The sequence below is a fragment of the Nyctereutes procyonoides genome, unplaced genomic scaffold (assembly GCF_905146905.1).
Source record: "Nyctereutes procyonoides isolate TBG_1078 unplaced genomic scaffold, NYPRO_anot_genome, whole genome shotgun sequence".
Taxonomy (NCBI): domain Eukaryota; kingdom Metazoa; phylum Chordata; class Mammalia; order Carnivora; family Canidae; genus Nyctereutes; species Nyctereutes procyonoides.
Window position 1 is genome coordinate 53,592,288 of NW_026575142.1, and position 288,358 is coordinate 53,880,645.

The 288,358-nt window shown below is 37.6% G+C and overlaps 1 protein-coding gene across 1 annotated transcript; it reads left to right on the forward strand.

The window, feature by feature from the left end:
* The first annotated feature begins 22,129 nt into the window (after positions 1–22,129).
* On the forward strand, positions 22,130–138,560 carry IL1RAP (interleukin 1 receptor accessory protein). The gene is made up of 11 exons (XM_055307962.1): positions 22,130–22,270; positions 68,980–69,044; positions 103,174–103,459; positions 106,874–107,060; positions 118,549–118,714; positions 120,356–120,427; positions 122,555–122,681; positions 125,211–125,359; positions 132,912–133,055; positions 134,365–134,508; positions 136,984–138,560. The coding sequence occupies exons 2-11, from the start codon at positions 68,981–68,983 to the stop codon at positions 137,349–137,351; spliced, it is 1,707 nt and encodes a 568-aa protein (XP_055163937.1). The 5' UTR covers positions 22,130–22,270; position 68,980; the 3' UTR covers positions 137,352–138,560.
* The last annotated feature ends 149,798 nt before the right edge of the window (positions 138,561–288,358 follow it).

The window sequence follows — 288,358 nt, forward strand, 5'->3', positions numbered from 1 at the left end:
AGCTTCAGAGCTGGGCAGGCCATGCTGAGGATGGGAAGCACTTTACAGATGCAACCACTGCTGGGTGTGTGAGCCTCTGGGCCACAGGAGATTAGGACTCACCCAGAGTCTGGGCAGGTGTGTGCGAGAGGGTTACCCTCAGACAGAGGCTCCAGGATCCCAGAGAGACTGTCTCCTGGGGTCATGGCTGAGGCCTGTTTTCACACCTGCTTTGCGGATCCCCAATCAGCAGGTGAGGCCTCTTCCTTCTCCAATGTCCCACTAGCGCCCTCTACCGAGCTACTGAGAAATCTTGGTGCTCACTTTTAAGGAGAAATGATCATAAAAATTTCAGTGTCGATCAGAGTATGTTTTGAAGGATACATTTGGAGCAGAAAGACAATAAATTACTAACTTATTTTCCTAATTTTACCGTAAATTAGGTGTAATATGAGAGAAAGTTCCCTATACATAAGAATCAAGCAATCAGGATTAAAATACTAGTTTTACTTATAGATGTTAGCTCTGTATAATTTAAGTCTATACATTTTGCTTTCCCAAGCTTTAGTTCTCTTGTCTGTAAACTTCCTCAAAAGACTGTTGGAAGAATTAAATGAGATGTATAAGCGAGAGTGCCTGGTACTGAAAATGTAAATGTATTGTGTTCATTCTATATCTCTTGAAATCATTACATTTTTAAAAATAAATTGCATGTTAATAGCTCCTTATGGAAGCTAGATTGTTGACAAAAAAATAATTCCATCACTTACCTTTAGATGTCAAAGAGGCTTTGGAGGTCACTGAATCACGACCCTTGACAGTTGAGGAAAATGGGTCTCAGAGCACAAAAGTGACTTACTCAAGTTTGTACAGAGGTAAAGTGGCAGAAACAAAATTGTGACTTGGATATACCAGCTGGCTGATTAGAATTAATAGTCAAACCCAAAGTAAAAGCCCCAGATAAGCAAAGCTCAGTTTTTAATTTGGTTTTAACTTTATCTCCATGGTTGGTGGGTATGTGGTAATAGGAGCAATGAATCAAGTTAAACAGGAGAGTTAGGGAAGATTTGTGTGCTATGGTTCTATTTCGGTTTATGTGAAGAACCTTTTGTAATCTGACCCGAGTGTACTCCCTAATTTAGATGATGCAAAGGTTTACTGTAAAAAGGGGTCTATTCATCATGAACCTGTCAGGTTTGTGTTATTTTCTGGAGCAACTGTTCAGAACATTTTCTCAAAAGCACTTTTCCCTAATTGTTTAATATACTTACTAGTTCCTAAATCCCCTCACCGTTTTAGCCCTAGCATTACTCTGCCTTCCTTGAGGAGAGAGCTCAGTACGAAATGCTGGTTGCTAAGCAGTGCCTATTTTTACTCCACTTGAGCAGAACACAGAGGCCCACTCAATGAGATTCTATCATTGACACTAGCTGCAAAGCAACGTCTGCAGTTTAGGCATTCATGGATGTTTCCATATGGACCCTATGGACTCCATAGTGTGGCATCCAGGATGAGGTTGTAAAACTGAGGCCAAAAACCTGCCCAAGGAATGTGTTAATAAAATAATAGGAAAACCTCAAAATATATCAATTCATCAAATACTTATTAAGCTCCCAATATGGTTTATGGCTATTCAGCACTTAGAATAAATTATTGGACTAAACAGATCTGGCCCCTGATTGTATAGTTTATAGATTAGATGGGAAAAGAGACAAAAACACCAAAATGACAAATTATGGTAAGAAATAAACATGTACCTTAGAATAACAAGGAGAGGGGGAGCATGGTTTAAGAACAAAGACGAGAGCTTTCTGAGGCCAAAAAGGTACAACGACCAAGAAGGTGCTACTCATGTGAAATGTGTTCTAGGCAAAAGGAACTGCTGGTGCAAAAGCTCCGGGGGCGGGGTGCAGGGTAGGTGAGAAGTGGAGAATGGGGAAGGAGAGCAGGGAAAGAAAGAACTTGGTGCAGAAGAACTGAGAAAAGACCAATATGAGCTGGTGCTTTGTGAGTTAAGGGCATGAGGTTGAAGTTACACGCCGAAATTTGGATTTTAGCTACAGTGCGTGAAAGGAAATCACTTGGACAGCTTAATGCAATGAATGATTTGATCCATTTACATTTTCATTTTTAATTATTTTTTCAATATTTATTTATTTGAGAGAGAGAGGAGAAAGAGAGAGAGTGCAGCAGGAGGTAGGGCCAGGGGGAGAGGGAAAAAGAGAATTTTCAGCAGGGAGCCTGGCAAGGGGCTCTATCTCAGGACCTCAAGATCGTGACCTGAGCAAAATCAAGAGTCCAATGCTTAACTGACTGAGCCCTGCAGGTGCCCCGGGTCCACTTACATTTTTAAAAGATGCATTTCCAGGAAGGAAACTGGTTGGAGGAGGATAAGAATGAAACAGAGTGTCCGGTGTGTGTGTGTGTGTGTGGAGGGGGGGGGGCGGGCATGGCAAAGGTCCAGAGAAAGAACACTGGATATCTGAGAAGAGGTGGCAGTGGAGATGGCAGAAAGGTAAATCTGAAATATATTTAGGAGGTAAAAGAAAAGAAACTTGATGACAAACTTCTGGTCTTCCACCGCACACCTGCTCTTTTTACAATCTTCCCCTTTCTAGTTAATGGCCATCCATCCTTGTGCCATGGAGTCTTTCCCTCATTCTCCTCTTTCTAACAGTTAGCAATCTATTGGCTCTACATTAAAAATGTATCCAGAATCAACCCCTTCTCACCACCTCTACCTCTAAGTCCCCAGCTGAAACCGCTGTTGTTTCCCATCTAGATAATTGCAACAGCCTCACCTGCTTCTGCTTGTCTTCCAGCACTCTGTGATCAGGGCAACACTCAGAGATACTCCATCCCATTGAAAAATAGATCAGATCATGGTGATCCTCTGCTCAGAATCCATGAGCAGCTTCACATCTCACTTTGGATAAGAGATACATACCTTCCTCTGTGCTTAAAAGGCCACTACATGGGGTGACCAACCATTAAATGTCTTACTTCCACTGTATTACAGCCATATCGGTGTCCCCCCTATTCCTCAAACATGACAAGCCTGCTCCTACCTCCTCAGAGCCTTTGCACTTTCTATTTCATCTTCTTGGAATCTGTTTCTCCACTTAGCTATGTGAACCCTGCCTTGCCTTTTAAGTCCTTGTTCAAATGTTACCTTCTCCAGTAGACCTTTTCTGACTGCTCTGGATACAATTATACTACCCCCAGCACTCTCCTTTTCTGCTTTATCCTTTTTACGGAATTTTTTTTTACCTGACATACTGTATATTTTACATTTTACTTTGTATAAGTTATTAAGCCTCATTAAGTGTAAAAATTTTTTTAAATATACTTTAATTTTTAGAACAACTTTGTAATTTTAGAAAATTGAGAATATAGCACAGAGTTCCCATATACCTGGTACCCGGTTTCTCATATTATTAACATCTCCCTTTCCTATGGTGCATTTGTCACAGTTAATGAACTAATATTGAAACATTATTATTATTAATTAAAGCCTGTAGTTTAGTCAGATTTCCTTAGTTTTTCCTGTTTCTAATCCAGGCTCCCATCCAGGATACGACAAGTTGCCACTTGCCCTTAGGCTACCCTTGGCTTGAACAGTTTTTTTGGACTTTCTTTGTTCTTGATAATCTTGAGAGTTTTAGAGTGTACTGGTCAGATATATTCTAGGAATATCTAAAATATCCTCTTTTGGAAATTTTCTGATGTTATTCTCATGATTAGACTGATGAGTTTTAGAGAGGAAGTTCACAGAGGTAAAGTGCCATTTTCATTACATATAGATAGTGCATACTATCAACATGATTTGTGACTCATGGTGTTGACCTTTGTCACCGGGCTGATGCAGTGTTTGTCAGGTTTCTCCAGTGTCCTGTTACTTCCCCTCCATCGAATCTTCCATATTGTAATCTTTGGAAGGAAGTCACTGTGTATAGTCCACATTTAAGGAGGGACAGTTATACTCCCAACTCTAGGAGGCAGAGTATCTTGTAAATTATTTGGAATTATTCTTCATGGGATATTTGTCCCTTCTTACCAATTTAATAAATTATTTGGTCATTTATTTTTATCAGTATATATTTGAAGATATTCTATTTTATACTTTGGATTATATTTCAATATTACTTTCTTTTTTGTTCAAATTTTCATAGTTTTGGCCAATGGGAACTCTTTTACTCTTTCACTCCGGTGCCCATTTGACATATTCCTATCAAATTTTTTTTACTACTTTCTTACTTTCTGGCATTAAGAGATGCTCTCGGCTCATCTTGTGTATTTCCTGCCCCACTCCTAGAATCAGCCATTTCTCCACGGAGCAGTGGTGAATCTTTGTCAATTAAATTATTTCTATATCCCTAACACCCAGACAGTATCTGAAACAGAGGAGTTCCTTCATAAAATTTTTTTGAATGAATGAATCAATGAATGAATTGGAAGCAAGATTGATGGATAGGCCTGTTTGGTCAGAATCCCCTGCCCATATCATTCCTTTCTCATCAGGGCAGGTGGCATCTATTACTTTGGGAGAAAATCTTCCATAGGCAGTACTGCAGGCCTAAATTTGAATCATTCTCAAATATTATTATTTTTCAAGCAAATAGTTATCTTGAGAAGAGTGTATGGAAATTTACAATTCGTTTATTTTAAATTGCTTAGCATTACTTCCTTGAGTCAGAATTAATCACTCTCCCCTCAAGACTCCCTATCTTCTCATGACCTAATTAGAGAACTTATTTATTCTCCTTCACTTGTCTTGTCTCTCTTTCTGTCTTTTAGTTGGCAACAGGGACCATGTCTTATTTTGTGCAGTGCCCCTATCACCAAGGCAGCTGACACACAGCAAGCTCTCAGCGAGCAGTTAAAGAGAGGATAGGTTGCATAAAGACAGAATATGAGAAAAAGATTAACTGCCATTGTTTGAAGCAATAATTTAAATACAAAGCAAGTATAATCAAGGATCTACATTTTTAGCTATGGAGAGTTGGCTGAAAGGGGATGCATCTTGATTTGAACACTTAAGGGACAGAGGAAATTAAAAAAAAAAAGAATCCATTTTCCGATGGGGCCAAATAACTCTCCTTTTTTCCCCACTTACTTCTGTTTCTGTTGTTTCTTATAAATTCAAATAAATAAGAATCTTTAAACTCAGGATAACCCTGATATACAATATAGCTATCTCATTTTAAAGATAGGGGCCCAGAGGATGGAGGAAGATTTGTCTGTGGTAACAGCCCCTACAGTCTTGCTCTCCCCCACCTAACTAACTGCCCTGCCACCTTGTTAGTGCCCGACCAGGAGGTCTCATCAATATTAACATAGTGGGTAAAAGTGGACGTGGCACAGTTAACTATTCCACTGGAAGATACATGCTTGCTGCATAAAATAATGGATAGTATGACTGAACTAATTCAAAGGTCTAAAGTTTTTAAACATTTAATTTTAAGGAGGAAGGGGAGGGCACATTTAAATTCCAGGAAAGGCAAAGCTATTCCTTCCAAATATTAAACAGCTGAAACTTAGAGCAGAAAAGGAGAAAGTGTGTAACATGTAGCGAGTACTTAATGCCTACAAGTTGCCTGTATGTGTTATTTAGTTTGATGTTTCATGCCTCAACAGGCAAGTACTATTATGAGATGTTAAATAAATTGTCCCCAGTCACCCAGCTCTTCAGCAGCAGAACTGAGATTCACACCCAGATTCTGGGACTTCCATGCCTGGGTATGCCCTCTTTACTGCACCATAATACTTCCACACTCTAGGACTTGAACTACTCTGATTATAGTTTTAAGCCAAGTCTCATGTGCCTGTGTTACCCATCGTATCAACGTTGTATTGATTTAATTCATTACTTGTGGTATTCACCATTCAATCCAGTTTAATTCAAGTAATATTCACTAACCGCCTACTGTGTTTTTGGCACTATATACCATGTGCAGGGTAGAAATAAAGAGATGGATTCACCTGATCTTAAATTGGAAACACATGTGCACATTTAATTCTATTGAAGGGAATATATGGCAAATTCTTAAACAGATGGACAAAGAGCTATATAAAGGATTGTACATGTGTGTTTGTGTGTACACATACATATATATATAGTAAGAGTACTGCTTGGTGTGTGTGGGTTGTGTATGTGGGCACTGGTGTATACATGCATATGAAAAATTAGCACTATAAATTTATAGTTGCCCTATATACATATCATATATATGTAAATACATATATATAAATACTATTTTTTTAAATTTTAGTAGGTTCCATAAATCCCCCACCCCACCTCATGGCTTAAAGCTTAAAATGGAACTTAGTGTTTATGTGCTAGCTTGTACACAACTCAGAAATAACGCACACCCACTTTTAAGGCATTTTTTTTCCATAATGATGACAGTGGTGATGATCTGATTATGGCACAAGACTTTAGAAACACAATAAAACAAGAATAACAACAAAAAGATGGAAAGAAAAAAATAGAAAAAGGACTGACTGGCAAAAATTTTTAAGAAAAGAGACTTCTTCCCAAGGACTTGGGATTTTCTCATAAGTTCATTTTTTATTTCAGTCTTGGCACATTGTATAAGCATGCCTTATTTGTCAAATTCCAAATTTATAACTCTCCCTTCCTATTCTCTAGTCTCAAATTAATTTTCTCTGTCATACCTCAAAGAAATTCAGAAAAAAAAATGCTCTTAGGCTGCTCCATTTGTCCTGACATACATAAATGGTGAGTTTATAATAGTCATTTTATCCAGCTAATCTCTTCAGAACATTTGTTCTTTAGTCACTGTGAAATTCACATATAAGAGCAGGTCACTTGCAGTCTGACCTTTAAAATTTTCAGTAGTAAGATGCACGTTTTGCTGTCAGATGTTGTCTCTCCCCCAGTGTCCTTTGTAAGAGATGGTCCCAAGCCGGAAGTCATGTGCTTGATTCCAGACAATTGGATATCCCCCCTCTTTCCTATTTCCTTTGAAATTTTTACTATGTGGATGGCACGACTTCTATTAGCAGAAAATAAAACATAATATTTAAAACCACTTAATGAGCAGAACTAACTCATTTCTCCCTAATACCAAAAGTAGGAATGGCAGAGGCGGAAAGAGACCTTAATGTTTTAGATGATGATTAATTTAGGAAGAAGTAAATTTTAGGATACAAAGTGAGAGTGTGGGATGTTAAGGATTAAGAGAATAGTCTAAAACCAAGGAATGTTCATAGAGGAGACAATTTGCCAGATGGAAGCAATCGGGGTGATTATTTTTTAAATTATTTTTTTTCTAAATTCCTTTGCATTCTGTTATTGTCTACTTCTCATCCCATCTTCTTTCTGTGATATTTTGTTTGTCTACACTTACCTTCTCTGAGATTCTAAAAAATTGTTGAGAGCAGAGAATGAGTCAGATTTAGAATACTTTTCTCCATAATCCTTGCACAGTACTTTGTACGTAGTAGGTGCATGGCACACAATGATTGATTGGCTTCAAGCATGAGAAGAGATGCAAGGCTCATAGGAAAGAAACATTTATCATAGCATGTTGTTTCTGTATCCCTGAATTGTGTTGTCAATCAGTTCCAATTTTTGTCCCATATCTTAGATTAAGACATGCCAATGGGATAATAAAGGCAGCCACATGATTTAATGTTCCCTAATGCACCAGAGTTTCTTAAGTGACAAGATTTCAGGTTGTTATATCAGCAAGACCAGCTTGTGAAGCCAAATCGCATGGCACTCATGCTCATGACAGACAGCTGCCATCAACAATGCCTGGGAAAGATGCTGACAGTCTCCCTCTGGAGATGCCAACTTTGTCTAATTAATTCGCAGACTAGACAATTTTACCCACTTATTTTACACTAAGATTCTTTTCAGAACCTTAGGTCTGACTTGTGGGTCTTCAAAGGTAAAAAAAATTAAAAAATGATAATCATTTAATATGAATGGAATATGAAAAGCATTGGTGAGCAGTCCATACGAAATAATAATGATGATTACAATGATTTTAATAAAAATCATCTTTTTGTGTCTTTCTCAAGGGGAAGTCAACTTGTGTCAAAAAATCCACAATGCAACACTAGGTGTAGACTGAGAGCTAAGCACTCTGAAGCCAGCTGATGAAGAAACTGATGAGTTCTGTGTTGCATGGAGATAGGCAAATCATAAAGTCAAATCTGCAAGGCTGTTACGAGGGCTTGTGTTGGAACACGTCTTGTTCTGTTACAAACCAAAGCAGTATTGTAGAGAGAACACAGTATGGCAGACCTGGGTTCAGGCCCCTTTGCTGACATTTCCTATGTATTTGCAAATCACGTGACCCAGTTTGAGCCTCATGTGAAAATGGTAATAATAATTACTGCTTCTTAGCTTTCTTACATATTGTTTTGAGGATAAGGTTATAGAGGATAATGCCTTGTAAGGTATATCGGAATGAATAAATCCAAAGAATCGTAATTATTACAACAATTCGAGTAAGGATCTTTCCCTCTTCTTAAATAGTCAGGTAGGAGCTGGCTCCCCCAGTTACTCTTTGTTTAGTACTTTGGACTTCTCACAATAAATCAGGAACGCATTTTAAAACCATACATTTCCTACTGCAATGTTGATCAAGCAAAAAAAAAAAGCATTTATTGAATGCTTGTGTTAATCAATAAATGTATATCAAGTGCCTATCACGGGTAGAGAATTGTGTTGGACTTTGGGGAGAATAAGAATTAGTATCAGCTGTGGTTCCCTTATGGTACCTGTGGTTCCTTGGGAATAAGAAACAAATCAGAAATTCATTTTAAGTCAAGAGGTGGGGGCAGGAACTTTCATTTTCTGTTCACATGTAATGGACCAGACACTAGGGTAGGCGATTTAAATCCCTCACCATTATCCCCACCAGTAACTTACCTTTTGAGATAAAGGGCATTTTTAATCTCTAGGCATAGAGAAGTCAGAAAACATTCAAGAATTTATCACCAATCAGAAAGTTGAACACCCAACCCAAGCTGGGTCTTGGGCAAGAAGTCGGAAGGTCCAGTCAAGTATGGTAGGACCTGTTGTGAGTGTCCCTTCCTCTTGTGTTTTCTGTGGTTTCACTTTCATGTGCTTAAGCAGAGCTACATCTTGGGGACACGTAGCTCTGTGCTATCAATCTTTCTATCTCTTCTCCAGCAGTCTGCTTCATAATGAACTCTTCATTTAAAGCTTAATTGTTTTATATATGGTGGTTTCATATGATTTCACTGATGCTCACAGAATATTTTATTATCACAAAGGGAATGAGAGCTCTTAAGTCATTTTTGCAGTTAGAAAATATGTGGCCTGTTAAATAGCGTCTAGAAACATCCATCATGTTTGTGAATTTTAAATATCAGTTATAACTTATTTTGTGAAGAAAAAAAATGTATGTTTAGGGGCATCTGGGTGGCTCAGTGGTTGAGCATCTGCCTTTGGCTCAGATCATGATCCCAGGATCTGGGATTATGTCCCGTAGCAGGGTCCCTACAGGGAGCCTGTTTCTCCCTCTGCCTATGTCTCTGCCTCTCTCTCTGTGTCTCTGATGAATAAATAAATAAAATCTTTTTTTTAAAGTACACTTATTGAATAAAGAAATACATAAAGCTAACATTGGTATCCCTTAAAAACTGCATATTATAAAAATATTTACCAAATCATATTTTTCTGTTGTTGTACATTACAAAATTGGAGATATAGTTCAACAGCAAATTGTTTTCGCAGCATTAGATGTGAACAAAAACAAAGTAAGCTTACTAATCTCATAATACCATACATCTAAAAGGAAAAAATCAATAAAACAATAATAATATTAAAAATGAATCACAAATTAAATATGCTAAAACAAAATGTTAAGTAATATTCTCAGTTTCTTTGTATCCTTATTATTTTCTGTAGTTCATGGTTGAAATTGCAGTTATTTCATTGCTCTTATCCCAATCTAAAAACATCTTTTGATTTCTCCCCTAAAGGGACTTCTCTATGTACAAGTTACTTATGTGTGCAGTTTTCCAAGGGGAGGAAGAACAGTTGTTTCTAAAGGAGAAGGGGATTAGGAGCACACTCATCATGATGAGCACTGAGTGATGTATAGAATCATCAAATCACTATATTGTACGCCTGTAAGTTCACTATACTTGAATTAAAATTTAAAGACTTAAAAAAGAAAAGAACTTTTATTTTTTATTCTTTCTCATAAGAGGAAAGATATTAAAACCCTCTTTTTGAAGGAGTAGTACCAGTTTCATCTCTTTCACAAATATTACTGAATAATAAAAATAAAACATCACAGAGTTTATACATACACAGTCCTACACATCTTAACACTCTACTTATTTTAATTTTTCTATTTTATCACATGTCTATGAGTTTTGAATTGTTTAAAATTTAAATATCATAAGATTTCTAATACTGTGTATAACTAGAACATCTAATGGTTGTATTGACATGTCAATATCGACCATAATTTTCCTACTTCCTAAAAGATCAGGTTACCACTGATTTTTTTTTTATTTGTGCTAAGATACACATAGCATTAAATTTACTATCTTAACTATTTTTAAATGTACAGTTTGGTAGTAAGTACATTCATGTTCTTATGCAACCGGCATCCAGAACCCTTTTCTTTCTACTGCAAGACCCCAAAGCTATGCACATTAAACAATAACTCCCCATTCCTTATACTACTAACCCCTGGTAACCACCAGTCTACATTCTGCCTCTTTGAATTTGACTGTTCTAGGGACCTCATGTAAGTGGAATCATATAGTATTTTGTCTTTTTGTGAATGACTTATTTCACAGCATGAGGTCTTCAAAATTCATCTACATTGTAGCACGTGTCAGAATGTCCTTCTTTTTTCAAGGTGAATATTACATGATTGAATGTTATACCCCCTCTAGTTTATCCATTTGTCAGTCAATGAACACTTGGGTTGTTGCTTCCACATTTTGACTCTTGTAAATAATGGTCCTATGGAGAAAGATTTACAAATATCTCTCCAAGACCTAGCTTTCAATTTTTGAGGGTATATTCCAAAAGTGGAGATGCAGGATCATATAGTAATTCAATTTTTTAATTTTTTTGGAGAAATTACACTTTTCTCCATAGAAGCTGCACCATTTTACATTCCACCAACAGTGCACAAGGGTTCCAATTTTACCACATCCTTGCTAACATCTGCTATTTTCTTTTTTTCTTCCTTTTTTGTTTTGTTTTTGTATGAGATATTTCATTGTGGATTTAATTTGTGTTTACCTACTGATGAGTTATGTTGAGCATATTCTCATGTGATTGCTGGACATTCGTATATCTTCTTCAAAGAAATGTCTGTTCAAACCCTTTACTCATTTTTTAGTTGGGCTGCTTTTTGTTATGGGGTTGTAGAAATTCTTTTTTTTTTTTTTTTTGAGTTGTGGAAATTCTATGTATATTCTGGATATTAACCTTAGCTATGTCTATGTGGATACAATTTCCTCTTTGAATTATTTCTTTAGGTAAATTTCTAGTATTGAAATTTCTGGGTTGAGGAATATAGCGTTTTTAAGATCTTAATTTTAATTGTCAAATTACTTCTTCAAAGAGTTGTGTCTATTAATTTTAGCATCATGAAAATGTAGTAGTGTACCAGTAATCCCAAAATTTCATTAGCAAAATTGGTTTTAAGTCTTTTTTCAACAATGAGTGTAAAAATGTTCTTTATTGTTTACATTTGCATTTCTTTGATAACTAGCAAAGTTCAATACCGTTCCAAATATTTTTGGAACTACATTTCCTTTTTAATGAATAGTTCAAGCACATTTTTCCTATTTAACTATTGGCATTTGATGTTTGTCACATGACTTTTCAGATATCCTGCAATATTATCTCTATACCTTTATTTCAATTTCAGTTATGCTTTAGTTTTCATTATAATAAGTTAAGTATGTATATGCATAATAATTAAACCTTCTTGACATTTAAATTCTACTTCTTGCTTTATTTTCTACAATTGTATATTTTCTATGATTTTTTTTAAAGCAAAGTCAACCTGTACAAAATTTTTTCAAGGTACCTCACAATTGACATGCAGAGCTGTGAAATTTACACAATCTGCCGCTCTCCTGAGTGGTGACCAAAATGTCAGCCTATGCTATTACGTGGCCAGCTGAACATATTGGTGGAAGGAAATGCATCTTTTAGAAACATAGCACCAATAAATAAAATGGCCTTCAGGGGCAATGAAAGTGTCTTGGTGTCAGCAGCAGCAATCAAAGCCATACTGGAAGCACTGTGGCCAAGAAAAGAAAGTAAAGAGTCCTGGTTTGGGGGTGGTAGGAAAGCTGAGAAATGTTATCCCATGAATTTTACAGGAACAATAAAATTAAGGTCTCTGACCACAGAGGGTCCTTGTAAGGACCTGGGAGGAGTGGTGATATTAAATCCCGAGACCTTGGCCAAATTCCAACTTTGGTAATTGCATTTGGTCAATTTTAAATTCCCTCTGCAGTTTCTAATGCAATGCCCTTCTGTCCTTCCTGATGCCAACCTGCTGCATGCTACTGATCTGCATTGATAAGTAACTGATGCCCTCTACCCTGGAGAAAGCCCTGAAGCTACCGGGGGGGGGGGGAATCATTATAAATGCCATTTTTGTCTTTCACTTTCATGGAACCTACTTCTTAACACTGAGACTGTTATAGAAAAGTCTTTGGGTCTTTAAGTGTGGTGTATTGGGCATGGGTACTCTCTTGTGACCCCACAGGCCCCTTTCTAGTAGCTGGGGCCCCTGAGAATGATATTTAGACTACAACTCAGAAGATCTGAATTCCAGGTGACCTAACTCCTATCACCTGCACGGTCTGAAGCAACTCACTTCCTTACTCATCAACGTTTGAAGGGCTTGCATGGTTTCAGAAGATGATGCTTTAACATAGCCAAGCTTGCCATGACTGGTTTCCAACTAGTCTTTCTTACCTTATCTCTATCTACTCCCAGGATAGAGACTACAGTCAAGAAATATCCACCATTTCTTTCTTTTCTCTTTGCTCTGCACGTCCATGCCACCATGCATGTATCCCTGCTGCGTCTACTACCTAAGTGCCTCCTACCTCCCTCCCTTCTTGACAAATCCTATCCATCTTTCAAGACCCATCTCAAATACCCTCTTCCCTGCTTTCCCAGCTGGAAGTCATCTTGTATTCTATAGCGTGAGTGCGAGTGTATAGAGCTGTTCAGCTTTCATACTCGAAATCTATCTATTTAAGTTTACTGTGCATTTTCTGTGGAACACAACACAAGACTTTACATTTACTAACTGTTTTAATTTCTGAGTTGTTTTCATCTTTATTTTCACATGATAACCTTTCTAAATTCCAAAGCAGATCTTAAATAAGTAAATAATATGATAGTTCATTTGAGATTAATAAGCACATGCAAAACAGTCAAATAGTCTCTTAATTGTTCTTTCTTCTGTGGACTTTATGTGACACTCAACCATGACAAATGTGCAAATTTTACTAAATGCATTTTACATTTAATTATCTCTTGTGATAAAAAACCCTGGGGTCATTCTCTTGGATAAATATATTTTAAATATGCGGCTTTTGGAGTCAGATTAAGTGACTCTTTGTGAACTTTTCCAAATTTATGTTTGAACTAATATATGATAAAATATATGAACTAATATATGACCAGGAAGTCCAGCCATTCTCTAATCAAATATCAATTATTAGAATCACTTCTGGAGTGAGGTGATTAATCTCATGCTATGACTACAACCCATGGGTCAAAATAAGGACTGGGCATCTCTAATTATTAAAGACAAAGCAAACCATACTAAAAAAAAAAAAAAAAAACCCCACTAAAAATCTAAAAGCCACAGGAGGTTTAGATGCATAGTAAGGGCTGATGACCCTTATTCTAGTACAATATTGGGTGTTCATGAGCATTTTAAAGGTAAAGAACCAGAAGCTCAGAGAGCAGACATGACTGTGTCAGGTGGCGCAGAGAACAAGCAGTCACACACCCAGACGGCAACCCAGGTCACCTTGCCCCAGTTAAGTGTACCATTATGCCTCTTGCCTCTCTGAAGCATCCACTCTTCCTTTTCTTTTGCAGGATTTCTTTGTATCTGGGCTAACACTCTGACAACTATAACTTTCACAAGTTATAATTGTAGGAATACAACAAACCAGCATGCTAATTATAAATAAATTTTCAAATTAGTTAGAGAAGTCTCATGGCTGCTTCCCTTTTTCCTGCTTGGGATTTAGACACAGCCAGATTTGCCCCAGGCCCAGTGATCCCAATGTATGCCTCTGGTGCTGTGCTTAATAAAGGCAACCTCTGACTTTAGGGAATGCACTTGCTCCCCAAAGAGGAGCTATTGTTTACTGACTAACTCATTTTCCAGGCAGGTTATCGCTCAATAACTCATGAGTTCCCATGAATGGTATGTGCATGAAAAAAGACATACAGGGGGAATATTTACTGCAATAGAAATAAAGACACTGTTATATGAAGTCAAAGCCTGTCACCTGTGGTAATGTGATTTCCTTGATCTGGATACTAGTCACGCGATTGTGTTTACTCTGTGAAAACTCATCATGTTCTACACATATGATTAGTGCAAATTTACATATTCATGTTACATTTCCACAAAATGTTTATTTACAATAATAATGAAAGCGCTGACAAGACAGCACTGCCTTAGCCTGGTATTTAGAGAAGGACAGAGAGTGGGGGGCGGGAATGATAAACTCTGGAGTCAAGTTTAAATCTCAGCTTTATATCTTCTTAGCTCTATGATGTTGAGTGAGCTCTATTAGCTCACTAGGCCTCAGAATTTTTCATGACTCGAATAGGAAAAAAAAAACTATCTTGTGGAAATGCTGTAGTGATGATATAATGTTTGTGAAAAGCGCCTGGCCTAGAGAGCACCTGGCTCTGAGCAGGATTCAGGAGATTTTGTGTTTGTTCAAACATTTTTTTATGCCAAGCCCCGTTTGGGTGCATAAAGGCTAGGGAGTTACAGTTCTTGCTCTCTAATGGGTAGTTTCAATAAGATTTTCCCCTTTCTTCCAATATCTAATTAAAGTATAGTTTTCCAGCCCTTTCTCCCACGACCTCCCACATGTTCTCCTTTCCCACCTCTCAGTACCATGTGCAAACCCCTCCCTCTGGGTTTACATGAGCATCATCCTGTCTTTCCAGAAGCACTTACCACCTCACATTGCAATTCTCTTATTTACATATCGAACAGTAGTTGGATGCATGAATAAATGAATATTGTCCCCTGATCCTGTGGCTGCTCATTTCATCCCTCTCTGTCACCATGAATCTTAATCCCACCTGTCTTGCCAGTCCTTGCTACTGGCACCTTTTGTTTTTTTCCTTGATCCCCTCCAAACAGAAACATTTTTTCCTTCCTCTGTACTCCAAAAGGACTTTTTTGGACTTTCTCGTGGACCTTGGCGAAGTATGACCTTCAGCATGTGGTAAATCTGGGGCTTGCCACCGGGTTCAACTTTCATAGCTATGTGGCTTTAGGCAACTAAACTTCTCTGACTTTATTTTCTCAGCACAAAAAATACGGAAAACTATGTCTACCTTTCCAAACTATTGTAAGGTTTAAGAATAATGCATGTTTGAAGGGCATGCCAAGTAATAGTTGCTCATTGAAGAAGAGATATTAGTTCAACCTTGCTTTGCATAATCTAAGTAGACATGATGTCTTCTTCTATAATGAAAGATCCATGTCTCCCTTACCACAACCTCACCCACAGTGCCTGTAGAGAGCAAATTTCAACACATGTTTGAATAAATGAATGAATAAAAGATAAAAAAATTCTTAGTGCTGGTGGCAGAGAAAAAAAAATCCCATACAACGTCTCTGAATCCCAGATGTCTATTTGAAAATTCTTCTTTGAGATGAATAATATAAGTGCCTGCCTGCTAGGAGATTATTCAGTGTTCCTGTTGAAAAAAAAAAAAAAAAGAGGGTAAGTGGCACAGCTCACTCATAGTGCTGTATGAACAAGCAAATATTAGCATGATTTTACCTGGCACTTATTGGTTGTTATTCACCAGATGGTGAACGACTTAGATTGAGTCTGCTCTAAAGAATATTGCAGTGGTTTGGCTTAAGGGATAATATAGGTGATGATATCTATATAAAGAGCATGCCTTCAATTTGGATTAGATTTTGGAGGCTGGAAGCTGGGAAATGTGCTGTTAACTACTTACAAGGCCAAGTGAGAACCATAAAGGTAAGTTCCTCCTCTCTGCATGCAAAGTTCTTGTCTTTACATTTCCTGCTGTAGTGAAGTGTCAACATTGCATAATAACCATCCTCCAAGACTTTATTAAAATCCTGACCTTTACTTCAAAGCTTCTGTTTGGAAGGAGAAAGGCAGAGAGAGAAAATTAGGTCTTTTCTAACAGTCTCCAGGAGCTTTAGGCCATAGGCCAAGAAGACTCAGGCTGGCTTTTGGAAAACATGTCTCTGCCCGTCACCCTGTCACTCATCTAGATATGCTCCCAAGACGGTGCAGGCGAAGCCTCACCATCAAGACAAGCATTCCAACGGAGGAGAAGCCAGTTTTAAAGGAGAAGCAACTGGGAGAAGAGGGTTCTGATTCTCCTACTATGGGTATCTTGTGAAAGAATCTTAGTGGCCTCTGAGCACTGCAGAATTCTCAGCACATAACAACTCCATCCAAATCTCTGTGCTAAGACACTAGACCAAACTCTAGCATGGCTTTTAGCAGCATGAGCCTGTGCCCCTGTGATGACCCCAGCCTCCCATTAAAATGCCTGCTTGAGAAAGCTCAAGGCTGCCAGGAAAATTTACTATTTGTTCTAGCCAACATCTGATGATAGGCCTCTGACCTCCTTTTCTTAGAGCATTTACTAAAAAGGGCTCACGATTGTGAATATGTATCTCTTACAACACAGAAGTATCTTTCTCAAGGACCTGAGAGCCACTCCTTTGAAATGTAATCATCGAGAAGGCCAGTCTCTGTGGGAGGATAGGATCTTAACTCCAATAACTGCCAACCAGCAGATACTGTAGCTGACCCAATCGTATTTACATTGACCAATCTCTTGACATTTTTTTTCCTTTGACTCTCCTGAGCCCCTCCCCTCCTCACTCCCTCATTCTCCTTGGAAACACCCACATTTCTTCTGCACAAATCAGAAATGAAGCTTAGTTCTGTTACCTACTGTCAGTAGTCACCAAATAAAATCCATTTGCATTGCTTTACCTAATGTCCAGCTGTGTTTAACTTTGACACCTCCATGTAGTCACCTGTTCCTGGGGCTCACTTCTACTGCTCTGCAAAGAGAGTTCTGGAAGGGGACAGGAATTCCCCCTCTCACCTTCCAGGGCTGCAGGTCACCTAGCCTGCTTGGTTGAGGGATAGGAATGAAGAAAGTCTCCCACCGCACAGCCAAATGTCCTCTTACAAACCACTTGACTTTCAATAGTGTTTGGGCACATGACCATGTACCACTGGTAAGATAGGGCTGAGCTCATGGTAATTTCCATCTTAACATGACTATGTTCAACCCGCTTGTTTACCTACACTGAGGCGAATCAAACGGAGGGGAGAGCAGCTTATATCAGGGACAGAGGCTCTCAGGAGCAAGAGGGAGAACTGACTTAGAAGACAGGGCACTGCCAGGGCAATGGGAAAGGCATGGCCGAGCACTGCAAGGGGACAGACTGCGAGAATACAGCTACAGGGCTTGGGTGGGGACCGATGAGAAAAAGAGCCAAGCAGTACAAAAAGGGGGAATGTGAAAGGACAAGGAAGGTGACATCATTACTTGTTTCCTTGTTCACATTTTTCTGTTTGGCTCAGTCCTGCTCTTCACCTTCCATCCAAAAACTTAAAGTAAAATATCTCTATACTGTACTTTCTTTCTCTGCTCCCAGCCAAGAAAAGCTATTTCTTGTTGTATTTCTTCTCTTCCAATTATTCTGGCCTTGCAAAAATGTAAATCAAAGGAGAGGGGCAAGGAATTGGTCACTTCAGTATCTCTGGGTCTCAGTTTAATCATGAGAGTTTTGGACTGGATTCATAGTCCAGCAAATGTTTATTAAATGAGTACTATGTCCAGACACTGTCTATTTGCTAGGGAAGCATTGTATCTCCTTCCTGGAGCTTACATTGCTGTGAAGGTCACATTCAATAAGCAAATTAAAATGTAACAAAATTAAGATAGAGAGGAAAAGTAGTATTCATATGGTTGTTAGGAAAGGGTTTCGAGAGAAGGTGACAGTTGAGCAGGGATGTGAATGAAATAAGGGAACAAGCCACAGGGGAAGAGAATTCTAGGCAGAGGGAACAGCAAGTACAGAGGTCCCAGCATGGGAGTGTGTTGGCGTGCGTGGGCAGCAGTGAGGAGCACACAGTGAGGGATCTGGAGAAGGAATTCAGTGCCAAATCACATAGAGCCCTGTAGGCTACAGTAAGCACTCTGGAAATTTCTCTAATCATGATGGACATTTATTGAATATTTGAGAGCACAGGATGACATGCTATCACTAGTAAAAATAAGAACTGATATTTGTATAGTACTTCATGTGTGCCAGTTTCTTTTCCAGTTAACTCATTTAATTTTACAACCACCCTCTGATATAGACATTACATTATTAATTAATTAGTCAATCATACAGATGATGAAACTGAGGCACAAAGAAGTTAAGTAAGTTGGCCAGTTCTAGTAATATGTTATAGAATTTGATCTTGAACCCAGGTGTTCTGGCTCCATGGTCCTTGCCCTCAATCCATAGCCTGTATTTACCCTGATTTCCATCGATAAATCACTCGGGAGGGTGAGAAAAGGTCCTGGAAGCATGAGTTTAAGCATGGGGCCAGTGAAGGGAGAGAGGACAGTGATGTGGGACTGTGGTGGTTGTGATGGAGAAAAGAAGCAGTGGTCAGGTTTGGGATGTGTTTTGAATGTAGAGGAAATAGAAAATTTGCTGCTGGATTGCAGATGAGCTATGAGAAAAAGTGGGGGACTAATGATGAATTCAGCTTTTTGGCCCGAGCAACTGGGTAAAACATGTTGCTTACAAAGCAGGGAAGACTGTAAGAGGTGGTAGTTTTGTGAGGGGTGGAAATAGTTGTTTGTGTTTTTGTGGGTTTTTTTTTTTTTTGATATGTCAAGTTTGAAATGTATATGAAACATCTGAGAAGACATATAAAGGAAGCAATAGGGTAAATAGAGTCTGGGGTTCAGACTGTAGGTTTAAATTCTCTAGTCATTGTCACACAAAAGTTTGAGACTGCTATATGCCTGCATGTGATCTCCTAGGGAAGGAACATAAGCACACTGAGGATCAGCTTTGGGGCATTCTAACCTTCAGAGGTGACGAAGAGGTGAAGGATCCAACAAAGGAGTCCAGAAAGGAGCAAAAGATGAGTCAAGGGAAAATCAGAAGTCAGATAGGAACAAATTTGAAGGAGAAACTGATCAACTCTATCTAAAGCTGCTGATAGGTCAAGTAAGATGAAGACCGAGAACTAACCATTGAATTTGGCAAAGAGAAGGTCATTAGCTACCTGGACTCTGAAGTGTTAGGGCCAAGACTCTGAATTTGATTGGGTTCAAGGGACTAGCAATATTCTGAGGCATATGAGTAGAGATAATCTGAAAAAAGAGGTGGGGGATAATAGCAGAGGGAAGAAGAGAGTAATGCATTTCTAAATACTACAATCAATTTCAGAATATTTTATTAAGCATCTCCTACACATCCAACATCGTTAGGTACTGACGCCACTGAGTTCGTAGCTTCATTCATTCATTCTTTTAGGGGGAAATTCATTGAACGCCTAGTATGTGAGTTCTAAAACATTTTTTCTTAACTGTTACAATAACATTTTGACATTAAAGCAAATTTAAAAAGTATGCCTATACCTCTCACAATCCCAACACTTAAACACTTCTCCACATTTTTTTCAATTACTGGACGTATGTTTCCATAACTTTTACGTGAAGTTATTAATTAAATCGTAAGCCTTTTTTCTTTGTAGACATATTTTCATAAAATGTTGATTTGACAGCAGATCTTTTATTGTGTGAATATACAGCCTTGCTTTCTCATTTTCATTCCCAACCATTGATGTTGTCTTCAAATGACAACATATGATGCAATATATACATTAGACAAAATTATCTGTCTATATGTCTGTTATTCTCATTAAGCAAAGAGTAATCCCTCAAAGTCCAGGACCATATGTGGTTCAATTTTGAATCACCAGCATGTGCCTGGCACAGTCTTGACTTCCAGGAAGCACATGAGACTGTACAGTGGAGCAGCTAATAATAAGAAGACCGACTGCTTCAGTTTTCATCTTGCATTCTCCACTTGCAGGCTCGTAGCTATGGGCAAGATGCAACATTTCTATATCTCATTGATAAATTGCAGATCATAATAGTACCTTATTGTTCATGAGAATTAAATGAGCCGGTATACGCTGCATTGTAACCACCTATATAAGTGCTTGAGAAGTGTATTATGTAAGAACAAAAGTCCATGCCTTGAATGTGCTCAATGAATGAATAATAAATCAAAGAACAGTTTTATTTTTGCTTCGTACAGATGATTTTAAGAATTCTTTTGGATTATTTGCTTTTGGGTTCAGTAACAATGTTGTGAGCATGTATTGTGCGTCAGGTATCCAGAGACAAGGAATCGTTTCCCAGGGTTAATTTTCATAAGGGATATTAGTAAGTGCAATAACAACAATATTTCTACAGCTTGGGTTATCCTGTTATTCTGCCCTGGGGAGTTAAGCTCCTTGAAGGCAGGGCCACGGAGTTTGACAGTTCTGGCCCTCTCTGGTAGAGACTGCCACCTGCTGGTTGCACCTGCCAGTTCATTCGGCACCTTTTCTTCTTTCATCTTTTTCCTTTTTTTTTTTTTTCCTCCTTCGCCTTAATTGCTTTCTCTGGATCTCGATTTCTTGGTTAAATTAATAAGATTCAGTTAGGTGGGAAACTAACTCTAAATGTGGGGGGAAAAATCAAGGAGATGGCGGTGGTGGGCACGGCCTGTGCGAAGAGACACCTGACTGTGGTAGACGGCCTTTGTTAGGAGGTGTCAGAAATGGGGACAGTTGGTGACAGGGCCCTGCCAGTCAGGAAGAAATCGAGGGATTACCACCAACAGAAGGCTCTTGAACAAAGAACAGTGAAAGTCCTTATGAACCGTGTTAGGATGATTACAGAGACGTATCATCTAGAATGAGAGAGAACAGTTGAGGGCTCTGATAGAAATCTGGAGAAATGGGGGCAACCCCGGGTGGCTCAGCGGTTTGGCGCCACCTTCAGCCCAGGGTGTGATCCTGGAGACCCAGGATCAAGTCCCACGTCGGGCTCCCTGCTTGGAGCCTGCTTCTCCCTCTGCCTGTGTCTCTGCCTCTCTCTCTCTCTCTCTCTGTCTCTCATGAATAAATAAATAAAATCTTAAAAAACTCTGGAGAAATGGGAATGAATGAATGAGAAGTAATATTTTTGAGATGATTTCCTTCCATAACTATCATTCATTCATTCATTCATTCATCCATCCATTCCGCATGTACTGGGGGCCTACTTTGTGCCAGGCACCGTGCTAGGCACTGGGTATCCCCCGCCCCCCAGTGGAAAATACAGATTCGGTCCTGCTGTCATGACCATGTGTCTGTCCCACGACTGTCACTCGTGGCGGAGCAAGAGTTCCGGAACAAGGAAAATCGAGTCTTTTCCTCCTGCCGCGCTCTGCGCTGGGCACGCGGTGGGCGCGCGCACATCCTGTCGCCCCAATTGATCCGGGGCCTCGCTGAGTGCGCAGAGCGGGGGGGTCGGGGGGGCAGCGACCCGGCCCCCTCCCCCCCCGTGCCCCCCCCCCGTCCCCCGAGGGCGCGCTCCGGCCGGCGCAGGCGGTGGCAGGGGGCGCCCCGGCAGCCTCGGCCCCGCGCGGCCCCTCCTCGCCGCGGGCGGAGCTGCCCTCGGAGCCGCCCCGCGGCCGCAGCTCGGCGGAGCCCGGGGCGCGGGGGCCGGAGCCCGGGCGGCGGGTGGAGCCCGAGCCGCGCGGCGGCGGCCAATCGCGCCGCGCGGGGGGAGGAGCCCCAAAGGGGGAAAAAGAAAGTGCGGCGGAAAGTAAGAGGCTCATCGGGGGGGACGACCGGCCGGATCGGGGTCCCCGGGCTGCGCTCGGGCCGGACTGGGCGGGAGGAGCCGAGCCGGGCGAGCCTGCCCCCGCGCCCCGGTGCGCCGCGCCCGCTCTGCCCCCCGGGGAAGGTGAGTGTCGCGCGGTCCTGGGGGCTCGGAGGAAGCGCCCCCCCACGGAATCTCGGGGAGGAAGGACCCTCGCGGACCGGCTCGCCCACCCCTCTTCGTTCCCAGGAGGACACGCTGAGGCACAGAGCGAGTGGGATGGGCCGCACCGCCAAGTAGTGCTGTGCCCGGGACTCGAACCCAGCTCGGAGCCCCCTCTCTGCCTTGGGGGGGTTTAGGGACCGCAGTTGGGGGACGGCTGCGCCAGGCTGCACCCCGCGTCCGGCCCTGGAAGAGATGCACCCGCTGCACCCCCGCCCGCGCGGGCTGCTCCGGGGCGCTGCTGCGAGCGGCGTGGGTGGGAGCGGGCGGTGTGTCCCGGCGCGCCTCCTGCCGCTGCCTGCCGCGGTCCCGGCCGGCTGGGGAAAGGCTGCTCGCGGCTTCGCCCCGGCCTCCCCTGACCTGCTTTCTCAGAAGATGCCCCTGCCCTGGGCGTCTGCCGGGCTCCTGGGTGGGGGCGGGGTGGGGGGGGCGCTGGCGCGGGAGGGACGTCGGGGGCCGCGGCCTGGGGTTGGTGCTCGCAGCTGGCCCCCCGCGCGGGGGGAGGAGGCTGGCGGTCCCGTAGCCGAGAGGATGCCCCTCGGTGCGCAATGCTGGCCTTGCGGAGCCCGGGCCCCTGCCCTGCCCCTGCCCCTGCCCCTGCCCCTGCCCCTGCCCCTGCCGGGTGCCGGGAGCGAGCGAGGAAGCCGAGCGTAAGACAGAAATCACAAACCTGAAAAGCAAACTTCTGCTGTTTCCTTTAAGAGCCAGTCGCTAGCGTGTCTCCCCTCCGCTCCCGGTGGCGACATAGAGACCCACCCCCGGCGGAGGAAATAGAGACCCACCGCGCCCGGGAGGCGCCCCGGCCGGGGACCTGGGCCCGGGAGGACGGTTCACCGGGCTTGGGCTCCAGCTCCGCGGAGCAGCGGCTGGGTGAGCTTGGCCCGGCTGGTGGCCCACCTCTCTGGTGGTCGGTAGCCTCGGCAACCTGCAGATTGTGAGGATCACAACGACCCCCGGGGGTAGCTGGGAGGATGAAATGGGATCGTTCAAGTGGTAGGTCTAGCGCAGTGCCTGCCCTGGCATCTGGTTAATTTGAGATTGGTGGTCACTGTTGTAGATACTGCTCTACGCTGACCCTGGAGACAGTGGATTTTCAGAAAGATGATTTCATACTACCTTAAGGTGACTTTTCCTTTCCTTTCCTTTTCCTTTCCTTTTCCTTTTCCTTTCCTTTTCCCTTCCCTTCCCTTCCCTTCCTTTCCTTTCCTTTCCTTTCCTTTCCTTTCCTTTCCTTTCCTTTCCTTTCCTTTCCTTTCCTTTCCTTTCCTTTCCTTTCCTTTCCTTTCCTCTCTTTCCTTTCCCTTCTCTCTCTTTCTTTCTTTCTTTCTTTCTTTCTTCTTCTTTCTTTCTTTCTTTCTTTCTTTCTATTTCTTCTTTCTTTCTTTTTCTTTTCCTTTTTTTAAATCTGGAATGTTGTGGCTTTTTATTTTTCTTATTTGGAGTTTGAACAGCTTTTATAGGAAGTGTTTTCCGAGTGCTGTCTCCGTGTGACTTTGATCATGGCTGCTTGAGTTGGAATACAGAATTATTGTTACTCAGTGATGCCAAGCCCTTTGTTTTTAGGCCAAGCCTCAGGTCCAGGAAGCTCTGATCTGAGGCATCCTTCTTTCCTGGCAAAGAGGGTCTCGAATCTGGTGAAAAGGAGAAAGGCAAGAGAAGTTGGAAGTCCCGTCTCTGTTACAGACTGCGCTAAGCCTTGTATTCTTGCTGTCTTATGTCAGACAAGCAACTTTATGTGTCCTTTCGTGGGGAAAAGAGCAACACAATTCTCATGTATTTCTTTGGGATTATGCTGTGATGTTGCTAAATTCAGTCCCTCTGGATTCAAACTTACCTTATTTAAACATAAATACTACACATGCCTACTCTAGTCTTCCTTAGTTATTGTTCTTTTAAAACGAACTAGCTCCCCTCATATATCGCCACCAGGCTCATGAACATTGATTTTATTCTGATTGACTTCATACAGTTATTTACTACCATCTCTTGGCTGTGCTGTAAGTCCCCGAATTGAGTGTGCAGCATTTAGAGTTGGCTGCCTGCTTCCCAGTCCGTCCCATTTGCGTGGGGGTATTGATGCTGCATGGGAGGGGGTGTGATACATCTTGAGGGGAGGGAGGCACTTGGTGGCGCCCCTCTAGGTACCTCCCGCACCAGCGTTTGCAGAGGCTGGGATCACTTGCTTCCGTGTGCATGCATTGTGATGAGCTGGCCGGGATGCATCTGAACGCGTGCCTGAGGAATAGGGGACTTGTGGGGCAAAAGGAAAATGTTTAAATAATAATAATTTTAAAAAAAAGGTCAGAACAAGGGGATGGAAGGGAGATTGGAAGGTAATTTTTTTAGGTTCTGGTTCTTTTTAAGAAAGGTTACCCAGTCACACCTTGCCTCCTTATCCAGATTGTTACAAAAGCCATACATACATATATAGAGAACTTTAAAATTTCCAAAGCATGGTCCATATGTATTCTCTTTCTTGCTCCTGGGGTAGCCCTGGGAGAAGGACATGGCAGGCATATTATTGGTGGCAGGGGCTCAGGTTTTGTGGTCAAATTCAAACTTCAGCCCTAATGCCTCTGCAGCTAGGAAATACTGAGTGATTTATTTCACCGATCAGAGCTTTGGTTTTTATCCAGTTCTAACATGGTAAAGAAAATGCTTACCCCAAGGATTTGTATGAGGATAAAATTAAGTGGAATAATGCAAAGTGTATGTAGTGAATAGGTGCTCATTAAAGATCTCGTCTTGGCTGATCTCCATTTTACTGAGAAAGAGAACAAGTGAGACTCAGAAAAACAAGAGAGATTGCCCAGAGTCACATGGTTATTACGTTTCAGCCCTGGGAGTACAGTTCCCACCTTGTAACTTCTAGTTAAGGGCTTTTCCTGTCACACCCCGTCACCTCTCCAATGAGTTCTTTAACAATTTATGTTAGTTAGGTTGATTTTATTGGGCTGGTGACTGCAGGGTATCCTTTCTGTCCCAAAGAGGATATTTCCTTGCTGAACGAACAATCTATAAACAGGCTCTTTGGAGGTTAGCAAGGCCAGCTCTCCAGAGAGGAAGTTCAAAAGCCTGGATCTCTAAGGCAATCTTCCTCCTCTTCTGCATTTGATGTAGAGCACCTTCCACTCCTAAAATGAAGGGACCTGTGAAGACATAAAGTTCAGAATGATATTACATATTTCTTCCTGTTCTGAGTGGTTTTTTTTTTCCTTCTGTCATCCTTGTGCTAATTCACAGGGTAGTAGGAAGATTGAGGAACAAATGTCATGAGTGGCCAGAGTGTTCTTCTCTCTGTCCCTGATTCTGTGGGTGCAGGATGGAATAGAGAGCAGTATGCAGAGGCAGCATTTGCAGAAAAGACCACTCGCCGCTTGCTGGCGGTGCTGATCACTGGTCTGGAGCCTCAGTCCTCCCTGTGGGAGCTGATGGCTGCAGGCTTCTGTAGGAAAATGAACAGATCTGTTTCTGGCCCAGGCAATGGGGCCATTTATCCGTTGAGACTCCCCACAGGCCGTCGGGTTTCTCTGCAGCAAGCAGGCAGGCTTGCAAATGTAGTTTCTGGGAGAAACGTTTTGCTCCTTGCTTTTGGCATTTGGAAGCATGTGTTTGCTTTTGCCAAAAGGTAGCCAGTTAGCGTCGTCTTACCTGGCACTGTTAGAACAGCAGAATGTGGCTGGAGGAAATCAGCAGAGGAGGAAAGAAAGAACATAAAGGTTATCTGCAGCACACACACAGTTTCATTTGTTGCTCAACTTTGTCAGGGCTTCTGCTGGTGACACAGATGTAGGATCTGGTGAGTCACTGTCGCCTTGCCCGTGAAATATTACAGAGAGCCACCTACTGTGCTCTTTGCCCATTTTGGAAATCGTTCTGGGAGAGAAATAAAAACCTCAAAGAATGGGAAAGTTACAGAACATTTGACACCTGATATTTGGGGGGGGGGGTTAATTCAGGTTAGCTACTCATTGGCTCAGGGTTTGTTTGTTTTCTTTTTTTTAGGAAGTGAGAGTGCACTGATGGGGTTGTGGCCTTGATGGGGAGACCTCCTGGTAGCCTGACTTGATTGTGCCTTAGCTCTGGCACCAGAGGCAGCGTGGAGCTGTAGCGTCTGACAGGTCCCCGAGGCAAGTTAGTGTACTGCGGTGGGCCTCAGGCTCCTCAGCCAGGACACAAGGGCCCCAACGCCTGCCCGGAAGCTGGGGTCCCTACCCCAGCACCTTATTCACGGGAGGCATTTAATAAACACAAATTATTTCTTCTGCCATTGGTTCTTTCAATTTATTTGTCTGTTAAATTGTGAAAATCAAAATTTAATAGCTACTCTCTCCTGAACTCCATCATGGATCGTACTAAGTGCTTTATGGGTATCACCTCATTGAATCCTTGCAATGATCCTGTATGGTTTTGGAGGCAGCTGAAGCTCAGAGAGGTTAAGAAGGTGAGAAACACCTGAAATCGTGTGGCCTCTGGCCTAGGACTGAGGGCTTGGGTGAGGACACCCCCCACCCATCTCCATCCTGCCATTCTGATTGGGGTCTTCCCTTGCCTGTGACTTGAGAAGTCTCTGGTGCTGGACCTCAAATGTGAGGGAGCTGTAGCAGATGATCCCCAAGGTTCTTCTGCTGCAATACATTGTTATTTTTCTTTAAAATTCCTTTCAACTGGGATGCCTGGGTGGCTCAGTCAGTTAAGCTTCTGCCTTCAGCTCAGGTCATGATCTCAGGGTCCTGGGATCCAGCCCCACATGCCCGCAACACCCCATGGCACTGGGCTCCCCGCTCAGTGGGAGAGCCTGTGTTTCCCTCTCCCCACGCCCCACCCCTGCTCTTTCTCTCTCTCAAATAGATAAATAAAATCTTTTTTTAAAAAAAAGATTCAACTCTGAAATTCTGTCTCCGTATATCTTTGTGAAAGTTGAGGCTAGAAGGGGAAAGGAGAATAAAGAGAAAATGCCCTGATGTTTTATGCCAAGAGATCTATTTTCCGGTCAAAAAGAGGAGGGCAAAGGAAATCAGCATTCATTGGTGCGTGCGCTCCTGTCATTTCACTTAAGCATAAAACGAACTCTCAGTTATATATTATTGTCTGCCTTTTACAGATGAAAGAGCTAAGGCACAGGGAGACTTACAGACTGGCTCAAGGTTAGTCAGTTAGTAAGAACTAGAACCGGTGTGTGCCTGAGTGCAAAGGCGTTTGGTCTACTGTACCACGTTTGCTAGACCCAACACCATAAAGTCGGAGGATTTGCGTAGCTAGATCCGGGAATGTCCCCTTCCCGTGTCCTGACACCATACCGCCTCGGCAGCCCTGTCCTCTCCTCCTCTACCTTCCTACGCCTGCTGCTGGAATCCTATCCTTCCCAGGCCATGGGACCCCTCGAAATGCTTCTACCATCTTCTCTCTGTCTCTATCATGATTTTAAAGATTTATTGGCTTGTTTTCACTCTGGGCCAGTAACTTGTCCCTATGTGTTCTTATCCAAGTCTCTGAATAGCACCTAAGTAGCCAAGGCACATAGCAGCAGTGCCTTATTTATAAAAAGTGCAGAGTTAAGTGAATGATGGCTTCATACTATGTCAGGTAGGCCCAGCACTGGCCTTCTAGTTTTTCTCACACTTTATTATATGATTAATTATCCCAGAGGCTGTCTCTATAGGCTTGGAAGGTAGCTTTCATTTCCTTTAATGTTATGGTCACCAAATCAGAAAAATGCTAAGGAGTCACAGACTCTAAGAAGGTTGGCCATCACTGGCTCAATGATGGATAAAGGACATTTTTATCCTAGTAATGAAGGGTGTTTTTCAGCAAACACAGGGAAGGAAGTGCTGCTTGCATATATTGACAGCAAGGCCAGCATCAAGTGTCATAAATTAATTACCTGAAAGAAAGTAGGAAGTTTCCAGGGAAGTGGGTAGCTGTGATGAACTTCGATCTCAAGATTTCTAAGTCATGAAGAATGTGTATCTGTCCAGCCATTATTTGATATAATTGGAGTAAAAACAGGTGACCTTTTATATCTAGCCTATATCCAGGAGAAGCCTCTGGTTTCTACCTGTCTGGCATGTAAGTCCTTATGATTACACTGGTTTCCTCGTTTCCCAACCAATGCCAAAGCCAACAGAAAAGATAACCTGTCACTTTATAAACTGATATCTGAAAAGTGGTCTTTTCATAGATAACACAGTTCCTTAAGCCAGTTATGGTTAGATGCTATGGTAACCTAAAATTGTGGCTATGTAACATTCATAAGCTTTAGCACGAGACCAACTTCCCTGCGTGCGACTTTGGACAAAGTCTTTGTTCTGTCTCTGCTTTATTTTCATCATCTGTAAAAGGGGATAATAAAACCCATTTCATCAGGCTTTTGACAGGTGTCAGTCATATGCCATAACATTTATTAAGGGCCTGGTGCATGGGGAATTTAACCTTTATTATGATTAACGGCTGCGATGATACTCAGTTGCATGCCCAAATAGATATTGGAATAGAAAGTACAAGACTTAGGTTCAAATAATAACGGTCTTAGTTTATGTAGAACTTTAAGCCCTCAAAATGATTGTTATTATACACACACACACACATTTTTTTTTACAATAACCTGAGGTAATTAAAGGCACGTGTCGCTCATACCATTGACCTCCGGAGTCTGAGAGTCTAAATATCGCTAAGGCCACGCAGCAAGCAAATCGTGGAGCTGGGATGTGGACCTCAGCTTTCTAACTCCAACTTATGTGGGTTTTTCCCCCTTTAATGATTCAGTCCAACAGCCTCACTGCTGTTTAATTGCTTTTCCTTCTCAGAGTCCTTTTTCTCACTTCTAAAATGAGAAATTTGGACAAGGAGCCAAATTTGAATACGGTAGTCTATGAATAAGGTAGTCTAAGGTGGTCTTAGGTAGTCTATGAATCTGTGCCTGTATTGTAATGACTGGGGAGATACCATGAAAAGCTAAGAGAAGAACTGCCCTCTTCTTTCCCACAGAGGCAGGCACACAGCATGGCGTGTGGGGCGCCCAAATCCCAGATACCAGCAGCTTCCTTGTCCTCAGTGAGACTCATAACTGAGTGCTGCACTGGGAGTCCACACAGACATGTCCTTCAGGATGTGATTCTGCTATATGCCCATGACCTGTAACCTTTTTCCCTTCAGGATCCAGGTTTGGGGGTGGGAAGAGAAAATAGATGGCTGGGTTATGCACACTGACATTTATTGTTTGGGAAATGAAAAGAGAGCCTTCTTATATAAAGCAAGCTCTGTATCACCATTAATCACCATAATCTTCTACAAAGAAATAAAGAGATAAAATATTTGGCTTTCATTTGAATTTTAGCATTATGAGTGCATATTTTTTGCTTTCTTCTTTTGAGCTAATTTAGTGCCCATGGAAGAAGCTTGGCTCTCATTGAATAAATATAGGAGTTCTTTCAACTTACAGAAATGATGGATGCTGGAGAGTGGAAATACACACTAAATAGCACTTTTCTGGAAGATTAGACTTCGGTTTCCAATTATGGAATGAAACAATTGCAGGAGTTGGGGATTGAATGGTTAGAGTGGGTGGTGAAAAGTTGGCTGGCTTTAGAGTCATTGAATCCTAGATACTGCTTGCTTAGCCTGTGCAGACTTAGTTTCCTCATCTGAGAAATGGTAATTAGCATAGTCTAGCTATCTCCTGGATAGATGCACATCTATATCGATATCTGTACCTGTATCTATATATTTGTATATATTACCGAGGTTAAAGTCAGATAAAATATATAAGTCCCTAGCACTTAAAACCTGACACCCAAAGGGCCCTCAATAAACACTCATTCCTCTGCTCATTCAGCATTGTTGTTTACCCCAAATCCTCATCCAGAAGATGAAATTCACATGAAACACAGATGGAGAGGGGGTGTTATTGAGTAGTTGCTTCCACTGATCTAAGGAAATTTTTCCCAATTTGACAAACAGTGGGGATGGTAAGGATGGGAAGTGAGCGTGATGTTTACTTTAAAATATCTGGAAAGTTTTCATGTGGGAGATGAATTGGACTGCTGAGAAATTGTGGTTCATGGACCATGTACATGTGGTGCATGGAGACATCTGGACAGCTTGTTAAGGAAGCAGGCGGCTAGGGCCTCTGCACTGAAGTCTCAGAATCATTGGATCAGAATTTTCTAGACCAAGAGGCAGTATATTGTAGGGGTCTGGAGTTTTGTTACATAGGTTCATATTCTGGCTCCATTTGTATAATCCTGGGCAAGTTACCTACTTAATTTCTTTTTGTGAAATGAGGTAAACACAATATATAACTTATTGGATTGCTGTGATGACTAAGTCCATTAATACAAATGAAATTCCCAGAACAGTGGACTGGCACAAGAAACCACACGCTCTTTCACTCAGTGTGTAAGCCAGTCTTTAAAATACCTTGTAAGGCCAGGTATGGTTTGCATTGTTTCCTCTCTGCCCTAGTTGCTCAAATAACCGCAAAGCTAACTCTTTCATCTTCATGAAGCTTGTGCTCAAATATCCTCTCAGTGAAGGCTGAGTGAATTGCTGTATATAAAATTGCTCTGCATCCTGCCTCCCATCTCCACCCATGCCAGTGCTCGTCTCACGGACCCATTCTGCTTTTCCTTTGTCAGCTTCCACATATGATTTAATTAATTTACTTAGTCTATCTATTGTTTGCCTCCCATGAGAATGTAACACCCACAAGACCAGAGACCCTGCTGCCTGCTATATCCCATGAACAGGCCCAGTGAACAGCATCTGCTTAATCATAAATAAATGATGAGTAAATAAATTCCTAGATAAGTGTTAGTATAATTATTTGTTCTCAAGGGGTAGAAAGAAAGAGATGGAACTGGACAAGAAAATAAATTATATATGTAATATTGAAATAAAAAAACTTGTTTTGTACACAGACATCTATACACACATATGTACACTTAAACACACATATATGCATATGTGTGTTTGTGCTGAAAATTGCCCTAGAAAAGGTGACATTTGAATTAATGGAAAAGCCTGTGAAGGAGCCATGCTGGTCTGATATCATGGTTGAGGTGACAGGGGCCAGGTGACAGGAAGAGCAGTGGTGGAAATAAGATCCTAAAATAAGCTGGGGTCACAGGAGGCTTTCTTGTGGGCCATGAGAAGGAGTTGGGATTTTATGCAAAATGCAGCAGGAGATCACCGAAAGGACTGAAGTAGGATGGTGACCAGGTTTGACGTATTTGGAGCCTCAAACAGAGAGTGAAGGAAGATGGAAGAATTTATGTATAAGGTGAGTGGTTAAACTGCTTTGATCTCGTATAGGGTCCTATGAACAGAGGAGAAAGACAGTTCCATTTCATTGACCTGTCATTCATAGACCTTTCCATTAGAATGTCTCAAAGCAAACACACACACACACACACACACACACACACACACACACACCACACATAGGCAAAGTAAGCAAAACCAGATTCCTTTGTTGTTTCTCAAATGATATCATCTTTAAAAAAATTGAGAGAGAAAGAGAGGGGTGCCTGGATGGCTCAGTTGGTTAAGTGTCTGCCTTCAGCTCAGGTTATGATCCCCGGGTCTTCAGTGTCCTGAGATCGAGTCCCGCATCAGGCTCCTTGTTCAGTGGGGAGCCTGCTTCTCCCTCTGCCCCTTCCCCTGCTTGTGCTCTTTCTCTCTCTCATGCTGTCTTTCTCTCAAATAAATAAATAAAATCTTTTAGGGAGAAAGGGAGAGAGAGAGCAGCGGGGAGGGGCCCAAGGGAGAGAGACACACACACACACAGAGAGAGAGAGAGAGAGAGAGAGAGAGAGAATCTGCAGCAGACTCCCTGCTGAGTGGGGAGCCTGACGGAGGGCTTGATCTCAGGATCCTGAGATCATGACGTGAGCCAAAATCGAGAGTCGGACGCTTAACCGACTGAACCACCCAGGTGCCCCTCAAATGATATCATTCTTATTTCCACATACAATGTGGAAATGTATGAAAATGTATGCACTGTTGCGCAATTCAATTCAGCTGGAAATTTTACAATTCTTGTGGAGGTGTTTTATGTCATCAATTCCTCAAAACATTGGACCCAGAGCTAATTCCTTACAAGAGTTTCAGTACCAGCGTCTGAAATCTGATGAATTGAGGAGTGAGCATATGAAAGGCAAATTTAATTCCATGTAAGATCAATTTCTTCTTTCTGACTCTACAAATCTAAACGGCGCTGAACTCTTCAAGATATAGAGCTCCTCCCTCCTCCATGAAGTCTTTACTGAGCTACGCATATATAGTCTCCTGTTGCCTGTAATAATATAAATGAAAAACAGCTTGCTAACATGTGCCGGGCATCTTTCAAGTGCTTTACAAATATTAGCTTATTGAAACCAAAGAATAACTTTATCCTCTATTACTTCTCTTTGAGCCTCAAAGTCACAGTTGGTTAGCGGTAGAGCCAGTATTTGAATTTGGGGCAAACGTAACCACTATACCATTCTGCCTTCTGATTGTAAGTGACTCTGAATATTTTATTCACGTCTATTCGTCCCACTTCATGGTGACTCATATGAAGGGATAGTTCAATAAATGCATTGAATCATTGAATGAACACGTGACCCGTTCTTTCAGGTCGTATCATTTCAATAGCATGTAGTGGTAAAAAATGTGGATTTTACACTGAGACAATGTGTGCAGGGTAATGCTACTGACTACCTCTGGGATGTGGTAAATTTACTTACCATCTTTAAACCTGTGTCCTCATCTGCATTGTTGGCACGAGAATAGAAGGGTTGTTAGGATTAAGTATGTACATAAAGCGCTTAGCACAGGGCCTGGAACGTAATTAGTGCTCAGTCCATTTGAGCTATTTTTATTATTTTTTGAACTAAAATAACCTCTGCAAACATGCTTACACTTAAATACTCAGGCAGTTTTTCAGTTGTGCTTATTTTATTAACTTCCTTTAAAAAATCAGAGCCAAAGTTCCAGTCATATAATCAGTGATACTTATTTTGTTCCAGGACCTGTTCTGGCACCTTATCCTCAGCAGAGAACTTCTGCAGGTAGAAGGGCCAGTCCTGTGGAATGATGTGGGAACAAAGATGTTGTAGGACGGCCTTGTCTGTCTCTCTTCCAGACATACCTACAGACAGTACTTCTCAGCCTGCCCATCCTTCTCCCCAGCCAGACTTGACTTGCTGGAAAGTTATTTTGTATTCCAGTGATGGCTCCAGAACATTCCGGGTGGCAAAGGGAAAACAGAAGACGCTGAAATTTTACCCTAGATAACACTTAATGAGGCTAATTTATAGAGCTTGCTGAAAGTTTAGGACCTCTTGCTAGTTATAATCACTAATATTGATCCAGTGCTTCTTGTGTGCCAGGAGCTGTGCTGAATGCTTTATTTTTATTATCTCACTCAATCCTACTGCAACCTTATATAAATTTTAAAATTTAGTTTTAAATCAGGAGGAAAAAATTCAAGAGTGTTATAGTTGCCTCCATATGTGTATCAGGGAGGCTGTGAAAAAATCAAATATTTCTTACCTGTGTTTTGCCACAGTTTTCTTCCAAAGCAAATTGTGCAGGGTTGCAGCACCATTGGACTCTCCAGGAAACTTCCCTGCAGTTAAGAGATGTTTGGCAGAGAAATGAGGCAAAGGTTGTGTAGGGAAGGCAAGAAACTTCATTCTAGTTGACAGTTTATTTTGCCCTAGAAGGAACCAGTAGCAATGAACTCAGTCCTTTTTTGTTGATTGCATTTGCTTGCTTCTTTGTAAGAAACCAATATGGTGCTGACTTACAGTGACCTTTTTTTGTTTTTTTGTTTTTTTCTTTGTGAGATATTTAAAAGGTGTAGCTTTTATCATCCCACATCTCCCAAGTTTGACAATTTCCTTGGCGGAAGGGTCCACATACACAACATACTTACATACACACACAAACATGAGGACAGTGCCTAAATCATAGTTGACACCCACTATATATATTTGTTGAATGAATGCATGACAAAATTTAAAAAACACCCCTTTTCCCCCCTGAGAATGGGAGGTGCTACGAGATTATTTAAAAAAACAGCTTGAATTCAGTATGTATCTTTCTTTCAAAATGTTTGTTTTAAGGGATCCCTGAGTGGCGCAGCGGTTTGGCGCCTGCCTTTGGCCCAGGGCGCGATCCTGGAGACCCGGGATCGAATCCCACGTCGAGCTCCCGGTGCATGGAGCCTGCTTCTCCCTCTCCCTCTGCCTGTGTCTCTGCCTCTCTCTCAATCTCTGTGACTATCATAAATAAATAAATTAAAAAAAATTTTTTGTTTTAAAAATAATTTCAGAAGGAGATTATTCTAAGATATGTGGCATTACTTAATCTTGGTGATTCAAGACAGCTCATTGGAGCAGACTAATTCCTTTAAAATTTATTGAGATGAGATCATTTACCTATGTACTAAATGGCCCTAGACTCATATACTTTTAAATTTGTGTAATCTGATTTTCATAAATTTTCTGTCCTCTCTCTCTTTCATTGTCTGCTATTTTTTTTCTTGCTTTCAGCATGTCTTGCTCTAGCAGCTTTCTCTCCATTCCCCCATATAATTATCTGTTTCCGCTTTACTATAGACTAGGGAGCAAGCTGATGAGTTTTGTTAGAACTGGGTGTATGATAAAAATAAACAGGGTTAGTTACATTCAGATTAGAGAGTCCCTGAGAGAAGGGAATGGAAAGGTAAAGTGGCTACAGGACAGTCTCCATACAAGTGAGGCTATACCATATACAGTGCACGGGGATTTAGTTACCTGTGATCCTAAAAAGGGAATGGTAGCACTGATAATTCATTTACTCTTTTGGGCCATAAGCATTTGCTGAGAATCTTTTGCAGGCAAGACACTAGTGAGATATGGAGGTTAAAATATAGTTGCACAAACACAGCCCCCAAAGAATAAGAATTTATAGATCATTTTGAAGGTAAGATATTCATAGGGGTTTGCAATACAACGTGTATAATATTTGGGAAAGAGTCAGAATATATAACATAACTTTAAAAGATATATGGAAAAACAGGTTTATGGTTTAAAGAGACAACCATGTCACTCAGGAAGAGGTTTATGAGGAAATGGTGTTTGAAGTGAGTCTTGAATTGATGGCAGGTTTTTGACATAGACTAGTGGGGAAAAAGCAGTGTATGAGTTAGGGTCGAACCAAGGAGCTTAAATGAAATGGGTGGATGATATAGAATATGGGATTTATCATAAGGATTATACCTACAATGGGGGGTAAAGCTGGACAATCAAAGCCCCAAAAGGGGACAATGGGAGATGAGAAAATGTCATTAGCTTAGGACCCTGAGAAGAAGATGGCAAAGAAGTCTGTGGAAGAGTGTTGCCGCCCATGGTAGGCAGGTGGTTAGGAAGAAGAGCTGGATGTAAAGGGGAAGAGAGAGCAACCTGGAGCCCATGAGGACAAACGGCAACCCTTAACTGTCTCATTGTACCTAATCTAGATGATGTGGGTGGCCTGCAGAGGGAGCTGGTGGGCATAGCCACAGAGCTCCGCACCTGCCTGGCCTTGGGCTTGGAGAGGTGGAGGATCGATCTACCAGGAGCTGACGGCATGGTGGGGCATGGCTGCTGCCCCCTGTTAGGAGATCAACCACCAGATCAGCAGTTAGGTATGTGAGAGGCACTAGTACCCAGGGCCTAGAGGAGCCCTCGCAAAGCAATGGATACTGCTGTACTTCTCCCATCCAAATTGCATGCACATTTCCCTGTGGCTACCCCTAACTAAGAACCATACAGAGAAGGGGATTCTGGAAAACATAATTCCAGGTGAACTAAACTGACACAGTTAAAAACCATGAGTGGTGCTCTGGATAAAGGGAAAAGGAGGAAAACATAAAGTGAAGGTGGGAAGCTCGTGCCTCGGTTGGGGAGAGCCCAGTTTGACTGGGTGATGGTTTTTGAGCACCGGGGTTGTTGAAGATCATACTTTAAAAAGCTGAGTCAAAGCCCTATTTTTGAGGACCTTAAATACTCTCTTGAGGAATTTGCACTTAAACCTGTACGGCAAGGAGAAGCATTGCATATGCTTGAGCAAGGGAGGGACGCTATCAGATCTATGTCTGTCTAAAAGACAGGTCTGATGCTTGCTGTCTGTCATAGCACTGGAGCTTAGGAAAGGAATTGGTGGGGCAATTAATGAGCATCCTATTATAATAATCCAGGCAAGAAAATTTGCATTCTTCTATTTTCACCCTGGAAAGTGACTTAGAATCTATCGTAAGTGATTGTTTGGGATCATCCTGAGAATTAAAAATGTTCGTGTACGATTGCAAGCCAAGGTGATTTGACCTATGGCTAATCTGTTGACTGTAATATCCTTATGGCATACCTTGATAGCAGTTCTTTAAAATTCCCTGATGACTCTGCTTCCAGTGTGTGAAAAGCAAGAAAAAGTGCACATGTAATTGGAACATTGACGGAAATGGAACTGGCGTATGCAACCATGTCAATATCATTTTGAGAGGAAGATCCTATAAAAATAGACATCACTTATTTAATTTAGTAAGATGATGCTTTTTGGCTTTAGTGAGTAGTCGTAAGAGTACTCTGTCCTGTTTGTCCAAGTGCTTAACAATTTGCAAATTACTTACATGTCCCTTATCTCAACGACTCTGCAAGGTCGGTTTGGTCCAAATTGGCCTAAGTAGCAAAAATGAAGCTCAGAGATTGTGATAATCATCGAGTGACCACTTAGCTCTTGATTCAAGAACTCACCGCACTTCCATAGATTCAATGGAAATCTTTCAAATGGCTCATCCCTCCATTTCACTCTATGCACCACTGACTGATAATCTTCTTGGGGCACATTCCTGGTTCTTCTGTGTCCCTGTTCTAAATCTGCCCATAGTTTTTAGACTTCATTACCTCTAAGGTCTTTTTCCACCCAGAGCGCAGGCTCTTTGTAACCCCAGTGCTATAGTTCCAGCTGTCTGATTCCTCAACCCCTCGCCCAATTTTGTGTGAAAATCGCACAATTTTCACGTCACAAAATATTACTCTTTTAAATTCTTCAATCGTTTATTTTTATTTTTATTTTTATTTATTTATTTTTCAATCGTTTAAAAGGTAAAAAGTGTTTTCACCTTACAAGCAATACAACAACAGACGTGCGGGGAGTGATTTGGCCATGGGCCACAGTTTGCCAACCTCTACCGTAAAGGCTCACAGAGGTGAGAGCAATCGGAGGCTTCAGGGAGCTAGTTACGCAGATTGGCTAGAGCCCAGGAGTCCCAGGGGTGAGGAGTGAGGTTGGGCTTTCCATCGAAGCACAGAACACCAAACACAGGGTAAAGAAGGACTTCATCACCAAAGCATACGTGAACAGGTACTGTAACACCCCCAGGAGATCCGTACTTCTTTGATTTAGGTCATTCTGTAAGTCTTTCCTATCAGCGTTTCCAAGCACATACTCCCAAATGTTTATAAAACACATTTCCTGGCTTCCTACTTGTTGAAACACAGCAGAACTCATGTGCTTGTCTTGACTTATTTGAAACACACACGCCTAATGCTGTATCTGCTGAGATGGCAACAGCGACTGAATACAAAACCTATAACCTCTATTCAGTGCACCTCTGAAGTGCTTTGTCCTCTTAAAGGGATCCTTAAGGCTCACCAAATTGGGGTGACAGCATCAGGTTCTGTGCTTTGGGGTGTGTAGGATTTTTGCAGTTACTGATATGGACACATGGTCCAGGGGAGAAAGAGGAGGCGTACAGAAATCAAATCTTCCTAGTTGTCTTTACACAGAGTACTTGTAACGGTTCTCTGAGAATACCAGAAAGTTTGGGTCAAGAAGGCTAAGCCCCTGGCTCTGCCAATCCGACAGAGAGGGATGTGTCTTGTCTACAGTGAGCCAAGATTCTGTAACTGGTCTTCTAAGTTCTGGTGCAGTGTACTTTCCACAGAAATATGCTGCTTCTCCTGCTTTTGGCCTCCCACGTGAGAACTGACCTCATTTCACCCTACCAGATACATGGGTTTTCTGCCTCTGCATTGCTACACTGTGTAGGCGAAAGTTCTGGAGAATTGAAGGCTAGACTTCTAGTAATAATAATAATAATAATAATAATAATAATAATAATGGCTCAGAAATCTGAGTGTTTACTGTGTGCCACGTGCTTTGTGATATTAATTCACATAACCCTCATCCCTGATTCCCTGAGATGCTTTACTGACCCGTCCGCCCATCAGGCAACGGAGAGTCGGTGTGATTAAGAAGCCGGCCTAACTCCAGAGGAGGTGAGTCCAGTCGGTGGAGTCCAAAGCCCATGCTGAAATTTGGCACTTTGCTTCACTGTGTGGGGATGTGCCCTCTGTCCCGTGGCCCCGTCCCGTTTGCCTTGGGGTACGTGAGCCATATGGGACAGATGTTCAGTTACTACACTGATGGGTCTGACAATTCCCCGGAAACCCTGCCTGGATGAGCTAACCTCCTGGTCCAATTGCTTCCTCTTTTCCTTTTTCAATTTCCTTTTAAGCCTAAGTAGTACAGGAAGCACCTTAATCCATTGACTCCCATCTTCCTGTTCTAATGAGCTTTCCATTTTCTCAGTATCTTCTCCTTACCTTTGAGGTTTAGAGGAGCAAGGAAGGGAACAAGTGCTTTGCAAAAGCCCTAGCCTCCCATTTTGCAAAGTGAGGTCTATGGAAATATGGCAAGGCTGCTTTCAGACACCAGAGCCGCTGGGTTGAGTGTCCTCAGGTGTCTGTGGAGGAGAGAGGGAGGCTTCCGATTGGGCACCAGGGACCTCAACCAGGACAAATAGGTACAAATTCCGGGGGATCGGAGCCCAGCTCAGCATAAGGAGACACTTAGTACAGTTCAGGCCATGTGAAAACTGACTTGGTAATGAGTTCACCATCGCTAGAGATATTTAAAGAGGGACTGCGCATCCACTTGGCAAGGATGTTACAGGGATATTTGAATTTCGGAAAAAGTTCGAATCCAAATGATATTCGAGGGCCTTTCCGGCCCTGAGATTCTGTGTTGAATTCACTTAGAAACTTCATATTGGGAATAAAGGTTTCCCCTTGTTATAATTAACACCAACTAGTGATGTCGCCTCCTCCCTCCCCCCTTGTGCTTTTCCCCTTCGAACAACCGCTCGATTTAAGCAGGGGCCTTAGGATGAGGAAGGATGTGGTTCTTCCCCGCTTGGCAGCACTCCGTGTCAGAATGGAGGACTTGTGTCTGGGCCTGGCACCGATCCGTCGGGGACCTCTCCCGGCCCAGGGGTGTCTGTGACTGGAGCACGTGGGAGGTCCACATCCGTGTAGGAAAACCTCCCGCTGGCTGCCAGCTCTGGATTTTTAAATTTTTTTAAATTACTAATGAATGCAGTCTTGCCCAGGGCAGGCCTCTTGGAGGCATGGAGACACACCCCGAAACGAGTCCTAGTCAGCCCAGACAAGCCTCCCCTGAGAAATCGCCCCTCTGCAGCTGGCAGCATATGAGAAAGTGTCTTTGAGAGCAGTTTCTTCTAGTCATTTCAAAGGAGAGCCGCTTGCAGCCCAGGATATCAGGAGGGCAAAGCTCCTTTCTTCTCCCTCCTCGGTTTTCTTTTCCTTTCCTTTCTTTCTTTTCTTTCTTTCTTTTTTTTTCTTTTCTTTTCTTTTCTTTTCTTTTTTCTTTCTTTTCTTTTCTTTTCTTTTTACTTTCTTTTCTTTTCTTTTTTCTTTTCTTTTTTTATATTTTATTTATTCATGAAAGACCCAAAGAGAGAGGCAGAGACACAGGCAGAGGGAGAAGCAGAGTCCCCATGGGGAGCCCAATGCAGGACTCGTTCCCAGGACCCCAGGATCTCACCCTGAGCCAAAGGCAGATGCTCAACCACTGAGCCACCCAGGTGCCCACTTGCTAGCTTTTCTTTCTTTCTTTCTTTCTTTCTTTCTTCTTTCTTTCTTTCTTTCTTTCTTTCTTTCTTTCTTTCTTTCTTTCTTTCTTTCTTTCTTTCTTTCTTTCTTCTTTCTCTTCCTTCCTTCCTTCTCTTCCTTCTTCTTCTTTCTTCTTCTTTCTTTCTTTCTTTCTTTCTTTCTTTCTTTCTTTCTTTCTTTCTTTCTTTTCTTCTTTCTTTCCTTTCTTTTATAGGCTTACTACTAATCTGAAAGCCGGGATGTACAAAAACAATAATCCTCTGATATAGTGTCCGAATTGAGACACTGCCCGGGTTCTTTTTTTTTTTTTTAAAGATTTATTTTTATTTATTTATGATAGACATATATAGAGAGAGGCAGAGACACAGGCAGAGGGAGAAGCAGGCTCCATGCAGGGAGCCCGACGCGGGACTCGATCCCGGGACTCCAGGATCACGCCCTGGGCCAAAGGCAGGCGCGAAACCACTGAACCACCCAGGGATCCCCCTGCCCGGGTTCTTGAAAGAAGGAGTGGTACAATGATAGGAAGTACCCAGAAGTTGACTAACAGCTTTAATTGAAAAGAATAAAAAGGGACTTAACCAAAACTAGCAGCCAGGTCAGACAACCAGTGCTGTATGTAAGAAGAGACAGTGCTTTCTTACTAAATCCAGAGATTTTTCTCCCCCACTCAGGATTTACAAAGACTTTACCAATCTCCAACCCAGTTCAACTTTTTTTTTTAACGAAATGTTATAGCTAAGTATGTTTTGCTCAAATCTTTCATGTTTGAATATCTCAAAGTACAAAGTCTTATTCCTTACAGGGAAGCTTCAGGAACTCACAGCTGTCTGGTGCCCAGCAGGTAAACATGTTAAAAACTTCATAGCTGCGAGGACTCCTTTAGGGATCTGGTCCAACAGTGCCTGGAGGTAGTTTGGCCAGGATTCCCCATGTACACCATAAATCTTCACAGAGTCGTGGGAAGAGAACAGGGGCTTTAGCTTCCCTAGCAGCTGGCTCTTTTTCCTGTGCCCGAGTAGCTGTCTTCCTCTGACACAGGACCACTGCCTGTTTAGACATGACTTTTCCCGGGGATATGAATGGTGTGTTATTTTTAGGGGGACAGTTCTATTTCCCAGTAGTTTTTCAGAGTTGGGAGGCAACATGGCTTTATCAGAGGGAAGTGTGAACTGGGAATCAAAAGCAATCCCACGTTTTCACAAGTAAGCTCTTGACCTCACGAAAGTCGCTGCTCCTTCCTTGATTCTTGTTTCTCAAATAATGTCCAAATACTATCATCTGACTTCCAAGGCCCTTTCTGCTTTTCTAGAGGTCATCTTGATAAGAAGATAGAAAAAGAGGGAGAGAATTTAAAACCAACCAAGAGGAGGATAGAGCTTAGGGAAAGAAGTCCTCTATTTTAAACAGGGCTCAGAAAGCCTTTGTTGCAACAAGCCTTTGATGCAAATATGTGAAATTTTGTCTCTATTGCACACTGCATGGTATTTGGATTTCCCCTACGTGTCTCATTTCTATTTGCTAAGACCTGACTAGAAACATGAGTCATAGCTGCGAGGAAACTTCGAGATCTTCAGATTCATTTCACCCACTTTACCCCTAACAACCCTAAGGCCCTTGTTCAGAGTTACACAGAGCCTTGAATGGCCATCTCCTGACTCCTTGAGCATTCCTCTTTCGAATACATCTCCTATTCTGTTTATTTAGCAAGGATGACTATGTAGAGAAAGAATCAGGCTAGATTCTCAAAGTTGAATGATCCTAAACAATACTTTGGTGACTGTAAATACATGCTAGCAAGGAGATGTGCACACGCACACGCACACGCACACATACAACTTGTTTTTCCCATGCTTAATGCGCTGGACATAAGTTTGCTTTTGTGGAGCCCTCTTCCTTGCCAGTGAACACTGCCTTTCTTTCCCCTCTAGAAGGGGTCTAGAAGTTCTACTTCTCCAAGGAAAACTGTGCCTTATAACTCACTCTCTGTTCTCCAGCAGGACCACTCACTTTCGCATCTCCTATCACAGTATTTCTTTAAGATTAAACCTCAGTTCTCTGCAAAGATTCCAGGATAGGTACTTTCTGGGTTGTAGAGCGCTATGAAAAATTAAGGCTGCAGTTCCTCATTGACAATTTTGTGGTCGTGGGGTGGCCACAAACACAGGGGCAGAAGATTCACCACCTCTCCTGGATCATAGGCTCTGATCATTTCCAACGACCTTGGATCAATCACGTGATCTTAGTGCTTTTGTTTTGTGGTTCTGTCTGTCAAGTGAGGTGATTAGCTCAAGGCCTTCCCCAGTCTTCTGACGTCAAAGATCTTGTTGCAACTCTTTTAATAGTATGTCTTTCTAAAGTATATTCCATACCACACAGCTGTCCTGTAGCAAGTATCCTGAGAAATTATACCTTTAATTAATAATTCAGGGCCATGATTTTTGAACATCAATTATTTTTTACTGTGCATATGATGTCCTCAGGGCCTGTTTAAATATGTAAGACTCTAACCCAAAATGGTCCCAGACTCCATATCACTGTTTATTATTGTCTTGTTTTTGACTTTTTTTGTTTGTTTTAAATAGCTCAACTTTCTCACTGCCATCAACATGCCTACTTATAAAAGCCTTTTGCCTTCCATCCAAATTTACTTTTCTTCTGTGCTTTGGCATAAGGACTCAGAAAAGCAAGTTATTGGAATGAGGATCTGAGGGCACTTGAAGTGAAGTTGATTAATTTTTTTAAGTTGGTACAGAAGTCATTCTGGTGAATATTTAGAGCACTAGTTTGCCTAGTTGTTAGCTACTGGGTATTTGCTGATAACTGACAATGCCCAGTAACTGAGTTACCCACTGTTGAGGTAACCATATGCCTTTGATTCTGTGTATTTTGCTTCCAACCCTTTTTAGATGTTATGTTTCTTAGCCACTAGAACCACTTCAGATTTTCACTGTGGTCTTCTCTGTAGATGCCAGTGATCGATGGATTTTTTTCTTTCTATTTATACTAAAATCACCACAAGCCTAAATGTGATATGAAAAGAGCAAAGTTCTGAAAATAATCAAAATGTCATCAATAGGGTTATGGTTAAATACACTATGCAATAGGTGGCTAATGGAATTGTATTTAGCCATTAAAAGGAGTGAAGTATAATTATATGAACTGATGTAGATACATGTCAATGATATGTTGCTAAATAAAAGAAGCAACTTGGGGCACCTGGGTGGCTCAGTGGTTCTTGATCCTGAGGTCCTGGGATTGAGTCCCACATCAGGCTCCCCACAGGGAGCCTGGTTCTCCCTCTGCCTATGTCTCTGCCTTTCTTTCTGTATTTCTCATGAATAAATAAATAAAATCTTTTTTTTTTTAAAGAAGCAACTTGTAGATCCATACATGATTCATTTTTTTGTAAAAAGAAAAATAAAGAGAAAATTATATACAAAAAATGTAAAAATCTAAATGTAGGCATTACATGTAATTATGTTCGGAGTAGGATTAAGGATGCTGAAAAAAGCAGAGAGGGGAACATAATGTTTTCACTTCTTACCTACTATAATTTTTATAAGGGTGGTAATAAGATTGATAATAGGATTATTAGTAATTTTCCTCTAACATTGTATTATGTACATCTAAAAGCATGCAGCGAAGTTGAAAATCTGTTACAGTGAGCCCTCATATAACCAATACCTTGATTCTACTACTAATGTTATTTAACATCTGCTTTATCACATATCTATTCATTTATGTATCTATGGGTGATTTTTAATGTTTTTATGTTTTTGACTACTTCCAGACTTATTTAAAGAATTCACATGGAATTTCTTGCTAAGTGAGACTCATATCCTGTCCCAAAGAGTCCTCGTGACATTTACTGATTCTACTGATTTGGACAGACACAAACAAATACTGATAGAGGATTTATTAGATACTTTTACCTTAGGTATTTTAGATACCTTTTCTTTTCTTTTTCTTATCACTAATAATGTTGGCAGAGGAGGCAATGAACTTGTCCATTAGGGGTTTGGCAGTTTACTAGAACTTTCTAGGCATCGTGTGAGCCCCCCGTCCTGTGCCACCATGCGTTGACTGTGCTGTACCTTTCCATGTTAGCTGCCTATATACTCTTTTTTTTAAAAAAAATTAAATTCAATTAATTAACATATAGTGTATTATTAGTTTCAGAGGTAGAGTTCAGTGATTCATCAGCTTATATGATACCCGGGATGAACCTCATTTAGCTTCTTTTTCCAAGATATTTCATTATGAAATATTTCTGGATATTATCAGGTTTTGAGAATAAAATAAATGCTTTCTGATTCCACGGAGCCACTACTTGAGTTTAGGGTTGTCATTTGCAGACACTGTAAAAGCTTGGGACAGGCCATATTTTGTTTCGGTCCTGCACAGTTTTGTTTGAAGAAAGGTTTTTTTGGCTGAGAATAGGCTATGATTGGCAGAAAGGCAATTATAGTAAAGAACAATAGTAGATTTGGGTACTTAGTTATAAATGATCAAATGTGCAGTATGAATAGCTTTAGAGCAGACCTACATCCTAGGATGTTTTATTCTGCTTAACAGCTGGACTTTACTTCCCTTCTTTCTTGGTGGTCAGACATCCTGTCCTCTCCCCTCAGAGTCAAATCCATGTGATTCCCATCATTTCTTCCTTACTGATCATTCCAGACCTATTTCCCATAAGTCCTTTTCACCCACTTTGTAGATTACACTCTAGTCTTACCAGATATCTTGCTTTTCTCTAAATAGCTTATTCATCTTTCTGCTTTCAGTACTTTGCTCAATTTATTTTCTGTTCTTGCAATTCTGGCTCTCCTCTCCTTGCTTCCTCTCCTCTACACCCCGCCCCCTCCTCTGTGTGGTCCTTCCAGTCTTCACCTACCTGCACAGACACACCCATCTATTACATCTGAATCTCTGCCTGTTTACATGCAGAATCTTCTCTGTGGAACCTCTCTGAATCTATCAGCTAGAAGGAATCACTTCTAACTTAGCATTTCCATAGCCCTTTGTTGGCACTTTATCACTTAGACTGTTGCTTCTCAGTCTGTGATTTGTGGCACAGCAGCAACAGCCTCTGGAGGTGACTAGAAACTCAGAATCTCAAGTCTTGTCCTAGATATAGTGAATCAGAATCTCCATTTTACCAAGATCTCTAGATCATCCGTATGCACATTACTATTCAAGAAGTGCTGCCTTAGAACAGATATCTAACTTGGCCTTTCACTTGATTGCTTTTGTGTCAGTGGATTCTGATAGACCATGTCTTGTGATCAGAGACTGTGTCTTCCTCATCTTTTGTCTGCAGGGCAGGGTGGATGGCTTTGCACACAGGAGAAACCCTTCAGTGTGTGTTGTTGAATGAAAGCGCCTGCTTTCAATGAGCTTGGATATGTGAGGGAAATACCTGAGTAAAAGGCATTTTCATGATTCTTGTCAGCAAGATATCTTTCAAATGGTCCCAGGCCTGCCAGGGCTGTGGTCAGGTTTTACAGACCCTGGCACAAAAGGGCTTGCCTCGGGATCAAATCTGTTTTCTCCATCTCACTTCTTTGAAAAGTGCCTCAATGATAATGGTGTATTTGAGCTTTCAGAAGCTCATGGGATTGCGCTGTCCAAAGGATTATATCTAAGGCATAGAGAAACACTTTGTATTGACATTTTATTGATAGAGTTAAAAAAAAAATCTGTACAACTGGCATAATTGTGTATTTGATTTAAGAATTGGGAGCCTGATCACAAGGTCAGAGTAAGGTCTAGAATCCAATTTTGGTGCATCTGATCTCAGGAAAATAACATTGTTTTAGTTGATTATATTTGCTTTTTGAAAACTTGGAAAGCGAGGAGCTTCACAATTTCAAAAGGGCTTCTTTTATATCCTCTTACAGATTCTCTTCAGATTCTTTCCCCCTACGTCTCCATCTTGCCTATGTTTGTTTTTCTTATTGTCCGGTCTTCAAGTCTCCACATCTTTTTTTTATAGTTTTCTTATTCATTTCGCTCATTTTTCCTATAATCAGACTTCTGTATCGTGTGATTCTGGTGATGTCCCTGCTCCTTCATAAAACTGCTCAGTATAATTAGTAAAACTACAATAAATATAAATAAAAGTAAATACATTAAATGGTTATATAGGCTAAAACAAATAATTAAATAAAATAAAAATGTCAGCAAACATGATCAATCAAGTAAAAGTCGAATAAATATAATCATATAAATAATATAATCATAAACAAAATAAAAATAGAGTAAGTAAATAACTAAGCAGGTGATTATTTGACCCAAATAAGAACAAGCCCGGTGAACACCTGCTATTTTTTCCTTTTATTAAAAACAAATCTTGAATGTGTAATGCTTGTTTCAGTCATTTTAAGGAAGATTATGGAAGTTGTTTGAATAGTTCTTCCTACTTATATTCATTAATTTATTTAGAAGATATTTCCTAGTTCTGTGCTCTCCATGTGACATTGTAATGGATGTAAACAAGAATTATAAAAAAAGCAAAATTTGTTTTGCCTTCAAGCCCTTAAGGTGCTCACAATGAAATAGAACAGATGAGACGTATACAGAAATATCCATAGTACAAGGTAGAAGGGGATAAATACTACCAAACATATAACAAAATTTCACACAGTTTTTGTTTAGAGAAATCCAGGGTGTGCAGACATGGAAAGAAGTTCATTAGAAATTGAAGGACGAGTTTCTGTGAGCTCTGATTATTTTAGCCACATCCACATTTTCCCTCTTTCTCTCTCCCTCCATCCCTCCCTCCTTCTGATCTCTTTGCCTTTCTTCCCTTTTGTCTTTGCATTTTTTTGTCTTTGTTGAAGGCATAGAATTCTCTTTTTGGAAGTAATTTTACAAAACTTTTTCATGAGCTTGTGTAAGGAAATTTCTTCCTGTCCTGGATGTACCCATTCACTATTCATTGGCTTTTGTAACTATCATACTCATTATTTTAAAATATCTTTTCCTTTTCTTCTATAAGCTCATTTGGCCATTTCTCTTAGTTTACCTGACAGTTTGTAATAATGACAGCCTTTTCTCTCATGTGTGTCTGTGCTTTAGTTTTTTCCCCCCCAAAATTAATTTTACTCAAAATTATAAGTTTTATAGTATAGATGCTAAAGTTTTATATACAGTTGGAGAAATATAATTAAGAATGAAATCTCAACCCAGGGGAACCTGGATGGCTCAGTGATTGAACGTCTGCCTTCAGCTCAGGGTGTGATCCCGGGATCCTGGGATCCAGGCTCCATGCAGGGAGTCCTGCATCGGGCTCCCTGCATGGAGCCTGCTTCTCCCTATGCCTATGTCTCTGTCTCTCTCTGTGTCTCTCATGAGTAAATAAAAATAAAATCTTAAAAAAAAAAAAAAGAAATGTCTCAACCCAGAAATCCATTCCACAATTGTAAAAGAGAAAAAAAAAAACAAAACAAAACACTTTTATTGTTAGGTAAGCTTTAAACCAGAATAGGAAGCACATCACAGGCAAACTACCAAGAGGTAGCAAAAACAAAAGAAATATCCTTTCATATGGCCAAACAGCTCATTGCATACATGTTTTCAAGATAAACTACAACTTGTATTCAAGTAGGAGGACTTGGTATCATCATTTGTCATGCGTGGTTCATCCTTGGTAATTGTTAATTGGCTTTATCCAAATGAAGAATTTCTCATGTCTTTATTTTTTTTAAATTGCATTTTATTCTATTAAGAATACTTAAAATAAGATCTACGCTTTTTACCAACTTGTGTGTGTACAGTATATTATTGTTGACAGTAGGTACAATGTTATTTGGCAGATCTCTAGAATCCATCTTTCTTAACTGAAACCTCGTGCCCATTGATTAATAGCTTACATTTTCCTTCTCCTACAGCCACATTACAACTCTGATTCTGTGAAGTTGAATATAACAGACATCTCTTAGAAGTAGAATCATGCAGCATTTGTCTTTCTGTGATTGGGTTACTTCACTTAGCATAATATCCTCAAAGTTCATCCATGTTGTCCCATATTTCCTTCTTTTCTGTGATCCCAGAATTTCCTCCTTTTTAAGGCTGAGATTTGCCTTTATATACCACATTTTCTCTATCTATTCATTTGTGGTTGGGCATTTAGGTTTTCTCTGTGTCTTGGCTATTGTAAATAGTGCTACAATGAGTACAGGAGTGAAGATATATCTTTGAGATCCTGATTTCAGCTGTTTTCGATAAATTCCCAGTAGTGGGATTGCTGGATCTGACAGGAAGTAGTTTTGTAATTTAGAGCAAGGTACCCCACCAAAGTTAAGCATCTGCTCCCCAACAGAAACTAGAGGCAGTGCCTCTATCTTGATGTTTACGTTTCTAAGAAATAGCCCCCAGGTCTTTGAGAAAGATATTTCTGTGTCACAAAGGTGGCAAAAGACCTATGTAGTCTTCAAAAGAATTTATATACACAAAGAAAGGGGAAAATACCTAAAATTTCTAGTTTTCTAAAGTAAATGCTCTGACAAAAAGCGCGGGTAGGGATGGATGGCTGGGGGGATCTCTTCCCCTATTTTCAAGGAGAATTAAGTCTCTTATTTTTAATTTGTATTTGTTCTTACAGAGGCAAGAAGACATTTTAGTATGTTTAACTTACGCAGTTCAGAAGTAAAGTCATTTTTTTCCGAGTTGGTGATCAATCAGAGATTCAACTGAAGTTTGCTTTTGTCTTTGTATCACAAATTATATACCTTCATAATGGAATCTGATTTGAAAATATAATTGCATTTTCTAATTTTTAATTTTTATTGTGGTAAAATATTTATAAAATTTACCATCTTATGAATTTCTAAATACACACTTCTGTGGCAGTAAGTACATTCCTGTTGTGGTGCAACTGTTATCACCACCCATCTCCAGAACTTTCTCATCATTCCAAGTTTCAACAGAAACCGTACCCTTTAAACACCAACTTCCTATATCCTCTGCCCTCCAGCCCCTGGCAACCACCATCATTAGCATTTTAACCTACCTATTAAAAACTGCCCGTGAAATTTCAATATCCTGCTTATAGCGATAAGTAGAGTTCTGTTTGCCCAGGATTTGGAACACAAAGGTGTTTTCTTGGGAAACTGACTTGGAAAAAGAACTCTAAAACCTTTCAATGTGGTGCCCCCATTCACACAAGTGATGCTACACTAATTACAAATAATCTACGTCTGTGCAGTTCCCAGAAACACCTCATTTGTGCCACTCCATTACTTGCAAAGCAGAAAAAAAAAGAGAAAGAAAGAAAGAAAGAAAAAGAAAGAAAGAAAGAAAGAAAGAAAGAAAGAAAGAAAGAAAAGAAAAGAAAGAAAGAAAGAAAGAAAAACCACTTTTCGAGTAACATAGTTTTTGCTTATCATTCAGGGATTTTACCAATGCGGCCCAGTATTGCCCATGACCTTTGCTCCAGTGAATCTTTATTGTTTTTAATTGATCTTTTGGGTTGTTTTGTGAAACACAGCAAGCTAAATATTGAACACTTCCTTCCCCCGTTTCACTCATAGGCTGCCATGGGCGTTGGAGAGGATGATGCAGAAGAATCCGTCAACATTCTGCTGCAATCAGAGAACCTTATTTAAAACCAACTCTGCGATGTGATTGCCCTGATAGCTTGAGTAGGACACTTCACTTTTTTGCACCTAATTTCTTCATCTGTAAAACAGGAAAATTATACTTCTTTCTGAATAAATGCCATGAGTATCAAATAAAATAGGACATGAGAAGAAGTGACACACACTGAAAGCATGACTTATTCTGGTTGAGAGAAGTACCTGGTATATATGGTAGGGTTTGGAAAATAGCTGTTGAATGAAGAAGTACGGTTCTCAACGTTAACTTTGCTGGGGTTCTCTCCTCTCCACATATGGTCCTGGCTTGGCTAATTACCTCTCCACTCTGTTTCCCTCCGGTTCCTGTTCACACTTCTCTTCTGACCCAAATCATGCTTTGGGTAAACACTCCAGAGTTCAGGGTTTGGGAGTGATAAGGAGTGGTCAAAAGAATGTCTGTTATTCCTCCTACCGGTTCTTCCTTTCTAACCTAGGTGCTTCCTCAGAGCTTCCAAGGAGTTAGGAATGGCAGTTAGAAATACAGTCATCCACTGGAACATGTACAGTTAGGAAGAAGGGGATTTCTTTTTGCCCAGCAGCAGCATGCTCAGGGCATTTCACCCTCACCAAAAAAATCATGAGCTGCAATAATGTTGAGTCAGACATCATGAATCCAAATTGAATAATATTCCGGGGCTAGTTTCCTACGTGGACTCTTGGGCAGGAGCTCTGTGGGGTCTCACTTGGTCAGTGGCATCATGCACAGGATAAATGCAAATGTCTGTAGCATAAGGCATAACCACACTGGTAGAGCAGATGACAGTCCCAGGGCATTCCTGTAAATTGTCTGACAGATTTTAGTGAGAAAACACCTCCCTACAGACGATCTGGAGAAAAAAATGAGTGTTGAGAGACCAGATGTGTGGAAAACAAATGACAGAGTTATAGTATTTTTCGAGACTGAGAAACAGCCTGTAGAATTACTGTATTCAGGAGACCACAGTCCTTCAGTCCCAAGAGCACTTTCTTGTGCAAGGCTTCACGCTACCCCCTGTGAGAGAAACATTCATCAGAGGTAGACCCTCTTCTCAAGGATCTCAGGAGGCAAAACACATACACTTAATAGTCGTACAGAGTAGAGAATTACATTACTGGGACCATAAGGCAAAGTTGTAGGGAGAAGGGATAAATTGTATCAGGCTAAGACAGGCAGGGACTTTTCATGCAGGAAATGCTTTTGCAAATAGGTCGTGAAGGGTAGGCAGGTTTGTGCATGTGAAGAGGGGAATGCAGGTCATTCCAAACAGGAGGAATGACTAAGAGGGAAGGAAGGCAAGGTGATTTATAACACCATCTGTATGAGCCTGTGGCCGGAGTCTGGGTTTTGTGAGGAGGGTTTTGAAGAGGGTCGGGTGAGAAGTTGTGGCACCAGATTCTAGAGGATCCAGAATGTCCTACGGAAAGGACATCAGGGAAATAGAATTTAGTTGCACTGTGTGGGAAAATTGATTTGGTCCTTGTCATCAGTCATCCATTAGAGATACCCTCATGGCACTCAAAACTGACCTAAGGCTTCTACCGCCTTCTTGTCTGTGATGTGGTAAGCATTGCTTCTTTTGGCTTTGGAGAACAAGACTTTCGTCTGTTTTTCAAGCATCGGTGGATGGAAAGAAGTATTTACACGAAAAAACAAACAAACCAACAAACCTGGTTTTTAGGTCAGTCTAATGAATATATGCATTTTTCTCTTTCTCTTTTTCAGAGAAAGGCAGACCAATTAAAAATAATCACACTTTAAATTTTTCCAACATATATGCAGGTCACAGAGGTGAAAGGGTTACTTGCCTGGTCCCTTTATGTGTTGTCTCCTTTTCTAATTGGAGAAATAAGAGCTCCCCTCTGTTTTCTGACTCTTTATCCATGGTGTCTTATGTTCTGATTTGACGATGGTCTTTAAGCATCCAAAATGCTAGAAGTGAAATCATAATCAACTCCAATTAGCTATACTGGTCGAGCATAGCATTGCTGTTCTTTCATTCACTAGCATGCCTTATGTCTCATTTTAGCTAGTCATTATGCTATTGCTTCTCCATCAAATTGCCATGGGGATAGCTTAGTAAATTAGAAAATTGATTTGAATTTCCCACTTTTTTCCCCAATTAAGAATTCATGACCCATACCTCACTAGGAGTTTTTAATAATATGCCCTATGTGAGAATTTATAGCAATTTCTCAAAGCTTGGTCTATTGCCGGGTGCCTTATACAGATGAACACCCTTTTCTTTGGAAAGAACTTCAGTCTGCATTTCTAAATTGTGCCAAGAATCCTATCCTAAGACTTGCAGGAATTTTAAACAAAAAATATTAAAGTCAATTAAACTTGAGGATCATGGTAAATGATTCCTAAGTAATTTAGCTCAGTATGCTTTATTAGCATTCTAAAGGCTCTGAGAAGTCCTGTTTTTTTTTTAAAGGATAACTTTGTAACCTAATTTTCCGTTTAATATCAATCACCTAATGTTTCTCTAAAATGGGGACATAATATCAAAATGTGATTTCTTAAAATTATTCTCTAGATGCCTTAGCTGGACAATATGGATCAATATATGGCCTTTGGAGGTCTAGGTGAATCCTAGAATAAAATAAAACTATCAAGAGCCTTGAATTTAATAGATGTATTAGACTATATATTGAATTCAATCTCTGTCTACCTACTAGGATTTATGTGAGGATTTTTTGGTCACTTGGTGATCCTTTAAAGCCTTATCGGTGTCAACAGAGCTACTACATCTGATATTATTTTCCTGAATCTCAAGAAACACCGAAGGGGACTGAAATAATAGGACATTAATTTCTGCTGCAGAATGCCAATCTTGCTGACCCCGCGGGGTTATTGCAGAGTGAGATTAATTATGCGGATGTGCCACCCTAGGCTTCGGAGTTGAAGTACCCTGTTGTAATTCACTGCAGGATCATTCATGTAGCCGGCATATTGATATGATTATTATTCCACCAAGGTTTTATCCGCCTCTAGACAATTACAGAACCATTTACCAGCATCTCTCATTGACTTCTTATTTAAAATTCCCAGGGCCACAGCAGGCATTCAAGTCCTTTTGTTGGAGACAGCTACAGATCAATGGCATGAAGCAACATGGGATTTCCTTTAGGACATGACAAATGCTGAGATTATTTGCTAAGCAGGAGATAGACATTCAGACCCCAGTAGAAAATAGTATTTCTGGTCCCATGTCTCTGACACAAACATTTAAAATAGTAAAAGCAAGAGAGGAAACATATAATAGAAAGATCGTAAGATTTGGGGTCAAGGTATCTGAGTTTGAATACTGGTGTCACCATGTATTATCTTGGACCTTTGGGGAAATCATTACTTTTTCTGTAAAATGGGACTGATATTAAATATCAAACTCCTGGCAGTCCTCACAGGTTTAAGTGAATATATATATATATATATATATATATATATATATATGACTTCTCAGAGCCTTTAGAATGCTAATATATATATATTCACTTAAATAATACATATATACACACACATATGTATATATATTTATATTTACATCAAAGGGGTTTCATCTGTACATATACAGTACTATATATATGAATACATAAGCTTTGTGAATGGCAAAGTGTTTTAGAAGTATTTGTGTGTGTGTACTAATGAGAACACCTTCCATTCTTCAACTGGCAGCGTTGGCATAATCGAACACGCATTTATGGCTCCATTGCTTGGGTAATGTCCTATTAACTCCTCTAATCACCAGTACTGCTACCTAGGGTAGAATGCAGTAACCATGCATTGATACGATTAGTAGTTCCAAGGAGTGTATGCCCTTGAAATGATGTGCAGAATCAAGTTTCTATTTCTAATAGTTGTTCTTAGTCTGTGGTTTTAGGGACTTCATAACTGCAAGATAATATTCATCTAATTAGAATTTTTCAGCAAGTTTTCCTTCCTGTTCTCTGCTCAGTGGTAAAAAGTAAGACTTGGTTTGCTTTAATTTTGCCCCGATGCCTTTCTTCCTATGCATGGCTGCATTTCAGAGTGTTACCTGTCTCCGGAGTCTGGCTGTAATGCCATCTCATTCAAGGAGTCTCTCACCCCACCCAATCCCTCTTGCCTCCTTCTCGTTAAAATGCAAGTAATTTTTTTCTTCAGAGCATGTTGCTTGGACTGATTTGTATACTTTAGAGTATGAGCAAACACAGCTAAATTGCTTTGAACAGCTAAGGAAATAATAATAGCAAATATTCTTTTAGGAATTTTGTATGTGTTAACTCATATAATTCTGTCATAAAACAGGTGAAGTACGTACTGGTAGTCTCCCCCAGTTTACAGTGGAGGAAACTAAGGCACAGACAGATTAAGCGGCCTGTACCAATATTCTACAGGTACTAAGAGGCAGAACCAGGGATTGAAACATTTAACTAAAACAACAGACTGAAGTTACAGGGTTGTGATTAGCACCATGCGAGTTAGAGATCCCTATTAGCTTGTAAGTTCCTGGATGTTCAAATCACTTTCATCCCTTAGCATTTAATCTAGCATAGTAGGTGCTCATTTATTGGCTTTGTATTGGAAAAGCTAATGGTGCAGCCACAAAGTACCTGCTTGTGCATTCTCTCTGTCTCTCTGTTTCTCTGTCTCTGTCTCTGTCTCTCTCTGTCTCTGTATCTCTCTGTGTTTCTGTCTCTCTCTATCTCTCTGTCTCTCTGTCTCTCTCTGAGTCTCTGTCTCTCTGTCTCCCTGTCTTTGTCTCTGTCTCTCTGTCTCTTTCTCTCTATCTCTCTGTCTCTCTATCTCTCTGTCTCTCTATCTCTGTCTCAGTCTCTTTGTCTGTCTCTCTCTATATATTAGTATATGTTCTGCCCTCCTGCTCAATTTTCTTGTCAAAGCATTTTAAGACCTCATATTAAGCACTGCTTGAGCACTTCTCCGTGAGGGCACTGGTTTTTTCTAAGTAGCATACTTGTTGAAAATAGGGTCACTTGAGTTTTTAGTGGTTTATGGATCAGTAGATAATAGCACTATAAAATTCCAGCTCCTTCTCATTCTGATGAAGGGGAGATTGTACGGTCTTACTTTATTTGCAATAAAGTCACCAAATGTCAAATGCACATGGTAAGAACCGTGACCAGAGCTCTCCACCCCTTTCCTCCATCCAGAGCGATCTGGTGGACTGAGGTCATATCCCAGACTATGGAACTGGTGGGTGCACATTGCCATCTGTCAGGATGATCCTGGTGTCCAAAAATCAGTGAAAGAAGCCATAGAATTTTCTCAACGGGGACACAGACTCACACAGACTCACAGTGTTAGTTCATGAGGGGATTTTCTTTAACGCTTTAGATCCAGAGAGATGATATTTTCATTAAGGCTCTCTAATTTTGGCTCATGTGGGTTCCCAGAAAGACTTGGAATATTATCTCTGCATTTCAGGGACAAGACTGGGGGTAGGGATGGAGAGGATGTCTAATGGATTGTGTTCTCCAGTAGGCAGAGTGCCTGAAAGCAGAGGTTTCCTGAAGGCCCTGTGCTTCCGCACAGTTAGCAATATCAGCCTGCTACATGGTACATCTTCTGTGAAAGTTCTAACTTAACTTGTGATTTTAACTCTTCTTCATAAAATTAATTGTGGAAACTGAGTCACCTAGGGAATAAAGTTCATGGGCAAAGTCACACAGCTCATTCATGCAAGAGTCAAGACGAAGACCCAGGACCCATCCCTCTTGTTTCTCTGCATAATTGATAATGAGGAGCCCCTAGGGGCTACAGGGTCTGTTTGAATCACCAAAGCTCCTGAAGCTTGAAGCTTCCAGGTCCCTGAACACGAGAGCAAGAGTGGGCAAAGCTCTGGTCTGATGGATGATAGCAAGCCAGTCATTTTTTTTTTTTTTTTCTGAAGGAAGCAGAGACATGGGGAAGTGCTCTTGTGAAAGGACAGCTGACCGTGTTCTGAGACCAAGGGTGGCTGAGACTCATTCAAGTCCAATATCTGAAGCAGATTCACTTTTTAGGCAGTGGATCTGGAGAGTCACAGGACTCCCAGTGACATTTGTTTAGAACCACTCCTGGAGGAGAGAACATCCTCTGGATGACCTTGAACCTTGCTAAGGAATCTAGTTTGCACATGAATACGTATGTAAAATAAAAGCATCAATGTCTCATATTTGCATCACACATCACTGTTAGGAAGGTTTTCCATAAATAGTATCTTATTTGATTCTTACAGCAGCTTATGAAGTAAATATTTGTAATCCTATCTTATCGATAAGGATACAGGAGTCCATAGTAAATTATCCAAGGGGCACACGGTTAAAGAGTGACCAGCAGCAAACTAGAACAGAGGTTGCCTGTGTCCTAAGAGGATGTTGTTTCTAGTTCCTGGCAGTTGCCCTATGCATATATGTGTTTACTGTGTAACAGCATTGGACTGTGGACATGAGCTTGGAGGCCTGTCCAAACAAAAGGTGAAAAGAAAAAAAAAAAAACTAAATAAAACAGATCAGATTGGAAATTTCTCAGGGTTCTATCTCAAGAGATAGATACCTGCCTAGAGTTTTTAGAAAAGGCATAATTTACTGTTAGCCATTGACAAGATAGGAAAGAACCAGGAAAGTCTCCAGAGTGAGAATAAAGCTGCGGGGAAGTTTGGACCCACTTGTTTTCCCGCGTAGCCAGTTTAGTTCCAAGCTGGGTGACATTGAGAAGCATCTGTATCTTATTGATTTAGGACTGATCTGGGAATTGGGGCTAGGGCTCTCCCTTCCCTGATTAGATTTTTTACTATCTATAGCAGTATTTCCACTGGAACCCTAAGGTGTATAATGCATAAAAAAGGGGTTCATGGTCAAATAGCTTCAGTTAATGCTGTGTTGAAACAAGTCAACCACAATACTTCCTTGGCAGATGCCCAGAGCCTTTAAAATGCTAATGTGTATTATGGATCTCCAAGAAAGAGCTTGGTGACATGTCACTTTTCAAAATCATTTGGCCACATGGTCCTTTGGCAGAAAGCTCACTATGGGATATGATAAAAGTTTGGTAGTTTTCCTCATGTACTGTGTTGTGATTGTATCATACACGATCATGTACTTCTTTTTGTCTCTATTTTTCTTCTTTTTATTTAGTCTTGTAAGTCTGACTTTGCTCCCAAACTGTGAGATCTGTGATTATAAGAACTGTACGTTTATTTCTCTATACCGCAGAGTTTCTATTAAAGTCTATGAAATAGGAGCTCAATAAATCTCGATGTGAACCAAATTTGATTCTGTAGAAGCAGAAGCTAGAGCTTACAGTCTTTATGGAGAAATCAATGGAAAGTTGGCCACAGTTTGTTACCTGTGGCCTCTCTAACAGTGTGTAGATGTGTCTTTCTCTTGAGAGCCTCACAGGCAGCATCCTGTCTTCAGACCATCCCTTGGAATTACAGGTTATTAGCGGCAGTGCTCTTATATGAAATTTAGGGGAGAAAACTTCAGATGGCTAAGAAGGTGTTCTGTGCTGGGAAAAGTGATGAATTCCCTAACCTGGATATTACCGGATCTGAGCCTATGAGGTGATCCGACTGTTTTGTGTCTGTGATGTTTACAATTTCACCTGAATCCCTACCAGAACTTCAGATGGCATCGGATTTCCCCAGGGAGCTGCTTGCTTCTCTCCCCCGTGCTGTAAAATACCTCTGGTGCAGCACTGTTCTATAGGTTCTAGATGTTTCTATGTTTCAGGATTGTAAGCTCCAGGAGGGCAGTGGCATTTTCCTTTTCTCTTCTACCCTCAGACTGTGTCCAGAGCTTGATTAATATTTGTTGAGTGAATTAGTAGGAATCTTAGGTACATTCCTCATAAATATTCTTCCCCTTGCCCCAGCCTTAACACTTCCTGAAATGATTCCCCGTCGTATTCTGTGTCGGATTTTAAGTTGCTTTTTTGATTTAGAAGGTTATACTATTACCCTGTACTTTTCTTTAACTTTTCCCTGTTTTTTTTTTCCCCAAGATTTATTTATTTGAGAGAGAAAGAGAGAGAGTGAGAGTGAGCAGGGGGAGGGGCAGGGAGAGTCTTAGGCAGACTCCTCACTGAGTGCAGAGCCCAACATGCGGCTTGATCCCAGAACCCTGAGATCACAACCCTGAGATCAGGACCTGAGATCAGGACCTGAGATCACAACCTGAGCCAAAACCAAGAGTCAGATGCTTAACTGACTGTGCCCCCCAGACACCCTTCTCTCCCTGTTGTTGGAGCCACTGTTTAACTTCAGTCAAGCAAAAGACATGACATATTAACACATAATTCTTTTTGATTTTGTGTTCCTCACTGCTTTAGATTCTTTCAAATTTAAACAAGCAGAACGAAAACTTTGGCCTACGTTGTTAACAAAACCCCAAATTGTAACACGTTATATTAGCTTAGCCCTGTATAATTACAAATCCTGTCTATGTGTCACATCATCTGGTCCTCTGGAACCACCTCGTGAGATAGTCGTGGCAGAGGTGTTTACATCCATTAAAAAAATGAGGTATTAGAAGACTAGGGAAGGAGAACCTTCTGGGCCATAATTTCTCCAAGTTCAAGTTTAATTGTAGAGTGCAACATGACAATCTTGGCTTTTCCTTAAGTTACAGAGGCTGGATTTACAACCACTGCCAATCAGAAGATTCGCTTTTCCAAAATATTTAGGGAAAAAAAGCATTAAACTTGGACCTGGTACAAGAAAGAGTTTTGCCCGAGAATCACAGTGGTCTATTGCTCCACAGTTTCTCAAGTTTTTCACATTTATTATCTGATTTAATAAGAGTTAATGATAATTAGCATTTGCTGAGAGCTTTTTATGTGCCTATCCAGTGCTAATTACCGAGTGTGCTTCTCCCAACAAACCGGTGAGGTGGGTGTTAGCTGCTATCACCCCCACCATGCAAAACTCCTACTTCAGTCTAAGTACAGAATACTTAACTGTCAAATTTTCCACCTGCTAGGAAAAAGATACAATGGAACAGTCTTATCCCTGTTAAGAAGTGTCCATGAACACCTAGCATGTCAGTCTTGAATTATTCATCAAGACTGTGACCAGCTTATCGCTTGTAAGTGGTTGTTCTGAATCTTTCTCTCTTCCTCTCTCAGGCTGTCCAAGATGAGACTTGAACTCCAAGTGGATTGCTCTTCTTAAGGTTTCTTTCACCTTCATCTCACTGAAAACCTAGTTCTAGTTCTCTCTTGTGAGGGATGAGACTTGAACATATTTCTTCTCTCACCCCACAGAGCACGTTGCTATTCAAGATATTAAAGAACAAAAGGAAATCAATCTTCTCACATTCTATTCCAAGCTTCTAAAGATGGCAGGTGGCATATTATATATGTCCTCTCAGGGTTCCAAACATTTTGAAGCTATTTAGTAACAAAGGGAAAGGCAATATCTAAGAGGAGTGCGCCAATGTTTTCTGGAGCGAGAACTTTGACTTTGCTGTTGTATCAAGGTTAGCAACACTGGCTTCATATGCTGAAAGTTGGGACATTTCATTGATCTTCCTGTGTGCCTCTACTGCTGGACTTTTCTGGAACATTCAGTACTTAACAACAGGACATTGTTATTTTCAAAGTAAGTGTTGAAAATAGAAACTCTATTTAGGTTAAAACAGCTTTCATTTATTTTAACTGTCCAAAAGGGTTCACAAATCATTTGTGGAGCTTTTAAAAAGGAAGACTCATGCCACTTAAAAAAATAAATTTTAATTAACATACAATAAAATTGACTTTAAAAAAAATACAACTATGAATAATCACTCATGTATAGACTCAGTTAATCCCTGACCCAGTCGGGGTACAGAAGTCTTCAATCCCCTGAACGATACCTTTGTGCTATGCCTTTGGAGTTAACACCTGCCCGCTATCTTCTAACCCCTGGTCTAACCTCTGTCACTCTAGTTATGTCTTTTGGGGAATGTCATTTAAATGGAATTGGACAGTTGGTAACCCACTGAGACTGGCTTTTTCTCCTTTGAGATTCATCCAGTTGTTGTTAAGGATAGCTCGTCGCTTTGTGTGGCTGAAAAGTAGTCCGTTTTGCAGATGTACCAGAATTTGTTTATCCATTTGCCTGTTGAAGGACATTTGAGTTGTTTCTAGTTTTTAACAATTAATAACAGAGCTGCTGTAAACATTCATGTACAGGTTTTCGTGTGAACGTGTGTTTCCAGTTCTCTTGGGTAAATAACCAGGAGTGAGGATGCTAGATCCTATGGCAAGTGTATGTTTAACTTTTAAGAAGCTGCCAGGTTGTTTGTCGGGAAGGCTGTGCTGTTCTGCAGTCCTAGCACTAGGACAGCTTTAGGTGCTCTGTATTCTCTTCAGCACTCAGCATTGCCAGTATTTCTTACTTTAGTGATTCTGAAAGGTGTGTAGTGGTATCTAATTTTGTTCTTTTAAATTTTCATTTCCCTTATGGCTGATGATGTTGAACATTCTTTCCTGTGTTAATTTACCTTCTGAATATCCTTTTCAGTAAAATGACTTTTGATATTTTAAAATTGAGTTGGTAAGATGGATAAAGAAGATGTGGAGTCTGCACACACCCTCATACATAGACTGAAATTTTACCATTCAAGACAACATCGATGACTTAGAGGGTGTGTTATGCTAAGTGATATAAATCAGACAGAAAAAGGGCAGATACCATATGATGTCGTTTATATTTGGAATCTGAAAAAACAAAAAACAGAAATAGACATAAATACAGAGAACAAACTGGTGATTAATAGGGGAGAGAAGGGAGTGGATGAAATAGGTGAAGGTGATTAAGAGGGACAAACTTCTAGTTATAAAATAAGTCATGGGAATGAAAAGTGCAGTATAAGGAAAATAGTCAATATAGTAATAACTTTGTATGGTGACAGATGTAACTACACTTAGCATGGCAAACATTTGGTCGTGTATATAATTGCCAAATCACCATGTTGCACACCTGAAACGAATATAATATTCTGACAACTATACTTCAATTAAAAAAAAAGTTGGGTTGTTTGTAGTGTAATTCTTATAGCTTTATTCTTCTTTTTCAATATTGAAGGCATTTATCTTTCCATATAAGCTTTAAAATCAGCTTGTCTATATCTATAAACAAATCTTGCTAAGAATTTTTTAATTGGAATTTCATTAAGTCTGTCAATTAATTTGGGGGGAGAACTGAGAATTCTACGTGGAGTCTTTCAAACTATGACTATGGTATGTCTCTTGCATTATTTTCCTTTTTTTTTTAAAGATTTTATTTTTTTATTTTTTTTAAATTTTATTTATTTATGATAGTCACAGAGAGAGAGAGAGAGAGAGAGAGAGAGAGAGAGGCAGAGACACAGGCAGAGGGAGAAGCAGGCTCCATGCACCGGGAGCCCGACGTGGGATTCGATCCCGGGTCTCCAGGATCGCGCCCTGGGCCAAAGGCAGGCGCCAAACCGCTGCGCCACCCAGGGATCCCCTTGCATTATTTTCCATTACCACTGTAATAAATTACCAGAAACTTAGATGCTTAAAACTACATCTATGTATTATATCACAGTTTCTGTGAGCCAGAAGTTCAAGTACAATGTTCTCTACCTAGGGTCTTACAGGGTTAAAATTAAAGTGTCAGCCAGGCTGTGTTCCTTGTTGGAGGCTTGGGGGAAGAATACAGTTCTAAAGTTGGGCAGAATTTTTTTGAGGTTTTTATTTAAATTCAGTTAGTTAACATATGTGTAATATTAGTTTCAGGTATATAATATAGTAATTCAACAATTTCCTACAACCCCCAATGCTCATCACAGCAAGTGCACTCCTTAATCCCCATCACCTACTTAACCCATCTCCCCACCCACCTCCCTTCTGGTAACCATCAGTTTGTTCTCTATAGTCAAGAGTCTGTTTCTTGATTTACTTCTCTTTCTCTTTTTTTCCCCTTTTCTCATTTGTTTTATTTCTTAAACTCTACATATGAGTGAAATCATATGGTATTTACCTCTGAATGAGGTATTTCACTTAGCATAATACTCTTTAGCTCCATCCATGTTGTTGTAAATGACAAGATTCCATGCTTTATTATGGCTGAGTAATATTCCATTATATATTAGTATATTCAATATATAATATAGTATATATTCCATCATATATATTATAATAATATTTATTTATAAATATATCCCCTACATCTTTTTTATCTCTTTATCTGAAAAATATTTCATTCTTCTTTGTGACTGAATAATATTCAATTATATATTATGATATATTCCATTTATAATATATCAGATATTCCATTATGTATTATTATAATATATATAATATACATATATATCCCCCACATCTTCTTTATCCATTCATCACATTCATCAGTTGATAGACACTTGGGTCATTTCCATAATTTGGCTATTATAAATAATGCTGCTGTAAACATTGGGGTGCATGTATTTTTTGCATTGGTATTTTTGTATTCTTTGAAATTATTTGTGGGATTGTAGGATAGTTCTATTTTTAGCTTTTCGAGGAACCTCCAAGGTATTTTCCAGAGTGGCTGCACCAGTTTACATTCCCACTGACAGTGTAAGAGGATTCCTCTTTCAGCACATTCTCAAGTTGTCGGCAGCATTTTATTTCCTATGTTGTAGGCCCTAGGTTCCTGTTCTCCTCCTGGCTATCAGGCTGTCAGCTGATGGTCTCTCTCAACTCCTGAAGATCACCTGCATTCCTTGACAGGTTGCTACGTTTAGCTTTAAAACAAAGGCCTATCAAATTCTTTTCTTGCTTCACACTTCCTTGAGTTAGCTATCTCTTGCATCTTTTTCACTTTAATCAGAATAACTTCTTTGCTTTTAAGGGTTGATGTGATTATATTGAGCCCATGTGGATAATCTAATCTTGATGTTTTGAGGTCCACAGCCTTGATTATATTTGCACAGTTTCTTTGGGTTAGTGGGGTAACAAAACAAGTCCCAGGGATTTAGGTCATAGGGCCATTTTGCTAACCACATATTTCTATTTATTTAGGTTGTCTTTGATTTCTTTTCTCAAAGTTTTGTGTATTTCAGCATACAGACCTTCTACATGTTGGTTAGTTTTTTAGCTCAGCATTGTTTTGTTATTGTAATAAGTCTTTTTAAAAAGTTTTGTTTGCCATTGTTATTGCTAACATATAGTAATATATTTAATTTTTATGTGTTGACTATGTAGACTTTACTTACTTAGTTCTTTTTCTGTAATAGATTCTTTAGGATTTTCTATGTCGGAAATTGCATCATCTGTGAATAGCCTTAATGTCCTAGTTAAGGCTTTTAGTATGATGTTGAATAGTTCATTCCTAGTACTATCAGAGCCTTGCTCTGATCTGAGTAGAAACATATTCAGTTTTCAATATTAGATGTGATGTTAACTGTAGGTTTTTTTTTAGATGGTCTTTATTGGTTCCCTTCTATTCTTAGTTTGCTAAAGCTTTTATCACGAAGATACTGAATTTTGTTAAATCTTCTTGCATCCATTGATATAATCATGTGGTTTTGCTTCTTTACCCCTTTCAAATACTGAATCCAGCCTTGCACACCTGGGATAGACTCTGATTGGCTGTGGGATATCTACACATTTGTTTTCTTGTGCTATCTGTGGCAGAGTTTGGGATCAGAGTAATGTGTCACAAAAAGAATTGGTAACTATTTGGTCTCTTATTTTCCAAAAGATTTTATGTAAAATTGATATTATTTATTCTTTAAATGTTTGATAGAATTCACCAGTGAGGCAGTGAGGTCATATGACTGGAGCTTGGGAACCTCTTTTTTTGTAAGTTTTCTAATTGCAAATTTAATTTTCATAAATAATTATAAGACCAATGAGACTGTCCATTTCATTTTAGATGAGCTTTGGTAGTTTTGTGGGTTTTGAGATATTGGTGCATTTCATTTAAATTGTGTAGTTTATGTGTCTAGAGTATTTAGTATTCCTTTATCACCATTTTAATGCCCATGCAATCAGTAGGGATGTACCCTCTTTCATTTCTGATATTAGTGATATATGTGTCTTTTATTTCCCTTCTTGGTTCACCTGGCCAGAAGTTTAGCAATTTTGTTGTTGTTGTTGTTCATGTTCTTGTTATTGTTGTTCTTTTCTAAGAAGTAACTTTTGGCTTCATTTTTTCCTCTTTTAACATTTTTGATCTCTACTCTTCAGTATTTCCTTGATTTTGCTTCCTTTTTAAAATTTTCTCTTCTTATTCTAGGTTCTTAAAGTAGAAGATTAGATTATGGACTTGAAATTTTTCTTCTTTTCTAATATAAACCTTGTAATCCTACAAATTATCCTTAAGCACTACTTAAACTGCATCCCACACATTTTGGTATGTTGTATTTTTATTTTTGTTCAGTTTAAAATATTTTCTAATAGTCATCTGTTTTGACCCATGAATTATTTGGACACACAGTTGATCCTTGAACAGCATGGGTTTGAATTGTGTAGGTCTACATATACGTAGATTATTTTCAATAAATGCAGTATAGTACTTTAAATGTTTTCCTTATGACTTTCTTAATAACATTTTCTTTTATCTAGCTTACTTTATTGTAAGAATATAGTATATAATACATATAACATACAAAATATGTGTTAATTCACTATTGATATTATTGCTAAGGCTTCCAGTCAATAGCAAACTATTAGTAGTCAAGTTTTTGGGAAGCCAAAGTTATGCATGGATTTTGAACTGTGTGGATGGTTGGCATGCCTAATCCTACATTGTTCAAGGGTCAGCTGTATATTCCTTAAATTCTATGTGTTTGAATATTATCCTGTTATTTTTCTTTTGTTGGTTTCTAGTTTAATTCTATGGTTAGGGAATATATGTTCATTTCTTTTAAATTCATTAAGGTTTGATTTATGGTACATGATATAGCTGATCTTGGTTAATGTCCTATATGTACTTGAAAGGAATATGTTATTATTTACTTTTGGAGTCCTCCTATAATTCTTTTATGCATTCTGCCCAGGTTTATAGCTGCATTCGTTTAGAGAAACAGAGTGGATTATGCTTACTTTATTTCACTCAGAATTAGAGTTTTCCATTCACTTTGCCGACACTTTTGATTACTGACAAATATACATTTCTAAAGTGTTCTTTACGAGGGTCTATTTATGGTTAAAAAACTATAAGCTATATAAAAGATTGTTGATGAAAATAACTTTGATTTCTTAATAAATGCCATCTCTCCCTTTCTGTAAAATGAGATAATTCATAATTTGTCCTATGTCCTTTAAAGGCTTGTTTGTCATATTTTAGGTGAGCATGCATGCACAATCAGCTCAAACTGTATTAGTAAGTTAGAGAAGTAAGTCAGATACAGTTACTCACTTTATCATAAGTTAGGGTCTAGATGGATCAGGGCTTAAGGAGGTGAATGGCTGTAGGGCTGATCTGGCATGGAGGTGACCATTTAGGGGTTGTGGCTTTGTGTTGAAGGCCATGTTTTCAGAGCCTGGGTCATAGCAAAGGAAATCTGCCAACTAGGAATGGAGCAGGTAAGAACAGCTTTGTGGTTATAGGAGGCTTATCCAGCTTGGAGCAAGACCTTACAAAATTCAGGGGACAAAATTCAGGCTTCTGGAAAAAGAGTGTTGAAAAGTACTAGGTTGAAGGTTGAAGCCCCAACAAGATTGGTGGGCTTCAGAGAGTACCTGGGATGTGGGTATGGACAAGATGAGGAATCAGGAAACTGAGGGAGAAATCCAGCCCTGTGGCCTGCTGAAATGCCACTGTGCAGAAGGAAGGCAGATGTGACTCACAGATAATAACCAGCTTTGGGGCAGCAGACCTAGTTTCAGCCTGTCACCTGCTGGACCGGTGAGAGAATCATTGGTCAGAGCTGACTCATAGGGAAGGAGATCCTGAAGCTTATTAAACCTGGAGAGTGCAGACAACAGAATGATTCATATGCAGGGGTCGATGTTAAAGTGGTGACCACACATTAGCACCATCATTAATATTGTTATGGATTACATGGAAATGGGTGTATGTTTAAAACTCTTCCAGGTAGAGTAGACATCTGTGTTGACATGCCAGGAAACAATGGAATTAAATATGAGAGAAGTACTAATACCTAAGAGGAAGTGTATGAAAATGATTATACAGTAGGTAAAATGGGTTGTGCAGAAAAGACTGACTGGGAATTTATTTTTGTAAGTTGAGATCATCTGAAGCAAGGACAGAGTCTGTTAAACACCATGGCAATATTCTAAAGCTGGGTTGTAATTCAGACCATGAAAAGCCATGTGTTATTAGGCAGGTATTCCTTTGCTTTCTGACAGGTTGTCTATCTCTGAAAGTATCCAGCACCCTCTCTCCTCAAGAAGAAAGAACCAAAAATGTGTTACTAGTCACCATAATAAAATTCCGAGGGAGAATGCAAGATGATGTTAAATGAACCGGCCAACCTCTTCCCACTAACCTTGGAACCTTTAGTCTGTCAAAACCAGCCTGCACAATCACATTTCCTTTTCAGTCTCCTTTATTCTAATTCATCACAGGACAAGACTGACCCTGGATATATGTTTGCACACAGGTTATCTTTAGATTGGCTTTACCTTGATGACCTGACTCCTTGCTGCCTGTGGCATAATCCAGTTACTCAGGGGAATATCAATTAAGGCTCTCGATCACTCTAATTAGAATGTCTTCTAAGTGTTGTCCTAGGAATTCAGCAGCTTATAAACAGGCAAATTGGGAAAATCTAGAGGTGTGAGTTTTGCTTTTTTTTTTTTTTTTAATAGCCAAAAGCAATTTGGGAGGTAGAGTGCTTTAGCATAGCTGGGTATTGGGGCTGAAGTTCTTGTGCCCTGAATCTGCAATGAAATGTCTAGTTGTTCTCCACTGACAATGATTAATGCAGAATTATTAATTACTTTTATTAATGACTTGGATGAGGACATGGGTGGCATGCTTATCTAGTTTATAGATGACACAAAGCTAGGAGTTAAACAAGTATTGTGATGACAAGCTCAGGAGACAAAATGATTTCAAGACAGAATTATAGTGGCAATCCATCCGATACATGCCAGAAGAATGATCTCCAGAAGGCACAGTTTGATGATCACATCAGTCTTCTAATCAGAAACCGTCAGTGGGTCCCTATTTTCCGCTTAAATTAAATTCCAAGTCCTTTGCTATTCAAGGCCTTGTCCTATTCTGATCCTAATACTCCCTGCTTTCCAACAAAGTCTCCTATAGTTCTTTTACTAATACCTTGTGCTTGAGCCAAGCTGAATTATTTACAGACTATTTCCTTTTTTATGTTCCATGCTTTGCCTATCTTTGAACATTATTCCCCCATTGAGTTTCTTTTCCCCACTTTCCTTCTGCTTCAATTCAGTTCTTGCTCACTCAAAAGCTACCTTAGTCTTCTTAGTCTTCTTTGATTGCCATGGTTGAAGCAATCTCTTTCTTTTCTAGTCTTCAGTAAACCTTATCTGTTCCGCTGTGTTTTTCAGTGTTTGCTTTTTATTGTCATTATTTTGGTTCTCATTTTAAGTCTCTGCTAGACCTGCTTAGTGCTATAGCTTCTGCCTGAGAAATCTTTGCATATCTTATATGCAGAGAGGCATGCATCTTGTTCATAGTTGATGATGTTGAAGTGCTTTATCTCCTCTACTGGGAGAATGGCCTTCAGAGGAGGCCCTACCTCTTGCTCACCAGAGGGCCCTGCAATTATATCATAGAGACTTGTAAACAGTGCGCAATGCAATGTTTTATTAAAATAAATGAATGACTGATAGAAGAGTTCCTTAAGTTAACAGTGTAAGAATTGGAAAGAGAATGGTGGGGGTAAAAAGGAAATATTTGATCTCAGAGGCAAAATGGTTGTTTAGGGTATAATAAACTCATTTGTAACTTTTGAACAGTCATGCTAAAGAAGGAAGCCCAATAAGAACTAGAGATTTGTGGTAATATGTGGTCAAGAGAGGTGACAGGTGTCTGAAACTTGCATTGTCCTTAAAAGTGGCCCATACACCCTGAATTGCTTAGGCAGTACCAGTTTATACCTTTTGTCGCAGTGCCATCGCGTTTACAGACATCTCATTTTAAATGCTGTTATATGGCCACCCTATTTATGAAATACCTCTTTGACCTTTTTAGACTGGTAGGTCCCTGTGGTTGTGAAACTGGTGCCATAGGCTAAAGTTGGCCAGATGTGCATATGAATTCCATCTCTGTCACTTATTAGAAACATGATACGGACAAGTACCAAGGCCTCCGTAAGCACCCTTATGTGGCTGCTGTGTTCAAAATAGTGACAGTCTTGAATATGGAATTTTTCAGTAATATCCAGGTTTCAGTATTTATAACCCTATCAAGATTTTATCAGGGGGAAGATATGTCTAGGGTAGTAGGGAAATAAATATTTCGCGGAGTCGTTAAATTTCTAGGCCTTCTGTGTTAGAGATCATAGAACCAAATGTAAGGGTACAGTTCGTGCTAGTTGGCTGTTTTCAACTGGTTACCTATAGAAAGGCTAAAGGTCACAGAAATTGGACTCCAGCCCCATCATTTGTCTCTTTCAGGGAGAAGCAGAGAGCAGGCACAGCAGAGAATGGGGCTTAGATATTTCCTTTCACTATAAATTCAGAGTGTGGTGGACTACAGACCAAGTCTGTATCCAGGAATTTAAGCTTTCTATTCATCACTAAGAAGGAGAAGTGTCTGGATCATAAAATATTTCCAATTGGGAATAGACCACAAGAATGCTAAGGAGAGGAAGAAAATCAAATTTATCTGCCAGAAATGTGACTCCTGGTGAAAAAAATCAAGAGGAATTTGTAGTTGAATGATTAAGAGATAGTTCTAGAGCTAGACTGCTGGAGCTTGATCATTAATCTACTACTTTGTAGGCAAAGGATATTGGTTATATTATTTAAACTTGTCTCAGTTTCCTTATCTGTAATATGCTTTTTAAAAAAACGATCTTATTGTTTGGGTCCCGCAATTAAATTTGTTAATATTATAAACATGTCAGAACAGTTCCTTGTCTAAGTCAGTTTGCATATGCAGTAATTATTACTTAAACTCTTGAGAGTGATAAGTACTCTCCCTTAACTTTGTATTTATGTTGACAGGATGGGACTTCTGTGGTGTGTGATGAGTCTCTCCTTCTATGGGATCCTGCAGAGTGATGCCTCAGGTAAGTGAATAGCTTTTGACAACCTGTTAAAATACAAACTATCTATAGGGTAATGTGCCAACTCTTTCTGAAAAAAAAATGAGTTAAGACTACACAATATTTATATCCATCGTCTTCTGTGATATCACAGAATCATAGATGTGATGGAATCATAGAATTTTGATGATGATACCTCTAGTCTTCAGGGGACACAATGTACTTGGGGCAGTGGTCGTCATTTATAAATACAGGGATTTTCCATCGCCCTCACATCTAAGCCAACTAGAATCCTGCTTCTCTCCCTTTGCCTTAGGTCTTATGAGAAAAGAAATGACAGCGATGGTAGCATGACTTTGTTTTCCAAACTTCAGCCAGTGGTGAAGGAGGCATTAAGGCGAACAGTCCATTAAGATCTTTTAAGAACAAATGAGAAATGATGTTTCTATCATACTGCTTCTCTCTAGGGAAAAAAAGGACCTATCATTAGGCTCATTTTTTTTCCTTTGGATACTGCTTCTTAAGAGAATCTAGACAAAGCTTGTTTGAGTTTGAGTAACTGAACTTGGTCGTCATGGATCTGGATCCTATGAAATCAACAAAAGGGATTTGAAAGGTCATCTTTTCAGGGCTCCTCTCATCTCTAGAATTACTGCTCAGAACCAGAGTGGTAACTCAAACTAGTGATCATCTCATTAGTAGTCCACATGTGTTTGGACTGACCAAGTTCTAAGAAAGTTTTTAGTATATATAATTGAAATGTAATTCTGTCATTTCTACATTTCTGTGGTTCAACTGCTTGATTTGACTAGAATGTGCCCAATCCAGTGGTTCTCTAATTTTAATTCAGGGAACCTAGATCTTCATTTGAAAAAGCTTCATGTATAATTCCCCTGAAGACCCTGGTTAATAGTTTGAATATCATTACTTTAATTCCTCTTCTGTGTGAGAGGTCTTTGGAGATGTTAAAATAACAATCATAGAACCATGACAGTGTTTTCTGGTATCTGCCTTCAATTGTTCTTCGCGTGGCATGGATTTGAGCCTTTCTCATCCCGATGATCTTTTCTAGGGTATGTTTTCTATACCACTTGAAGCATTTTATTGGAAACTGAAAATAGCACTAAAGGAAGGGTATAACTAGGACAGAGTAGTACAGCTCAAAGCCATGAGAAGTAGAGATAACGTCCAACCTTGTTGGCCCTTTTCACAAGGAAAGCATCTCATAATCTGGGCTGGTTTTCAGATGCACTAATACACAGATCTACCGGCTATTTGGACCAGCATCTGTCCTGCTTGATTGAGTGTCCCATTTGAGGCTGTGATGTCCTGATTTTTAAATATGTTAAATATAACCCCTGATTATTATCAGTTCTTATTTGATTCAGTTCTGTGCTTGAATGTTATCTGCTTACAGAGTCCTTACTTCACCACCTTAATTTAAAAAGCCCTCGCAATCACATGTCTCTGTATCCACCTGTAGTTTCCTTCATGACATTCATCATTTCTTGACATTATATTAGCTTTCCCTTGTCTCCTCCCTTTCTCCTTCTTTCTCCTCTTATACCTCCCTGTCCTCTTTTCCCTTCTTTCTTTCTCTTTCTCTTTTCCTCCTTCCCTTTCTCCTTCCCTATTTCTCTGCTTGTAAACTATCCAAGGACATGGACCTGTCCTCTTTGTTACCCAAATACTTGGAATAATGATTGGCACATAGGCACACAGTAGGTTAGTAGGTACACACACGTGCTCTCCCTCTCTCTCTCTCTCACTCTCTCTCTATGTATGTATCTATATACATATATATATATACACATATGCCTATATATATATGTTATATATGGGTAGAAAAAAAGTCCCTTCACTTCCCTTTTTGCCAAAATCGGCCAATTTTATAATGGCACTCATTTGGATTCATACCAGTAATTCATCAATGTAGTTTTATGTCCTGCCTTCCCTTGAAGGAAAAGGAAGAGGTGATCATGTTACTCTTGTTGAGAGATAGGGCAATCCCAGAAGTTTGTGGGTGCTGGTGTCTCCCCAGCACTCCTGGAAGTGTTCTTTTCTGAATGACCTTTACTGTAATCTGCCCAAGGAGGACCCCTACCCCCACCCTAAATGCTATTGGAAAGTGAGCTTTCTACCCAGGAACTGTGACTCATAATTCTGCCAGGGAGGCTGACTTCTTGAATAAGATAAGTTCTCATACCAGCCCCATTGAGTCACCATGGGAGCAGGAAACATGTTGTAATCCCCTCAGCCCATCTGGCACATACTCATTTGCCTTCCTTATGAAAAGGTATATTGTGTCTGTGTCAGTGATGCACTTCCTAGTTGGAGGAAGAAGAACAAAAAGGAAGTGTTGTTGACAAAAATAAAAGGGATGGCTAATCTGGGCTACTAGGGGACAAAAGGGACCATTGCACATTTTGAGGGAATCAGTGAACCTCTCAAGCATCAAGGTATCACTTCTTAGAAAAATGTAGATGCTGGCAGACGTTGGTCTTTCATGAGATTCTGTGTTCCAGGTACCCATTTAATGGAATCACAGATCAGTGTGACAAACAAGGGAGAAATAGGCAGAAAACCCTAAAGCAATGTACATGCATATGATATTAATAGGAGTTTTGTCTGGTTGTTCTGGGCCTTTCTACATGTACCCTTCTCTTAAGGGAAGTCCCACATTTAAAAAAGAAGCCATATAAATATAAGAGCTTTAGTTCCATGAAGTTTTTTTTTTTAAATTTTATTTTGAGAGAGAAAGAACTGTGCATGAGTGGGGGAGTGAGCTGGAGGGAAGGGATAGAGGGAGAGGGAGAGAATCTCAAGCAGACTCCCCACTGAGTGCAGACCCCAATGCAAAGCCCAGTCTCATGACCCTGAGATCATGACCTGAGACAAAATCAAGAGTCAGACACTCAACCAACTAAGCCACCCAGGCACCCCCCCCAACCCCCGCCATGCAGTATATTTTAAGTGGAGTGAACTGGACCTCAAGACAGAATTCTGACTTCAGAACACAAGTCTTTCTTGTAGCACTACTGTGGTTTCCTTATTTGTTCAAGAAAGTGGGAGCAACACTTTCATCTCAGATGGCCATAAAAGCAGATACTTAAATACAAGCATTTACTTTTCGGGAATTAAAACGGTAGTTATAATGGTAATAATAAAGCTTCCTTCCCCGAGAAAGCACTTTGCATTTTACATTTTCAATGTCATTTGACTCTCACACCCAAACTATGGAGTGGCCAGGCCCTTGTAATCCCATTTTTGGAAAAAGAAAATTAAGATCAAGTGTTTAAGTGAATTACCCAAAGTCACACAGCTAATATGTAACATAGCTGTGACTTCAGCTAGTTCTTCCATTCTCAAGATTCATGCTATTTTAACAAAATATACTCTCCTTGGACTCAAGTAAGACAGATCCAATTAAAAAAAAAAAAAGGTCCAAGGGGTCATGGGTTTTGCTAACTGCCAAAGAAACATTTAGTAATAGATTTCTGGTTTTTTTGTTTTGTTTTGTTTTTGTTTTTTTTAGATAAGAGATATCTTTCTTCCTGACATCCCCTGCCCCGTTAGGTGTTTTTTTCAGGAGGAAAATCAATGTAATGTGAACTCAAAATTCAATATTCTCATTTTTACATGTTATGGTATTGAACATTTCCAATATTAAACTCAAAGAAATTCTGCTTTGCAAGATTCTGAAAGCAAACTTAACTTGTCACACATTTCTCCTTTGGTATGTTCCATTGGCAGCATGTTAGGAAGTTGAACTGTTAAAACTGCCTTTAGGGTAGAAATAAATATTTGCAACTTGTGGTTCCAAGTTGGGGAGAGGGTGAGAATGGTACCACATATAATGTGGTGAATTTACGAAAATATCACCATATCAAAATTATTTGTCAGAGAGACCACGTTAAGAGGAACAATGTGTTTTCTTCCCCAAGAGTGCATGCACACGCGCGCGCGCGCACACACACACACACACACACACACACAGATCTTTGAATATAGTCTTTTATTTCAAAGTCAACAAACAGTTGACAATGGGCCAGGTGCAGGGCTAGATTTCACACACATTATCATTAATGTCACAGAAGACACTGGGGGCTGGGGTTTGGGTGGGGGTAGAGATTCTTACACACATTTTATAGTTCAGGAAAAGAAGAGCCTGGGGGTGACCTAAGTTAACAGTGCTCATGGTGGCTTGTCTGATAGAGCTAGGATTTGAAGACTGCCTCAACTCCAAAAGCAGAGCTCTTTCTTTACAACTACATTGCCTTCTTATGACTTTGTTCTGCTACTAGTAAAATCCCATGATTTCATTTCCATTAATTTTGAAGAATTTTCAGAGGGTAGAAATAATCTTCTGGCTTATTGAAGCTGAATAACACTATAGTAACGAACTAACTAACTAACTAACTAACTAAATAAATAAATAAATAAATAAATAAAAACGAACAGTGGCTTACCAAGAATTGAGAGACACTGCTGTAAGTTTTGACTGTTTCACTTTGTGAATGTTTAATGACATTAAAGAAATCATTTAATCACTCCTTGCTCACTGTGACCTTACCTATCAATCCAACCAACCAGCCAACCAACAATAACAAAGCTTTGGCCAATTTTACCTTCTTTATTTTTTATTAAAGAACATTATGGTCATTATCATATGTCATGGATGCACATAGCATCATACACCCTTCCTGTGATTTAAATAAGCATTTTCTAATGGCAAGTGTTTAAAGATCTTTCATTTAAAGATCACGCATTTGACAACTTTATATTACAGAATCCAGGGTAAATAAAGGAAGGCTCTTATGTCAATGTCTTCCAGTTGTCTTCCAATGTCTGACAGAAAGATGAGAAAATAAATACCAAACAGAATGCTGTAATAGAGCAGAGAAAGTTACTAGCCATGTAGGGAGATACTGGAGAACACATCTCGATCAAAGAACACTTGCTCTTTTCTAGGAGAAAATGCATCCTTATTTGGTAAGAAACAGTGCAGTGCAATCAGAGATCATGGTATTTAGAGCCCAAGCTGGAAGGGTAGGTTGGGGACAGCCTGTGGAAGACAGGAATCCCTGTAGGTAAAGAGGATATTTGTGTTTAATATATTTTAGATATAGGTGGTTAGTTCTTTTTTCTGTTTTCCTTTTGTCTTGCTCTTGTACGGGCTTATAATATTTCCAATACAATGTTTCAGTTCTGGTTTGGATTCACTTTGTTGCCAGCCCTCCTGGCCTCATATTATTTGAATATACTTTTTAAAAACTCCAAACTTGGGTCTACTTGTGACATTCAGGGCTGTCTTTGTTGTCCATGACTGGTCACCCTGAATACACTTCGTTTCTATGCAATTTAGTCCAACGAGAATGTCTGAAGAATACAGTTTCATTTTATTCTGAGATCTAAAGGTCATTGGAATTATAACATTTACCCAAGGGTCCTTTAAATGCTTCCCCTTGGGAGCAGATATCTTCTCTCTTTGTTTCTTTTTCTTTTTTTTTTTTTTTTGTATGTTAAAACACATGATGCTTGTTTTTAAGTTACTTATGCTCCTCAATGGTGGATATTATATAGCCTGATTGAAAAGAGGTTTGAGTGCCATAATGTATTGGCTTGATGCTGACTTTGCATATATAAACTCTCCTGAACAGCTTCTTGTATCACAGTGATAATTCTATGTTTAGAAAAATGACCTGATTCTTCCTTCACATGGCTGTGTTAGTTAAAAGCAACCAGGCTTTTTTCAGGGAATACATTTCATGTATAGGGTTATAAGTGACAATATCTGGTTTTTGAGAATTTGTTCAGCTTTAAATCACCTTTGTTTCTGCATTTCCCCCACCCCACCTCAGATGATTTGTTTCTGCCTTATTGAGATGAGCTTTGTAAAACCAGATCAACTGTCTTGATGATCAGTGACTTAGTCCTGGGTCCATTCTCACCCATTTTTATTCCACTGTTTTAAAAATATCTTTTCTCCTTAGCTAATTAACTTCTTTAGAAAATAATATATATATCCATTCTCAAGATAAAAACAATGGTTGCCAGTGTCTAAGAGCCAGTGTCTCTCATTATTTATTTTTGAGGAACAAAGAGAAAATGGACCCATTTTACAAATAATCTGAAAACCTCAGTCAATAATTTCAAGTACCTATTATTGAAACCTGTAAAAGCTGATATACAGAATTGCCTTCTTTTGTCTTTCTGCTTTAGAGGCAGTAGGAACACTGATAATACAAGATGACTGAGAAAATGTGAGAGAACAGATAAAATAATCACACCTTCAATAATCTAGTTGTGGCTGGGTTGTGTTGTTTTCATGAATTTTATTTCTCTTTCTGCTGTCAAAATCAAAACTTTTGGTATAACTCTACATTATTGAGAAATAAGTATCACATCCCTGTCTGTAGAGTCTGGACCAGTAGCAGTTTAAGGCTCTTTGTTTAGCAGCCCATTGTGTTTTTTTTTTTCCTTTTGAGATATTTTCATATTTTTTGAAGTGCCCCGCGATGTAGGCAGGAGTATGCACTTTGATATGTACACCAAGGTGTACAATGCAAAAATGTTTGCATTTTTCCTGAACTTCTATAACCAAACATTTGGGTCACCTTAAAGTTTGAGCTTGTCATGCCAGCAAGAGGGAACAAGTGAAAAGTATTGGCTGACTATGCTACTCAGTGGAACTTGTGGGGTCTATACCATAAACATAGATACTCAAAAGGGAAGGAACAGAAAGAGAGTGCCTCCATCAGTCCCTAATGGTTTTCTATGTAAATATGATTTTCTTAACATTATATTGTGGAGTTTTGATTTCTCCTTACTTAAACTTGCATACAGGTACAAGCATAGTTGAATTATAGGACTGTATTATTGTTAAAGCAAACAGATATACAAATTTTTGTTTCTAAGTGGATCTCAACCATTATTAACCATTATTTACTATAGCTTTGTTTGTCTTTTTTTACTTTGGGGAGAAGCCTTTAGTCATTCACCATGGACTTGTTTGCTATTTAAACACATTATTCCTAATAGCTTAAATTGATGGGCCTGAGTTAACTTTGTTCTCTAGGTCTTTTGGGAGTTCATACTGCTGCCCAATTGCTTGATGAACTAATTTTTGCTTTTCAGAGAGAAAGCATTAATTTCATCCTCATATTTTCTAATTTGATTTGGACTTTTTGATCTGTCTGGTTCCCTAGGGAAAATTGAACTTCTCTTATGCAAGACTTTTTGACATCTTATGGCTTGATTCTAAACGCCTCTTCAGCACTTTTACTGTCCACTCAGGGTAGAGGACGATGAAGAGAAGGAGCAGGGAGGGGGAGAGAAAAGGAAGAGAAAGGGAGAGAGAGAATAGATGCAGATAGAGATAGCGATAGAGACAGAAAGGCTGAGAGAAAGGAGAGAGAGAGAGGGAAGAGGAGGAGGAGAGAGAGTTAGAGATACAAAGAGAGAGATAGAGATAAGAGGTAGTCTTCCCACAGATGGGCTCCCTGGATTTGATACAAAACCAGGTATATATATCTTTCATATTATTAAAAAAAAACAAATTTTTAGTACTTAAATACTCCCCCTTGGTCTCCCCTGCCCGAGCTTTATATTGGATGGCATTCTTTTTGAATGTTTCATTTTTTTCCAGGTTTGAATGTTTCATTAATTTTTTTTTTTTTACATTCTCTCTCCTTCCTAGTGTGTTAAAATGATGAGAGCAAATAGAAGACTTAAATAATATAGAGATGTCCTATAGTCTTCTCCAGCCATTAACATGCCCAGGGATAATGTTGTGTCGACTAAGTATTTTGCACAATACTGTTGTTTTGAAGGAAGTATACAGCAGATGTGGTGGGAGCAATAGGCTGTGCGTGGCCTTCACGAAAATGAAGAAGAGACAGCAGGCAGGAATGTCGGACTCTATCCCTCTTTGCACTCTGCATTCATAGGGTCTAAGGCAGAGACAATCTGCTGTTGTTTACAATTGACACTGAGCCGTAACACATCTTTCCCAGCAGCAGAAACTGCTTCAGGCTCAGTGGCAACCCAGCTTGTATTCAGGTCTAAGAGGAAGGTGTGGCTTTGGAGAATAATTAAATCGTGGAAATTGTAAATAGAACGGTTAGTTAAGTGAAAGTGTTGGAGGAGTAGTACCCACTGCATGCAGTGTTCTTAGCAAAATACTTAGGAGGATTTCAGGAAAAGCATGAAGGCAGGGTCTTTGTTCCTGTTTGCTTGATTAAAGCAAACTCTTAGATATCTCACCTTTATTAGTCTAAATATCCTGTTATTAAAAAGAGTTCTTTCTCTCATCTACAATGCAGTGATAATTGATGACTGAAATAGTCATGAAGCATACATACTATTGAATTTTTTTTATCCCTAAAGGAAGATCATGTCAAGCTAAGCATGGCTTTAAATCTCTTTTATGCTAATTGTCTGTAAATTGGTAATAACTATCTACTGGAATGTGTGTGTGTAATAGAAGAGAATGAAGATGTGGGTGAGGGAAATTTAAATTAGCATTAATTGAACCAGGGAATGATTTTATATATATGTATTTTACATAAATTTTTGAACAGCTCCATTAGATAGAAATAGGCATTTTCATTTCTTTACCAGTAAGGAACTCCAGATTCAGAAAAGTGAATTTAAAAAGTTAAATTAACTTAGTAACTTACTATAGCTATTAACTGGTACACCTTGTATACCTGTTTGACTTTAAAACCCACACATGCAATTTGTGCTATACTCTGTTGCTGCTAAAATTCTTTACATTTATAACTCTTTGCTTTTTAAATATGCCAGCCACAGCTGTCTGTCAATAATTGACGATACGGAACACACACATTTGAAAAGAAACATTCAGCCAATTTAAAAAACCAAACATAGGATGTGATTTTTCATGTCGCAGATACTATTTTAAATTTATTTGCCCTAAGCTTCCTGAAACATACACAGTGCATTTGCATTACATATATTCAGATTATATACATTTTTCCAAGGTTATAAAAATTTTTCTAAAGGACAAAGCAGTTCTAAATAAGATTACGGGTGGATGAAGGAATAGTAGTTCATTGCAGATTCAGTGGGTTTGAGTGGAGTGAGAAGCCATTAACTTTAGTTTGCTGCAAGATTGCTTTGGCATTATTCATTTGGCTTCCCATGTGGCTAACTCAAAGCTACTAAATGTAACATCCTATCTTTTCTTTTTTACCCAACTGGAGGAGGCTTTGTCCTTCTTTCTGGGTGTTTAGGGACTTAGTAAATGATGTTTACATGTGGCTCAGAGAGTTTTTTGGTACCCAGCAGTATAAAGCTCTAGAAAATTCTTTTTAGTCTAAAAATACCAGATTTTTTTTCCTGCTAGACTTTGGCAGTGATTGGGTGTGAATTTTGAAATTTGATGATGGTTTCACTCCAAGTTCCATTTTTTTCCTGATGGAGCTGGAATGTTTTATCTTTTTCAGAAAATGTCGTTTTGTGTGTGTGTGTGTGTGTGTGTGTGTGTGTGTGTGTGTGTGTGGCAACAAAGTAGCCAGAATAACTGTCACCTGGATTCAGCAACTGCATAGAAGATTGGGCTGAGGGCATTATCACCAATCCATACATAGATATATTATTTCACTCACTGCAAACTCTCCAGAATTGAATGGCTGAAATTCTTTTTTCAGGTTTAATGAACAAATCCCTTCCGATCTCAGGGAAATCAATAGTTTTCATAGGTTAGTTATCCATTTTAAAGCATACAATAATCACAGAAGAATGGTAGGCATTCCCCTCTTATTTTGAGAATGCACCTTTGTGATCTAAAAGGAACAGGTCTACATAATGCACATTTAGAAAACTTTCTTTTTCTTTTAAGATTTTATTTATTCATGAGAGAGGGAGAGAGAGAGAGAGAGAGAGAGAGAGAGAGAGAGAGAGAGGCAGAGACACAGGCAGAGGGAGAAGCAGGCTCCATGCAGGGAGCCCGATGCAGGACTTGATCCAGGGCCCAGGATCACGCCCTGGGCTGAAGGCAGGTGCTAAACTGCTGAGCCACCCATGGATCCCCCTGCTTTTTCATGATTAGATGTGAAACCTAGCCCAGTAGATGTTTCCTGGGTGCCTGTTATATGCAAAGCTTTGTACCACAGGAATGTAAAGATGAGTAAGACGCTTTGCGTTCATTCATTCACAGTGTACGGATATGTGCTAGGCATTGTGCTTGCCTATATTTATTAGTAAATAAGACAGAAATGATCTCTGCTCTCATGGAACTTAGAGTCCTGAGGAGAATGTGGGACAAAAGAAAATAAGTAAATAAACACATTTTTAAAAACTGTTCTATGAAGATTATCAGTGGGGTATTACACTGATGGAAAGTAACAGGACGGTGCTCTCTTTCTTAGGTGGTTAGGGAACATCCAATTGAGCAGATGACATTCTCTTGAGAATTCAAGGATGAAAAAGAACCATTATGCAAAGCAAAGAGAAAGCAGTGGGATGGTATCTGTGAAGACCCTGAGCTCTGAGGATCATGATGCCAGTGTTGCTGCAGTTACAAAGCTAGGAAGAAAGGGACATGAGCAGAGGAGGAAAGGGGAGGCAGGATCCAGTGCATATAAAGGGGTTTGTGACATTTTCCTTGGCTGTGACAAAAAGTCATTGAAAGGATTTGAGCTGGTCCCTGACATTATCTAGTTTTTGCATGTTCATGCTAGCTTCTATGTGAGAAATAGATTGGAGAAGATTTCAGTTTCTCTCAGTATGGTGGACAAGGTCTCCTAAAGAACCCTTATGCAGTAAAGCAACTAGAAATGCCGCATTTAAAAATAAATGTTTTTTAAATTGAATTGCTGAGTTGGTAAGAAATCCTCAGAGGACAAAATTGAAGTGAAACCGGGAATCCAGAAAAGAAAGGAAGCCAGCTCTGCAGCTGGCAGCTGCCCAAGGTAGCATCCAGAGTTAGTGGAAAAGATATATTTAAATGCTAGAACATTTGGATAATTTCCTTAAAAATAAAGTTACATTCTTACATTTTTCCTGACCCCAAACAAATCTCAGTTGAGAGAAATATTTAAATGAGAAAAACAAGTGAAACCCTAAAAGTACTAGAAGAAAATATATGCAGACTTTTTCATAATGTTGAAGTAGAGAATGACTTTCCAGGTAGATCATCAAAAGTGGGGACCGGTAAAGGTTTGACATGTTTGACTACATAAAGATTGACAAAATTAGTGTAGCATTAAAATATTATAAGTTAAAGGATGAATGGAAAATTGGAAAATATAGGATATAGCAAAGGGTTAATGTCATTAAGGAGCTTTTGAACACCAAAAAAAACCTTCCAATACGAAGTAGACTGTATGAAAAATGAGCAAAGATTTTTAACTTGAAGTTCAGGCAGTTCAAAAAACGTAAAAGTAAATTGATCATCGTAAAAAGAAGCTCAGGTTCATGAGTAAGAAGATAGATGGAATTAAAACAACAATTAGATAGCATTTTTCACTCATTACCTTGACAGTGATTAAAGAAAACAAATCCTACCTGGCACTGGTCAGGACATGGGGAGGTAACAACCAGATGTGTTGTTTGTATGCCCTGTGGGCAAGAGTGCACTTGGAACAGGCATTGTGGAGGACACTGTGGCTATTTGTTCTAGAAACACCAAAGTGCCTCTCTTTGGCCTTGTAATGAGACTTCTACACATATATCGTATGGAAATAAGCAGCGAAGTGCATCAAGATGTATTCACAACTTTATTTTTCATACAGTTGTTAAAGTAGGTAATATTGGAAACACTATAAAAATATCCATTGGTAGAGGATACTTCAATAATTTGTTATATCAATAACATGGGAATACGGTTGTGACAGTAAAAGTATAATTTTGTATTTATCGATATGGAAGTTAGTTTATAACAGATTATCTCTGTTTAAAAACAGGTACCATACAGCAGGAGTAGTCTGCAAACTTTAAAAACTGTGGCACTTGTTTCCTGGAGCAGGGTCATACCAGCTGGCTCATGAGAGCCACTTGTTCAGTTTTTAGGAATTTTGTGAGCCCTTTGGTAAATTGTTGTAGTTTGAAATTGACCTTGATGGAGAGTATTTGCCCCATGGCAGTTGATAAGCAGACTGTACAAAGCAGGTCCCTCCCACCCCCCAGAAGGTTTATCTACACACAACCATGCGCATATGTATATATATGTGTGTGTGCACATATGTAGCAAACCTTTGGGAGAATATACCCAAGGCTTATCAGTGATTATCTTTAAAAGATGGAATTTTGTTTGAATTTATTTGCACCCTCTTAAAATAATCTTATGTATTATTTGAATATATTGCAATCTGATTATATTTATAATTAGAAACAAAGAGTAACTTAATTTTTAGAAGGAAGAACAAAGGCCTAAACCATTGGAGTTCTCAGGATGGTGAATAAGGAACAATTGCAAGATACTGTTGGTAAATTAGCTCTTTGTTTCTACCTGTAAATTGGGTTGTTAATAACCTCACCAGCACAGTGATGATTTCAATGTTCATGAAATGACCTTGGTAGACTACTAAGTTTGGAGATTGGTAAGGGAAAAGAGATATTACTGTTGAATTTCTGCATCATAATGACAGCTGATATTTATGCTAGGTATGGAATTTCAAGACAGTAAACGTTTGGGATGCCTGGGTGGCTCAGTGGTTGAACATCTGCCTTTGGCTCAGGGCATGGTCCCGGGGTCCTAGGATCCAGTCCCACATCGGGCTCTCGACAGGGAGCCTGCTTTTCCCTCTGCCAGTGTTTCTGCCTCTCTCTTTCCGTCTCTCGTCAATAAATAAATAAATGAAAATCTTTTTAAAAAAGAAAACAAACATTTAAGCACCCAAACTGGAAGTTGAAATCATTGACGCCCCACTTCTTTGCTTCAAAGTTTGCTTATGCTAGATACTCAATCCCCCAAAATATCTATATACACTAATTGTTGTCTAGTTCATCAGCTCATTTAAACATTTCTGTTGATTACAGGCAGTTTTCTGTTTCTGTTTTTTTAAGATATCAGTACTACTGAGTATACTCAGCCTCGTGTCAATATTTCAACATCTGTGGACATGATTATACATGTGTTAAACAAATGAGTATGGCTTCCTCCACCTATCAGCTTTCTTCATTTCTCCATGCAATGAACACATGTAGTTCCAGGCTTACAGTATGTACCAGATACAGTTCACATTATCACTGTATCAACTAAGCATTATAGTGGTGAATGCAATTTATATTATAGTGTTTTATAGTTTCAAAATTCTTGCGTTATTGATCATCAGAATAGCAATAAAGTGTATCGTATTTCTGTTTCACAGGTAAGGAACAGAGACTTGGAGAAGTTAGGAGACTTAGCTATGGAGCCATGCAGACAGTGACAGAGGAACCAGTACTCTCCAGCCTTTCTCTTCTAGTCCCAAACCCGCTATTCTTTTCCCTAGGAGACATAGGGGTTCCCAACCCTTTCACTACTAAGGCCATCATATATTTTACATTTTTTCTAAAGACTCCACATGTTGGCAGCAACAGAAACCAGTCATATGGGCGCATGGGTGGCTCAGTGGTTGAGCGTCTGCCTTTGATCAGGTCATGATCCCGGGGTCCCAGGATCAAGTCCCATGTCAGGCTCCCCAGAGGGAGTCTGCTTCTCCCTCTGCCTATGTCTCTACCTCTCTCTCTCTGTGTCCCTCATGAATAAATAAATAAATAAATAAATAATAAATAAATAAATAATAAAGTTTAAAGAAAAAAAAAAGAGAAATCAGTCATGTTAGCCTGGCCATCACTACATCCTAAACCTAAATTAAGAACATATTCATCACCCAAGGAAGAAAACATATCCATTAGCTGCCAATCCCCATCCCTTCTCCCAATTACTTCAGCCTCAGGCAACCACTAGGCTCCTTTCTATTCTCTATAGATTTGCCTACTCTGGGCATTTCATAGAAATGGAATTATATTGTATGTTGATTTTTAAAAAAACATTTTATTAATTTATTCATGAGAGACACAGAAAGAGAGAGAGGCAAAGACACAGGCAGAGGGAGAAGCAGACTCCCTGTGGGGAGCCCAATACGGGACTAGATCCGATCCCGTGATCATGACCTGAGCTGAAGGCAGGCACTTAACCTCTGAGCCACCCAGGCATCCATGTATGTGGATTTTTGTAACTAGCTTAGCATAATGTTTTCATGTAAGCTTTCAACATACATCCATGTTGTAGTGTGTAGTAGCACTTCATTACTTTTTATTGATAAATAACATGCCATTGTATATCCATTCATCACTGATGGACATTTAGATTGTTTTCATTTTTAGTGTTATTATAAATAATGCTGTAGACATTTGTGTACACGTTTTTGTATGGGCATGTGTTTTTCATTTCTCTTGTGTATATACCTAGAAAGAGAATTGCTGAGTCATATGGTAATTCTACTTTAACATTTTGAAATACTGCCAAACTATCTAACATTGTAAAAGCCTTTTTGAAGTTTTGAATAGCAGATGTGTCTCAGGCTGGGTGCAATACTACAGCCACCATTAGAATGGCTCCTTAAGATAAAATGCATTACCTCAAAAATATCATGGTGAATACAGAGATCTTCCCAAGACTCAGCCCATTAGTCTCTTATCCAGGAGAGGAGCAGCTGAGTATTTTCTTTTTTGTCAGTGTAATGAATTTAAATTTTATTGTTATGGGAGCTCAGAAAATGTCCTGGGTCAGAAAATGCCCTGAATAATTCACAACATATAATGCAGAGAAAAAAATTCTGGACTCAAGTCAAATCTTGGCTTCATGTGATTCTCTGTCCTTATCTATAAAATGAAGATGATAATATCACAGAGTTGTTATGGAGATACAGTGAGATAACATACTTCAAAGGTTTTCTGTAATCAGCAAAAGCAAGTAAGTAAGCAGAAACTCAGTTGATGAACGTTAAAACTGACATTATGCACTTGACACTTGGTGTAGGGATAGGCACCAATTGGTTCTCTGTATTAGATTAGGATTGAGATTTTTGCATTCAAAGCTGGGCGTTGGCCCACAAGAATACACATTTCCAAATGTAATTAAACTCTTGCCCAGAAGGGTTTTCATTTTTTTCCAGATGTTTATTTACTTAGCAACCTTCTAAGAATTCAAAGGCAAGTAGTAGCATATTCTTCAAAACCAATTGCTTGACAATTAGTCTAAGCTCCCATGATTCTCTGCCACTCATTTTGACTTTGATGACTGTAAATCAGTTGAGATTTGTATTGTTCAATATAATTGCAAAAGAAAATGTATTTATTCATCTTTTTGAGCAGAGATTTATTGAGATATTTTGATGAGCCAGGCACTTGCTAAGCATTAGGATACAATGGTGAAAAAAATCAGTCCTGTTTCTATCTTTATGCTATTTACAATATCCTGTATCTCAATCTAAATGTCTTAGGGTCTCTGTTAATTGACTATACCCCGTGGATGGCACCATCACTGTGCTTGCTTTAAAAATGAAGAATGATAATCTCTAGTTTCTTTTCAGAATAAAGTAGAGGCTGGATTTGGACTTCAAAAAATATAAATAAGAAATAACACAAGGAACATAAAGTAGCTTGATATTGTGATTTAGTTCTGTTGCTACTTTACAGGGTGACCTTGGATAAGTTACTTAACCTTCCTGAATCTTGTTTCCTCATCTGTAAAATTGTCTAGTTCCTTCTGAGCCTAGCCCTCTAAGGTTCCATAATTGATACTTAAATTTGAGGTTCAAGAGCCTCTAAACAAATTCTTTTTTCTTCTTTCTTTCTTTCTTTCTTTCTTTCTTTCTTTCTTTCTTTCTTTCTTCTTCTTTCCTTCTTCTTCTTCTTCTTCTTCTTCTTCTTCTTCTTCTTCTTCTTCTTCTTCTTTCTTTCTTTCTTTCTTTCTTTTTTCTTTCTTCTCTTTCTTTCCTTCCTTTCTTCCTTTTTTTCTTTTCTTTTTTTTTTTTGCACTTCTCATCAGTCCATTTTAGCTCTTCTTTTATGTGGCTTTGTCCACTTCTCTCTAAGTATCATCTTCATCCAAGTCTTGACTTTTCTGCAGTTGCTTTCAAACTGGCTGTTCCTTCTCCACTCTTGCTCCCTATAACGTCTTTGTGTTCCATTTTCTTGATCCTGGCAATGAAGTCTCCTGACATACTTTCAGATATTCACATAGAGTGTTGCCTTTCTACTTCTAAGGCCATCACACAGTCATCTCTCAACTTTGTCCCTCACATTCTACAGCACTCAGTGCAAAAGTCAGTTCTTCAGAGAGATATATATCTCCCTGTTATATATTCTTTCATATTACCCTGTACTTCTTTTTCATTGTACCTGTTACAATAGCATCTAAGTTATTAATTTGTAATTATTTACTTAATGACTTAGTCAATTAGTTATTTAATTTCTGTCATCTTTCCTGGAATGAAAGCTCCACTGGGACAGGCACAGTTGTATTCACCTCTATATCTTTAGTGCCTTGCAGAAGACTTTGCACTTACTAGGTGCTCATTTAAATACCCAGGGAGTGAATGAATAGATGTAATAATTGGCTAAAATGTCAGTCTTTACATCAGCTATGATATTATTTGTGTGGGAGAACGTGATGTGGAGAACTCCCAGGTATGTCCAGGAGTTCTGAGGAAGTGTAGACTTTTATCTCTATGCAGTTACTGGTCTCTGCTTTTACACTGAGCTACCTCATTGTACCCAATCTGAAACAAATATCCACCACACTGTATGCTGGGACACTGTGTTGGGTAATCAGGATCCAAGCACTATCTTTAAGCTCACAATCTAGCAGGAGATGAGCCATAACTTCAAATAACAGTTATGCAAGATAGGAAGTAGTGTCACAAGAGAAAGCCAGTCCTATCTAGAGCAATAGTGATAGAGTTGGGTCTTGGAGGATTTATGTGATTCGATTCCTTGGAATGGTTGGGTGAAGGCAGTGCAGAATGAGTCCGTAACCAAATGGTTACCCCCTCCCACCCCACCCAGACATTGCAAGTAAAGCCAATCTCTGCTCAAGAGGCTGGAATTATTTTGATCCATTTTTTATTCTACACAATTCTTAGCTTTTTAGAATTTATTTTTTAAATTTGCTCTTTTAATTTACATATGGTATAATTCAGTTTTTGGTGTATGGAGCCTCTGAATTTGGGCAAATGCTTACAGCTGCATAAAACTGCTGCACTTGAGATATAGAAAAGTTCCCAAATTTATCTCATGCTTCTACTGAACAGTCAACCTTCCCAAACTCTAAGCCCCTCCCAGTCACTGATCTTTCTTATGTTCCTACAATCATGCCTTATCCAGAACGTCATTTAGATGGAATCATATGGTACTGGAGTTCTTTCACTTAGCATAATGTATTTGAGATGTGCTCATATTATCGAGTGTATCAGAAGTTCATTTCTGGTCACTGAGTGGTAATCCGTTGTATAGATACATCACAGTTTGTTTATTCATTCACTAGCTAAAGTTCGTTTGGCTGCTTTAAAGTTTTGTCAATTATGATTAAGTCTGCTAGAAACATCTGTGTATAGGTCTTTTTTGCCTGGACATGAGTTTTCATTTCTCTTGGGTAAATACCTAGAACTAATATTGGTAGGTCATACTGTTAGTGGATGTTTAACTTAATACGAAAATGTTAAGCTGTTTTGCAAAGTGCTTGTATTTCATTGTGCATTCCCATCAGCAATGAATGAGCGTTTCAGCTGCTGTGTATCCTCGCCACAACTTGATATTTTCCATTTTTAAAATATTAACCATTCTAGTAAGTATGGAATGGTATTTGTGTAATTTTTAATTTGCAACTAATGATTTGGGATATGTTTTTATAGGCTTATTTGGTCTCTGTATATCTTCTTTGATAAAATATTTATTGAAATCTTTTGTCCCTTTTCAAATTCTCTTCTTTTTGAAGGAGAAGATATTTATTTTTATTTAACCTGGGTATAAGTCCTTTATCAGATATGTAATTTTAAAATACTTTCTTCTCATTTGCGGCTTATCTTTGCTAACTTTTAATTTTTCAAGTAGTTTAAAAATCCTGTTCCCAGAGCCATCATCAGATCTACCACTATTCTCTTCTCTGCTCAGAATGTTTACAGAGTTTTTGACTTTTTCGGGCACAATGGGGCCATAATGATGAAAAGGACAATTGTCCTGTTGATAAGAAGTCCTAGGTAGTTGGAAGGAGAATCCAGGCATTGAAACATCTGTAAATGTGGATCGGTGTTCTGCGTGCTATAATGGATGTATACATAGTGTGCTGCACTACAGAGCGCTGCCATTCATTGAGGTTTCTGGTTATTGAAATACTTTGAGGATAGGCTCAAGAGAGAAACAATAAAGGTTCTGGATAATTACATTTTGGAAACTCTAATAAAGTGGCTGCCCCCCTCTATAGCCCCATGTATTATCAGTGTTGATGATGGGGGTTGGGAGATGGAGAGGGAACAGCAATGTCTTTCTCACCTTGATAAATCACAGTCCTCAACTCACTCCAGCAACTGTAGAACCAAAGGACCCCCGTGGAAGTGATCAGCTTCACTGCCTCCCTACTCCCTCCTGCCCAGGTTGCTGTAATGGTCTCTTTTGTCTTCATTTGTGGTTTGTACAAGTAAAGGCAGAGATAACAAGTAGATAGAGAAATTCCATTCTCAACTCATGGGGAATTGCACACGTGTATAACCCATCAGACAGCCTCAGGGTAAAAATATATTTACCAATCCGTCTTTATCTCTGCCCTAGTTGTAATTAATATGTGTCCCTTCATTCTTCCAGGACCACCAGTGATTCCCGATTGCCACCAAGATAAAGTATGAACCCTTCCCCCAATATTAACCCTAGTGTCCCACTCTCAGGCTCTGCTCTGACATCACACACCCTGTAATCCAGCCCCAGCTGACTGACAGTTTCCTCACAGCCCCCGCACACTCTGTGCCTTTGTCAACCTTGTTCTATCAGCCTGGTTCTATCCCTTGTATCTGTCAGCACACATTCTTTTCATTTTTCAGGCTTAATTTAGATGCCATCTCTTCTGTGAAGATTTCCTTGAACTTCCCACCTCTCATAGTCTGAAATAAGAACTCCTTCCGGCCTCTTGTGACATGCTACATCTTTTTTTCTTTTTAACATTTACTTTATTTTGTTTGCATTGTGAATGTCTGTGCGCCCTCTCTAGATGGTGAGATCTTTGAGATGGGAGACCACGTCTTCCTTGTCTCTTTGTCCTTCCCATGGAAACTGCACAGTGTACACTGTTGTGTGTAGTAGGTTCTCACAGAGGGTTGATTGATTGAAGGACACACCATAACCCACAGGTCACCTTTCTTTGTGACCCAGACAGAAGAGATGTCTGAGTGGCTGATAGTTGTAACTGGAGGTGACAGGGTCATCTTATGTGTTCTAAGCAAATGTAGTTTTGTTTCCCTACTGGTGGTGATTAGGCTCTCCGGTCGAGGATAAGAAAAGGATGATTTGATTTTGAGTAATAAGCAATGCAGCTCTAATTGGGTACCTTAAATGCTTTCATATTTCTGCTTAAGGTGATTTTCTACCAGCGTGAAATGTTCTCCTTCGCAGACAGTTGATGGAGGAGCTGAGTCATGCCTGACTATACTTAATAAGACAGAGGCAGCTAATGCCTGAGGGAGCTGCCTTCGAGGACAAGCTGACATTTTTGACTTCTCTGCTTTTTAAAAGTGGGTGTTGTGAGGGAAAGTTGAGTGTTGAAGATAGCTTCAGAGCCTCCATTGGAAACATGACTAGATAATGACACTCTAATTCAGACAGATGTGATCTGCCCCATTGCCTCTTGGCTGTGACATGTGCCTTCTGATGCTGGGAACTGCTAATCAAGGATTTTATGCTCCTCATTAAAGAGACCCAGTTTGTTCCACTTTATATTAACTAGTGCCCACCCACTGCAACTCCAGTGTTTTCCCTGAAAAACTGCCTTGATTTTACAATTTTAAGATTCAGGCTAGGAAACATTCCTGAAATTCACCATTATTATATACCCCATCATCCTGTAGAGATTAGAGATCTTTTTTTTTTTTAACCTTCTTACATATTATACATGAAAATGCTGGGCACAAGAAAAGGGAAATTACTTGGTTACAGTCAGGGTTAAATTTTAGACTCTGGAATGAGGCAGACCTGTGTGAGAATCCTCTCTCACATACTTCCTATGGTTAAAAGATAAACTTAGACATATTAAAATGTTGAATTTATTTAAGCAGATATCAATTTGAAAAAGGCAGCACCAAACTGGAAGTGGTTGAGAGCACTCCACCAACAGGAACTGGGGGCAAGACTTTTATAGAGAAGAGGCAGGAGCAAAGCAAGAAAATTGTTCGGTTGACTACAGCTGAAGGCTGAAGCAGTTGCATTAGCTGAGAAAGTCTAGTTGGCTGTTTGTGATCAATTTCCTGGTGTTTTGATTTTTTGACCTTGAGGCATTATAGGCTTAGATTTTGGTTTGCTTAGGTAGTCTGCTAAGGCATTAAAACCACCTCAGTCTAATGGTCTCCTTGTTTAATTAATTTAACTCTGTGTAGTCATGTGGATATTCTTTCCCTTACCTAAGACTCACAATCCTCATTTATTAAATGGGGACAATAATAAAACTATCTGAAAGAGTGGTTATGAAAATTGAAAGAGATCATAAAAATTTATTACTTAATACCTGGCATATAGGAAGCATTGCCTATTAGGTGGTGGGTGTGGTACTACTACTAATGGTGGTCACACTGACAGACATAGGACAAGAATTTAGGTCTCCTGACCCTATCTTATTATTCTCTATGGAGGATACTGCAAAATGTAGCTCAGGAATTATAGTTAGTGTCAGGGAGGTTTAAAAAGATCTTTCTGAAATTGCATCCCTATATTCAAAGAGAAGCTCAGTAGCTAGTTTGGTATAAGACAGAAGGAGAGAACATGGTTTGAGACATTTGTTAGCATAAAGAATCAATGTAAGTGGGAAGAATTGAGGGAAGAGATTATATATAAAGTTTCTAAACTGGAAACCAAAGGACTAAGCCTCATACCAGAGAGCCTAAGAGGGTTAATGAAGAAAGGACTGACTCTGGGAGGATTACTGGTTCTGGATTCAGAGAGCTCTGCTGCCCACTAGCACCATGACTTTCTCAAATCATTCCTGAGCCTCTCTTTCCAAACTCCAAAATGGAGGCAACAATGCCTTCTTCTGTGATCAAAGAATATAATGTGTCTAAAACTTCCAGGTAAAATATAAATGATTGTGGGTTCTGTTAACAGTTATGGATTTGTGGGGTGCCTTGATGGCTCAGTCATTAAACGTCTGCCTTCAGCTCAGGTCATGATCCCAGGGTCCTGGGGTCCAGCTCCATGTTGGGCTCCTTGCTTAGCATAGAGCTTGCTTCTCCTTCCCTCTGCCACTCCCCCTATTTGTGTTCTCTCTTTCTCTTTCTCTCTCTCTGTTTAAATAAATAAATAAAATCTTAAAAAAAAACAGTTATGGATTTGTAATCTTGGATGGGATATGATAGAGTGAAGAAGGCAATGATTTTTAAGTGATGAGTTTGGAACATTTTCTTGCCTCTAAGAGTATGGAAGCAATAAGCTGTGTTTCTTATCAGCCACCTTAATTCTCAATTTCTCCAAAAGGCAGGGAACTATAGCATTGGGAGGCTGAAAATGCCTAGAGATGAACATTCTGGACTGAACAGTTTTGCCTTGGGATTTATACCTGAATAAACATGTACTTTCAGAGATATATAGACCTGGACAGCTTTACTTGTACCATGAAGCTCCTAAAAGCCATTGTGCATTGTGGCAGTGACAGTAGACCCCTTTCCTGATTTTGAACCAATTTCTCTTACTGTCATTTTTATACTTTCTAGTAATTGTTTTGCTTTTTTTTTTTTCTTTCAATGGCAGACCAGTGGTGTATAGCGCCTGGTGGGCATGTATGGAGAGGGAACATGTGTGTCAGAGGAAAGAGGGCTAACAATTGGAAGGGTAGTAGAGAAGCCATTCTACATTTTGATTTCCTTAAACTGCTTTTACTCCATATGTGAAAAGTTTCTTCTGTTTTGCTTCCTAAACTGTAAGAGCTCTGGAGTTCAGAAAAGTTCATCTGAGGTTTCCCCTTTCTCTTCAACACTAAATATAGTAGAAGCAAATGTCTTTAACTTTAAGATTATAGTGAGTTGATTGTGTATTAATTGTACTTAAAAACCAACAAACAAATTGAATGTAAATATAGGTATAAAAATTCAACCTCTGGGGCACCTGAATGTCTCAGTGGTTAAGCATCTGTCTTTGGCTCAGGCTGTGATCCTGGGATCCGGGGATCGAGTCCCACATGGGGCTCAACACAGGGAGCCTGCTTCTCCCTCTGCCTATGTCTGCCTCTCTCTCTCTCTCTGTGTGTCTCTCATAAATAAATAAATAAATAAATAAATAAATAAATAAATAAATAAAATCTTTTAAAAATTAAAAATTAAAAAATTAAAATTCAACCTGTGACATACTGGGGGAAAAGAGAAGCGGACTGATGTGAGTGCAGTGAAACTCTCTTTCATAGTTGGTTGTACAGACAAAAAGTTACATGTGATACAGGGCAAATAACTAGGAACCTAGAAGGTTTCATCCCGCCTCTGCTGCTTTCCCTCAGGCTCTCCTTCACCCCTCTGGGCTCAGAGTCTAATCTGTATAATGTGTCATGTTGCTGGGTGATTCAGAAGGCCTCCTTCCAGTTCCAATGTGTAGCAGTTTTCTAAGGTACAAAGTGTACTATAGGACACTTAAATATTTAGAAATGGGAACCATGGTCGTATCTTGACCTTTGTCTTCCCAGGACCTGTTCCTCCCCTTAGGAACTGACACAGTTCGTTAGCTGAGTTGCCACTGAAAACCCAGCCACTCAGAACTCCTCCCTTGTGGATTCTTCATCGTTCACGGCCAGACATCTCCCCAAACCCCATTGCTTATGCTCTTGGCTTCTGATGTTTGCTTCACCTGATTTCCTCTCAGAATTTTTTGTCTTCTGCTTGTCACTACCAGCCTTCAAGAAAAATCTACATGCTTGACACATTATTAATATTGAATGAGACTGTACTGGCATTTCACAGGTGATGCTTCTCTTAAATGCAGTGGCAGGATTGTAGCCTGTGTCTCTTCCTGGCAAGTGATGAAGGTCTCAAACGCCCTTTTACTCCAGGCAATTTTCCTGAGAATTGCTGGGGAGGTTGCTGGCAAGGCTCACAAGATGTGCTTTTCCTGTGGCTTTGTAGTTGTGTGTAGAATACGGCTGCAAGTCTTGAAGCAGAGGAACCGTATAGCTCCTAATTGAGTACATCCCTTCATGTCCTTTCACTGAACAAGCCTCCCTGAACCTCCAGTTGAGAAGTCAGATGTGGGGATGGAGGGTGCAAAGACCCATTGAGTACCTAGAGGGCTTTATATTTCCATCACTCGGTTGAGGGGAAAAGTGATTGCGCTAGCTCTCTTCACTAATTAAGAAGTCAGTCCACACCTTCTGCATTTTAGGACTCAAATCTTAATTTTGTGATTTCTGTCCCTGTCTCTGGTAAAATGCAATTAAAACCCACAAACAAAAACACCTGAATGGATAAGAAATGAATAAGAATTCATTTTCCTTGCTGTTTATTTTTCTAGGTCTTAATTCCCTCATCAGTAAAAACGTAATAGTTGTGGATAAAATTTATCAAGTTCATACTGTGCACTTGAGCATGTGGTATTTTAGTGTATGTTTGTTTGTTGTTGTTGTTTTTTTTACCCCTGCCAACACTTCTATGTGGTAGGCACTTTCATTGGCTTTGTGTTTTGTTATTATAAATTACATAATACATATTAAGAAACAGGATCCTTCTTTCTGGGTGCCTAAAGTATGGTCCATATGACCACCTCCTTTGTTTTCAACCTCAAGGACAAGATCCACATATTAGCGTTTTTACCTGTAGAATGAGAAGGAGGAAGAGAATAACTGTGTGGCTTGATCACACAGAATGCATGCAAAGTTATCTTCTATGGTCCACTATTAATATTATTTGCTCCAGTATTCTGAGGTTTGGGTTTTTTTTTGCCTATTTGATTCTCTGCTTTGAAGAGGAATACAATACTGTACTATTCATATTCCCGATCTGACTGGGAATGTTTCTGCAGATATGTATTTGGAATATATATTTTACCCAGATGATGTAGTAGAAAAGGACATGACATTTGGATTGAAAAGAAGTGATTCTGTACTTGCCACTTGTGAGCTCAATGTCATTTATCAAGTTAGCTCTCTGGGCTTAGTTGCCCTGTTTGTAAAATGAAAGGGTTGTTCTAAATATTTTAAAAATTGCCTCATAGTCTAATGCCCTTGAACACTGTTAGTGGTAAGCCCCTATAGGTTAAATGTTAACATTTTGGGGGGCACATTCAGTTTGAAATTGGCCATACTCAGTTTGAAATTAAGAAAGGAATGTTATATTAATAATAGTGAGGACCACTGAACAGCTCTCTGCTAAATACTTTAAAAGCGCTGTCTCATTTAATCATCAAATCAGCCTTCTTGACACATGGGAACATTTAACTTACTTGCAAGCACTCACATGGCTAGGAAGTGACAGGACAAGGATTTGAACTAGGATTGTCAGACTCCAGAGACTAGCTACTTTGTACCAACGGAAAGTCATTTCAGAATAGAAGAAACTTGGTTTGGTCCCCCCCATCTCTATCATAGATTGTTGGCCCATGTCATAGACCTGTTTTTATTTTTAGCTTCATCCACTCATCTGTGGTATGGGCCATTACGAGCTATTCTATTGCCACTGGACACTATGCCAGATCTAAGATCCGAATGTTCTGGGATTCTTTGATAACGTGTAAGATACCTTTACTTCCAATGCCAATGATCTATTTCGTGAATGGAAATCTGAAGGCAGAGACCATGGTTTTCCCTACATTTTGTTTATAGCCACTAGCACTCATAGGACCCTGAATTAATATTATGTAATAATGAAAATAGAGAGGCAAAAGCTGCTTGATTATTATATGAGAATGGTAATTGGATCTTTACATCTTAATAATAGATTAGAAAAGATTTCTTGGTGGGGAGGCATTAAAAAACAACAACAACAACTAGCTAATGACTGCTTAGAGTTTCCCCAGTGTACTGTGCCACTCTTGACATAAGCCAGTTTATTTATTGTCACAACTGCCCTGCAAAGAAAATCATTCCCTTTAGCCGCATGAGGATGCTCATTACAGTGATTTTTTTTAAAAGAAAATAATGGAACCATGGTACAGAGGTGGCACACCCAGAATCCACTTTTTAGCCTGCTAACCCCTGCTGCAACTTTGATGAGAGAAGCAGAGCCTTTTGTAGGTGGCTATTAGATGATGCTCCTTCATGTTTTTCCTCATAGTGCACAGCAGCAGGAAGGGGAGGCTGTTGGACCCTTCCTGGACATTAATGCACCATGATTAAGGGTCTTTTTATTGGAGCTTCGAAACCAGTTGTGAACTGACTTCATGGAGACAAGAAAGAGCCTGCAGACCTTTCTTAGTTCCTCTCAATCTAGGGGCTGGAAAATTCTCTGGAGGCCCCGGGGTTTTTCCTCACATCCTCTGCCAGGAGGCAAACTTTTCATGGTACTCCTATTCCCGAACTCAGAGAGGAATCTCCACATGACAGAGATTGCATGAAAACCCAACAGATCAGAGATCCTAGTGTACTGGCCCTGCAACGATAATTAGGTTCTGGAATACTCCAACTCTCAGACATCCTTTAGATAATTTGGTTTTGTAACTTTAAGTATCACCTACAACCATGTGTGTTTGGAACTTAAACTTGATAGATTTGGTTTTTGCATCAGTGAGAGTTCATTTTCCTTTTTTATCTCTTCCTTTTCATTATTTTATTTATTTTCCCATTTGCCTGGTTAATTATTTTCTCCATATATATATTATATATATGTAATATATATAATTTTTTATATATTTTTTAAGCCAGCCAGACCCATCCCTTGTAATTGATAACAAGTAGCAGTCTTTAGGACAGTGTGAAGATGAATGTCCAGTACTGCAGAGAGGAGCAACACACAGTTGGAAATAAAACATGTTCTAGGAACGAACTCTAATGACACCTGCAAAATTGAAGCTGTTTCTTGTGGATCCCCCACTCCGGGCCCCCCGTCAACCAGCTTTCTGAATTTGGCATTCTTTCCTTATCTGGCAAATCTCATTATCTGCTCAGGGCTATTTCTTATTTCCTTCAAATTACTCAATCAGGAAAACTCCCTTTTTCGGTGGGAGTGAGGTATGTCTAATTATCTGGTCCAGGAAAACCATCTGCTGAGTTATTAGCCCTGTGTTGTTGAACAGCACAAGCGACGTGAGGATGTCTGATGGATGCTCACAGTCCTCCAGCTCTTCCTCCCCCACCCCTAACTTCTTTCTCTTCTTTTGATAGCTTAGTTGACAACCACAGAATTTTGGAAACATTTTCCAGACCTTTGCTTGAGTAGCTCTCCCTTCAATAAAAATTATGTTTTAATGGTATATTTTTCTACTTACAGTATACTCTAGGAAATGTAGTTGGTAGATTTTTTTTTTTTAAACTGGTTGTTTACTATAGAACATTGCTAGAAAAATAGCCTGGTATTTTAAATATTTTTCCATTGAAGGACAAGTAAAGAATATATGAGGGCACCTAAATGACTCAGAGGTTGAGTGTCTGCCTTTGGCTCAGGTCGTGACCCCGGGGTCCTGGGATCGAGTTCCGCATCAGGCTCCCTGCAGTGAACCTGTTTCTCCTTCTTCCTGTGTCTCTGCCTCTCTCTGTGTGTCTCTCATGAATGAATAAATATGATCTTTAAAAAAGAGAGAAAAGAATATATATTTTATTTATTTTTTTATAAATTTATTTTTTATTGGTGTTCAATTTGCCAACATATAGAATAACACCCAGTGCTCATCCTGTCAAGTGCCCGCCTCAGTGCCCATCACCCAGTCACCCTCACCCCCCGCCCACCTCCCCTTCCAGCCCCCTAGTTCATTTCCCAGAGTTAGGAGTCTCTCATGTTCTGTCTCCCTTTCTGATATTCCTCACTCATTATATATATTTTAAATGTAAAGAATCAAAGAGACATAGACTTACAGGGTATAGATACCTCACAAATTGTTCAACGACCTGCCAACTTTAACAGATGAAACAAGACATGGTTATCCTTTAGTATGATTTCCAGCTCTGAATAAGGAGACGCAAAACAACAGTGGTTTAAACTAATACATAGCTAATGTTAATATGCTTAGGACTAAGCTGAGGATCTTGTTAAACTGTAGATTCTGATTCAGCTAATCTGGGTGGGGCAGATTTGCACTTCTGACAAGCTCTCAGGAGGCTGGTGGTGCTGGTGGCTTGGGGACCACACTCGGAGTAGCAAGGACATACAAAAGTTTATTTCTCACATAAAATCTAGAGCTAGAGAATTCAGGCCTAGTAAGGCAGCACCTTATGTTACTCCTTTCACTTTGCCATTCCACCATTTGTTGGGTGTGGCCCCCCTTCTTATGGCCCATGATGTAACATCCGTGTTCCAAGCAGTAGGATGGAAGAAATGAGATGGTAGGAGGAGTATAGGAAACATAGGAAGACATCAGCACCTCTCAAGAACAGTTTTTTGGAATTTATTGCATGAAATTTCAAACACATGCCATTGGTCAGAACTTTTCACCTGAGCACATCCCAGTGAGAGGAAAGCTTGGGAAAGGCAGCCTTTATTCTGAACTGCTATGTACCCGGAGGAAAATACTCATACTTTTGAAGAAGGGGAGTGTGCAGATGTGGTAAATGGGACATGTCTAGCAGTCTCCTCCTAGGCAAGAAAATGGCATTCCACAGATTAATTGTAACTAATAGGGGTATAGAACTTCACAGTTGCTATAGTACTTTATGCTTTAGGCTCATTCATTTTTCTTTTTTTTTTCATTCATTTTTCATAACTACTCTGTAGTATGAGCTTGGATTTCTGGTTTGGGAAGCTGAGGTTCATAATGGGTGAGAGACTTAGCCTGACAACCCTCTTTCAAATTGCATGCTCCTCCTTCTTCCATCTTCCCCCTCCCTCATTCCTGATCCCTCTTACCGTGTTTTATGTGCTTCTTTGTTCCATTGACTTATCTTCTGGTATACTCTCTATTTACTTGCTGTGTTAGCTATTTATTGTCAGCCTTCCTGTGTTAGAAGATGAGCTCCACGAGACCTGTGTTTTGTTCACCAGCATATCCTGAGCATCTACTTTAGCACTTGCCACATGGCAGGGTACTCAATCTGTAGTTTTTAAATGAATCAACAAAGCCATAAGGTATCAAAGCCCGCCTTTGATCACCTCTGTTATCCTCCACGGTAATGCTCTGTGCTCGGTGCCACATGCCTCTTCTATCGGGGTTCCTGCTAATGTTTCAGGGTCTGGCACTCCTATATCTTGCCTCAGATACTTGCCCACACTTACCTTGTTGACTTACTCTTTGTCATCATGCTGGTCATTCAACATTGCTCACACCTTGGATTCTCCCTGGATCACTGTCCCAGGCTGACGTTTCCTGGGAAGCCACACATACCACTAGAAAAACAACATTAAGCAAAAACTATAAGAATGGATTATAAAACCAGCCTTTCCATTATACTTAGCCTTTGCCCTCAGACCTAGATAAGATTACTTAGAATGTACTGATGGGGCACTTTTTAAAACACAATGAGTTCCAGTTGAGGATAAAAAAGCATTGCTTTGATCACAATCTGATCTCAGGACTACCATTTCCATCCCTACCTAATGCAATGTAAAATAATCATATAACTGCTATGCTCGTACTTAGAAGCTTATTACAATAGTTGATTCATTCCACCAGGTATTTTCACTTAGTCTTTCTTTTTTTTCAAAAAAGACAAGCAAGGACCTATTCAGATTTATTATGCAATCTTAGCCTAATATGTACTGAGCTCCTTTCATTCTACTGGGCCCTTTAATCCTCATTCAACACTCTAAGGCAGGCATGTCATACATGCAGAAACTGAGTCTGAGAGGAGAAGCATTTTGTCCAAGGTGATACGTCAAACAAGGGGTCCGTGGCATATAGTTAGTTACATATGGGACGTAATTCTGCCTCAGGTCTTCCAATATTTAATTTTTTTTCCTCTTTCTTTTCTATACCTGAGCTCCCTGAGTTTTTATGTCTCCATGTCTCTCTATCCCAGCACCCGGCACAGTGCCTTGCTCACGGCAGGTTCTGAATGAATATTTAATACATACAAATATACGAATAGCTTTCCTGTGGGAAATATCTTGCTTTGAATGTGTGAGCGTAGATTCGGGACAAGCATCCTAGATCTATGTTCAGGCAGCTTTTATTTGTGCTACCACTCAGGCAAAAGTAAGTCAATTAATCTCTCTGTCTCCGTTTCCTGGCATGTAATGTGGGAATGGGCATGAAAGCCCAAGAGGGTGTTGTGAGATTAATTAGTTAAAATGTATACCCTGCTATATAAATGCTAATTGCTGTCAGGAGCGTGGGTTGGATTTTCCAGTGACTTGGCTTTGGGAGGCTGTGCACATTCCATTAGTCCTCTGTACCACCAAGCCTCAGCCTTAAGAAATCCTTTGGCTGAGGGAAATGATGACTTTGTGGCTCCGCATGTAGAGGGGCCAATTTAGAGAGGACTTCCACTGTGGAGTAAGCTGGATAAGAAGGGACACTCCAAACAAAAAGGTAATTCCCTGTGCCAATAATTTGCTGAATTCCCTTTGCTGTTATTAGAGACAAATCTATTTGCATAACAGCCTTTTCCCCAGTCTTTTCTTCGGCTGAGGCCTGTAGTGAATCATATAATTAATTTGGTATTACATGACACTCCAGCCTGTTGCCATAGATTTTATTTTTATTTGTTCATTGACTAATTTAAAAAGCTCTGACAAAACACCCTCAGGTGGCTGGCGAGGGAGACTTAAAAACTCACAGAAACAAATTTCAAATGGGCAAATACCCCAAAGAAAAAACTTGATAATAATAATAAATAATAATAATAATAATAATACCTTTTCTGGCTAATGTTTAGGAATATTGGTATGTGTGTTTTCAAGCCCTATTGTAGAAGAGGCTGGTTCACTTTATACATATGTTTATTTGGCCCATGGAACATTCTGTAAGGGAGATACCTAGCAGGTGTAATGATTTCTTTTTCATTTTAAGATGAATTGCATTTAAATTTATTGAAATGATATTAAGTCTCAGGAATCAGCCAAAAATCCTGTTGATTGATCTGTATTTAATCTTGAGTATGTAAGGGCGTTTAACAAATGCTATTTTAAAATGTGTCTGTGCTTGGTCTATCGAGTTATGTTATAAAAAGAAAATTCTACCTTCTTTTAAAAGTCAAGATTGGAAATGCTAGTTACTATAACGATGTGTCCCCCAAATCTCAGTGATTTAACACAATAGAAGTTGATTTTTCACTTAACCTGCTCCAAGTGGTGGCAGGGATCCAGGCTCCTTTCCTCTTGTGAGGCTACCCTATTCAAGCTTTTCTGGCCCTCAGGGTATCCATGCGAGGCCAGGAGAAAGCTCAGAGATTATGCTGGGTGCTTCACGTTAAACCATTTCTGGCCTCATTCATTGGCCAGAACCAAATCAAATGGCCCAGTTCAGTTGCTAAGGATGTGTATGCAGTCTCCACATGGGCCAAGGGAGACCAGGGTTCATGGACACTTAGGCAGTCTCAGCCGCACCTGCCCTCGTGGTCACCAAAGTTCCATTTCATCCTTCCTAAATTGGTGAGATGTCACACTAGCTTGTGGTTGAGATGTCACACTAGCTCTCTGTTCATCTCCCTTTTCAACTGTGCGTTCTCCTACTTTTACACAAGAAAAATTGACCTGTCACTTATCATCTCTCTTACTATGAATCATTCCCAGGACTGTAAAGACCTCCAGGGACCAAACAAAGTGACAATTTGTAATATTGGTGTCAGGAAGTCTCCTTTAATCAAAGTACCATTAACCCACAGAAGGACTTCCTCTTTCTCTTCAGTTTACCAGTGTTCCTGTTAAGAGAACCATGGCGTGACACTGCTGTCGACTGGCCCAAGTTGGGGCGATCCAAATTGAGATATATTAGAGAATAGGACTGCAGGGAGAAGGATCATTTTCATTTAATCGCCTTACCTTGACCATCATCCAAATTTGGACAAACAGTGCAGAGCTCATATGAGAGGCACCTTTAGGAACAGCAAGAAAAATATTTTTTATGCAATGCAGAAGGCGGTAGCATCTTTGATTCAGATAACAAACGATACGGTGAAGTTGCAGACACCTCAGCAGCCCAAATGCCTCTTGTTTTCCTTTTCTTTTAGGCAATCACATTATAATTCAAAAGTGAAATGACTGTCATGCCAAAGCATATTGATACAAATTTTGGAATTAAAAAATGAAATGGAGACTTTTTTTTCTAACAGAAAGTAAATACAATTAGGATGGTTAAACACTGAGAATGGCTTTGCCAATTGTGTTGCGTGCCAGATGTGCCCCCCCTTCCTTTCCTACCTTCCTTTTTCTCTCCCTAATTATTATTTTAATGATATTCACAGCAGATCATTCACAGAGATTTTTTTTTAACACCAATATACTAAAAGGCATATACAAAGATAATTATTTTTGCCTGAACTTTGGTCACACCTATTAGCTCTCCTCTTCAGGAGCCACCACTTTTAAGTATCTTATTTATTTCTTCTGGCATTTCCTATCTATATTTTGCTAATCAATTTGTGTATATTGTTATTTTTCATTTAGTCAACCCTGGGCATTATTTTGTTTACTTTTTAATTCTAGTAAATGAGACCTTTTCTGTCTTACATGCCCATCCCCTTGCCTTTCCCTATCTTTGCTCTCTACATACTAATGTTACAGTATTTTGTTGAATCAATAACCAATTAATTAATATGTCTTCACATATTAGTGAATTATGATTATGTTTACTTCCTTATTTTTGGAAGTTATTAATTGCCTTGCCTTCAGATGCTTACTTTGATTTGGATCTTTGGGTAAGTGTTTTTGTATTTTACAATTGCTTTTTAGCATAATTATCCACAGTGCTAATTTCACCAGATAATTTATTAGTTACAATTATAATTATTTTTAATTGGAGATTTCCATTCCCTTCTACTTACACTGGTTCACCTCCAAACCCTGCTGCAGAGCTGTTAGCCTGGGATCTCCTTCATTGTTATTCTGGGGATTTCCTTGCCCTCTCTCTTGAATTGGATCCTCTCTTCCTTGATCCTGTAGTTTGCTTTTTTTTTCCCTCTCATTTTGGTTACAACAAATCCCTCAGAAGCCTCCTGATGAAGAGCATGTGGGAAGGAAAATTACTGAGTCCTGATGTGTCTGAGGATGCCACCTTCACACTTGATTGTTTCCATGGGTTTAGCTTCAAGGTTGGAAATAATTTCCTTCACCTACATTTGCCTCATTATCTACTAGTTTCTGGTCTTGTTTTGGCAACTTCCAGAACCATTCTAATTCCTATCTTTTGTATGTGATCATTTTTTGTGTCTCCTTTCGTACTGTCTTATAGTTTTTAGGATCTTCCCCTTTTCCACAATTTTATAAAACATTTTTGTGGTGTAAGTCTATTTTCAGTGACTTATTTAATTGATAGTTCTCTTCTGTTGTTGTTTTTTTTTTTTTCTATTGCTGTAGAGGCATAGTCTCTGTGCTTTTGTATTTGCCAGGGCAGAAGAAAAGGGAGCGTGATAAAATATGCTCTAGCCCTTAAAATAATCAACACGTGACACTCACTAGAACCTATTGGCCAAAGTCAGTCACATGGCCTCTCCTTCCGAGGGGCAGAAGAGTATATTCTCACACTCTGCCTGGGAAGAGAACCCGGAGATATTGGGTGAATAGCACTAGTGATTCTTCATCTTGGGGCTGGCAGTTCTTTCTGGGTCTTCCCAGTATTCTGAATTGCACATTGGTGTTCTCTAGCTTTCTTTCACCTGCTGGTTTAGGATTTATCTGTTTGAATGGTCTGAACTCATTACAGCTTGTCAATTTTGATATTGTCATTGTCTTCTCTCCTGTTCTTGCTGTTACTTGGGGTTATGTCTTGAAAAATTATTTTAGTTTTAGTGGAGTTTCGGAAAGGAGTGAAAATGGTTGCATATATTCAGTCTGACATATGTATCTGAAAAACTGGTTGTAATTTCCTACAAACTGAATGAGCTGATTCTGCAACTTTGTAGCTTTAATGAAAATGTATTTGAATAAGCTGGTAAGATAGATGTTTTATTTAAAAAATTACTATCATGTTTCTATTGGTGTGAACAACATCTTATCTTCCCAATTCTTTCTTTGCGTATTGGATTTAAAACGTGTTTCTAAATAAAAGCAGAGCAATTATAAATAATAGCAATTTGTTGAGTCTTGGAAAAGCCAGTCTGTTAAATTTCTCAGAGAACTGTTACTTACTTGGGATTTATTGCTTACACATCCTTCTGCAAGTCATAAAGCTTTAAATTCTTTGCTTTTATCAAAATTAAAGTAGCCACAAATTTAGTTGTTCTCTCAATTATCTGCTGCCACAAAAATGTTGCCTTAACAAACAGCCATAAACTTTAGTGACAAACTTCATTTTATTTAGTTCATACATAGTTTTGCTCATGAATCAGTGATGATGTCTGTGCCTGGGCAGATCAAGCCCCCAAATCAGGAGACCTGGGGAGGATGGAGAATCTTGGAAGCTTGTCTTTTCAGTTATAATTTTCTCCTTAGAAGCACATGACTTCTCTTTCAGGTGAGATTCTTCCCCATGCTGTATAGGGTACAATAGGATCAAGCTGTCAGATCAAATCATTACCCAAGAGGTAATCAGAAGATGATGTAGGAAGATGGAGAAATCATTTCTTCATAGCACAGGTTCCTATTCCATGTGGTTATTATGGAGAGGCTACTGAACATGAGCAGACAAGGGAGATCCTGGAAAAGATTGGATGTTCTGAAAAGGTGTGTTCTCTGCAGATTTTTAAGATGAGATGACTCACTGGCTTTTTCTTTCTTTTTGATTATTCCAGAACGCTGCGATGACTGGGGACTAGATACCATGAGGCAGATCCAAGTGTTTGAAGATGAGCCAGCTCGCATCAAGTGCCCACTCTTTGAACACTTCTTGAAATACAACTACAGCACAGCCCATTCAGCTGGCCTTACTCTGATCTGGTATTGGACGAGGCAGGACCGGGACCTGGAGGAGCCAATTAACTTCCGCCTCCCTGACAACCGCATTAGTAAGGAGAAAGATGTGCTCTGGTTCCGACCCACCCTCCTCAATGACACGGGCAACTATACCTGCATGTTAAGGTAGCCTGATTCTTGGTGGTGACTTTCCCTCTTCCCTTTAGTTCCTGGGCTTTTATCTGGATGATGCATCTGTTGTGTAACTGGGGAAGGGAAGGAAACATCTAGAAAGAGTTACACCTTACCTCAGTGGCTTAGCAGAGGTTTCTTGAAAGAGGTGTGCAGAGAAAATGGTTGTGCTCCTGAGAACTTTTCTATTAGTGGGTTCTTTTTCAAACCCAGACACATACCAAGGTTATCTAATGGTGGAGCCTTGTTTATTTGTTCCTTTTCTCTCATATTAGAACCTGTCTGCCTTTCTGCCCCACCTGGAGGCAAGAATTTCCCTAGACAGTGAGCAAGGTGGAGAGCAGAACCCACCTTTCAAAGTCCTTGACACAGAATAAAGCCTTGGGATGCCTTATGGAAGAAAGAGTTTGGGATATATCTAAAGTGTTTTTAGAACAATACCTTTCAAACCTTTTCACCAAAATTCCCCTACAAAGCAAATAAACACCTTATCACTGGGAATCTAAGAATATAATCCAAAGTATCCCGCTAATCCTGCAAAATTTCTTTCAAATCCACTTTGTTTAATCTTGAAAGTTCATGTAGATTGTGCATTCTACTCTATAATAAACCTTTACTTAGTCTTGTATTACCACAGATTAATATTGTTTTTAATCCGGAAAAAAAAACTTTACCAAAAAAAAAAAAAAAAAAGGTCTCTCTGAAAAATAATGATTTCAAGGCTTAGATCTTTGGCTACTTTTTCCCCAAAGTCCCCTTTTAATTTCCAAGCCTTACTTTGTTTTGTTTTTTAAATTCCCACCTAGCTTATGGATTATGGGTTTTTTGTTTTGTTTTTTTTTTTTATACAGTGTCCTACTATTTAATAGGTGCAATGGTTTGCTAGGGCTACTAAAACAAAATACCACAACTGGTGGCTTAAATAACAGAGATTTGTGTTCCCTCAGCTCTGGAAGCTAGAATTCCAAGATCACAGTGCCAGCAAAGTTGTTCTCATTTATTTCTCCTTGGTTTGTGGATTGCCATCTTCTTTTTATGTCTTCACATGTTCTCCCCTGCTTCATCTCTGTCCTCATCTCCTCTTCTAATAAGCACATCAGTCATATTGGATTAGGGCCCACCATACTCATTTTACCTCAGTTACCTCTTTCAAGACTATCTCCATATGGTCACATTCTGACTTACTGAAGGTTAGGTATTCAACATATGAATTTGGGGGACACAATTCAGCCCATAACAGTAGGGCTGAATGGGGGCACTCGGGTGGCTCAGTGGTTGAGGATCTGCCTTTGGCTCAGGTCATGATCTTGGGTCCTACATCAGGCTCCCCACAGGAAGCCCTCTGCCTCTCTCTGAGTCTCTCATGAATAAATTAATAAAATCTTAGAAAAAAAACAATGGGGCTGAATGATATAACAATACAATAGCATAGAATAATATAATACTAGATAATCCCACACCATCTTCTGAATGCCCTATGTCTCCTCTGGATACTAACTATGCTCTGATGGAGAAATGTGCCTACATTTTGATACATTTAAGCTATGTTGCGATTAAGTGAAAAAGGACCTCTTTGTCACAGAAAGCATTTTCATCATTGTGGCCTTGGGAGTCCCTCAGAACCTCTGAAGGCCCTTTTGAGGTTTCCATCTGATTCTTTAGTTTTATTAGAGTAGATGCTAGACTGTTAGGCTTCCAAAGAGCCTTGTCCACTATTTATGTCCCAAGACAGCTTTGTAGGAGAGGTTAGGGCAGATTATAGTAGAAAGGACACCGAATGATTAGACACGGAAATTAGGCCATCATCCCAGCCCTGACACTACTCAGCTGGTGACCTTAGGCATGTTGGTCTGTGTTTGAGAGCTTTGGCACCTGTATCCACCCAGGGAGAAAATCAGCCTAAATCCTCCTTGAGCTCCTTTTCATCTTTGGCAGTTGTAAATCTGTTAACATTCAACAGGTGAACAACAGGAAATAGCTGGGAAGGGGTCACCAGTAGCTTTCCAGATGATCTTGTTCTCTGCATTTCAATGTTTCATCATCTCTACTTCTGTTTCCTAGTTGTCTAGAGCTCTTCCTCAAACTTTTCTAACCTTCTTTCACATTCCAGGAGCAGCATGGCTGTGAAGGCCTGAGTATTCCTTTAATGCTGTTTGTCAATTTCCAGATGGCCATCTCTTCAGTGTCCCTGTCTGCCTATCTTCTTTGTCCCTAAAGAAAATCCAGAAGTGAACTCTTGTGGGGCCACCAGGAGTTTCCCATTGCCCTGAGGCAATTCCTAAGTGGACCATGACCTTAAACTGAACTGTGTAAAATCAAAGGCCTGATGTCATTAGAGGCCTTAAACTAAGTTTCTGCCTCCCAAATTGTATCACTTGTATTCTTGCTTCAATACTTCACTTAAAATAATATCAAGATTTTACTTTTGAAGCTGGGAAAGTCAGTCCTGCCACTGACTTTCATTATTTTTTTAAGACAGAGAATATATCTCCTGAAGCTGAAAATTACCCCCTATATAATTGCCACCTGTAGAATACTACTTCCATCTGGTAGACCTTTTGCTACTTTTAGGGAATGATTATGGCTGCCATTCTCCCTTCTCCTCTTATTACCATTGTCATAAGCCATCTTTAAATATCCCCTCTTCCCATCTTGTGGAGGGAAATGCTCCCCCCCCACACACACACACTTTATTGTATTTAGTCTCAATTAATTAGTTAATGAGTGATTAATATATGTTTAACCTCTTAAATAGAAATTAAAAGGGTGGACAGTGAATGACCCATTTACTCATCACCTTAAGAAATCAGTTAATTTTATTATCTGTATTTCCTTTATTGTTTTTCTATATGTAGACACATATTTTATATCCATTCCATTCATTTAAGACACATTTATTCAGTGACAGTTTAGACACTGTACTACAAGCAAGGAACAATAGAAAGCACACATGGTCATGCCCCTGTTTGAACTATGATAAATTCAATCAAGGAAATGTCCGAGGTGCTCAGAGAATTGGAGGCCTAATTTAGAGATGGGCGCATAGAGGATGACTTTGAAAGCCTCTGTGTGAAAGGTGGAGTAATGGGAGGGGAAAAGCCCCTCCCCTCCCCAGGCAGACTAAAGGAAAGGACCTGTGTGGACATTCAAACGTAAATACAATTCCCCAGTCATCCTAAAATGTGAATATTTTCACATATAAAGAGTAGTTTATTGTGTCTGTTTTTATTTTGTAATATCAAATTGGTATAGGAGATACTTCCATAACACATTTAATTCTTATGTGAACTGAGGTGTAAATGAAGTCTCAATACATGACATCATTTCACTTAGCTCATTTTATTGTGATGGCTGCATCACATCAAATGCAAAGGAGATTGCCCACTTATTGCATATTTCTCTTTTCAGGAACACTACATATTGCAGCAAAGTTGCATTTCCTCTGGAAGTGGTTCAGAAAGACAGCTGCTTCAATTCCTCCATGAAACTCCCACTGCATAGACTGTATATAGAGTACGGTGTTCAGAAGATCACATGTCCAAATGTAGATGGATTCTTTCCTCCCACTGTCAAACCAACTATCACTTGGTACATGGTAAGCAAACTCAAGAGCATCTTATCATCTCTAAAATGGCAACATTTCTTTGTTGAGTTAATGTTGAAACAGATTTTTCTGGTCAGATTTTTATTTCTTCATTAATAACTTTATGCAAACCTTTTTCCACTTCTTCACTTTGTGCCATTTTTATTTATTTATTTATTTATTTATTTATTTATTTATTTATTTATTTATTTATTTTTGAGCCGTTTTAAAGGAAGTGGTAGAGGATACTTTCCCTCACTTCACCATTTCCTAAATTATATTCCCTGGACAACTAGAATTACCACGTTTCTATTAACTTCCTATGAGATACCACTTGAGAAATGCTTGTGCACTTCTACTCACTGCTGAGCAGGTCAGAAGCTGCTCACTTGTCTGGTGAATATCAACCCCTGGATTAGTCAACACTGGATTCTGTTATTTGTATGTGTTCTTGTATTTACTTTCATTTGTGGGCTTGGTCTATCTGTGGTCTCTTCCACATCTGAGGGACTTTGGAAAGTGTTTAATCAAAAAGTGTTGGGAGGTGGCACCTGTGGCAGCAGCCTTGGTTTTTAATATCCTCAAAAATCCACTTATGCCAAAGCTAAAATTCCTGGATAACATGTGGAACAAAACTCAGTGATGAATTGCCCACAAGAATCACTTTCAACGAAGTGAGCAAAACAAACCACATATAGAACCAGCATGTAGGAAAGGAGGCAGATGGAAGTAATGTGGTCTCTGGCAGACTAGAAAATAAGGAACCAGTGGTATTCACTGTAAAGTATGGTGGGCCAATGTGAGAACAGAGGCTGAAATCAGGGGAAGTTTTGCTCTCTAATAGAGGGTGAGTCCAAGAGGCCCATAGTAAGAAATTCTGAAGGGCCTGAGATTGTTCTAATGCCTCAGAACTCTGAAAAACTGCCACCCAACTGAGAACAAGTGGCTAGGAGTGTGATTGAAAGTAAACAGGATCAGGAAAATATAGAGGAAGGAAAGAGAAGGATCAGCTAAACATGGAAGAGCAGAATAGGCTCCGAAATTTGGAAGAGGGATCTCTGTGAAGTTAGAAAACCCTGCCAAATTCTAAAGCTCAGAAAAAGAGTTTTACCTAAAAATGAACAACAAAAAATAAACATGGTTAGGGGCACCTGGGGGCTCAGTTAGTTAAGAGTCCAACTCTTGATTTTGGCTCAGGTCATGATCTCTGGGTCATGAGATCGAGCCCCAGGTCAGGCTCCATGCTCAGTGCAGAACCTGCTTGGCATTCTCCCTCTGTCCCTCCCCCTGCTACAGGTGCTCTCTCACTTTAAATAAAGAAAAATAAAATAAAAAAAAGAACCAATGTAAAAACCCATTCAACTTTATAAGAAAAAGGAAAATAAAAAGCAGAAACACATTTCTACCAAAAAAGAAAAAGCATGCAGAAGGACATAATGTGACTTACTATTTCAAAAATGAGCTAAGAGATATTATGAAATGAGATGAGAAAGAATAACATAGATAAATAAGAATTCAAAAAATCCAGAAATTAGGGATGCCTGGGTGGCTCAGTGGTTGAGCGTCTGCCTTTGGCTCACAGAGTGATCCTGGGGTTCTGGGTTGGAGTCCCGCATTGGGCTCCCTGCAGGGAGGCTGCTTCTCCCTCTGCCTGTGTCTCTGCCTCTCTCTCTCTCTGTGTCTCTTATGAATGAATGAATGAAAGAAAGAATGAATGAATAAATAAATAAATAAATCTTTAAAAAATAAAAGAAAGTCCAGAGATTAGAAGGTTGGAAAGAAGGAAACAAATCATTTCAAAAAGGAAGCTAAAGCTAAGAGGGACAGAACCGCCAATGAATATGATAAATAATGCCTGAAGATAAAAGAAAGTGGAAGAGGGAAAGAATTTAAATTAGAAAATAAACGATGAATAAAAATAAGAGGGTTACAATGGCTATACTAGTAACACATAAAGTAGACTGTAGACAGTGAGTATTACCAGTGATAAAGAGGACTTTTTAAAAGGGCCAATTCATCAAGAAGTCATAAAAATAGTACAAGTATACATGCCTGACAGCAATGTGTCCAAATTCATGAAGCAAAAGCTGACAGATTTAAAAGAAGAAATAGGCAATTCATAATCATAGTTTAAAATGTTCGCATCCAACAGTTTGTCTTTAATGAAATGACTTAGGAGCCAACTTTGGAGTTTTCCATTGACCAATAACGGAACAATTTGAACTTCAGTAAGGCTGTTAATCACTATGGGTCGAATTTTATGAACGAAATTTAAATCCGTAAGTTCATAGTGATATTTCAGAGTAATTGGTCACATTTGGTGGATGATAGGAAATCAATTTGTTATCTTGAAAACTGGTAACGGGGAAAAAATCAAATATTTAGTCTGCCTCTCCTATAAGAAATGTCCACTGGGTAATGAAATAGTGTAGAGAAGTGTGTTTTTATAAAAGTATATAATCGTTTTGCAGCCCTTAATGAATTAATAAATCTTAGCATGGAGCACCAATGTCTGTACTATCATAAGAAAGGAAAGAGCTAGACATAGTCCTTATGAAAGAATAAAATATCACTTATAATTGTGCCAAATGGATTAAACCTGAGTCTGATAAAACCTTCGGATCCTGCTGCCATTTTGCAGGGTATATAGAGAACAGAGGAATGTATTAATCTATACCATGAGTTTGCAGTCAGCAAAATCCAGACTGAAAAATTCTTTTTTTTAAATCTTTTTTTTTAATTTTTATTTATTTATGATAGTCACACACACAGAGAGAGAGAGAGGCAGAGACATAGGCAGAGGGAGAAACAGGCTCCATGCACCGGGAGCCTGACGTGGGATTTGATCCCGGGTCTCCAGGATCGTGCCCTGGGCCAAAGGCAGGCGCTAAACCGCTGCGCCACCCAGGGATCCCCAGACTGAAAAATTCTATAGGCCAAATGTCCTGGGTTATTCAACAGGTAAATTACAGGAAAAAGAAAGACATGATGTGGGAATGTGTAAATTAAGAGAAACATGTAAGACGCATTTAACAATGCATGAGACTATAGTGTCTAAGGATGCACATGTAGGCGATAAGATCATAAATCAAAGTAAGAAATTGATTTTACTGTGAAAGTATAGATAGTGGCTACTTTGAAGGGGGTAGTGAAAGAGCTGTGACTGACATGGGCCATGTAGAAGCCTTCAGGGGTGGCTAGTAATGTGCTATTCCTGGACCTGAGGGTGCTTACGAAGGTATCTGCTTTATAATATGTGAACTCGTATATACATTTGAGTGTTTTTTGTATATATCATATGTTATAATAAAATGACTAAGAAAAAGGGAGGGAAGGAGGAGATAAAGAGAATGAGAGAGAGAGAGAGAGAGAGACTGATTTAAGATATAGAACAAGTTGCAATATATGGACCTTAATTAGATTGTGTTTTATTCAAACTATAAAACAAGTTATGAGAAAATCGGGGAACTCTGAACACAGAATATTGGGAATACAATGAGTTATCATTACTTTTTAAATTGTGATAACAGTACGATAGATATACTTGTCATTGGAGATACACGTAGAAATATTTACAAGTGAGTTTCTATAATATTTGTGATTTGCTTCGCAATAATTTTGGGGTACAATGAGTGGGTGTAGATGAAACAAGACCTAACCTGAATTTATACTTTTGAGGCTAGGTACAGGTACAGATGATCATTGTATATTCTTTGATTGTAATGTTCCATAGTAAAAAGCAAAAAAAAATGATTAAAAGAATAATTTTAACATCAATAAGTGTAATGTATTTTCCAATTTAAAAAATGTATTCTTCTATTTTCCTGCTATTGAGTTCTCATCTCTCACCTTGTTCAGTTTTCAAACCATTGAAAAATAATTTTTTAAAATTAATTTTCATTGAAAATAATTTTTAAACCATTGAAAAGATAATAATTTGATTTCCTTAAATATTCTGTAATTTTCCTTCCTTTTTTCTTGATGCATTACCTATCTGGAATGCCCCTCTTCTTTCTTTAGAATTACCATCTTTAGTCTACCATCTTTCCAGCTACAAATAATCTTTTCCTAAATCTTTTCCTATAATCCCACAGCTACTTATTTATGCTTATGTCTTTTCACATCCTTATTTTTTATGCCACTTTTCACATCCTTTATTGTTTTAGGATATTGTTTTATGTATACAGTTATCCATGTATACATTCAACAGCTGCTGAAGATCAGTTGTATTCAATGCCATATATGTCGGGGGGTTGGGGGAACACAGTGATGAATGAGATATATGTCCTACCCTCCATGGTTCCCAAAAGATTAGACAAGTTTATAAATATGAATTCTCATTCTTATAAAAAAGTAGAATTCTTAGTTCTACAAGAGTGCCAAAGAGAGTTAATTGTTGGTTCTAAGAACAGGGGAAAATCTCACATGCATGTACCCTATGAGTTGACTACTTCTTGAGGGTGAAGTTATGGCATACCCATCTCTATATCTTCAATGATTTCCAGATTTTTGGTTTTCCTGATTGGATGAATGTTGGTGCTATTAACCAAGATATGAAACAGCAGAGAAGGAACAGGTTTGGGGGCATGTAATGGATTTCGATAATATCATATGGTGTTAGAAGTGTCTGTGAGATAGCTAGGTAGCAGTGACCTGTAGATCATGGCCTCATGTGTATGGGTCTGAAGCTTAGAAAAAAAATCAAAACTGGAGACAGAGAGTCAGATGCATCTATCTGACAGTTGAATCCCTTAAGAAGAAGATAGAGAAAAAAAGAAAAAAAGAAGAAGATAGAATAAAATGATAAAGGAAAAGGGCTAGGTCAAAATCTAGAGAGAATGTTCATGGGGTGAAGGAAGGCAAGAAGCCTAGAAAGAAGATCAAGGAAAAAAGTCATAGCAGTGAAACCATTGCCATGGTGGATACCCAACAATGTGCAGGTGACTAAAAAGGACAACTAATAATCAGACATCCTTCCTATTTTATGATTATGAAGAGGTTGCTATTGATGATGTGTGCTATGCTGCTTTTTATTTCTCCATCGTTGAGTAATCCGACTGATCCCTTTAATCCGGAGAGTTCTGCAATCTTGGGAACAAAATCAGGGTTCTTGGCAGGGGTTCTTCACTGTATGGCAATGCTGACAATGCTTTCTATTCCCTACCTTCTGCACTCACCCCCTGCATCTGCCTGGGTATCTTGGCCCTCCTACAATAGTTCCCTTTCAGTTATTATCATCCGATTTCTCTACTTTAACTTTGGGAAAGTAGTCTCTTTTAGTAATAACTGTGAGAGTTAAGACACATTAATCAGTTCCAGCAAATTTGTTTTCCTGTTGTCGGGAAGCGAAAACTGATGAATTGAACGAAGGAAGAGGAAACTAACATTTCTTGCATTTTCGTAGTAAAATACATTGTACTGGGTACTTTATATGTTGTATGTAATACTCACCACAATCCTTCAGGGTTGATATCATTAGGGACCAGAGGCTCAGAGAGGTAAACAATAATAGCTGACATTTACTGAGCACAAGAATTCTTCCAAATGTTTGATTATTTTAATACTCTCAACATGAAGTAGGCTGTATTACTTTCTCCATTTTATCAGTAAGAAAGCCCAAATACAGAGCAGTTGAGAGATTTTGCCAGAGTTGGTCCCAGAGTTGGGATCCAAGATTTAACCCTATGCTATTTATGTCAAGAGACTAGTTTTACATTATTTTGTATAGTTTACTGGAAACAATCCAGCCAATGATGGGAGAATCTGGGATTTCTAGCCACTTTCGTTAGATTCCAAAGCTTAAACTCTCCAGAAATGGCACAGAGAGGGTGCTCTAGTCCTTATTTCTGGAGCATGAGGTCCTTTAAAGGGCAGAGCCATCCTTGCACACAAATTAGGTCACAAGGGAGACTGTGGACCATAAGGAAACCTGTGGATAGAGCACTCAGTAAATCAGAGGGGGCTCAGAAAACTGCGATTGATGGGAACAGAAAAACAGAAGTTTCTCTTTCAGAGTTGCAGAGGAAATAGGGCAGGATTGAATTTTTCTTCTCTACATGTCTTCTTTCCTGCTCTCCTCTGTGTGGCAGGGTGTTCTTCGGTCTGGGCCCAGAATTCATAGTTCTCTAATTCAACAATCCTGTGAGTTAAATTGATGTTCAGTAAATGTTTGTCAATGAGCCAGGTTTTGTTACTAGCCTGGAAAGCAAAACATGGTTCGAAAGTGATTGACTGAATTTCAAATAGCCAGCTTATAAAAGAACTTCTGGAACACAACACATGTACAATTTGAAGGCTGCCTGCTTATGCACATAGCGACTTCCAAATACATAGGTATAAAGACACAGGTAAGTGTGATCCTGTCGTTGTTACTATTTTTATTGGATTTACTCAGAGACCGAAGCTTAAAATATGGCAGGCCATCCTAACTGTCATGCTACTGGATCATTCCTTGTCCTCATTGTTATAATTGGATATTTGAATATTTTTCTCTAAAGACACTTGTAAAACAAAGGCAACTGTTCTCCTTACTGAGGATCAGAGGAACCACTTTAGTGGATGTTTTGGAAATTACCTCTATAGCAGCTGTTGAAATTCTGTCAACTGCTATTTAGCAGGATAGATACCATTCTGGATCTCACCTTGCAAAAAGCTGGTTTTCCTTGTACTCAGTGTGATCATTAAAATTGGAATGTTATCTCCACCTCTGATTTTCAGTGTGAGGTTAATCAGAAGTGGCCAGATATTGTTTATACATTGCTCAGAAAATTGAGAAACCTTGGTTTTTTCTGACAAAGGGCTATCAGGAAAGCACATTTCTGAAAGAACGCCAGCCTCGGCCTTCTGGTTGGCATGGCACATATTGTTAAGTTCGTCCAAGGTCTAGGTAATAAACTTAATATTAAGGTGAGTGCTTGTTTCAATCTGATCCGACATCTTAGTTTGATTATCTCTTTCCTATCTCTGTAGTCCCTATGTAGTGATTCTTAACCTTTTGGTATTAAGGAAGTATGTGGGGCTCTCCAGGTGGCTCAGTGGATTAGTGCCTGCCTTTGGCCCAGGCCGTGATCCTGGAGTCCTGGGATCAGGTCCCGCATTGGGCTCCCTGCATGGAGCCTGCTTCTCCCTCTGCCTGTGTCTCTACCTCTCTCTCTCTCTCTCTCTCTCTCTCTGTGTGTGTGTGTGTCTCTCATGATAAATAAATAAAATCTTTAAAAAAATAAAGGAAGTATATATCATATTTTCTTTCTGAGCCATATACACTTAATTATATATATGTATGTATGTATGTATGTATATACACACAGCATTTTACGTATAGTTTCAGGGCTTCTGAGGAGTTAAGTTACACCCTTTAAACTTAAACCCCATTCAAATATCTGTGAAACCTTGAAGCTGACTTAGGCTGAATGAGTCACCCACTCTATATTTTGATAGCACTTGAATTAGACCTCATGTTTGTTACTATAATAATTGCATTTCTCTCTTCTGTACTGGGTAGTGACTCTCTCTTTCTAACCCTTGAATAACAAGCATGCAGCACAAAACAGAGCCAGTATACTTTGTGTTTAGGGATTGATTCAATAATTTAGTGAATTGGACTGGACTGGGAAATTCCGTAGGAATTCGGGCCATTTCTGTTTTTACTGTCTGCTGTATGCCCAGCTCCTAACACAGTACTTGTCACATGGGAGGGATTTTGTAAGTATTTGTTGAGTAAACATTGGATGACACAGGTCTATTCACTGAAAGTGACTGGTGGATAGAATTCCTGTAAGATTTTGTGAACAAGAATCATGCATTTCATAGCTGCCTAATCTTGGGTGCAAAAATGGCAATAGATGTTCCTAACTCTTCTAATGTTATACCTCAAAACTCTTTGTATCCTCACTCCATTTCCCTACCCATCCTACCACTCCCCCACCCCATGTCTTACATTCCTTATAGTCATCCTCTTGTTTTCATGAGTACCATTTGAGCTTTCAACTCCATGTCTTGTGTCTTTCTCTCTCTCATTCATATTTCTGACCACACAACACAAATGTATTGAGTGTTTACCATGTGCCAAGTATTGGGCACTGTCCACATGGACAGCAAGTACCTGGCCACCCCCCACTTGCTGCTAGGAGTAAGTTTTCTAAAGGAAGAAATAAGCATGAAAAGAGATCACCATAATAAAGTTGGTAAAGGACTAACACAGAGGGCAAAAATGCTATTAGAGGATAAGAGTTGTTGTTGTTGTTGTTGTTGTTTTTACATTAGTCCCTGGAATGTCACTCTCCCACATCTCCCCTCCTCCCACATAGCTTGTTATATGTCTAGCTGCCCTTTAAGAATCCAGCCCACATCTTCCTTCTTCAGGAAGTTTTGCGGAATGGTTTCTGCTTAATATTTTCCCCTACTCCCTCACCCCAATTTGCTTTTTATAGCATTTGTTGCAATTCTCCCCTAGACTACATGCCTCTGGGTCAGCAACTGTACCTTTTCCATTTTTGTGCCCTTGTTCAGTTCTTTAAAAGTGGTAGTTTATTGAATGGAAATATGTGTCCTTTTTTGGTCACGACATTCCTCCCACTTACACCCCACACTTCAGCACATGGTTTATTTCCTCTCAAAGATCTCAAAGTCATTTCTCGTGCTGTTCTTTACCTCCTATATTTTGTGGTAGGCTGCCATGGCTACCACTATGCATTGGAAAAGTTGTTCTCCTGTCTAACTTCCCTCTTTTGAATTCAAAATGAGGAACTGATTGGTCAACTAAACGGATGACTTGTTTTCTAGCCAGACAAGTGTTTGCTTCACAGTGGACATCAACTTATGTTAACCATTTCTCATATTTGTGAACTTGTTTTTCCTCTTTGGGTATCTAGATTTTTGTTTGTATCTTTTTTTTTTCTGGATTCCAAATGAATGATTTTGAAATCTGCAGTATTTACTTTTAGGAATACTTTATTGTGTCTAAAAACATACTGTGAAAAAAAATAAAAACATACTGTGTGGGGCACCTGGGTGGCTCAGTTGGTTGAGTGTCTGCCTTTGGCTCAGGTCATGATCCTGGCATCCTGAGATGGAGCCCTGTGTCAGGCTCCCTGCTCAGTGGGGAGTCACTTCTCCCTCTGACCCTCCCTCTACTCGTGCTCTTAGTCTCTCTCTTTCAAATAAAATCTTTAAAAAAAAAGCATTTCTTCATATTTGTAGCACATATTTTGAATCCTAAAACAAATGTGTTTTAAATAGTTTTTACATAAATGATGCTTGATAAGTCAAAAAAATAAGTTTCTTTTAGTACATTCTTAAGAAGTGCTGTTGACAAGTTCAGTACTAATTATTAAGTTCTTATCCTGAACAGTATGCTTTTCCAGTTTATCACTAACTGGGGGAATTGACCTCATATAAATAATAGAGCCATAGCACACTATTAACACTGGGACTGGCCCAGGTGTGGCATATGCAGGACCACAGGATAGGGTAGGGAGACACTGTCAGGTAGGATTAAAAGCAAAGGCCTCAAAACTGCTAGATCCAAATTTAAATTTTAGCTCTGATACTACTTAGCTCTATGACATTGGCAATCACATAACCATTCTAGGTCTTTATAGCCTCATCTATAAAATGGGCAAAAGGGTGTTCCAAACTCGTGAAGTTGGAATATGGGCCAGATGGGATAATGGAGTACATGTAAATACCTGTGTCAGTATTTTTTCCGCCCAACTACTCCCAAAGAGAGGCGTTTATTCTTAGTTAAGAAGCTAGTGAAAAACCTTTGTTCATTTGTCTGGAAAACTGAGTTTTAGCTTTGTTCTGTGTTATCTAAAATACCTCTTTATCTGTCTTTCTCATTATTTTTTCCCACCTGTAAAACTAGAGCATATTTAGTCTGATCTGTCTATTTCATGGGGATATAAGAACAGCTAAGCTAACAAATGAGAGAAGAAAATAGCTTTGAACTGTTTAAATGAAAGGTGCCACAAAAATCAAATAGAGTTTTATAGATAGTCTAAATTCAATTTAAACCAAATCTGACATAAATTCATTCTAAGAGTACAGGTCTCTGTGTCCTTACGCTTTGTGATAATCTAAGAGCACTGAAATATTTTGCTGATGTGACAAGTGTCTAGAAACACTGCTTATCAAAACAGGATAAATTGCATTCAGAAAATAACTGAGCATATAACAACTTCCTCTTGAAAATCATCTGTGTGAATCAAATGTGTAGTGATATTTTTAAAAGACATGTTCCTATGACAAAGAATTGCAAAATATGCTGTTCAGTGTAACTGTCATATTTCAAAACACATGCTCCAGGAATTGAAGTGAGAAAACCTTCTGTATTCAGGAATCAAAGTTAAATATATAAATACAGTAAATCTAAAGTACAAGCCAATAATAGCCTCCCTGAATTTTCAAGATCTAAAAAACCTAAGACATGACCCAGTCTGTTTTGTCACAGATTAATTATTGATTTCTTAAAGAAAAACAAAGTTTGGGATCCCTGGGTGGCGCAGCGGTTTGGCGCCTGCCTTTGGCCCAGGGCGCGATCCTGGAGACCCGGGATCGAATCCCACATCGGGCTCCCAGTGCATGGAGCCTGCTTCTCCCTCTGCCTGTGTCTCTGCCTCTCTCTCTCTCTCTCTGTGACTATCCTAAGTAAATAAAAATTATGTAAAAAAAAAAAACTTAAAAAAAAAGAAAAGAAAAACAAAGTTTTTCTAAAAGTAAACGTTCCACATATAATTTTGTCGCAGTTGATATTAGTGGGGCTCAGAGAGTCAGAATAGGATTCTGGTTATGTTGAATAAGACAATCTCAAAATTGTATAAATCAGCAGAAGTATATAAAAATGTAACTTGGATTAAAAATATATTTAACTCTTGGTGTAAGACGCATAAAATATCTTTTAGTTTTAGATTCTGAAGTGTATAATATTTGATAATATAAAAGAGGAGGATAAGTAGAAGGAAAACCCAAAAAAGTTCAGCAGTGGTAGACAGAGTGATTCAACAGAGCAATCAATACTGAAACCAGACACCTAAGGTGAGGCAATTGTCAGAGTGGTTGGCATCACAAATTAACATAATTAGTGAACGAATGTGGAAAAATGAAAAATAAGTGTTTCTTAAATAGCAGCACATGAACTTGCTTAAGTTGCCTTAATCGTTTTTCAAAACTTTAACCTTGTTTCATTATGAGCACAGTATTTCCAGAATTCAAATACTGAATCTTGAGACAGGAAGTTTGTGCTTTTAAATTCATATCTCAGTTCAGAAATCCTGTTTTCCTTTTGCAGAAAGCATAATGAGACTTTACGTTCATTCTTTGCAGAAACATTGTCAAATACTTGACCAACTAGTTTGTAAAAGGTACAACCAGCATAGATATTTGTATGTTCTGTGCAAAATTAGATGAGTGTGTGTGTGTGTGTGTGTATACACACACACACATTTGTATATTTTCTATACATGTAGCTAAATACTGAACATCTTTCTTTTACTTCTTCTAGGGCTGTAAGAAAATAAAAAACTTTAATAATGTGATACCTGAAGGCATGAACTTGAGTTTTCTTATAGCCTTGGTTTCAAACAATGGAGATTACACGTGCGTTGTTACATATCCAGAAAATGGGCGTATCTTCCATCTGACTAGGACTCTGACTGTAAAGGTGGTAGGTAAGCATGATTTTATATTAAGTGTGCACAACAAAAATGTGACAATTCTGTTTTGGCTCTTGATAGTTCATTACAAAGATGTGTGTCAATTTTATGAGAAAAGAGGTTTATCATTTTTGTTCACTGCACTATCCCTAGAGCCACAACAATTCTACATCCACAGTAGGGATTCAGTAACTATTGGCCGACTGAATGAACCAATATGTGAATGAAGGCAGGCAGTTTGGAGAGTGAAAAGAGTGTCAGAGGCATCTAATATGACTTTGATAAGGGTCTGAGTCTCCTTATCTGCACTCTAGTGCTAAGCGTATCTAACATGGTACAGCATACAGCATGGTACAGCATATATGGATTTTATAAACCTTAGAGATTTTATAGATCTTAGAAATGCTCTGTGAGTTAGTGGAATAAGTGATTCCAAATCCTAGATTTCTGCTTCTTGGTTCAGGGCTTTCTATGCTAGTCTGACACCAGATTCAGCATAATTTTTAGGGGCTCTAACATAATAGTGCAAATAAAATTCAAATTGAAAAATTTTGTAATCACCTCTCCTCTTCCTCTGCATACTTTTGGAATAATGCTGAGCTGGGAACTAATTCAGTAGAAAAACCAGGCTAAATTTGGTACCTGACATGAATGATAACCTAATCTTAAATTCCTCTTGGCAATCATTTATGATACAGATACTTAAATATATCCCTTTTTGGAAAGTTGGGAACAGGAATGCTTGGTCACCTTGATTTATAGATAGAGAAGTTGACAGACATTGACATGGGGTAGGGTTTTTATCCAACTTTTAAACAACCCAAGTTTGTTTTTAAAGCTGTGAAGTACTGAGTACTTATCATATACTAGTAGGATGCTTTAATATGCATTACTTAATTTAATATGCATGACTTAATTTAATCCTTGTAATGAACCTGTGCAGTGAGTTTAATTATCCTCATTTTAGAGGTGAGGAAAATTAGCTTCTCAAAGATTAAGCAAAAAAACAGAGTCATATGGTTAGTCAATGACCAAGTAAGGAAAAGAGCCCTGGTCCTTAAATCTTTGAAGCCTCTATATTTAAACACTACTGTATAAAACCCCTTCAGGATATTTTTCTTTCAATTTAGAAATATAGAATGTTATAAAGAGCAGCGATCCTGAGAATGGTCAACTGCTACAGGCACTGGGTAGACTTACGTGCTGGCCTCAGAGTTGTGATTTTGAATTTTCCATTTACTTATTCATTCATTTAATATTTACTTCTTTAACCAGGTCCCATACTAGCCACTCTGGGCATGTTCTGGAGAAATATATAGAAAAGAAACAATTGAGTAAGACAGGAAAGCAATTTATTTTATAGTGTGGGAAGGGTATTTCATGTAAGCTTTGGGAAGCAAAAACACTGGCTAAATCTCTGTCCTGAAACATGGAGGCTACTTACTACCTTATGCTTGTCTCTTTGCTTGTTTAAATGAATGAAGTGTCGTAAATGACTCTACACTGAGCTGTGGGTCTGTGCGGGAAGAATTGACAAACTATGCCAGGAAGTTGGGCAAAACTTTACAAAAGAGCAGCTCTTGGAAATAGGTTATGAGAAATGAGGGCTATGTGATTTACCATCATTTCCTTTTTGTTTCTTCCTCCCGAAAACAGGCTCTCCAAAAGACGCATTGCCTCCTCAGATCTATTCACCAAATGATCTTGTGGTCTACGAGAAAGAACCGGGTAATTAGAGCTGTGCCTTTTAATTTCAGTTAGATTGTCTTAATGACAAGGAATAAACATTTTATTCCTTTATGCATGCAAATAAAGGAAACACATAAATTGAAACTGAAATGTCTTCAGAAACCAAGGCAGCTCCTCTATGGATCTCTGAGGCAGCTCTGGGATGCTCAGCTTCTCTCTCCGCAGCTGCTCCCTTCTTCCCCTGCAATGGCTCCCCTCTCCTGATTAGTGATTTCTGTCTGATGTACACATTAGTTTGCACATGGCTTGGGTTTGCCAAGATTGCAACATGAACACAAGGCATCCTCTAAGCTTCCATTGCTGAGGGGCCAGGGTGGGAGCTCAGAGACAAGACTATGAATTTAATGGGTAACAACTGGTCGAACTAGTACACCCTGATCAACGTGCCAGCGGATGTTTCCTATGGCTTTCTGGGTCTCCTTTTATTTTTTCATTTTCATAATTTTCCATTCTGGACAAAAATCATTTGTGACCGACTGAATAAAGCATCATTTGTTATTCGCCTCCCACAGTTAAGCTGAAAACCATAGAAAATTTAAGGATTTTCTGTATTGTATCCTTTACAATAAATTCACTCCAAACCCAATGAAAGGTGTAAAAGAACATATTTTTCAAATATACTAAAGATAAAAGAAGTCATGATCAAAATGTAGGTAGAGAACAATGGTGCCCTCCTACAACTAAAATAAGGTTGCAGATAGTGAGCTGCCTGCTAAAACAAACAAAAACAAACAAACAAAACAACAAAAAAGAAAACAACAACAAAAAAATCCCACACATAAAAATGAAGAATACACAGAAAGGTCTGCCAACCCCAAATTTCCAACCACATTTCCAAGAATTCATAGTGGCTTTCTATAGTAATATGAACATTCTTCCTGCTATTGGGGTAAACCCTTACTAATGATCTATTATATTTTATCTACCTACCATATGGTTACAGAATCTATGTTCTGCTTACCTTCCTGCATATTAATACAGAAACTGAAAGAAAAAGTGTAAGCCCTATGCATTAGAAGAGGGGACAGAGTAGGACCCCTCAGTGAGACAAACTTGAGTCCAAATTTGGATGATAATATAATTTGGCCTCTCCACCTGCACACTTGCTGAGAGTGAAAGCTGTTGATACCAATACCTAAGAAAGCAAGCATATAAGGAGGGCACAGGATGAGATAGATGAGCACTGGGTGTTATACTATATGTTGGCAAATTGAATTTAAATTAAAAAAAATTAAAAAAAGAAAGCATAGAACAGGGCTGTCCGGGGCAAACTGGAATGAAAGTCAATCTGGGTCAAATTCTGGTCTGCCACTTATTAACAGTTTCATCTACGAATGACATTTTAGGTCTTTAAGCATTAGTTTTCATGTCTATAAAACATGGATTTAAAAAAAACCCATAGTAGTTTGTTAAGATTCTGTAAAATCACTAGTAAGTGATAAATATTTAGCACAGTGAATTATATAAACTTTTTAGTAAAGGAGCTGCTGCTCTTCTTATTATCATTTTCTGCCCGGAGATCCCCCTGACCTCTTGTTCCAATTCAGAAAGATAGCACACATTTATTATTCATAAGTATTAGTATTTATAAATATATAAATATTTGCTGTATATATTGTACTTAAACATATATGTGTGTGTGTATATATATATATAATCTTTAAACTTATTGACTACACTTTGATAACCTGAGGATTTCAAGATCTGGCCTGCAGTGTGGCACATGGCCCCATCTTTTCTGGGCCAAGCACCCAAGATCTGGAGAGTCCCTCCTTAGTCACTGTTTGTGAGGGAAATAACAGAAGAATAGCCTGTGGAAGGTTAGGGCTAAAAAGGATGTTGTCAGAGCTTCTTTGAACAAATACTGTCATGGTACAGCATATATGGATTTTATAAAAAGATGATCATTCTGGAAATTTTGTATAAAGCTGCTGTACTTCTTTTCTTCATTTATTTGCAGTGAAGTATGGCACATTACTATGGTAGGCCACTTGAAAATTACTCAGAAGTAGTTTTAAGTCCTCGTATAGCTTCTGATTAGTCACAGCGTGGAACCAGTGTAGCCATGTGAAGGTTACACACTGATGGGTTAACTTGTTTTTTTAGGAGAGGAGCTACTCATCCCCTGTACAGTCTATTTTACTTTCCTGAAGGACGCCCGCAATGAGGTTTGGTGGACCATTGACGGAAAAAAGCCAGACGACACCAGTATTGATGTAACTGTTAATGAAAGGTACCATTGGCTCAGACAAGGGGTGATCAACGCTTGTCCATCAATTGAACGCCCTCTGATGTATACTAATCACTGAAAGTAAACACTGTGACTTTGGCCCATCATTACCAAAAATCAGTAAGATTTTCAAGTCTTTAGTGGCTGCATCCCAAAGAAGGATTGCTGGACTTGCATTTCCAGACTCAGACATCTTGTGATGATCACATATTCATAATTTCCACTTGGAAGTAGGTGGGATGGTGCATAGCCCACATGAATGAAAGGCCACAACACAGGGCTCTGAATACATGAAATCTGTTCAATGTCACCCTGTTATTTTCTTTCTCCAGTCTGGAGTCTAGACCTCTGTATTTATGCCTCAGAAAAATTATATTAGTGTCTTGTCTTGCAATAAGGATATATATTCCCTATCTTCTCCTTCATTCTTAACTCCCCACAGCATGCACATCACATTATAATTGATAATTATTATTTTTATAAATATTGACTAAATATATTCACATTCTTTAAATTTTATTTTTAAAGTGGATGAGGTGGTAATATAGCTCACTCTTTAAATAACAGGCTGGGTCATTTTATTTCTAAACAAATATAACTTTTTTTGAAGGGATTTGGGTTCACCAAGAGGAAAATGTGGGTCTTTGAAGACAAAAGGTTCTTCTGGAAATGAAGCCTACAAGTGCAAGACAACCAAGTGGAATTGGTGCATGGCAATAATAAAAGTTAGCAGCTGACCAACCACATCAGAAAGTAGCTCTAAGAACTTAAGCCTTAAGATGATATGCTGATAGGTCTTTGGCCACTTGAACTTCTAGAATTCAAAAGATATGCTGTTCCTAATAGTAAATTCAGACTTCGTGCAGAAGTTATGTCTATGTTGCATCAGGTGCTATGCAAGATACCTTGTTCCTAACTGAGTAGATTTTATCAGAATAAGAATGATAGAACAGAAATTTCAATATATTGTAATAAATGCTGTGACTGGAGAGTATTGGATGTTATCAGAAGCATTAGTTGAGGAATACAGTCAGTTTTAGGGGATTAGGCAGTGCTTCTTAGATGGTACAGTATCTGAAGATTTGAAGGATGAGTAGAAATAAACTAGGTAAAGAAATAGAATATTCCTGGTAAAAGGAACATCATGTGCAATGGCTTGAAGTTAGAGAAGCAGAACATATGTAAAGGTAGAGGAGTCTCCTGAAATTGGAGAGGCTTTTTTTTTTTTCAGAAGGAATTGATTAAAGATGTGGCTGGAGGACAAAGGGAGAGTTATTGATCACTTCAAGAATTCTGAACATTTCTATCATAAGAAGAATGAATGAATGGTAATGAAAGCCATGCTGTTCATCCTTGCTACTACTGCAGCACAACTCAGTGTTCAGAGTAGGGCCATGCCGTTCACTTTAGGCTAAACCCATCACAACCCTTGACCAAGTTCTCATGACTGATGGTAAGCCTTATTGGAAGGAGAACTTGGATGTCCACTTATAGGAGGGAGATTTTGTTTTCTCTTTGGAGCAAGTGGTTCCAAGGGATTTTAAAACTTGATCTAGTACCCAAAGCACTTGATCTCTGACATGCTGAGATTTGGATGTATTTATCTTCACAAAGCTTACTTGCTTTGAGAAGTTTCTTCTTTTTATAATGTTAGGATTTAACCCATGGAGTTTTATCCTTTTCACTGGAATATTCTACCTATGTTCAAAATCCAAGCTTTGGGAATCTCTGAAATGCATGAACTGTTGCTGAGGTTGGCAAAATAGCTTATATGAATATTATGAATATTTTTGAAAAATTTTATTTCTTTATTAGAGAGAGAGAGAGAGAGAGAGAGAGAGAGAGAGAGAGAACAAGCAGGGGGAGCTGCAGAGAGAGAGGGAGAAGCAGGCCCCATACTGAGCAGGGAACCCAACATGGGGCTTGATCCTAGGACCTTGGGATCATGACCTGAGCCAAAGGAAGACACTTAACCGACTGAGCCACTCAGGCTCCCCAATATATGAATATTTATTAAGCATTGTTCTAATACTTACACACTGACATAATTGTCAGAGTACTTGAGTAAGTCAATACATGTAACGCACTGTGTAGGCATTGCTATTTACCTCTCTTTCAAAGGAGGAACAGATTAGTTACTGTGCCTAAAGTATACAGCCAGTAAGTGGCAAAGCTTGGATCAAAACCCAGATAGATCTGGCCTCAGAAGCTTCTCTCTACACTGATACAGAATACTGTTTCAGAAGTGTGAGGGCAGGAGACATTTTGCTGTGAGGAGAGATCTGCCATATGTTGCCAGCAATGGGGTTTGATCTAGATACTGGAATTGCATGTGGTATAGAAGGTAAAACATGGTACTGGAATCTAGAAGCTTTCCTACCTTTGTAACCATCGGATCTCAGGCAACACAGCTCATGGACATTCTGGCCACCCTCACTTGGGGGCTCTGTGGTTGTCTCCTTGTCTGATTCACACACAGGGCATGGCCCTGTGGTCTCACTCATGCTTTGATTTTCTTTCCCCTATTTCTAGTGTAAGTTTGACTGCAACTGAAGATGAAATGAGAACTCAGATTTTGAACATCAAAAAAGTTTCTGCTGAGGATCTCAAGCGTAACTATGTCTGTCATGCTAGAAATGCCAAAGGAGAGGTTGACAAAGCAGCCAAGGTGAAGCAGAAAGGTAATGGATGCACTCAGCAGATGAGTCTGTGAACTCCAAATGTAACATTGTGGTGAATAAGGAAAATGAGAAGAGAGTGCTCCAGCACCTAGCACATCTGGCACATAGTAATGAATCAAAGATGAACTGAAAACCCTAAGGGCAAATTTCCAGCTATGTAAAGACACTCAAAATATTGTTTCTTATGCTTTTAGTAACTTAGTGCCCAAATATGGCCAAAAAACTTATATGATTATGAAAATGAGGCATAATCTTACATCAGTACAGTCATGAAAAATGAAAAATAAAACATTTAAAGCTACCAAAGATATAATAAAACTGGTAGAGTCATATATAATTGGTGGATTGTAAAGACTCTTTTAGAAATCATTGATGGCAGAGTTCAAGGGTCATAAAAATGGCCGTACTATGACTTAATACTTTCGGAATTTTTCCTGAACAAATAACAGAAAGAGAATTATGTACCCATCACTATTCTTAGAAGCATTATAAATAGCAGCCATCTAATTATAGTCAAGTAGTTGAGTAAAATATAAAATATTTCTTCTCAAAAATATCATTTTAAAATAATCATTTTAAATCTTTTGTACCAGTATTCAAACAGATTTATAATATACCACTAGCCACAATTGCTAAAATGAAAATTATTTAAACTGTGACTTAAAATAATGTAAAAGGATTTCCATGTTGATATTACTAATTTTTTCTACAATAAATAAAAATGATAAAGCTCTCTTGTGTGAGCTATTGCTACTGAAACAGACTGTGTCTAAAATTATCTTTGGGTCTCTCACCTAACACAGAACCCCAGACAATTAATCCTTTCAAGAATGTGTTTCAATGACTTAGAGAAAGATAATGATGATTTATCACACATGCAGTCACGTCATTCAGAATCATCGTGGATCTTAGTGTCAGAGCCTATATTATTTATAGCAAAAGTAAGGGAAAAAAAGAAATTAACTCATAGCTATTACATTTTGCAGTGGGATTTGAACCTTTTTTTTTCAAAGCTACTGCAAAAACAGGCTTCACCTTAACATTTCATTACAATTTAGAAAGTAAAAAGCAGAGTCCTGAAGTCTATATACCACTTAAGAAGTCTTAGTGGATTGGTTCTGGAGAGTTCATTGTTTCTGCTCCTCAGAAGCCAGTGTAAAGCAACAAGACTCAATCAAGTAATATAAGGCAGTTTCCCAAAGTTAGTTACTAAGAATACTACTTGGACTATTTATAGTACTGCAGTTCATTATTTGTACTCTAGATTCAGATGACCTGTGTTGGAATCCTGGTTTCTGTGCATCCTAACTCCATGAATCTTGAAAAAAAAAAAACAACAACAACAACAAAAAAAAAACAAACCCTTAACCTCTCTGAGCTTCAATTTCTTTATATTTGAAATAGACAAATGATACTGCTGTCTCATAGGGTTGTTTTAAGTCACTCAGCACAATTACTGGCCTATATACATATATATTAAGTGCTCAACAAATATTAAGTCTACTTATTTCCACAAAATTTTCACAGGTACTATTTGACAAAGGCTTTTTACAATAAATAAAGTATCATTAAAGGCTAGATTAAACAAAATCAAGCAAGTCATTTTAGTTAAGGGCCTCTTAGAGTCTTTCACATTATTAACATTTGGTATGAATATCTGCAGGGAGTTGGAATATAAGAGACAGGGTTTTCTTTGAAATATATTTGACTGCAGACTTCTGAAGTATGGAGCATTTTGTAGGACTCGTGTTTTGAAGCATGTATTTTGGGAAAGTAGCACAGAGGATGACATTAATTACTTATTGTCAGATAGATAGGATTAAATAATCAATTAAAATCATGTTTAGTCTCAGAGCGATGCAGAAGTCTGCCTGCCAGAGCTATGTGAGTAGCTCCCTTTCACAGAAGGCCATGCTCTGAATGGTTAAGTACGAATGGCATCAGGAATGTAAGGTGCATCCAGTGTACTGGATGATCTATGCTGAAATTACATCAATATCACATAGACTCCAGTCTGGTCTGTGTACATCCTGTGGGTTGTGGTTTTGTTACTTGGCTTCCATTCTGGGCCAGGTAATGTTGAAATCCAGAGGTAATATTTGTGTTTGCATTCATACATTATATGTATGGGTCCTTTTCTGGATTCATTGACAAAGCATGCTATGTCTTTCATCAAAAAGAAGACAGGAAGTACTCAAAATAAGAAAAATTCACTGGGATAGGTCTTTGGACACTGGGATAGGTCTTTGGACAACACAGTTTCATCTAGTCAGTTAAAACAGAGTATTAAAGGAGAGGCAGCTAATGTAAATGTGATAAACATGCAGTTGTTTTATAATAGGAAGGATATAGGGACTAAGGCAAGTTGTGTGGTGAACTTTATGAGAAACTGCCAAACTTATTTCCAAAGAGGCTGCACCATTTTGTACTTCCACTAGCAACGCATATAAACCCCAGGTGCTCTACATCCTTACCACCTTTTGGGGTTGTCAGACTTTTCAATTTTAGCCATTCTAGTAAGTAGGTAGTAGTATCACACTATATTTTTTAAATTTGCATTTGCAAATACTAATGATGTTGAGTACTTTTTTACAGACTTACTGACTGACCACTAATTAATATTTTTTCCTTTTGTGAAGTATCCATTAAAATATTCAGCCCATTTTGTTGTTGGGTTGTTTGTTAATGAGTGTGTGTGTGTGTGTGTGTGTGTGATATAACTTTGTGAATGTTTTAATCACTGTGCATTATTTTTGATGAGCAGAATTTTAAAATATTTGATGAAATCCATTTTATCAATTTCTTCTATATTTCTAAATCCTGTGCATTATTTTTGATGAGCAGAATTTTAAAATATTTGATGAAATCCATTTTATCAATTTCTTCTATATTTCTAAATCCTATATTAGCAATCTTTGATTGTTAAAAATCTTAGCTTTTTCTTTTATATTTAGGCCTGTGATTAATTTTAAATATTTTTTATACTGTGAGGTATGGCTTGGTGTTTTGTTTTGTTTTCCATATAGAAATCAGTTGTTCTAGTCTCATATTGAAAAATCTCTCCCTTTTTATTGATTTCTTTTTGACAACTTAGCCAAAAAAAATTAACTCTATGAGCATGAGTCTATTCTCTGTTCCCTCTTCCCTGTTCTGTCAATCTGTTCATCTGTTTGTAGTCCAATACATACTACTTTGTCTTGACTGACAGCTTTAAAGTAAGTCAGGAAGTCAGAAACTATTGTCTTCTTCCTTTTTTTTCTTTCTCTTCAAAGGTTAATCTGACTATTCTAAGGATCATATTATTCTTTCAAACAGATTTTAGTATTGGCTTGTTAATTTCTCAATAAGAATCTGCTAGGATTAGATTGGTATCATGTTAAATTTATAAACCTATTTGGGGAGAATTGAAATCTTAACAATACTGAATTTTCCAATCCATGAACATGATATATCTCTGAATTCATTTAGTTCTCATTGATTTTTCTCAGCTTTTTTGTTTGTTGTTTTATGTATACAGGACTTGCACACATTAAATATATCCCTAGAGATTTGTTTTTGTTGTTATTATAATGGTATTTTTAAATTTTCACTTTCAATTGCTCATTGATAGAAAATAGAAATGAATTAGTTAATTTTTGTATTTGATATTGGTCTTTGACTCCTCCCAATTCACTGCTTAAATAAAGTTTTTCCTTGTTTTGTTTGTTAGGTTCCTTAGGATTTTCTAGACACTTGATTGTGTCACCCATATATAAATATATTTTTCCACCTTCCTTTCCAAGCATTATGCCTTTGATTTCTGATCTTGTCAAGTCTCATCCGACCTATGCAAAGCTTTATATTTTTCCAAAGACTCAAGGTCACCCCTTGGAGATTTATAGAGCTCTTTTTCCACACAGTTTTCTTTCTTATTTACCCAGGCCTGTAAATTCACCCCAATTCAATAGTTCTGAACTGTGATTTCTGTGTCCTTAGCTGACTGTGATGGCTGTATTTTTGGTCTTTCCTATTCTATGCCACAGTCTGAAAGTGCCTTCAGGCAAAAAAAAAAAAAAAAACAAAACAAAAAAAAACAGGGTGATGACAGGGCTCAACTTTTTGTGTCCTTTCTCAGACAGATCACACATAGATCAACTGCCAGTTGTCCATCTTAGAAAAACTGTCATTTTACATATTCTGGAAAGAAAGCCACTTCAATATCAATTACTTCTCTAAGGCCAAAAGCTGAAGGGCAAAATGCACAGATCTTAGCACTATGATAGTCATACAAAGCAGGTCTGCAGGTTAATTCAGTTATAGGCCTCCGGTTTACTGTCACCTAAATAAAACATTCTAATGGTGTGTAATACAGAGAAATGGTCATCACATGGTTCATGTGAAAATTATCAAGAAGTCTCAGCAATTTAGTGAAGAATAGACACAGGGTCTGTCCAAGCAGCTGGTGATGGGCTCGGATACCTAGTGGATAGCAAGGCCCCAACTAATGAAGAGAAAAAGTTAAGTTCCCAAGGAACTTAACAACAAGATTATAGATCAACAACTTGAAATCAGAAAACAGACTGGGGCTAAAGTACTGGACTGGTTTAACTCAGGGTGGTTAGCTGGAAACCTGGACCTTGGAGCCCGTTATTACTGTCAAACTGCAAAAGAAGTGGAGGAAATTCTGATTCAGGGAATAACAGCAGAGCAAATGGCTAAAGTTGGCTATATCCTAAATCAATTATAAGTGAGATCAAAGAGAGAAGCAGTTTAGGAATGCAATTTGGTCAAATTGCATCACCCCTTCCTGATTGGAAACCCTTCGGTCTGGGATTGCATCAGATTAAAATCTTTATGCCAAAACATCAGAGGTTCCAGCTGGGGCAGACAGAAAATGTGAGCCGAGGGTCATCCTTTCCCTGTAAGCCAGCAAAGCTTTATATGAAAGCTTTTTAGAACATTTCCTGCATGTGGTTCAAGCCATTTAAAAATTCAGGCTTGTGGATTATTTATCTTAAGAGTTCAATTAGTTAAATAGTATCAGGAACTACTTGATATCATCAAGATGGCCCCACAAAATACAATCTATAAATATGACATATGTAATTAAATGACCCAAAACCAAAGTAAAAATTCACACTAAAAGTAAAAATAGGCAGTAGTAAAATGAATGTGGCAGAGGGAAATTTATGAGAGTAATTGATCTTTTGATCATTAGGCAAGATATCTATTGATATTTTTTTAAAAACCCATTTCAGGTAAGTGCATCCACTGACCTCTTTTTTCCCTCCCTATTACAAAATGTCCAGCCAGAAGGAGCCAAAATAACTGAGCAAATAATGAAGATGACAGTGGGAATTACCCCAGTGTACTGTTAACATAACATGTGCTCAGAAATACCAAGGACACAGCAATTTTCATGCCAGCTACCTAAATTGATCTTAGTAAATTCTTAACAATTGCACTGACATAGCTTTTGACATTTGATAATGAAGTTTTCTTGTTTTAAACACCACTATTCATGGAACAAGCATGAGATACCTGGTAATAATTCTGCATTGCGGAGTTCCAGGCTATCTCTGAGATAGCATTAGCATCCCGAGTTTAGGGTAATGAACTTGAAACTCAAAGATCTGCCCTTTAATTAGAGAACTTTAGGCTCAGCTCCAGGCTGCTTACCATTTTTTCCCTTAGGAGAGATACCTGCTTTAAAAGGGATTTTTCTACTAGCGTATGATCAATAATTAAACTTCACGGCAGAGCTCTGCAAAGATCTCTGGACTTTGGAGTGAGACCCTGGATAACAAACCCAACTTTGAACAAAATTCCTCTGTGCCTCACCTTGGCAAGCACTTAACATAATGTCCAAGTGATCAAAAAGCCTTTTCTCACTACCTGACCTGATATACCTCTTGTGCCCCAGCCCAGCCTCTCAGTACCCCATCATATCACCCTGCCTTATTGCCTTTATAGCACTGATTGCTACCTAACATTAGTTGTCTTATTATTTATTTCCTTGCATTAGAATACTAACCCTAAGAGGGCAGAAACCCTCTTGATCTTATCTACTATTGTATCCCCAAAAGCTTCTGGCAAATAATAATGTTGATAAGTAATTGCCAGATCAACTAATACATAATTCAAGCCACTTCTGCTTCAGATCCAAATATTCTATTCCTTCTTCAAACACTTATGCTTCATTATCACAAGCTAATAGTGCAAACAAACGAAATTGTTGATACATAGTAGAGTACTAGATTTCTTTTAAATATTCCAGGAGTAGATGGTGCTATATCTGGAAATGTTCATTGAGATCCTACGTATTCTAGGGGTAGGATGGATGAAGAAGACACAAATGAAGACTATAGATGTATAGTTTAGGGGGGGGCAAGAAAGAATGGAGAAGCAGGCTTCTAGACAAATTACAGTATAATATAAATGCTGTAATAGAATTATAAACAATGAGAAGAGTAGGAATTTCTGCCGGGCAGATGCCAGATTGCAAGAGGAGTTTCATTCTAGAAAAGCTTATACAAAATAATGACACTTGAGCATGGACTTGAACACTAAAGAAAGAGAAAAAAAACTATTCTTGCCAGAAGTCAAGTACGAACAAAGATATGAAGTGAAACCTTCCTGATGTTTTTTGTGGGAAAGGTAGTGGTAAATGAGACAGTACAGTGGTTAGTGGTTTGGTCATGACAGACTTGTTTACAGGTCTGAGTTAATACCTATCTAGTTTTTAGGAAGTCAGAAATTACCTCTTTCTATTTCTCATAGTTCCAAAGAAACTGATAAAATGCCTTTAATATAAAAGTAAGCAGATACTATGGAAATCTGTCCATACCTGGATATTACATTTCAGAATGTGTATCCTAGAACTATAAACCGAGAGATACTTTCAACGCCAAGCATACTCAGCATTTGGTGGAAACCCTCTCTCTCTGCCCAAAGAAAATAAGATTTTTGAGGCTTTTCCCTAAATTTATAGGAAAGGTGATTAAATTTTTCCACATGGCACTGACAAGAGGATGGAATTAAAACTAATGGAAACACATTGAGATTTTCACTCAATCCAAATGCTCCAACAATTAAAATCCTATCAGTATCATGGTCTGTTCTAGGTGGTAGTAAGGATTCCATCCCAAGAGATAGGTAAACAGAAGATGGAATTACAGTTCTCAAAAATATTTTTGAGGAGATTCACATATCAGATCATGAGTTGAATGAGATGACCTTCTAAATCCTTTCCGGTGCAAAAATGTGTATACAACTAATATATGATTTATATACCATTAATATGTATTAATTTATATAACACCAAACTCTATTCAAGTCATCTGATAGTTAAAAATACCCACATCAGGTGCTGGCAACAAAAAGATAAAATATGACACAGTTAGGTATTAAAACATAGTGCTTAAGCCCTATCATGTTATCTCTGCTTGTTCACACATATAAAAGTCAGGTGCATGGCTCAGCTGTTTGGCTTACCAGCTATTTGCGGGATGATGGATCACTGTGATCACCACGTAGAAATCAATTGTTCCTCTGTTGTTCACTCCATTGATAGCTCCAAGATACACAGTGGAATTAGCATGTGGTTTTGGAGCTACAGTCCTGCTGGTAGTGATTCTCATTGTTGTTTACCACGTTTACTGGCTGGAGATGGTCTTATTTTACCGGGCTCATTTTGGAACAGATGAAACCATTTTAGGTGAGTAATGAAAGTTTGATGTAAGTACTTTCTACTGTCATTTTCAGAAAACACGTTGGCTTGATAAAAGCGAGAATAACTGAAAGATCTAATCAAACTATTTTTTGACTCAGCCCTTACTATTACAAATCCTTTTAATGTATATTATTTTGCTTTCTTGGCTCAATATGTGTTTGGTCTAAATTAGCCCATCCAAATAGATGTATAATGCAAGCCACATACATAATTTCAAATTTTCTAGTGGTCACAGTAGGAAAAGTAAAGAGAAAGTGAAAATTAAATGTTAAATTTATTATTTAACCCAATATATTTAAAATATTATTATTTTAGCATACAACAAATATTTAAAAGCTAATGGTGATGTTTTAGTCTTATATCTTGGTAATCAAAATCTCATAATTTAGCATGTGTTATATTTTAAATTTACAGCACTTCTCCATTCAGACCAGCTGCATTTCAAGTGTTTGATAGCTATATATAAACTGTGACTGGACAGCACAAGCCCACAGTCTTTGTACTTAAGGGTGGTCCATGCACCAGCCACATCAGCCTCACATGGGAGCTTGTTCAAAGGAAAATCTTAAGCTTAACCCATACTCCGAGCAGGATCTACATTTAAATAATATTCCCGAATGATTCAAGTACACATTAAAGTTTTAGAAGCACCGTACTAGTGCAAATTTGTATGGTGACAAGAAAGGAACAATGAAACGTACTGATTTTTAGACTAATCCTGAAAAGATTTTCATTCAGTAGTTTTGTGGAAAAGACAAATAACCTATATTTTTACTGAGAGGTGCTGTTTATAATTAGGCAACTTTGGGAAAGATGAGTTTATTGAATTTAAGTATATTTTTAATTGGAGTTATTTTCAGGTACAAATAATTTAGACACTTTCTAAAATTTTGCTCAGTGTATAATTCTAATATATTAGTAGTGACAAAGTAGGACAGGAACTAGAAATTCTCTGTATGGTATTAATTGCTAGCACCTACGATCGACTATTTGAGCCCTGATTGGGTTAATTCATAGTTGAATGAGCCAAACCTCATTTATTCTCCGCTGTAAAAACTATACTCAGTGATGTGAGAGTAGAAGACACATCAGATAAAATTTACAATTACACCTTAAAATAGTCATTTTGCCTGGAGCCCTGTCACAAGTGGGAAACCACCCTGAAATCTGTCAGATAATTCATACATGTAAAAAAGTGAAAATGTCTAGTATGCAAAAGTTTGATTTAAGAAAAAAATGCAATAATATTGTGAAACTTTTCTAATTTATATTGGATCTCTCTTCCTTTTGCTAGATGGGAAGGAATATGATATTTATGTATCTTATGCAAGGAACGCAGAGGAAGAAGAGTTTGTGTTACTGACCCTCCGTGGAGTTTTGGAGAATGAATTTGGATACAAGCTGTGCATCTTTGACCGTGACAGTCTACCTGGGGGAAGTAGGTATTTCACATGAGTACAACTGATGCCACCCTGAGTGGCAAAGGGAATCCTTAGTTTAGGGTCATGTAATAGAGTCATGACAGAGTTCTGTGCTGGCATCTCTGGATATTTAACGTCCAGTTGTTTGATGTAATAGAGGCTTATTTAGGAATAAAATTACATGGTGTGTTGTAGGTTATTGAGGTGCCATTTATGGCATTAAAACTGTTCCCCTTTGTAAGCTTTAAGAACTCAACATCAGGAAAGTGTGGATGTGGAGTGGATTATAATTCTATTAAATGCCTCATTTTTAAATGTTCTCCTTTACATACATTTAGATTTTTAGAAGGTTTAAGCTAATCTGCATTAATTTCCCTAGAATTTTTTTTTAAAAAAACTTTGAGTTTAAACAACACTTTTACAAAGACTGAGGCTTACTTGATTTTACTAAGAATGAGTTTGTGAAGAGAGTGCATGGAATCTTTCTTTGTAGTATTCATTGATAATAATTAGAAAATTTCCCTGTGGCATTTGCTAATTTTCCTTTCCACACTTTTGTTTTCTGGCAAGCCAATGCTATTTAAATCACTCCTTTTTCTTGGGTCTGTTTCTTCCTTTCCAGCTTGTACATTTGCGATGTAGCTTAAAAAAATTTTTTAAAGGCCAGTATATTCTAGTAGGTTAAAAAAAAGAGAGAGAAAGAACTTGAATTGCTGAATGGATTTCAAATAAAAGTACACCTCAAATTTTCAGATCCACCCAATAACATACAAAGTGATGATCCAACTGAGTCTGTTTTAATAAATACATAGAAGCACTACTAAACCCACTGCCAAACTTCTTACTGTTGAAATGCATGTAATGTATTTAATCCTCACCACAACAAACTAATTTTCCTCACCTCCAATCCTGTTTATGTGAATCATTTCAGGTGTTTAAACAATATTATATGGAAAATGGAGATACAAAATATACTTAAATGTTTATCCTCATTTCAAATTAGCTGGACCACTTATTTTATCTCCTTAGTCATTACCTAGAGTCCCATCATGCCAGTGATCTACAGTGGATATCTCTTTCAGTATCATTTTTCCAGGAAATGATGACTTGATTATACAACGAAGGGACACATTCCACTTATTTTAATGCTTAAAACCTAAGTCACTTACTCATCCATTTATCCGTTCATTCTTCCATTCAACAAATATTTATTACGGTGTAAAAAGTTATATAAAGACATACAGCATAACAACAATGACCCTTCAATAGGGGTTTGTAATTCTCCGAAGAATCCAAGTTCTCCGTAATTACTCTTGCATCTTGCTTCTGATGGTCGGTCCTTGCTATCTGCATTCTCCCTGTTGCTCTTCATCCTCTGTGCCTGTGGGTCTCTTTCCATGCTTACACATCATCTGCCTCCAGCAACGCTGCATGGAGTAGATAATTACTTATTCCTGGATTCTCCTCCGGGCTGCACATGGAATTTTAATTTGCCTCTGTACCTGTGAAGATGAAGGGGCAAAATGGCTGCTTAGGGGCATGTCAGAAGCCATGAAATAGCTTTGCATTCCCTGGAGTTGGCTTCTCTTTGAACCCCAGTTAAAGGATTATACAGTCCTAGATAAGCAACCTTGAGGAGATGGATTATTCCCAAGAGTTTGGTGACAGGAACTAATCAGAGCCCTTGACAAGAGAATTAAATTTCACTGAATTTCCATTTTCCCCATTTCTTCTTCTTTTCGGACCTGAAGAAAGCATTTGCCTATTAGTGAAGGCAGACACATCAGCTACCAGCTACTGAAACACATGTCTTCATAGTAATGACAGGAGTTTAAGGAGAAAGATCTAGGGACTAATTTAGGCTCTAGAGCAGAGAGCAGAATAGGAAGTTGAGCTGAGAATCTGATGCCAGCCAAAATGCCTTTCAGTTGGCTAGACTTTTTAAAATTCCTATTCTAAGGACACAGTGATACCAGTCTGAGTTGGGTAGGAGTCTGGCAATGGAGAGGAACTTTCAGAAAAATGAATGTTCCTACTCTTGCTTTCCTATGTTAGTGAGAAATGAATTTCCATGGTTTTGACTCTACAGTGATTATCTTTTTGAATAGCCACTGGCTTTAGAGAGTGAATACATGGGTACTGTTGGGGACAAATGTCGCAGGAGCTTATTTGGCTGAACTGCAGTGTGCCATGTGTTTTGAAGAAATTGATATCTGTACAACCCATCTATTTCTCATTATACTCGGCTTTGTGCCTGTTTGGAACTCTTGGGGGGTGGAAATGTGCATATAGTTTTCAGTATCTTGAAGGAACATGGCATTTATTGGACAGAATGAGTGGGTATAAGGATTAAGATGTTGCAAATGTTCTTGATAACAGTTTCAACTCAATTCGTAGGCTGTTACCCTAAGTTCCCTACACTTGCTCCTCAAGCCCCAGGCTTTTGGGGAGTTCTTGGCCAACACTAATCCCCATGGTGTTTTCTTTCTCAGTTGTCACAGATGAGACCTTGAGCTTCATTCAGAAAAGCAGACGCCTCCTGGTTGTCCTAAGCCCCAACTACGTGCTCCAGGGAACCCAAGCCCTCCTGGAGCTCAAGGCTGGCCTAGAAAACATGGCCTCTCGGGGCAGCATCAACGTCATTTTAGTACAGTACAAAGCGGTGAAGGAGACGAAGGTGAAAGAGCTGAAGAGGGCTAAGACGGTGCTCACGGTCATTAAATGGAAAGGGGAGAAATCCAAGTATCCACAGGGCAGGTTCTGGAAGCAGCTGCAGGTGGCCATGCCAGTGAAGAAAAGTTCCAGGTGGTCTAGAAGTGGCGAGCAGGGTCTCTCCTATTCATCCTTGAAAAATGTATGAGGGACAACGAAAGGGGTCAGAGGAACCAAGGGCACTCCAGAAAGGAAGAATTCCTTTTCTTGATTCCCAATGTATTGGTTCACAGACAGAAAAGAATGCTGTTGAAGCCTCCCCATAGGGATAAATCCAGAATGACTGTATAACTGGTTGTTCTGCTTCCTCAGGCAATACTAAGGTTTAGAATGGTGGTGCCACCAGTCTGTCACCATCAGACCATCTGACGTCACTATGTTCTTCACAGGCAAAGACTTGGTTGATGCAAATTTCCCCTTTCTACATCCTCTGTCCCTGCTCCCACGTCTCTAATCCCGCTTCCTCTCTCATTTTTTTTTTTATCTTAACACTCTTTGGCAGACTTTTGCTGTGAATTCCAAGACCCCTAAAGATAACTCGTCTGTTAGCAAGGTCATTATGAGTCTCCAAGTCATTTTCTTTGTATTTTCACTCATAAGTTAAAAAGGTAATCAGTGCCCAAATGTATTTGAGCTGATGATAACAGGCTTTTTTGCTCATTCTGCTGTGCAGTGTGCATTCACAGCCAGGTTGACACCCACATAGGACACCACGAAGCAGTATAACTGGAAAGTGTTCCTTATGATGGTTTTAAAGGACTTACATGCATTTTCTCCTGCTAAATCCCTCGTGCCCTCCATCTTGGTCATTAATGTCATATTTCTCAATTTGAAAAACCTACCATATTTTTTTTTATTTCAGTAAACTGGATATCTGCAGGTCGACCCATATTTGTCACTTCATCTTCCCTATCTCCTGTACCCTGTATCAACCATTTAGAGTTTGCAGATGGTTCCACACTTGGTTTGGTCTGACAGGAAGCTTCTAATGGTGCTAAGAGAGAGTAAAATAACAGCAAAATGCTTTTAAGGCATTTTCTGGCTTGTGAGAAAAAGCACAGAACAGGGTGTTCAACTATTTGTCTCTTCATCTCAGCCTTGCTAATGTGAATATTAGGAAAGTGATTTCTCCTCACTTGCTTCTATCTCTCCATTGTAAAGTGTGGAAGTTAGACTCAGTGACCTTGTGAGTTGCTTTTAGCATTAATATTCTAAGAGAATTAACTGGACCACACAGTATTTCCAATATTTTATTCGTGGATACAGTTAATACACTCACTCCAAACAAGTCAGTCTGAAAAGTCTCTTCCATGAAACTTGTTTCACTTTGTTTTAAATAAAATTGTACTGTTCTTAAGACTTGGAAAAGTAAAAACTAAGTCCAGAGTTTACAAAGTATTGAATATCTATAGTACGTATATACATACATATATATACACACATAGATACATATATGCACACATAACATATATACATATATGTACACATGGATTAAATATGTATATATATCTACATTGTATATATATACACATGAATTGGATTTGTGTATGTGTATATATGTATGTATGTATATATGTATATATGCACACACATTTATGTACACATGAATGTGACTTTAAATAGCTATTGACACAAAATATTACAAATCACTGGAACTCTTATCCAGTCTTTAAGTTATGTTTTTACTGTGATTCTTTTGTGTCAGTGTTTTCTGTACATTATTTGTAAATTCACAGCTCACAGAGTAGTAGTTGCTAGTTCTCGCCTTCCCTAAATTAATATAAATAACTTATTGCTGCTGCATTTGATCTGGGTGCAGTGGATTCTGTTGGACACAGAGCTCCTATGGTCACTGCTGAGCAGTACCAGTCCTCTGGCATTAATTGATCATCTATTATGTCACAAGCACACACTCATAGAAACTAAACTATGGTAATGTCAGTGTTCAACTACCAGGGAGATAAATCTCTATTTGGACTGTTGAGTAAGAGAAAAAGGAAAATAAAATACTTATAAATAAACCTGAGTATCCTATGAAACACCGTAATTCATAATTTAAGAGAACCCTTATCACAGCATTATGAATGTTAATAAGTAATTCTAAAAGTATCTCCTGCATTTAAGTGTCCTTCAGCAGTGTTAAAGTCCATAATAAATCATTTCTCTATACTGAAGTTATATTTTAAATTGAAGAAAAAAAGCTTCATGAATTCTTTACTATAAAGCTATGATATGGAGTCATTATTCGATCTATTTTTTTCTCACTAATGCTTTTCTTTATTACAAACCACAATTACTCCTCCTGTTAGCTCTTTATCCTCAAGACCAGAGGAGAGCTGACTCCAGATAAGCTTGGAATATCAATTGCATGAATGTTAGGTAATGGGGGACAGTCTCCCATCACAAGGGTCCATTCGTTTGCCAATGCTGCATTCTTTTTGCACTTTTGGATTCGATATTTGTCCTAAACGCTTTTGGGTACCCCTAGAAATTTCTTGATATTCCTCTTCCTACTTATATACTAGTATTTGATATTGAACTTTTCCAAATGCTAAAATCTAAAACATCTCATATCCAAATATGTCTCATTCTCAGATAATTTTGTTTCAAGGTTTTTTGTTTGTTTTATATCTCAAAGGATGCCTGATACAAAATTTTTGAGGGAGATGGGTAAATAAAATTTTGAGAGCAAGGAGAAATTGCTCTATAATGCTAAAAAACTATGTCTCTAAATTTAAAAAAATCTTAATGGTTTTAGATATATGATATAAAGATCTTCTGCACCCAAGTTAACAAAGAACCATGACATATAAAGTGTCTAATTACATAATCTATAAAATTTATTTAATTATCTTCTGTATTGTAACTTAGGTGATTCCCTAGGATTCTAATAAACAAGTACTCCACTGTGTTGGGAAGCAAAAGCATCACTCCACTTGCTAATTATCCATTTTTTTCCATAGGTTTTAATATTTTAAGATTATCTTATTATCTTTTTTATTTTATTCATAAAGTTTTGTATTTTCATTTTTCATTTGATTTGTAAATTTGTTTATTTTAAAAATAAACCATTTATTTTCAGATTTGAATTTTATTTTGTGCATGTGTTTTATGTCTTTATTTTCATGTTTGGGCATAAGAAATGAGAATAAGAAGTATTAATGATACACATAAAAATGTTAGAAGTTATATTAGTTAAATTTCTCTTTCTGAGAGAAATCTGAGAGAAATGAGAACTTTATATCAAGAACATTTTCTTTACATGTGAATAAAAGTTATTTAAATAAAATGAATTGTTCTAGTATACCATGCATGGTTGTGTGTATGTGTGTGTGTGTGAGTTCACATGCATGCGTGTGTGTGTGTGTGTGTGTGTGTGTGTGTGTGTGTAGAGACAGAAAGAATAACAGAGGAGTGAGAGAACAATGGGTGAGGAGATTAAATGTTGCAGTAGTATTTTTTTATTCACACCTATTCTAAAGTAAAGAAACAGAATTTTAAAAAAGTATTATTCACTTATAAATCCACATTTTAAGGTGATTCTCTAAGGTTACCATGAAGAATTGATTCAAATTCAATTACCATTAGCCCTACATTAGTTTAATATTATGTTCACTAGACATTGAATAGTAATAATTTAACCAGAGTCATTAATTCACATGTCTACTGTGTATAGACATTTACATAGAGGTATTTTAAATTTTTAACCATACTATAAGTTTGCTCTTATTATGTGTACTTTATAGATTTAAAGATATTAAGATAAAAATATAGATAAGTGGATAAACTAATATTTGAATTCAGATTCATCTTTCAAATTTGGTGCCTCCTCTCCGCCCCCCCCTTTTTACTACACTTCATGTTTAAGAAAAAGAGAGATTGAGAGATGCTGCTGTTGCATACACCAATAACCTAGCTAGAGAACAAAATTATAGTCCTAGTTTTCTTCTAGGTGAATTCCAGGGAGATTATGATTTTTAAAGGTAGGAGTATTCTAGAGTATTGATGAATTCTAGATCAGAAAACATGACTTCAAAAATAACTTAGTACCACACAAAAAAATTTGGTCTCATCAGTCTATAGCCATACCTTACTTTTTTGAGCCCAACAGAATAATAATCTAATTTATGACTCCCTCTCTGAATAATATTCAGCATTAAAAAATACCAATTCACATCTTCAACTGCAGTTTTTACAGTATGAAAAATATTAAAATATGCCATAAAGAAGGCAGCTTCCTTCAAAGTACTGTGTGAAGACCCTCAGGTATAGACCAACTCGCATCTGATAAGCATCTTCTCCAGCCATTCCTCAATATCATTGAATTCTGCCATTCATATCTGTTTCTTTAGCTTTGTCCTATTTCAAATGCAAATTTTACATTTTCAGGATGGGGTACCAAAATTAAAAAAAAAAAAGCCATTGAGTCTTTCTTTAGAGGACCTAGGACAGCATTTTATTTTCAACAGTGATATCCCCATTGGAGAGAGTGTACATTTTCCTAATGTGATTATTTTGAAGTAAAACACACAACACACACACAGGCACACAGAATTTGAGCACGCAAAGTTCTTTTTGCTGAAATCTATCAATGCTGCCTTAAGATTATATTGTATTTCTCATGAGACGGGAGAAGCAGTAGATTTTTTACTTTTACATTCTCAGGTTTGTGAAAGGCCGCTACACAAATTCTCAGTAGAACTGGGACAAAGCAGTTTCCAACACACACACACACACACACACACACACACACACACACACACACACAGGCTTCAAAGATAAATAAAAGTTTAGATTTAACCTCTAAGATCAAAATGAAAATTCTTTAAAGCTACTTTGCACTCTTGACAAAGCTAGTTAAGAGGTCTTAAAAATTGAGCATATGTCTCTTCCAATTACTCTTCAAATTCATGTTAAATTTACTAATTGGAAAGAACTAATCTTAGTAAGGAGCACAGCTCCTTTATTCTTTGTCAAATTCATAATGATCAAATTCATTGCAAACTTTCAGCTTGTCTTCACAGGCTAAAGTCTCTCCATCACTATTTCATCCCTGGCCCCAAAAGAGTAGATATTCAACCTCATGGCCTGTCTGCAGCACCTGTTTTCAGAATTGTCAATGGCTGTGTTTTACACATTTGGAAATCCTTTCCTTCAGAAAAATCACATTGTTTAAGCCCTTAACTCTCATGAGCTAAGCACTGTATTTATCTCAGAGACCTTCCAGTGGAATCTCTGTCCAAATCCACATCAGTTACTATAGAAAGTTAATGCTTTGTCAGAAGTCTTTAGCTAATGAATTCTTGACCATTGTCTATGTTGTTACCCCTTTAATTGATTTTTAGTCTAATTCTTCATACATATACATGAAAAAAGGAAGAAGATTTTAGTTGATAACAGGATCAATACTATGAATTATCTGATGTTCTGTTCAAAATTCTAAGAATCAAGAGATAAAACTGTGTGGTTCTTAGGAGCTGGTAATTCCCTATTGCTCTTTGCTGATCAGACTATGTCTGGAGCATCGCGTTCAGTCCTGTTCAAAATTCTACTCTTTAGGAGGTACATATATAAACTGAATACTATTCAGGGGAAAATGATAAAAGTGGGAGAAGAGACTTGACACCATGTCTTTTGGGAAATAAGATAAAAATTCTGAAGTTGATCTAAGTCTAAAGATGAGAAGAAAATACAGTGAGGTTAAAATAGTTGTGAAATATTTTAAATATTTGAAGATATCAGATCTAAGACCACCAGATAAAAGTGGCAGGGAAGAATATTTCAAAAAAAATTACAAACAGCTGAAATTAGCTGCTTTTAGAGGTGGTGAATTCCTCATCCTTGAAGGTAGCAGAGGCTTAGCAATCATTGATAGGAGTGGCATAAATGAGATTCATTAACTGGGTAGATTATTTGACACTGAGGTACTTCATTCTTAAGTGTTTATTTATTGCCTCTCCTTTGTAGCATGGACAATGATGAACTACAGTACATGTAAGTTTTCACTAGGCATTGTCCTATCTTTCCATTTTCCTGTAGATACAGTGGAAGCAGTTTTTGACTTCATTCAGAGAAGCCGAAGGATGATTGTTGTCCTGAGCCCAGACTATGTGACAGAAAAAAGCATCAGCATGCTGGAGTTTAAACTGGGCGTCATGTGCCAGAACTCCATTTCCACCAAGCTCATTGTGGTTGAGTACCGTCCCCTTGAGCATCCACACCCAAGCATCCTACAGCTGAAGGAATCTGTGTCTTTTGTGAGCTGGAAAGGAGAAAAGTCCAAACATTCTGGCTCTAAATTCTGGAAGGCCTTGCGGTTGGCTCTTCCCCTGAGAAGTCTGAGTGCCAGCTCTGGCTGGAATGAAAGCTGTTCTTCCCAGTCTGACATCAGTCTGGACCATGTTCAAAGGAGGAGAAGTCGTTTGAAAGAGCCCCCAGAACTCCAGGGCACAGGAAGAGCTGCAGGCACCTCTGCAGCCCCAGATACAATGTCCAAGCACAGAGGGAAGCCCTCTGCAGCCTGTCGCTGCTGTGTTACCTACTGTGAAGGAGAGAGTCACCTTAGGAGCAAGAGTCGGGCAGAGATTCATACCCAGCCCCAGTGGGAGACACACCTCTGTAAGCCCGTTCCCCAAGAATCAGAAACTCAATGGATTCAAAATGGCACCAGATTGGAACCCCCTGCCTCCCAGATCTCAGCCCTTGCTCTTCACCATTTCACGGATTTATCCAATAACAATGACTTCTATATCCTATAATACCATGTGGTGGGTGGTGGCTGCTATGTATGTATACCAGCCTTCTTTGTGTCATGAACCTATGGGAGTAATTGACATTTTTATCATCTAATGGACTACCAGACTGTGTCCCCTTTATTGATTTTTAAAAACTATTTATTTCTAGGAGACAAAAGACCTGAGGACCTGAATCCAGAATTATTGCCTCTAACGGCCTCAGAAGAGCACACTCTTCTTGAGCCCTAGAAGGTCAGTATGTGAAAGTTGCCTAAAGTCTGATCCTCTATCTTGCCCAATGGTTTCAAACTGAGCAAATAATTTAAGTGTGTTTCTTTTGAATTTGTTGATCAACCTCACACTATAAGTCAGTCAGATGTACTTGGGCTATGATACTTACAGGGTATGTGTATTCCAAGAGAGCATTGTGGAAATGAGTTGATTCTGGTGAAAGCTGTGGGACTAATCGCTCCTAAAAGCCTACAGCACATTCCCCCTGGAAGGACCAAACACACTAACAAGGATACATGGTGTTCCGTCTCACTGTAAACTAGTGTTCTATAAACTGCCTAAAGTTGTTAGCATCAATAAAGTTATATTTTTATGTGATTTCATTTGTACTAACAAATTTTTACCTGTCTCTCTTCCCTCTTCTTTTTATGGCTTTTGAATTCACATCAGAAGAATATTCCGTTTCAGGAAATCATGACTTAGTTTAGGTACTAGGAAAGTTTGAAGTGTATCTTTAGTTTCTTTCTAACGTGTATGGAGGGGAGATCTGGGAAAGGACAGAAATAGAGTGAGAAAAATGTTTCCAATAGAATGGAAGTTTACTCAAAGATCTCATATTGTTAAGGATTCAGTGTAGCATTTGGTGTATGTATTTCTTCATCTCATTCAAGATTCTGAGAAGGAACAATCAGTCCAAGTGACTACAAGAATAAGAAAGTGAAAAAAAAAAGAGAGAGAGAGAGAAAGAGGCTAGATATACGGATAATACACATGCTGTCCATCTAAGACTGATGTGTATAAGGACACAGGTATAGATACATATTTCTTTACTTGAAATCTTTTAACCCAATCATAAAGGCACATGGCATTTCATCTTCCAGTGAGGGAAATACTAGAGATGATTGGGCCTGTGGGTAATTGAATATCTCTTAAAAAGGTAGCAACCTCTTCTCAGCTCCATCATGATAGTTGTCACTCAGGCCCAATGTTGGTGGATTGTCCAGCTTTTCAAAATAATCTAAAAATTAATATTTGTATGTAGTCATTCAATTATGGTTTGTCTTAGAGTTAAAATAAAAGAAAGAAAGAAGAACCAACCAAAACACATGAACATGTAGTAACCCGGAGGGCCACTAGTTTGTAATTTCAGAACTAAAGTATTCACCAAAAGAATATATACCTGAGTGGGGATTCAAGTGCCCCTGGCAATGCTGAGATTGAAGAACATGGGCTGGACCTAAGGACATAATGGGAGACTTCTGTTCCCTCCCCACATCAAAAACACCTGAATCCTCAAAATAAGGCTGATATGACCTACCACTTCATCAGAAGATAAAAAGTTAGAAAATAATGTGCCTTCCATCTACTCTGATGGAAGAGTACAGGCTCCCTGTCTGGTGAGGTTACTGTAAGAAAATTAGAAGCACAATCTGCTACCCCTGAACAGGAGCAGAACGAAAAGAGCAGAAGACCTTACCAGACACGAGCAGTCACCTTCGATACATTAGTGCTCACTGTTAGTGAGCGATGGCCCAATGAGTGTCAGCTTTTCTCAGTCACTAATCGTGAAGGATGGGTAGAGAAAGACATTTCATTCCACTACTCCCCTTGGAGAGAAAAGCAGAAAATCCCTTCTCTGTTGAAACAAACTACTACATCCTTTTCCTGTTGAAAGTAAAAGAGGTGGGAATAAGGACACCCCAGAGTAACTGTGACTTATCATGGAACCTGTGATTAAGAAATGACAGGCCACCCTACCTGAATATCTAGCAGAAAATAATTGAGCACAATCCATATTCTATATTGCATTTCTTCTTGAGGACATTAATCCATCCTTAACGTATGTTCAAGAATCTTCATTTGGAATACAGCAGTTTCTCTCCCAACCTATTAAAAGGGAGTAATGTATGCTGTTCCAAATTCTAAAAAGCGAATGTGTTTACTCATAATCAGTCTTATTCCTTATTAGCTCAGTGTCCCAACTATAAAATACCATTAGAAAAATTGAGAAATTACTTTTGTCATTTATCAATTATTTTTTGCGTGTGAAAAAAAATAAAGGCAATAATGGCATGAGTGGCAAAGGCATGGAAATTAAACATGAGTTTTTTGTTTTTTTTTTTTTAATTATTTATGATAGTCACACAGAGAGAGAGGCAGAGACAGAGACATAGGCAGAGGGAGAAGCAGGCCCCATGCACCGGGAGCCCAACGTGGGATTCGATCCCGAGTCTCCAGGATCACACCCTGGGCCAAAGGCAGGCGCTAAACCGCTGCGCCACCCAGGGATCCCTAAACATGAGTTCTCATGAATGAGTAGTTATAGATAACTGTGTTCTCAAAAACTAAGTTAGTTTTGGTCAGTTTCAATTTCCATAACAATATAAGGATAGTGTAAGCAATATAAAGTCATAGATTTTGGCATTAGCTACACAGGGGTCAGAAAGATAATGCACCATACTTTTACTGTATGAAGAAAGGCTAGGCAGTTATGTTATTAGTCTCTGACCCAAAATGCTATGCTTGAGTGTAATATTCAGTGTCATATATTTCAGTAAGGCAAATGTTAAGAAAATTTCCTCATGGGTCATGCATATTCATAATTGATATGATATGATTGCAGGTTAAATGGATATCATTTACATAGAAATATTGCCTATTTAGGAGCAGGAGTTTTAAATCAAGTAGAGATGAATGTGAGTATTGCTTCTCTCTTAATTATGTGTTTGTGGGCTCTCTGAGCCTTAATCTCCTACTAGCTAAAGTGGAGATAATATTATTAACCTCACTGGGTTTTGTGGGCATTAAATGATATAATGCATGTAAGTGCATAGCACAGTGCCTGGCATACTATAAGTTCTTGATAAGTGTTGGCCAATACTATTCCCATAGTGAAATCATGCTCATGGTTGTATAAACTTACATTTGCATAATCATTTATGAGTCACAAACTGATTTCATATGTAGCACTTCTTTCCTTATCTTTCTTTATTTTTAACTCTCACAAAAATGCACAAAAGCAGTACATAGCAGGAACATACTACCCAGGTTAAGTGACTTTCCTAAAGGCACTCAACCAATTAGCAATATGGTTGGGCCTCTAATCTAGGCTTCTAACACCTGATCCAGTGCCAATTCCGGAACTATTCCTATAGGATTCATGTGGAAGTATTTCTAATTGTAGCTATTTAATTTGGACCTTTATACATTCAAATCAACAAGTCAGTTAATGTAAACCCACAAGCAGCTAACTAAATGTCATATCAAATATCTGATGTGTCATCTGGCCTTGTCATATGATTTTATATAATTTCATTTTTTAATATTATAACATTTGTTTAAGAATTTTAAAAGTAGACCCATTTTTTTGTGTCTTCCAGATTTTATGATCAGGTTATAATTTTTCTCTCAAAAGAAATTATTTGTACTTGTCTTAATGGAAAATAAAAATGTATCCACCATTTACCTTGAAAAGCAAATTTAATCTCTCAGCAGTTATGACTTATACTGTGAGTTCTAGTTACCATCTCTTGTAACTAGTAAAAGCTCAAATAATAATGTATTCACTTCCAGGTTAAAAGGTTGAAGTGATTGGTAAAAACTAATGTGTGTGAAAAAGCCATCAATAATAAATTGGCCTGTTTATAAAGATATAAGAACAGAGAAGGACAATCAGTCCCTACAGCAATTGTTTCAGTTTTTTTTTGTGCAAAAAAAAAATTGTTTGCAAGGGGCATCTTATAGCAGAGATCCTGGGAGAAGTTCCTCCCCCAGAGGAGCTGATTTACTGGGTACTGGGTGTTGTCTAGGAGTCTGCTTTTTGATATTGTACCCTTGACATTTCAGATAAGGTACTCCATGGGTCAACTACTACTTGTAAGAATGTTTTCAAACCCTTCCCATATTTTCTATATTATTATTCAGGTTATAAGAGGAGAAAAGCTTTATTAGTGGTCCAGGGCTTCTCAATGTTTGTTTCTTGATGCATCCATACTGGAACCATTTGGGGTTCATGTTAAATGCATATTTCTTTTTTTTTCATATTTCTTGACCTATCTAAGAATAACTAAATGAAGATACCTAGAGTGAAGCAGATTTGCACTTGGAATAAACTTTCCAGATAATTCTGATGCACAAAAAGTTTAAGAACCATTAATTTTTATCTCTAACGCCTCTTTTACCCTTGTAGGCTCTGATTTTCTCCAGCCAAGGAGGACAACAAATCATCCTTTTAACAAAGTGTTTGCAGGCAATAGATGAAAATATAGGGCATGTTTACCCCTTGAGTTGCCTTGGCACAGGAGACAATTATATAGAGGAGTTATTGGTACAGTGTGTTACGAATATATGAAGCATCCAACACTGACATTTGGAATCTGGTAGGATTGCTGTAGTCATCACATATATTAATCAGATTCAGATAAGCTATGCTCTGCTAACAAATAACCCCAACATTTCAGTAGCTTTATATAATAAAGCATTTTGTTTATGCTCTGTGTCCAGAAAGGGGCTTACATTGTTGTAGTTTTGCCATCTGAAATTTTTGGCTTCTAAACTTCAGCCTAAATATGACACTTATTACTCTCACTTAGAATCGATTGGCCAAAATTAGCGGTGAGTACTGATCTAGTCATAGAGAAGGTGGGAAAATGCATCCTTCCTGTGTTCCTGGGAAGAGAAAAATGACATGGAACTTGGTGAACACATAGCATTGTCTTTGCCTAATGTGATATTGAGATTGCTTGAGGAGGCAAGAGAAGTACAAATGGAGTTATGTTACATATTTTGATAAAGAAGAAATGGAAGGATCTTCCTGCCAATACACCTGCCAAGGTGTCAAATAGATAGTTATGAAAAAATACTGTACAGAATTGAATAGAGCTTGTCCCTGATTTTCCCAGAGGGAATTTGTTGAAGGTGTGCATATTAATTACAACTCCTGGTTGAGGAAAAGCATTCTTAAAAATTAGCAAGTTTCTGTATTTGGTTAATTTCCATTCAGTGGCTTTAGGTGATTCTCTAAAAATGTGATGCTCAAACCATCTGTCAATGAGCCATTTCATTTTTGAATATCCAGGGAGCCTCAGAAGGATTGAAGACATTTAGAACACAGCAGAGCATGTAACACAGTCATTAGAAAGCCTCCCTTGATCTATTTATCTGAAGAGCTAAATGAGGACTTCGCACTGAACATGCTAGAGCTCAGATGAAGGAAGAGACAAATGCTGTTGTGGATATTATGAAATCAGTTGCTATCTATGCTTCTTCTGTCTCTACAATTTGGATCCTCTGTATTAAAGATTTGAATTTTTATGACTTGTCTAATGTTGTGAAGTATCATTTGGTCATGAAGAAATCTCTCTTTGGTGGGTGAAGATTGATGCTTACGGAGCCTGGATGCATACTAACAAGTTATGATACTAAACAGAGAAAAAGTTGGATTGCCTAGTATAGTGAGGTGATTGTTGACATACTCAAAATTCTTTAGAGAATAATTTATGAGGTTTTTCTCTTGGATAATACAAAACAATAATATTTAAAGACGAAAAATTGGCTCTTTGAAATGGGCTCGTAGAAAGAAAGCAGAAAGATTCCAACTCTGAATTCAGATCATGAGCTATTTTTTTAAATTTATTTTTTTGTATTTTTTTATTGGAGTTCGATTTGCCAACATATAGTATAACACCCAGTGCTGATCATGAGCTATTTTTATCCTACTTTAGGTGATAGGAATTTTATTTTTATTTTTTATTTTTTTTTAATTTTTTTATTTATTTATGATAGTCACACAGGGAGAGAGAGAGAGAGAGGCAGAGACACAGGCAGAGGGAGAAGCCGGCTCCATGCACTGGGAGCCTGACGTGGGATTCGATCCCGGGTTTCCAAGATCGCGTCCTGGGCCAAAGGCAGGCGCCAAACCGCTGCACCACCCAGGGATCCCAGGTGATAGGAATTTTAATACTCTATTGTTTTACTGAAAAAAACAAACAAAACAAGATAAAAGGTGATATGTATTTCTTTATTTTTCATTTATGACACAAAGCCAACTTTAACAACTTATTACTTTTCTATTGTCAAAAACTATGCTACATGCTTGCAGTTAATTTATAATTCAATATCATGTTTCAAAACACCTGAGGCAAGTGGTTCTTATAAAAAATTGCACATATTTAAGCACTACTAAATCTCCCAAATGATTTAGATGTATACTCTTCTAAAGCATAACTGACTTAAGTACCTTTATAATATTTGCAAATGTTTCAGTGAAAAATCAGTGATGACACATTATAAATTTAGAAGAAAAAAGGTAAAAGTAACTCTTGATCTTTTAGACAATAGGTTTTTTTCTTAAAGAGCAAACCTTAAAACTCACTGCCAAAAACTGGAATTTGAGTCCTTCATTTTCATATTTTGTTATGAAATTACATAAAATATGAGAAAAATAAACTGCAGATTATAAAGTTATAGAAATAATCAATGTAGTTAATCAACTGGATAGCCAAAAAAGGCTGGAACGCTAGTATTTATTACATCCTTGTCATTAGTCATCTACAATAGGACAAAGTGTTCAAGGTGCAACAACTTGGCTATTGGCAAAGACAATTAAATGACTTCTAAGAAGAACCAAAAGAAATAAAGGAGAATAAGGGGAGCCATTCACTCATTTACAAACCTAAACACTGTAATGTAAAAGAGAAGGGAGATCCGTAACAATTCCCAAATATCAGACTGGACAGCTGAAATGTGGAGTAAGTGTCAGGGTTTGAAGAATAAAGCTGAATGGTGGTTTCTATGATAAGGGCTTTTGATATCATGGAATCAAGAGACCTGAACTGGAGTGCCAGTTCTCTTTACTCTGTGATTTTCAGACACTTTTGCTCTCAAATTCTTAATTGTCTCGTATATTATATGGGTATAGTATAATATCTACCTCATTAGACTGTTAAAAGTATAAAATCATATAATGTGAACTTCTAACATCTGGAAATTACATGCTTGGTAGTGATATGATGATGATGATGGTGGTGGTGGTGGTGGTATAAAAGAAAGCTGGGGAAAAGAAAGAGGCTCAAGAGAAGTTCCCTAACCTGTTATATACTGGGCTACTTTCCAGAGCACATAGTCTATCTTTCATACCTAAAAATGAAAGAGTAAACAATACAATTTCACACAACTCTAAATGTTGAAGACTACAAAAAAAAAAAAGACTCTGAAAAAGTAAACAGTTTTTGAAAACTGCATCTGTTTTACACTGCCATAGATTTTACACTTTTGTAGATTACAACACTGTTTTATACTGTTGTAGATTAAGACAACAAATATTGATTATCTGACATTTTCTGTGAGTCTGGGTCAAGAATTCGGGAGAGGCTTAGCTGGGTGTTTCTTACTCAGAGCTACTCACAAGGTGGCTGTCAAACTGTTGACCAGGGCTATGTCCCTCTGAAAACTTGACCAGGCCTGGAAGATCCACTTCCGAATGTAGGCACATGAGTTTTGGTAGGAAGCCTAAGTGGCTATTCACACGAACCTCTTCATATGGTGGTTGAGATCCTAGTGACACATCAGCTGGCTTACCCCAAAGCAAGAGATTCCAAGGAGAGAAAGAGAAAGGAGGAAACCACAGTGCCTTCAAGACCTAGTCTCCAAAGTGACATATCATCACTTGTGCAATATTCTATTGGTTAGAAATGAGTCCCTAAGTCCCTTCCAAAATCAAGAGGAAAGAAATTCAGCTCTACCTCTTGAAGGAAGGAATATCAAAAAATCGGGGGACGTGTTTTAGAGGCAGCACTATAATGTAGACAACCACTGATTTTTTCAGTTGAATAAATTAAAGTCCAGAAAGGGAAAGTGATGGGTCCTCAGGCTTCCTAACTTTGTTCTTAGCATGGTAAGTTGACTAGCTGTAGAGGTGCCACAACTCAAATGAGAGCTGTCTTGTTCTGGCTAGGACATTACTTTTTCCTGGTAGAAGATGTAGAGTGGGAAAGAATTCAACCATCGATAGTCCTGTTTACCTCTGTCTCTGTTTCTCCCCCGGTATTTCTGGCTCTCTTACTTTACCATTTCTTTTCTCCATCTCTGTCCCTGTCTCTCTCCAACTCCTCCTCCTCCCTCCCATCCTCCCCTTTCTCTCATTCTGTTCCAGTCCACAAAGAGGCAGCAGGCTCTGAAAAGCTGCAAGGAGAGGAGATGAACAAAGCTGGTTAGCTACATTCTTGGTCTTGGATTTGAGTATTGAAACAACTTTTATTTTAACCTCCGAAGAGATTGAAAGTGACTGTTTATTCCAAAAAGCAGCCGCTGCAAGAGAAAAAATGAAGAGGTAATTGCTTTTTCTGGAAAAAAAAAAAAAAAAAAAGCAAACCAGCTTCTCACTTTAGCTCTGAACTGAAATGGTTATATATAAGAAATCAAAGCATTTCTCCTTGAGCTTCAGACTTTTGAGCCCCTAAAATGAGTGGAATTGGACCCACAAGTCTATAGGATATTATCATTCTATGCTTCTTTGATCACTGAGTAATACTGAAAGAACCCCGTCTTTCTCCCGTATCACACCCATCAGCCTCCAAGGTTTAGTGAAATTTGAAAGAATATTTAAAAAGTGCAAGGGGTCTTCCCAAGGAGTCATAAAGAATGCTTCTGTCTGTTTAGACTTAGTTCTTATTTTTTAAGACTTAGTTCCTTTAATGCATTTCTCTCTTGCAAAGCTAACCAGCTAACTTCTGTTCTCCTCCCTTATCTCCTGTCCATCACTGTCTGGGGCTTGTGGCTATGAAAAGATACATCAAGTTTACCAGAAGCCTGCTCATAGTTCAATTCTGGTGCCTCCAATTTCTCTAAACCAATTTTAATCTTAAGTCTCAAGGTCACTACTTCGTAAATGAGACTAAAGAAATATTACCCTTTGTCTTCCTAAGAGCTTTATACCCTTATTTTTTACCCATGATATATGTCCACTTATTTCATGATGCAAAATAAATAAATAAATAAATAAATAAATAAATAAATAAATGGACCCTAATTTTGAAATTACACAGTGTAGAAACAGCAGCAAGAAGAGGAAATCTGAGTTCTAATTCAAACCATATATATATATTTTTTCTTTTGCTATGAGACTTTGAGCTAAGCACTGAACTATGCAATGTTCTTCCCATCATTGCATTTCAAGCATCATTGTGTGTCTTTCCATCTCTGATATTCTAGGAGTCAGTGAAATAATAAGAAAGCAAGACTTTCCTTGTGTTGTAGGGTATAACCATCATTCTCTCAAGTAATCTGAAGTCAGATGTCTAAGAAATTTGATTCTTCATGAGTACATAAAAAGCTAGTTAGGTTACACAAAGTGAAACCAAATCTCAGAGATCTCTCCTCTCTGCTCATCCTGAGTCAACTGCCTGCCAAATGTTGATTCTACTTCCAAAAATCTTTTCAAAATTCTTCCCTTCTCTTCTCCCCAAGAATTCTATGAATTTAAACTACATATACTCAACACTATTTCCTGAATATGCCATGTACTTTTATGCTCCATGTGCCTTTGCTAATATTACTTCTATGTGGAATACCCACTCTTCTCCCCTACACGTAAGTGCTCGTTCAGCATTTTCAGACCTGTGAAACTTTCTCAGGCAGTGTTGGATGCTCCTTCCTTTATACTTGTGTTGTTCAGAACATTTCTGTTATTGAATGATAAATTTCTATATCTCTTTTTCACCTGCTATACTGTAAGCTCCCATGGGCTAATACTATATATTGAATCTCCAATTTGAGCACTTAGCATGATGACAAGCACATAACAGTTTTCCATTCATGTTTCCTTGATCAAATTAATTAGCATGACTACTATCATTGGAAACAAAGTAACAGAGCTTCTCCCCTTTCTTTCTTCATTCCCCTCCATTATAGACGCATTGTTATACAAAAGGCACCATTGTAGACTTTTGTTCATCACCTATAAAATGAATTCCAATATTGGAATCCTGGGGCTCCCAACACTACATCCAGCATCACTAAATTTGGCCCTTGGCATTGTTTCAAGACTGATGATCCATAACCTAGTACGGGTGGAGAAAGCCCCAGCTGTGCCGTGCCTGGCCTGGTTGCCACCCACCCACTAATGACTCCCACCCCTGCTAATACTCTATCTACAATAACAGCTGAGGCTGGAATCAGTACCAGGCTCATTGGCAGATGTTCTGTTTGTGATGTTGCTATTAAATAGGCTCAAAATGACAGAACACTAAACTGTGATAAACACTCTTTACCTACATTATACTATAGAGTATTTCTGGCTCATGAATTGAAGGAGAAAAACATTAAACATATTTATCGTTTTAAAATCTACATGATATTAGAAAAATGAAATAAAGTGCTATGTTGATTCAGGGTCAGTTGGTAATTATGGCATCAGTTCTTCCAAGCACTCTGCATAATATATTATTTTCCTCTATGGCTCAATATACTCTCCACAATCTATGTGACAGCCCTCCTCTTTATACTCCTTACCACTGCTGTGGTTAGGATTCATCACTTCTCTTAGTGGCTTTTTAGTTTATTTGAATGTCATCAATCTCCCCTCTCCAAACTTGTGTATACTACCATCAAGTCAGTCTCTCTAGGATACAACTCTGTGACATTTCAAGTCTCAAAGACTCCTAATTTCCTATAGGACAAAATATGTTTTGGTTTGTTTCACCCAAAATTTGTTTTGGTTTGTTTTACACTCTATTCTCTGGCCTCAGCCTATCTTCAGCAACTTACTTTTTCTGATTGCATATGCAATCAACATACAACCCAACTAAAAGACTTACTGTTTCTTGAATGCTTTTCCATCAGTGTGACCTTGCTCTGGTTGTTCCTGTTCAGGGAATCTCTTCTTATCTCACATGTCCACTCTCAAGGTGCAATATGAATTCCATTTTTATGATACCACCAGCAGAAAATATTTTCTCTTTTATTAAATCTCCCATAACATTTCTTTTGGGTTGTTTGTTTATTTACTCACTCAACAATATTAATTAAGCATCTATTCTGTGCTCTGAGCCACTCTAAAACTCAAAATATATCAATGAATAAAACAGATCAAATTGCTTCCTCTACTCAAGCTTACATTCTAGTGACAGGTGACAGAAAAGGAGTAAGTACAATCCACAGCATATTATACAGTGATAAATTGTACAGATTCAGATTAAGCAGAGCCATGGGATAGGAAGTGTTGAGAGAGAATTTTCAATTTTAAATAGTATTCATATAATAGTGAAAGGGAATATAAGGGAAGGGAGAAGAAATGTGTGGGAAATATCAGAAAGGGAGACAGAACATAAAGACTCCTAACTGGGAAACGAACTAGGGGTGGTGGAAGAGGAGGAGGGCGGGGGGTGGGGGTGAATGGGTGACGGGCACTGAGGGGGGCACTTGATGGGATGAGCACTGGGTGTTATTCTGTATGTTGGCAAATTGAACACCAATAAAAAATAAATTTATTATAAAAAAATAAATAGTATTCATAGAAAGTCTCAAGGTAAAAATGGCTTTTGAGTGAAGGCCTAAGCACTGTGGAAGAGTGAACAGACTTAATAGCAACTGTAAACGGTGCAATATGTTAAAAAAAAAAAGAAAAAAAAAGGAAAGAAGAGAAAAGAAAAGAAACGAGGAGTCCTGTGATTGAAATATAAGAAGCATGTGAGAGAATAAAAAATGAAATCACTGTAGCAAGGTGACAATAATGTATATACTTGTAGACCATGGTAAGGAACTTTCAGTTTACTCTGAGTATAATGGCAAATGTATCATCCATAGTCCCAGCAGGAACAGATGGCATACATAAACTGGGAAATTTAATGATAGTTTAATAAACTGTCCCCTTATTATTGTATGGACAAGATTTAAGAAGCCTAACATAGAATCTTATGGCAGCCAGTACTAGTAGCAGTGAGCAGCATAACTACCATTGCTCTAAAGTGGCAAGGGAAGGAATGGTTATGAGGACCCAAGGGTGTCTTGGGTTGAGGTACTAGGCAGCACCCGTAACTTTTAATAGAGGGAAATAGTTAACACTTGTTGATCATATAGGAGCATAGGAAGCCTCTCCTGCCCAGCAACATCTGGCTAGTGACTTTCATTGCTCAATCCAACCAGAACCCAAAGATAAAGAAATCGTGTACACACAATCTAAAATATTCAGTCTCTTTGGGCATAAAACAAGGTAAGGAAAGACGGAAAGGATCTAGAGAGCACACAAAAGATATTCAGATTTGGGATCACTTGGAGGGTTCTGAGCAGAGGGGGACATGATATACCTTTAATCTTATCAAAACATTGATTCATTTGTGAAGAATAAACTAGGGAAACATGATCATAGATGAGAAGCTACTGTAGTAAACAAAGTGAGACAGACATTATGGGGATCTGGATTAGCATGACCCAAGGGAGTGATGAAAAGTGGTTTCAAATTATGTTTTTGTTGTTGTTGTTTTTTTTTTTTTTTTTAATTAAGCTTACAGGGGGCACCTGGGTGGCTCAGTTGGTTGAGCCTCTAACTCTTGGTTTTGTCTCAGGTCATGATCTCATGGGTCATGAGATGGAGCCCCATGCAGGCTCTGTGCTCAGTGGGGAGTCTACTTGAGATTCTCTCCCTCTGCCCTTCCTCCAACTTGTTCTCTCTCTCTCAAATAAAAATAAGTCTTTTCTTAAAAAGTTAACATTATAGGAACTTTTGACAATTAGATAAAGGGTTTGAAAGTATAAGATAAAGACAAATTCGTAGTCTGGGCCCAAGCAACTGTAAAGGAAGAGTGGCAGTGTTGACTAAGGGGGTATAGTAGAGATTTTTTTTTTAAATATATATATATTTTTAAATTTTTATTTATTTATGATAGTCACACACACACACACACACACAGAGAGGCAGAGACACAGGCAGAGGGAGAAGCAGGCTCCATGCACCAGGAGCCCGACGTGGGATTCGATCCCGGGTCTCCAGGATCACGCCCTGGGCCAAAGGCAGGCTCTAAACCACTGTGCCACCCAGGAATCCCGAGATTTTTTTTTTAAGTTCAAGATGCTTTAGACTTCAAAGTGATCTTGTTTAGTAGACAACCTAGTGCCAGGAAACTGCCATTCAAGAGAAAGGACTGGTCAGGATATATGCATTTTGAAAGCATCAGGAGCCATTAGGAAAAAAAGTGGATGTCTTAAGTAAAGAAAAGGTCCAAGGAGTATCCCTGAGGCACGTCAGTAATGGAAGGCCAGGATGATAAGGAAGCAATGAGGAGTTTGGAAAAAAAAAAAAAAGAAAAAAAGAAAGCCAGGAAAAATGTAAAACTCTGGAAGTCAAGTGAAGAAAATGTTTTAAAATGAAGGAAATGGTCAATATGACAAGTGCCATGGCTGGGTCAAGTGAGATGAGCACTGAGAACTGACTACGCATTTAGCAACAAGAGAGGTCATTGGTTAGCTTGACAAGAGGAACTTTGTGGAGTGGTGGGAGCAGATCCTGCTTGAAGTAGGTTCAAGACAGAAGGGAGGGGAGCCCTGGGTGGCTTAGCAGTTTAGCACCTGCCTTTGGTCCAGGGTGTGATCCTGGAGTCCCGGCATTGAATCCCACATCAGGCTCCCTGCATGGAGCCTGCTTCTCACTCTGCCTGTGTCTCTGCCTTTCTCTCTCTCTCTCTCTTTCTCTCATGAATAAATAAAATCTAAAAAAAAAAAAAAGACAGAGGAGAAAGATAACTGGACAGAGAAAGTAAAATAATTTATTTATTTATTTTTAAAGATTTTATTTATTTATTCATGAGAGACAGAGAGAGAGAGAGGAAGAGACACAGGCAGAGGGAGAAGCAGGCTCCACACAGGGAGCCTGATGTGGGACTCGATCCCAGGACCCCAGGATCACACCCTGGGCTGAAGGCAGCGCTAAACCACTGAGCCACCCAGCTGCCCAGTAAAATAATTTAAAAAGAATTTGTAACAAGACCAGAATGAGATGGCTTTTTGAGGTGTACATGGCACCAAGAAGTAGTTTGTTTTTGTTTCTTCAAAAGTCATGAGAATGATGGCAATAAGTGTTCACTTCAGAATTAGTAGCCTTGAGTCTGATATGAGACCATTCAGCATACTTCTGTGTTATCATCATCCTTATTTAGCTGCACATGGACATATAGGTAGAGTGGGCAAATAATAAATGCAGGATAGGGAGGAGAAAATTCCTGGAAGAATGACCCTGTGTGAATTGAATCTAGTGCACAACTGAGAAGTTTCTTTAAAAGGCACAGAGTTCAGAGCAATGGGAGTGATGCCGGTATGGGAGAAAATATAATGCTGGGAATTTGGGACTATCTTTTTTTTTTTTTTTAATTTTTATTTATTTATGATAGTCACAGAGAGAGAGAGAGAGAGAGAGAGGCAGAGACACAGGCAGAGGGAGAAGCAGGCTCCATGCACCGGGAGCCCGATGTGGGACTCGATCCCGGGTCTCCAGGATCGCGCCCTGGGCCAAAGGCAGGCGCCAAACCGCTGCGCCACCCAGGGATCCCCAATTTGGGACTATCTTTTCTGGTTCTCTTCTATTGCTTTTTAAATGGTAAATAAGAAAATCAGCTTAAAGTGAGAATGAGAGAGTAGGTGTTGGGTATTGTGTATTTGAGTCCAAAGAACCAGGTATGAAATAGTCTTCTAGGAATGTAAGAAAGTGTATGGTCCTGGGCAAAGTAGTATTATTTCTGAGGAGCAGTAAGGGTCTATTTGAGGATGGTGGTCATGAAATTGACAGGAGATCAGTCAGCATGGTTATATGCTTTTCTCTACCACATTTGACTACACATGTGAAGGTAGAGAGACAGATTTACCTAGAATAGGATTGCAAATACCTGGGAAAGCATGGTTATGTTGATTATGGAATTTAAGCCACATGAGGAGTGAATTGAAGACATGAGGGAGTTTGGGAATACTGAAAAGTGGTAAAATCAATAGTGGAGTTCTTGGTAAGGTCAAATGATTATTAGAATAAGGGTTATAGGCCAACTGAGCTGGAAAGATAGGAAGTGAGAGAGAGAGAGGGTACTTAAATCTGAGATTGTGGATAAATTAAAATTATTTAGCCTCATAACATTGAAGGTCAGATAGTGACAGTGAGAAAGATTGAAGGCAGGACACCTGGAGGGGAGAAGCTCAAGAAATTGAGAGGCTGAAGTATTAGAAATATAACCTATGGGAATATTTTGATCACCGAGAATTAAGGCAGTACTACTGAGAGAGTGATAGTGATCCAGGTGTTAAATCATAAAGTAAGTGGGAGGGATGACAACTTGATATATGACTGCATTCAAGAGACAATCTGGGTGGTATACTGGAATTTAAAGCTGGAGAATATTATAAAGGACAGAGGGAAAAGGATCCAGAAACAAAACAAAGAGAAAAGAGGACACTTATTTCACAGCCAGACCAGTATATAGGGGATGTGGGAAGAACACAAGCACTACTTGAGCAGGTTAAAGAACAGAGTATTCTCAAGGCAAACCGACTTCTACTAAAATAAGAAGAATGGCTAATTTACAGAGAAGAGATAGAGAATATAAAAAATTCTACTGATGATTGACCATGACTTCCAGAGAACTTGGTGCAAGTGGTAGAGTGCTTGGAGAGAGGAAAGAGATGAGGTCAGAAATGGGGAAAAACAGACACACATTTGAATTATAATGGAGGAGATGAAGGTATTCTCTGGGACCTTGGGTTCATGGGTCACTGATAATGCAATTCATCTGATGGATCTAAGCAGACTGATGGATGGGAGGTTGGATCAAGTTGGGGGGGACATAAAGAGACCTATGAGGAGGAGAGTTTAATGATTTGGAAATGACGATAGAGTGTCAAGTGTTTTGTAGTCATAGCTGAAGCAAATCAGGACAAAGCATGATAGGATTGGTCCCAATATTCTCTAGGGAGAAAAAGTTGTGAGGCTGGGAATGGTGGGCTTAGAGAGATTCTCCAGGAGCACAGTCCTAGGGCTCTGTCTTGACCCACATTAATGGAAGTATAAGGGATAAAAATAGTCTCTCCTGTATATAGTGATTTGTCTATATATTTTATAGTAACCAATTAACAGTTCCTTGAAAGATGATTACTGCTGTTTCCTTAGTTTCTCTATACTCTCCAAGATCTTACACATGATAACTGCTTTATAAGCCATTTGGGAGTAATGATCTAGCTGTCCTCAGTTCTTACTGATCATTCACTTTTCTATTCCATGTTGAATTTGCTCAGTATAACTTTTAAATGTTTTGTCCTTGGAATGCCTAGTGTCACAAGTGCCCTTCCCCTGCCAGAAGTGATCCTGTATGGATGTGATTGCTATGAGATTTAGCCACAACAACCTAGTCCCATTTCTCCAAACTATTATCCTATCTACGCATCCCTATGTCTTTGCTACCCTTTTTGACCCAAATGCTCACTACTCTACCTTTCAGAACCACTTGTTAATTTTATGAACTTTTGTTCATTATTTGAGACAAAACACAGATATTAATAACAAATAGATACCAAGACTTTTTTTTTTCAACCCAGTATCCATTTTCCCTTCTCAGAGTAGTGGCATTCTGATTGATTGATTGATTGATTGGCATTCAGTTCTTCCTTCTCTCAATTCTTGTTTTCTGGGTAGGATTAAATAAGGAAGAAGGCATATAATTTAAGCCCACCCAGTCAGCAGTATTTTTCTACCTCCAATAATTAGTTTATAAAAGGCATTTGGTCCAAATCAGTCCAAATAAATTGAGCTGGACTACTACTGGAACTTTCAAAAAGGAAAATGATCTTTTGATGAGGTTACTGGGAGAATAGAAGCTACTAGGCTGTCATCTGCTGGACGACACCAATAGAGGGGAAAAAGAGGAGCCAAGCAATGAAGAGAGAATAGCTTCCTGAAGATCTACTTTGCATTCCTGGATCCAGCAATATATAAAGCATTTTCTCTCTGGACTTTATAATCATATGAACTAATACTTAGTTTTTTTTTTTCTGTAAGATGGTTAGAGTATCTTTCATTTATAAATAAAAGAAATAACTAATACAATCATTTAATATAATGGAGGGTCAGAAATCCCGTGTCCATTAATCAAAGCCCAAGCTCCTGAAAATTGCTGGGCCTTCAGGGACCCGTAACACGAACTGTCTCTTTGACATGAGGAGAAAAGCTCTTGTCTAGGACTTTCCCCTCAGCTCTAATCCTCTATTTATACTTCAAGTATGATGAATAACAGCAGTCAGGCCATTAATGCAGAGATAATTAGCCAAAGATAATTAAGAGGAAATTCTTCTTCCTTTTGAAAGCCACCCAAAGTCTACAATTAAAGGTTCACTCAATTATGACAGTGCCTGTATTCAACACAAGTCACATAGTCTGAAGATAAAACTTGCCCTTGAGAGAAACAAAGGAAAGTTTAAAATCAAACTGTCTCAAAAGAAGTCTGCTTCCTATTACATTTTATTAAACTGCTTACCCTTAGGAAAAGTTTCAATATATTTTATTCGGGAATTTCAAATTTTTATTCAGAGCTATAAGTCAATTAATTAATCAATTATTGTTATTCAGCAACCCAGAACAGAACAGAGAAAGGTTACACCCAAAAAAGGCAGAGAGAACTTCTCCAAAAGCACTGCATAATTACTTGCCAGTTTTGAAAAGTAGATCAAAGACATATCATGTTAGTTATTCTTGTGAAACACATTATCTTTCAAGGAATTATAAGAGAAAACATAAAAATAATGCAACCTTTTTCTCTGGAGTACAGCAGAATCACAGTCATATCTTTAACATACTACATTGTTTTATTACATACACTTTCATCTGAAAAATCCTAGCCTAGATATCTACATTGGAAGCCATTCACGGAATTGCATTAATTGCATAAAATGGGCCTTAGTGATTGGCCATCAAGTTCAATTAACCATAGACAGCGACGGTCTCTTGAAGTACATTTCTGATGGCTTACATTGATTGAACTGTATGAAAAAAGCCACAGCTGTATACTTTATCAATAGATGCATTTATGGAGAATGTTTTCCTTAAAAACTGAAATATTTCTTCCAATGATACAGTCCTTTTCAATCTTGCTGACCTTGAAATTTGCTATAAAGGGTTGTGTTGGAAGGTATCAGGAGACTGACTGGAAAGAGAGTGAGATAAAGGGTGGTAGGATTTCTGAATACAAGAAGCTGGTATAATTACCTCCATTTCAAAAATTAGATAACCAAGATTCAGAAAAATTAACATGCTCAGGATCAAATAGCTATGAAGTTGCAGAATGAGTATTTGGAAACCAGATAAACCTGGCTCCAAAGACTAAGCTTTCTTAACAAATCAGTCTGCTTCATAACATTTTAAAACAATATGATTCTTAAATGACTGTTTATATTTTTGGCACCATTGACATATTATAATAATGAAATATGACCAAAAATGGCTTGATGATGAATAAGCTTTATTATTTTGTCATTACAGATCACAGATTATAATAAGACTACATAAATGACCTTGTGAATCACAATATAACTTTCCATTATGATGATAGCAATAACAATAAGTCATATTTCTATAATGTTTTACAATTTAAAAATCTTTCCACATACACTACCTATCTGTGATTCTGATCTTGTAACAACCTGTAAAGTAGGCAGAACCAAGTTTATTCTCACTATTTTAAAGTCAAGGAAATTGAGAGACAGAGAAAGTTTGCTCAGGTCAAATGGAGGCAGAACTTAAATTAAAGCACAGGCCATTCATTCATTGATGGATTCACAAATAATTTTGCGTATCTATTATGTAATACTCTTATTTCTTAAGAGATATCCAATCTGTTATTCATTTCATAAACCTGCACCTTACATTACAGAATATATGAAATATGTTATTGACGGTGCCTACCTGGGCCTAAGTAACATCTTCCCAGTCCCAACATACCATCCTCACTAAAGAAGGTGATGTTAAGTTGTTCTTGGAGTGAGTACACCTAGACTCCCTCAAGAGCAGCAAATCCATAAACTGGCTGTTAACATAAAGTATCTGCTCACAGAGACTATGGCTATTGAATAGGATAGACACTCAAAAAAGAGACAGACTGAGGGAATAGTAGAGCCAGACTTCAAGTAAAAGGGTGGGCTAAATAGAGCATGAGCTCTTGCTCTTACTCTGAACACATAGTAATACTGGCTAATCTATTTTAAATAAATTTAAAACATTTGGATAGGCTATAATGAAAAAAGGGAAATATCTAGATGCCATAAATGAAAAATAATCCCAGAGCCATCGCAATAATCAAGAGTTGAAGCCATGTTATTTCTGAGAAAGTAAGAATATACATGTTAGTGAATTTTTAATGTTGCCTGCAAAAATTAACCAACACAGTGAGAACTGTAGCTGGGCTCATAGTATAAGCCAGAAGACAAAAAAAGTGTTACTTTGTATATGCATAGAGTCCTAAAATCTCTGAAATCTCTGCCCACTGAGCAAAGGCTTCTGAAATCCTAGGCATAAATCAAGTCACCAGTAAAAGTTTGAGATCTTAGTCCCATACTCCTATGCAGCCCAAATTTATACCACTTGAAATACTTAGAGGAACCTCAAGTAAAAAAAATTATATATAGTCATATATATATAATTATAATAATAAAATAAAAATGATATAAAAATATAAAATAATAAAATTATATATGTATAATGTATAGTTGGAACCAGCTTACCCAGAAGGCCTAGGCCAAAGCAATGATAAATCTGTCCCATAGAGGAACTTCCAAAATTATGAATTTGCATAAGATTCCCTGGGAAGGTGACCACTGAAGATCTTCTTGCTTAGATATGAAAAGTAGAAAGGCAGACCACAGACTTACAAATGGGAAAATGTATATGTAAGGGATCACAAAAAAAATAAATATAAGAAATATACTTTAAAATTAGTGTGTATTGTTAACAGTGCTCAAAGTGATTAAAATAACCCACTGAGAAGAAAAAAGAACACAAAATTATGATATAAAAATAAGTAGTTTTGACTGTCAGTGAACTTTTTATCAGCAAAAAATTGAGGCTAGCTGAATTTGGAATAATATTATCAAAACTCTGAGGGAAAAATAAAACTGTCACCCAAAAATTATAAACAGGCTAAACCGTAATTCAAACCCATGGATGAAATAAACACATTTTCAAAAAGAAATAAATGCTAAGTGAAAGTACTCTCTATGGAATTTATAAAAAGAAAATATACTTAAGCAGGAAAGAAAGTAAACCCAGAGGAAGTAGCATGCAAGAGCAATATGAGCAGAGAATCAAATAAATATATTAATAAATAGGGATCCCTGGGTGGCGCAGCGGTTTAGCGCCTGTTTGGCCCAGGGCGTGATCCTGGAGACCTGGGATCAAATCCCACATCAGGCTCCCGGTGCATGGAGCCTGCTTCTCCCTCTGCCTGTGTCTCTGTCTCTCTGTGACTATCATAAATAAATAAGTAAATAAATTAAAAAATATATATATATTAATAAATAAACAAAAGGATTAAATATTAATTTTTAAATAACTATTGTTTTGCATATGTAAAAAAGGAGGTGGAATTAAAATAATAAATAACATGGGAGATTGGAGGGAAGTAATTAAGATGCTTGTTAAGGTAGACATATCTTTTTCTTGTTTAGGAGAAAGAAATGTTCAGTTTAATATTTTAGAACATGAAACAATATTTAGACATTAAAATACAATGAAGCTACTAAAATAGTATAAGCATATGACTTTAAAAGTAGTAAATTGGTACAGAGAGGAAAATATTGGTAGTTCAGAGAAAAGACCATGCTGTCAGTCCAACAGAGGGCAAGAAAAGGAGATAGCAAAAAAAAAAAAAAAAAAGCATGATAAAGAGATAACACAAATTAAAATGGTGAAAATAAGTTCAAATATACTAGTAATTGATAACACATCTCTTCAAAAAACTTCAAACTAAAATAAATATATATTAATTATGAATATACTTATCTATACCAGAACATCATGCACTCTAAATTCACATCAGCCGTTGCTTCTGTAAAGAAGGAAGAGAAATATGAACAAAGGGAGTTCAATTTACCTGCAGCATTCTGTTTCTTTTAGAAAAAATAACAAAACTTGAAGCAAATATTATAATGTTATCAGTTGTCAAGTCTGAGTGGTGAGTATTTGGCTATTTTTAAATACCATGTACATGCTTTAATTTTTTTAAATGCCTCCATTTTTCATCAGAAGTTGTAAATCATATTAATAGATCACTGAAGTGAAGGTCATGAACTCCTGTTTCTGCTGAATGTCAATAGATAATTCCATACCTGGGGTTTCCAAGAAACAGCAACAAATATTCAAGGTCCCTGGAGCAGCTTCATCATTTAGTGACACATTAAAATGAACCCACTTTACTTAAAGTAGCTTAGGGGATTCTCTATTGCTTTTAATTTAAAAAATTTGCCTGGAGCTAAGATGGCAGCTTAGTAGGAAGGCCCCAGGCTCCTCTGCTCTGTCCATCACAACTAGATAGCTATCAAATCATTCTGAATATTCAGGAAATCCACCTGAGGACTGACGGAACCAACTCCACAGCTAGAGGGAGAGAAGAGGCCACAGGAGGAAGGTAGGATATGTGGAGACATGGTTTGAGGAGAAACAGATGGGTGATGGTAGGGAGCCCTGAAAGTGGAGAGAGGAGAGAGAGAAGGGAGCACACAGGGGAACGCTCAAGGAGAACACTTCCTCAAAGTCATTGGGAAAATGAGGGGGTGATTTTTGCAATTGTTTGCAACCTGTGGCTCTTGAAGCCTGGAGTTTTAAAGGTTTGGGGGCTTGGCTGGGATAGAGCCCTGAGGGCACTGTGCTCCGGGTAAGAGAAGACAGACAAACAACCCAGGGGCAGATGGCAGATGGTGTAGAGGCAGAGATCTGAAGAACGCATGGGGTGCACAATGGGGAGACTGTTCACTCTTCCCGGGGTGTGACACTGAGAGGTGCATTCACAGAGATGCTTCTCTGGGGAGAAGGAGATGGTGAGTGCCATCTCCCTCTGCCACCCCCCAGCGCAGGCTCAGAGACGCCTGCTGAGGGCAGCTCCCCCACACTGGCTGGTAGCCTGCTGCTGCAGGTCCCACACCCCTATGCTCTGGCCTGCCTTAGTCCCTGTGTGGTGAGACCCTTGGGCCCCTGTCAGCACAGGCCCTTGCCAACACCGCATCCTTAAAGCCTGGAGTTTTAAAAGTCAGCAGGCTTGGCTGGGATAGAGCCCAGAGGACACTGCGCTGCTCCTGGAGAGAAGGTGGCAGGCAACCCTGAGGAGGACAGCGGGAAAGCAGGGGTCTGAAAGATGCCTGGGACACACGGCAGGAGGTTGTTGGGTCTTCTCAGAGTGCTTCCCAAGATGCTGCAAACACAGAGACTCCTATGTGGGACAAAGGAGCTGGCTGGGTCCCTTTCCTTCCTTGCCCTTCAGCATAAACACAGAGCTACCTCCATGCCCTAAGGAGCACAGCACCCACACAGACTCCCAGACCTGCCTACACAGGGTCCCACACTCCTGCGCTCAGCAGGTCCTGCCCTTCTAGGTTAAGTTGGCCTCAGTGCCAGCATGGCGGGCTCCTTCCCCAGAAGACCAAGCAAAGCCCCTGCCCTGTACCATGTCTCCCAACCAGAGAGTTCTGCAAGGCTTCATTTAAAGTAGCATCAAGTCTCTTAACAAGCAGACCAAGACATACCTAGTTAAAACCTGCCACCTTCTGACCAAGGTCCAAACACTCCTCACCACGGGCAAGGAGGTCTCTGCAGACCACTGAAGGATAGAGCAGCAGAGCACACTCAGCACAGCTAGACACACACCCCGATGGGCCAGGCACTGGACACTATATGACTTGCTTCTTCATAAAGCCATTACTCTTCAAGAGCAGGAAGCGGAACAGGCTCTTCTAACACAGAGAAGAAGACAGAGACTTAGACAAAATGTCACAATGGGGAAATTCATCCCAGATGAAATGGCCAGAGATAGAATCAAAACAGATAAAAGTAATATGCCTGATGGAGAATTTAAAGCAACAATTACAAGGATATGTGCTGGGCTTGAGAAAAGAATGAAAGACTTCAGGGAAGCCCTTACCACAGAGATAAAAGAGTTTTAAAAAAAGTCAGGGGATCCCTGGGTGGTGCAGCGGTTTGGCGCCTGCCTTTGGCCCAGGGCGCGATCCTGGAGACCCGGGATCAAATCCCACGTCGGGCTCCCGGTGCATGGAGCCTGCTTCTCCCTCTGCCTGTGTCTCTGCCTCTCTCTCTCTCTCTCTCACTGTGTGCCTATCATAAATAAATAAATAAATAAATAAATAAATAAATAAATAAATATTAAAAAAAAACAGTCAGAAGTGAAAAATACAATAAGTGAGATTTGAAATAGACTGGATGCAATGAAAACAAGGATGGGAAAAGCAGGGGAATGAAAAAATGATACAAAAAATAAATAATGGAAAATGGACAAAGGACAGAAAGAAGAATTACAGAACATGAGAGTAGATTTAGGAAACTCACTGACTTCATCAGACATAATAGCATTTGTATTATAGGAGTTCCAGAATAAGAAGAGATAAAGGGGGACAGAAAATTTATTTGAGGAACTAATAGCTGAAAACCTCCCTAATCTAGGGAAGGAAACAGACATCTAGATCTAGGAGGCACAGAGAATTCCATTAAAATCAACAAATCCAGGCCAACACAAAAACATATTGCCATCAAATTTGCAAAATATACTGATAAAGAGAAAATCCTAAAAGCGGCAAGACAAAAGAAGTTCCTAACTTACCAGGAAGGACCTGTAAGTCTAGCTGCAGATCTTTCAACAAAAATGTGTTAAGCCAGAAGAGAGTGGCATGATATATTCAACATGTTGAATAGGAAAAATCTGCAGCCAAGAATACTCTATCCAACAAGGCTGTCATTCAGAATAAAAGGAGAGATAAAAAGTTTCCCAGACAAAACTTAAGGAGTTCATGATCACTAAAGCAACCCTGTAAGAAATATGAAAGGGGACTCTTTGAGTGGAAAGGAAAGACCAAAAGTGACAAAGTTAAAAATAGAGCTACCCTACGACCCAGCAATTGCACTGCTAGGTATTTACCCCAAAGATAGAGATGCAGTGAAACGCCGGGACACCTGCACCCTAACGTTCATAGCAGCAATGTCCACAACAGCCAAACTGTGGAAGGAGCCTCAATGTCCATCGACAGATGAATGGATGAAGAAGATGTGGTCTATGTATACAATGGAATATTACTCAACCATCAAAAAGGACAAATACCCACCATTTGCTTTGATGTGGATGGAACTGGAGGGTATTACGCTGAGTGAAGTAAGTCAATCGGATAAGGACAATCATTTTATAGTTTCACTCATATGGGGAATATAAGACTCATTTTAAACTCATTTTATTTGTTTACTTTTTCATTTTCTTTCTTCTTTTTTTTTTTTTTTTTAGAGAGAGAGTAGGGGAGAGAAGCAGAGGGAGAGGGAGAGAGAAATCCAAGCCAACTCCATGCCGAGCATGGAGCCTGACACAGAGTTTAATCTCACAACCCATGAGACCACAACCTGAGCTGAAACCAAAAATTGGATGCCTAGCCAACTGTGCGACCCAGGTGCCCTTAGAGAGAGAATCTTAAGCAGGTTCCATGCCCAATTCAGAGTCTGAAACAAGGCTCAATCTCATGATCCTGAAATCATGACCTGAACTGAAATCAAGAGTCAGACACCTAACCAACTTAGCCACCCAGCTGCTGCAAGAGACATTTTAAACCTAAAGATACCTGCGGATTGAAAATGAGGGGATGGAGAAACATTTATCAAGCAAGTGGACATGAAAAGAAAACTGGAATAGCAATATTTACATCAGACAAATTAGATTTTAAATCGAGATCATAACAAGAGATGAAGAAGGGCATTATACATCATAATAAAAAAATCTATCCAATTATAAATATTTATACCCTTAATATGGGAGCACTCAAATTTCAGTGAAACCAGGAGCTAGTTTTTTGAAAAATGATAACAATCATAAAGAAACTGAGAATAATAAAATAACAGTAGAGACTTTAACAACCCACTTATAACAATGAAGAGATCATCTAAGCAGAAAGTCATTAAGGAAACAATGGCTTTGAATGACACACTGAACCAGGTAGACTTAACAGATATATTCAGGACATTTCATCCTAAAACAGCAGAATACATTCTTTCAAGTGACAAATGCTACATTCTCCAGAATAGATCACATCCTGGATACAAAACCAGGCCTCAACAAATACAAAAAGATTGAGATCATACCATGCATATTTTCTGACCACAATGCTATGAAACTTGAAGCTGACCACAAGAAAAAATCTGGAAAGACCACAAGTACATGGAGGTTAAAAAAACATGCTACTAAATAATGAATGGGCCAATGAAGAAGTCAAAGAAGAAATTAAAAAATACACAGAAACAAATGAAAATATCATGGTCCAAAACTGTTGGGATGCAGCAAAAGCAATCCTAAGAGGGAATTATAGAGCAATACAAGCCTATCTCTACAAGCAAGAAAATCTCAAATGAACAACCTAAACTTACACTTAAAGGAAATAGAAAAAGAACAAGAAACTAAACCTAAAGCCAGCAGGAAAGGGAAATAATAAAGGTTAGAGCTGAAATATGTGATATAGAAACTAAACAATCAAACAACATTAAACAGATGAATGAAAACCGGAGCCCAGTTTTTGGAAAAAAAAAATCAATAAAACTCATAAACCTCCAGCTAGACTTATCAAGAAAAAGAGAAAGGATTCAAATAATTAAATCACAAAGAAGAGAGGTAAAATAGCAATCAACACACAAATATAAACAACATAAAACAATATTATGAAAAACTTTAGATCAATAAATTAGACAACATAGAAGAATGGCTAAATTCCTAGAAACAAATTAATTATGAAAACTAAAAGAGGAGGAATAGAAAATTTGAACAAACTGATAACCAAAGAAATTAAATCAGTAATTAAAAAAAATAACTTCTAATAAAAGTCCAGGACCAGATGTTTTCATAGGCAAATTCTACCAAATATTTAAAGAAGAGTCAATACTTCTTCTTCTCAAACTGTTCCCAAAAAATAGAAATGCAGGGAAAACTTCCAAATTCATTTTATGAGGCCAGAGTGACCCTGATACCAAAACCAAATTAAAAAACAGAACTGCAGGCCAATATGCTCGATCATCATGGATGCAAAAATTGTCAATAAAATACTAGCAAATCAAATCCAACAGTACATTAAAAGAATCATTCACCATTATCAAGTGGGATTTATTTCTGGGCTGCAAGAGTGGTTCAGTATTTCCAAATCAATCAACATGATACACCATATTAATAAAGAAATGATAAGAACCTTATGATCATTTCAATAGATGCATACAAAGCATTCAACAAAGTACAACATCCATTCATGATAAAAACCCTCAACAAAGTAGGAATAGAGTGAACACACATCAACAAAATAAAGGTCATTATACAAAAAAACCTGCAGCTAATATTCTCAATGGGGAAAAACTGAGAGCTTTTCCTCTATGGGTCAGGAACAAGACAGGAATGTCCACTCTCACTACTGTTATTTAACATAGTACTGAAAATCCTATCTCCCATATCAGACAACACAAAGAAATAAAATGCATCCAAATCAGCAAGAAGCCAAACTTTCACTATTTGCAGATGATTTGATACTCTATATGGAAAACTCAAAAGCCTTCACCAAAAAATTTGCTGGAGCTTGATACATGAATTCAGTAAAATCATAGGACACAAAATCAACATACAGAAATCTGTTGCATTTCTATACACCAAGGATGAAGCAGCAGAAAGAGAAATCAATGAATCCCATTTACAATTGCACCGAGAACTGTGTATAGGAATAAACCCAAACCAAAGTGAAAGATCTATATTCTGGAAACTAAAACACTGATATAATTTGGGGAATATAAAAATTAGTGCAAGAGAATAAAGGGAAAGGAGAGGAAATGAGTGAAAATATCAGTGACGGTGACAAAACATGAGAGACACCTAACTGGGAAATGAACAAAGGGTAGTGGAAGGGGAAGTGGGCAGGGGGTTGGGGTGACTGGGTGATGGGCAATGAGGGGGGCACTTGGTGGGATGCACTGGTCACTGGGTGTTATGCTATATCTTGGCAAATTGAACTCCAACAAAATTTTTTAAAAGAATTTATAAATAAATAAATAGATAATAGATAATAAATAAATAAATAAATAAATAAATAAATAAATAAATAAATAAAACACTGACATAAGAAATTGAAGGATGACACAAAGAAATGGAAAAACATTCCATGCTCCATGGATTAGAAGAACAAAGATCATTAAAATGTGCATGTTACCCAAAGCAATCTACATATTTAATGCAATCCTTATCAAAATACTGACAGCATTTTTCACAGATTTAGAACAAACAATCCTAAAATTTGTATGGAACCACAAAAGACTCTGAATAGCCAAAGCAATCTTGAAAAAGCAAAGCAAAGCTGGGGGCATCACAATTCCAGACTTCAAGTTGTATTGCAAAGCTGTAGTGATCAGGACAGTATTGTATTGGCACAAAAAATACACAAATAGATCAATAGAGGAGAATAGAAAACCCAGGAGTAAGCTTGCAACTCTATGGTCAATTAATATTCAACAAAGCAGGAAAGAATATCCAATGGGAAAAAGACAATGTCTTCAACAAATGGTGTTGGGAAAACTGGACAGCAACACAAAAATGAATGAAACCGGACCACTTTCTTAAATCATACACAAAGATAAATTCAAAAGGGATGACAGACCTAAATGTGAGATAGGAAACCCTTAAAATCCTACAGGAAAATGCAGGCAGCAATTTCTTTGACTTTGGCCACAGCAACTCTTGCTAGATATGCCTCTGAAAGCAAGGGAAACAAAAGCAAAAATGAACTTTTGGGACTTCATAAAAATAAAAAAGCTTCTCCGCACAATGAAAAAAACAATCAACAAAACTAAAAGACAACCTACAGAATGTGAGAAGATATTTACAAATGACATATCTGATAATGGGTTAGTATCCAAAATATGTAAAGAACTTAACAAACTCAACATAAAATCATCATCATCATAATCATCATCATCCAGTTTAAAAATGGGCAGAAGACATGAATAGACTTTTTTTTTCCCCAAAGAAGACATACAGATGGCTGACATGTGAAAAGATGCTCAACATCACTCATCACTAGGGAGGTACAAATCAAAACAACAATGAGATATCACCTCACACCAGTCAGAATGTCTAAAATTAACGACACAGGAAACAACAGGTATTGGTGAGGATGAGGAGAAAGGGGAAATACTGTTGGTGGGAATGCAAACTGGTGCAGCCACAGTGGAAAATGGAGGTTCCACCAAAAGTTAAAGATAGAACTACATTATGATCCAGTAGTTGTACTACTAGGTATTTACCCAAAGGGCATAAAACATCTGAAGGGATACATGCACCTTGATGTTCATTAGTAGCATTATTAACAATAGCCAAATTATGGAAGAAGCTCAAATGTCCATTGAGTGATGAATCTATCTATCTATCTATCTATCTATCTATCTATCTATCATATCTATCTATCTATCATCTATCTTACTTAGCCATAAAACAAAATGAAATCTTTCCATTTGCAACAATGTGGATGGAGCTAGAGAGTGTCAGGCTAAGTGAAATAAGTCAGAGAATTGAATACCATATGATTTCACTCATATATGGGATTTAAAAAACAAAACAAATGAACATGGAGGGTGGGGAAGAGAAGAAAACCAAGAACAGACTCTTAACTATAGAGAACAAATTGATAGTTACCAGAGGGGAGGCAGGTGAGAGAATGAGTTAAATAAATGATGGGGCTTAAGGAGGGTACTTGTGATGAGCACTGGGTGTTGTATGTAAGTGTTGAATCACTAAATTCTATACCTGAAACTAATATTATATTGTATGTTAACTAATTGGAATTTAAATAGAAACTTGAAAAAAATTAAAAATTTAAATACACCCATATATGTATAGGTCTATGAAATCTGAATAGTAGATTTGAGAAAAGATCAATATTGGTACAATATATGAATTTTATTTAATTTTGCTTCCTCTCATTTGATTTCAACTTATTTTAATAAATGTTCTTTCCAGCAGACACTAAACCTGCTATGGTGAATTTGAAGATGTATAAAGCATGAACATTACTTTCAACTAACATATTAATTGGTTAAATTGATAAATGGGAAAAAAGGAAATTACAATACAGAGTAACAGATAAAAGGATAGAAGATGAAGTAGGTGCATGGGAAAAAGAGTTAATTCCTACTGGACATGGTAAGAGGGGTTTATTCAGAAGTAAGTATATCAGAGTGGTGATTTGAAGAACAAATAGGGGTTTAATAATGTATCTCTGTCTGGGGATCCCTGGGTGGCGCAGCGGTTTGGCGCCTGCCTTTGGCCCAGGGCGCGATCCTGGAGACCCAGGATCGAATCCCACGTCGGGCTCCCGGTGCATGGAGCCTGCTTCTCCCTCTGCCTGTGTCTCTGCCTCTCTCTCTCTCTCTCTGTATGACTATCGTAAATAAATAAAAAAAAAATTAAAAAAAAAAATAATGTATCTCTGTCTGATTCAAGATACATACATCTGTGACTGGTTTAGTTAAAGTATTCAAAAGGAAGACTCTAAAATGTCATCTTTGGTGTTTTTTGTTTGTTTGTTTGTTTTAAAGATTGTATTTGTAATTGTTTCATATATTACTTCTACATATTATATATGCCATATTATTTCTTTGTAATAATAATATTATTTTAGTTAACAGTATATCAAATTTAAAACTACCTGTGAAAAGAGGATACTTTTTTAAAAAGTCTTTTTACATTTACCCAGATACTTATCTATTCTCATGTTCTTCATTTCCTCCTGCTGATAAAGAGTTCCATCTGTTTTCTTTTTTTTTTTCTTTAAGCCTGAATAATTTGTTAGCATTTTGAAAAGTTTTTATAGTGCAGGTCAGCTGGAAACAAATTCTCTCTGATTTTGTTTGTCTGAAAATGTTTTTATTTTGAGAGATATTTTTACTGACTATAGAATCCAACAAAAATAATTTTGTCTTGTTCAAATGTAACACTTTAAAGACTTCAGATGAGAAGTCAGCAGTCATTTCTACTCCTGTTATTCTCTGTGCAATGTCCTCTTTTTTATGTATTTTAATACATTTATTTTAATATAATTTACATAAATTAAAATTTACATCTGAATACACTGGTATTTTTTATACATACACATATATACACACATATATGTTCTTTTAAAAAATATTTTACTTATATATTTGAGAGAGAGTGTGTGTGAGTAGGGGGAGCAGAAGAGAGGGTGAGAGAAAGGCAAGCAGACTCTACACTGAGCGTGAAGCCCAGTGTGGGACTTGATCCCAGGGCCCTGAGATTATGACCTGAGCTGAAACCAAGAGTCTGATACTTCACCAACTCAGTCACCCAGGCACCCTATATGTTTATATACTTGTATAATCACCCCCATTATCAAGACTTAGAATGTCTCCATCATTCCAGAAAGTTTTCTCTTCCAATTTCCAATGTTTTTGATAAGAAGTCAGCTATATTTGTTTTGTTCTGCTGTATGCAGTAGGTTGTTATTCTTTCTTTCATTTATTCTTTCTTTCTTTTTGTTTTTTGTTTTTGTTTTTTTCCTTGTCTACATTCAAAGTCCTCTCCTTATCTGTGATTTATAGTAGTTCGACTATGAGATAACTATGTGTGCTTTCTTTGTTTCTATCATCATTGAGGTTTGCTAACTTCTTTTGAGTTGATTGAATGATTTATCTTGGACTTATATTTTTAATCAAACCTAGGAATTTTCTGTTATAATTATTTCAAAATATTTTCTATTCAATTATTCTTTATGAGATTCCAATTCCATGTTTGTTACACTATTTTTGATAATTGTCTTACAGATCACTGAAATTCTGTTCCTTTTTTTCTATTATTTTTTTCTCTTTGTTCTTCAAACTAGGAATTTTTTAATTGATTCATCTTCATGTTTACTTACTTGCCACCTCCAATCTGCTCTTAAGTTCAAAAATTCAAGAGTGAATTTTCATTTCAGATACTGTAAATGTTAGGTCTAGAATTTCCATTTAGTTTTTCTTTTAAGTTTCCATTTCTCTGCCAAAATTCACCATTTGTTCATTCATTACAGCTGTATTTTCCTTTAAATACTTGAACATATTTATAATATCTTGAAAGTCTTGTTTTTTAATTCTGACACTGGATCATCTTGTAGTCTGTATTGTTTTTTTTAAACTAGTGATCACATTTTATTGTTTCTTCATGTCTCGTTACTTTTTATGTTATATTGAATATTTTTAATATGTTGTAGAGACACTGAATGCTCTTATATTTCAATGAAACATGATTTTTGTTCTAGCATCAAAAGTACAAGTTCTTGTGTCAAAATTCAAACTCTTTTCTCCTGTCTTTGAGATCTCTGCTTAGTTCTTTCATCTTTTTTGACTATTGCTTTCATTTTGGCTGTCTGGATTCTGTCCTGAATGTAACTCAAGGGTCAGTCAAGGACTTGGGTGGAGTATATGTGGATTTTGTAGTTCTCCCTCTCTGGATCCTTCTTTCCTAGGACTCTCCAATTCCCCTTTTCAGCCAGGACAAAGCATCAAACTCTCTTCCCTTTCTCTTCAAATAGTGGCTTTATGCCCCATTTCCAACTGCAGTATGGTGTGCAAACTGGAGAATTTCCTCAGACAAAAAGATTCATTAGTGCAAAGTTCACCCTTCTTTTAAGCTCCCCTCCAGTTTGCCTATTTTTTGTCATTCATCGGTGCTTTCTATTTTTTTTCTTATTTTGTCCCATGTTTATAATCGTTTTCTGTTAGAGGGACAGATTGATACAATCTACTCTATCAGTACTGAAAGTGGATTTCCCTTTATTCTTATTTTGATTTGTTAAGATATAATATGATTATAATTGCTTCAAGTACTTCATAAGAGGAAAGAGTACTTTCATATTGTTATGAAATTAAATATTACTAGTATAAGAACTCAGAGACCACTTTCTTAACCTTGCTGCAATTAACTTCAGTTTTGAATTACAATGAGTTAACTTGTAGAAGAGGGATGGGAATGGAGTTGACCTGCCTTCCCAACAGGAGGAATGGCACATGAAAAAGCTTTGGTGGAAAGGAATGTCATTTTCAAGGATACATAAGAAAATGCCAGCATGGCAAGAGCATAAAAAGTAAAGAAATACTTTGGCTGCAGATATTATTTTTTTTTAAGATTTTATTTATTTATTCATGAGAGACGCACAGAAAGAGACAGAGACATAGGCAGAAGGAGAAGCAGGTTCCCTTCAGGGAACCTGATGTGAGACTCCCGGGGCCACAGGCACACTCTGAGCCAAAGGCAGATGCTTACCCACTGAGCCACCCAGGCATCCCTGGTTGCAGATAATAATAGTGGCCAGAAGATGCAGAACATTATAAACTGTGTTAAGTATTTTGATTTTCAGCTTGAGTGTAATGGAGAACTGTGAAAGAATTTTTGAACAAAGAAAAGAGATGATGAGATTACTATTTTGTGAAGTTTATTCTGGCCACAAGAAGGAGAGTGCTTAGGGAAAGGAATAAAAATAGAGGAAGGAGACCAGTCATGGCTATTTTAGTAATGGTACAAATGAGAATTGATGGTAGCTTAAACTGTCTAGTACTTATATTGAAACAAAGAACACAGATTTAAAGAATGATTAGGTGGTAAAGGGTTAGGACCTAATAGATATGGATGTAGAAAGGAGAAAAGTATCTCCCTTCATATGGACAGGAATCTGTATCTGTTTTATTTAATGATGTAATTCTTTGAAACTATGTCTGGCACACAAGAAGAAAATTAATTAATATAAGGATGAACTTTATTTATTTTGCATAACTGAATGAGCACCATTACCTTTCTTCAAGATAAGTAACACTCTTAAACATTGGTAAAAGAGGGCTTGGGATTTTTTGTTTGTTTGCTTTGAGTTATTGTGGTTTTGTTTTAACTTGGTAGAAAGAATCATTAGTTCAATGTTAGAGATGATGAGGTTGGGATAGCTTTGATATATCCAAGTAGAAATACCAAGTTGGCAGCTAGATTGAGATTCTGGAGTACAGAAGAAAGCTCTGGGTTAATGTACTATGAATCATCTTATTCAGTGATAACTGAATCCATGGTAAAAATTAGATCACTTAAAATGTAAGTTTGGAGTTGGAAAAAAAATGAAAGACTACTTCAGTCTAAGTTGTATTTAAATATACCTTTTACATATTGAGTAAAGAAAGAAAGAACAAGGAAGAGTAAGAAGAAAGGGTCATAAAGGTAGGAAAACAAAAACAAAACGAAAATAACTAACGAATGTGGTATTCCAAAGGCCAATGGACAATATTTCTGCCCAAAAGTTTTCTCCTCAGAAGCAAGTAAATTAAAGACTGCAAAATATCTACAGGGTTTGGTTATATGGAAGCTATTGTCAGCAAAAGTGACACGTGCATGCACCTCTTTCTTCAATTTTTCTGTACCTCATAGCAGTTTATTTTCCAGAAAGGAAACATGGATATAGATTAAACACACACATACGATACCTTTTTAAAAACTTTATTTTTTGAGGACAGTTTTAGGTTTATTTATTGATATATCTTTCTGCTCAGAGATTCTTTCTTTAGCCATGTCCAGTCCACTAATAGCTCCATCAAAGGCATTCTTCATTTCTATTCATGATTTTTTCTTAATCTCTAGCATTTATTTTTATTTATTTCTTTGAATTTCCATTTCTGCTGACACCTTAGATCTGTTTTTTCATACTGTCTATTTTGTCCATTAGAGCCCTTAGCATATTAAACAGTCATTAAAAATTCCTGGTCCAAGTTTCCAACATCCTTTCCGTGTCTGCTTCTGATGTTTGCTTTGTCTCTTTAAATTGTTTCTTTTGCCTTTAGGTATGCCTTGCAATTTTTTTCTTAATAGACTAACATGATGTACTAAGCAAAAGGAACTGTTATAAACAGACCTTTAGTAAACTGATAGTTAAGTGTAGGAGGAGGGAAAGTGTTGGACAGTCTTATGATGAGGTCTCATTCTTTTAGCTACCTGGTTATAAGTGTGACTCTACAAGTGTTTCTTCATTTTCTCCTTCCCCCTTAAATGGAACACAAGCTAGAGTGGACTTGAGTTAGTCATTTCCCTTCCCCAGGTCAGCTAGATTCTGATAATACTCCAGCAGGTTAAGCTCTGTTTTACTAATTCTCCCCAAATGCAGGCCATCTTAAGAAGAACAGAGTGCTCTGGCATATTTCAAAATGGTTCCTTTTCCTCTTCCCCCCTGCTGGAAGCGCCAGGGGAGTTTCTCCTATATTTACTATGAGAACCAGATCAAACTCCTGCAGGTAAATCTCACAATATTGTGTTGACCCCCTAACTGTGGCCCCTTGGAGTTCTTCACTCTCAGGGTAGTCTGTACTGAGACAACTCAGGGCTGTCAGAGCCTTCAGCAACTCATCAGTTACAGTTCAAGTCTCCCATGATGGCATTGGTTCTGTGGGCCATCTGCATTTATCAGCCTCTGCTCTGCTGAGCTGCAATTCCCTGTTTACACCTGTCAATCTCTCCATTATTTAGGGCAGTAGGTTTCCCTGTGTCTTTGCCTCTCTTCTGGATCTAAGAAGAATTGTTGATTTTTCAATCTGTCCATCTTTTTCCTTGTTATTGGGGTAGAGTGGTAACTTCTAAGCTCTACTTAATGCCACTTAGTTGATAATATTTAAGGCAAGATACTTACTGAAACATATACTCCAGTCCCTGATATAATAGTGAAGTTGTAATTAATATTCATCACCGGTTTCCTCCTCTCCAACTATTCATTCTAGGGTTTCCTTATCCTTGGCTAGCATGTTGGCTAGTCTGAGTTACTTGCCTAGCCTGAGCCCTTACTTTCCTTCTTTGGCTGTGGTTGCTGCTGTCATGCCGTAATTATTACTGGATTATAGAAGGAACATGGTGGTTCCAAATATACAACTTCCTGCTTACATTAGGTGACAGGAACCATTACTTCTCATAATCTTGGATTATTGGATCCTTATTACATCATTTTTTTTTTACTTTACCTATTGATTCACTGACAAAAGGAGCCAAAAGAAGCAGCAGATGCAGTTTGAAGTTCATGAGAAATCTTACTATTGCCCTGGTTAGTATTTACTCCCCTGAGAACCAAGGAGTCTAATTTTGCAATGCCTTAGAGTGCAATGACAAGCAGGACCAATTATGCATTTGGGGTACAGGGAGAAACAGAGAGAAGGGAGGATCTTGCTTTCTTCATATATGTCTTGAGTCCCAGATAAAGTATTATACATCAAGTTTTCCTTTTAAAGAAAAAAAGCAACACTGTTTTAACTTGCAATTGCTTGTACTTTTGTGGCTCCTTTCTTTTGCATTGGAAATCCAAATAAATCTAGCATGTATTTATTTCATAAACAAATGTTGTAATATAGGGTGTGTGTGTGTGTGTGTGTGTGTGTGTGTGTGCACTTATCTATCTATCTACCTATCTAAATAAAAGTTAAATCATGGGAAGTATAATATTTTCGAAATATTCAGTATCTAGTTATTTCTACTATCATACTCTAATTTAAGATGTCCAGCAATTCTGCTTTAATTTTCTTTTCCTCTCCACACCCCCATAGCACACAGTTGAGATATCATAGTCTAAACTTACAACCCACCCCTGCTATTTAAGGAATCCCCCCCACACATCTGTACATTTAGCTTAAGACTAGCTGAAGGGTTTTTTTGTTGGTGTGTGATGTGTGGGTTTCCCAACTGGAGTCCTAATTTGCAACACCTACAGCTTGCTCAGCTCATTCTGATGCTAGGGTGGTTTCCTTCTGTGAATAAATGTCAGTGAGGTGCTCTAGGCAAAGCTATTGCCCTCACGGAGCCTATGAATTTAGTTTGTTCCAGGAATAGACTCCCTATTCCAATATGCAAGTGAACATTTAGAGCAGGTATATTAGCTAAGCCAGCTTTAGGAGATTAAAAGAAATGACTCTTGCTGCTGAAGGCTAAAGGACATGCTTTGCTGTACATCATAATGCTTCATCTAAACCAATTATATGCAAACATTTTTTGAGTGCCTACTATAGGCCCAGCACATTTCATATTCTACAAATGTTCATGAGGTCTACGAGCAAGGAACTGTGCTAGGAATAAGCAGAAAATAGATAAATTAATGAAGGACTTAAAAACTAGTAAGAGTGATAGGGCAAGTCTAATAATTACAAAAAATAAGATGGAGGAAAATAAGATAGCAGTGATTATAGCAAAACAGTGGAGTAGGTGATACCAGCATATGTCTACCTACAAGAAAAAAACAAAACAAAACCTACTTACAAGTGCAGATAGCCTTGGGAGGTCCAATTAAAAACCTGTAGAACATAGTGAAGCAAACAGAACAAGACAAGAAACAGAGTAACCACAAAGAAAGGATTGCTGATTGATTTTTCATAACTAAGACATCCAGAGATGGCTAGGAACAAAGAAGGCAGCAGAAAGTCTCCTCTGTGGGGACCACAGCTGTCTTTGCCATAGAGTACCTCAACTGCTCCTTTAACAGCATGGACTCCTTGAAGCCTTCACAATGGAGATAAGCAATAGCCACAGACTCCGTACCCCAACCCCAAGAAGGGGATGCTATTGTGGCCCCCAAGAAGAAGTCGCTGTTGCCTACCATGGGACTGGGATGCCCTTAACCCCAACCCCAATACTTCCTGGACTCCAGAGCTATGGTCACTCCATGCATACCCATAGTCCAGATCCTGCCTCTGGAATTAAATTACACTCACTCTGCACAACTCATGCTCCAGATGTTGACTTCATAGCTGTTCCATGAGTGTGTACACCTGGGACATGAGAGCCACCACTACAGTAGTAATGTAGTAGTTGTTTTTTTTTTTAATTTTTATTTATTTATGATAGTCACAGAGAGAGAGAGAGAGAGAGGCAGAGACACAGGCAGAGGGAGAAGCAGGCTCCATGCACTGGGAGCCCAACGTGGGATTCGATCCCAGTTCTCCAGGATCACGCCCTGGGCCAAAGGCAGGCACTAAACCGCTGCGCCACACAGGGATCCCTAGTTGTTTTTTTTTTTTTTTTTTTTTATGAAATAACGGAAGAAAAAGTACAACTTAATGATAGAGAATTAGCCTTGAATTTCTGGTTCACCTCTAGTAATGTGGTAGTTATAGAACACCATCAAGATGAAATGCACACCATAGGAATGCCAAAAAGAGAAGAAAGAAAAAAGAGGAGCAGAAAATTCATTTAAGAAATGGTGGCTAAAAATTTCCCAAACTGGGGAGAGACATAGATATCCAAGTCTAAGGAGCCTAAGGGTCCCCAGTCAGGTTCAACCCAAAGAAAACATCACCAAGTCACATTATAATTTAGCTGTCAAAAATCAAAGACAAAGAAAGAATTTTGAAAGGAGCAAAGGAAAAGAATCAGCACACACTAGGGAACCTCCAATAAAACTATCAGCAAATTCATTGACAGAAACCATACAAGACAAGAGAGAGAATGAATGATATATTCAAACCACAAAACAACACCAAAACCCACTCAAGAATAGTATACCCAACAAAGCTGTCCTTCCGATGTGAAGGAGAGATAAAGGCATTCCCAGATAAATCTGAAAGAACTCATCACCACTAGACTTGCCTTATACAAAATGCTAAAGGGAGCTTTTCAAATTGAAACAAAAAGAAACTAATTAATAACATGTAAATATGAAAGTAAAAAAACTCTTATAAAGGTTAGTATATAGACAAATTTAGAATAATACTAAAATTGTGGTGTGTCAATCACTTAACTCTGGGGACACCTGGGTGGCTCAGAGGTTGAACATCTACCTTCGACTCAGGACAAGATCCTGGAGTCTCGGGATCAAGTCCCAAGTGAAGCTCCTTGCATGGAGCCTGCTTCTTCCGCTGCCTATGTCTCTGCTTCTCTCTCTTTCTCCCGGTCTGTCATGAATAAATAAATAAAATCTTAAAAAAAATCATTTAACTCTGGTACAAAGAATGTATTAAATTACAATGTATTAAGAAAAACTGTAGCTAATAATTTGTTAATGGATACATAAGATAAAAATATGTAAACTGTGACAAAAAACATAAAATGGTGGAGTAAAAGGATAAATTTTTGTATGCAATGAAAGTTAAGTTATCAGCTTAACACAGACAATTATAAGATATATTATTATGTCTCATGGTAATCACAAAGCAAAAAATTATAGTAAGTATACATAAGATAAAGTAATAAAACATAACACTAGAGAAATGATCAAATCACAAAAGAAAATAGCAAGAGAAGCAAAAGGAAACAAAAGAACCACAAAACAGCCAGTAAACAACAAAATAACAATAGGAAGTCCTTACCTACCAATAATCGTTTTAAAAAATATATTTTGTTTATTCATTTGAGAGAGAGAGAGAGAGAGAGAGAACATGCACAAGAGAGAGCACAAGCAGGGGGAGGAGCAGTGGGAGAGGGAGAAGCAGGCTCCCCGCAGAGCAGGGAGCCCCGATGCCCATGCCAGGCTTGATTCCAGGGTCCTGGGATCATAACCTGAGCCTAAGGCAGAGCTTAACCGATTGAGCCACCCAGGGGTCCCTAAGATGTAAATGGGTTAAACTTTCTAATCAAAAGTCAGGAAGTGGTTAAATGGGTACCATAGCAAGACTCAATTATATACTACCTACAGGAAACTCACTTAAACTTTAAGGACCACATAGGGAAAAGATGTTCCATGGAAATCCTACCCAAAAGAGAGCAGTAGTGGATATAATTATACCAGACACAACTTTAGTGCGAAAACTGTCATAAGAGACAAGGAAGATAAGACAAAGAAGGTAATTATATAATTAAAAAGGGATCAATTCATTAAAGGAATATAACAATTGTAAATATATATGCCCCGAACATCAGAGCACCTAAATATATAAAGCAAATATTAATAGAACTGAAGGGAAAATAGTAGTATGATAGTAGGGGAGTTCAATACCACAATTTCAATAATGGATATATCATACATATGGAAAATTAACAAGGAAACACTGGGTTTGACATTTTATTTATTATTTTTTAAAAAGATTTTATTTATTTATTTATTTATTTATTTATTTATTTATTTATTTATTTATGAGAGACACAGAGAGAGAGAGGCAGAGGCACAGGCAGAGGGAGAAGCAGGCTCCATGCAGGGAACCTGAAGTGGGACTCAATCCCAGGTCTCCAGGATCATGCCCTGGGCTGAAGGCGGCACTAAACCACTGAGCCACCTGGACTGTCCTGGATTTGACATTTTAGACCTACACTTTGGACCAAATGGACCTAAGGGACATCTACAGGACTTTCCATCCAACAACAGCAGAATATATATTCTTCTCAAGTGCACACAGAACGTTCTCCAGGATAGATCATATTGGACCACCAAACAAGATTGGATAGATTAAAAAATCTTGAAACCATGTAAGCATCTTTTCTGACCACAGTGTTATGAATCTAGAAATCAACAATAGAAATAAAAATGAAAATTGCACAAATATGTGGAAATCACCAACACAACCCCAAAACAATCAGTCAAAGAAGAAATAAACAAATGAAAGTTGAAACAAAGCCTACTAAAATTTATGATACGCAGCAATAGCAGTGTTAAAAAGGAATTTTATAGCAATAAACTCCTACTTTAAGAAAAAGAAGCAAACAACCTAAAATCATACTTTATGGAACTAGAAAAAGAGGAGCAAACTAAGCCTAAAATTAGTAGCAGAAAAAAAAAATAACACAGACCAGATTCAAAATAAATGCAATAGAGATGGAATAACAACAGAAAAGATTGATGAAACTAAGAATTGGTTCCTTGAAAAGATAAATAAAGTTTATAAACTGTTAGCTAGACTAACCAGGAAAAAAAATGAGAGAAGAATACAGTAAATATGAGACATTGCAGCTGATATTACAGAAATACAAAGAATCATAAGAGATTACTATAAACGATTATACACCAACAAATTGGTAACTTAGAATAAATGGATAAATTCCTAGAAACATACAACCGACCAGGACTGAATCATGAAAAAACACAAAATCTGAACAGACCAATAATGAGTAATGAGACTGAATCAGTAAGTGTGACACACATGTATTAAAAATGAAGTGTTATAAATCATATGATCATTTCAGTAGGGACAGAAGTGTTTGACAAGATTCAATATGCTTTTATAGGAAACACTCTCAAAAATTAGGTATAAAGGAATGTATTCAAACATAATAAAGGCCACATATAACAAGCCCAAAGCTAACGTTTTATTCATTTGTGAAAAGCTAAAATCTTTTTCTCTAAGATCAAGAATAAGACAAAAGGTGCCCACTCTCACCACTTTTATTCAGCATAGTACTGGAAGTCCTGACCAGAGCAAGGAGGCAAGAAAAGGAAATAAAAGACTTCCAAAACAGAAAGATGTATAATTGCCTCTGTTTGTAAATAATATGATCTTGTATAAATAAAACCCTAAGGAATCCATCAATAAACTGTTAAGGTTAATAAATAAATTCAGAAAAAATGTAGGATGGAAAATCAAAATGAAAAAAATCAATTGCCTTTCTACACACTAGCAATGGACTGCCCAAAAAACAATCCCATTTACAATATCATTAAAAAGAGTAAAATACTCAGGAACACATTTAACCAAGGAGGTGAAAAGATCTGTACACTAAATACTATGAGACATTGATGCGGAAAAAAATGGAAGACAATACAAGTAAATGGAAAAATATTCCCAGAATATAGACTAGAAGAGTTAATATTGTTAAAATGTCTGTGCTGTCTAAAGCACTTTATAGATTCAGTGCAATCCCTATCAGAATTCCAATGCCATTTTTCACTGAAACAAATTTTTAAAAAATCCTAAGAACCATATGGAAACACAAAAGATTTCCAATAGCAAAGGTAATTTTGAGTAGGTGGAGTAAAGCAGACAGGCATCACACTTCCTAATTTCAAATTATTTACATAGTTATAGTAATCAAAACAGTATGATACAGGTGTAAAAAAACACCCCAGATACGTACATAGACCAATGGAATATAATAGAAAGCCTACAAATAAATCAATGCATACACTATCAAATAATATTCGACAACGGAGCTAAGAATTCATAATGAGGGAAAGTTAGTCTTTTCAATAGAAGGTTTTGTGAAAAATCCGTATGTTAAAGAGTGAAATTGGATCCTTATATCATCCATAAAATTGATCCTATTTGGATAAAACTCCTAGTAGAAAACAAAGGGGGAAAACCTCCTTGATATAGGTCTTGGCAATAACTTTTTTTGATCTGATACCAAGAGCCCAGGCAACTGAAGGAAAAACAAACAAGTTAGCCTATATCAGACATAAAAGTTCTGCACAGCAAAAGAAGTAATCACCAAATGAAAAGGTAAACTATGGAAAATTAGAAAATATTTCCAACGTATACATCTGAAAGGCAGCCAATATCCAAATTATATAAGGAACTCAAACAATTCAGTAACAACAAAAAAAAAATAAAAACAAACAACCCCCCCCAAAAAAAAACAATTAAAAAATGAGGAAATAACCTAAATACAAGAAAAATTCTTTTTCCAAAGAATACACAAATGGCCAACAGATATATAAAAAGATAATTCATATCAAATGTTGATCAAAGGGTACAAACTTTAGTTATAAAGTAAGTAAATTATGAAGAACTGATATATAGCACAATGACTATAATAATAGCATGCTTTCTGCTCGAAATTTGCTAACACAGTAAATCAAGTGTTCTCACCACACACACATGCAAAGAGTAACTATGTGAAGTGATGGGTATGTTAGTCTGATTATAGTGATCATTTCACAATATATACACATATCAAAACACAATGTGCATCTCTAATATGTATAATTGTTGTTTGTCAATCACACTTTAATAAACTCAAAAAAAAAAGAGTAGGTAAATTAGGATACATACCAACAAAGAGTTATGGGTTTTAAATAAGATAGTGAATGTGAAATCTTTTTAAAGTACTCTGGAGTCCTGGGGCGCCTGGATGGCTCAGTCAGTTAAGTGTCTGCCTTGGGCTCAAGGTCATGATTCCAGGATCCTGGGATCAAATCCCAAGTGTTGGGCGGAGTCTGCTTCTCCCTCTTCCTCTTCCCCTCCCCTGCTTGTGTGCTCTCTCTCTCTCTCTCCCTCCCTCCCTCCCTCTCTCTCTCTCCTTCTCAAATAATAATAATAAATGAATAAATAAATAAATAAATAAATAAATAAATAAATAAATAAATAAAATATTTTTAACAACTACAACATTGTAAAAATATAAATTGGGCATTAGCAAGGTATCCTTGGTAAGAGTGGGCCAACGCTGAAGTTTGGAATGCTTCCTCTGGTCTTTTTCCTTCTGCAAACTCTTCTTTCAAAAATCATCAATAGTATAGAAATATATATACACTACTGATATAATATATATATATAACATATATATGTAATGATAATTATATGTAATATATAATGATAATTATACATAATATGTAACAAATATTATGTATATAATGCTTTTCCCCTCAAAAGGAAATCTTTAATGGAAACATATTAAATTAAACAAATAAAATCAACTTAGTTTGAATTGGACAAAGTACCAGAGCCCCAGGCACTCAATCCTCTCTCCACTACCTTGACCTCTTTAGCAAACTCTGTGAAGTCATAATCTCATAGCCTATTTTAAAATCACTGCATCACCTGATTTCTAAGATCACTTACATTTTTGGTAAGCATGACTATGAGACTACCATCCTCCTGACCCCTATATCTTTTAGCTGATCAGGCTTATAATCTGTGGAATAAGTAACTTAGTGGCAAATTTCCCCATTTTCCAGGATCACCTTCATGCATTATCCTTCCTATTCCACTTACACTCCAGTTTCTCCTTCTGAAGGCTGTGTATGGCCTACTTCAGGTTTCTTACATGGAAATTATATGAGGCATCATGAATTTCACGTCCCAGAATTCTCCCACCACTTAGGCTTAGACTTCCCTTTTATTTGCTTTGGTCCTGGATACCAGCCTGGCCAAGAAATAAATCCATGCTAGCTTTTTCCCAGTCAAAACCACTAATTTGCATGGGTAAGTTATGGACGGGGCTGGCCCTAACTACCAGTAGAGAAAATTTAGATTAAAGTCTTTGACAAAGCAGTTATCACTCCTTGAATATTGTGTTGTTGTTGTTGTTGTTTTGTCTTATCATAACAGGGAAGAAAGCCTTAGCTTAAATTTCTGACATAAATAGTTTCAAATTGTAGCCTTCCAGAGTTGTAGGAGGAGGACTTGTGGAAAACTGAGAAAATTGAAGGAATCCCCCAAATCTGACAGGTTGCCATCTTTACTGAGATGAATCTACTGTAATTACCAAGGGACAGTCAAAATGAAGGATTCAAAACAGAAAAATCACATCATATTTCTGATACAGGTTGTGTGTAGAAAACAGGAAAATTGTTTTCTCTAGCTCCTCCTGGTGGTGAATGCCTGAAATGTAAGACTACTTAATCGTTCTTTAGGCAACATCTTTTTCACATAGGTGTGGACCTACTTGCACATCCTAAATAAAAATTAATTCTGAAATTGAATGATAACTTTCTGCAACCTGATTACTCCTAGAAAAATACACCGGTTTTTGGTGTAACAGCAAAATACATTACAGAAAAAGGCAGTTTCAAAAATTAATTTTCATGACACTAGCTAGGAATTCCAAGAATTTTTGGTGCCTGAGGAACAGTCAGTACAGAGATAATTAGAAACAATAAATGTTATTAATTAATTAACATTTATTTGTTCTTGAAGCAAATTGTGAAATGTCTTCTATATCTTTATTTTCAGTAAGCAAAAAGGATCTAACACAAATTTTGAAATGAAGTGATGATGTTAGCTTCTAATTGATAAATCTGAGATATGGGAAATGAGGAATGGGGAACAGGGAGGACAGAGGGACTGGATGACAGAGGGAATCTGTGACCAAAGGCTTGTCGGTAAAAGATGATAAGAAAATGACTTCAACTGGGGCAGTAGCAGTAAAGTGGAAAGAGCTCAGATTCTGGTGACATTTTTGGAATACGGTTCACAAGGTTTGGCCATTGAGTCATTGTAACCAGCAGAGTGGCAGTAGTGGAGGATGCAAACTTCATGTCCTCGAGCCCACAGAATTGTCCACTGAACTTCAGACCATGTTACTGCCCTCCTGCAGTTGTACTTACCCATGTCTTTCTTCCTTGAAGACCAAGTAAAATCCGTATCTAATCTGGATCAGAGTGAGAGAAGGTGAGATGCATGCATGAGTCTGCTGAATTATTTAACCTGAGAAACCAAACCATTTAGATTGACTTAAACTGTTAATTGAGGACAGACTATAAAACCACGGCTGGTGCCTGATGTGAAATTAGGGAAGATAAAGAAGGTGGTGGGGATCCCTGGGTGGCGCAGCGGTTTGGTGCCTACCTTTGGCCCAGGGCGTAATCCTAGAGACCCGGGATCGAATCCCACGTCGGGCTCCCGGTGCATGGAGCTTGCTTCTCCCTCTGCCTATGTCTCTGCCTCTCTCTCTCTCTCTCGTGTGTGACTATCATAAATAAATAAAAATTTAAAAAAAAAGGTGGTGAAGGTGAAGGAAAATAGCCATGTCAACTCTACTTTGCTTATATAATATAATATCTTATTTCTAGCTTTATAGTTCATAGTATAACAACTTCTGTACCAGGCATTTTGCTAGGCACTTCAGATTTAAATGAAAAGAAAAGAGAGTCCTCATTATCAGGAATTTTTCTATCTGGTGGTTGAAATAGGAAAGTAAGCAGGCAATTCTAAAATCATGTGATTAATAGATATTTTTTAAATAAAGTTAAAGGTTTTTCAAGGAATCATGAGAGGACAAAGGAGAAGGCAAAGCCTAGACTTAGAAAGTTCAGGAAGCCTCCCTGAAAATGATAATATCTAAAGTAAAACATAGAGAATGAAAATGATAATATCTAAAGTAAAACATAGAGAATGAGTAAACAATCCTGATGGAGGAGGAAACAGTCTCACCAGGCAACAGAGAAGCCAGTGGAAAGTTCTAGAGAATTAGGAGTCCATCAGTGTGCCTGAAATATTAAAAAAAGAGAGAGAGAAAAAAAAGTAGGTTGGGAGAAAGGGGCATAGTAAGAGATGAATTTTCAGAAATAAACAGGAACTAGATCATGTAAAATATGCATTTTTCAGAGTTGGTACAGGAGAAAGGGCATTCCTCTACTCCTAATCCCTATCTTACTGTTATGGAGTTAGATTTGGGTCTTTTCATTTAATTAGTGTCCATTTTGTTGGTACATGTGGGTCAATTTTTACCTTTTGGTGTTTGCCCAAACCAAAAGCCTCAATCTCAGAAATTTGCTCCTGTTAGAAGGAAATCTTTTTGTTACAACAGGACTGTTCTATGCTTCAGCCATATCTAAGGCCCCCCTGCATCAGTCTTTAGGAGGCATTGCGAGTCTAAACAAGAAAGAGAGTCAGAGGCTGGCATTTTGTGTTTGAGAAGTAACTAATCTACCACCTTCTCAATTCCAGCTAGTAGTTTTTTCTGTAAATTAATTTTAAATATTTTTCCAAACCAGGGACTGCCTCTCAAAATATAACACCCCCCCATAAGCTTGCCTGAAAAGATTCTGCAAAAAAGAATCACATAAAAGAATAAATGAATTGTAAAGTCATCCTTGCGCCGGAGTCCAAAGCAACAGAGAAATTGTGGGACAGATTCCTAGTGTCATGAGAAATAATGGTACTATGCAAAGGGACTGGGATGCTGAGATTGTTTATATCACTTTAAGGTAAGATCATTTAGAGGAATAATATATTTGTGTTCTCCATCTCTTTTGGATTTTCCTGAGTGATGAGAAGCATGAGATGGATTACAGAGATTCACTTCCTAGGCTAAGAACAGGTCTGTTAAACATGATGGACACTCAGGGGCAATAATATGAAGTGGAGTGAGTGTGTCTGTATGTGTGTAGAGAGTAGGCACTTGAAATACACCTTGTGGATCATGTTAAGAAGTCCAAAGTATGCTAACAACCTCAAACTTTACATTCAAATGGCATTACAGAAGCATCACAGTGTTTTAAGCAAGAAAATGTCATGACCATATTTATATTTTGTAAATATCAGTCAAGCTGTCATGTGTAGAATAAACTGAAGGAAAGGAAGCCTGTTGGAAACATGGGCCACAGTCCGGGCGAGAGATGGTCAAGTAGGAGTGTGAAGGTTAAGACATGGCTAGATTCAAGAGATTTTAAGGACACCAAAGGAACAAGACTTAGAAATAAATTGGATATATCATGTGGCGATGAACAATAATTTAGAGAAGGTCTTTCCTCAAATTTATTGTGAATACATGATACTGCTTGCCTGTAGATTTTTTTTTTTTTCCTGCTGTGAGAGCATACTGGATCTATATTTAGGGAAGAGTGGAAATGCCATAGTTATCATCCCCAAAACACCTCTCAACCAATGACATGTGAGCACCAGACATAATACTCCCATTTCCTTTCTCTCCCAGCCACGCCCATGAGCTCTTCCTCCTAGAGTTCTAGAGTTTCTTGGCAGGTTTTCACTCTACTTACCCAGGGGTAACTGGCTTTCTCATGTGCCTTTAGTTGACATTATTTCATCTCCTACTTCCACATACTTCTGTGCTTCCTGGGATCACTTAAATATCAGGCTCAGTATCTATTTGTGGAGGAAACACAAAGGACAGCTTTCACTGGAAAGTGATTTATGAGGAGATGGAAAGGAGGAATTTAAATTTGGGGAAAGTAAATCTAAGATATTCTTCTCAGATTAAGTTCTAGTTTAATTTAGCATCTTGGGACCTTCTTAGGAATTATTCAACAAACCTGTTTCCAAAAGCCTAGTTTCTGAAGATGTGATCTAAGGCCTGGTCATTTTTTCTTTGCTAATTACTCTTAGGAATCTAATCTGTTCTTCTATTGAATGTTGGACTTGTATCGCTATGTATCTGGGATTATGCCACTTAGGCTGGGTAAAATTTAAATATATTGTCCAAATTGCATTAAAAATATTTTCTTTAATGAGTAGATATTCACTAGACTTATTGGGATGATCATTTAGCAATAATTATTGAATTATGCTGTATATCTGAAAGGAATGTAATACTATATGCTCAATTACAGCCCAATGTAAAAACCTATTGGGATACACATAGGATTATTTTTGTCACTGTTTTATATAAAACTATGACTATTTTATGTACACATATCTTCTTCTTGTTTATTCAACTTTAACCCTTTACATCAACTAGCTCTGATTCATCCTTTTTAATGGCTACCTAATAGTCCACAGTATGGGTGCACCACATTTGTTCACTTATTGCCCTGGGAGCATCCTCTTTGTTTTTCAGTTTTGATTTATTTTATTTCACCACTATGACTGATGCTACAATAAACATTCTTGTACATTTTCTCCCCAAAAGAATATTTTTGTTATCTTTTTTAACTTCTCATTTCATTTAAATAGGATAAAATATGGTACTATGGGCTGAATTGTGTCCCCCCCAAATTTATGTATTGAAGGCTTAATCCCCAGTGGGACTGTATTTAGTGATGGAGCCATTAGGGGTAATCAAGACTAAATGAGGCCATAGGGGTGAGGGCCTAATCCCAGAGAGCTGATATTCTTGTAAAAAGAGGACAAAACACTCTTTTCTGCAGTCTCTCCTCCTGCCCTCCCCCTTTCTCTTTCCACATGCTCACAGAAGAAAGGTCATGTGAGTCCACAGTGAGAAAGTGGCAGTCTACAAACTGGGAAGAGAGCTCTCACCAGAGATGCAGTCAGTCTTCACCTTAATCTGGGACTGCAAGCTTCCAGAACTGTGAGAAAATATATTTCTGTTGTTTAAGCCTCTTGGTTTCACAGTATTTTGTTATGGCAGCCTGAGAGGATTAAGATATATGGGTACATCAATTTAAAAAAAAATGTCCTTATTGCTTATTTCCAAACTTTTACATTCTCTTTCCTATTTTATTTTTTCATAATATCCTTTCTTAAGAGAATGGATTCTAGATCAGTACTATCTTTTACTCTGGTCAAATTTCTTAACTTTTTTTGATTCATTTTTTTTTTTTCAGATGTAAAAGGGTAACAGTATTAATAGTTGTTTCCTCATAGGATTTATGGTGAGGATTAAATACATTACTATATAGTAATATATACTATAAAGTGTTTGGACATACATGCATTTTTATTATGATTATGAAGTTTCTATCTTATTCCTTTCTTTCTTTTTTATTTTTATTTATTTTTTTTAATTTATTTTTTTTTTATTTATGATAGTCACAGAGAGAGAGAGAGAGGCAGAGACACAGGCAGAGGGAGAAGCAGGCTCCATGCACCGGGAGCCTGACGTGGGATTCGATTCCGGGTCTCCAGGATCGCGCCCTGGGCCAAAGGCAGGCGCCAAACCGCTGCGCCACCCAGGGATCCCTTATTCCTTTCTTTCAAAGGAAATTATCATCATTTTTAAAAAACTAAATCAAACCTTTTTATTAGTTTCTTATTCTCTCTAACATAGTTCTTTCCTACCTTTGGAAAGACAACCCAGCCCACACCCCCCCCCCCCGCCCCCCGTCTCGATTTCTTCTTGCCACAGACTCCTTTCCCCCTGGTAGATAGAGCTTCACAAACTCATCGTTATTCTTCCTCATAAAGGGTAGTCAAACAGACCATCTATTGAGATTCCCACCAGATCAATTGACAATTGATTCCATTTGGTCACTAGGCAACATATTTTAGGAAAAGAATGTTGTGAATACTGTTTTTGCCTTAATTCTCCAGGAATAAAAAATTCTTCAAATAATCTTCTGCTTTGCTCTAAGATCTATATGAGCTTAAAATAGCACTCACACTGTCTGCCTCACTTGCCCCTTATGCCATAAATTCTTCCTAAATATATAATCTGTATCAAGATCATGTTGATAGAAGACACACATGTATAATAGCCAGGAACAAAGAGTGTTTGGAAAGAATATCCAGGGAGATAAACTGCCAAACTAGACAAAAAAAAAAAAAGAAAGAAAGAAAGAAAGAAAGAAAGAAAGAAAGAAAGAAAGAAAGAAAGAAAGAAAAGAAAAGAAAACTGGCTCCAGCTGAAACACACTGGCAACAGTTTCTGAGTCACTAGCTGGCAGTGCTTCCTATTCTCACCGGCCTTTGTAGAATTGGGACATTCTTTTCAGGCTCTTTTTCCACAATGGCCACTGGAGGGCATTGCCCGTCAGTCATGAGGGAGGGAAGCAGTAAGTCCTTAGTTTGGGGAAAGGACTGAGGTGAGATAGGTCAGTAGGGTCAGACAGCACGAGAGCAAACTAAGATACAAGTAACCGTCTCAAGGTAAGATTTTGTTGGAACCAAGAATGAAGTCTAAAAAAAAAAAAAAGTTCTTAAAATGTGGTGGGTGTTTGCCCTAGATTTTATTCTCCGCCCATTCACTCTTAACATAGATGTTGTAATTGACTTGCAGCTTTATGGCTGCATGTGCCTTAAATTATATCATCACTGTGTTACCCAACATTTTGGCATAAACTGAGTTTCTGAAATTCAGAATCTGTTTTAATGATGATGGGTGGTTTCACTATTAAAAGATGGCACAGGCAGATCTTTTTCAAATAGGAAAAGTTCTTTTAGGAAGGCAAAATATTACCTCGTAACATTTGAACACATCTGCAAAGTCCTTATTAAGTTGATTTAAAGTGTGACACATTGCTAAGCTACTTGAGGCTTGATTCATTAGACCTACATACTATCCAATTAGACCACTGGCAAAGCATGAATTCAATTTCCAAATCCCTAAGTAGTCATTTAGCACATCCACTGATTCTGCTCATGGGCCACTGATGCTTCTTCTGAGCGCCTTGAAGCTGTACCTCTGTGATTGCTTGCACTTTGTTAAACTGCAAGTCGGCCCTCTCATGACCCGAGTTGGAATGCTCAGAGTTCAGGACTGCAGGGGGCACTTTTTTGAATGCATCTTAATGTGCATATGTGTGGACTGTCTACATAAGCAACTTCGCATTTTAACCTCTATTCTTGGCAACTCAGTGGCAAGTACTGGTTTCACATTTGGTTTGGCTGAATGAGTATTGAGATCATTTTCCTGAATTGCAAAGGGCATCAAGCAGGTGTTCTGACCTAACGTATCTGCAGAAATGTTCAGTTGACTCTCAGCACTTTGCTCCCTTGTAATGTCTCTCACATCCAAGACTGTTTGCCCTTGGTGGCTTTTACTTTCCCTTTCTCCCTAATGTCAAACTGTAGCATGCCCGGGAGATAGACATGGGACTTATTTCCTTCTGTGTCTGCCTCATTTCCTTGATGTTCTCCTCCAGCTTCATGATTTTTAAAACCACCTATAAAGACACCTGGGTGGCTCAGCGGTTGAGTGTCTGCCTTTGGCTTGGGTCATGATCCCGGGGTCCTGGGATCGAGTCCTGCTTCAGGTTCCTCATGGGGAGCCTGCTTCTCCCTCTTTCTATATCTCTGTCTCTCTCTTTGTGTCTCTCATGAATAAATAAGTGGAATCTTAAAAATAAAAGAATAAATAAAATATAAAATAAAATAAATAAAACCACCTATAGGCTAGCAACTGTCAAATTTATATCTCTAGGCTATTCTTCTCTCATATACTCCAGTTTCTTATATCCAAATGCCAACTTGACATGTTCACTTGAGTGGCTAATAAATACCTCGAACTTATGTCCAAAACTAAACTGCTGATCTTTCCTCCAAAATTTCATTCCTGTCCAAGTTTAGAGCAACTTCCAGCTCCTCAGGTGAAAAAGATTGGAGTCCCCATGCCCCTCTATATCTCCGCTTACATCAAATCTATAAGTTATAAAGACTTTTATAGCTTACAAAATATTTTCAAGGATGATTATTTCATTTGGGCCTTAAACTTCCCCACCTAGATAAATAGAAAAAGATAAAGAGGGCAGCCTGGGTGGCTCAGCGGTTTAGCGCCGCCTTTGGCCCAGGGCGTGATCAAGTCCCACATGGGGCTCCCTGCATGGAGCCCGCTTCTCCCTCTGCCTGTGTCTCTGCCTCTCTCTCTGTGTATCTCATGAATAAAAAAATAAAAATAAATAAATAAATATCTTTAAAAAAAAAGATAAAGAAACTGGGTCTCTAGTAGACTAAATAATTTATTCATGGTCACACAGTGTGGACTTGAACCTAAGTTCACATCTTCAGATGAAGTCCCAGGAAAGTCTTGCTAGTCTTAGAACTAGTGTCGAACACTAAGTTTTCCACTGGTCCATTGTAAAATGAGAGTAATAAGAACACCAAAGTAAGTGGTCACACAGCTTAAAGTAATCATTTAAAGAAGTGTCCTTTCTTCTGAGATATATCCTTTGTAATATTGGATGTCATAATGTCCTCTATTTTATAATAATAGTGATATTATTCACACATACCTATTTAATAAGGCAAAATTTAAAAAATTCCTATTTGAAAAATATTATGATCTATAATATACAGAGTCTGGAAATCACTGAATATATTCTCATGTCTCAGGTCACAAGATGTGGGGAGCAGGTTGCATTCTTACTAACATATTTTTCTTCTAGTTTATACTTGGGTTTTAGAGTCTGCTTATTTTTATATTTATTCAATGCAAATTAATATCTCTAAAATAGTAAGGATGAAACAGACGCGTTCTATATGTATGCCTCATGTATGAAGCTCCTTTCTGGTCTCTGCTTCTCTTCAGGAATTGAGATTATAATAATTTGGGAAATATAAAAAAATCATATTTCTTTAGGATTAACAGTGGTGTTCATATCACTAAAATATTCAAAGGCAATTATGATAACATTCGGGGAATTTGTCTGATTTCTATAAAATGCTGCTGAGGGGCAGCCCAGGTGGCTCCGTGGTTTGGTACCACCTTCAGTCCAGGGCCTGATCCTGGATGAGTCCCACGACCAGCTCCCTGCATGGAGCCTGCTTCTCCCTCTGCCTGTGTCTCTGCCTCTCTCTCTCTCTCTCTCTCTCTCTCTCTCTCTCTCTGTGTGTGTCTCATGAATAAATAAATAAAATCTTTAATAAATAAATAAATAAAATGCTGCTGAGTATATGTATTTATCTAACTCTCCCTCCCAAATCCTATTTAAATGATGTAACAGAGAGAAAAATACATGCATAACATTTTGTGTAACTAGAAAAAAGTATCACCAGTGATCAGAGCAGTGAAGAATTTCTGAAGAGTAGATTCATTCACTTTTTCAACAACTATTTACTGAGGACGTATTAAGTGCTATATACTCTTCTAGGTAATGGAAACAATGCAGTGAACATGATGTTAAATGTCCTTGTTCTCAAAAAGCTTACACTATTGAAAGGCAAATCAGGCAATTTTTTTAAAAGAAGAAATTTATCAGATTGCAATAAGTGCAATGCAAATAATTAAGAGAAGTTAATATGATAGAAAAATTACTGAGTTGGCTGCTCTTGGGTAATTATGAAAGAGCTCTTTGAAAAGCTGATATTTCAGTTGAGAGCTGAACAAGAAGGAACCAGCTGTTTAAAGATCAGGGTGAAACACTCCTGGGAGAGAGAAGAGCTCGTGCAGAGGCCCCAAGACAGGAATAATCCTACCATGTTTGAGGATCCAAAAGAAGGCAAGAGGATTGAAGGTAAGAAAGTAGGCTATAGAGAGAAGCAGAAGTCAGATCACTTAAGGTTTTGAAGGCAGACTGGAGTTTGGGTGTTATTCTAAATAGGGTGAGGTGAGGAGCTGTTGGAGAGACATAGGCAGTGAAGTAGCACAATGTGATAGGTGATGTTAAAAGATTGGGGATGCCTGGGTGGCTCAGCGGCTGAGGGTGTGATCCTGGAGACACAGAATCCAGTCCCACATTGAGTTCCCTGCTTCTCCCTCAGTCTATGTCCCTGTCCCCCCCCCCCCTGTCTCTTGTGAATAAATAAATAAAATCTTAAATAAATAAAATCTTAAATAAATAAAGACTGCTCTGATTAATTTTTGGAAAATTAATTATAGGAGGTGGTATATGGATTTGGATTATTTTGGCTGTAATTATAGAGTGCCTAACTCATGGTGGATACCAAAGTCAAAAAATATGTTAACTCATACCATGAGAAGACCATAGGTAGGGCATCTTCAGCGTTGCTTACTCATTGCCTCAATAATATCAAGGACTAGAGCCCTTTCATCTTTTCATTTTGACATCATTGGCTTTGTCTCCATGGCTTCTCCCCCTGTTGGATGGCAGATAGCCTCCAGTTTGCAAGTACAGACAGGGCAACGGAAGGAGAGAATGCCACCCAGTAGACCTCCTCTCAGATCTGCCTTTACATTCATGGCAATGAAGGTTTCCAGTGGAGTGAGAAAAACTTCATCTGCCCCCCAAATTTGTCAAGCAGGCTTTTCAACACGTACATCAAAAAATCAAATAATCAAACTCCAAGTTCTTAATTTAGGAACCAGAAGAATGCGAGGTATAATTAATGCCCTTGAAGAAATTTTGGAGGATACTACATTCAGAGAAATGAATGGGCTTTTTTGAAAATAACAGAAGCAAGAAACCGGTGGGGCAAAATCACAGAATCCACATAGCTCATGACTGAACTTCTAAGCTTAGAAGACAGTCAACAAAAGGAATGCAGAGTTTCTGTGACCCCCTAAAAGTATTTTAAAACTTTCAGTGAATTCCAAAAACGTGAAGAATAAAGTTGACCATAATGTGATAATAGTAAAAATTAACAGCAAAATGAGACCATCTACTTGGAAAGTATTTTTTTTAATGCAACTAAAAAGAGAAAGTATGTTTAAAAATGAATTGGAAACTGATACTGCAGCTAATTACATTGCACAACAGTCATGCTGGTGATCTCTCTGAGACCTACTGATGATTTGCTGAGTGCATGATAGCACTATATATGGAAATAGGACGGAAGAGGTCAAAACAGTATTTAGATGGTAAATATTTTCCATAAATATCTCAATTAGGAAACAAGAATCATCTGAGATAAATTAACTATGCTTTCAACTTTACAAAAAGAGGAACAAATCACACTTGAAGCAAAGCAAAAATATTTCATTGAGAACTTGATTTTTGGAGAATTTGTCAAAAAGTTGGCTAAATAGAATCACAGATCTTTATGAAGCAACACTTAATTCTCTAACTAAAATAACAATAAAAGATTTTTAAGGAAAATACAAAAGATTTCATAGTTACAAACAAAACTTAGCTCTTTTAAAATTAAGAAGATTCAGTTTTCTAAAGTAATCAAAGACCTAGTAAAAACAGCATGAGTCACGGGAAATTATTTTGATAAAACACAAACTTTGTTTTCTAGGCAGATTACTTAAAAATTGAACAGACAAACAAACAAACAAAAAACCTCTTTCATAATCTCTTAGCAGCAGTGATCAATACTCTAAGAAAACTTGTCCTTCTAGCAGTTGAAGGAAAATTAAGTTTCAGTTTTACATAAGTACACAATTGATATTAAATATTATTTTTTCAAAAAATCCTATCACAAATTCATCCACTTTTAAGACAGCTTCATCACGCAAGGTAAGAATTTTCTTTCTCCCCAACTTTCTGTATCCATTTACATCTATTTGATTCACTTGGTCTTAACAATTATGTTTAGATTACTCATGAAAATTTCATGAGACATTAAAGAGGTACCCATCAACTTAACTTACTTTTCTTGCTGGTGTATTTTGTAACAGAGATAACATGAATTTATTTGACTGGTAAACCCAGATAGAATAAAAGTTGTATGCCTGCATTAATTCTAATGCCGATAATTTGAAGACCTATCTATTTTAATTATGCCAACAAACTTAAACTAGTTGACTTTGAAAAGCATTTGCTTTACTTTCTATATTTCTGAGAGTTTTAGGAACACTTATTTTAAACTAATTAAGTAGACCTCTTTTACAAATTTTGGCAATACTACTGGTGGTAGAATTACACAGACGTAACATACGTCCATAGACATACTTAAACATACGAACAGACACAGAGATCTTATATCTTCCATTCCAAAGTTTTATTCATGAATCATGCACAGCAATGCAAAACTCACTAGTTTATAAACACTTATTGAATCCAAATTATGTCAAGTTAAAGTTACCGGCTCTCATGGCTAAAACTTTTTCTTAAGTTTTGTGGAGAAGACTTTTAACATTTGTATTTGCCCTTGACAAGTAGTTTCTGGAGGCTGTAGACTACATTTTGGGCAAGGGAGCTTCTAAGCTGCCAGTATTCTAGAAGCCTCTTTCCCCCTTTTATTTTCCTTGGTCTCTGTGGGTAGGGTTTTAGTTATCTCCTGGGTTATTTGCATTTCAAAGACTTGCTATGATTTACATTTTCAAGGGACAGAGAAAGAATGCAAGATTTTCTCCTAAGACTTTTGGGGTATATTTCTCTATTATCAGAAGCCTTGGGTAATTACTATTTAAATTTTTCCTTAGCGTAACAGGTCAGATGGCATGGGCACAGGAAGCTTTGTCTGTTTCACTGTCAGCCACCACAACACACTCCTTTTGGCTCTCCCCACTTTCCCAAGGATTCCACCCTTTAGTATCCCAATCAGGTTTTGTTACAAGCCCCCAAGTCTTAATCCTTGGCTGTTCACCCACTCCTAGCCATGAAAATTGTCATGCTAAAGTCTCCAACATATCATCCTGCTCTTCAACCACCTACCTTGTCTGCCAGCCTGGAAGCTAGCAGAATGGTAGACACTTCCTTCTATAACCTCAGCTCATCTTCCAACTTTCTAACTCAAGCTTCCATCTCTAGTTGGACATCGGTAGCCAATCATGCTGCCTACATTAGAGGCCATCCTACTGTGGCAGCCATGTGTTTCCCTTCTTTACTGTGGGTGGTATGCTATGAACAATTCCTCAGTCAAATGCTCAGCCAGCATTTGGGGGGGTGTGTCTCATATTCATACAACAACCCCAAGCATCTGACATACAAGCCATTCTTCCCCACACAGATGTTAGTGTCCAACCTGGAGTTTCCCCTATAGATGCCTCTTTCCCAAGACCTATTTCTAAGGTCTCCTGAATGAGTTGCAACTTTAGAAGCTCCCTGGGTGAAATCTGAAACTGGCCCCCATCCACTGAGGGCAAGGAGAAACCAAAGGAAAAGGAAGACCACTCTAGACTGGTAAGTGGCGGTTTTAATAAGCGAGAACACTTACATATAAGGCTTGTCTTGGGTGGTCACAAGACAAGTCTCTGCACCAACCTGCTAGAATCTTAAAAGTTTATATAGAAGCTTTAACAGGGTTCAGTCGTATACAGTCCAGATAGTCTCAACAATACGTTATTCTCTTGAGGTTCCATCCTTGAAATGGCTCCAGTTATGGAAACAATGGGCAGAGTATACATTCCAAGGATAGGAAAGAGGGTAAGGAGCCTCTGATTGCTGAGTCCAGCTGATGGGTCAACTACTGGTCATGTCATCTTGATAATCCCCTCCAACAGTACTGGAAATGCAAATCAGAATGAGATAAAACAGGAACAAATATGTAATCAACAAATGAATTTGATCAGGAGGAAATAAATGTCTATTCAAACTATATTCATTTGTGAAAGCTGTAAATTGGACATGTGATATTTGATAAAAAAATATGGACAAATATGGGTCATGTCTACTGGGAAAAGCACAAGACGATGATAAGAAGCTTCAGATTACTATATTTAGGGCCACAATGGTCAGGACCATTTTATGACACCCCAATACAACTTATTTTAGAATGTTTACTAATAATAATCTAAGTTTTGTAGTCTGTTTATAAAATATTGCAGTCTTTCCTGTTTAAAAAATATTATACTCTTTGGACCAGAATGAATTTCTGGTGATAAAAGTTAGTATGAAACAAAATTATGTTCAAAGAGAAATTTTCTAAAAATCTGTTAGTATCAGGTAGTAAGACAGTTTCCTTGAAAGGTGAGAATTTTCCTGTCCTTTGAAATGTTAAATGGTGTCTGGAAGATTACTTATAGGTGATACTGGAAAAGAAAGGTATTTATTAGATGGGATGAGGGTTGGTTTGAGCAACGCAAGCCTAAATTCCCTTCCCACCCTTATATTCCAGGATTTGTGCTTCTGGTATACAGTATTTACTATCAATGGACTCGTATTTGAGCTGGTAAATAACTCTCAGTATTATTTATCTTTACAATTTCTAGTCATTGCTAGCTCTTTCAAGAATCCTACTACTTTGCTGAAAAAAAATAGCAAATAAGTAATGCATACTTTTATTCAGTTATGGTTGTTCCATGAATTCTGGATTTTCTAGCAATGAATGGTGTTGCTCATTTTGAAACTAGAACATCTTAGAAATTCCTCTCTGGCTCTGATAATGAAGTCAGCATCATCCTGCATGTGTCTTCCTTCCCTCATCCCCAGTGCTCTTCAGGATACCAGGATATCAGTCATATTGCTGTGACTATTGATGATTAGTCTGGTATAATAGATTGCATCAACATAGTGCATCTACAGGATTGTTTACAGAAAAATTGCTAACATTTACTGAATGCTTCTTATGTACTAAACACTATGCTCAGGGCTCTACATGAGCTAAATCTTAGAATCTTCAAAACAGTCCTATGATATTGATGCTAATTTTATCCTGTTTCTGAGGATGACGACATTGAGGCACAGAGAGGTTAATTAATGTACTCAGTCACAAAGGTAGTGAAAAAGCTCAGATTTAAACTCAGAAAGTTTGGATTGTGGGACACCTGGGTGGCTCAGTCGGTTAACTGTCTGCCTTTGGCTCAGGGTCATGATACCAGGGTCCTGGGATTGAGCCCCACATCAGGTTCCCTTCTCAGCGGGGGAGCCTGCTTCTCCCTCTCCCTCTCCCTCTGCCTGCTGTTCCCTTTGCTAGGTGTGCTCTCTCTCTGTGTTAAATAAATAAATGAAATCTTTAAAAAAAAATGTTTGGATAGCAATCTCCATTTGAATCTTTAAAATATGTTGCTTCCTGTTAAATTTCTACATGAAATGATGTAGTCCCTACTAAAACAAACAAACAAGAACAATTTTTGTTTTTAAACCAAACTAACATATGAGAGGCAGTAAAATGGAGTGGAAAGAATATTACACTAGTAGTGTAGACTTTGGATTTCTGGTCCTCATACACCTCTATATAATTCTGGGTGAATCATTTAGTAGCTGGTCCTCATCTATGTAATGTAAATTGATTTAATTCTCTTTTTTTATTTCATTCCAGATCTTTCACAAATCACCTTCACATCCATGATCTTATTATCTAAGCTTTACAAAACAGCAGTGAGTCCCCACCTCTGTCCCATCCACTCAGCTGCACAGATAGTAAGGATCCTTGGACTCCAAAGCCAGAATATTTTCCTATTACACCTGGATGATCTATTTTGTGTACACAAAAGCATTTTCTAAACTGTAACATAAAATGCCAATATTAACTTTTACAATTAATGTGGGAAGCAAAGATGAATTGGTAATGCTTTCAGCAGGAGGGAGCAAAGATAGAATAATTTTGGAATTGATTTTAAGACGCCAAACTAGTTTATGTGAAAGCCATGTGCATTCTTAATTTATTTTGCTTAAATCCCGAGACAAATGCTAAACTGATGGAAAACTATACTGCTTCTCTGTGCTTCAGTAAATTCCTTATTTTGTAACAAAATGATAAATGTTTGAACAGCTGCAATTATGAAGTTAAGGAACCATACACTACATAAATACATACACACACACTTTTTTTGCTTTTTGTTTTTTGTTTTTTTGTTTTTTGTTTTTCCTTCAGGACTATTGATTGGAACTGTGCCACAGAAAAGTAATCCATGAGTGACATAAATATACTTTCATTCATTTTGCTGAATCTCTTGCTTGGTATAACTTTCTCTGTGGGAGGTTTACCTCTAGAATGAAAAGAAAAGAAAAAAATGTGAACAAACCAGCTCTCATGATTTATTTTCTTAGAATAGTTTCTGAGATATTGTTCTTTACATACAAGTGAAATACTTTTGCAACAATCGAGGTCTAACGGGAAGGGGCTGGGGGTAGGACTCAGCTGTGGCCTTGGTCATTGAACAAATCTTTTGTCTCTGTTTTATCTTTGTATACTTAAGAAGCATGAATAGGAGCATTTGTTATTTCTTATTTAATTTCTTTTTTAAGCACTTATGCTCTAAATATATACTATTATGTGGAGGTGAGCCTGTGTGTCTACCTAATCCATATGCAGTCACTGTAAATCCTTTTATTGCTTATATATTTGAAATCTGAGAACTCAATACTCTGTAGGTGTTCTGGGAAGTCACATACAAATTTACAACAGGGCTTAACTTCCCTGTTGTCTGCTACAAATAGAGAAAGAGATTTGAATCTGCTCCTAATATTTACTGAGATATATGTAGATCATAGAATATCATACTGAGAACCCTAGAAAATCAGATTTGGAAGGGGCCGTAGAACTCATAAGCACATTTCTCAGGGAACCAGGGCTACTCTAAGTATTACTTGAAAAAGCTTCTGTGGACAAACATAAGCTTTCTTAGAAATTCAGGATATCAAACACTTCTAGTCTGTGAATTAGGATCACAATTTGGGGAAGCTTTTAAGGGGTTAAATGGAAATCTTCACCTCTCACGAAGTTAGGGCTCTGTAAGACCGCAGCCAAATCCATACCAGTGGGCATAGGATATGGGGTTGGCAATGGGGAAGGTGAGGTATAAGCAGAGTGGAGGCCGAGGCCTACTGGGCACTTCTGCATCTGCTCAGGACCATGCCAGATCGAGATGACCTTCTAAATGTAATGACACCTGCTACACTCTGACCTTCCAAATCTCAAGCAAGTCCCTCCTGTCTACTCTAGCCTTAAACTATAAAGAGAAAGAGATTCTGGGAAATGTCATTCCCAGCCTTAGTCAAGGTACAATCCAACAAGACATCCAATGTTCTAATCTTACAGACAAGAAACCTGCTGCCCTGAGGGAAGTGACCTTACCAAGCTTGATGACTTAGGTAGTGACAGATTCAGAATGAGATTCAAAATCTCTTGACTGCTGGGGTAGCTTTTGTACTACATCTTTTGCCTAATTTTTTTTTCTTCAAGATAGTATTTATTTGTTTACTTGTTTATTTAGAGAGAGCATGAACAGAAAGGAAGAGGGAGAGAATCTCAAGCAGATTGCATGCTGAATCCAGTGTGGGACTTGATCTTACCACCTTGAGATCATGGCCTGAGCTGAAATCAAGAGTTGGATACTTACCCCACCTAGCCATCCAGGTACCCCCATCTTTTGTCTAATTTATATCTATGTATATCCTAAATGAACATAATTATTTGAATGTGGACTAAAATCTTTATGTAAGTTTTGCATTAAATATTTTTATTAGAATCAATCTAAAATTTATTTATGAACATTAATATGACTGAGATTTTTTTGTCATTGTTAACATTTTACGGAAGTTTGCATTGTGTCCCTTAGTAGTAAGAAAAGGACATTTTCTGTACAAATGCCAAACAATGAAGTCATTATATGACTATTTGAGAAGTTTTTCCCCCAAACTGCATTTCAGAAAAAAAAAAAAAACTGATACCAGGGAATGGAAGGACTACATAAAATTATAACAATTGTACTCGTGATTTATTAAGAGCTTATCATATATCACCTACTATGTTGAATACTTCATATCTCACCTCCTTTTCTCAGTGATTTTTCCCTGTTTTTAAATTGTTTTCATATAAATATGAAAGTGTCCACATATCGAAATTAAGAAGCACAACATTTATAAAAAGATCCACATTGTCATAAGAATGATAATCCCAGCAGAAGATATCTTGAGTGGAGTCTCGATCATAGTTTGGTTTTGAGCTTTCTCTTGAGATCATAAAAGTTTCTTTTGGTGAATTCATTGGAAAAGACAATGCATGAACCTTGGGAAATAGAGATAAATTCCATAGTCTGGCATCTGGCAGCTCTGTAAAATAAGCTGGGTACTGGATATGGTGGGAAGTGAGATGTTTGATCTTTTTTTCTGAGCTTGTCATGGCCAACTTCCAGTTCTCAGGAAGTAGGGTGAATGTCCTCAGTTGCCACCAGTGCCTGGAAGTGAGAATAGGGAGTGCATCAACACATGGTCCACGTTGATAAGAATCTGATAGAGGTTCACCAGAGCAGAAGGTATCTTGTGATGGCAGCCATTAATGTGTCTGTTCCCCAGGCCATGTTGCTTAAATCGGGGCTGGTTGTTTTTTATGTCTTTTGTGCAATTGTCTTCCTGAGAAGATACAATTGCTTGTATCTGTCTTCTGCATTGGATCACTTGAGTCCTATATTGAAGTGGAAGACCAAGTCAGAAGCTTTCTGAGAATGGTTTATGGGATTTTTTTTGGGGGGGAGGGGAACTAAAATGTTTCTCTATTATCTTCAGATTTAATATTTAATTAGGCTGGATTGAAAATTTAGATTTTTTCATTACTTAACTAAGAATGTAATGACATTGTTCAATTTTCTTCTTGCTGCCAGTGTTGTTTGTTGAGAAGTCCCAAGCCATTCTGAATCCCAATTTTATACATAATATGTAGCTTCATTTTTCTCCTCTCTGGAAGCTTGTAAAATTTTTCTTTTTGTATCCTGAGTTCTTATATTTCTCCAATTTCTTTAAAATGGGTTTATTTTCTTCCATTTTATATCAATTCATAGTCCTTATTTCTGGACAAATTTCCCAACTTATCTTATAAGCACTATCTGCTCCTCTCTCCTTCCTTTTCCTTCTTCCTGGAACCCCTCTCACTTATATGTTGGACATCCTGAACTCATTGTCTCATTTTTAAATTGTTTCTTCTCTATTTTCCTAAATCTGTTTAACTTTTCTCTTGAGCTCCTCATTTCTGCTACTTCATGTTTTTAATTTCTGCTTTTTTTTTATTATACCTCTGACCATGAAAATTAAAGTTTTTCCTAAAGTTACTTCTCTTCACATAGGCTCTATTCCTTTCAAGTTTTTTGTTTGTTTGTTCTTGTTTCTTTTGTTAGAGATCTTCCTCAGATATATGCTTATCCCTGGTGGCTGTGTGTTCATGTTTGAAAAGGGGAATCCCAAAGTGGATTGTATTCCCTGAGTGTTTGGATGGGCTTATTACCTGCAAGGTGATTTACCTGGACTCTTGGCATGATGTTAGTCTCGCTCCTTACTCTGGTCAATTTGGAAGGGAAGACTTCTTCATTAGTGTCATTGTGTCTTTAATGCCTTAAAACATCTTTTTGGTATTTTCATTTTGAGGGGAGGCGAGCAGGTGTGACCAAAATGCTTTTAAACTAGTATGTCTCATCATCTTATTAGGCCTCAAGCAAACTAAGACAGGGGAGGTAAGTGGAAAGTATTAATCTTATCCCCTTGGAAGTGAACTTAACAGGGATTTTGTGAATTGTCCATGTTCTCAGAACTGTTGAATGGATAAGTCAAGATTCAAACACAAAGGAGATTGATTTCATAGACACTGTACTAAAGATGTGTGGACCAGAGAGCAGTGCAAGCTTAGAAAACAGCTTCTCTGCTACCTTATGAGGATCTGACATATATATACGCACACACACACAGATGAAGAAGGAATCAATACAAAAGGCAGTTTGAAGTGAAAAACATTATTAGTTGGTTACATAACTTTGGGCATTTTAATCCTTTTAAGCAGAGATGTGTGTTCCCCATATGTTAGTTCTACATTCCAACTAAACTCCAATTGTATGCATTTATCTCCGACTCTATTGCCACCTTTTTGTCAAAAATCACTCATATTTTCCTGGATTATCATAGTATCTGTTTAGCTTATCACCTCGCATGCATTCTTGTCTGTTTTTAACACATAGTATATATTGAACCTAAAAAAGATATTTCCTAAACCTTGTATCATGGCCTTTTCTGCTTAAAACGTTTAAAAAATGTTCCATAACAACCTAAAAAATGAATCCTTAACGTGGTCTACAAGACCTGAAGGGGCTGATCACTATTCATTTCTCCAACCTTTGTTTTTATTTCACTCAGTATGCTGTAGCTGTTATGGCTTCATTTCAAATCCTTGAACGTACCTAGAGACTTCCTGCTTTGGGGTTTTGCTTATGCTGTTCTCTGCCCTAAATGCTCTTCTTACTGCTGCCAACAAGTGGCTATCACATAATTCTCATTCAGCATGCATCCTAAATCAGGTCTTCAAGAGGTCTGGTATATGCCCCATGTTAGTTAGGCCCTTTATGTTTCTTGTAAGGTTTCAGGCTTTCTGCACGTAACATCTAGACGATCAGGAGAAAAGTCTAGAGAATCTGAACAGTCACAACTTTCATTGTGTGTATTTGCTTCTTATTCCAACTACAAATGTCAGAAGCATATTATCAGATGAGAGGGTGCTCTTATCAATTTACAAAGTGAGATTTAAACAGCCCAGTTGGTGTGAGAGAGTGAAGTGAATTGGGACAGTGAGCATCAGAAGGCTTGGGCTTTGTCACCAAGTTGATTGGTCACCTCACTCAAATGAGATTGTCTCTATGTGCTTCCTCTATCTCTGAGATAAAGAATTTGAACTGGAGCAACTCTTGTAGAAACTTGTGGCTCAATACTCTATGACACTCTGTTCTAACACTTGGGCACCAAATGATTTTCAAATATTGCTAAAAATCTCTGTAAAAGTTTTCAAAAATTTAAATCCTAAGACATATAATTTTTAATTTTAGCAAGATAACGTCCTTGAATAGGTCAGATTTACTTTTATAAGTTTTTTTTATTTTTTATTTTTTTGTTATTTTCATTGGGGCACCTGAGTGGCTCAGTCAGTTAAGTGTCCAACTCTTGATTTCAGCTCAGGTCATGATCTCAGGGTCATGGGATTGAACCCCATGTTGGGCTCTGCAGAGTTTGCTTGTACCTTCTCCTGTTCCTCCTCCTGCACTCTCCTCTCTCTCTCTCCTAAAATAAATAAATACAATCATCTAAAAAATTATGTTTGATTTTAAATCTACATTAAAGTTAAACTAGGTTTACTGAGTATATACCAGTTGCTGTGAGAGAAGTGGTGTTCTAGAAGTACCACAGAAAACAAAAATACAGAAAATGGAGATATAGTAATTAAATGTCCAAGGGATGAGTCTTATAATGATTACTGTGAAGAGGCCTAAAACTGAAACATCCTCAAAAGAGTGGAAAGAAAAAAAGTATTTTCTAAATATGCAACTGCCCATAAATGTGCGTAGGGGTAGACTCCTAGGTAACCATAAACCAATATTCAATTAATGACTAGAAAGGAAACACTATTATTGATTAGCTTGTTGCCTCAGCGATGATGCCAACACTGAAGTCTGGATGAAAGCACTAGTGAAGAAAGTTCAAGTTTCAATGTATAGTGACTGACAACTTTATGGACAGTGAGAGGGTAGTGTTTCCTCATTCTAGTCTAGTACCATCCTCTCCCAGTACCAAATGTGGGAAGTTATCCTCAAGGAGAATCGTGAGTGGACTAGATTCATCACATTTTAACTATTTCTCTAGAGTTCTTTGGGAAAGTATAAAAAACGATAATACTGATTTTAATATTTTATAAAACTAAATGGCCTTGACCTTGACCACTAGTAATATGTTACTGATTATACCTTTTGGAGAAATCTCACTATTGAAACCAGGACTAAGTAAATATAAGAATTTAGAAAGCCATGCCAAATGAGACCAATAGCAATGGTCTTTTTTACAGAAGTCTCCCTAAAGGACAGGTTGTTGAAAAGTGTATGGAAGTTGTTATGACATTAATCTCAAAGGTTAATTTTGGTACTATAATATTCCTTATGCACCTTTAGTGACGATAATTCCTTATACATGTAAAGCATCTTAAAGTTTTCAAAAGACTTTCACATCTACTGTTATTTGTATTGTGAGAGCTTAAATATTGTACGAAATATCTCAATCATATTTTTTTCTTCTAAGCACAATGCTTGGCATATGTAACTATGCTGTAAAAGCGTGTTGAATAAATTAAACAATTTGATTTCCATGAAAATCTTTGTGAGGCATATACACAAGTTACACAATTTCACCTATTTATTTTTATTTTTTAAAGATTATTTATTTATTTATTCATGAGAGACACAGAGAGAGAGGCAGGACATAGATGGAGGGAGAAGCAGGCTCCCTGCCATGAGCCCAATACGACACTTGATCCCAGGACCCTGGGATCACAACCTGAGCCGAAAGCAGATGCCCAACCACTGAGCCACCCAGGTGCCCCCAATTTCACTTATTTAGAAAGAGTTTTAGTGAGTGGTCAGGGTGCCTTAACTAGTTGATGTGAGAGAAAAGATGAGCTCTAAATACTCTGATATTTCAGCCTTTAGTGAACTATAGATTAACTTTTGAGGAGGAGAAATAAAGAGAAGTAATCACTAAAAGATCTGCAGTGATGGAACTTTGTTGTTTTTTTTTTGTTTTTTTTTTTTTTTTTGTTTTTTTAGTGATGGAACTTTGAAAAGAACACATACTTTTTTTAAACACTATTATGATATATGTATATCATACACATACATATACATATATATATGATTAGGTAGGCAACATACATTTTTTTACATGGATAGAAAACCACTTCAAATCAGAATTTATTTGTTCATTTCTTTTACTTTCTGTACACAGATATATCTTAGTGTTTTTGTTTGTTTTGTCTACTGTGATCATCACCACTGATTTTATAGTGTTCACTTCACAGTTTTATCTTTGTCTGTTAGCATGTAAGGAAGATATTTGATTAGGTATTTGAATCTTTCCTCAGTCCTCTAATGTCTTAAAAGAAGGCAAATTCGAATTGAGTCCTAAAAGATAAATGGTTTTGTAGGCCAGTTGTAGAGTTGAGTGAAAAGTACTTCAAAATGAGAAAACCATGTGAGGAAATTCTTAAGGAGAAACTACTGAAGATATCTTGGGGGGATGGGTTTGGTGGAGGGATGAAATACATGAAAATGAGAGGTTTGGGGTTGGAGCTAGATTATGAATCACCGTAACAGTTAAACAGAATACTTTCTATCTGAGCAGGAGGAAGTTTTGATGGTCATTTAACAGGAGAGTGGCAGTGTGCGTCACTAAACATGGTTTTTTTTTAACAGTTATAAGGGCATAGCCACTTCTTGGCCTTAGTATGCTCATTCTAGTAGTAATGAACAAAGAGCACTGTGTGTGTGTGTGTGTGTGTGTGTGTGTGTGCTAGAAAGGACTGGAGTAAGAAGTGGGCAGGGTCACCATCTACGAAAGACTACTTCAATAGCCCGTTTTAAATGGAAAGCTTATCTATCACTTCCTAGATATGTAATGTAGGACAAGTTATTTCTTCTCCCTAAGCCTCATTTTCTTCATCCTGTATCCTATGGAATTGTTGTTAAGATAGTGATTGTATGAAATTAAAAGCATCATGCCACATTACATAATAGATGCTCAGTATATGTTTATTACATATTAAGCCAATAAAGATACATTATTTTTATGAATATGTCTCAGTGAAGTATTTTGATCTTTTCTCAATGAAACATTTCAAAGCTGACACATCCTGTTGAACAAAGGTAAAAATGCATAACGACGTCTTTCCCAAGACTGTCCTCTTGGCCTCCCCCAGTGAAGAGGGCTTTCCTGAAGGGGCCTGTAGGGGAGAGGTCATCTTGTCATCTGAAGCTTCTGCTCTTTTACACTCTCCAACGAGAAAGTCAACAAATCCATGAAAGAACATTCTGTCATACCTGAGAAGTCAAGCATGAGCTCCGGTGTTTGCTCTCCTCCCAGAGTAAATGAAGCGTGATGTTTCACTTACCTCAGAGTGCTTGTAGACACTTGGTCCTCATATATCGTTTTGCATTTCTTTAACCCAACTTGCATATAGAGGGAATGGTAGAACTACTTACTCTTCAGTATTTACTGGATCCCCAACCCCCATCCCTCCTAAAAAGGCTCAGGCCCTCTTATGATGAAGACCAAGCAGGGGTTTTGTCATATTTCAATGACTAGAAAGGGTAAGCCTGCAACAGTTATGTATGAAGGACAAAGTACTTGCAGCAGCCTTTGACAACTAAGGAAGATATATCTTGGGGATTAGTTTTATCTTCTAAGTACCCGAGACAACCACAGTGCATGGCTCAGAATGTACACAGATGCACATGGAATGGAAAGGCAGTAGTGATTTATTTTATCATTATTTATTCACACACACACACACACACACACACACACCTAAGTAATTAGGTACCTATTATGGTCACTTAATGTATTAAAGGATAGATCATGGAGACAAACAGCATTGTTTAATCTCAAATATTTACCAACCCTAACTGTGCAGCAAGGCCTCCTACAATGTTATGGAAATTCAACATGACTGTGTAATTATTCCTTCCCTCAAAAATTTTTTTAAGGAGTTCCCGGTAAGAAATGGGCTGGCTCAATAGCAATAACTAAGTAATCTTTTTTGATTTTTAACTTAAGACTTTTTATAGTTAAAATAGGCTTCACATCTAATTCATTTCATTTTATCTAAGAAGCGTCAGTCATCTGAAATGTGCCTCCCTATGTTTTGTTTCTCTTTGGGGACATTCCTATGTTTTGTTTCTCTTATCATTTACACTGCTAGAAAGATAGAACATCAGTATTTTCTTCTCCAAAGGCATTCAAACGGTGGTTTCTCCTCAGCTCTATAGTGATGAATACTGCTTGACATCCAGTTGGATGGTCTTCCTCAGCCTGTGATTGTCGATCCCTGAGATTTCTAAATGAAGTTAATAAAGAGGTAAGCGAGCATTTATAGTAAAGAAACTTAGCATGCTACAGATTTATGACTTTTTGCCTGAATACTTAGAAAATTATACAAATAATTCCTTGATCTCAGATTTATTTATTGCTCTGTCATGAGATACAACTCTGTATTTGTATACATCTTTGTGGTTGGAAGAACATTCTTTGGGGGAGCTAAGGCATTCCTTTTAATGTTTGGCTATCTGAGTCCTTTTGTTGTGAAATATGGTAAACATTGCTGCGGTATTGATTCAAATTTTCTTCCATGCCATAGGTTAGAAAGTAGGGGGAAAAGACTGAGGTCTCTATGGTCAACATGCAATATTATTTTGAAATAATCATTTGAATACTCAGTATAAGCTATATTACCAAGAGAAGACAATTTAAAAAGAGCAAATATTTCATCTTTTATTTATTTTTATGTTTTAAAGATTTTTATTTATTTATTTATTAATGAGAGAGAGAGAGAGAGGCAGAGACACAGGCAGAGGGAGAAGCAGGCTCCATGCAGGGAGCCCGATGTGGGACTCGATCCCGGGTCTTCAGGATCAGGCCCTGGGTTGAAGGCCGCGCTAAACCACTGAGCTACCAGGGCTGCCCAATAGTTCATCTTTTTAAGTGTCATATTGGAACACATGGGGAAGCTCTGTGTATGAGGTTGGCAAGTAGCAGTTTAAGATTAGTATTTAGTTGCCTTAATTTCCCAGAGTTGCCTCAAGGAAAGGAAAAGGTAAATTTTCATTCTGCTTATGATGCGTATTAAAATTCTGGGGTTGAATCTACTTAATTCTTCCACCTGAGGGTTTGATGCTGGAATATGCTCAACTTCCTAAGAAAATCCTCTAAAGATTTCTGCAATAATATCACAATTTGACTCCAGCATTTAAAAAGTTAGTCTTGGCTCAATTGGCTAAGTGTCTGCTTCTCCCTTTACCCCTTCCCCTTCCCTCCGCTTGTGTTCTCTCTCTCTCTCTCTCTCTCTCTCATGCTCTCTCTCAAATAAATAAATAAAATCTTTTTAAAAGAATAAGATAAAAATCTGGTCTCCTCCAGGGGTACCTAGGTGGCTCAGTTGGTTAAATGTCTACCTTTGGCTCGGATCACGATCCCAGGGTCTTGGGATGAAGCCCCACACCAGGCTCCCTGCTCAGCAGTGAGTCGCTTTCCCTCTTGTTTTCCCTCTGTGATTGCTCTTGTTCTCTCTCAAATAAGTCAATAAAATCATTAAAAATAAAAGTAATTAAAAGCTGGTGTCCTGATTTCTACCATGAAGTGGAAAGGAAATTGGATCTAAGTATGCTTTAGTAACTAACTGAATTCGTAGTCCCAGGTAAATTAATATAAAATATTAGTATTTGTTTTATTCAACCTAACAGAGTGTGTTACATGAAGCTTAACATTTTGGTCAATCTCAATCTGTTATTAACTCTATGCAGGCAAATTTTCCACCTGTTAAGCCACTACTAGTCACTGTACTGGTATGAATTTATTACCTGGAAAAGCCATATTTGATATTTACATATGTCTCTAGTTAACCTAGAGCCAAATTGCTGAAAATATCAGCACATTTCTCTTAGGTTGGAGAAATGGTTACATTTTAGTTTAAAACTTTATTGTCAATGGAACATATGAGGAAGTGTTTCTATGAAAAGAGTCAAAGCCTAATCTATATTCTTAATAGAATGCTTTACAGACTTTTTCAGTCAATATACTATTAGAGCAATTAATACATTTACATAGACTTGAAAAGTAGCGGATCTCTGATGACATATTGTTGTTTAAGAATCTCTGAATGAATTAAGCATACATTTAACCATGTAAGAAGATCCATTAGAACATTCTAAACTGACTCCTTATCTTTCTTTTTCTGACCTCATCAATCAGAAAGCTTTGATGAAGCATCCATCAGAAGCTCCAATGAAGTGGCAAAAAACCTTTCAGAACAAATATATTGCTTCCTTCTTGTTCTTGCTACTTGTTGTATACACAAGAGTCATCTCTTCAGACAAGATGGACAAATTTATACTATTAGCTCTTTCTTCTGTTAAACTGAATTTGAGTATTTTCTACCTAAGGCTGGATATGGCTCTTACCACTACCAAGAATGCCCTTTGGCCTTCGCATCAGAAAATGACCCCTATATTATGCTGAGTGAAATAAGTCAATCAGAGAAGGACAAACATTATATGGTCTCATTCATTTGGGGAATATAAAAAAATAGTGAAAGGGAATAAAGGGGAAGGGAAAAAAATTAGTGGGAAATATCAGAAAGGGAGACAGAACATGAAAGACTCCTAACTCTGGGAAACGAACTAGGGGTGGTGGAAGGGGAGGTGGGTGGGGGGTGGGGGTGACTGGGTGGTGGGCACTGAGGTGGGCACTTGAAGGGATGAGCACTGGGTGTTACTCTGTATGTTGACAAATTGAACACCAATAAAAAATAAATTTATTATTAAAAAAAAAGAAAATGGCTCCTAAGATTGTATTTCGCTTCCTGTCCCATTTTGTTTGCGTACAGACCAAGTCTGCTGCTAAAGGTTGATGGCTGAAACAGTAGCAGTCATCAAAATACTACTGCTAGAAATATCTTTTCCCAGGGCCAAAGACTATATGAAGGGAAAATAGAATTTTCCCTGTGCATTTACCCAAACAGCATTTCATAGGAATCAAGTTGTTACATTTTTCTTCCTGATAGATTATTTCTTTTCCTATTTCCACTACAAAACAGTGGTTTCATTAAACTTTTCTTGGTGAATTTGTCAACCAAGGGAATCATTTCTTCAAAAGGAGAGGTGACACTTGTGAGGACGATCTTTTGAGACTAATGTAATTTTTTTCTTCCCAGTTATGCTATTAAAGAATGCTTAATCTCCTGAAAAGACATCTCAGATGTTGCAACTCAGAAGAGAGAATCACCAGAAGGAGCTCTAATGACCACAACCCAGATTTAGTTACAGAAAGAAGCTAATGATATTTAGTGAATCACAAGCTGATTGGTGTGCATAGTCTTTTTTTTTTAAGATTTATTTATTTATGATAGACACAGATAGAGAGAGAGGCAGAGACACAGGCAGAGGGAGAAGGCGGCTCCATGCCAGGAGCCCAATGCGAGACTCGATCCCGGGTCTCCAGGATCGCGCCCTGGGCCAAAGGCAGGCAGCGAACCGCTGAGCCACCCAGGGATCCCGTGTACATAGTCTTTAACCAGACATAAGCATCAGGCAACCAGTCAGATTGTGAAATAGCATATTTTGATAAAATCAACACTCTATATAATAACAATACTAATACTAATAGATAAAATATGTGTATATACTATATGTTGACACATTAGATATTCTACCTACAAAATTTTCTTTAATGATAATATCAATCTTATGAGGTAGGTGTATTATTTATCTTTCTATTTTATAAATGAGAAAAATGGAGGGTTTACATAAACTAATGAGGATAATAATAATAATCCTAACAAACTCTTATCCAATATTTATTATTTATTAGACCCTAGTTTTAAGAGCACAATCTCATTAACTTGTTAACTTGTTAATCTCATTAACCCCCCAAATAGATAGTATTATTAGCCCAAACCTTTGGATGAAATAGAAGCATAGAAAGGTTAAGTAATCGCTCAAAATCTCAGCTAATAAAAGGTAGAACTGGGGATGAAATGCTGTTTTCAGGTTCCCAAGCCATCCTCTTACTGCTGCATTGCACACCTCTGCCTCTCTAAAGTTAATTCTCAGTGAGTAATGACTATTAGTGGCAGTAATGGGCCTTGTTTACAAAGTCTATGTTCTTCACTGCTGTATTTTATTCTACTTCCTCTCGTTTACTAAATACACAGTCATTATGCTTAGTGCAACAACGCCCCATTGCTTTAGTTGCATATGCATTTAGGAGTGGAGTATACAAAGATAATCTTTGTCCCTGAAATTTTACTTTTGGGGGAGTGAAACTGCTTACATTTTAGTTAAGGAATCTACTAACCCAACTAATACCAGAATAACTTCTCCCAGCATCTTTCTGGAGTCATTAAAGATCTCTCCACTATGGCTTCTGTAACTTTGACTATGGAATGAGACAAGAGGTCTGTCATTCAATACATTCCTTGAGTTTCTTAAAGAACCATTATAATTAGGTAAACTATTGCTGAATGTTGCCCCCTCTCAAAGAAGAAGACACAAATGGCTGAACTGATGGCTGGACAGTGGAGAGAACAAACCTCTTTGGAGAGTGATGCCAACTTTAAAGAGCTCAGCTCTTTGCTTTTGTAGGTGAGAAAGTGATGGTATGACATGAAGGAATGAATGATAATAAATCTAAGCTTTAATTCATATACTTCATGGTCCTCACATATTCTCTATAAACAAGATGCACTGTAGTGAAGGAAATGTTATTCCTTTCTGAAGACACAAAATAACATTGAGAGAAAAGTAGATAGGAGAGTAGATTTTTTTAAGAAAATAAGATCTTAAAAGTTTTGCTAAATTTATGGCTAATAAGACTTTAGATGTTACTCAAAATGAGACTGAACTAGCAGTCTGCTGCCCAACTTCAAGCCCTCACTTAAATCTTAAATTCAGTCTTACAGATAAAATATTGCTAAATATAGAGACTTTGTTCTTACTAAAGGAATTGGCATATTCTCAGTCTTTCTCTCTTTGGTTAACTACAACCTCTTCCTTTTATGGACTCCTACAGTTCATACCACTCATCTGTACTGCCATATGTTATGATGACATGTATTGCCATTTACTACTATATGTGGGGCTCTTTAATATTATGTCACTTTATTCAACACCATTTTAAGCTATTTGAGGGGGAGATCTATGAATTCCAACTTTTCACAGTCCCTATTCCAAACTCTTCACAATGCCTCCTCCTTGCCAAATGTGTGAGTTTGGTAATAGTTGAAAGACTGAGATTAGTGCTCCAGTAGAAAGCTATTCTTTTAAAATTAATGCGTTCTAAACATATAGTGGAACTCAAGCTTAGTATTTACTGACTGATAATAATGATGCATTAAACTAGAGATATAACTTCATGCAAACAACTGAAACTAATTAGAAAAATGCAAATATGATGATGGACACAATTACTAAAACGATCCTCAGCTAACACAGTTTATCATTTGCAAGATCACATGTAGTCCTTTCTCTTAAAGATGGCTTTTAAGCATTGGCATTTTCAATAAATGATGTATTTGCACTAGTAATCATGTGGAGAAAGAGCTAGTAATTTTAGGATGACTTCTCATAAAAATGGAAGATATAAGCTCACTCTTGTAAACGCAAATGACCAAAAATAATTGTAATTTCAGTAGTGCTTTTCCTAGGAGGGCTTATTTTCTCATCTTAGTTTGAACTGAACAAGGGCACTTTATTTTTTTTTTTTTGAAGATTTTATTTATTTATTCATGAGAGACACACACAGAGAGAGGCAGAGACACAGGCAGAGGGAGAAGCAGGCTCCATGCAGGGAGCCCAATGTGGGACTTGATCCTGGGTCTCCAGGATCACACCCTGGGTTGAAGGCAGCGCTAAACCACTGAGCCATCTGGGCTGCCCAACAAGGGCATTTTAAATCTAGTTCTTAGAGTTAGGAGGCTATGGGTCGGTGTAATATGGAGATTGAATTTATATAATAGGATGGTGGAGGGATCCCTGGGTGGCTCAGCGGTTTGGCGCCTGCCTTTGGCCCAGGGCGCGATCCTGGAGACCCGGGATCGAATCCCACGTCGGGCTCCCGGTGCATGGAGCCTGCTTCTCCCTCTCCCTATGTCTCTGCCTCTCTCTCTCTCTCTCTCTCTCTCTCTGTGTGTGTGTGTGTGACTATCATAAATAAATTTAAAAAAAAATTTTAAAAAAAGGATGGTGGAAACAACACTATTGAGTCAGAATATCTAGAAGTCCTGAACTCTCTTAACAGCTTTCTGTGTGACCTTGAGTAAATAATATCTATATAACAGTCTCCCAACAATAGCATACTCTGATTCCTGAAAACAAAATTTTACATTCTTGCTTCTACTTTTGGTCCCAAGTCTGTTACTTTTCTTTCATTCTAGGATATTACCTTGCTATCTAAGAGTTCCTCTCCCTGGAATCAAAGCTTCAAGTTCGAAAAGAAAACAATCTAAAGGTGAAATAGCCTTTTGTGTTGTAAAGAGCTCTAGAGTCTCAGGAGATATCTAGTTGACTGTACAATAAATGGTCTTGGCAGCTTGGGTGTCAGACAGTTAACCAGGTCAAAATGGGTGATTGGATTGATGCTATTTACCTATTTTCCTGTTGTACAATTTTATTTACTTTGGATAAGTTATTCTTAATAAAGTCACTCAAATCAGAAATTGGGTGCCTTACTCCCATCTCTACTGCTTAATTCTGTGTTATGATGGGTAAGTGACATGTTATCTTTGAACATTAGCTCCCCGTGTATAAAATAAGGGTCATAATACCCACCTAATAGAATCTTCATAAATGTTAAATGAACATTTATCTAAAATACTTACACCTTACTAAATATTCATTCATTCATTCATTCATTCATTCATTCATTCATGAGAAACAGAGAGAAAGAGAATGTTTCTGTTTCTACAGAAACATAGACCAAGAGAGAATCAGGGTCCTTGCAGGGAGCCCAGTGCAGAATGGATCCCCAGACCGGGTTCATGCCCTGAGCCAAAGACAGATGCTCAACTGCTGAGCCACCCAGATGTCCCATGCTAATAATTATTTTCAAATTTGAGGGATGATAATGATGATGACTCTTTGCAGAGAATGAACTAAAGATTTGAGGGAGATGCAGTTACTCCTTTAGATGTTTGTCCTTAAATAGATACATAGTGTTCTAAGTAAAATACCAGCAGTTCTGAAACTAAAGTAGCTTTAAAACTGTATGAGCTTATTCTTAAACTTGAACCTTCAACTAAGATTTGCCTTAACAGGAAGGAATCATTCACCTGAAAACAGCTTATTTGCTCTGTAAAAAATTAATAATACTGTTGTAACTGCTCCTACTATCATTATAATGATAATAGTAATTTTGATAATGTTGATATCATATTTCCAGGATGATCACCATCTAATTTTTATAAACTAATGAAATCATTTTTTCCTAAGAGGCTGGCTTATTGCATTGTGGGAATTTTTTTTTTTTATCTCTGTCTTTTCTTGAGAATGTTGTGATGTGGTCTAGGTAGAGCAGTTCCTTTTTCCATGCAAAGGACATTAAGAGTAATTCAGATCAAATACATACTTATTGGATGGGAAAAATAGAGCAGAAATATTGGTACATATGGGAAGAGAGTTCCCTTTTTGGTTTGAATGGAAAACTGTTTTCCCTCCAAAAGGAAAATCTAGCTCATGGTTTTTAACAGGAGCTTAGCTCAGAATCTGAAGTATTATGCTAGATGTTTCCATACCTGCTCAGAAATTCCACAATTTCAAGAATTAAAGTTGAGCAATAGAACCCCAGTACCAGGGACATCTGGGTGGCTCAGTGGTTAAGTGTCTCCCTTTGGCCCTGGGCATGATCCTGGAGTCCTGGGATTGAGTTCCACGTCAGGCTCCCTGCATGGAGCCTGTGTCTCTCTCTGCCTATGTCTCTGCCCCTCTCTCTCCGTGTTTCTCATGAAGAAATAAATAAAATATTTACCAAAAAAAAAAAAGTACTCCAGGACTGGTATTTTCATAGCCCAGCTTGTTCAAATCCCAATACTTCTGAACAATGTACAACCAGAGAGCATGAGTCTATTGCCTATCTGGAAAGCCCAACAGTTACATCATCATAATATAGGGATTTGGCAGCAGCCTGTCTTCATGAGCAACCTTCACAACTGAAATGTGTGACTTCATTTTCAAGTCCTTTGAGAAGCAAAGCATTCAAAAATAACTAGGGATATTGAAGATATTCAGTAAGGAAGAACTAATTATTTCCAATTTTCTTTTGGAGTTAACCTGAGAACTAGCCACTGGTATGTGGCTACTCTAGGGTTTGTGGTTAGAACCAGTAAGGTGCATTACAGGAGTAAGCAATGCTGACAGGTACACACCCTGGGGTCTGTGGTGTGTATTTATGAGCTATGATTCACTGCAAAAAAATAGGGGCAGAGGAAAATTTACAGAGAAGTAAAAGATATAAAAGAAAAAAATCCAGCTACTGACTGGTAAACAAAATTATCTCATTTTACTGAGGATCTCATTTCAAAAAATAAAATGTTTTAATCTCATCAAGTTCTTTGGAGTATTTTTCATATGAGCTAATTAAATCTTTTAAAAATTACAGATGGCATGATGAGGTAGGGAGTTTGCCTTTATATGAAAAACTCTATGTGATTACTTATCTAAAGTTAACATGCGGGGAACAAGGGGAAGAATCATCAGAATTTAAGGAGACATGTCCTAGATAATAATTGGCCAGATAGGTAGACAGTGAGTCTTATCTTTGCATTTTGTTTGTTTGTTTTAATGGGAAAATGATTTTGTCTCACCTAGCAACTGATTACATTGAATGTTAGTTTTCAACTGGGTAAAATATATATCAGGATCACCTGTGAAACAAAAACAAATGGTAGGCAAGGCTCTGCTCCACAAAACTAGGATTCAAACATTTGAAAAGGCCCTAGAGTTGTGCCCAGTTAAGCCAACTCTTCCTTTCACAGAAGATATATCTTTGTAAAAATACATTTCTTCTGGCTCAGTCAGTTAAGCATCTGCCTTCAGCTCAGGTCATGATCCTGGGGTCCTGGGATTGAGTCCCACATGTCAGTCTCCCTGCTCAATGGGGAGCCTGCCTCTCTCTCTCTCCCTCTGCCTGCTCTCCACCTACTTGTGCTCTCTCTCTCTGTCAAATAAATAAAATCTTAAAAAAATACATTTCTTCTGAATTATTCTTGATCAGATATCAATTTTAATTACCAATATTCTTTCAAAACAATTAGTTTTCACTCCCCTACTTCTCTATTAGACTATAAGAAAATCAATTAGGATCACCAAGTATTCTGAACTGAAGTTTTGTGTACAATAAGCTTTTCTGTTAATCTATTTGCAAATAATTCTAATCAATAAACATTGTCTGGATGTCAACTAGAGGTCAGACACTGGGCTAGGTTCAAAAATTGGAAGGTTACTTGACAGGATGAGCCCTGGGTGTTATACTATATGTTGACAAATCAAATAATAAAATAATATACAAAAAATAATTGGAAGCTGAATAACACCCAGTTCCTGACCACAAGCCACTCACAGTTTAACTGCAGAGACACAGACCCAGTGTATAAGTAGTGAAAATCAATGCCTTTCTCCTTGGGCTACGTTGTACTTTATCCAGATCCCATAATCTCATTGCATTTTTCTTGTGTCACTGTATCTACATACATCATTGTAAGTGGGTTAAAAGTCAGCTAAGGGTAAAGAAATACCTACAGTCCTACATGTCTGTTGGTACTTAGAATTTAACAAGAATAAATAAATAAATAAATAAAAATAAATAAATAATTGATTGATTTTAAAAACCCAGAAAATGGAGTAGTGCAAATCTGCTTGCTGAAAATCATCAGTCAAGTTGTCTCAGTCTTGAATAATGTTGTGGAAACCACTTGTTTCCAAACTAGAAAATTCAAGGTCATTTGCTTGCTCTTCACAGTCTTCACATCCAAATCCAAAAAGACTTGTACCAAAGAACACAGAAACTGAGCGATTATATTATATTTCCACTTTGATCAATTTGCTTAGGAAAAAAAAAAGATCATTTCAGGACTTCTGAAAAGAACATTACATTGAATGAAATACGTTTTCCCCTCTCTGTCTTCTGCTCTTTCACCAAAGCTATCTTCCTAAAGAGCAGATTTGGTCTCTTTTTCCTGTGCTCAACAACCTCTTTTGGCTTCCCAATGCTTATAAGATAGAATTCAAACATATCAGCAAATGAGCTTATTACTTCTTTTTGCCTCAATTTCTATCTTCAGGACTATCTGCAACGATGCTCCCAAATCTACCTCAAGTATTTCGGACATCTCTTCAAACAACCTGCATCTTGCCACATGTTCTTATTTTCTTTTGAGAGGTCCTCCCTTATTGATATGCCTGATAAAATCCTAATCAGGCTGCAAATCAATCTTCACACCATGTTTATGAAGCTTCCTTGAATTACCCTTCTAAAGTTAGTATTTTTCGGGGGCCTCAGTCCATTAAGTATTTTCTTCCAGCTCAGGTCATGATCCCAGGGTCTTGGAATCCAGTCCCACATCCTGCTCAGCAGGGAGCTGTTTCTTTTTCTACCCCTCCCCTCCTGCTGTGAGCTCTCTCTCATGCTTTCTCTCTCTCAAATAAATAAATAAAATCTTAAAAAAAATAAAGTTAGTATCTTTTTGTCTATATGGTGAAGTTCACTTTTCAGACTACTACTTGGAGTCCAGTTCTAAGAATTTTGCTCCACTAGTCTTGTCACAGGGCCTAATATTTGTGAATCTTTAAAGTGAGGCCATTATAACTATGGGAATTCTTTCTAAAACACGGATAACTTTGGAAGAGCTAATATATTAACAATCCCTGGAATTTACCTAACACTTCACAATTTACAATAAATTTACATATTCAATTTCAAACAAGGAAGTCAAATATTTCTACTCAATAAAATTCAAACCAGAGAGCTAGCCTTTTTTTTTTGTTTGTTTGTTTGTTTTGTTTTGTTTTTCTGCAGCTAAATGTTTTTCTAGACCTTTTGAATTTGTCAGGTGTATGTATCTCTGGTCAAGTTTTCTTCTAGTAATTTCTGCTATTCTGGCTACTGAACAGACTGAGTCTCCTGAAGAGAGGCTCAGCTGAGGGTAGCAGAGGACCACATGGAATCCAATGCTGAGAACAGTCGCTTTTCTCAGAAACACTCTGAGCTCTTTATTTTTTCAATACATGCACACACGCATGTGCACATGCACACACACACGATACTTGTAGAACACTATACTTTCAGACTAAATTTATAATATGCAGTTATTTTTTAAAGGAATAAATAATATAGATATGAAATAATTTCCATTATCTAAGGCTAAACACTATTCTGATTGATATCTTTACTGTCTTTTTAAATTATTATCAAAAGGTACACACGCAGATGACACGGCCTGTGTTTGTCATGAAGAGTGTACTTTGAATATTTTCATATCTTTGATACTTCTTTGTAGCTGAAATTTATAAAATTCTCATTGAAGTTTGATTGAAAACTCAGAGAATATTTTCTACAGAGGTAAGGCCAACCAAAGTTAACCCATTAGAAGGGAAAGTGGAGGATGATACCTGTCCAAGGAATTTGTGGGGAAGACAGTCTGTTCTAGACAGTTCAGTTATAATTCTCTGGGACAGCTATGCCACATGGCATGACTAAGCCTTATTTTCTTGCAGAGGATGATCTACTTTAATTCTCAATTCTTATTCTTAACTCTTAATTCCCTGTGATATATTTTGAAAATGCAACCTCTCTCTCCTCTCTCTCTCTCTCTCTCTCTCTCTCCATACACCCTTAGACAAATGTCTGTGGGGCCTCAGTTTCTCCCTGTATAAGACAAATGTGTCAACCAGATATTTTTAAAATCCTTATTCAACACTAATATTTCCCGTTTCTGAATCAATTTTCTAGGCTCCTATTTAAATATAATCAACGTGGTATCATTAGAATCACAACAGTCATTCTAGATTTTAAAAACTTTATAGTCTCATTCACTTAAATTCCCAGTAGTCTGTAGGTCTATGGCTTTGCAAACACAGTGGCTAGTTCCTGACTTTCAAACAGAGCCTCAAATTCAATGCAAAGCCTAAAACTGTGTTACTTATTAATACACTCTGTTCCTTTTAACACTACATTCTTGGACACTGGTTTGTGGCCAAATGATGTACTCTGATTTTCTTAGCTTCACTGCTAATGCAATTCAAATTGTGATCTGGCTTTGCCCAGTTCACAACTATAGAGTAGCTTCCAAACTTTCCAAGCCTATAAACTCACACCAGGGCTGCATCTTAATTCTCACTTTTGAAAGTATGAGAGGGTCGAATGTGTGATAAGGCAGCATTGTAGAGAGTGCCACGTCTCCTACTTCCTACCTCAGGCCCCTTCCAACAGCATCATGCTGCCTTTATGATGTTAGTTTGTCAGAGTGTCTCTTTTGATAAGCACTCAAAAATGTTCCTTTATTTAACACTAAAGGAAACGGTGGTGGGTAATCAGGTTGCTACCTTCCATCCTCCCGACCTTTAGATTTTATGCTAAGTGATTTCCTGGAAGTGAATCTTACCACATCAAATACATTATTTTTCTTCTAAAAGTCATTAACTTGCTCTACCTTCTGAATTCATCATGACTCACAGGTGTAACGGCCCCTAGAGGAATTGCTAAATGTCTCAGACATTTCAGAGATGTTCTGGGTCAAATTACCATTTAGAAAGAGGACACTTAAATTAGAGGTGGATAAAATAGTTGAAAATCAACCGATTTACTCCCTGAAGGAAGCAGGAATGTCTCAATTATATGCAGTATCAGGTCAAGCTTCCCTGGAGATTTTACAGTGATATATGCTTCCAGTGTCCCTGAAAAATCAAACCTTTATGGATGACCTAATTTAGTTATAAAAATAATTGCTGTAAAGGGTAATATTCACCTTACAGTAGACTAAAACATATGCCTTTTAAAATTCATTACTGCGTTTGATTCACTTAGAAAGAAGATTACTTATCTATTATTGGGCCTCAATTCCTCTTCCTCATTTGTTTTTTTCTTCATTCAAACTTGTTCAAGTGAGCTCACAAAATCTTCCTCAATAAAAGCTGCTCATTCTAATGCAGGAAACTTTATGGCACTTAATCTCTTTCTTGTGACACCTAGCTTTTGTTTTGAGTGGTAATAAATTATGCTTCTTTCTTTTCTCCCTTACTTTGTAAGCAATTTCATGGAAGAAACTAGGTTTATTCTCTTTCCCTAGATAAAGAGGTTTATCCCTCTTTCCCAGCATAGGTCCTGGAGTCTAGTAGTTCAACAGATGCCTAAATTGTGCTGAAGAAAGCTGATACGAGTTTTGTTTTACTCGCTGTGCCATGCACAGAAATGCTTGAAAATGTATGGGTTAATGGTAATTATAAAAGTAAGTGTTTTCCTAAAATCTGTGGCAAGAGACTCAAAATTGTTCTATTTGTGTTCAAAAGAATAGTTTTTAGTTTTCAGTTGGAAGCCAAGAAAATAAGCTGATTTTGTATGTGAGGAAAACAAAATTCATAAGCCATTTAAACCACCCAACCGAAACACAAATAGGAGTGGGCTGTTAGGTATTTACATTAGATTTAACTTTCATTTTTTTAAAATAAGGAACTAGTGTTAGCTCAGTTTCCAAAAAGTGATAATTTACCAGCAAACGGTCAGGTTTGTCTGCATGGCAACAGGATTGGCAGTACTTAGAAAAGGGACTAAACAAAGAGAAATGAACAAATTACCCAAAGTGTCAACCCCAACCTATTTATTTGATTTAATCAATCTCACAGCACTTTAAACTTCCTCAACAAATAAAGGCACAAAAGCGGAGTTAGGTCAGTCATCCTTCTTGGAGAATTTATTCTGCTCACAAGCAAAAGAATGTAAAGTTGGCTTTTCCAACTTTTACTAAAGCATTTAACAACGTGAAGCAAATCCAAAACATCAACTGAAACTATTAACTTTAAAATGAGCCCTTTATTTAAATAAAGGCTGCATCCTCAAAGGATAACTTACATTATAGTTACAATTTAACATCTGCCAAAAAAATGCCTAGGAAACTAGGAACTGAAATAATGCAGTCATGAGAATGATGATTTACCATATTTTTAAAATATGGCATGATATTTATTCCACATTCAAGATAATCAATATGAGGGTTTTGTCTATTTCTAAATATATTCATCTCAATTATGCACTGGGATTAGGGAAATGACCAAAAAATGTGTCCATACTCTCTGTGTCTTTTTACACCCATAATGAGATGTATTTGGATCATAATTCCATTTTTCACCTGTCTTCCATATGTCTATCCTAATAAGAAGGGGGTGGAGGCACAGTGCATTTCAGAACCATGATTTATTTATTTTTATTTTTTAAAGATTTTATTTATTTATTCATGAGAGACACAGAGAAAGAGGGAGAGAGGCAGAGACACAGGCAGAGGGAGAAGCAAGCTCCTTGCAGGGAGCCTGATGTGGGACTCGATCCTGGGACCCTGGGATCACACTCTGAGCCAAAGGCAGACGCTCAACCACTGAGCCACCCCGGAGTCACAAGAATCCATGGTTTAGATCAGTTTGGCTTCTGAAACTGTTATAGAAAGATCTGGGTATTCCCTTTTTTTTTTAATTCTTTTTTTTAATTCCCTTTTTTTGAATGAATTGTTTTATTTTTTTAAATGACTGTTGGTTTCTTTGGACAAAAATGAAGAAGGTATTGATTTTATATACATGGGGTAGGATTGTAGAGTTCTTTCTCCACAAGATTCTACCTCCTTTTCAATGGATAGATTCTGGGTCTAAGAATTGTCTAATATAAAGAAACTGGATAAAGGATCACTATTTTCTTTTGCAGTTGCTGACATAAGCTTTCTGCTCACCATTGAACTTTTTCTGGTTATACAGTTATAGCCCATGTCTCATCCTTGGAATCACTATAGTCACTAGTCATCATCTCAGATCCCTAATATTCTAGATACCCTTATTGTCATGCCAACCTTAAATGTATTTCCAGGTTGCCTCTGATGATTAAATGCCATTCTCTGGCCTTTCCTATATTCCCACATCCAATCATCCCTATTGAAACTAAAGATCCCATGTCCATCATCATCTCCTAATGTCAACACTGGTTTAATGAGAACAATCAGCACTGACATTCTCGCCAGGAGTCCCCGCACATAGGCATCCCTTACTGTCTTAGTGAAGACAGTGTCATCTGGGTCTTCTCAAGTTACACAAGGAAGTGGTTGGTTCTCTAGTCTCACAAGTTAAATCCAATCTAACTTGCCCATCTTGCCATACCTTCTGATGCCTTTTACAACATTCTGATAAAACAGTTCCTGTTCAAGTACTAATTGCCATGTTTATTGTGTCCAAGATCTAAAGAACCATTCCAGCAATGTTTTAGGACCACCTCTAAATGTCCTTGCTGTGACATTAAATCTTGAGTCATGGGAATGTTCTATATTAATAAATATCCTCTCATGCTGCCTTATATGCAACCCTTCCCTCCTGGCCCACCATTCTCAGGGGCCTCGTATGTTGTCTTGGTTCCCTCTTATACAGATTAGCTAGAACTTAAAACAGTTTTATAATGAAGCTATCCACTTTCCAAACAGAGAATATATTTCCTGCTCAGTCTATGCTGAAATCTGATCCTAGTTATTGGTCTACAGGCAATCAGGAAAGACAGGGACAGATTTTAAGAAGGAAAAGCAGCATCTTGCACGATATCCACCTCAGATGAGATCTTCATATAATCTCCAGGCAAACATCAAAGCAAGCATCTTAAATCCCAGGTTCAGAAATGGAGTGGGAAAAGTGAGACAAAGGAAGGGGAAAGTTGGTTACCATTGTGGGGAATCAGGGCTTAATTCTTCAGAGCCTAGGGACACCTGGGTGGCTCAGCAGTTGGGTGCCTGCCTTACGCTCAGGTCATGATCCCAGGATCTGGAATCAAGTCCTGCATCAGGTGCCCTGTGAGGTGTCTGCTTCTTCCCCTGCCTGTGTCTCTGCCTCTCTCTCTCAGTCTGTGTCTCTCATGAATAAATACATAAATCTTAAAAAAAAATTCTTCTGAGCCCAAATAAGAGCCTATGCTGAATGTACTTCAGAATTGCCCTTAATGTGGATAAAAATCCTGGGGGCATTGATTTACCCATTCCTATGCTCTATTTGATAATGGTTTCCCCCAACAAATTCCCCTGTACTTTAAGGTTGGGTCTGAACATGACAGAGCAGGGAGTATTTGAGGCATATTCGTGATCAGGAGTGTAGGAAGTAACATAGACTATTCAATCACAGTCATACTGAAATCAAATGAGCAGAGGGAGGGTATCTTGGCACATCACGCATTCAGCTAAAAGTAATGACTATTATGTCAGTCCTTTGTTTGACTCACAATTTCTGCAGGACAAACTCCATACTCTTAGAAAGTCATACAATTCCCTCTTTAAATTAACTTGTGTTTATTTTTCAAGATTCACATACATAGAAATCTACTCTCTAATTACCTCAGTGTCTATTCATGTAGAACTTGGTGTCTGCAAATTCATAAACATTTGTAACTTCCTCATTTTGCACATGGTATCTACTCTGTCTGACATATCATTAAATCTCACCACCCTTTCTACACAGAATAAACTTAAAAGTCCTTAGTGTGGCATTCAATGATCGTCTCTTCTGACTCATCAGTGTGATATTATTTTCCAAATACTTAGAAAATCTTTATTACTTATTGTTTTAAAGTCTCAATGTAATGGTCCCATACATTATGAAGCATCATGAAACTATTCATACCACACACCACCCACTGAGTTGACCTCATCCTCACTTAATGATTTTATATGTTACTATTATGGTACTTGTATTATTACATCATGATTATCTGTCACCTGCATTAGCATGTAAGCTGCTTGAAATAAGACACATTGTCTGATTTTCTAGCACTAGCTCAGTAATTAAATATTGAATTAATAAAGCAAGTGAATGTGAGGTTTTTTTAATATTTTAAATTTTATATAAAAAGTAAAACCAGCTCTTTGGTGGCTATTTGACTTAACAGCATTTAAAACTAAATAAATATAGATTTTAAATACAAATTTTATTTCCATTTATACCTTAAGTTAGAGTTAACAAATGTGATTAAGTTATACTTTATAAAATATCTTACTGAAAATACAGATAAATTTAAATAGACATTTGGAGAATAATATATATAACTGTATTATATCCTTTTAAAAAAGAAGGAAATTAAGTTAAGGTATTTGGATAAGGAAGCAGTAGACAGAAAGTTAAAATAGCTTTAAGAAATGAATTTCATCCATCAAAACTCATGTAGAAAATGTTATGAATAATTTAAGAATATTATCAATAAGAGCTGTTGATATTTTCATAATTTTGAAAAGACTCACTATCTGTCAAGTGCTGGTGTATTGTAGAAACATAAGATTCAGTTGGTGGAGAACAAAAGTCTTTATTTCCTGAAAGTTAACAATTTTTGGCAGCTGAATTAGAAAAGAAAATTAGAACAAATCATGTCAACTTTTGGATCTTTTTTTTTTGTATTTGTAAAACAAAGAGATGGAATTTTGTAAATTGAAGTTATCATTCAGGTAAATAAAAGTTATAACTTCCCTTCTGCCACTAACTTCAACTCACCTTTTATTTATTTATTTTTCTTTTTTAAGAAAGCTACCACACTTGGCTCCCTCACCATTTTACTGTCTCTTCTTCTATCAGGATCCATACAAAATTTGCATTAGACCAAGATATAAATTACCCAGAAAGGTAAACTTTCATGCCTACTTACATATTTATTTACTTACAGTCTATTTTTCTTCCATTAGTCTCTAAGAGTCATGAAGTTTGGTACTTGTTTTTATTCACTTCTGAATTGCTGTTACCTTGAACAGTATGTGGTAGGATGTGAAAAGCCAATAAATCTTTGTTGAATCGGTGAATAGTTTAACTTTCAGTTAATCTGGGGTTAGAACAATTTGTTCTTTTACTTAGGACTTAATAAATATACACTTAATTATCCTCCCAATAAAATAAAATAAACAATGGTTTTTAAAATACAAATTTTAAGTAGTCTTGCAATAAGGTAAGACATTATCAAAAGCCCAAACCAAAGGCAAGAATCAAAAGAGGTAAGAAATCTCAGGAGGCAATTTTGATCCAGAGATACTTCATCTGCCATTTTGAGGATTTCATGGAGTGATGGAGACATGACATGAATTCTAAAGGCTACTTAGGTTGACACTCAAATAGGGTCCATCAGTATAAGGTTAGGACTACAAATGATCATAGCTTTAAAGAGAGGGAAAAAAAACTTGCTTTTGTGGCTCTTGAGTTTTGAGAAAAAAATCTGAAAAATTCACAAACATAAGTTGGCTCTCATACGGTTATGTGACTAAGAATTACACATATATATGGACCAACAAAACTTAAGCTCAGATTTTTATTATAAAGGATCCCAGGTTGAAAATGCTCTGAGTCACCTGGCATGAAGCAAACATAAATCCCCTTTGGAAGAATACAAAATCAGAGCATGACTTTTCAATCTAAAAGTGTTCTCTCCTTTCAATTTTTTGGAAGAGCTTAAGACAAATTAGTGTTAATTCTTTTTTTCAATGTTTGGTACAATTCACGAGTGAAGACCTGGTCCTGGGCCCTTTGCTGCTAGGTTTAGATCACTGATTCAGTCTTCTTGTTATTGGTTAAGCTTTTCTGCTTTTTTTTATCATTCGGTCTTGGTAGGTTGTAGGTTTCTAGAAATTTATCCATTTCTTCTAGATTATCCAATTTGTTTGATTTGTATGATTATTTACAGTAGTTTATATAATTCTTTGAAATTCTGTGCTATCAGATGTAATGTCTCTTTTTTCATTAATACTTTTATTTGAATTTTTCTCTCTTTTCCTCAGTTCAGCTAGCTAGTTGTCAATTTCCTTTATCTTTTCCAAAAAAAACCCCAACTTAGTTATTTTCTATTGTTTCTCTAATCTTTATTTCATTTGTTTCTGCTCACATTTTTTTTTTAGTTCCTTCTTTCTGCTAACTTTGGGCTTAGTTTCTTTTTTTTTCATTGTTCCTTGAGGTATACAGTTAGGCTGTTTATTTGAGATCTTTTTTTCCTAGTGTAGGCATTTCTCATGATAAACTTCCCTCTTAAAAAATGCACACTGTAAAAAAATGCTCACTTTTCACCATTTTTTTTCCTTGATAGAGGCTGTTATTGACACTACAGCAATTTTCATCTCATTCATTGTATTCTTCAGTTCCACAATTTGTTTGGTTCTTTTTTATGATTTCTTTTTGTTGAACTTCTTTGTTCGTGTATTGTTTTTCTGATTTTGTTGTGTTGTTTATCTGCGTTCTTTGTAGTTTTCTGAGCTAACCTAAAACTATTGCTTTGGTCGTTATCAGGCAATACATAGATCTCCACTTCTTTAGGGTTGGTTACTTGTAACTCTTTGTGTTCTTTTGATGGTGTCAGCTTTCCTTGTTTCTTCTTCCATGTTCCTTGAAGTCTCAGGTTGTTGACTTTGATATATTGTAGCCTTTGAAGAAATAGCCACTTCCCTCAGTCTTACACTGACTGCCTTCAGGAGGGGAAGATCTTCACCACAGGTAGAGATTTTGTAGGTCTTAGCTCTTTTCTATAAATGCACCTACTCTACTGTTTTTCCCTTTGGGAAGGAAGTATTTTCTCAACTCTACCAAGCCAGACTGGTTATGACAGCTTCCCATTTATTTTCTCTAGGGCAGAGCTCCAAAATGTTTGGAGTAATACACTTTCTCCCAATTCAGTAGAATTGAGCCCACTGTTTATGCTCATGTATAATCTACAGAAGCTTCTCTGTGTCATCTATAGGAGCATGCAACAGCAGGAGGGTGCTCAGAGTCCTGGGATTGCATGTGGACTAGTTTGGGGGTCCGCAGGTAATGCATCCTATGAGGCTGTGGTAGATATCTTGGTAGAGCCTGCCAGGCAGTTAGTAGAAACCATCTGCCTCTGTTGAGTTTACCCTGGCTATTGGGAGTCCTTGTCCCCTTTCTCTGTTCCTAAGGACCCCCAGACTCTTCAGCTATGCTGATGCCTTAAGTGTTCTTGGTGAAGCAATACAGGAATGGTTCCTTGTGCAGTGTCCCACATAGCTAGAGAAGCCAGGTACTCACTCCCTATGTTCTCTATTTTTCTCCATGAGAAAAATCATTGGCTAAAAAAAAAGGCTTTCTTTGTACCTGCTGCTTTGGGGGAAGAGTGACACAGGTAAAGTGAAACTTGTCTTATTCTCTTCAATGCATCTATTTTTAGATATTATTGACTTTAATAGGGTGCTGGGGCCTCTCCACTGGACTTCCCAGCTTCCATAAAATCATTCTCTTGGTTGTTATCCAAATCAATGTTTCTGTGTTAGAGGTGAGTGCTGAAAATTTTTTCTTCCATCTTGCTCTACATTCATTCTCTGGTGCCATTTTTTGTGTTGGATTCAACCCAAAGCTGGGTTCTATGGAGGTAGAAGCATTCAACTTTCAGCTACCAAATAGATTGATAATAGTAATAATTTAGAAAATGGTTTATTTCATTCTTGAAATACCAAAACATCCATTTTTAATAGTGAAAACAATATATATTAAAATTTTGAGTTTAGGTCAAGCATCAACCACCAGAAAGTTATAACTAATCTGAACTCTGCAGATCCAGTTAGATTTCACATGGGAACAATCCTGTTTCTCATTAAAACTAATACATAAACAATTATCCAGTGTCATCATCAGCCCAGGGAATCAGAGCTACTTGCATTCAGACTGAAGTCTGCAAATTCAGAATAAACAAAAACAGTTTTCTAGGTGTGATGCATATAATGTTAGATCAAGACAGGATACCTGGATGCTAATTCTAACTCTGCTTTGGACAAGTTTCTTCCCCTGCCTTGGCCACAATTTATTTCCATGTAAGTTAGTGGGTTAAAATAAAGCTTAGGGATTGAAAATATGATCTAAAGGACTAATGTAATTGGGGTAGGGAATCACCTGATATTTTTAGCATAACTTAGAAGTCTTAATTTGCTGGTATTGCTCACCTAATATGGGACCTGATCTGATTAAGCATTTAGGTTTTAAGTTGCTGCCTCTGAAAAGTAAAAGAAAGGTGAAAGAGCTGTAGGAATTAACAGGTCTCCAAAGGAGATATGTCTTCACCTCTACATGCAACAGTATGTAGATTTCTCCCACAAAAAGAGGCTTAAAATACCATTTTTTCTTTCACAGTGGAAGTAGAATGCTGATTTTGCAGTGAAGAAGTAGACAAACAGTGGTCAGATGAGAGAAACAAAGAGCCATAAATGGTTCAATTAAGATGATATTATATACTAGTTGAAGTATTTTACCATTTGTAACTTGGACATATAATTATAGAAGAGGGTTGAAAATATTTCATCAGTTAAAACAATCTCAGATTTTTAAAAATTGCTTTCCTTGTCACATAGCATAAACCAAAAAAAAAAAATTCTTAGTATTTTTTAGCTAAAGTTAGGAAGGTGATTCATTTTGGACATTTAAAAGCATCTTACATTTTAAAGTTTTAGAAAATTAAATTTATGGGTACTATTTTGTTCCCATATAATTCAGCTATTTCTGAGGGTCAAAGAAGTCAAAGACTTAAGGAACAACTTGCTCCTTGGGTTTAGTTTTTGATGTTGCTTGTTTGGAATGTAAGCAAGGGCTAGGATTACTTTTGAACCAGCTCATACCAATTTCACAATCTCCTGCTCTGGCACATGTCTAATGAAAGTGGTTTTATTAGATATAAAAAAGCTACTCATCCAACTAATCATCTAAGACTTATTCCTGAAATGTACTGGGGGATGTTGAGTGTGAACTTAAAAAGATTTTGAACTCCCATAACATTTTGAAATCAAAGAATATTTGTTGAAATGTTGCTCTCCTTAGAGATACAGCGTTTAGGGGCTTCTTGAGTAAAAGCCGTATTTTTATTCATTTCTTTTGAGTGCAGTTTGGAAAATATGTTATTTAAATTTTTTTTTTGAAAAAACTTCAAACTTGAGAGTTCCAAAATTTAAAACATTACAAAGAACATGCATATAAACTTTACTCAGATTCATCAATTAGCATTTTATCTTATTTGCTTGATGATTCTGTCTCTGTCTCTGTCTCTGTCTTTCTCTCCCTTGTCTCTCTCCTCCTGAAATGAGGGCTTTATTCTCTGGCTCAGATTGACTTTAGTATTATGAAAGCACCAAAGAGGGACATGGACATTTCTGATTTAAAAAACAAAAGGCCAAACCCAAGGTCTTATGTGGCAACTACCTCTGGTGTCCTTGCAGAAATTCCAGGGGATGAAACATCTTTTCTGTTTTAAGGGAAAAAGAGACTGTTTCTGGTGGGCCTGAGAACTCAGAAGAATCTTGAAGTTCAAGGTCCTCAGCTCATTCAATTAAATGTCCCCATTGCAGACCTCAGATCTCATTTTTTTTTTCTATTAGCACCTTGTCTTTGGCATAAAAGACCTATCAAGTTTATAGAATTAGTAATAATTGTGCTACCTTTATAATTAAATCTTGGACCTCTGCCTTATAGCAGCAGGAGATTAGGGTCTTTTTAAATGTTGCCATGGAGGCTTTCTTATTTTCAAAATACAATTACCTGAATCTTTCATTTTAGTTTTTAAAGCTTTTGAAGCTGTAAATAAGAGTCGGCAATGTTGCCATTTTTAGAATTACTTTTGTCCTATATAATTTAAAGTTCAACTCTTAAAAGTACGTCAGAAGTTGAAGATTCACCTTCTACCTGCACCCTATTACAATCTATTGTTGGTGAAATCTTTAGTGAGTATAAGCAAGGGTTATCACTGGCTCACTTCCCACCCACAACACAATCCTTACAGCTAGCTTACTGGTGAGTGTTCGAGCTTTACAAAACTGTTCTGAAGGTGTGATCTCCAGGGTCTTTTCTGTTACAAACCAACTTAAGCCAGTTTCCTGAAAAAGCAAGTGTGAGATATAGGTCTCCATGCAGATAATTTATTTTTGAAAATGATCCCATGAAATAGGAAGGGGAGTGGGTAGGGTATAAAAGGGGAGAAAGGCCGGTCTAAGAGTAAATTGTCAAACCAATCACCACAGAGGGAAACTAGATATCAGTCTTATGAGATACCTTGGAGGAACCATGTAGAAAGTGTTGGTGTATTACCCCTGAATTTCAGAAAAAGGAAGTATCCTCTGGCTCCCATTGCTCATTGGCTACAAGTAGCCACAAAAGATTTAACCCTCTCAGAATTTGAGATTTTCTCAAATTGTCAGAATCGCTGACAATTTTCTGGCCATTCTCCCACACTGCAGTGATAGAGAAGATCAAGAAGAAAAGTAGAGCTATTCCATATATCTGATGTGAGCTGTGGTGGATAACATTTGCACACAGTAGTTTGACACTATAAAAATGAATAAAAAGTAGGTCTGAAGTAATGTGAAGTCAGACATAAATGAGTCAGTTACACTTGTCATGTAAACAAGGGAGGAGGTATTATCTAAAAGAACATGTGTTAGAATAAGAGTATTTTACTTTGGAGATAGTATCAGTTTCCCATGGCTGCTATAACAAATTATCACAAAATTCGTGGCTTATAATAACACAAATATATTCTTTTACAGTTCTGGTGACCAGAAATACAAAATTAGATTCACTGTGGCTAGATTCAGTGTATCAACACAGCCAACTCCACTTTCTTCCAGAAGCTTTAGAGGAGAACATGTTTCTTTGTCTTTTCCGGCTTCTAGAGGCCACCTATATTTTTGGTTTATGTCTCTTTATTAGAGTTCTACAGAGAAACAAATTCAGTGTGTATGTATATATCATACATGTACATCATTGGTCTCTGACTAATGATGATTTGACTTAGGATTTTTCAACTTTACAGTGGTGTGATATGCATTCAGTAGAAACCATACTTCAGATTTTGAATCTTGATCTTTTCCTGGGCTACCCATATGAAGCACAACATTTCCTTGTGTTGCTGGGCTACAGCATCAAGCTACAGCTCCCATTCAGCCACTTGATCATAAACAACTATGACACTTATAAGCATTTTGTATTTTACTTACAGCACAGTATTCAATAAATTACATGAGATACTCATCATTTTATTATTAAATAGGCTTTGCATTAGATGATTTTGCCTGACTGTAGTCTCATGTGAGTGTTCTGAGCACATTTAAAATAGACTAGGCTAAGCTATGCTATTCAATAAGCTAGATGTATTAAATATATTTTCAACTTACAATATTTTCAACTTATTATATGTTTATTGAGATATAACCCCATCACAAGTCAAGGAAGATCTAGAGATCTAGATCTACCTTATCTATCTATATCTATATTTGGAGAGACATAAAAGGAGATTTATTCTAAAGAATTGGCTCATGGAATTCTGATGGCTGACAAGCCTGAAATTTTCAGAGCAGGTTGGAAGGCTGAAATCCCAGGCTGAAACCCCAATGTAATGATGTTATGTTATGTCTGAAGGCCATCTAGAGGCATAATTCCTTCTCCCTTTCAGATCTTGGGCTTGTTTCTTAGACCTTCAACTGATTGGATGAGGCTTACCTCAATTATGGAAGGTGATCTGCTTTACTCAAAGTCTAACTGATATAAATCTTAATCATATCTAAGGAATACCTTTCCAGCAACATCTGGACTGGTATTTGACCACTCATCTGGGCACAGTAGCCTAGCCAAGGTGACATATAAAATTTTCCATCATAGTTCCCTTTTCCCATCTTCATTTTTTTTAAAGATCTTATTTATTTATTTACTCATGAGAGACCAAAAAGAGAGAGGCAGAGACATAGGCAGAGAGAGAAGCAGGATCCATGCAGGGAGCCTCTTGTGGGACTCAATCCTGGTACTCCAGGATTACGCCCTGAGTCAAAGTAGACATGCTTAACTGCTGAGCCACCCAGGTGTTCCCCTTCTTTCATCTTCAAAATTCATTACTCCAATTTCTACTTCCATTATCATATGATCTCCTCTGTGGTTCAGATTCCTCCTGTATCTTTCTCATAAGGATCCTTGTTACTATATCGGGCCCATAGAGATAATCCAGGATATTTTCTTTATCTCAAGATCATTAATTACATTATATCTGGAAAGTCTCTTTGTCATATAAAATAATATTCATGGGTCCTGGTGATGAGAGTGTGGGCTTAGTGGAATCTTATTCAGGACATCATAGTCTTCTACATGGCCCCTGAATATTTGTGCACATCCCACACACAAAAGATATTCTAAGTCAGGTATCGTTGAGATTCTGTATATGATTTATGTGTACAAAATTTCTTTCCATTTGTGGATATGTGAAACTAGAAAACAAGTTATCTGCTCTCAAAATACATTAGTGGCACGAGTATAGGACAACAGTCACAGATTTTCCCATTCTAAGAGGAAGAAAATGAAAGGAAGAAGAAATGATGGCTCCTAAGAAATTTTGAAAGCAAATCATATCAACTCCATGAGGTCGCAAGTCCTGGAAATAATATCCTGTGGTTTCTGGCTTCACCTTCAGAGTCATCCTTCTCTTTCTTTTTTAAAAAATAGACTTTCTAAAAAGAGCAGTTTTAGTTTCACAGTAAAATTCAGTAGGAAGTACAGTGAATTCCTATATATTTACTACTCCCAACATACGCATAGCCTTGCCACCATCAAACTGCTCTTACTGGAGTGGTCCATTAATTACAATCAATTAATGTAATTGCCACATTATTATCATTAAAAGTCCATATTTTATTTAGATTTTACTGTTGGTATTGTGCATTCTACAGGTTCTCACAAATACATAATGACAAATACTCACCATTATAGCATTATACAGAGTAATTCCACAGCCCTAAAAATCCTTTATCCACCACCTATTCATCTCTCCTTTCCTCCTAATCTCTGGCCACTGCAGATCTTTCTGCTGTCTCCATAGTTTTGCCTTTTCCAGAATGTCTTATAGTTGAAATCATACAGCCTTTCAGATTGGTTTATTTGGCTTAGTAATATGCATTTAAATTTCTCTGTGTCTTTTCATGGATTGCTAGCTCTTGTCTTTTTAAAATACTGAATAATAGTCCAATTGTTTGGATGTTCCCCAGTTCATCCATTTACCTACTGAAGGACATCTTGGTTGCTTGCAAGTTTTGGCAATTATGAATAAATCTTCTGTAAACATCTGTGTGTAGTTTTTTGTGTGGACATAGATCTTGAACCAGTAAATACCAAAGAGCCCAACTGCTGGATTATATCGTAAGAGTATGTTTAGTTTTGTAAGAAACTGCAAAGCTAGACTTCTGGTCTCTGCTTCCACATGTGAGGACCTTGGAAGTTATCATTCTATTGCAGCAAATAAAAAGCTGAACAGACTAAAAAATCAATGATATTTCTTGAAACCATAAGAAAATGGAGGGACACAGGGCATACTGCTGCCCATAAAATTGGAGATACCCACCTGAGAATACAGAGAATCATACTGGAGCAGACTTTCAAGAGGAAAGCACTTTGGGAACCAGTGCCAGGGTGGGGAAACCTGCACTATGATTGCCAAATTTCTGAAGGCTCATTACTGACAATTCTGAATTGGGGGTGGGGGGTAATTCAGGTAACTCAGGGGTGGGGGGTGGGGGTTGATAGGGAACTTCTCAAAGTATCGTGAGATTTATCTCCAGGAGCTTGATCACATTACCACAGTGAATATGGGAGAAAAATCTCTTTTGGGTTTTCAGCAGGGAGTAGGGGAAAGGAACCATTTTGAAACATATCAGAACACTTCTTCCACTGGGTACTTGGGTGGCTCAGTCACTTAAGTGTCTGCCTTGGGCTTAGGTCATGATGCCAGCAACCTGGGATCAAGTCCCACATCAGCCTCCCTGCTTAGTGGAGTATCTGTTTACTCTTCCCTCCTGCTTGTTCTTTCTCTCTCTCTCAAAAAAAAAAAAAAAAAAAAAAAAAAAAAAAAAAAAATTCATTCTACTTAACAAGACCTGCCAGCAGAGGAAACCAGTTAACCAGAGACTAAACTGGCTAATTGGAGTACTATCAGAATCTGACTGACTGTGAAAGGGAAATACCACTCAGTCCACTCTAGCTATTATGGCCTACCCAAAGGAGGGAAAAACTGAGAAACATTTGTGAACTTCATAGTGCAGAAGGCTTACTACAGGACTGAGACTTAATAATAAGGCAATAAAACTTTTTCCCTCTCCTCAGACCTTCCCACCGTTATTACTGAAGGCCTATTTACAACAGTTCCTTTTCTTAAGTACGTCATATCTGGCTGTCGAGAAAAACTTACAAGGTATATTAGCATGTAAAAACAACATCATTTGGAGAGACAGCAAACATCAGAACTGAAATGGGAGGGATGTTGAAATTATCAGAACGGGAATTTAACATAACAATGATGAATATGCTGAGGACTCCTATGGATAAAGAAGATAGCATGAGACAACAGATGGGAAATGTAAGCTGAGGGATGGAAATCCTAAGAAAACATCAAAAAAGAAGTAATACCAGAGTTAAAACATACTGAACCAGAAATGAAGAATGTCTTTGGCTTATTAGCAGACTAGACCCAGCTGAGGAAGGAATCTCTGAGTTAGAAAATATATTATTAGCATCCTGAAAAAAGCAAACAAAAAAAATTTTTTTTAAACAAAAAAAAATTAAAGAACAAAGACTTGATGGAATATTCAAGGACTATGGGACAACTACAAAAGGTATAAAAAACATAGGATACCATAAGGAAAAAAAAAAGAAAAGAAGAAATATCTGAAATAATAATGAATGAGAATTTCCCCAAGATTGGTATCAGACCACAAATCAGGAAAGCTCAGAGAACACCAAGCTGCACCAAACAACAGTAACAACAAAACCCTACACACAGGCATATGATTTAAAGTATATATACGAATGGCACCATGCAGTATTTGTCTTTCTCTGTCTTATTTCACTTAGCATAATGCCTTCAAGTTCCACCCATGTTGTTTCAAATGGCCAAATTTCCTTATTTCTCACGGCTGAATAATAATCTAATACATACACACATTATGTGTATACCATTATACCATCATATGTGTATGTGTGTATATACACCATATCTTCTTTATCTATTCGTTTGTTGATGGATAATATGTAGTTCCCATGTCTTGGCTATTATGAATAATGCTGCAATGAATATGGGAGTACAAATATCTCTTTGATATACTATTTTCATTTCCTGTGGATATATACTGAGAAATAGAATTGATGGATTATGTGGTAGTTCTATTTTTAATTTTTCAGAAAACACCATAGTGTTTTCCATAGTGGCTGCACCATTTCACACTCTTACTAATGCCACATGAAGGTTCTCTTTTCTCCATTTCCTTGCCAACACTTGTTATTTCTTGTCTTTTTAGACAAGAATAGCCATTCTATTCACTTGCATGTAACAAGTTGTTTTTCTTTTGGTTTTAAGATTCTCTCTTTGTTTTTAACTTTTGACGATTTAATTATAATGTGCCATGGTGTGGGTCTCCTTAGATTCACTTTACTTGGATCTCTCTGGGCTTCCTGAATTTGGACGTCTGTTTCTTCTCTTAGGGTAAGGAAATGTTCAGCCATTATTTCTTTGAATAAGCTTTCTGTCTCTTGCTGTCTCTTCTCCTTCTTGGACCCCAATAAAGCAAATATTTGTTGATTTGATAGAGTTCCATAAGCCTCCTAAGATATTTTTACTATTTTTCATTTTTCATTTTTTCCTTCTTGCTTCCACTGCCTTGTGGGGCCCACAAACACAAATTCTACTGACCACCACGGCCAGGTTATCAACAGATATATGCTCCGGGTAGCAGCCCCATAAGCCAGAGTGTTAGTCATATGCACGAGCTTCTTCTTGGGTGACACCAGTGACCTGGAGCAGGCCAAAGGAATAACATGGAGATGGTGCCTGCTGGCTTTGCTGGTTTCCAGGAAGGATCCCAGTCAACCCCTAGAGATGTGCTAAATTAGAAGCCTGATCCTCAGGCAGTGGCTTTTAAAGTGTTCAAATGAATCCTCTTTCAGGAAAAGAGTGGGAGCTGGAGTTTCTATCTGCAACATCTGCACTGAGCACTGAGGAGATAGCCATATTGAGTCTTCATGAGACTAAGAATTCTTTCTTTGCTATATAGTCTTGTGGGTCTTGTGTATGAAAGCCCTATTAATGTTCAAAGCTAGTGTTTGGGGGGCCCAAATCCCAGACAGAAGTCTTAAAATTCGGGGTACTTGTTGTTGGCTCCAAATCTTTTGCCCTCAGAGAGAAGCTGGGAATTATGTATTCTCTCCTGATTGTATGTTGCCGTGGTATGAGAGGGGTCTATGGATAGAATGTGTCTCAGGTTTTCCTTTTTATTTTGTTTTGAGTAGTTTCCTGTTTGTTGGATATATAGAAGTCATTTTGCTAGTTTCTGGATTTCTTTCAAAGGGAATTGCTCCATGTGCAATTATAGATTTCATGTGTCCAGGGCTGGAGGTTAGTTCAAGAGCCTCCTTTGTCACCATTTTGGACTGGGTCTCCCCAAAACCCCTAATACAAGTACTTACCTGTCTACTCATTTTTCCTTTTATCTTAGGTTTTGCTGTGTTTTTTTTTTTTGCACTGAATGCTTTTATAAAACGTACACACCTTTTAAAACAATCCTCATTTTTTAGAAATCCACATCATAATTATATATGAATATGTTGACAATAAAAAGAGATTATGCATTTCTTCTAAATTATAATTTATCATTTAATTTGCAATGTAATGTGACTATGCAGCATTTTTTAAAAATTAAGGATAAATTTAAAATACATTTTATATTTTAGTAAAACAAAAAATCGAATACTAAATTGACAGAGAAATATATAAAAAGTCTTGTTGCCTGGGTTCCATAGAAAGCAGAGACTGAACTAAAGTGTTTATTTGAGACTGTGTTATGGAGAAGTGCAATACCAGAGAGCAGGTGTGAGGGGAAAGGTGAATGAAACAGAAAGAAGAAAAAGCCAGTTACCAGGACATGTTATTGATTTGGCTGATGCCAAATACAACTGACTGCTGACATCCCAGCCACCAGTAGGCTGTATAAACTTTATCCCTAGACAGCCTATCTTAGGGATGGTGGGGGAGGAGAATTACTCACTAGTTACTGTTTCCTCTTTTTTTTTTATTTTATTCATTTATTCATGAGAGACAGAGAGAGAGAGAGAGAGAGAGAGAGAGAGAAAGAGGCAGAGTCACAGGCAGAGGGAAAAGCAAGCTCCATGCAGAGAGCCCGATGTGGGACTGGATCCCTGGACTCCAGGATCACGCCCTGGGCCAAAGGCAGGTGCTAAACCGCTGAGCCACCCAGGAATCCCCTAGTTCCTGTTTCCCATTCATCAGTATTTCACCCAAGAATGGGTAATCCTCAGTTGTATTTCATGGATGCTTAGTTGGGTACCATCGCTTCCCAAGCCTTTCAGGCAACAGGAGAATCATAGGACAGGAAACAAGAGATGTATGACATAGAGAGATGGAACATAATTCATAATTCATGCAAAGCTGGTACCCACAGCAGACAATATAAACAAAAGACAAATGAGGCCAAGAAACTGTGAAGAAGTACATAAAGAGTTATCTTTTACGGGTCTCAAAAGTACAAATATTGATTGTGGGATTTGTTCCTAATTATATAATAAAAATGTGTAAATAATGTTTAGGTGAATATTTCACATGTAGCACATGTGTTTTCTTAAATATTCACATCTCCTCACTATTGGCAAAAATCTGGAATTATTAGGTTTGTGCAAAAATTAATCATTAATCTTTTTACTTCCACTTTCCCTGCTGAACAGATATAATTAATATTTATGATAAATTATACAAAAGTAGTAGCTGAAAGACTTTGGAATTCGTATCTTTTCCATTTAGATGTCTAGCACCAAACAGTCTTGGCATCTGCATAAAATTTGAAGAAAAGTGATCTGAGAATTTGTTTAACTGAAAGTAAGATGGGATTTATCCCCATAGTTGGGTGGGTGGGTGGTTATGCAAATACCTTTCCAAGCAGCAAAGATTATCCTTATACAACCTGAAAAAGCTGTTGATATTTACATTAATGTCTGTATTCTCCTCAATCTTTTCCCTATAAGACATCACATACTTTTGCTGAATATTCAAACAGAAAATACTTTATCTTCGAAAATAAGATTTCTACTTAAAGCTTTTACTTTGTATATTTTTTAAAGCAGCTTGTTTTAAAAGTATTTAAACAGATCTGCAGATGGCAGAGATTTAACATTTTGGTAGATGACATATGTGGCTTTTTCAGTAGGAAAATTTTGTGATGATATAACTTGTTTTACATGTAGTATGTATGAATTTATTCTACAAAACTTGTGTGTGAGAATCACATTTACATTTTTTTCCCCTAGGTTAACTTAATCCTAGCATGAGACCCTATCTCCCAACCAAGGAGAATATCCAGTACTACTCATTATGGTGCCTCTCAAAGTTACTTGGTGTCAAGATAATGAGAAACTGTATAGTCCTTTTGCTACTGCTGTAGCTATGGTGTGCTTCTTGCCCTATAAAATGCTACTGTGAATGCTAATCTTTGGTGGGGGTTTTCATCCCCCCTCCAAAGCTAAGCCCAGAGGAACAATTATTGGAACTCTGAAGGAGTGGTACTGAAAAGGCATCCTGAAGGTGGGTTGGCCTACCTTCCCCCAGTTATCCAGCCAGTTCTCTCCACAAGCTCCTGTTACCTGTAAGTGCTCTGACACTTCCATAACTCTGCTTGGGACACCCAACTCTTCCTCCACGTCTGGCTGTCTCTGTCTCTCACTGCCCAAATACTTGTCTCTTTCCTCCCTTCCCCTTTAGTGAAATCAGCTGAATTTCTTCCTCACAGAGCAGGATAGGGCTTTTCTTCAACAATTACAATCCAGAGAAAGTCATTAATTTTCCTGAAGCAAAAAGAAAGAGTCTGACATTATCATTTCAATGGAAATTCTGACACCAATGTAATTCTACGTCTTCCCCATAAAAATGTTTATGAGTTCAATTTAATGCTTAATTATAGTAACTATTGTTAATTTTTTCAATACCTGTATTCTTTCCCTAGCCTCAGCAGCCCCTTTCTCCAAATTATTTTAATATTTAGCTTCACTGTGTAATGTATCCTTTATTATAAAATGCTTCTAACCTTTTCTGTAACAATATGGGGTACAAGGGAGGAAGGATTACTTTAAATTATTTTTTAAAACAATAGTACATCTTTTACATACATTTAGAAATTTCTCTTAAAGGTCGCCTTGCGGGAATTCTCTGAAAATGTGAATGATAACCTCTTTCATTTTCTACTTAGTCATTTTTGGCTTCCATTCTCAGTATGCACTCACACATGACCTGTAATGTGTACATGAAATGATTGCATGGAACTGCACTAAGACTAGTGGGACATCCTGCATTTTGGATGAAGCCTAATGAGGTGAAGAGATTTTTAATTTCACTTTATATTATATATTTAAGCTTCTGTTCAACCGTCATATATTTTTCTTTTGATAAAATTTGAACTCCAAACTGAGACTTCTTTGAAGCAGAGAAGGATCGTTCAGTTTCAAAATGAGCAATCAACAAAAAAGAATGTATACCACAGAAAGAGGCAGAAAAAAGCTCATGGTAGTAAAATAAAAACTTTCTCATCGTCTTCAGAGACACAGCATATCACTTAGACATAGCCATTAATGTCAAGGCTTGTAGGAGAAAAACAAAGCCTCCCACAGAAATATTATTTATCCTGCAGAATAAAATCTGAGATATTGACGTTTAAGAGACAAATTCATTTATAAACTGACCTTTAACCACTAAACTGTCTTCACCTTTAGTTCCCTTACTCACTGACATTATAAGTCAGAGAGATTATAGGGATTGTCCAAACTCACACAGCTAGCTGACTGATGGAATAATGATTTAGCCTAGAATACTTCTACTCTAAAAAATATGTCGTTTTCATTTGTAGAAGACAGGGCATTTACTTAGCACTGATATTATTACTGTATCCTTGGGAATATTACAGTATGGGCAGCAGGACTGGGCAAGAGTGAACCTACCCTCTGCAGCTAAGGTTAAGTTATAAGTAGAAGATCTTATCTGTGTTGACATTTGGGTTTACTCCATTATTGAGAGGAAAGAAACCTTTGCTTTCTTATTAAATGATGAGTGCCTAGTGTATAAAATATGGTTAGGTGAAAAAGGAGTAGAAAACATGAGGAAGACAGAAAGCCCTAAGAGAAAACCCATAAAAGTGGCTCATCAAAGGGATAAAATGTATTGCGAAATTGTATTTATTTTTCCAGTTAGTCACTATGATTTAGAGGGCTACATTTTATAGTTAAGAGACAATATGAAAAAATCTAATCAATTATCTATCTCCTGATTTTAACTTTGTAAAAATTTAATTTAAAATGACAGAACTTGAATCAATCCTGCCTATATGAGTTGTTCAGTTTGGTTTTGTTCACTTGTCATTTCCATCTGGGATTGAAATGCATGCTGCCAAAGTAGGCCTAGGAAGGAGGGTTGTATGGATTTCCCATCTGGGATCTCTGATACGGGGCCAGCAGTCTCCTGGGAGACTTTGCATTGGGTCATAGCCAGATTTAGGGTTGTTATTTTGAGTATTTAATGTTAGCATGGAACCAACAGGATATTAAGTTAGGTGTAGAACATCCACAGGAAGATGGTGCCTTCTCCAGTGGGTGAGCAATATGACTAAGAGCAGAGCTTTTGAAATCAGGCACTTGACACTGGATTTAGACATTTATTGTATATTTGATCTTAGACAAATGATTTAATTTCTCTAAATCTCATATCATATGCAGTTATTGTAAGGATTATGGAAGGAACTATTAGTAAAGCATTTACCATGATACCTGTTACATAATAGAGCTCAAAAAACTTAATGCCAATGGTTTGAATAATTGTTAGTCATCATTTATTTTTTTCTAAATGATATTGCCTAAACAATATTGTAGAACTAACACAAATAAAAGGTGAATAAAGTCACCTAAAATTTTACTCACTACCTTAAAAGTCAGACACCAGGTCTTCTTTTCCTTTTTAAATTTTTTTAAAATTTTTATTTATTATTTATGATAGTCACACACACAGAGAGAAAGAGAGAGAGAGAGAGGCAGAGACACAGGCAGAGGGAGAAGCAGGCCCCATGCACTGGGAGCTCGACGTGGGATTCGATCCCAGGTCTCCAGGATCGTGCCCTGGGCCAAAGGCAGGCGCTAAACCGCTGCGCCACCCAGGGATCCCATCCTTTTTAAATTTTTAATCATTACTACATATGAAAACAATGTTTACATGGTGAAATCACACTATAGATATAGTTTTATAAGCCAATATAATTTTAGCTCCCTAAGGAAAAGAATAGTATTTGTCTTTTTCACTGCTATATATTCACTACGTAAAATTGATTTTACTGAGTTGAATTGAATATGAATTTTAAGCATAGTCTCCATAGCTATTGTTTCAAATAAGTAGATATAATTTACCTAACTAAATTAATTGTTTCTCTAACCATAGTTTCTAGTTTTCTAGGGATAATCCTAACACATGACTGTTACAGATCAATAAATACTTATTTATTTTTAGTGCCACTTTTCTCTCTAAATCATGTCCTGATTTGAATGAATTATATAATTTTGGTTACCAACTTTTTGACTTACTTTATAAATAATGCTATGCTAGACATCTTTCAATATATAGCTTTTTACTCCTGTGATGTTATTCCTGTAGGAGGAATTAATAAGATTAGGATTTATTCAAGTACAGATATTTAAAAATAAGTTGTAAATCCTTCATTTTTTACATGTGACTGACTCTTTTGGGAAAGAGAAGATATTCAATTTATTTTTTATAATTTCTTATTATATAAAATTATGTAATTTCATCAGTGTTTTGATGGATTTCAACCATATGGTCATTGTTATTTCTCTACCAATAGATTTCCAGATTAATAAAAAAACAAACAAAAAACCCCAAATATGACAAAAATGTTTTCTATTCTCTATAAACCTTTAAGTATTTTATAAATGGCTTCCAAACTGTGTTTTGATTAATCAATTCACTCATTAACTCTAATGGGTTTTAAATGTTCTACAACATTTCCTTATTTTTGTAAATCAAATGATAATTTCATATATACTCCCAACTTGTTAAGATTGGCAATAACCTGATTATCAATTTTTGATGGACTCTCTGTCCCCTTTGGAACTTACATGGTCCTAACAAGTGTGTTTATGCAGAGAAGTCTTAAGAATCGGGTTATTTCCATCAGTATTGTTTTCCTTGGTTTCTCAGTCACTGTGTTGTGGAAGACCTTGATGGTTGATGTCTTCAGAGAATAGTGAGGTTCTCAACTTTCCCAGTGCTGAAGTCCTTTGAGCATAGACTTTGAAGGAACCCATATGGCTATTTTCCATCTATTTCCAAGGAGAACATACCTTGCCAGATTCCAGGGTTACCATCTTTTTTAGTTAATTCCAACTTCTATAGCAAATCACCATGGACTGGGTAGTTTGAAAAATAAACATTTATTTCTCACAGTTCTGGAGTTGGGAAGTCCAAGATCAAGGTGCTGGCAGATCCAGTGTCTGGTGAGGGCTCACTTCCGGGTTTGCAGATGGCCATCTCTCCATATGGTGCAGAGCAAGAGAGAGGGAATGAAGTCTTCTGTCTCTTCTTTTATTTTTAAGATTTTTAAAAGATTTTATTTATTTATTTGACACACAGAGATAGCGAGTTAGAGAGCACAAGCAGGGAGGGGAGAGGGAGAAGCAGGTACCCCAACAAGCAAGGAACCCAAATCAAATCTCAGTCCAGTCCCAGGACCCCAAGACCATGACCTGAGCTGCAGGCAGATGCTTAACTGACTGAGCCACCCAGGAACCCTCTCCTGTGTGCAATAATCACATTCATGAGGTCTCCACCTTTATGTCCTAATTACCTCCCAAAGGCTCCACCTCCTAACACCATCACATTGGGGGTTAGGACTTTAATGTATTTTGGAGGGTTGGACACAAGCATTCAGTCTATGACCTTTTCCTTTTGTACAGTCTAGGGTTTCCTGGTGGATGGTTTGATCTAATCCCCTCAAAGGCTTAAGCCTTCCAAAACACTGCTTATGTATGTTGAAAATGTTTTCAGAGATACACCTCCAGTTTGAGGGCATGAAACACAAAATAGTTATTAATTACTCCTAGAGGGGAAGATAACCTAGAACTAAGGAACTTCACAGCCTATTTGGTCTCCATTCCTTGGAGGGGAAAGGATAGAAGACATGAGAGATGTTTTAATTTTTTTGTTGTTGTTGTTGAGATACCATTAATGGGACACAGTAGTTTCTTCTTATCCACAGATTTACTTTCTACTGCGTTAGTTATCCACGGTCAACTGCGGTCTGGAAGTATCATCAAAAGGTCAATCGTAGCCTAATGCTACATCACAGTACTTGTCACTCACCTCACTTCCTGTCATCACGTAGGCATTGTATCATCTCACATCATCACAAGGAGAAGGGTAGGTACAGTACAATAAGTTATTTTGAGAGAGAGAAAGGCCACATCACATAATTTTTATCATAGTATATTGTTATAATTGTTTTATCATTAGTTACTATTGTTAATCTCCTACTGTGCCTAATTTATGAACTAAACTTTAACATAGTGTGTATGTATAAAAAAAAACATAGTGTATATTGAGTTTGATACTATCTATAGTTTCAAGGCATCCATTGGGGGCCATAGAACATAACCCCTTTGAGTAAGGGGGGAGTACTACAATAATAATAATAATAATAATAATAATAATAATAATAATAATATTGTCTTCAAATGATAGTTGAAGCTTCTTTTTTCTTTTTACTTTCCACACCTTAGCTTATTTACTGGCTCTATGAAGCTCTGTGAGGTGCTACGAGGAATCGGATGTTTATGTGGGGTGGGGAATAGGATCAAGGTAGAAATTGGTGAACTGATGACAGGCAATCACTTGCTCTCAAGTAACTCAGAATCTAGTAGCAAGACTGGTAGCTCACCACTAGTCCAGTGGTTAGGAGCAGGTACTCAGGTTCAAATCCCAGCTATGTCACTAGCTCTGGTCAAATTAGTTGATTTCTCTATACCTTAGTTCTCTCATATAGAATGGCTAATAATACTCTTCCTGGGTTGCTGTGAAGATTATATGAGTTTATATATAATATTATAGTAACATTAATGTGATAACAAAAATGACTTAAAAGAATGCCTGATGCCTAGTGTTTAATAGATTTTAATTAAAATTGTTAAGGTAACATAGACTATAATACAATGTAAAAGACACAAATGATGTGTTAAAAAAGAAATGAAAGAGAAAAATTAGATTCTCCTGGGAGGATCAGTGATGTCTTCACAGAGGAGAAGACTTTAAACTGAGCTTTAAAGAATGAGTAGGAATCCAACAGCAGAGAGATAAGGAGAAGATCATTTCATGATGAGGAAAATGTGAGCTCTTACAAAGGCTAGGATGTTTTATTTGGGAAATGTCAATTAGCTTCATGTGTGTTCCACACAGGCTGCAGGAGAAGGTTTTCAAGTGGTGTATCATGCTATTACATTGGAAATATGCGTTGAAGCAATACATTAAGAAGTCTTATATGCTAATTAAAATATTAAAATTTTCTTCTCTTAGGCAATAAAGCATGATCAGAGGTTTTCTAAACAAGTCATTAATTTAACTAGACTTTTTAAAAAATGTAAACAACTGATAAGAAGTCGTTAGCATGGGTTAGAAGAGACAGACTGGAGACAGGTACGTTTCTGGAAGAGTTCCTTAGTGATGATGGAGAGGGTAGAGTTAAAGATAACTGTGTCTTTTTCACGAGTGAGAGATTATTTATGCTATTAACTGAGCTAAGAAAATGCTGTACATGTTGGGAATAATCAGTAAGGGAAGTCTGGCCTTTAGGGCTGTCAATCCTGGATGTTTCTACCCCTCTAAATTTGGCATGCAGATGGTACCCGTTATTATTGTTGTTGTTTAACATTTACTGAGTGTCGACAGCGAGCTAAGCCTGGAGTGGAACATTGGCAAAGCATGCATACCTCCACATTCCCACTCCCACCTCCGTCTGGTCCCTTACTTTGTTATTGTCATATTTTCTGGGCACTTGTAAGTTGGTCACTGGTTATTCATTTAACAATTATCAATTACATGATAAATAGTGAAAACATCAAAAAGTTTTGGAAGTGCATTTATTTCTCAATACTTCATGGGAAATGGGTATATGATCTTGCCTAAAACTTTGTTTAAATAAGGGTTATATGTCTTACTAGTACTTAGTGCTTTACAATGTTATGACACATTTTGCACTTACTGGCTTATTTTGATCGTAAAAAAACAGGAAATTACTGTTTTATTTCAAAATATTTACAATCACAGAAAATGCTTAGAATGATATTATAAATATCAGTGTTTCGTGCACACACAAACACACACATATTTTTAAAGTAAAGTAAGAGATCACTACAGATAAATTCAAAATCTCTTTTGTCCTCCAGCCCAGTATTGTTTACCCCTCTAGTCTCTCCCAGAGTAACCACCATGATAAATTTGCTATATTTGAAATTCTTCCATCCAATGTCATTGCACTTTTATTACATCTTTATAGAATATGATATTATAGTTTTATCAGCCTCATAAAATTAGCTGCACACATTCCTCTATTTTTGATTCTTTGCAATACTTAGTCTAAGAAATATTATATAATTATATTTTATTAATTTATGATTTTATCTTTACTATGTTTTTTTATGTATGTATTTTAGGCTTAATCTATGTTGGTTTTGTTCCTAATTCAAATTTTTAGCCCTCTAAGTTTCAATTTTTCTTATTTTTGAAAACTGATCACAGAATGTCTTTTGTCTGCTATCAAGGTTTTGAAAGTTATTAAAAGAATTTCTTTGTGGCCCGGTAAAAAAGCAATTATAAATCTTCCATGTATGCTTAAAGGGACTTATATCATTCTTGGCATATGTATGATATGTATAATTATATGAACATTATAAACTATATAAATATTAAATAAACAAAATAATATAAATGTTTATATAATTATAATTGTTGTAGACATATTTTTATAGCATTACTATATTTATCTTTTTAAATCTACCACAGTGTGATACTGGCTTACAGATAGACCCATAAAATAATAATATAGAACCCAGAGGGGATCCCTGGGTGGCTCAGTGGTTTAGCACCTGCCTTTGACCCAGGGCGTGATCCTAGAGTCCCAGGATCGAGTCCCACATCAGGCTCCCTGCATGGAGCCTGCTTCTCCCTCTACCTGTGTCTCTGCCTCTCTCTCTCTCTCTGATTCACATGAATAAATAAATAAAATCTTAAAAAAAAAGAACCCAGAGATGGACTTATCACATATATGTTTAACTGAATTTCATTAGGAACACCAACACAGTTCAATGAGGAAAGGATAGTCATTTAAGCAAATAGGGCTGAAACTCTTGGACATTCTTATGCAATGCCTCTCAGTTTCACCTTGTACCATGCAAAGTTTAAGTAACTTGAAGTGAGTGATGCACATAAATATCAAACTTAAAATTATAAACTTTTAAAAATTATAAATATTAAAAATTATATAACTAAAAAAATAGAAACAATTGAGAATACCAAATACTGGCAAGAATGTGGAGTTGGAATGTTTAGACATTAATAGTGGGAATGCAAAATGGTACAAATATTTCAGAAATTGGTTTGGCAATTTCTTATAAAATTAAACACTTCTGATTTGACCCAAGTTATTACCCAAAAGAAATGAAATATATGTTTACAAAACAACAACAACAAAATTGTGTGTGGGAAAGTTTATTGCAGTGTTATTGGTAATTGCCCAAAACTAGAAACAACTCAAATGTCAATCAACTGTCAATCAACTGTCAATCAAGTAAATGGAAAAACTAACTAAACACTATGGAATGGGATTTTACTCAGCAATAGGATCAAGGGATTTGATGCATGCAACATCAGGGATGAATGCAAATACATGATGCTAAGTAGAAGAGGCTTATAAAAAAAATCCCACAAATTATATTATTCTATTGATATCATGTTCTGGAAAATCCAAGACTATAAAGATATTAAAAACAAGCAAACAAACAAACAAACAAAACCAAATATGGGCAGCCCGGGTGGATCAGCCGTTTAGCACCACAATCAGCCCAGGGTGTGATCCTGAAGACCCGGGGTGAGTCCCATGTAGGGCTCCCTGCATGGAGCCTGCTTCTCCCCCCTGCCTGTGTCTCTGCCTCTCTCTCTCTGTCTTTATGAATAAATAAAATCTTTAAAAAATTAAAAAAAAATCTTCTAAACAAACAAACAAAAAATGGTGGTAGCCAGGGACTGGATGTGGGGAAAGTAAATAGGTAATGAAAGAGCATGTGGGAATTTGAGGGAATGATGCAAATGCTATCTTGATTGTGTTAAGGGTTGCGTGACTATGTGCGTTTGTTAGACGTTATAGAACTATACTCAGAAAAATGGTAATCTTATGCTATATGAATTAAGTTATAATTTAAATGTTTTATATTTCTTTCAAATGGAGATCTTATACATATTTTATGGGGCATTATTCTTAAATGCTTTATAATTTTGATAGTATTTTACATGGTATATGTCTTTTTAAGTTCAGTCTCAAATTGTTTGTAAAACATTAAATTATGGTTAATTTTATTATATTGGTCAAGTTCCAACACACCTGCTGAGCAGTTTTATAAATTTTATCTTTAAAATGCTTTTGGATTTTTCTCTGCACACGTATCTGTTTAGTGGATTATAAGCATTTTGTTTATTCCTTCAGAAAGTTTCGCAGAGCTCCTGTCATTTACTCAAGTCCACAGGGTTTGAAAGTGGCAGAACCAGAACTCCAAATCCATGGCATTATTTGTTCATTCTGTACTTTTATTATTTAATTGTTTTGATTATTTCTTTTTTAAGATTATTTATTTATTCATGAGAGACACACAGAGAGAGGCAGAGATTTAGGCAGAGGGAGAAGCCGGGTCCCTGCAGGGAGCCGGATGTGGAACTCGATCCTAGGACCCCGGGATCACACCCTCAGCCCAAGGCAGACACTGAACCACTGAGCCACCCAGGCCTCCCTGCTTTGATCATTCCATGTAAGGTCTTTATGTTGGGTATGTATTGTTTGCAAAGCTGCAATGGATATCTCATTTATGCCAGCCCAGTGTGTATTTCCTATTTTCTAGTAATAGAGTCTCAATTTCCATTAAGAAAAAAATCCAATGCCACACACCCCGGTAAATTTAGGTAGACATCCAATCAAACACCATGTATCCCACCTATGGTAAATGAACTAAGAATCAACAATTGACTCACACCAGGTTTATCATCAGTTTATGAAATCTAACTGGATTTATTGGAGGGAGGGGCACTCTTTCCATTAGGCTTACAGCATATAGAATGTAAGTATGAGGCTTTCAGGAGCTGCTTTGTGGTGGGAGCCTCACAAAAGAACAGAATTAAGGGGCAGAAATAGAATTCTTGTATTTCTGATTCAATTTTTTATTCAATTTTCCTAAGACCCTAAGCTGGTCCCTGGACTTTTCAGTTATGTGAAATGATAAGTTAGGTGTTTTTTTTTTTTTTTTTTTTTTTTTTTTTTTTTTTTTTTTTTTTTTGCTTGAACTGGTTTGAATGTGAGAGTATCCCCTGATACTGACACGTAGAATAGAACATGAGTCTGGAAACTGGGAGGTCTCATAGGTAAGGCAAGCACCTCACAGATCATTAAAGAGGATAAGGAATGCACATAAATTTGTTATTATAGTAGCTTTTCTATGTTGCTTCAGTGTCTGGTTACCTCACTTTGAGACCATTTACAAAAAATAATTTGAATTGGATAAATGTGAGCCATTCCTTCTATCAAGCCAAGAAGCTGATAATAGTTTCAATTCCACCAAACACAGGTAAAGAGAAAAAAATAAATAAAGTAAATCCTTACTTGAGTAGAAAGATGTAGTCCAAAGAAAATCAGATTTAGATTTTATTTAATGCACCTGGCAGATTTTTGGACTTTATCTTAAAGATCCAAATTCCTTAATCACCGTGAGTTTTGAAGATCAAAAGAGAAAGACATAATTCCAAACATTTAAAAACAAATGGTTTTACCATTCGTGAAAAAAAAAAAAAAAACACTTGAAGATGACTTCAAGATTTACTATCAGAAGTTGGGAATAAAACCGGGACTTTTTTATTTTTTTATTTATGATAGTCACACACACACAGAGAGAGAGAGAGAGGCAGAGACACAGGCAGAGGGAGAAGCAGGCTCCATGCACCGGGAGCCCGACGTGGGATTCGATCCCGGGTCTCCAGGATCGCGCCCTGGGCCAAAGGCAGGCGCTAAACTGCTGCGCCACCCAGGGATCCCATAAAACCGGGACTTGCTCGGGGTTCACCACTGTCTACCATTTCATTTATTAAACTATTGCTAAATAAGAAGTTGAATCTCAAAATCTATGCATTTAAAATATTGTCACATAACATTTTTTTAAAATACAGTAAGTAAATTGGAAATCAGTCAAAATCTACAGGCTTCTTAATCCCAAATGGTATTTCATTAACATTTTCAACCTAGCAAAAAGTTAATTAAATAATTTTTAAGACATACTAATGGGGGAAATTTAATGACATTAATAGAATTAAATTGTGGAAATTTATGTCTTTAAATACATATAAAATGTCAATCTCTGTGTACAGGTACAATATATAAAGTGCCTAATCATCAAGTATGTCTTCACACACACACACACACACACACACACACACACACACACACACACACACATTTTAACAGGATTTCATTAAACCTGTAAACAATTTAGAGAGAACCGACATCTTTACAATGGTGACTGTTTCAATCTATGAATGCGAGTCAACGAATCATGAATCCATGAAGTTTTTATTTGATTTCTTTCATCAATATTTCATAATTTTTAGGATACAGTCCTCTATATGTTTTATCACATGATACCTAAGAATTTCATCTTGGAGTAATTGTAAATGGTATAGTGTTTTAAATTTTGATTTCCACGTGGGTTTTTTAAATTATATATATAGTAGCCTTTCAGATTTTCAGTGCATTCATAGCATATGTAAACAGGGACAGTTTTATTTCTTCATTTCCAATATGTTTGCCTTTTCTTTTTCTCACCCTATTGCACTGATTAGAACTTCCAGTTTAATGAAAGTAGTGAGAGCAGGCATCTCTGCCTTCTTTCTTTTCAATCTTTTTTTTTTTAAGATTTATTTATTTGAGAGAGGGGTCGGGGGAAGGGGCAGAGAGAGAGAGGATACCCAAGCGAACCCACTGAGTGCAGAGCCCAACATAGGGCTCCATCTCAGGAGCCATGAGATCAGGACCTAAGCTGAATCCAAGAGTCCAATGTTTAACCAGACTGAGCCACCCAGGCAACTCTTATTACCAAACTTAAAGGTCAAATATTCAGTCTTTCACCCTTAGGTATGATGATAACAGAAGTTTTGGTAGATACTCTTTTTCAGGTTGAGGCAATTCCACTCTATTACGAACATGCTTATACTTTTTATTATGAATGAATGTTGAATATTTTAAAAAGTTTTTTTCTGTGTCAATTAATATAGTCATCAGGTTTTTGTTTTGTTTTGTTGATATGGTGTTTTAAATTGATTGATTTTTCAAATGCTTCACCAGTCTTCCATACCTGGAATACATTCTATTTGGTAATGATGGATGATTCTTTTTATACATTGCTGGATTCAATTTTCTGATATTTTGCTGACAATTTTTAGGCCTAACCTCATGAGAGTTATTGGTGTGTACTTTGTTTTTGTTTTGTTTTACTTTTTACTTCTTTCTTTCCTTTTTATTTTGTACTATTCTTGCCTGTTTTGGGTGCCTTGGTAATCTGAGCCTCATACAATGCGTTGAAAAACGTTCTCTCCTCTTTTATATTCTGAAAAAGATTGTGTAAAATTGATGTAATATTTTAAATATTTGGTAGAATTCTTCAGTAAAACATCTAGTTCTGTCTTTTGTTTTTTGAAATGTGTAAATTACACATTCAACTTTGGTGAAGGTAAAGGGACTATGTAAGTTGACCATTTCATCTTTATTGGGCATTAGTAGTTTGTGGTCTTTGATAAACTTATTCATTTTTTCTAAATTGAATTTATGAATGCAGAACTGTTTGTAGTGTTTTCTTATTATCTTTCTAATGCTACAAGACCTATAGTGACATCTCTTGCCTCATTCTTTTTATTAAGATTGTATTTGTTTGTTTATTTATTTATTTATTTATTTATTTATTTATGAGAAACAGAGAGAGTATGAATAGGGAAGAGAGGGAGAATCAGGTTATCCACTGAGTAAAGAGCCTAATGGGGGCTCCATCCCAGAACCCTGGGATCATGACCTGAGCTGAAGGCAGTCACATAACTGACTGAGCCACCCAAGTGCCCTGCCTCATTCTTTTTTTGTTGTATTTGTTTTTTGCTTTTTTTTGGTCTCATTCTTGATATTGATAATTTATGTCTTTGCTTGATTTTTTTTCTTTGCCAGTCTGAGTATAGCTTTATCAATTTTATTGTATTCTCACCCCCTCTCCCAAGGAAACAGTGGCTTGTTCCATTGGTTTTCTTTACTGGTTTTCTGTTTTCAATTCTATTGATTTCTGTTTGGATCTTTATAATTTTCTTCCTTTTTCACTTCGGGTATTTATTTTCTTTTTTTGAAGTAGAAACAGATCATTGATTTGAGGCTTTAGTTGCATGTCATATATTTGATATGTTGTATTTTCATTTTATTCCTTTCTCTATATTTTTTATTTCCTTTGAGACTTCTTCCTTGACCCATGGATTATTAAGCATTTCTAAGTGTAAAGATTTTCCAATGATCTTTCTGTTACTTATTTCTAGTGTGATTCTATTATGTTCAGAGAACATACTCTAAAACTTACCAGTATTTGAAATTTGTTAAGGTTTGTTTTACGGTCCAGAATATATTCCTTTTTGGTGAATATTCCACGGAACTTAAAACTCTGCTATTGTTGAGTCAATGCATGTTTTTGAGTAACTGACAAGTCTAAATGATTTGAGGTAAATGTATATGCATAGAACTTGGTATCTATTCTTGGTAGCTAATAAATTTGTTCAAGAAAATCAATGTAGAAGAGTAATTACAAAATGATGAGAATCAGGGATTTCCAATTAATGGAGTTGAGAAATTTTTAAATGGAAAGAGTAGTGTCTGTCAGTCATTAAAGAATGGTAAAGCTTCAACATGTGAGATTTGAAGGACAGATGTCTTGACTTTGTTTATATGGTACCTGGAGGCTGAGAGAGAGAAGAAGGGAAGGAGTTAGTTTGACTACTACATTTTTAAGATACAGAATTTCACTAATTGTATGTTAAACAAGACCACACCAAAACACTGCAGGATATAAAAGGAAGATCTCATTCCACTGGTGTTTTGTTTTTACTCCTTGGGAAGTTCTCTTCTAAGGCTATTAAAAATCAGTGATTTACAGGATAGTTTGGGGGATTTAGAAATCTAGGTCTTGTGATTGTTTCACAATAATAAGTTTTCACTTGAAACAAAAGAGAAAGGCCTGTTACTAACTATATAAACTATAAGATGCCAGAACAGGTAAGAACTCAAAATGTAAGTCTTTGGGTTAAAAAGCCAAGATATAGGACACGTGCATGGCTTATTCTGTTAAGTGTCTGCCTTAAGATCAGGTCACGATCCCAGGGTCCTGGGATTGAGCCCCATCCATATTGGGCTCCCTGCTCAGCGAGGAGTCTCTTCTCCCTTTCCCTCTTATGCTCTCTTGCTCTTTCCTCAAATAAATAAATAAAATCTTTTAAAAATATTTCTTCTGATAAATAAAAAAGAGAAAACATAGTTGCTCTAGAAGTTAAACATGTAGTGACAAATTAAAGAGCATAATAACCATATCATATTTTCTACTATTGCAAACACACTGAAATATGATAAATTATTAGAATTATTTACTGTAGGCAGGAGAACGGAAAAAGATAGGTTATTTTATGTCAATTGATAAAAATAAAATTTATTATTTGCACACATTTTACATGTTTATTATATTTTGCAGATGTAAAATGGAAGGTTAAAGATTTATAAATAACTTGACCCGCCTTATATAGTTGGTTAGAGGTGAATTTCTTTTATTTTAAGCCAGGTCTTTGGCCTTCGTAGTTCTTGCTCTTTTTTGTAAAACAAACCACAGCTCTCTGCTAATAATGAAAATCTTCCTGAAATGGCAAGAGGGTATGTTAAAGTTCCCAAAGAGAATGTTAACTATACATTCCCTGATAATGTTCACATCTCAATATCTCGGTTCTCCTCCTAACTCATAGGTGATTCTTTCTCAGTCTCATCAGCTAATGTTTACTCTTTTCCATATTGACTCATGTGGAAGAAACTGAAGGTGTAGTCCTTGGTCCTCTTCTCTATCTTCACTCACTCTCTTGATGATCTCATCTTGTTTCACAGATTCGAATACTATCTTAGTGCTGATGATCACCACGGGCGTTTCCCAAGCTCAACTTTGTGTATCCAACTGTCTTTAACATCTCCGCTTGGGTAATAGTATTTCATGCTTGACATATTCAGGTGATTCATCCTAGGTCCTAAATGTGCTCTAGCTTCGGCTTTTCCTACCTTAATTGACAACAACTCCATCTCTTCATTTGGTCGAGCAGAAAACTTTGGAGATGTTGCTGACTCTTATCTTTGTCTCATATCCTATACTCATTTTGTAAGGAGATCCCATTGCCTCTACATTCAACATGTATTGGTAGCTGACCACTTCTTTCCACTTGTCCTACTATCAAGCTGATCCTAGTGAACATAATCTTTTGCCTAGATTATTGCAATAACCATTAACTATTTTCTCCACATCTATGTTTGTTAAAATACAGTCCATTTTCAACATAGCAGCCAGAGTGATCATTATAAAATGTTCTCGGGAATTATCACTGGCCTGCTTCCTGCAGTGGGTCCCCTATTTCAATTTCACTCAAAATAAAGGCCAATGTTCTTTGATTGCCTAAATAACCACGTAAAATCTGAATATTTTTCCATATTTTTCCCTCTGACCTCATCTGTTACTACTCTTCCTCCTTGTTCACTGTGGAGCCTCAAAAGCCTTCTTGCTGCACTTTAATGTTCCAGGTATGCTACTGACTTAGACCCTCTGCTCTAGCTATCTCTCTCCTTGAAATCCTCTTCTCCAAGTTATATAAAGCTGTAACTTTCTCTTTTCCTTCAAGTTGTTGCTTAAATATCATCTTCTCAATGAGATATTCTCTGTTACCGTATTTGACTACAACCTGTTTCCTGGCCTCAATACTCTGTATTTCCATATCCTATAAAGATAGTCCCTCTATATAGGGATATTCCTAAATATAGAGAGAGTCAAAGTTACCCCAAAACTTTTATCCCAAAACTGAAGAGCAACTGCACAGGATAAAACTAAAAATTGTATTTTACTCAGTCTATATTAATTAATTCCAGTCCTTCTTACTCCTTCAATAAAAATATTTACAGTTAAAGAGTAGTTTCTTACATCTTCTAACACTATTTGGGACATAGCAAATATCTCACCAGAAAACAAAAATGCTCAAATTAAACTTTTTTAGTTTTGATTTTTTAATGGTTTCAAATATGCTAGCTTCATTTAGTATAAAAGATACTATGGGACATATTACACACTATTATTGCAAAAGAAGGAAACTCCTGACAATCTGCAAGATTCAGCTCCAACAGCACTTTTGGTATAAAACCACACCATTGCTTGTGTTCTCCCTCCCTTTTAATTGTTATTCCCCTAGTGAAATGTATTGTACTTTCTCACTTATACCAGTACCTTCCAGTACTTGTTTATTATTATATTTATTGAACATCTACTCTAGGTTCTGTACTCCTTTACATACACAATTTCATGTAATTCTTATATCAATGGGAAGAAAGTTTTATTATTACTATTTTACGGGTAAGAAACTGATGATTAGAGCAGTTAAGTAAATTACTACTGATTAGGAGAACTGGAATTTGAACTCAGGCCTGAGGCCAGTCTTTCTTATAGCCATATTACTTTTAAATCATTGGTTGAAACTATTTACTGTTAATGTTCTTCTTCACATTAAGCTGCCTTCCTGTAACATCCATTGATCTTGGGTTTGTTTTCCAGAGTGAAACAGCATATCTTATTTTCATTCTGATAACAGTTCTAATTATTTCTTCTTGATAAATTAATTCATTTATCACTACGAAATGACCATCTTTATTCATTGTAATTTTCCCTGGTCCAAAGTCCACTTTATCTGATAATAATGTGGTCAGTCTAGCTTCCTTCTCTTCTTCCTTTTTTCCACTTTACTTTTTTTTTTGATGCTGAATTCACATAATGTAAAACTAATCATTTTACGTATACAATTCAGTGGTCCTTAGTACATTCCAATGCTGTGCAACTACCACCTCCATGTAGTTCCAAACTATTTTAATCTCCCTAAAATAAAACTACTGGCCCATTAAGCCCTTTCTCCCCTTCCCCTTGCCCCTGGAACCATCTTTAGAAATAGAAAGAAGTCTGGATTTTGTTTTTTTCTTAAAAAATGAATGGATTGGTTTTCATAGTCTCTTGATGTTAAATTTGATATATTTGATCTTAAATTTTGTCATGGCAGTTATAGAGTAACTTTTGCTGTAGGAAAAATTCAGCTGGGGCACCTGGGTGGCTCAGTGGTTGGGCGTCTGCCTTTGGTTTAGGTCCTGATCTCAGTGTCCTGGGATCAATACCCCAGACTCTCCACGGGGATCCTGCTTTTCCCTTTGCCTATGTCTCTGCCCCTCTCTCTGTGTCTCTCATGAATAAATAAATAAAATCTTTTAAGAAAAAAAAAGGAAAAAAAAGAGAAAAATTCAGCTATACTGCTCTAATAATTCAGAAGGACCAACCCTATAGGGTCCTTAATGAATGTCCCAAGTGATCAACAAGATGCTTCAATCTGGATGGTGGAAATCTGGACAATCTCTGTCCTGTGAAAGCTCTTGGAAATATCTGCTCACAGCTTCTCCAACCTCTGTTTTTCAGCATTGTGGAGATTCACCCAAGACATGCATATCACTGTAAGAATCACAGGGGACCTAATTAGATTTCTAGAGCTTTTCCTGAGTAAATCCCTTTTTATTTATAATTCTGCCCTGCAAATTCCAGTTAATCTGAACTTCTCAATTCAAATGGGTGGTCTTCTCAAATCAGTGATACCTTTCCTGGTACTTCCTTTTGTGATGGTTAATTTTATGTGTCAACATGGCTGGGTTAGTACCCAGATATGTGATGAAATATTTCTCTGGATGTTTCCGTGAGGGTATTTTTGGGTAAGATTAACTTTTAAAAATATTATTTTCCATAGACATTATATATATAAAGGATTAATAAGAATTATATAAAGAATTAAGGTTCATAGCAAAATTGAATAGAAGCTGCAGAAATTTTCTGCATGCTCCTTGCTCCCATACATACATAGCCTTCTTCATTATCAACATCACTTATCAGAGTAGTGTAATTGTTACAATTGATGAGCCCTCATTGACACATACAATCACTCCAAGTTCATAGTTTTCCTTAGGGCTCATTTTGGTGGTTTACATGCTACAGGTCTGAGGAAATGTAAAATGACATGTATCCACCATTATAAGCCATGAAAAGAAATGCAAGAACCACAAATGCATATTGTTAGGTGGAAGAAGCCAATCTGAAAGGTTCATACTATATGATATTCTGGCAAAACTATGGATGCAGTGGAAAGATCATTCATTGCTAGGGGTTAGATTCTGTACTCTGCTTATTTACCTTCCCCCTGCCAACCCCTGGCAATGAACATACTGTTGGTTCCATTCCTCTGGGAAATTCCTTTTTTTCTTAAAAAAAAAAAAGATTTTATTTATTTATTCATGAGAGACACAGAGAAAGGCAGAGAGACAGGCAGAAGGAGAAGCAGGCTTCCTGTAGGGACCCTGATGCAGGACTTGATTCTAGGACCCTGGGGTGACGCCCTGAGCCAACCACTGAACAACCCAGACATCCGTCCCTCCTCTGGAGAATTCTAATACTCTATCCTTGCTCTATGATCTGGAAGTCTGTTTACATACTGCTGACTTTTATTTGTTTCCTTTTTCTCAAAGATCATAATTCTGTGGTGTCTGTTGTCTAATGTTTAAAAATTGTATTTTATATATTTTTACCAAGTTTTATTTTTCTCTTTCTTTTTTTCTTTTTCAGTGTGACAGTTAAATCTAGTCCCTGTTATTTTACTATGGCCAGAGCTTGAAGTCCAATATAAGTATTTTAAACAGAAAACAACTCAATTTCCATGCTCTTTATAATCTCTTATTTATCTATTTTCTAAATGTTTATTAGTCCTTTATTAACTTGTCTCTTAATGAAAATATGACTGATTTTTTAAAAAAATATTTATTTATTCATTGGATGGGGAGTGGCTGGTGGAGAGGGAGAGAGAGAATCTCAACACACTTCCTGCTGAGCACGGATCTGATATGACTCTGGGGCTCGAAATCATGACCTGAAGATCAAGACCTTAGCTGAAATCAAGAGTCAGACGCTTAACTGACTGAGCCACCCAGGTATCCCAAAAACATGACAGATTTTTATTTAACTTGAAGAAAGACATAAAGATTTGTTTACAGTCAAATAAATATGAATTCAAGTGATGGTTCCAACCGCTCACTAAGTTCCATGAGCAGTTAATAACCTTTCTCAAAGCTTTTATTTCTTCATCTGATAATGTGGATAATAACTGGGACATCAAGCACCTGGAATTATGTGCCCTCAATAATTGCTAGAATACTGAGCACATTTTTTTGGACAGTTCCCTACTCTTCTCCTCCATCCAAGTGGTTACAGAAAGTTAACATTTTATATATATGTCTATGTTCCCCAAGTCACATTCTGCCAGAGGGGTAGACACCTGGTGGTTGTAAGATTTAAAGTTTGGAAATTGCATGCAGCAATCATGTTTCCTATTTTAAATACCAGAGACAAGAAGAAGACAGAGAAAGAGGCACAGTCAGAATTCTCAAGGTGCAAAATATTTCTTTTTGTTTTTGGTGCAAAATATTTCTAATACTCAATTCCTTGGATTTGACTCTTTCTAAGACTCAGATACCAGCTGCATTCTATTCAGTGAATTCTAGGAGACACCTCACTACTCTTACAATAAACTTTTATTTTGGTTTAAGTTTGATTAAATTTGTTTTTTGGCCTTTGCTACCCAACGATTCCTTACTAGTGATATGTATCATCTCTTCAACCATGATTTTTGTTTGTTTGTTTGTTTCCTTGGAAACTTAACTTACTAGTTTTCCCTGTTGTAATGACCCATATTATGGTTCACCCTTCCACTCTCTGATATTGGATGAGATATAAAGGGAGATAGAATTTTTACAAAATATGTTGAGTTTTTAAAAATGACTTTCAGTGTAGAATGTAGCATAATTAGAAAGTGAGTAGCAAAACTTCCTCAGATGAATATATTTTATAAGCCATTCAATGTCCCCACTTGTACAATACCTGTAATTATAATTGACTTTAATTATAGTCCAGCTTTTTGCATGAAGAAAGTAATGAAATATGACGTTTGGTCAAACTTTCACAAATTCAGAATTGTAACAATCAGTGTAAAATATGTGAGTACAAGCAGATTTTCCATGTATCAAAAAGTGTAATAATGAATCACAGAAACAGGTATACCTCTATTATGCCTAAATAAACATTGCAGGAAGTACTGCTCAATGTTACTTTGTGTCTTGAATATCTTACTGTAATAACAGAAAGTCCCAGGGAACACTTTGGCATACCAGGAAGTACCTTCAGGAGAAACTCATACTGGTTTATACAATCAAAAATCCAGAAGGAATCCTCTTTTCAAATGTTAAGATTATCATCAGCCATTATTTTATACATGGGCAACTTTGACCTTAAAAATGCAAGATATTGGGCGGCCTGAGTGGTTCAGCAGTTGAGAGTCTGCCTTTGGCTCAGGGAATGATCCTGGAGTCCCGGGATCGAGTCTCACATTGGGGTCCCTGCATGGAACCTGCTTCTCCCTCTGCCTGTGTCTCTGCTTCTCTCTCTGTGTGTCTCTCATGAATAAATGAATAAAATCTTAAAAAAAAAAACAAGGTATTTTGGTGAAGGTCACGCTGTTTTCCAAAAATAAAATCACAGCAAGAATCTACTGCTTATCTGTTCATACATTTATTCATTCAATCATTTATATAGTGAATAGTTATGTTGTGGGTACTTACTGTGTGCTAGTCTCTGCAGTAGTTGCTATGTACAAGTGACAAATAAACCTGACAGATTATTAGGCTTTGTAAATTTTATTTAAAAAGTTTTTTCTGTACGTATCATTTAAAAAAAAAACATTTGTTTCATTTATTTATTTGTAATGGACTCATGGATTCTTATTTTAATCAATAGTTCATTATTATTATTCCTTTAATCCTCTAATTTTCATAGATTTGTCCAGTAAAAGCTTGTTAAAACTGGATTTTGTGTTCTTTTGGCTTGTAATCATGATTATTGAAGAACTTCCTTACCTTCTGGCATAACAAATTGTTCCAGAGTTATTCTGAATATTTCCAGACGCAGCGCTGAAATTAGGCATATCTCCAAGGAGACCTGGTTCATTTTAGTGGAGAATAGTTTTTAGGAACCAATATCTAGGTGATACTAGGTGTGCTGATTACGAGGTGTTTCCTGATAGGATGCACTGAGATGTCTACAGTATTGCATTTATAGTATCTCTGCCAAAATGCACATGAATCTAATTGTGTTCATGAGTAAATATCAGACAAGCCCAAATTGAAGACACTCTACAAAATACATACTTAAAAATATGTCAAGCCAATGAAAGAAAAGAAAAAAGGAAGACTGAGGAATTATACTATATAAAGAAAAACTAAAGAAACATGATAACCAAATGTAATAATGTGCTTATGAATTAGATCCTACTGCAGAAATAAAGTACATAACTATTTATGTATAATTACCATTAGTGCTAATATGGAAGAATGTGAGATGAATGTTCTAATGATATTAATATGGGAAAGAATATATGTTTGATACGATATAGTAATATAAGGAAATAGACAAAGCTCAATTTATAGCTCTGCCAATTTACTGCATCCCAGCCTCCTTATCTTTGAGTAAGTCACTTATTTACACTAACGCTTACTTAATATAAGATCATTGTGTGAAAGTATTTTAAAGACTTAAAAGCATTCTACAAATAATAATCATTGTTAAACCTAAATTAGTTCAGGTTTTTTTTTTTTTTTCTATTTCTTTGACTTAATCCTGGTATCCTGAGGCCACAGCTCACATTGCTGCCCTGTCTCACCCCCCACTGCTGCTCCATACTAACTGGTAAATATCTTCTTCATGACTTTACACTGCTCTACAAAGCTTACATTATTTTCTGTATGTCATGACGTGGACTGCAAGCAAGTTGACAGCAAGGAGTCTATCCTCATTAGCCTTATCTCTCCCCAGTCAAAGCCCAATATCTGGAACAAAAGATGGAGTTGGAAATATTTGCTGAGTGAATGAATGATCATGGATACCTAGGAAACTGCAATGGATTAGGTCTCCAAATATATGACTATCCTATCTTAGGAATGTCAACACACCACTGGATTCGGCTCCTTTTTTTTTTTTTTTTTACTTGTAACATCAAGACAACAGTGTACTTAAATCACTCTTGTGAGTCAATGAAAATAATTGTCTTGAAAAAGCTTAGCAGGACACTTGGGTGGTGCAGTGGTTGAGCATCTGTCTTTGGCTCAGGTCGTGATCCCAGGGTCCTGGGATCGAGTGTCACATCCCTGCAGGGAGCTTGCTTCTCCCTCTGCCTATGTCTTTGCCTCTCTCTGTGTCTCTCATGAATAAATAAGCAAAATCTTATAAAAAAAAAAAAGGAAGAAAAAGCTTAGCAAGTGTAACATACCAAATGTATTAGTTTTCTAGGCTGCCATAACTAATTACCACAAACTTCATGGCTTAAAACAACAGATACTTATTCTCTTATAATTATGGAGTTCAGAAGTCCAAAATCAAGGTGCTGGCAGGATTGGTTCCTTCTGGAGGCTCTGGGGGAAAATCTGTTCCATGCCTCTTGCCTAACTTGTCATAACTTCAACAATCCTTGGTGTTCCTTGCCTTGTAGATGCATCACTCCAATCTCTATGTTCATCTTCCATGGCTTTCCTTTTGTGTCTGTCTTTCTGTGTCTCTTTTTTTTCTGTCTCTTTATTTGATTTAGAGTTTAAAAAAAAGGAATTCTCCCATTTCCTGAATGGAATGGAAAGTGCCTTCTATGCTTCTATGCTTATGTATTAAGCATGATGATGACAATGTCCCAGCATTTGGATGGAGTTGATATAGTATTCAGTGCCTCTGGTGGTACCCCAGATGGGTTCTATAGATAATAGCTGGCACCCAATTCTATGTGATAGCAAACGGTAGTGCAATTGGTGGAAGTAGGTGGTGGCAGTTCTCAAATTGCAGAAAAAAAAAATATTGTCCGCCAGAAGAACTTAAAAATAAAACTACCATATGATCCCACAATTCCACTTCTGGATATATATCTTAAAAAAATGAAATCACTATCCAAAGAGATATCTGCACCCCCATGTTCAAATAAAGGAAGAAAGAAAGAAGGCTAGAAGAAAAGGAGAGGAGGAGGAAGGAAGGATGAAAGGAAGAGAGGAAAGAAGAAAAAGAAAATATGTGAGGTCAACACACTCTTATTTATGCCATTAGGTGTTTTTGCTCAAATGGCGTAAATTGGAAAATCATACCATTGCTTTAGACAACACATAAAGAAGACACAATTGACTTTAAGTAGTTTTTGTCTGAAAATATCTTTATAAAACTAGGAAAGTGGAATAGTGCTAATTTTTCCTCATCTTTTTAAAGGATTCTAGCTTTGTGGTTGAAAGAAAAATCAGTGCTATTGATAAAAGAATTTCATGACATTAAAAAATGAGTTCAGAGTGGTAAGCATTCATATTAAATTTCTTCTTAGGTGTTAAGTAATTACGTTTCTTGGAAGTTGAGTCACTTTTGCTTTTGACTGATCATTTCAGCTAGTTCTTAAAAGCCTGTTTATTCTGTATCTTCATATGAACACATTTTAAGAGCTCCATTCATTTGGCAGTCAGATATTATATTAGGCTACCTCCTTCTATGAACTTATCCTCCTGTTTCAAGGTCTTAGATGGTCATTCCAAGGCCAAAATGTTGACAGTAACATTTTCCCAGACTATGTCTATGTTTTCTGTTTTCTGGCCCAAATGCCCAGCTATATCTGCATATATACATAAATACAGATACGTATATATGTATATGTACCTGTACTCATATATACCTACATATGACAAAAAGTGACATAGAAATTAAGCTTCAGTGACTCATTAAAAGAGAAAAATTTAATTTTCTTTTTTTAAGATATTTATTTATTTATTTATTTATTTATTTATTTATTTGAGACACACACAGAGAGAGAGCCAGAAACACAGGCAGAGAGAAAAGCAGGCTCCATGCAGGGAGCCCGACGTGGGACTCGATCCCAGGTTTAGCGCCGCCGTCAAACCAGGGCCTGATCCTGGGACCCCAGGATCATGCCTTGGGCCAGAGGCAGATGCTCAACTGCTGAGCCACCCAGCCTCCCAAGAAAAACTTAATTTTCTATTAGAAAAATTAATGATTCTAACACCTGCATTGAAGAGAATATAATAATTAAGATTTTTGCCATGTAAAGAAAAAAAAACTTATCCACACTAGATTAATTTGTGTTTTATAAAGATAAAAAATCCTCATACTCAGAATATTCTTTTTTTCCTAAAAAAAGACTGAGCAAAAAATATGATATTTGAATTCTTACCTGTATACTGGACATATGTTAAGTGATATCTTCAATCATGTTTTCACTGTTTTTTTCAGACTCTCTGGAATGTTGCCTTACTATCATTTCACATCTGACCTCCAAAATATTAGTACCATGAAAAAGTTGAAGTCAACAGAATGAGGAAATAGCACTCAAACCTTTCAACTCTGCCTTTACAAAGACAATGTATCTGAAAAGAAAGACCTATCACCAAGGAAACTTGAAATTACCAATCTTTACATTTCCCAGAATGTACTTGCAAGCCAGTACCCAGTTTTCAGGTTTGTTACAAAATAAGCTATTGACATCTACTAATGCAATCTTCTCTTTCAGATTTTTAGTTGGGTTGATATTCACTATTTCTTTCTATATTCTATTTTTCGGTTCCCTTTAAGAAATAAATAAAAGATATGTGGATTGAATGAATGATGCCCTTTTGATCTGTATATTTATAAGAATCCAAGTATTTGTCACCCACATCATGAGGTAGGTATTTTATCATGAATACTTGCTGCAATAATATTAGTTACCCAGGGGCTGCTACATAATTTATAGTGCTGAGTGCAAAATGAAAACGTGTTTTCAAAAAGCAGGGAGAAAGTGTTATCAAAAGTACTGACATTTTTCCTTTCTTCCACAGCTTTTTTCTTGACTTGTCATATATATTTTAAAAAATTTGATACTGGGGGATCCCTGGGTGGCACAGCGGTTTGGCACCTGCCTTTGGCCCAGGGCGCGATCCTGGAGACCCGGGATCGAATCCCACATCGGGCTCCCAGTGCATGGAGCCTGCTTCTCCCTCTGCCTATGTCTCTGCCTCTCTCTCTCTGTGTGACTATCATAAATAAAGAAAAATTAAAAAAGTATTTAAAAAAAATTTGATACTGGGATGCCTGGGTGGCTCAGCAGTTTAGTGCCTGCCTTTGGCCCAGGGCGTGATCCTGGAGTCCCAGGATCGAGTCCCAAATTAGGGTCCCTGCATGGAGCCTGCTTCTTCCTCTGCCTATGTCTCTGCCTCTCTGTGTGTGTGTCTCTCATGAATAAATAAATAAAATTTAAAAAAATTTGATATTATGTCATTCTAAGTAAATTAAAATATTGTGTTTTTAGTATGCATTTTACTGTACATACAATTTCAATTTTAATGCCAATATATAATCATTTAGAATTGTATGTAGAATTCATTGAAATTACACAATTTGTAATTTGTAGTTTGTGCATGCGCAAATATTTCTTTCTTGCTAGGACAGTGAAATGCTGCACAAAACTAACTCAAGTACTTTTATATAGCTTCTTGGTTCTTGCACATCCTGTCAACACACTCTACTTCTAGCTTACTGTTGAGTAGGGAAGGACTGAAACTGAAAAGAACTATGAGTTAACAATATTTCTTTTTCCTTTTATTTCATTATTTTTAGGGCAATTAGCTAGTACAGGGTAGTAACATAAGTACGAAAAATATGGTGGGGTTCTTGGTCATCTATGTGTCTTAAAACACAACCTGTCTTAACTTCTTTATTCATTCAAATCAAGTTTTGGTTTGATTACAAAGCAAAATTTTGGGGGGGGGGTGTCAGTATCACTTTTACTCAGTTGAAGACATAGCACATTTATCTTGCACATACTTTGGCCTTGCTAAATTCCCATGTATCTTGAGTCCACCAGAATTCTGTGCTCACACAGCATCACCAACACCCCCTGTCAATGGAAAAGAGGGCATGTGTATTCTTTATAGTTCATTGTTGCCTTAGGACATCACTTACAAGATACAAATTCAAAGTTCATAGATTATTAAGATTTTCAAGATAGTGATTACAGAACAATAAACCAAATATTGGACCACATTGAGCTTTGGGCCTTATGTGACTGCATAGTTTGTGTGTTTGTGAAGCCATCCTTGTAATGAATATTTATTAAATGCCTCCACACGCCCAGTGCTCTACATGCATTTTCTTTCTCAATCATGATAAGATTGTTATCTTGTAGATAGCAAGGATGTTACAGAGGATGAAATTAATATTTAAGAGTAATTGATCAACTTATTCTGTATGTTCCCTGCTCTACAAAAAGAATCAATTTATAATTAAGTCAAAGATCAAGCTATAACTGAACATGGTAATTTTAACTAACCCTTTCACATTACTATAATATGTAGTCAATTAATGTAATTGATTTTGTTGCATGGCTTATAGAAATAATTTTAATGATTTTATAATCATACTATAGGTAGTCTTTGCTTGATGCTACATTAACTGAAACTTGTGAATATCAGTATGGTGTCATTGGTGTCATTGTCCTCCATTACCATGGAACAGTGCAAAACAAGAATTACCTTTTATAACTCATTGTGTTTGTATAGTGATTTACAGTTCACAGTCTTTTCTTTGTTTTTTTTTTGTTTGTTTGTTTGTTTATTTTTGGTTAATTCAGTTGTTGTAAGAGTCAATTCCAGCAGACCCAGAATTGGCCTGAGCTGTGTTAGTGAAGTACCTGTATAGCTCTGAATTGTGATCAAGGCATGGAATATATGAATTAATACCATCATTTTATAACCAGGTGTCCAAGAAGTTTAAGGATGGTTTGCACCAGTTTATCTGCATCGTTTAATCAGTAACAGCAGATTAATAATTTTTGCCTGTACTTGTTGAAATCCCCAGAGAGTCACCACTGGGTTTGGTTACATATCAAGAATATGCTGATGTGGTCAACAGCATATAAGTCAAGACTCATCACAGATTCCATGGCTCCAAGGTGTACTGTGCATATATTAGTAGTTCCTGAATCAAGAGACAAAATATCCACATAGCCCTTATACACAATCTAAGCACTCACTTGGACTTTCAGGACCTCTTGCTGGTGAGGTCTTTGGCTCTGGTACATATTCTTACTTTCATATTTACTGATTGTACTTGGAGCACATTGCAGATTGGTATGCATTGACATTTTGGGTACTATCACCTCCTTTGACAATCAGTCCTAGCTACCATCATTAGTATATTTTCATGTAATATATTCAGTAATCCATGTGCACAATATTATGAATTTTATTATCTCTAAAAACTTGAATAAGTAACACTATAGTGAAGATATAGATCCATTTCTTATCCTAAAATGTTTCTTTGTTCCCTATTGCACCCAATCCCCACTCTAGGCAATGGGGCTTAAAAGGTCCAAGTTCACTTTTCAGCTTTAGCAAGGCAAAACAGAACATGGTTCCCAAATCATGTACCTATGTGTTCCGGGACGCTGCTGCCCATTCACAGGGGCATATAGATTCATTTTACATATTTGAGGGAAATGTAGATACCACATGAATTACAATTGTTAAATTGTTTGTCTCTAACTACTTCAATAGGTAGAGGTTCTAGATATTTCTTTGTCTAGGGCATTATGAAGAAGTCACAAACACATCAATAAGTTCTGTGAACAAAAAATGTTTGAGAACCTTTGATATGTCTCACTATGAAGAGGAAGACAGTTGTTACTGATACCTGAATGGTGGCGTCAGTAGATCAGTCACTATTATATTAGCAGAAAATGACAACAACAATAATAATAAGTAGCAATGGCTATAATAGAAGAGTTTTTTTTTTCAAGGATCAAGAAGTTCAGAAGAAAGGATTTATCACTGAAACAGCTGCTCAAGTTATCATCAGGGATCTAGACTGTCCTGATCCACCATCAGTAGTCTATGGCCTTCATTTCATGATCACAGTATGGTTGAGACATTCCCAGCATCACACCTACTATCTAGGAAAAAAAAAAGGCAGAAAAGCTGAGAGGTGGACTGACACAAACATCCTAACAATTTTGTATGAATTTAAAACATAAAACAAAAAATTATAAAAACACCTTTCTTAAACTAGTCCAGAAACAACTTCTTGCATCTTTGTCCAAGAGTGTTACATGGTCATGCTTAACTTCAAAGAAGCAAAGGAAATGGATTTTTTTTTTATTTTATAGATTATAAAATAGAGGAAAACAATTGAAAAGGGGACCATGAATGGCTTTTGAGTGCAAATCAACAGGAAATTTCAAAATCTCAGTGTTTTAAAATATTATTCCACTAAATGCTATAAGAATCTATTTGCCTCTAAATCTGCTAATAGTCTATAAGTTAGCTGCTTTGGTGCAGTAAAGGAAGAAGCTACAAAATGTTATGTTTCTTTTGTCGGGTAGAAAACTTCTAGATTTAACACTAACTAAAATAAATTTCACCTTTATATAAAAGTCTTGTGTCCTGTGATTGTATTTTATATCATCATGTAAAATCATGTTGATTCCTCCTAATAGTGTGGTGAAAACAATATCTTTGGGGGGTGGTAATTTTTGGAGCACCTCCTAAAATGTTGTATGAACAACGTCATACTCAATCATGCAGCCTGCCCCATCCTACCTCTCTATCGTATTGGTCAGACTCCTGGTATAGAAGATATTGATGGAAACTTGTCTTAATGAACATTTAATCTACAACTGGAGTTGGCAGTGCTAGCTTTGAGATAACTAATAAATTTAGAAACTACTGATAGTTGTCAGAATTTTGTAGCCAAATTCAATAATTTATAACCAAAATGTTATGAGCAAACCAAATTTTATAAATATACTTGCATGTTTAATTCATTCTTTGGACATTGACACCAAGAAGGGAATTTAAGGCAGTGCTTATATATTAAGTTTGATGCCCAATATTTTATGGGACATTTATTATTTTGTTAGATAAATATCCTTCTAAAGAATTTGAAATAAACAGTATCAAGGGCTCATTGTATGCTAGCAGCCAATAGCTGAATAGATTATATAAAAGGGAAAGTGGTAAATAGGGAAGGTACCCAATAGTTAATGTCATTTTTAACACATCATAAATTTTTTTAAACATTTCTAAGGTATTTAACTTCAACATGGAATTGAAAACAAATTTAGGTATTGAAATGCCAATAATTCTGAAAATCTTCAAGAGATTTTGAAAGTGAACTTTGATTCTAGTGAACTACATAACAATACAGGACTCATCTTCTCTACTCATTTTTTATAGTATTATTGACCTGGATACGTACATGAAGTTTCAGTTCATTTTGTGTCTTTCGAATAATTTAAATGCAAGCACTATAACTGAGGCACGTTCTTTTGATCTCCTAAAGCAATGGTTCTGTCCCATATAAGCCTATTTCCGAACTCAGAGATACTTATAGATCTCAACAGTAAATAGGATACCCATTTTACTATTAATGTTGAACCTGGAGACTTGGTGTCTTAGGAAGAAAAAAGATATACAGAAATAAAAAAAAATATGTCAAAAGAAAGACAAAGATAGCCTGACATTTCTGCCCTCATGGAATATGAAAAAAATGGAGACAGAGCTAGATGGAGGAGGTCAAATGTCAGGATCATTGCCTTCCCACACTACTTCCCTTGCAGCTAGTTAGGAAGAATTCAAAAGTATATGGAAAAGTATCAGATAATCTAAAACCTGTTGGCCCAGAGTAAGAAGAATAATGTGAAGAGATCAGTATTAGGAAGGGAGAGGACAAGTAGATGAACCTAAGGCAGGAACATAGGGGTTCACAGAATAGCACCTGCAAGGTTCCTCATGGTCTGGTGAGAGAATAGAAAGTTACTGAAGGGGCCTGTGGGCCAGCAGATGCCAGGTTGTAGAAAGAGTGAGGGAACATAACCTCCCTGTGACTATGTGTTCAGGTGAGAATATTGTCTTCTACAACAGCTCCCTCTGCTAAAGGCTTATCTTACATTGAAGGGTATATCAAACCATTGAGATACTGGTCCTGATTTTGCTCCATGTGGTTACATTAGGAGCTATAGTCTCAACTACTTACCCAATAAAATGTTGTTGTAACTGGGTCCACTGGAGAGCACATGTTCTTTCTTAAAGGTTTAAAATTAACTCTATTCTAGCGAATGGTTTCCACAGAGGATTGCTGGTCTAGTATTGTCAGATTTTCTCATTTGAGCCCACCTAAAATAATTCTAAGAAGTGTTTAAATCAGTAAAAACAAAATTTACTGTAAACATGATAATATTTAGCTATTTAAAACAGCAAACAAACAAAATAAAATAAAACAGCAAACATAATAGTGACTATATAAAACAGCAAATGTAATATCTGGTTAGACTTAAATAAATGGAAAATTAAAATAATAGTATACAATGCAGTTGGGAGAAATAGAAAAAAAAAGGCTTGAAGGTCCTGGTTATAAGGCAGAAGAGGTTAAAATAATCTATCAATATTAGACTTCATTAAGAATGTATGCTGTACTCTCTAGGGAAAACTTCAAAACAGGAAGTGTACAAGATGTAATTGACAAAAAAAAAGAGATGCAATTGACAAACAAAAATAGTGGAAAATATTTTTCAATATTTAATCATTTCAGAGAAGGCAAAAAATAGAGGAAATTGGATAAGCTAGCAGTAGTGAAACAGTATATATGAATAAAAATCAGAAATAATCCCATTACATACAAAAAGGACCATTGCCCCCTCTAACACACACACATAGACAGAAGGGAGAGATGTAGTGACGTAAGTGGGGACTGAGGACTGCCCATGATGGACAATGCAAGCCTAGTAGGGCCGGACTAAAGAACTACAGAGTCGAATTCTAATCAATGGAATATTTTTTTCTCTTTTATGATTTTATTATTCATTCATTCAGGTAGAAAGAGAGGCAGAGACATAGGCAGAGGGAGAACCAGGCTCTCTGCTGGGGAGCCAGGACCCTGGGATCATGACCTGAGCCAAAGGCTGATGCTCAACCACTGAGCCACTCAAGTGTCCCTAGATTTTTTTCTAAAAGTAAAAAGGATCCAATGAGTTTATTTGTTTGTTTGTTTGTTTAAACAGAAAATAGTTATGATCAGACCTGTGATTTGGAAAGATCAGTCTTGTCAGAGCGTATTGGATGCATTTAAAGGAGCTATTGCAGGCAAGGAAATGACCTACAAAGTCAAGGCAATCGTCAGGATGAGAAAATACCTGTAATTTTGATGTTTTGTGTATATCCTAAAGAGTTGTCTGTGTGTATAAATAGAAAGGATGATAGCATATATGCAACATTGGTTTTAAATTTGAATGGAAGAATTACAGCTATGGTACAGTATAATGACCTCTGAACTTTGAAGACTCAGCGCTGCTACTTTTTAGCTATGTAGCCTTGGCAAAGTTATTTAAAGTTTAAGTACATGGATATCAATTGTCTCATTTTACCTCATCCTTAAAATGCATGATTACTATGATAATTAAATGAAAGTAATTAAATAGCATTGCATATATTAAAAGCTCTAGTTACAGTGCTTAGGACATATAGAAAATAATTACTGAGTAATAGAGTACTGAGTAACATGCTCAACTCTGAGCCTGTTAGAACAACTTTCATGTGATGTAGAGGCTCACACATCTATGTAGCCTGATACCTTATACTAATCGTGGGCTTTTGCAAGATGTTCTTTCTTCCTCTGCTACCATAGAGACCTAATCATGTTACTTAACACTTTACACAGTATTGTTCACAAGGTTGATGTCGTTTTCAGAAAACTCTAACCTCCTAATTAACAAGAAATCTAATTTGAGTCAACAATTTGCAGCTATCAGGCTGCATAAATATAAGCAAAGTATTCAGAGCATAAGAGTCCTTTCTATTAGACAGAACACAGAGGACTATAACTTCAGTTCTGAGCCTTACTGTCCTACATTTTCTGCACAGTCTTGAACAAAGAAAATTAGATTTTTAAAAATATTGTTAAATACTCTGAACTAGGATCACTGGGCTGAAATAAGGATACAATTTGATCCTGACTTTAGAATTTCCTAATGACTAAAGCTTCCAGACAACAGAATGAGCTGTGTTAGTATTTTTTAAAAAAGATTTTATTTATTTATTCATGAGAGACACAAGGAGAGAGAGAGGCAGAGACATAGGCAGAGGGAGAAGCAGGCTCCATGCAGGGAGCCCGATGTGGCACTCAATCCCGGGACCCCAAGATCACGCCTGGGCCAAAGGCAGATGCTCAAAGGATTGGGTCAGAGGAAATATCAACCACTCTAAGGCCACTGATTTTTAGTCCTTTGATCCTCAGCAAAACTCTTCTCCCCCCTCCTCTTTGCAGATATAGATTTGAAAATTTTAAACGGAAAAACAATTTCATGTTGATTAGATTCTAATTATTAGAAATTAGCATAATATTAATGATTATCATTGTCAAGTACCATTGTAGAAACTTCCACATTTATTTATTTAATACTTATACCAACTCTGAAAGATATTATTTTTATAATTTTACAATTTCTCAGTGACTACAGATGTATTATTGAATGAAAAAAATTACAAAATACAATGTGAAGTGTGTTACAAATTATGGAAACAGTGATTCTCCACACCTCACTTGGTGTTCAAGCTACATATACTTACATCACACACATAAAAATGATCAGAATAATATACACCAAAATGATATCATGGTCTTGGCCGGGTTATGGATTATGAAAGCTTCTTAATTTCTTTCTTAGACACTTTAGCTTTTCTAAACTATCTACAAAGATAACCATTACTTTCATATTCAGACATTAATATTTATATAGCTATTTAGAAAAATACATAACTCAAGATGACATAGAGAATAAGCAGTAGAACTTGGCCATGTTTCCTGATGTAGAAGCAGTTGAGATAAGGGAGTTCACTCTTAATTTTGAGCTGTTCTTTGTCCCGCTTTTTTTCCAGGCAAGTTTCACTGCCATTGATTCGAGGGCAGGAGGAAGAAGAATGGCCCATTCATTTAATGATGACAAATAGCAGCTTTGGTCCTTACCTGAGAGGCTGTGGTAACCTGGACCTGCCTTTTGTGTGTGCCCATGGGTGGCTAGCAGGAATTCAGTGAGGTAGCTGGAATCTGGCTGGGCTTCAACTTGGCGTGTGTCTAACATTGTTTGGGGAGCACTTTGTGCCTGCTGAGGCACACTCCTCTCCCAGGGACTGGACCTAAGAAAACAAAAGCTCCTGGTGCCAACCTACCGGTCGTATCTGTAAATCACTTATTCTTTTTTTCCTGTCTCCTCAAGGATATTTAGACCTTAGCCCAGAGCCCAAGCAGGCACAACTCGTCAATTTTTCACAGACAACTTAAGAGACCAATTAGATTTAGCTTCACTAATTGCTGAAACATTGTCAGGTCTGTATTTGAGTATCTTTTTAACCTAATGGTGACTAGTACTATCAAGAATGTGTGTGTGTGTGTGTGTGTGTGTGTGTGTGTATCTATATTTACAACTATATATCCATGATCATTAATCAAAAATGTAAGTGTATGAGACTAATTTTACTTCTTGTTTTTTGAAATCATAGTTCTGACCTTAGCTGTTTTAATCCTTTCTATATCTGTGCATGCCAGGGTGAAAATATTGAAACAGAGAAAAAGAGGAAAATAAGACTTTATTTCTAATGTTCATTTTTAGTGGAGAGGGCCATGAGTGATTGTCTTGCTCTAGCTGCACATTTATAGAGGTGAAGATGAAGACTATGGGGTCTTCAGAGAATCCCTCAAGGTCAGAAGCTAGTTCACTGCAGAATTAGACTAAAATCTGAGTCTTCCAACTTTGATTCAGTAGTCTTTTCACCCAGTCTCTCAGGGATAGCTGGAGTAGCATCCAAGAAGCAGTTGGAAAATATAATTTATATCTCTCTCATGATAATAACTATGTGAGGAAAAATGGCTGAGAATGTTAAGAGGGATTATCTTTGTGACATGAGATTGGTGGTGATTTTATTATCTGCGATGCTACTTGAATTTTCTAAAATTTCTACTTAAATAGGTGTTACCTTAAAGATATGTATTTTAACATATATATTCGCCACAGTGTTCTGAGTGCTTTGCTAGGCACTCCTCGCATCAGTTTTGTCGTTTAATTCTTACAGCTTATCTTGAGAATAGGTTCTTATAAACGTCTTTTGAGTATAATAGAATTTAAAATTAACAGTGCCCAAAGGTTATTCTAAAAAAAAGTAGTAGGTTTCCTCCTAGATTCTTCTTGGGATGCTTGCCTGACTTCAAGCCCAACATTATCCTAATAACAGTGAGCGATTTCAGATCAGGCTCAAATTTTCATGTTTTCCTAAGAAGCCATTTAACAATCTAAAGAGGAAGGTTTCTATTGTGAGTGAGTTAGTCTGCTCCCAGTCCACTGACCAGGAATATTTACCCCAGCAGGGTCAACAGACAGGCAGCTGAGTCATCACTTTTAAAATCTGTGCAAATAAACAAAGAGTTAACATGATCAATTATACCCATACCCATTAAACATTAAACAAAGTCTCCAAAATGAGTAGCTGAAACAGAGGAATTTTGTGCCATGCTTCAAGCCTCCTTTTACTTATTATGATGCCCCCATCTTCCTTGGCTTGCTGTCTGACACAGGGCCCAAGGTTGTAATTTAAACAACAGTAGAAATCCCCGAGCGTGCTGCCAATGTTAATAACTAACCATGCAGACTGAGTGTCACTCATAGTGACCTTTAAAAGTAATTGTCTTCATTTTTTCTAGGATAGGAAGGACCAGGACTCCCTGTGTTTGGCTCTGCTCAAGCTCATGCTTTGCAGTGGGCACTTCTGTGTCTAGCAATCATGTGCTTTCCTTATTTCCTGTGGGTGAAATTCAGATGCCTCCATTGAATACCTTTTCGAAGTTGAATAAGATTTAAGAACACCTGAAAGAAAGAGGTTTCTTTTCCAGAATTTGCACCTGTGGCTTTCAGGATGCTCAAACCTGAATGCACATGTAAGTTACTAGCTTGTTTGTTGGTCTGCTGCTTGGCTTCTACAGCCTTTAGACTCAGAAACAGAGATGATTACAGAGAATTGAAAGAAGAAGAAGAAAGAAGAAGAAGAAGAAGAAGAAGAAGAAGAAGAAGAAGAAGAAGAAGAAGAAGAAAGAAGAAGAAGGAGGAGGAGGAGGAGGAGGAGGAGGAGGAGGAGGAGAGGAGAAGGAGAAGGAGAAGGAGAAGGAGAAGGAGAAGGAGAAGGAGAAGGAGAAGGAGAAGGAGAAGGAGAAGGAGAAGGAAAAGGAGAAGGAGAAGAAGAAGAACTTCCAGAGACATATGAGATCATTCCCCCAAGTACCACATTCTCTTTCTTCCAGCTGGAATCAGTCCAATGATGGTTTGGCCCATTGAGGGTTGAGCCCGAGTGAAGAAGGCTGCTGCTGAACCTTTAAAGGTCTTCTCTGCACCTGACCCCTGAGGAGCCTAGCTTCCTTCTAGATCTTGAGTAGACTTCAAACAAAATTCAATAAAATTCCAGCTCTGCCCCTCATATAGGTCAAGTATGTCAGGGTTAGCAACCACTGTGATCATCACTGTCTGGAGCCAGAGATTATAAGAGTTGCTCCTAGTTCAGAATCAAATTCAGGGGTCCTGCAGACTGTGTGGGGGTAGTTTGCAGAGATTAAGAGGAGATGACTCCACCTCTGATAAGCAGCCAAGATAACCCGGTCTTTCATGGAGAAGGGTTGTTTGTTTGTTTTTTAAGATTTTATTTATTTATTCATGAGAGACACACACACACACACACAGAGGCAGAGACACAGGAAGAGGGAGAAGCAGGCTCCATGCAGGGAGCCCGATGCGAGACTCGATCCCAGTGTCCAGGATCATGCCCTGAGTCGAAGGCAGACGCTCAACTGATGAGCCACCCAGGCGTCCCGGGTTGTTTGTTTTGACTTCTGCCATCATGGTTCTGGTTTTGCTGCCTAACAACTAAGAGTTCCATTGCATTCCTGGGCCCAGACCCCTGACCACTGCCTGCTGACACACTTGGTCATTAACTGGATTATTTCTTCCTTGACTTTCATGATAGCAAACATCTATGTGGGTGGCCAACATTCATTCTCCTGTCTCTAGACTCCATTTTCAGCCTTACTGGCCTTTCTTTATTTCATGTAGCTCAGCTTACCATTCACTGCTGCCTCTTTCCTGTGGATATCCAAGTACTTCACTGGATATTTCACCACTGACAGAACTTCTGATCCATGTTTGTGCTCTGTGTTTGTAAGCCAAGAGGTAGGTATTTGGTCATCAGATGCTATCATTTTATAATGTCAACAGTCAATAATCAGAATCATTTTTGGAGTATAGATAAAAAGATCTACAAAGCTAGGACAATACCTGGTACTTCTAAAATCAAAACAAAGAAAATACCATTTGGTAGTTTAATGTATCTGGGTACCTACCTATCCAGCATCTTTGTAGTGTCAGGAGGAACTTTTTGTTGTTTCTACTGTGGTTATAAGTTTTCTCATCTGTAAAAGAAAATACGTAGACTCACTATTCTCTAGAGCCCTAAGCATAAATCCTGCCCAAACCTTCATTTTTAAAAGGACAAAATGTGAATTAACAGGTAATTCTTAAAAACAGTGTGTGCAGTTGTGGCCTAGGGATGAAATGAGGAGCTGCCCCTAGTCCATCCTGTGGGTCCTATCTGTATGGACATGGGATAAGGGCAGAAGATAAAGCTGTACTGACCATGTGTGGACCCTCACATAGGATTTTTGACTACTCTGTGATGAAGCCATCTTTTTTCAGGAGAGGATAGGCTCCTTAACTGAATCACCACCCATCCTTGTTGAATGTAGCAGTCAAGGGAATGAGAATATTATCCTTGGAGGGATGGATTGTCTGTTTTTCATCAAACCACAAGGAAACTTATGAATAATCTTTATGTTCCATTTTTCTCTATTCCATAAGACATTATAGCTGTAATCTCTGTTTGAAATGGTATCAAAGCTCAGACTGAATTGTGTCCTGAAGCTGTAATCCAATGTCAATAACTAACCATGACTATTAAATATGTCACTTCATGTGTTTATCCTTTAACTAACATTTTTCACATCAATTTCAATCACATTATATTCCCAGAACAGTACCCTAAGACAGTTGGAAGAAATTGAATAAGGAACCAGAGACTCACAAAAAAAGAAAGCACTTGTTCAAATTCACACAGCTGAAATACAGATTTTTCTGACTCCATGAGTGCTTTTTTCCTTAGACTCAAGTACATTTTATACTATTCCTGATGTCAGAGTAGGAGTACTATCAACATTCAGTATTTGTTGACCATATATTGCAAATGCATATATTGTAACTCATTATGTATTTTGTAGTGGCACACACAAAAGCAAAGGCATCACCTTTCTCTATAATCCAAGTCATACAGGTACATCTCTAATAAAATGGATGGTTTTTCCACAGTGGGTTTTGCTTGCTTTTCCTAATATCATTAAGTCAGCAAAAATCTACCCATACCAAGGGCTAAACAAGTCTTTCCACAGGAAACAAGCCTCAATCTTTGTGCAAATCTGCTGTTGGTTCCAAATTACTGCCAGCAGATGGCGCTGTGCATTAGCAAACATTCTGCTTGGGAACTCAAGGGGGAAAAGATGAAAGAGAAAAGTACTGTCTGGGGAAAATGTTGAATAGCTAATACAGGAAAAAGGCACATTAGTGTGATATAGAAAAAGGGACACAAAAATGTAATTAACTTTCATATAAGTCATTTGAAACAACTCCTATTTAGCTTTTATCTATTAGAATAGTGCTTGTGTGTCAAGTCAAATAGAAATTCTATTCACCCCATTGGATAGGTGTTCACTAACACCGGACAATGTTTGCAAGCTGTTGACATCAACCTAGCTCTTGAAATGTTAAATAATTGTCCAATTATTTCCTAATATGAGAACTGTGTTCTCTTCCTCTTATTCTTCCCCATTCCTATATTCTGTTCCTCCTTAGAAAACCTGTATTTCTATTATTCAAGAACCAGATCTACCTCAGATTTTTCTTGGAATTACCTCTGACAGCAGTGATAGCTCAAAGGACTCTGTTTTATCTCAGCATTTCTAGCACTTGGCTATTGTTCAATAAATGTTTATTTAATGTTTTAAAATAATTGATCAGTGAACCATGCCATGGCCTAGGGATAGAGTTTTCTATACACATGTTCATTCATGTTTTTGAAAAATATATTTATTGAGTACCTGTTAGGATCTTGGTCACAGAGCTGATGATCTACAACAAGAAATAAGAGGCAGTTAACTGATTAATATATGATGTGGTAAATATACGATAGTGGGAATATTGGGTTGGGAGATGGTTTTAGAAGTTAAGAGAAACTTCTCAGAAGAGATGAAGTCTCATTTTGTATCTGAATGATGAGTAAAGAATTGCTATCTCTTAGGAATGTTCCAGGACAAGAAAACCACATTTGAAAAAAGCCAGAAAATATAGTATATATGAGTGATTGGATATATGAGTAACTTAGAAAAAAGTTCATTTTGCCTGGAAAATAGTGCAATGGAGAATGTTAAAAGATAAGGTTGGGAATTTAGGTTCTGGTAGGTCTTTTGTTTTTGTTTGAGAAAAAGAAAATCATTATAAAAATTCACGCATGAGAGTGATATAATCAAATGTGTGTTTCCCAGTCATACTGGCTGAAGTATGGAAACTAAACTGTGTTTGTGTAGGTGTGCTAGGTGGTAGAAAGAAGCATGATGCCATACTGGAAGAGAGACCAGTTAGGGAGCTGTTGTGAAACTTCATGTGAAATGCTGTAGCTGCTGCCAGGATCATGGGGAGACAGGGATAAAGGGCTGGGCCAACAAGAAAGCTTTTTGGGGGGAGGGGGTGCCAACCTAAAGAGGCAAATAAAGTATCACCAGGGTAACAAAACATTTTGGGAAATTTGAGAAAATATAGAAATTTATAATTATCAAAGCCTCTCTCTGGGAGAAAGTAGTATGTTTTAGGTAAAATTACGATGATGATAGAGATCCTAAAGCAGCAAATTCAAGTGACTATGGATGAATGGCAATGTGCCATTTTAGGTGGCAAATCTTGTTATCTGCTAAGATTTTGTTTTGTTGACCTGTATGTGAGTTTGTAGTCAGAGATGATAGTTTAAGAGAACAAAAGAAAGGCAAAGCTCTAGCTTCAGTGGTCCTATTTCTCTACTCTCCCCTTTTCCACATAATTATTGAACAAATATATAAAGAATATCTGTCTGGATGTACAACAAATAATTAGCCTCCATCAAGAGTCCCTTAATGCTCCACTGAGACTTATTAGTGGTAGAAAGATTAAAGAGAAGTAGATGGCATCAAAGTATCTTTACAGGGTAAAAAAATCATAGTTCCTTGTAATTATTTGGATATAAGGATAAGAGAGATAAAAGAGTCAATTATGAAAATGTTCAGGATTTAGTCCTGGGAAACTGGATGATTCCATTCTCTATGGTGAGAAAGAAAAAAAAGGGTGAGTTTTAGGTGGAATGGGGAGAGAGTAGAATAATTCAGTTTTGCATTTTTAATATCTGAAGTATTTGTGACACTCAAGTAGACAGATTAAGTAAACAAGTAAGTATGAAGCTTAAGAAAGGGATGTGGTTTAAAGATATGTGTTTGGGATATGCCTGGGTGATTTAGTGGTTGACCACCTGCCTTTGGCTCAGGTTCTGATCCTGGGGTCCTGGGATCGAGTCTCACATTAGGCTCCCTGCAGGGAGTCTGCTTCTCCCTCTGCCTGTGTCCCTGCCTCTCTGTGTTTCTCATGAATAAATACATGAAATCTTAATATATATACATATATATATATATGTTTGATAAATAAAAACATGGAAGTGGATTATATCACAAGTGAGAATATGTAGAATGACATATACTAAAGGATGTGTGGATGAGGATATAGAGGAATATAATTATTAATATTGATTTAAGAGTTATATTGTTTTAAACTTAAGATACAGACATATCACATTTGTGAGTATGTGTGTAGATAGATATAGGTTTTGAATAGTTAGATGGTTGGTCACAAGGCATAACTTAGTAAATTATCATATCAGAAATTTGGGAGGGTATATTCTCTATGCAACAAAATAAAATTATTTGAGATGAGTTCAATTTGAGATGACTCCAGGACTCTTCCCCCAGTAGGATCTATGGTAAAACAAGACTGCAAGATCTCAAAATTGTAAGGCTTTGAGAACTTTAGACCTTAATATTTCTTTTTTTAAAGATTTTATTTACTTATTCATGACAGAGAGAAAGAGAGAGAGAAAGAGAGAGAGAAAGAGAGAGAGGCAGAGACACAGGCAGAGGGAGAAGCAGGCTTCATGCAGGGATCCCCACATGGGACTCAATTCCGGGTCTCCAGGATCACACCCTGGACTGAAGGCAGTGCTAAACCACTGAGCCACCTGGGCTGCCCTAGACTTTAATAATTCTAAAACTTGAGACTGTGAGACCTCAAAACTGCAAATCTGTAAGAATAGGACACTGAGACTGGAGACTGAAAGAATCTACAGGGCCTTGAGATTGCAAGTTTTCAAGACTGCAGGATTTTGCAACAAGATTGAAAGATTGCATGATGCTTTCTACTTTCCCATTCCACCTTTAGCCTCTATTTCCTTAACAAATTCCCTATGTAAGAGAAGAATTTAGAAGAAAGGGTTATCTTTGCTCTGGGGGCTCTTCCAGAATAAATTCTGGCATATCAGAGAGTAGCCAAATCAAAAGTTTGGCTGATTTCCCTTCATCTACAACACTATTCTGTGGCAAATTAGCTTCTTTGCCCAACCTCTTAGCTCCAGCCTGACACCAGGTATGAAAGCACTCTTCTATCTCTTGAGATCATCCCTCTTGAATTTATTGTTATATTTTTGAAATATTTGAGTCCATTGCTTTTCAATGAATTTAAAGAAATTTTTTGTTCTTATTTATCTGGAGATTTCATGCTCTTTCAGTGACAGTGAAGGGTTTTCATATCTTGTACTTTCTAGTGCTGCTGTCTTGCAATTTCCAAATTCTCATCAAGGCATTGAATTCTGAAACTCTAGAGTTTTTATAGTTCCATAATCTCAAGGTCTTTCATTTTTGAAACTTACCATCTTGCAGTATTTATTCACAGTCCTGAGCAAATTTTCAAATAATTCATTGAATATGATTAAAAACAGATTGTGCACAACAGAAGAAAGCAAAATTTTAAAGCAACGAAAGACAAAGTTGAAATGAATTGAACTAAAGTTACAACTAAGGAAATTTCTAACAGCATAAAAATATTGGCCTTTTTGTGACATAAGGAGTTGAGGGCTGGGCTGAAAAGAGGGAACTTCCTTAATGTCTGGAGATCTAATTCCAAGTCCTGGTAGAGGGATTAAAGTCACAGTACTCTCATAAACAGTTCAGCTTCTGCTTTAAATAATAAACTGATCAGTCTTAGTCTAACTACCTAAGAGAGGAAAGTGCACTACCTTTTGGAGAGATATGTATATTCTACATCTGTCTTTTCTTTTGCACACAATATCAACATAGAAGTCACAAAGTTGTGAATAAACAGGAGAATATGATCCATAACATAAGAATGCTGAGGAAATTAAAAGAGAATAGCAGACAATCCATATGTTGGAATTATTAGATAAGAGCTTTGAAATAACCTGATAAATATATTGAAGAATCTACAGGAAAATATAGGTAGGGTGAATGAAGAAATGAATGAAGTCTTTCAGGAGAGATTTGAGAACAGTACAAAAGAAACAAATGGAAAACCTAGAAATGATAAATACAATATTTGTGATTTTTTTTTTTTTTTGAAAAATCACTGATGGGGATCCCTGGGTGACGCAGCGGTTTGGCGCCTGCCTTTGGCCCGGGGCGCGATCCTGGAGACCCGGGATCGAGTCCCACATTGGGCTCCCGGTGCATGGAGCCTGCTTCTCCCTCTGCCTGTGTCTCTGCATCTCTCTCTCTCTCTCTCTGTAACTATCATGAATAAATAAAAAAAGAAAAAAGAAAAATCACTGATTATGACTTAAAGCAGATTGGACCCAATGGAAGAAAGTAACAATGAACTTAAAGATGAATCAATAGAAATCATCCAGTCTGAAGTACACAAACAAATTATAGAAGAAAATGGACAAAGACTAAATGACCTTTTAGAAACTATAAAGATTCAAGCATATGTATAAATAGAATGCCGTAAGAAGAGGGCAGAGAACTTGAGATAGAACAATATTTGAAGAAATAATGGATAAAAGTTTTCAAATGTAATCAAGCAAGCAATCTTCAGATTTGGAAGCTCCAAAAACATAAAAAGCTACACCTCAGTATTTCACATACCAGCTGCTAAAAAGCAACATTTAAAAGCAACAAGAGAAAAAAAGACATTCCTACAGTGGAACATGAGAATGAGAAATTCTCATCAGATACAGTGGAAGTCAGAAGACAGTGAAAAAGTCTTTAAAATGATGAAAGAAAAAGAAACTATCAAAATAGAACTTTATGTGCAGCAAAAATGCTTTTCAAAAATGAAAGACATAAACATCTCACATAAAACACATAGAGAATATGCTGCATTAAGATTCACACAAAAATTTTAAAAAGTAAAAAAAAATTAAAATTTTTAAAAAAATTTAAAAAGTTCTTCAGGATGAAGAAAAATCACACCAAGTAAAAGCCTAGATTTGTAGAAATACATGAAAATAATCATAAAGGGTACATAAAGCACAAACACAAGTGCAGCATATGAAAAAGTAGCAGTGCAAATTACTGAATAAATGCTGTATTATTCAACAAACACTTTAGCAAAAGTGACTTATGATATTTCTTAGTTTCTGTACATTTAATTTTCATGCAAACATTTATTCAAGTATACTGTTAATTATTTTATAGAAATAACCCCTAAGCCGCCTTTTATATACAGAAGATGGTCTTTCATAACTCACCAAATAAATTTTAAAGCTACTGCATGAAAAAAGAAAAAGCTACTGCATGATAATTTTATCTCATTTTTCTCAAGATAAATGAATAAGTACTTGCAAAAAAATTAAGTGTACAAAAACTAAGAATTACTTGCAACTTCCTTGGAAAAGAGATATGAAAACCATTTTTTAAACTTTTGAGTAAAGTCTTCTAGTCCTCAAAATTTGCAAGTAATTTTATATTTTATACTTAATGCATATAAAACTCATACACAGCTCTGAATATATTACTTTATTTAGCTTTATAAGGATGTTTCAATGTCACATTTTTCATTTAATCTGTATTCACACTTTAGCAGCATTTTTGCATAATAAAGAATAAAATCATTCAACGTTTAAAGAACTTTTTTCTTCAAAAGTAACATCACCCAAGATGCAATTCAGAAATGGAATTCTTTTTTCCCATGTTTTCACCATAGTGTTTAACAGATAGGTTTAGGGAAGAGAAATGGAGCCTTAAATTAATTGAATGCAATTCTTCTGTGGCTGAATCCTGCTGGCCCTAATTAGTGGGCAGGGACCTTAGCATATTAATACAAGGATGGTCAAAGGTTTGTCTTTACCCATTATCTCTTTTAAAATGATCTTCAGGGATTCCTGGATGGCTCAGTGGTTGAGTGTCTGCCTTCGGCTCAGGGCGTGATCCCAGGATCAGGCTTTCTGCCTATGTTTCTGCCTCTCTCTTTGTCCCTCATGAATAAATAAATAAAATCTTTAAAAAATAAAAAAATAAAAAAAATGATCTTCAGAGCCAACTTGGAAGATTATTAAGACAACTAGGAGGCACTCAAGTCTCATTCTGAGAATCCTGAGAGGAAAGAGAAATACGGCAGTCCTCCCTTATCTGTGAGATATACATTCCAAGACCCCCAGAGGATGTCTGAAACTACAGAAACTACTGAACCCTAAATACACTATTTTCCCCTATATATACACACCTAAGTTAAGTTTAATTTATAAATTAGGCACTGTAAGAGATTAACAACTAATAATAAAAGAGAACAATTACAACAATATGCTGTAATAAAAGTTACAAGAACATGGTCTCATTCTCTTTCAAAATATACTGTACTGTACTCACTCCTTTGTGATCATGTGAGATAATACAATGCTCATATGGTGAGATGAAGTGGGGTGAGTAACATTGGCATTGTGATATAGCTTAGGCTCCTATTGGCTTTCTGAGCATACATCAGGGAAAGGATGGATCATCTGCTTCCTGGCTGCAGTTGATGGTAGAGAAAAAGAAAGCACAGATAAGATAGTGTGTGTGTGTGGGGGGGGGAGTGGGAGCCATAGCTATACACAGAACTTACACATGTAAACCTAAATGTAACAGGTCTAGTTGTTCACATATATTCACATTACTTGAATCATCCTGAAGTTCTG

Bases quoted from the DNA above. Each gene is read 5' to 3' on its own strand.
- IL1RAP (XM_055307962.1), top strand. From the start codon at position 68,981: ATGGGACTTCTGTGGTGTGTGATGAGTCTCTCCTTCTATGGGATCCTG. The intron at 133,056-134,364 runs GTGAGTAATGAA...TCCTTTTGCTAG, and splicing joins AACAGATGAAACCATTTTAG to ATGGGAAGGAATATGATATT. The intron at 134,509-136,983 runs GTAGGTATTTCA...TTTCTTTCTCAG, and splicing joins TGACAGTCTACCTGGGGGAA to TTGTCACAGATGAGACCTTG.